Here is a 276,320-nt window from a genome sequence, read left to right on the forward strand (position 1 = left end):
GCTTTCAGGTACTTGAGGCGTCAGCTGCGGTTCGGTCTCTGTATCTTCCAGGAGCAACTCTGTCGAAGCAGTGGGGAGAGAGCCAGCACCTCCTCCCCGAAAGCAGGGATTTCTTGATCAAAAACGAGAGAGGCATGGTGAGCTCACACCTCCCCAGGAACGGGCCCAACTGCTAGATGTGGCTCCTCAGCAAGTGCCACCATCTCCACTGAAGGCTGCTGCTCCAAGATCGCGGTAGTCGCAGGAGCTGGTACATGTCCGAGGGGCACGAGACCTTGCTGGCCTGCCCCACTTGCGTGCTGCTCGACGGCTTGTCGCTTAGAGGCCTCGGTTCCGAGGCTCATCCTGATTCTGCCGAGATCATCCAAGTAAGATGGATGAACCCTCCGATAATGACATCAGAGATTGTCCCTCCTGTTGCTCTTGAAAGGACATCGGAGACAGGATGCCACCAATGGTGGACCATGCGACATCTGAACATGCCGATAAAGGCTCCTCCACAACTAGAACACTTTGAGACATTTACGGCATCTAAGTAGCCGGGCGGGATCCAAATCGTCTGGTGCCCTTTAGGCCATTCTGAAATGATGAAAAATTGAAATTTGTACTGGTCAGTGTTCACGCTATTCTTCGCCAGTTATCGATCCTAACATGTGGGCTTGTTTAGGATACCTCCTGTCGCATTGTGTGGATTTTCCCACCTCATGAGGAGTCCTCCCCCGTAGGGATGACTATACTATGACTATAGGGATGTACTGTTTTATCGGTTACCTCATGCCCGCTTTGTTTTAGGCCTACAGAGACTTCTGTTTCCTCAACCCAGGCAGATTCTTTCTGATCGACCACATTAGCAGGACCTAAATAAGGTATCTCTAATTCACTGCTATCACTGGTGACTGATTCGCAGGGAGGGGTATCATTCCGCTCGCCTACATCCTCGTTCAATCTATTAGAAACCCAGGCCTTAATTGGCTCGCCCTCGTATACCTTCAATCGATCGTCATGGGCGACCTTTCGCTTTGAGGGCTTATGTCTTTGTACACAAAAGACAACATCTGAAAGCTTGGAAAGGATCAAATAGGGACTCTCCCTGTGGCTAACAAGTTTCGTATGGAAATAGGAACAATGAAGGCGGGCAACCAGCACTCAAGTATAAGGGGTTGTTAGGGTTGCCCGGGGCCCAATTTGCGCAAGGCCAAATGGCTGAGAATTACCTTATGGAACTAAGGTCGCGACGGCAAGGGTCCCACGAGACCCTTCGAGAACTTGGGCAAGCAGTTAGAGATTTGACAGTTCTTGCTTATCCCAAGTTCGATGAAGAGGGAAGAGATGCAAAGCAGTGTCCTTCCTCCGGAAATCGAAGTACCGCGAGGTAGAAATCTCAAAGAACGACCACCAGTCGACTCTAGGGCCCGAGGGAAGAGAGCATGAATGCAGGTCGAAGGGGATATTTCCCCACGAAGAATTTATTGGACCTGACCCGATAAATATTTGGGGACAACTGACACGTCATCAGCCGAAGCAAGGTCTATATGTAAATGACTCAGTGCTAACCACTAATGTTAATTTTTTGGTTGACACAGGCTCTACATACACCATTATTTCAGGGTTTGTGTATTATCAAATCCCAAAAGAGAAGCGTCCAAATCTCGAGAAAAAGGAGGTTCGCATCTGTCAGGCAAATGGGAGTCCGATGGGCAATATACCAGGTACCGAGGAACTGGAGATACGATACAAATTAGTCAGACAAGTGTACCAGTGTGTATGCAATATTTGCTGACTTCCCAGTCCCTGGAATATTGGGCATGGATTTCCTCGAGCCAGCAAAAGCGAATGTAGACCTTCATTTACTAGTGCTTAACGTTAATGGAGAGAAGATAAAATGTACGGATCAATCGGTGTCCTCATTGTATTAACCCTAGAACGACCAAACAAATGCCCTTCGAGCACAACAGTTGGTGTGCTCGGAGAAGTGAGCGAATAATGACATAGCGGAAGGTAATTCCCAAGAAAGACAACCGGAAAATAGAAGGGAAGTGCCAATGTACCTCCGCGACCTTTATGGCCGAACCGTCGATAATTTACCTCCAGAGCATCAATGTTTCAAATCTGTTGAGCGAATTTGAAGATATTTTCTCCAAGCAAGGGAGACGAAGACATTGGTTGCACGGGTCTTGTAAAACATCAGATTGAGATGGGCAAAACCCGGCCTATCACACAAAGACTGCGAAGACAGGCACCGTGCAACCCGGAAGAAATATCAGGACAAGTCGAAAACCCCCTAGCTCGAGGCATAATCGAAAAGTTTGAGAGCTCTTGGACATCAAACGTTGTCCTGGTAACAAAGAAAGATGGTTCTAACGGTTTTGTGTAGATTACAGGGGTCTCAACTCTGTTACACTTATGGATGCATATCCAGTCCCACATATCGACGATACCCTAGACGCTCCATCCGGAGCGAGGTGGTTTTCCACGTTAGATCTGTCGGCTGGGTGCTAGCAGATAGAACTAGACGATGAAGCCGAGCAAAAGTCTGCATTTATAGTGAGGGGGGACTTTACAGTTGAAAGTCGATACATTTCAGACTATGTAACACCCCCACCACTTTCGAAAGACTCATGAAGCGAGTGGCCACAGGCCTGCAATGGCAGACCCTCCTCGTGTACCTGGACGATATTACTGTCTGCGGGTTGATGAAGAATTTGCCCGACTGAGAGAAGTTTTTCTGAGGTTACAGAGTGCGAGCCTCAAGTTGAAGCCTACTACATGCCACCTGTTTAAAAACAATGTTAAGTATCTCGGGCATGCCGTGTCTGAGAACGGTATTGCAACCGATCAAGACAAAGTAGCAGCGGTCAGAGATTGGCCGACTCCTACCAACAGAAGGGAAGTGAGAAGTTTTGTAGGTCTTGCTGCCTACTACAGGCGTTTTATAAGAGGTTTTCCTGAAATAGCGAGACCGCTTCACCGCCGAACGGAAAAGTCCCGAGACTTCGTTTGGGACGAAGATTGTTAGAGATCTTTTCAGACCCTCCAAAAATTCCTGCGAGAAGTACCCATTCTCGCTTATCCCCGGCCTGAGGGGTAGTACACAGACGCCAGTGGAGTTGGTATTGGCGCGGTACTGTCTCAGGTTTAGGATGGTACAGGGCGGGTAATAGCCTATGCTACCCGTGCACTTTCAATACCAGAACGTAATTATTGCATAACTCGCAGAGTTTCTTCGTACAAACAGCGTAAGTAAGTTAAGTCGGCGGATACAACAGTAAGGTGATCTAATGCCAGCACTGGAGAACAATACATCTACTTAAAGGGAGCAATGGACAGGTTATGACAAAAAAAGCAATCAATGAATTGAACAATAGTTGGAGCTAAAAAAACAAAACAAAAAACTAGAGCTTATCTGTCTGTTTGCCAACAGAACAAATAAGGGCTTTTTTCGCATTCTTTTGTACATTTGAACAACTACGGCATCATCACATCAAGTCATTTTTCGTATATAACACCCCTCTTTTAAGTTATCTGTAAAGTTTCATCCTGATAGAACATGTACTTCAGGAGATATATGGCTTTAAAGAGTGCACAGTTAATGTCACGTGACTTGTCTCCCGATGACATCATCATCACATTAAGTCAATTTTCCTCTACAGCACTTCGTTTTCAAGATATCTGGAAGATTTGAACCCGATCAGACATCTACTTCAGGCGAAATAGGGCCTTGAAGAGTGTGCCTTTAACTTTATGTGACTTGTCTCCTGATGACGTCATCATCACATGAGTTCAAAATTCCTCTAAAGCACTCTCTTTTTAAGATATCTGCAAGATTTGAACCTCATCGGACATGTACTTCAGGAGATATAGGGCCTGAAAGAGTGTATTTTCCGTTGACATGTATCTGCAAACCCCCCTTTATTTGCATAATCATAAATATGCATTGCCACTCTAAAAAACATAATTCTTTGATAACGTAACCATAATTGACTGCACATTTCAGATTTTCTGTGCACAAAATTTAAGAAAGAGAGTGCAGGACCGCTGTCGATGACATCTGTTGCACATTTTGGCGCAAAAACTGAATTTTGCTTTTTGTAACTGTGACTAGAAAGTTGTCGTACTCTTTGATAAACACTCCGAAACCACTCTCGTCTTAAATTAACATACGACATGTGAAATCTGCAAGGTCTGGTGTTGTCATTGACTTCATCATTCGTCGTGCTTAGGGTTCATTACTTAATGCGTCCCCACGCAGATCAGCTGTCAGTCATATTTTTTAAGCACACAAAGAGTAGAATCCATGCAAAATTTGTAACATTTGACATTTCCATAATGTCGAAATGAAAAAAGCGATATATCGGTATAGGACAAAATAGGATGTCGACAGGTGACTATATCAGTATATGACTTGAAGAATTTTCTACCCGACCGAATTTAATAGCATATTAAAAATTTAACACTTGATGACGTCATCATAACGTGGCTATTTACGTATTATCCTTACGTATTATTATGGGGAATGCTTGGTGTAACTTTGATGACAATTAAGTATTGCTAAGTTACCAAAATATTGCCTGGAAAACGTGTACAAAATCAACGGGCTGCAATAAATATTTAAAAAATCAATAATAAATCACTTGATGACGTCATCATGACGTAAATATTTACGAATTATCTTCACTTTATGGTGAGTGCTTGATGTAACTTTGATAACGATCAAATATTGCTAAGTTACCAAAATAGTGCCTCGAAAACGTGTACAAAGTGAATGGGCTGAAATAACTATTTAAAAATCAATAATAAATCATTTGATGACGTCATCATGACGTCATGCTTCGGCGTACATCTATGCAATAATGATTATGCCTGTGCGAAGTTTGAATGCTGTGTGACAAAGATTAACGGCAAAAGTCCTGCACAGAAATAACGTGTGCAAAGTCTGTGGACTTTGGGCCCAAAAAGAAGAACCCCAAAACAAACAAAAATCCTGACAATTACAAAGGCTTTTTCGCAAAATGCAAAAAAGCCAAAAATCCTGACAATTACAAAGGCTTTTTCGCAAAATGCAAAAAAGCCAAAAATCCTGACAATTACAAAGGCTTTTCGCAAAATTGCGAGAAAAAACAAAAAAACCAGAAAAAAAAGAATGTCTTTTTCGCAAAATTGCGAAAAAGCCAATTATTTCTTCAAAGTCACCCATGTAAGAGTGCACAGCATGTAGAACAAGAAAATACTGCTTCATACTAGTGCCATAGTAGACCAGAAAGGGGCAGATGAAAAACTACCCGACAGAACAAAATCCATATTTTTGTACTCATAATCAGCATAAAGGACAATTTGGTCTCAGAATACAAATTCAGAATGTAAAAAATTCCCCAAAGCAAAAGTACGTAAAACACATATTTGAGTTCTATATTTATCATAAATAAGAGTGCCTCGGTTCTACATTTTATCTCTTCAAGCATAGTTATATTAGTCCATAGTCCATTCGCGACTTCATAAAGGAGCGCCAGAAACTCATTCGCATCGCAGACAAATCAGAGCTAGGTTGCGAAAGAATATGTCACCGACGCCTTGGCCTCCGATTCCTCTGAAGAGAAGCGAATCAATAAAGCTGAGAAAGCCGCTGCTGCTAAGAAACTAGCGCCAAGAAGACTTTCCACGGCCAGCAGGGCGTCAAATACTACTTCGGTCCTGTTTGGGCCGTTGTCTTCTCTGGCTGCTGCTCCTTATCCTCGGGAGTCGATATTTCGTCCCTACTTCAGAAGTGCACCGTACTTCGACAGCCGCATCTGCTTCCAGTATGTGTCCTTTCTCTATGGTCACATACAAGGTCACCTCCGATCAGCATATCCCTCACTCCGAGCTTCGCAGCGACAGCAGGGACAGCCAGGAGCAACCGCAGCCAGAAGCACTAGAGTCTGGAAAAGCTGCGGGGATTATCTGTCGGCACCGCAAGAAGTTCAAGGTAGATTGGTTTAATCTGCTTAGATTACTGGAAGAATTGTCTGAATGCCAGTGCATTTGTACTTGACGAAATGGAATCAGGCTATAAAATCCCTTTTGTGTGTTACTCCTTCCCCATTTTTCGCCAAAAAATCGTTCGAGTTTGGATCGCCCCGAGATTTCGTGGAATCCGCTATTGCCAAATTACTCGCCAAACGTTGCATAACTCGAGTAGATCCTCCACATTGTTGCAATTCCCTAACAGTTGCAACCTGTAAAAACTAAGGCTTGTTTGGATCTGTGTCATCCCAACCAGTACATATTGAAATACCGATCCGAGCCAGACCATTCGCTAAAATAACGGGTCAAATAGTTTCTATCTGTCTTGCTCTCGGCCCGGTTACTCGACGTATAACCTGAGCCATGTATCGCGCCATCGAAGCCAGACGTTCGTGGTACATTCACATGTTCATAAATCAGTTACATATATCTTGTTGTCGCTGAATTGGCGTTTTGGTAAACCAACTTAGAGCTTCTGAAAGGATTTTCCATTAAGTTCCAGCATACACCCTCACGTTCCGTTTACTGAGACACTAGCGACACAGGTTATGGCGATTCCGTAGCCGATTCTTGAAACCTAACGATCAACGGCACTTGTTCGCTAATAGCAAAATCACGTAGTTCCACCAGACGCGAATTGGTGGAAGTATTGAAATTGTTGATGGAACTCAAAGATGATCTCGCACATCAAAAAATTCAATGGTACACCGACCATACCAACGTGCCTCGCATTCTGGTTTACGGTATTCCTAAACCAGATTTGCAATCCCCAACCTTGTCCATTTTTTCGCTCTGTTCGAAGTGGAATAGCGTTATAGCGAAATAGCAACAAAGTTACCGACAGTATAAAAAGAGCATCCGATTTTGAAGATTGGTCTATCAAAGATTATTTGACTTCATCGGTAGTTTGTGGGGCCCACATACTTGTGACCGATTTGCTGCCCCGAGCAATTTCGAACTGGCAAAGTTCAATTCTAGGTTTTGGTCTAAAGATTCATCGGTCGAAGACACTTTTTGTCAGAATTGGATATTGAAGATATAACTAATTCATCACTTAGCAACATGCCCGGGGCAGAGACACTCTTGCTGTCCCTAAGTGGACTTCTGCATATTTCTGGCCCTTTTCATGCCCCAATTGCAAGCATTTGTCAACTCTGTCCATGTGGCGTTTGTTGAATGTATAGTTTGTACCACCAACACTTGCACCAAGTTCGTTTTCAATGAAGCAACTACTTTTTTTGTTTTGGCATAGAGATTTGATTTCACTTTGCCCTATAGAATGAGTCTGAGGTTTCTGTTCCACAGATCTCGGCTACTGAAACGATTGCGTTTCTCCATGGAAGTCCCACAGTTCCTTTTACACCAAACTATCATATTTTAAATTACGGTCATTTGGTACCATAGTTCATGCTGATTTGCCGGTGTTGCTGTAGCAGCTGTATAGCAAAATGTTCATTTAGATTTAAATCAAAATTGCATTGTGGTTTCTTTTAAAATTTTCTTTTCCACAATATTTGGAAATTTACTGTATAATCCCTTTTCTGGTACTCTTTTAATAGTTTTATCTTGAATTACGTGTCTGCGAACGATTAATCATATTTAGGAGGTTCAACCTAATAAGCATAAACTCATCCCCAGGGCGTTTGGATAGTTGTGCCTTTTAATGCTCATTAAATTCACATTTAATACACGCTTTGGGGGTTAAAGGTGCCCAAGAAAGCCTATATCACCAAGAGAATCTGGAAGGCAAAGCTTCACATGACCTTTAACATGGTTGTTGCAAGGGTGGGTGTAAGGGGGATGCTTTCCATACCCCAAAAAAATCCCAAGAAAAGAAAGCGAAATAAATGAAAGAAAAGAGACAAAAGGTAATGAAAATTACAAATTTTATTGAAAAAACCTTGAAATTTACCCCCTGGAAATCCCCCAGCAAAAAGCCTGGTGATGCCGATGACCTCCAGAGAGAGGAGACCCCACATTGTTGAGGATGTGCACTGCACACCTGTACTTCCATTTATCAATTTACACACGTTTGGCTGCCTCCACTTTCAAAGGCTGTACTTCCCTTTCCGAAAAACCTGCACAAATATTGGGGGAAAGCAACCGTGAAAGGTCTGCAACACCATTAAGTTGCATCAACTCTGACTTGAAATTTAGTGACTTGTGCTTGATTGTAGTATCATTTCAACAGAGAAGGGTTTGTTGTCACAAACCCGGTTCAGTGGCAGAACAAGTTAATGAATATTTGAACTTTAGTGGTCTTCATTGTACAAAATGATGAAATCAAGAATATCATGTCATTTGATGTAATCAGTACTGATTGTGTGGGTTCATTTGAAATGCCTGCAAATTATTAAGAGCTCTTCGGACAAAGTCTCCTATTCCCCCTCAAGGCTCAAACACCGGACAGAGTTCTAAATCACTGTCCTTTTTTTCATCCTTTTCCAAAAACAGCAGTCACCGAGGAGCCGTCAAGCTTCAAATATTCATCAATAGACTATATCAGTAGTGTAGATGATGGATTCGAGACTGTGCCACAAGACGCCTCTGTCATCGACGGTGCCAATCACGTCTTGGAGTGCTCCTACCCAAGTAGCCAGTACATCATCTGGCAGAAGGATGACAGAACACTGGTCACCGATGACAGAATCTTCAAAATCTTTGCGGATAATATCATGATCAATGATGTCAGGATGACCGATAGTGGCAGGTACAGCTGTGTGGCGTACGACGAAAATGACGTCAAACTCGGCACAGTCTTTGCCAGACTGACAGTTACATCCAGCCTGGATGTATCTGACGGTGAGTTTACTTTTAACTCATGCCCCATCCTCATTTGTACTCTTTTCAAAACTTAAAGCTATTGGCCAATCGCAGAGACACTAGTCTATTCTGGAAAGAACAATATATTACCTGACATATTGCTAAAAAGCAGGATTCCATAAATCTTTGATGTTAATTGGATTTTTTTCTCACACCCTTTCAGACTGCGGTCTTGTGAGAGCTAGAGAGGCGGTGAACGATACAAATTTGGAGAGATACCGCATTGTTGGTGGTGATGTGGCCAGGAAAGGTTCCTCACCATGGATAGCTCGTCTTTGGCATCGGAGTCACGGTGCACACTTCTGCGGTGGATCCCTGATTAACTATCGTTGGGTTCTCACGGCAGCTCACTGTATCAGAAGTCCAGCACATCACTACCGGGCCGATGACATTCAGGTCCGTTTGGGTGATCACGATTCCCTCTACAAGGAATCCAGCGAGATGATATTCAGGGTCTCGCGGATTGTGATGCACAGGAACTTCAACATGAAAGGCTTCAATAATGACATTGCCTTACTTGAGCTTGACCCCAGGGTGCCGGAATTCACCGACTATGTCTGCCCGATATGTCTGCCCAAACCCCGCCTCTCCGAGAGGTTGCTGGTGCCTAACAAGTATGCCCGAGTCGTTGGCTGGGGGAGGCTCATTGAGCGTGGAAGTTACCCTAGGTATCTCCGTGAAGTCGATGTTCCAGTAGTGTCCGAGAAGGATTGCCAGGTATCGGCTGGGCATTTGTTAACCAGAAATATGTTCTGCGCCGGCTATCGCCAGGCTGCGCAGGGGGACGCCTGCCAGGGGGACACTGGGGGGCCGCTGGCCATAAAAAAAGGGAACAAGTGGCACTTACTAGGGGTAATCAGCTGGGGGGAAGGATGTTCTAGGGCTGAAAAGTATGGCGTCTACACCAAGGTTGCCAATTACATCTCCTGGATCACAGAGGTCATGACCCCCAGTGCTGAAGATGAATCCGTATCAGAGTCCGAGTCCCTATCAGTGTCTGAGTCCTCAGTGTTTTAGTGCGAGACTAGTTAAAACAGTTTTATAAACTGCATGATATTGCAACATAAATTGTATCAAGAGTGAATCAAACATGATAGCATGTGCTGCTTTAGCTGTAAGTTTTATCCTCTACTGTAGCCAGGACGTCACTTTATGTTTCACGTTCTCCGTTATGTTTCATGACTAGACAAGGCTTGCTTCAATTAAATAATTAGGGGCCTAGGCATTTTGCTTCAGGCTTCACAAAGCATGGGGGTAGTCTCACATACTCTGTCCTTATATTCACACATGTATTTGACTGGTGAAATCTGATCACCAAATGCCGAATACATTTGTACAGTGTAGATCAAATAGTGATGCAAGAAGAGTATATTTTCACCACTGCCAAGCTCAGCTAACTTGCCTCTGCAATGAATATGTATATGCAAAGCTGTTTAAATGTTACTGGAATATGCACTGGCACAAAATAACAATCTCAGAGACCTTTAATAGGTGTTTAGCATATATGCAATGGACCAAATCTGAAAACTGATTTGTTAAAAAGAATTTTGGATTGTATAAACTACACAGGCCAGACAGTACTTTGAAAGAAAGAGGATATAATAAGAAGCCAGCAGGAGATTATAGTGGAGACAATGGAGAAGTTGGGATTTAAATACCCCGGGTTTATCACCCGATTCTATTGGGTAAAATAGACTGAATATGCAAAAGTTACCCCAAATGGTTCCGAAATGTATAAACATTCACCAGTTGACAGCTGACCGGGCATATCCCCGGTGTACGAGGATATTTCGCAGTTTAATCACACGGTGCGGTACCAGGCAATTTCGCGCGGACATGGACTGTGCTTTCATCTTGTCAGTTGAAAATTGTACAATTATAATAGAAATTCAGTGCTTTGGATACCAGCCAAATTACTTTTCACAATAAAATGCACCATGTGTCCGGGACAGGTCAGTTTTGTGTCAAAATTGGGAAATTATTTAATAGTTGTGTGACCACGCGGTCATCCGCTGTCGCGTTGTTTACACATTGCACATTGGGCGTGTGGGCCAGGCCATCGCATCGAATGATTCGGAAGAGTTGGCTGCATTCAACGTCAATGATGTTCACCGATGACTGAAAACACATAACGAGAAACGACTTCATGTAAGTAAGACTCAACTTTTCATTGGAGCCTGTTTTTTACCCTATTATCTCCAATTTAACTTGTGCGAGATTAATTTCCGACATATCGCCCATTCCATGGGAATGCAATACATAACACAGTCGTAGTAAAGTAGTGCCTTGACTTTCTGCACAGATTTTTCCTCGGTCAGACGGCTCTTCCATGTATGATGAAAACAGCAAATACAACGGTTTCGAGTCAACTCGGACCTAAACCAACTCGGACCCATGCCAACTCGGACCCATGCCAACACGGACCCACGACCAACTTGGACCCATGCCAACTTGGCCCCAATACTAACCCGGACCCACGACCAACTCGGACCTACAACCAATTAACTCGGACCCAAGACTAACTCGGACCCACGACCAACTTAGACCCACCCCAAGTCAACTGACCCAACTCCAGGAGCATGATTAACTTGTTGAAAATTTTTATTTTGTCCACTTTTACATTTTAGCATTTTGGTAAATGACACTTTTGCACTGCATGCTACCGAGCTGTAACGGCCTCTCTATACGTTATGCAGGGAAACAGTGGCACAGGCTTCCCAGAATTTCTCCATTTTCGAGTTTTAACAGGCATGGTGGTTAAAACCGTACAGGACTAGATTTGATATCAGTTCCGAGCTTCCGAGGTACCGGCGTGATTAACCACAAAGACTGATTTTGTCACCTTCCATTCTTAAAACCCTATGATCGGGGAGTGGGAGCTTGGGACAACCAATGGGAGCAGCTTTTGGAGTGTGATTGACAGTACCAAATCATTGACGCCCTTTCTCCAAAGTTTTTTGGCACTCCAGATCACCAGAAGAAATCGAATGAACTTTCACCAAACAGCCCCCAAAGTTTTCGTAGCAATAAAAAGCCACAGATAGGCCCTTCTGATGTACATAAGAGATGCTGCATACGTACAACAGATACTGCTGATATACATCAATGTCACGAATATTGACCTTGTATAGTGTCTAAAGGTGTTATCCCCCACCTCACTTTTCAATTTTTTTTTGCCTGGCAAGTCTTACACCTCCAGCTTGCCCCATTCCCCCCCCCCGAATACCGGCAAGATTTAGGCAGATGGAGGAATTCATCCATACAGGCCTAAACTGACTGTTCAAATAACGCAAATAGGCTGGTAATTTCGAACAACACAAATCAAAGCATTTTAAAATAAAAATGTGGAATATTTCCCATTGGCTTAAACTTGGGGACAGTTTTGAAGCGTCGTATGTCTGCTCACTCGCTCATTATTAATATTTTGTGATCCCACGTGCCATAATCACGAGGGATCATAGAATTATGTATATAAATCCCAAATTTGGGATTGATAGTTTCCGGTTCAGAGTATTTCTTTCACAAAAAGCCCCACAATGCGGGTCTATTTTGGATAGAGGCAGGCGGCTACATTCATATGAGCGCATAGTTTTACTACTATTAGGGGGGTATCTTCTGGAAAAGGCGAATAAAAAAGACAAACAATGGATTGTACATGTAATTTGTAATAAACAATCATTGAGCCTCCATGAACACAATGAACATCATTTTTAACACGTACATGTATCATTAATCATCATGCATGAAAAGTCTTACCCCCAGGCATGCCAGGACTGTGGGGTTCATCATCCGCCCCACTCTCACCATGCCCACGGAAGAGTGGGGCAGACAACGGACCCCACAGTTCTCGGGGGGGAAAATATGCAGTGTAGGGCTTATACACAGTTATAATTCATGACCAGTGCAGTGACCATGTCCATGTTCTTTGGGCAGTTTCTTACATGTCTTACCACTTGGGCCCTACTTTCACCTTGTTGGTGGCCTCAATTGCAACATTTTCCATTTTTAATGGAAAAAACTTTATAAGGAAATTATGGCTCAAACTCTAAAACAAAAGACTACTGTGTATACATGTATGATGATGTACATGACATGTACATTTTATTTCCTGATATGTCTAAATTACAAATATGTACCCTGTTTGTATGTATTTACATTTGTACATTACTTTCAAATCTTTATCCTGCACCGTAAACATATCCCTAGATATGTAGATATGCATTTATACATTCATAAAGAATTTACGACTCAAACTCGCTACATGCTTGACATGTTCATGTACTGGGCATGCAAGTTTTTTACATGTCTAAATTATGTACGGGTGCATTGTACATGTGTAGAAATGTACGTGTTGACTCGCATTTAAAATATATATGAGTGACCCTGTTCATGTTGTTCCTTAGGCTCATACATTCTTTCGTACTGCGTATTTCCACCTTTGTGCAGTTTCCTCAGCTTTAAATTTGAGACAGATAAAAATCAAAGAATGCTACATGCATTCATGACGTGTTTTGTGACATGTCATGATTATGTACACTGTACTTATATCTATTCTCGTATTTTTGCATTTCTTTCATATAGTGTATCTTCCTGATAGTGATACACTGTAAACACACGCCTTTTCTGGACTGCATTGAAAGTCGTTCCTGCATAATTGATTTGTTTTCTGTACAGTTTAAACAGCAGTGGAGAGCTGACATGTGAAGGGAAATACATGTGAAATACAATTTCAGAATTTTTTAAAAAATTGATCACACAGGTTACCAGCTGTCAGTGCATTCATGTGTGCAGTAATGATGTGTGTGACCCGGATAAAGAAGCAAGGCTGATATGATGAAATTCAATTACACTCAGAAATTCAGCAGTGTACCACGGCTTGTGCTTCGCGTCAAATTCGTTCCATAATCTTGATAATATTCCATAATCCATGCTCTGTGAGGTTCAGAAATGTTAGCATCCAAAACAGTATCAGAATGCCTATGTTCCTCTCCATCGTTCACAGAGGGCTTCTACGGTATCTGCTGTAGAGCACTTCCTTGCATACTGTCTAGAATCGACTTTTGCAAAACCGTAAATAAGCGGGATTTAATAACAGCATGGTTTGTGTGCGGTGTGACAGATGATCCTAAACTTTGATTCAAAACGGTCGGTTGTAGAAAGTATTTCTGCTGATGAAACCAAGGATTTTCAAAAGCACTTGGGCTTTGTAGCTTGCGAGCTGGGAAAAAAACGTGTAAAGAGGGGACAATTAGAAGCAGTTACAGCTTTAAAGTTGGGAGGAAAACTTTAGGTGGGGACTGAAAACCCAATCTACATAGGGAATCGCACCAAGACCAAAGAGGTGAAAAGCAAGGAAAGACCCACTACGAAATGTTTTAGATAAAATAAGCTTCAAATCTGGACTATGCAAGGTAGGCTTAAGTTCTTGATTTATACAGTGTTAATGGTCAAAAAAGCAGCAATATATTGACTGACAATTCACAAGTCGACATTTATACTACAAAATACTGTAATCTAAATTACACTTTGCACAAATAATCTTCTGGAACTTCACCTTTTCACTATTTACGATAGTCTTGAATCAAGTCGGACTTACGTTGCTCTTCCCCAGTCAGCCAACCCTTAGCCTGTATGCAGTACACGGTCCTCGCGCTCAGCCTAGCCCAGCAGCGCAACATGTATCATACGTCACCAGTCAGTAAGTCCGACATGACGGATAAGCCAGTTGGACCACCCCTAACAATCTGTACTTATTCATAATTGCATATGAATGACATGATCTTGCATAATAATTTCCATCAATCAAAGTAGTCAGACTTGTAGATTCGTTCATTATAATGCAGGTATGAACGACGTAAGAACAAGTCCAGCAATGTGATTGGCTGGTACCACTTCCGGTACTCCGTTCTCTGTGTACAAACGGTCGGCAGATTTGTCAAGTCGGGGTTGCTGAACTGAACTCATGGTAATAAATGGACACAAGAGGGCGTAAAGCAAGTAACGACGCTTGGTCTCGATCATTAACGAAGACGTCACAGAAATCCCGACTTGAGTCAAGTCTATATTTACGATGGATGCTCTACTTTATAACTCTTGACATTGATAAGGTAAACACTTTCAAAATTTTGAAATAAAAGCTGAAAATGAAGGCCAAAAGGAGATACAATTCAAGGTTACCATCCAAGACATTACATAATATATCTATTGTTTCAGGTTTACTGTATGTAAGAGTGCTATTACTCGTTTACAAAATATCGTGAGCCGTAAGTGTGCTGCTTTTCTTCCTTTTAGAAACAAATCTTTGGTAGTTGTCAACAAGGCACCAGTTTGATAAGTAAAACGTGTCAACATTGCTCAAATAAGTTTTTAAAAACCTGGTAAAATGATGCGCTGAGTGTCAACTTTGGACAATCAGTTATTGACGGTCCATAACCACTTGACACAACTTCCACATTGTTTCTATTGTCACTGACGCTCTAATGTGAGTTTTGAGGAGAGTTTCTGCTAACAGCTCTATACGGTTGGAAACAGGCACACATTTTCATTTACATTTCACGTATTTTCATGCTGCATTTTTTGAGGGAATAATCGTGGGTACCTTTCCAGTGAAGCCAATGAATTCCCCAATCTACACCTGCTTTCTCACCTTCCGGGTAGTAGACCCCATTCAAATGCGATCTCATACAGTCCGTGACATGGGCTCCATTGAACCACCATGCTCCTTTATGATAGTCCGCGCAATTGTACGGCCAGCCGTCGTTATCCTTATCAATCGTTGTAAAGCCCCAACCTTTGCTGTACGCCAGGGAGTCACCAGCAGTGCTGTCCGCATCGTAAAGATCATAGGTTAGACGGTACTCGTTGGGTGTTAATTTGAAATCAGTGTACTTTGCCCAAGCCGTGTTGCTCTCCCAGTCCCCTAAATCGACTCGGAGCTCCCATGTTCCCCGTGAATCATCAGACGTCAGAGTCAACAAGTTGTCGTTGCCCAACCAGAACTCACCGTCCAGATCGCCGAAACCAGACTGATACTCAGCCCAGCTACGCCAGAAGTCCACGCTGCCGTCTTGTCGCCTCTGGAACACAATCCATCCTCCGTCGTCAGTGTCCATGTCGCAGTAGACACGAAGACCACTATCACTGAATCCCTCTGGGTAGATTGTGTAGATGCCGCTTGATCGATATCCGGCATGTAACAGCGTGCTGCAACTTCTGTGGCTATTGAAGCAGCTTTCGGCAAGCGAGTGGGTGTCTTTCTCAAAATAGAAACTTCCTGGTGTTGTTTTCAAGTCCTTGGGATACTCGCGTCTTGTGCTAAGATTTAACTCACAAACTTTATTGTGATTGTAGAAATTGAAAGACTTACAGGCCTCATTGTTGTTGCACTGTAGCCCGCAGGTGAGACGAGAGCGCACAGTTCTCTTGGCATAAGCCTGACCTACCAGGGCGCGATTTTCCACGGCATGAAACTTTTGCTGCCGTATTTTGCACCAATTTTCAAATCCAGCGACGGTAGTTGTCACGATTGCTAGATACATGTACATAAATTGGAACAGCTTGATAGCAAAGGGCTGTCGCGTCATCGTCTCCATCGTCTGATTTCGGCGCAGTGTACATAATACAGTCAACATAAAATACTACCCCGTCGTCCAAGGTTTTATCTCGTCTTGAGTTAATTTCTTAACAGTCTTGTCGGAGTTTCTAGGCCGGGACCGAATTCAGGAGATAGGCAGCACGCACTCACTCGTTGGGGTGTGTCTGTAGACACTGGTCTAGTGGACGTCTCTGTCGTTTGGTCAGTCACTGTTCCGAAAGACCTTTCGCATCACATCTCGTATTCCTGTTGGTAAACGGGTGTTTTTCGCGTACCAGTAGTGACTAGTTGCTGCTACATCAGCAACCCTCGGCGTTTTGATTGGATGGGACTGTCATGTAGACGAACTGGTTATCGTCAATGTTTGCAGAGTCTAAAACGACTCGAAAAGAACCCGCTTGCGCTTCTCAAAATAAAAAAAAAATGAAAACACCATCAAGGAAGAATCTGGGAGTCAGTCAGAGTGATTGTCGCTTCTATGGTAACGAGACTCACGTGTTATTTACTTCATTCCTCTTGCTAGTTTGATTGGATGGGGCTGTTCCAAGTAGATGCGGAAGAGCTGGCCTTGGCGATGAGACGACAGCCTATTGGCAATCAAGACGATAAGCAACATGCATGAAGCACTGTTTGCGTATATTTTCCGGCTGGTTGTTACTCTGTTTGATAGAAAATGAATGTTTTAAGCGAATGTCGATTTAGCATGCCATTATTGATTTGATCCAAACACTCCTCGCCTACCGCCAAGAATGAGGCCATGGTGTGAAGTGTACCATGTTCAAAAGGCGCGCTGACAGAAAAACATCAATGTTGCATAATATATGTAACAATTTCTCACTTTGTTAAACATAGTTCTCCAATTCCCTGCCTAAACGGGTGGAAAGACTAAACAAGAGAGAGAGAGAGAGAGAGAGACGAGAGAGAGAGAGAGAGAGAGAGAGAGAGAGAGAGAGAGAGAGAGAGAGAGAGAGAGAGAGAGAGAGAGAGAGTGCCAACACTTAATGGGTTCCAGTTTCTTTTGATGAAACAAGAATGTTTGCAAAGTTTCTTCACTTTTAGACTTGAAATCAAGTCAGTATTTGGCTGGGTGTAGTATAGTCCACGTTCCTCGCGATGGGTACGCGGTACAGTTCGGCGATCAATTTAATAACGCGCGGGAACGGTCAGTGCAACCTCGCTCTCCAATATGCGTATCCGATAGTTCCCAATAGACTTCATCCACGGGGGCCGGCCATGTTGAATTTGAAGCGAGGTTAACTCTTCATTTTTGAATGTCGAGAGTACAAATGGAGCAATCAAATTAAATTTCTTGATAATTTTTTACCCGTCTACTGTGATGAATAATTTCAAATTCATGACTTTACATGTAGAATTTTATATTGCCAGATTTTGAAAATAATTGAAAGGGAGACTTGAAAGGCACGGAAGTATAAGACAGTCTAGGTGCCATCCTAATCGACAGTTTGCAATAATATAAAACAGATTTGGGGAATAAGATCTAAAATTAAAAAAATAAAAGTTCCCGATCTCGCTTACTTTATTATTTGTATTATCATTATTAATATTATTATTTACTTAGCCATTCCTCATAAATATAACAAGAAAGGCATGGAGCAGTAAAAGTAAAATACTATGATCCAAGGACCTAGTTGCCCCAATAAAAACAAAATATTATGATCGCTTGGAACAGGGCTTTATCGACACTTGTGAAAAATGTCTGGGCGATTGGGTAAACAAATGATCAATAAGTATTCCATTTGTAGCATCTATACTGGCTTGAAGGGTTTCCCAGTAGTCTGCATTAGCATTGGGTGGGCGATATAAGACAATTACGATCCATGATGCCCCATTAAACGAAATTTCGGCACACACTTGCTCCGATTCCTGGTGTTCAAGTGCAATTAAGCGACGCGGCTTCAATTCTGATTTGACAGCCAACAAACCACCACTGATCTGCAAATGGCGTCTGCCGTTACCACGGAGACACACCTCACTCCTGTCTCAGCGAAAAACCACATATTGTGGCGAAAACAGGGTAGCTGCGCAGACTAGTGTTTAGTCTGGGTCATTGATAATTCAGGCGCATCTAATCATGCATTAAACATGCACGCGGCAACCAATCAGGTGCGCATTACCTTAGGTCTGCGTGACATGTTCCACATGTACATATATAATTCTCATGCGATTACCTGGATATTTATTGTGTCCGACATATCTAGTATTTCTGATGTCTGATAATCCATAAAACTGTTATTCATGGCTTGTTGTGGTCTCTCCACCACTGCCAGGACCAACGTAAACAAGAGGATGAGTTTTAAACCCAGCCGCCCACTACTGCATGGACTCCGCCATTTTGAAATTTATATACACCCATTTTTCAATTTTTCACCTAAACAACACTGAATGGTTGAGAATGCATCAAACACCTCAGTTCCAGAGAAAAAATGAAAAAACCTGTCTAATGGCTGTATATGGAGAGAAAATCCTCAAGGTCAGCCAATAGCTAATGTGCACAAACTACTGCAGACTGCCTATATACACTAACTAGTAGCAAATACTATGAGCAGGAAAGCAGCTGAAAATTACACTTTTTCACATGAGCAGCTTCGACTACCTGTTCCTACTGATAATGGGGAGGGTTACCCAGGCTAGACACTGCCAACTGTAGAGGCCAAGTGCACGAAAGACATAAAACTTTGGCCATGATTTGACATGAAAGCTCACCAGAGATATTACTCCAGTTGACAGGCTCCAGCCCAAGAGTTGAAAACGTGAGCCCAAAATAGGGCACTTCCAACACAAGAGTGGAACAAATCACCAAGGAGAGTGTCTCGATAAATTTGAGTCACCTGTGCATATCCACGGCTTGGTCAGTCGGTGCCCACGGCAGGCTGTACTTGACCATCTAAAATTGAACCGGACCCCCCCCCCACAGTTAGGGTTGGCCTCAGTTAGGGTTAGCCTTCATTAGGGTTGGCATCCACTAGGGTTACGCTCTGTTAGGGTTGAAATCCAGCTTTTCTAGGTTTCATTCAGTCCATCCTAATCAAAGAATTTCTCGAATCCCACAAACAAACAATTACAAAGTGACATGTTCCAAATGTACATGTATAATTCTCATCCGATCATACGTGGTTATTTATTGTGTCCGACAATCCAGTATTTCTGATGTCTGATAATCCATAAAACTGTTATTCATGTCTTCTTGTGGTCTCTCTACCACTGCCAGGACCAACGACCCTGGGTCTTTGAGCTTTCATATGAGAGCAGAAGGGCTGAAAACTACGGTTGAAAAATGGTCCTAAGTGCCCGAGAAAGTTGAGGGTTGCCACTGGAAAAATGGCTGCAATCACACTTCGGAAAAATCACTTTGGGGGTGATTTTTGTGGGAATAATTAAAAATTTAATTGGTTAACCCACAAAAATTGAAAAGAAATTGAAAGATAAGTGACCAGACAAGAATTTCATTTGTGTTTCAGAAATCTCAGGGATGTTGGCGTGCATTGGGCCCTGAACAGCGCTGATTTTACACTGTTTCCAATGGGACTTGAATTAGTGGACTGTACCCTAATAGTATGCATTTCACCAAATGGTTGGATTTCTGCACGCGCGCGCGAGCTCATTAATAATTGTGATCCCTCGGGGTTTTTACAATAAGACATGCCATAATCAACAGGGTTCATAGAAATATTTCTATAAACCCCAAATTTTGGACTAGGAGTTTCCAGGTCAGGGTATTTCTTGTACAAAAAGCCCCAAAATCGCGGGCCTATTTTGGATAGAGGTGGGCGGCTACTTTCGGAGCTGAGCGTAGAGTTTTGCTACTATTTTGGGAGTATCTTCGGGGAAAGGCGAATAAAAAAATTCGGGTCGGCTAACCCCATCACATTGAAAGGAAAAGTGATCTTCTGGCCACAATCTTGAATTTCCAGTGAAAAAACGGAGGCCAACCTCTTCCAGAGAGTCAACAGGCGCGCCATCGGTCTGATTTTGCACTGTTTTCTATGGACGCCTAGTTGGCGTAGTACTGGTGCAAGCATAAACGCATAGACCACCAGGTCCTATTTAATGAAACAAGCTGAATCTCCGCTCCCCTTGGTTTTTTTCCTTACGATTTTCCTGGATCACCGTCATTCTATGCCAGTAAAGGAAACGAGAGAACCCCCCAGGCAAAAAATGGCGTGTCTTTCACCTCATACTGTGAAAGAGTTGGGACATGTGGGCAGGTGTATCAAGTGGGATGTCGCCTCAGTTTTATTTAGGTCCACTGCACATGCACTGCGTGCGCATGGAGTTACACGCATACGCGCAACTTCAACCATCGTCCAATGGGAGTCTGCAAATCGTGGCGCATCCGCGTGTATGTGACCAAGTTACTCACGAACCGGATAGACGTGGTCCGGGGACTTGCCCATATTGATTCGGGTTCATTTAAGAGAAGCTGTCAGGGAGAGCATTTAATATTGACGACCATTTTCTGCTTGAATGTGCCCTTTTGCTTTTGCGACGTGATTTTTGCAGTTTTGATATAAAAATATTTGGATAGTTTTTTATCTATTTTACTGTGCTTGTTCAGGTTAATTTCCTCATCAGTTGGGACTGCAATGGAAATAAGTTAATTTTACTTTTTTGCGTAATCCCTACTATTTTTAACTTTCGGAAATCGTTGAGTTTGCTTTTCTTTAGTGTGGAAAGAGTGAATAAATCAAATCAAATACACTATTTCCCGCTACGACCAGGAATAAAAGAGGGCGTGTTTGAAATGAAATCCACAGTCCTTTAGGTTCGCAACTTTATGCGCGTTGACGCAGAGCACGCTGAGTACGCGCAACGATTTTAGTCTAGAATGTGTGGTCTTTGCGCGCACGCCGAACGCGTTAGAACCCGGTTGGAAAACTTAGTGCCACCTGCCTTTCTTTCGCCGGTGAGGGGGCACTTTGGCTCAGGGCGGATAACGTTTCAATCACTCAGTATTTACACGCCATTCTGTGCAGTAAGTTGAATGACTTTGTTATCTCCATAATTAATACGAAGAGCAAAAAGCAATATCTCAGAGATGGCCGAGTGGTTAAGCTCGCGGTTATCAGATCGTTAGACGGCGGGTTCGAATCCCAGAAGTGACTTTTTTTATTTTCCCGACGCTTGCTGTCAGTAGCTATAAGAGACTCCAATTCACCCCCGTCAACTACCAGCAGTACCTTAGCCTAGCGGGTAAGCTCTGGGGCTGGCACTGTCCGCGAAGTCCAGGTGAGCGCCTTAGTACAGGTTCGAGACGTTATGGCCCACTCGGTGGCCAGGGCTTAGGGGCCTGTCTCGTTTCCTCCCTTGCATGGTCGCTCGAACCCTTTTGGGGGTTAAATGGATGGGCAGGGAGGAAGTGCGTTGGGCCGGGAACCCCGAGATCCCAGAAGAGTCCTATATGGAAGCCGGTAACTGCGATTCCTTGCGAATTTCAGGAGTCCGTGCGCCTGAATGCTTGGTCAACACCGCATAACTTTTGGTTTTTTCCCTCAGCACATTTTTTTCCGTGTCCCTGGGCGCAGAATCCACGAGGCAAGTTTCTAGGTTTGAATACAGTGAGCTACAGGATTGATGTTGATTTATTTTCATTCATTTCCTAAATTTTCGACGGTGACACTGATCCCGACCGTCTTGGGTCCATTTCTTCTCGGTGATCTCAGTATAAAATCTCAGTGTCCGGCGTATAATGTTTATTACTGTTAGTAAGAGACCCAGGGGTGGCACAGTCGGGCGGCACTCGCCTTCCTGTTTTATTGATGAAAATACATTTTCATTTGTTAATAACAACAAATTTCGTTCGCTTTCAACTGCAGAGTAATTTGATATTTGCAAAGAAAAATTCTCGCAAGAGATAAGCCCCACATCTTCTTGGGTTACCCCAAAAGTTGCAACAGATGCATTGCATCTGCCGCTCCTTTTCTTGTGAATGGTTGATCCATCACTTACTCTAGTCAGACAGGTCTGAACGAAAAATACAAGCAGGAAAATATTGAAATCAACTCGAAAGAAAGTAACGATCCCTAGATGCTGGAATTTCAAGAACAGAAAACGACATCGAGATTGCAACGGATGTCAAATCAGTATTAGCTTTTGGTTTTACCCCATTGTCGCCCGAGAAGACGCCTCGGCCATCCTGTTCCCCCACGGTAACCCACGTTAGACTTAATTTTGATGAGGCTGACTGAAACTTAATGTTGTCATTTGAATTAATCCCGTGCCTCATTGACATCAGTTTAATATCGAAATTTGTAGTTACAAAAATGGCCTAGTCAAGGAGCTCCCTTTATTTTCAAAGTCAATACTTCCAAAATGTACCTGTTATTCAAACAGGTTTGTAGGTTATGGGTAGTTCAGTAACGCCTCCTGGGGGATGAGGGCATAAAACCAGACCCTAGCCTCCCCCGCAAAGAGTAATTCGGCAAACACGACGGACATACAAGAAAATGTCCAAGTGGTCATAATCCCACTAAACATGCAGTTTTACCAGTTAGTTCCTGAATGCCACACAAATACAAGACGGTACACGTATGTAACGTGTGACCCGAAACTTGAGGGCGCTATTTCAAATTAATGAGGGAGAAGCACAGTCGTAAATGGTGCAGACCACTTATTCAGGTGAGAATTTCTGGCAAGCTCATTAGCATTAAAAGTGCCCCTTCCACAGTATCTTTTGAAAAAGGAGATTGTTTGGCCCCCAAAATGGTGAGATTGTGTAAATTGTTGCCGGGATCAACGACCCTGGGTCTTTGAGCTTTCACATGAGAGCAGAAGGGCTGAAAACTACGGTTGAAAAATGGTCCTAAGTGCCCCAGAAAGTTGAGGGTTGCCACTTGAAAAATGGGTGCAATCGGACTTCGGGAAAACTCACTTGGGGGGGGTGGTTTTGTTTTGTGGGAATAATTAAAAATGTAATTGGTTAACCCACAAAAAATTGAAAAGAAATTGAAAGATAAATGACCAGACAAGAATTTCATTTTTGTTTCAGAAATCTCAGGGATGTTGGCGTGCATGCTATTGGGCCCTGAACGGTGCTAATTTTACACTGTTTTCAATGGGGCTTGAATTAGTGGACTGGACCCATAGATCCCCGCCCTGACCTGGTTGTGAATAGCGCCACCAATAGTTCTTTTGTCTGTTGCGCACGTGTTCATGTCAGTATGTACATGTATGTATCACGCAACTGCTGCTGCGAGGGTCGTTCTGTTCGAACCGCTGCCTTCTTTTAAAAGTAACATGTCCTTTTTCATCAGAGGTGCTGCATCGAAGAGAAAGAAACCTTTTGCCAAAAAGGTGAGAACTACCATTTCTCAGATGGTCATCACCTGCGCTTGATGTTGCAGGCGTAGTCGTTCATATATCTTGACATGTCTGTAGGCCTACGTGCTAATGGCATCTAATCCCGACACCAGAGTAAGAATACCAACACCCCGAAAACCATGCCGAAAATTGATCTCTCAACTGCCCAAAAATCGCTTCCTGTTCTCTAGCTATACTACATGTAGCTTTTGAATGTGTCGTTTGTGAGCCAGCGTGTTCGTTTTTCAGTTCCTGGCCAGTTATGCAGTGCCCTCAGCATGCTGAGTCATGTCATTGTCAGTGCCAGACCATTTTATCTCATCAGTGCAGCTCTGCAGATTTTGCATGTCCAATTGGTTGCCCAGGTTGGATGTTTTCTTCATTTCATTATGACTGATGGTCAGTGAGTCCACGTGGGCCACCCCAAATGGCAAACATGTCCATTATGTATTACATGGATTAATGTAATTAACTGATACTATAGATCATATTAACATTGGAATAGAAGAATAAATAACTCTGTGTGTTTTAGACCAAGCCATTTGCAAAGTATATGGGAAGATTTGATTTGGGAAAGAGTTCCATACACAGACACCACTCGGCACTCTACATTGTATGTACAAACCCTAGGAGACTGGTTTGAAAAGTGGTCTATGTAAATGACTTGGTTTTCCCTCCTAAATTAAACTTTTCTGATCATGTTTTTGCTTTCTGATGGCCAATAGGTCACTGTAGGGAATAATTACTGGCGTCCATATGGAACTCTTCCTGAAATTTGTTTACTGTATGTACAATGATGTGTGGCACACGTCTGCACGTGGAAACCTGACCGTAAATTTACTGTCAAATATTTATTATGTTGAAAGGATTCTTCAGTCAAGCCCAAAAAAGATGCGAGTATTGCAGGGAACAACAAACTCCGGAAGAAGAGGTCCAAACTGAGTGAAGTTATCATTAGCGATTCCTCTGAAGATGAAGTGTAAGTAGTTATTGACAGAGTCTCTGAAATCACTTTGTCTATTGAACTGCTTTTGGAAAACCTTAACGACAATTGTAGATGTTGGTACCTTCTGCCTGGGTGATGCTTGCAATCTTTACACATATTTGTTTTTTTCCATTTCTGGAGTTGTTCAAAGATTTCCACCATCTTAAATGCAGTGAATTCCCAGCCAGCAAGAGGAAGCTGGAGTCCTCATCTTCCGACTCCGAGGAGGAGGAAACGGCCCAAGAAAAGCGGCTGCGACTGACCAAGCAGTACTTGGCACAGCTGGAAGAAGATGGTGAGTATGCAGGAGTTTGGTTTTAAGGAAGAGCGGAGATATGAGGTAGTCAGAGAGGCTGAAAAAAATGTAATCAGCAGTATTTGCTCATATGTGGAAGATTAAAATTTCAAGGTTGAGTTTGCTCCCAAATTGCATATTCATGTAGAAGACAAATATTATGAAGAAATCCATTTTCTTTAAAGTTTTGAAAGTATGAAAAATATAGTGAAGAAAGAAAAGTTCCAATTTTCTAATTATTACATTACATTTCTTTCTTTCTCCCAGAAAAAGACAACGAAGAAACCAAGGAAATTGACAGGGATGCCATCTCACACAGGCTTCGAGAGGAGGTGGTAAGTACGCAAAGTGGATGCTAAGTGCATTCATTTATTTGGAATAACATTAATTCAAAATATTTCTCTGGACTGCAACTCAACTGGTGCAGCTATGCCCTCTTTAGTACTGTATACAATTATTCATGTGTATTATCACTCACAAGCGAAATCCTGGCTTGATGCTAAAGTATGTGCCTTTAGGTCTTAAGGCTTTTTTGTGCTGTTACGAACCAGAACCAGATATGTTCAGGACAGAGTTGATCCTGGTGTAAAACTATCAGCTCTGTATCAAATGATCCTTCATCCTTCCTCTTCGTCCTTCTGCTGTCATACTTCATGCAGAATAAATTTAAATCTCGGATTAATGAAAAATCCCTAATATTTTTATAATACAATTTATGTTTTTTGTTCTTCAAAAGGCTTTCCTTATTTCTATGCAGTGTGAAAATGCATAAGACCACCAGATGTTGACAGAATGCCTGGTTGACCTTTACAAAGCAGAGAAACACATGTTTCAGAATTCTGTTTTCTTGATTCTAGCTTGAACAGAGTGGCAAATTGCAGAGGAAGGTGGCCCAAGATTATGACTTCCAAGCTGTCCCAGAGGTGACGGTGTTAAGAGGTCACAAGCTATCGATCACCTGTCTGGTCATTTCGCCCGACAACAAGCATGCGTACAGCGGAGCAAAGGACTGCTCTATCATCAAATGTAAGGGGAAGAGTTGTCTGTTATGTGGCAGTGTGGCTCGTTCAGCCAGTGTTTAATTCCAGTGACCTTGGTATGAACTGACTCAGTATTCTTTTCCCCATGGATGGGATACCAGCCCGAGTATGAATAGCAACTACATTCGAGCCCCTAACCCGTTGATCGTGAGTCATTAACTATAACCGTAGGCCGAGCTAGCAAGGGGAACATCTTGTTTACACCAAATGCTCCCAAGTCCACCCAAATTCACCCCAAGATTTAGGCTGCTTTAGAAGAATTGTCATGTGCATAGTGAAATTGCCGTCATGTTCGAGGAACTGCAGAATCCTGGTTGTCTTCACTGATTTTTGTTGATAGTTGAGGTTGGATGGCTTGTGAAACATTGGATTTTAGATTTTCCAAAGTGCTTTACTTTAATTTTTTGAGTTTTGAATGATTCACGGTTTTTGTTTTTCGACCACCTGCTGAAATTATTCCAGGGAATCTGGAGTCATGTTGCAAAGAGTATGTCATACCGGGCGGTAAAAAGGGGACCGAGGACACGCACAGAGGTCACACAACCCACGTCCTAGCCCTCGCCATCTCTAGCGACAACAGTTTCTTAGCATCGGGCTGCCGGAGTAAGGTCATCCACATCTGGAACCCGGGGAGCGGGAAGCTCTTACACACGTTCAGGGGCCACCGGGACGCCGTGTCGGTAAGTGTGTGCGCTAGTTAGCTGCTGCTTTTCCGTCGGGTGGATTTGGCTGGAATAGCCTCAGGTTTCGGCAGAGATGTCAGAAGAGTTTTGTTCAGTGAACCGTGATCTTTGCAGATCTTTCTGAATCCACAACGTGCGTGGGAGGGTGTTGCTTGGATCAGGAACGGTAAGGCCCAGTCATTGCTGGCTAAATTGGGGCCTGATACCCCGCGAAAATTTTAAATTCAAATAATGTGCCTTTGGGTTCTTTCAAAAGTGTAAGTGAAGTAACACACAAATTTCATATTTCCTGGCAAAAAAGTGTGTCTTGAGTATGAAGTACGAGAGGTAGGACACAAACTTCATAATAACATATGGACACCCCTTTCTCTTTTTTTGGGGGGGGGTTAAGTTTTGTTTTGTGCTCTTTTTCCACTTTTGTAGTGTTATTCTACGTGCACACGGATTCTGTCACGGTGATGTCACTTTGAATGGCATATTGGTTTAGCGTTAGCAAAGCTATACTTTCAGAGAACTGATCACAGAAACCAGCATCCAGAGTCTGGCATTTTTTTCCTTCAAGCGGGCCTAAAGCTTGAACTTATGCCCGAGATGACATAACAGTTTGCTCATGATTGTGGAAAAGTTGTCAGTGTCATGACCTCCCGCAGCAGCTGATGGCCTTCAGTGGATTCTCTTTAAAAAGGGGTCTATTTCATCGGCCAATCAAGTGATTAACCTTCTACTTCCCTCAGGGTTTATCATTTCGAAAAGGAACTCACACGTTGTACAGCGCTTCACACGACCGCTCTGTCAAAGTCTGGAACCTAGACGAAATGGCCTATGTAGAAACACTGTGAGTATTCAGTCTGGTCATCTCTGATACGCCTTTTGTTGAATATTCAATTTATTTACTTATCAGTTAGCAGTGTTAAACAGTGACTGTATGTCAACCATTGATCAATTTTGTCTGGTAGTCGGGATATATTTTGCTCAGAGGTTACCATGCAAAATTGACCAGTTGTTGATAAATTGGTCCAAGACGCACCATCAATCAAATCTTTCAGTCAGAGAAATCAATATGTCATGGACACATTGTTCTGAGTGTCACAGCTACAAAGTGATAACTCCATTAAATTGTGAGAGGGCTTGCAAAGAGATGTGAAATACCTCCCGCATAAGTCCTTAAACCAAGGGCCGCTTCCACAGAGCTGTGAAGAACAAATATTTACTTGGCACAAGGACATATTTGCTTTAATTGCAAAGACTGATTACCTATCAAAATGTCATGCAAGCCACATTGCTTCTGACTGGTTCCCATGCGATTTTTTACAGTGAGTGCAGCCAGAAATATTTGCCGAGTAAAAGCAGGTTACCAGCTTAAAAGTCATACTAAGTGAATTGGCTTTTGGCTGTCCACAGCTGATTTATGCTTACAGTGTGAACTTACCCCTTGTCCTAGTTACTTGGTTGTAGCATGAAATGACACACAAACCTACGGATGATGGCTGCAGCGACTATCATAGAGTTCAGCATGATTTCAAGTCGTAGCCAAGAAATTCGAACACAGCCTCGCTAAGCAGTGTATTCCGCTTAGCTGCTCCTTGAAATGGAGACTTGGTGTACGAGTCACCGATTTTCTCTCTTTCTTCTTCCTCTCCTGGCAGGTTTGGGCATCAAGACAGCATCATGGCCATTGATAGCCTCTCCAGAGAGAGAGCCGTCACAGCTGGAGGCAGAGACAACTCGTTACGTGTCTGGAAGATTATTGAGGAATCCCAGCTCATCTACAATAGTCCAGGGTGAGCCAAGGTGGTCTGTTTGAATTCCCTTTTTGACTTATCTGTGTACCAGGGAAAGGCATGGGTATAAATGAACACTCAGTTTGCCCTTAACCAACTCAGTTTACCAAACACTGCTTTCCAGTGGTTTCCAAGAGGTTGTGGAAAAAAGTCGCATCTTCTTTAATTGGGCGTGAAATCATGACCTGTTGCTTACCAGTACAGATGACAGCATCATTATGAGGCCGGTTTAAATACAAGAAACTTACAGTTCCATTGACATGTTGACAGCCCCATCGACATTGACACCCAAAATCAGTATCTGTCTTTGTTGTGTGGCCTTTAACAGGTCGGAATTGTACTCAGCCTCTGTGCAAAAGTGATTTCATGCAAGATTTTAAACCCCACGGAGAATACTTCATTTGGACTCAGTAAGAAAAGAAATGCCCTCACTTGGGGAATTTGGTTCCACACAATGGTTACGTTCACATTTGAACGATAATTGTTAATCAGGGGTGCAGGAAAGATCAAATTGTGCAAACAGAAATCGTTTGCCTTTCTTCCATCGTGAAATAACCATATGATGGAAGAGTATTTTCCTGGTCTACTCGGGAGTATTCTCTCGCTCCCCCGTGAGTCCTACTCTATCCTTTTTGCACTCAGAATTATGCTTGTGTTGATATGATTAACACACTTGAATGCAGTTGTGGTGTTTATGTTATGGTCTCTGCTGTGAAGACTATTTTTTTTACCAGCAAATGTTAAATTCACTAAAATGATGTCAGAATTCTGATCTTGACGTATTTTGTTTTGGCCAGGGGCTCTGTAGACTGTGTGAAATTGATCAACGAGGAGCATTTTATCAGCGGAAGTGATGACGGGTGAGAATGAGTGCCTTTTGATGCATTGTGGGATACCAAAGTAAATAACAATGGCTGTGCTCGTACCCAGGACCCTATCTATTAAAGGCTACTGCTTGAGGCTGAATTTTGGGAGACTCTTGTTGGACAGGTTTTAACAGAAATTTTAAGACCTTTGGTGGATTCAAACGAGGTGTTATAAAATTACATTTGCAGTTACCATAGGCTCAGGGAAACCTGTACAAATGGTTTGGAAAGTTGAAAGGCAACATTCATGAAAAAAATATATGTACATGTATATTGTTTCTAAAAGACGGTGAATTTCCTGTGCTGACATATGGTAAAGGTACCCATTTGCACCGTTGCGCATTCCTGCCGTGAAATAGGAAAATATTTCAGTGTACAATGAAAGACTTGTCTTCCAGGAATCTAGACAGATTCCAATAAGTAAGTGGCTCGCTGCTTTGCTTCATGCCAGATCAATTGCCTTGTGGAGTGTGCTGAAGAAGAAACCAGTTGCCGTGGTAAAGAATGCTCACTCCAAACGTTTTGACACCATCACCAACGGTCAGTCCGCGACCCAAGGTGCTGCGATCGCACATGAAGAGAACTGGATTTCAGCAGTGGCTGCACTGCAGAGCACCGATCTACTCGCCTCAGGTAAAAACACAAGATGGATGCTTTTTAGGGAGTGACCCGGAACCTGTTGGCCCGGTTTTTTGCCATTGAAAAGCGGAGCTACGCTCGAGCAAAGCAGGGCCTACGGCCTTTTCTAATCCCTTTGCTTTGAACAATATGCTCTCCACTACCAGTCTTGGCTCTGCGCTGAACCGTTAATCCCACTGACATTACACCGCTTCCTAACAAAAAAGGGGAACTTGAAGTAGACTGACTTGGTGATGTTTATGTTTTGTTGTGACCAGCAGGTTCCAAAGATTCCAAGGTTCGCCTTTGGCAGTGTTCAGAGGGCTACCGCTCGTTACAGCCCCTTGCCAGCATAGACGTTGTAAGTAAACTTGCCAACATATTCAAATTTGGAGTTTTAACTGGAAAAAAAGGAAACTGCATTGTTTGACTTTAGTGGTGTTACTGTATGGGCTGCATTCATGAACAGGGAGAGTGCATTGATACTGAGCAGCAATACATCTTGGGACCGGTGTACTGAGTTGGTGCACTTGTGTTTATGTATATGGCATAGGGTTCTGACATTGTTGCCAGGTGCACCGCGGCAAAAGTGTTCAAGTGTTAGCGGTAAGGGGGAACTTGTGTGTAGATGCTGTCACAGGACAGTGGTGGATGCCATGTTTCATAAGACCGAGATTGTCAACGTTACGGGGAACATGCCCAAAAAATCCTCCCTCTCCTCGTACAAAGTCATCATGCTAGGAGCAAGTTATTAACTTGGGTGCTCCTCAAGTTGTTACCTAATCCTAACCTTTACTAGTCGACAGTGGATTTCCACTAGTCAAGCTTTGGAATCTGCTAAACATGAGCCATGATTAAAATTCTTAAGTTTGGGTCACACGCACAGTAGGTGAGCGTGGTCTTTATTATCCAAAGTTAGCATTTTAACCTGGATTCTGTCCAGTTGGGAAAGAAGTGAAGAGCATTATGGGTAACTTGCAAAGGTGTTCTTGACACAGTTGAATTAAATGTGGCATTAAATGTGCCGTGTTTAAGTTGTATTTAGTTATCTTGGATATAGGACTGTGATAGGGAAAAAATGAATGTTCATCTGTTCAGCTTTAGGGTAACTTTTGTACTGGGAGAAAAAACCTATTAAGAGAGCTTTCTTAGCCCTGTCAGTGGCGCAAGCCTTTGTTCATGGGAAGCTAGTCAGAAGCTGTGAAAACTCTATGTAGCCAGGGATCTTGCATAATGACATGATGCAACCAGGTAATGGATGGGTGTCATTTTTTTCTAGTAGAATATAGCTAAGGAATTTGCATGTATTCTTGTGTATGAACCTCATGTTTGATTTTGTTTGCCTTTTTTCCGGGGGGGGGGGTGTTGTCCTGTAGGTGGGCTTTGTCAATGCGCTGCAGTTCACCAGCGACGGCCGCCTGCTTGTGGCAGGAGTTGGTCAGGAGCATCGGCTAGGAAGATGGTGGTGTCTCAAGGAAGCCAAGAACAGCATCGTCATTGTCAGACTGAGGAGGAAAACTGATGATGGAAAGTCAGAGGAAGACTGAATGGCCCGGAATCTGAGCGAGCCCGCCCTCCACACCCCAACATTTTATGTTGCAGACAATGAAACTTGCTGCCATAAAAAACAAACAAACAAAACAAACCAAACAAACACCCCAACAACCCAACAAACAAACAAGGGACTTGTTAGGAAAAAAACAAGTGTTCGGAGTTGTCACCTGGTTCAGGGCCCAATTCTATTGTCACTGCTGAAACTGTGTTTAGTTTGAGGCAAGTTCACAATTTCACTTTATGTCTTACACGCGATGGACGTTTCACCCTCCCAAACTATCAGGCAGAGTACCCTGAAGAGGGTTTACATGACAGCAATGCACACCTCCTGTTGAATACCTCTCAAGTCAAACATCCCTGACTCTGCATTAGTTTGCAACTGTATTTTTAATAGGTCAACCAAGTAAACTATTGTAAGTCAATCATGCAACCTAATTAAATTGATTGATTTTCTGTTGGTAGAAATTTGTCAATTTGTTACCTTTTGAGTGTTTCTGTGAAATTAGATGTAAAATGTGTACATATGCAAACATTCAGATTTAATTTTTTTTTACAGAGATGGATTTTTCTGTCCACTGTCTCCGCTGCATACGTTACTAGAATATCCACGGAATGAAAACACAATCTGAGAGAACTATAACTGACTTGTTAAAAATAATTTGTGATCATCACAACGTACATGGTCCAGACAGTACTTTGAAAGAGAGAGGAGACAATAAGAAGCCAGCGGGAGATTACACAGCTTTGTGTGTATTGTTCATTGCAGAGGCAAGTGAGCTGAGCTTGGCAGTGGTGAAAATATACTCTTCTTGCATCACTATTTGATCTACACTGCACAAATGTATTCGGCATTTGGTGATCAGATTTCGCCAGTCAAATACATGTGTGAATATCCCCATGCTTTGTGAAGCCTGAAGCAAAATGCCTAATTATACAATCGGAGCAAGCCTTGTCTAGTCATGAAACATAAGGGAGAACGTGAAACATTTGTGATAAGTGGAGGCTGAGTGACGTCCAGGCTACAGCAGAGGATAAAACTTACAGCTAAAGCAACATATACAATAGTGGTTTGATTCACTCTTAATACAATTTATGTTGCAATATCGTGCAGTTTAATACATTAACAAGAAGTTTTCGTTTGCTTTGTAGAAGTGTTTTAACCAGTCTCAGACTCGGACACTGATGAGGACTCGGACTCTGATACTGACTCATCTTCAACACTGGGGGTCACGACCTCTGTGATCCAGGAGATGTAATTGGCAACCTTGGTGTAGACGCCATACTTTTCAGCCCTAGAACACCCTTCCCCCCAGCTGATCACCCCTAGTAAGCGCCACTTGTTCCCTTCCATCATGGCTAGAGGACCCCCACTGTCCCCCTGGCAAGCATCTCCCTGCGCAGCCTGGCGGTAGCCAGCGCAAAACATGTTTGTGGTGAACAAATGCGCCGCCGATACCTGGCAATCGCTTTCGGACACTATAGGAACGCCGACTTCACGGAGATACCTAGGGTAACTTCCACGCTCAATGAGCCTCCCCCAGCCAGTGACCCGGGCATACTTGCCAGGCACCAGCAACCTCTTGGAAAGGCGGGGTTTGGGCAGGCATATCGGGCAGACATAGTCGGTGAATTCCGGCACCCTGGGGTCCAGCTGTAGTAAGGCAATGTCATTATTGAAGCTTTTCATGTTGAAGTTCCTGTGCATCACAATCCGCGAGACCCTGAATATCATCTCGCTGGATTCCTTGTAGAGGGAATCGTGATCACCCAAGCGGACCTGAATGTCATCGGCCCGGTAGTGATGTTCTGGACTTCTGATACAGTGAGCTGCCGTGAGAACCCAACGATAGTTAATCAGGGATCCACCGCAGAAGTGTGCACCGTGACTCCGATGCCAAAGACGAGCTATCCATGGTGAGGAACCTTTCCTGGCCACATCACCACCAACAATGCGGTATTTCTCCAAATTTGTATCGTTTACAGCCTCTCTAGCTCTTACAAGACCACAGTCTGAAATGATGTCAGAAAAAAAAATCCAATTAACATCAAAGATTTTGGGAATCCTGCTTTTTAGCAATATGTCAGGTAATCTATTTCTCTTTCCAAAATAGACGAGTGTCTCTGCCATTGGCCAATGGCTTTAAGTTTTGAAAAGAGTACAAATGAGGATGGGGCATGAGTTAAAAGTAAACTCACCGTCAGATACATCCAGGCTGGATGTAACTGTCAGTCTGGCAAAGACTGTGCCGAGTTTGACGTCATTTTCGTCGTACGCCACACAGCTGTACCTGCCACTATCGGTCACCCTGACATCATTGATCATGATATTATCTGCAAAGATTTTGAAGATTCTGTCATCGGTGAACAGCGTTCGGTCATCCTTCTGCCAGATGATGTACTGGCTACCTGGGTAGGAGCACTCCAAGACGTGATTGGCACCGTCGATGACAGAGGCGTCTTGTGGCACCGTCTCGAATCCATCATCTACACTACTGATATAGTCTGGTGATGAAACAATGACGCTTGACGGCTCCTCTGTGACTGTCATTTTGGAAAAGGATGGAAAAAAGGATAGTGATTTAGAACTCTGTCCGGTGTTTGAGCCTTGAGGGGGAAAAGGAGACTTTGAAGAGCTCTTAATTGAAGGCATTTCAAATTAACCCTCAAAATCAGTACTGACTACATCAAATGACATGATATTCTTGATTTCATCATTTTGTGCATTAAAGACCACTAAAGTTCAAATGTAATTCACTTGTTCTGCCACTGAAGTGGGTTTGTTACAACAAACCCTTCTCTGTTGAACGATACTACCATCAAGCACAAGTCACTAAATCTCAAGTCAGAGTTCAACTTAACGGAGTTGCAGACCTTTCATGATTGGTTTTTCCCCACTGTTCGTGCAGGCTTTTTTCGGAAAGGGAAGTACAACCTTTGAAGGTGGAGGCGGCCAAATGTGTGTAAATTGGTGCACATCCTCAACAATGTAGGGTCTCCTCTCTCAGAGGGTCATGGGGATCACCAGGCTTTTTGCTGGGGGGGGGTTCCGGGGTGTCAATTTAAAGGTTTTTCAAGCAAATTTGTAATTTTCATTACCTTTTGTCTCCTTTCTTTCATTTATTTCGCTTTCTTTTCTTGGGATTTTTTTTGGGTATGGAAAGCATCCCCCTTACACCCACCCTTGCAACAACCGTGCCAAAGGTCATGGGAAGCTTTGCCTTCAACTTCTTCCAGAAGCTCTTGGTGAAATAGGCTTTCTTGGGCATCGCTAACCAAAAAAGGTTGAACCTCTGCATAGTGGATCCCATCCCGGATGTGTCCCCTCTTAATATGCTCTTATGACTTCGGATTAGCAAACTTTGACAGCTGCAGCCAGGACGGGTGGTTGAAACTTCGTCCAGGCACTCTCCTCGTCACTCTGGCATGTCAGACACTGGACACTCAATGAACCAACTCAAGCTAATGCACACCCAGAAACTCACAACAACCTGACTCACTTCGAAGGGCAATTGGAGCAATTATTGGTCGTTGTCCAGGTAGCTGTGCTTGGCACACAAAGATGCCTTGGTGTTCCTCCTCCATTCTATCAATAGTCAACATGCTTCCGCGGGGCACCTCAGTGACAGAAATACCATCAGTAATTTCACCTGAGAAAAACAGAATGTACACAAATGTAGTTCTTCACAGGAGGCGCGGGATGGGGCCAATGCTCAAGCACTTGCCTCTCACCACTGGGGTCTTGGGTTTGATTACTGGCCCACAGGAGAATTGTTATTTGAGTTTTCGTCACTCGAGTCACAAAGGTTTTCTTCCTCCCTTGGAAATGAATACTCACAATCCATTACTGTGCTCTGTGGGAAGATTTGGGTCACAAGTGCATTGCAATGCATAGCATACCTGCAGGTAGTTCTTGGGTGTCTCTGAGCCACTTGACAACAGCGCCCTCTTGGTTAACAGTGCACATGCGCGTCACTGAGTCCCAGAGGCGCAAATCCGTCTTATCGACCGGTTTCTCAATGAACAGCAGCGCATTGCCTTCATCAGGGGGCTGACCTATGTCTGGGGTATGGGTCACTATTTCCGGTACGTTGCTCGCTGTGCTGACATCGAATGCTGAACAGGTTGGAATGGATAAGAGGACGGGACTGGAATATTATTTACAGTAGACATACTGTCAACTTATCAAGAAACAATACCCCAAAATATATTCCTTTTTTTTTCTATTACAGAAGCACAATAAAAAAGCAATTTGTCACTTTTATTTCACATGCCATATGCTCTGCAGGTAAAACCCATCAATTAGAGTTCTCTCGCTGGGGAATTAGGAAAGGACATGCTATTTTTGAATGGGAAAAACACTCAACTCCATGAGTTTATATTTCTTTTATACCAGTAAAGACTGACACTATGCTACAAATGGCTTCAAATGTAGACTGCATACAGTAGAAAGACAAGCCATCCTTCAAACATACCATGACTCACAAATGAGGCACGGAACCCTCCTCGTTGATCGGCAGCATCAGAGACAAACTTGACAACAAGCACACCGGTTGTCGATTGGATTTCTCCTGGAAGATCAGAGCCACAAAGCCTAGCTAGAGGTTCAGCATCTGTAGGATCAACAGTATTTAAATACAACTCTTTATGTCTCAAGGAAAAAGTCACTGAAGGGTATACAACTGTAGAGGGCGTCATTTATCCACATTCTGACATGCTGTGAAAGCAATTGCGATTACTGCAAGGAACTGTGTCCTAGTGAAGCTGCTCTTCCAGTGTGAAAGCAATTGCGATGACTGCAAGGAACTGTGTCCTAGTGAAGCTGCTCTTCCAGTGTGAAAGAAATTGCGATTACTGCAAGGAACTGTGTCCTAGTGAAGCTGCTCTTCCAGTGTGAAAGAAATTGCGATTACTGCAAGGAACTGTGTCCTAGTGAAGCTGCTCTTCCAGTCCAGGTTTCATATAATGGATATATGACCTTTTATGATATGCAAATTTAGTGGGGAAATTGATGTGTGCTCTGATATCAACTACATGACACAAATGGTAAGGATGAGGATGATATTTTTCATGGTTTTAATGTTCAAAACTGAAATGAGGATAGCTGCAAGTAGTGAGATATTGGTAATTTTCGAATACATGTAGTTGATTCTAGATTCAAAGACAGCAGCATTGGCATATTCACTGAAGCTGACCACAACCTGTGTATTTGGTCAAGTTCTGGTACTTTTGGGAGACGGAGAGCTCAAAACACCATGCAGATCATTTTGCCTGCAAGTTTTAAACCACCAAGTGGCAACTATCTTTTCCTAGTCAACAAAAACAAGCAATAAAAAATAAAATGCCCGTGAATCGACCACATGTACCAGCAGAAGCCCTTTCATCCATATTTTCTGAACTGCCCTTTGGAAATTTAGGGGACCTCCTTCATCAACAAAGGAAGTTTTATTCTTGAACTACGACCGGGAAATAAATTGAAAGATTGCCATTGCAGGAAGACATATAGAATGTCACACGTACAGCAACAAAATAATCACCTGCTGAAATACTGTCTTTTATCAGCACATAATCAAAGACACAGAAGAATTCCTCCGTATCAAAAGAGTGAAACGTCAGAGTGATGCCATGTCGTGGTGGAGCATTGATCACAATGGTGCACTCGGCGTTGCTTGGATACGGACTAGGATATCCTGGTGATGTGATGTTGCCATGGCGAGCATTGTGCCATTCTTGATGACAGCCTGATAAGTGATCATGGCGAGAAGAGAAAAGCAAAACGTTTAAGTGAGCTGCTCTTGTATACTTTCACTTTTGTAAGCTAGTGCAAAAAACTATAGAAAACTGTTAGTTTGTTTAATGACTTGGGAGCGAATGCCCCAGAAAAATAAACATAGTATGTGCTGCAAGAGCTGCAAGGATATCCTTTGACGAGTCCCTTAGTATGGACGTGATAAGGAAATGACACTACAACTAAGGAAAAGGTCTAAAAAAGGGGGAATTAGCCCATTTTTCAAAACATTTTCATCAGCAAAATTTGATGGCGTCACAAGGAAAAAGTCTCATAAGCTCGATGATGAAGTAGCCTCCACCTTTCAGTCTGGATGTACATGACCAAACTGTTTTGTAAAAATGAACAGAGAAATTAACCAGAAGGCAGTGTTGTAACAAGTCACTAAATTTGGTGACTCAAGTCAAGTCATTTTAACATTGTGACTCGAGTCAAGTCGTTAGGTCAAGAAGTTGAGTCCAGTCAAGTCACTTTGTGTAATCGAGTCAGTCAAGTCACAGGCTCGAGTCAATTTGAGTCACAAATGTTTGAACAAAATACAATAAAAACACAACTACCAGTAAGTCGTTTGTTGCTTTTCTATTTTCACTTAGACAAACTGAAAATAAATTAGGGTGACAGGTATCTAGCCAACTGAAAATTTGCTTTTGTTTTGAAACTCAAGTCTTATAAACTTTGTACTTGAGTTAAGTCTCTATGAGGGATTTGAGTTGAGTCATTTGGCTGCAGAGACTCGAGTCGCACTCGAGTCAAGTAATTGACTAGAGTCATTACAACTGTTAGAATGAGATTTGAACCCACAATGCTTTGAATTTTGTACGGGTACCCTACCAACTGCCAATGTGAATGTCTTTGTTTTAGAAAACCCAACTGGTTTTAAACCTTAGAAAAAAGTGCACAAAACAAGTCCTGTCAAAGAAAACAGCACAGAAACAAATGAATCTCCGTTAACATTCCAAGGAACTTACCATCAATTTCAACAGTCTGATGCTGTTCAGCACCATTAGCATTCACAGCAGGGCCTCCAGTGGGATCTGTGTTACCATTACTGATGTCTCGCACTCCATCACCACCTTGACCCACTGCATCATCACCACCACCACCATAGCCCTCACCTGGAAAGGAATCCCAGCTGCTGCTGCTGTTGCCACTACCCAAAACCCCACCGCCTAAGTCACCATCACCCCCCTCATCAACCCCACCACCATCACCATCACTGCCACCATCTGGCTCCCTAATGACCTCATCTTCAAAATCCCCAATCCCATGAAACTCGATCTCGAAGCCTCCCTCTGTGTCCGAAGAGTCGCTTTTGAATTGGAGCAAGATGGCTGGTAGGCTGGACGTGAAGTCTGCTGGTAAATCCTGTCCACAGTAACGCCCAACTTGAGGAAACGTACGATCAGGGCCATCATATATAGTGAGATAATCGTACCTGGAAAACATAGAACAAAGGTGGTACTCAGGTAAATGTAAATATTGGTTGGACAAAAAAAATCCCGTAAACAGCATAAAAGGCAGCCTGGCAATATACCTCTAGTAGCACTTAATTTGGATGGTCATAATGTTATTCCCTACACAACATTTTTTTGTAGTGTGCTTAGCAGCTAGTCATGTGCATTTACAGATAGCAGGGGAACTCATTATCCCATTAATGATATGAATACGAAAGGAACCATGTATAGTGACTATCTATTCACATGGTCTGAATCTCGATCAATTATCCTGCAGTTGGTTCAGTGTCACCAAAACCTGCAAAATGAATGGAGCAAACCAGCTCTTTGATCACAGATTGATATCCAGATCAGTGTGAAAAACAGAAATCTCACCCCAATTCAAACAACAAAGAATGTAAAAACAAATTTTTCATGTTTCAAATTGCTAATTCTGTCTTACCCAACAACCTTTGAACATAAACACGAAATCTAAGCATTCCCTATGGTCTAGTTATTATAAAATTCCTCCCGGTCTGAAAAGTTATTAATTAGGTGGTGGTTGGATACCCAATGCTGACCAAGTAGTCTCCACACTTGATAACTTTGATAACTTTGTCACTGCAGATATTTTTCAGTAACCACTATTAAAGACAAAATAACATCAATAACACAACCAAATCGTGAAGGCCTCCGATACCCAAAACTCACTGGCAATTCCGTTGAAATTCTACATCAAATGAGACAAAGCTGATGGCAATCTGGCTGCCAGGGGGTGCTGTAATCCTCCAGGTGCAGTCTGCATTGTTCGGGTAATCGGATGGAAACCCGGGGCTGGTGAAGGACGCTTGGCGTTGCCTGGCAGTGAGATCAGTCCAACAATCTGGAAGGAATGGTTGATGATGTTGTCAAAAAGCCAATTAAAATCTCCATGTGAGATTTGCATAGCCAGTTTGTTAAAATCAACATTGATGTTTTTCTAAAAAAACCTTTTAGCCCAATAACACTTACCATGCCTCAACATTAAAGCAGTTTTCATTCCATAATATGAAAGAAAAACAATCTCGTCAGTTTAATTTCTGTAGCTGTATCAAGTATTTGACATAAATGAACTGACCGGAAACCAAAGTTTGTGTGCACATATTACTAAACGTAAAATAAATGAAACACTTACCAACTGTTTCTCGCTTCAAAATATGTCTAAACAAACCAACATCAGCTCTTGCAAGAGATAAAAAGCTGGCTAGCAGACAACAGCGGTAAAATAACTGAAACATGATTTCATACTCTGTGAGAACTTGTGCAGATCAATCTGTGTCCGCCAGCAGCACGTAGTGGAGGAAGAGGTCTGACTGACAAGACCACAAAAAGCCAAATGCTAACTTGCACACTCTTGAAAACAGTGCATTTTGAGGAAGGAAGTGATGGGAGAATGGAACAAAAGTTGGGGATGTCCCGAGCAGATGTCCTGTGATTTATGTCAGTGGTTCACTATCACAAACCGTCACAAAAGGGAATGACCTTCAGAGAGGAAACATCTCAATCTTTATATCCACTGTATGCCTTTGAGTTCCCGCAAAGACCACAACTCCAATGCTATGAACCTATCACCCAAACCTTTCCCTCTACACTTCTGTACCTTACAAAGAAAAAGGCATGTGGTGAGAAATTCATAATTCAAACCTGAATTACTTTGAAACAGAACAAAGAAAGGACAAAGAATGCACTTGGCTGACACAAGCACAGATTCATCAACTCACTGTCTATTATTTCGTACTTCTCTTAGGATGGAGTATAAACTACATATTCTTTACACATTGGATGAGTTTGAAATGTTTAAAAGTAATGGACTGGTAAAATTTGTGCACTGCAGATACATGCATGTCCAGGGTGGCAGAGAGATCCAGCAACATCCTGGATTTACATAAAAACAAGGAAACACTTCAACAAAGAAAAGTCTGTTTGAACACTTACAGTGATAACATCTCTACGTGTGGGTTGGAAGGTCGCAATAAATTGATCACTGAGTTGATTTGTAGCTTTAGAAAAGCAAAAGGAATGTAGGTTTGTGTAAACATCTGTCTGTACTTTTTTTTCTGTTGACAGCTATTTACTCTGCCAAGGTAAAACTACCTGCAAGATTTTTCTACACGAGGGCCAATGTTGAGAGCTCCCCAAAACAAATATTTTGCAGAAACCACATGAGAAGTTCGAAGAAATGACAAGATTTCAAAATGAAACCAAATTTCACAGGAGTAAAAATTCATTTTGGGCTTGGCTGACCCCAAAATACGGACAATTGCGACCTTGTGGATTGTCTTGAGAGACACATAGATACATACACATTGCCATTTTGGCTCTCCAACCTGATTTCCCGTCTTGATCCAGATTAATGTGTCAGAAATAAAGACTGACATTCAATATGTACACCAGCCCTAAGTCATGGGCGTCGCTAGGATTTTCCAGTGGGGGGGGGCACTTTTTTGTGGGGGTGGAGGAGTAAAACACTGATTTGGAATGAACTGATAAACTATTAACAGTGGACGGAGGTTAATTTGGAGGTTTTCACACATATTTCAGTTCCTTTCATCTGTTTATTTCATTTCTTTTGGTTTTCTCCCTTTTTTTATTTTTTCAATTCTATTCCGGGAAGGGGAGAAAGTAGGACAAGTGCCGCCCTCCCTTTTTTCCCCTTGCATCTTCCGCGCCCCAACTCGACAAGCCTCTTCTTTTCATGGAGCCAATCAGAATCCTTCTAAATTCACCTCAATACAGAAGACCCAACAATAAATTCTTTGCACTGTTGAAAAGTAAGTTCTAACAGACATCAAGTGAAATAACAGTGGCTGGGATCTGCCTTCCTAAATCCTGTCAAATCCTACCCAAAATTCCAGGTAAACTTTGAAGAATCTGGGATTCATCCCAACATAACCCGGGTAGAGATGGCACAGAGGCCTGCTCAGACTAAAAGTAATTTACACCTAAACTTGCCCCATACTTAGAGGATGTTATACAGGATGCTGTCGAGATTACGTAGATAATGTTGAGAAAGCTATCGCATTGAGTCCCACAATCACGATCAGTCAAAACTCACACAAACTCTTATCTCCATCTTCTCATGTAATTAACACAGGCATGCCTTGAGCGTTAAGTACTGTGTGAAAGAATACTTAGCACAATGTCAGAGGGACGGCTTAAAATATAAGAGTCTACTTGTAAAATCCTGGGGGGGGGTTATACTTATTTTACATTTTCATTGCACAAACCATGTGTATGTTCATTTAAAAAAACCTTAGTGTTCAAAGATAAACGCTGCGTGTGAACTTTTGTATAAGCCCCAATCTTCCCAATAGGTTTGTACATGACCTCAATACAAAACCCAAATATTTCCTCAGTGCCCCACACACACTGCACAATCTTAATAATATGCACACTCCATGCCTAAGTATCTCACTTGAAATAGCAGGCACAAGTTTGGAAGTTGCAAACAATAATTTGCAATTATCTACAAAATATTGAATACACTAACACAAGAAGACCTGTAGGCTGTCACCAACAAGCTGGAATTTGACAACACCAATGGAAAAGCGAATTGGTGCCTCTTTCTTACAAGTGTGGTATTGTACCAACTTGTGTGCTGACATTTGCATACATATTTACATCTCTAACAACTGAAACATTACTTCTGTACATGAATAATATATCTGAAATGTACACAGAATTGCATTTCACTCCTGGCTCAGAATTTTTGCGGCTGCCAAGACCCATACATACATCCCTAGATCTGATGTCACAGAATAAGGACCACCCCCCCCCAAAAAAAGTTTAGCTTCCCCTTTGTTGATAGTGTGACATTTAAGTTTGGGGGGACTGTTTTGAGAAAATGTAAATTGGAAATAGAGAAAGAAGAAATAAATGTATCTACTCTACTCCAGTTCAATGTTGTGCAAAAATGTTCGACAGACTCATTTATGCCAACTAGAATCCTTTAAATTGTTGTTCATTTAATTTTAAATAAATACGATTTGATCTCTTTAGCTGTTAACCAGTTCAGACTTGGCTGAAAACACTGCATTCCTATCAAAAAAGTGAGAAACCAATTCCTGCCCATATATTCTGTTTTAAGATGCTATGTAAAAGGAAGCAGAACCAATTTTGTTTCCAAAGAAGAAAATGCTGTTTAGCAAAAACTCTTGTACCAAGCAAGAATTCACTGCAAACCGGTTCCAAGCAAAGTGCACAGCATAGCATTTAGTAAATAACCATTTTGTTTTTATCCGCAAAGACAAATATTTTCGGAGCTTAGCATCTCCCCCAAACTGGCTCCCGGCATTGGCCTGCCTGGGTTCTCAAAATGTAACCAAGCAAATTGGGTTTTTTTCCTGCAGACTCTCATGAGGGAAAAGTGGCCATGCCCTCTCAAAGAAACAACCATTCCGAGAGTGGGTACAAAAATACAAGGAGAGGTTCTGGTGTTGGCAATAGTTTGAACGAGTAAAGCAGGGCGCAATTTGGGTTTCCTGATGTAAGGGACAGAAAACTGTGTGTCATGGCGAACACCGGTTTCTGAGCATAGTTATAGGTAATATCCGGCAACTCATCAGCGGGACAACCAAAGGCATAACCCGATACATAATCCACGCACAGTAAAGATGGCACCTCCTACTACACTTTACTACCGAAATACCCCTTCGGTAAACTCTTTGCCACGCTGTGCCTACCTCTGCAGTCTCTCATGATCAAGACGCCCCAGTTTTGATGATCTTAAAGAGGGCGCTGATGTTGTTCGTTTTGATGGCCTCGCGGCAGGACGACACTACTTGGGTCTTGAATTTCCCAACTGATGGACACAAAAGTGACAACAAAAACCTCAAGAAAATGGGGCATTGCTTCATTTTTGTAATTCTAACCTTCCTACAATTTCAACTATCAAATGCCTTCCAAAAATATCCATTCAGGTTTTCTGAATGCTACAGAAGGGGGGGTTAAATAAGAGAACAAATAACACGGGGGAGTAACTCCTAGGACGTTTCTGTTCAAAACCTACTTGAATCATTCAAAATAAAGCACTAATTCAACTCAGGAGCCCAATGGTAGAGTGGGTTCTAATGATAGCCAAGTTCTTCTTTCCTAACTCCTGCAAAATCCTCCAGGTGGATGGGTGGCTTGGAGGGTTAACCTCAGTTTGTGACCACGTACTACTGAGTCGGCCAACTGTCTCTGTTGGTCCAGTTGACCAGTTTGAGGTAGTTGAGGAGTTGGATGGGAATTCAAGGATGTTAAGAGGATCAGGTCTCTGATCACGTACCTCTGAGTTGGCCAGCTTTCTGGATGGTCTGGTTGACCAGCTTGAGGCAGTTGAGTAACTCTTGGTGGTTGGTACAGCGGATCTTGTAGCCATTGATCAGGTCACGGTTCAAATCATACAGCTCCATGTAGCCCCGACGCATGTTTCTCCTGTAACCCACAAACAAAACTTAATTCCTAACCGCCATGTCCCTTTAAGACGACATCACTTGTGTGATGTCACCACACTCCGGCACACATTAAATGAGCTCTTTGGTAAGTCACCACACCCTATCAAATGAAGAGGCAGAAATGGCTTCTACATTCAAGTGTTGGTCAGCTGATTAGTCTAAAAGTTTGTCCAGACAGCCTTTCCTCCAATAGCCTCACCTAATTGTAGATATAACTAATTATTACACCTAATTGGCAAAAGGAGCATCTCGTAAAGCGGGACAATGATGCTTGTAAACATTTAAAACAAAATCAGCCTGTGATTGTGTAAGAAGAAAACTTTTCCTCATTTATCTTAACAGCTATTGCTTGTCGTGAATTTCCAGCATCGTATAATCATAACAATGTTAGTGTACACTACTCCTCGGGCTACTCTTAGCAACAAATACTTGGCGTAATTTGAGAGATCAACTTGTCTTTGCCCTCTGGACTACCTTGCTCGCACTCCACCAGCTGTGGACGCTTTCCAAATATTCACATTTCCCCCCCGAAGTTTATACCAAGAACTTACATGTCCCCCATGAGGCGGGCATCCTCCGCTCTGACTACGAGGCTTCGGATCAGGTTGGAATGATCGGCCATCTCGGCTGTCAGCTTCTGTCTGACGGCATGGAACTCGTCCACCTGTTAGGCAAACAATAGCAGGGGGGTGAAGAAATATAAATGCGCCCTTTACCTCCGAGAACAAGTTCTTTTTTACTGTCTACAACTATTAATGTCTTGATGCAAATAAGCCCATTTCTCTCTAGCTGTCTTGGTTTGGTACAAGGAACCTTGGCTTTCCCTCCAAAAGGAGTAGATGGGTACCTGTGAGGGCAGACACGGTTGTTCAGCCGTTTGCACCCAAATAGCAGCACTGGGCTAGCATACTCCCCCGGGAGCTGAGATGGTTTCAGCAATGTTCAGGTGATGTGCGAGCCCAATGTGCAGAGATAATGATAATACAACGCCTCGGAATAGTTTGCTAGATAGAGGGCGCTTTACAAGTGCTTGTTATTATTGTTTTTATTCTTCGGTTGGTATCATACAAGTAGGATTTAGGATAATTTGGGATTAGAGGGTCTACACTCCACGTCATATTAAAGTTGCAGAAGCATTTCACTCATCAGTACATACAAAGAGTGCAGTACTGAAGGATCACTGGGCACCATCATGTCTTGAGCACACTGGTACTGGTACACTTGCATTACAGAAACAGTGAAAGGCACATCACTGGAACCAGTGAAGAGACCTTTCTGTGCCCATTAAATGTTGCATACTGTAGCTCCCTCTTTTGTTCACGCACAACTCCTATGGTATCCAAAACATTATTTTGTCGATTCCCACTGATGGAGGATTAGCTTTCTCCACTAAAGCACTCTCACTCTTTTCTGTGAATACACGTAATTGGAAACAAAATTTCCATCCTCTGCAAAAAGCCAAAAAAAAAAAAAAAAGCACAAAGTTTGTCTTACTTTGTGCAGCACGTTCTTGAGTTCTTCCATGTGCATGGGGAAATCGGCAGTGACTTGAAGGTCTTCGATCCCTAGGAAGTTGGCTATGGCCTGGATCAGGTCACCAGCGAGGTCCATGTCATCGGTCTTGATGGTCATCTGGTGTTGGGGAAAGCAGCAATGAAACCTTCTTCTCAAATGAACATAGCAAAACTGAAATACATTCGCAAGCAGCCAGCCTTATCATACTTCCTTTTTTGCAACGTAAGATGAGCCGAATGGCTTTCAAAGCTATCAGTATTTGTGTGTTGGTTGGATGATGTTCCCATATAAAAAAGATCATAACACTGGCACGAATTTGGGAAATGCTGCACAGGGCCCAGGTTTGGCCAGTGACCATCTATCAACCACTGGTCAGTTTCACCGGGTAACCTACGCACAAATAAATCCTGGGTACCAGTGGTTGACAAACGGCCACTGGTAGACCTTGGTCACTCTCGCACACTAAGTAGGGAGTAACCACCGGAGCGTTCAGACTGACAGGACAAGACAACGAGGTTAAGGTTGAGATTTGGATGCATTCACCTGTCCATTTGCCTGCATGTTGATGAACAACGGCCCCGAGCCACGCAGTGACATGAAGCCCACACTGAGGTCCCCTTTACCCGTGATGTCATCATTCAACAAGAAATTCTGGTTGATCCACATTAATACCTGGTAAGAACGAAGATAAATAAGTAATAAGTTGATAACTCTAAATGGTCCCCGTAAAAGAATTGTTTATTTTAATGGGGTCATAGGCAGAGACATTTAGGTCCGACTCAGTTTCTTTTTTTGTCTTTTTTGGCTACTTTTTCCAGGGTCATAGTGTTAATGCAGATGCGATTTCCATATTCATGAGCAAAACAGTGATGTTGTTATTAGGTAAAGGTTTCATTAGAATGGGAGCTTGATCACAAAGCTGGCCAGCATCTTGGGGATTTTCCCAAAGATACTGGGATCTGAAAATGAAACCCCGGCAGGCCAGAATTCATTTCTCGTCCAAATGCTTCCACAAATGTGGCGGGAAAAAAAACTATTTTACCCTTTGCACGCGCTCATTGACTGTGAATGTCACACTGCTTTTGGGCTCTGGAGTGTCTTCAGGGCAGGGCAGGTACATCGAGAATCGAGGAAGCTGTCTCGTCAACTCAAACACGTGGTACTGATTACTGTGACAAGGAAGTGTAAAACACCACATTCATTAATTAGTTCAGCTTCTGCAGAAAACTTCTAGCTGGATTTGTATTTGTTGGGGGGCTTTTTATTAAGCAACATGGTGATAACTGTTAAAGAATCCACACAACACAGAAAAATTTGATTGGAGACCAATTTCTCTTTTCTTTCTAATTGCAGAGTTTCTGGAATTAGCAGTGGTTTGAAATATGCAACATTATAATCCATACATCATAACGAAAAGATCATGTCAACCACATACGGGTGAATTATCTAAATACTGTTGCTATTTGTTTTTCAAAAGAATTGGTAGTCAGATGATGTGAGTTATTACCACTGGATTCAAGTCCTTGCAAGTTAAAACCCAATATCAAAATGTTATTTTTGGTTGTTGGTTTTTTTTAGGGGGGGTGTGCTTTTTAAGAGGAAAAACATGTCTGACCTTGCTTTGCCTCCAACGAATGCCTTGATGTGCAAGTCGACGGGGACATCCTTCGGAGGCACCACCTGCACCCTCAGGCTGTTGCTGAGATTCTGAAAGCTGGGGTGACTAAAGTTGAAACCAAAAAACCTCCTTTGGCTCATTTATGTTAATAATAAACAAATAAAACCAACATTTGTGATCCCGTGGAAAATTACGAGCTTATGGCTAGCCAAGCTGGAACATAATACTTGTAAACCAAGAAACCCCAGAGACAGTGTTGTAGTGGAGTCTACCATCCTTCCGCAAGTCCAGTCATGAGACCAGCCATGAGTAGCAAAGTAACGAGGACACAGGAATGCTTTTGTTGCAGTTCACCTAAACTACTTGTGACCTGATTTGTGACTGGATGGACTTGCAGGAATTTGTGATGGATTCGACTGCAACACTGACAACTTAGTTAGTGAAGCACCTGCGCAGTGATTCTGAAGATGGAAGTTCGACTCAGCTCCAGCCGACACTTACACCTTCACAAATATTCCTTAGAAAGTCAACCTTGAAAGTTTCTTTCGCTTTATGAATTGGTGACTCATCCTTCTATGCAGAAGTCACTCTTTGTCACAGCTACGCCATTGTATTCACTGAATAAATAGCCCCTTCGAGGGACAGATCAGACGACGGTTTGTGCCGTCCAACAACTACGCTTCACTGTTCCAGGGGAGTAACTGTACAATAAACTGACTGGAGTAATAATAAGGGCAGCACAACAACCACACGAGTCATTTGGTGCTGGTGAAACACTCTATACGCAGTGAAGCTGTGCAGAGTCGCGTTCTACGTGGACGACACTGGCCAAAGACTGGACTGTTGATATCAGCGCATACCACAGGAGAGTTAAAAGAAAATTGAAAGCTTTTGCTAGATGAGGGAGCCGGGAAACCTTCAGCATAACCATAGGAAAACTTAAGACAAAGGTAACCTAACTACCCTCCTTACTTAATCTCTCTGAATAAATAAAGCTACCTTACAGCTTGGATTGGGTCAACTTACACAACATGGCTCTCTCCTTCAAAGATGCCCTCAGCAAAGATGAGTACAGCCCTGACAATGGTGTCATTGGTGGTGGAGACAGAGAGCTCAACATGGGGCTACAAAAAGGAATCATATCAAGCAGACATGAGGCATGATGTCACATTGAAAATGCTACTTTTGCAATGTTTTAATCTTTAAAGTTCTGCAACATGCTTCTTTGAGACAAGACTTCATCACAGACACATGAATAGATTTTTGCCAGCCACCGACCTTTGATTCACTGCAAACTATGAAAGTCTTAGACAGATGTGTATTCCAAAACTGTAATAAACAATCATGTTTACTGATCAACCATGAGTAGAAGGTGCTGCAGTCTTAAAATCACACCCAAATGAACTCTTGGAGAGTACTGAGCAAGAACACTATGACAGTAAAGGGCAAAACCCATTACCACAAATAAAAAAATCCATCCACAATTGTCAACTGGGGTCACAGGTCGCACAATTTTCAGAGGATTGGAGGGTGCTTACAGGTTTGTTAGCATCACCAGGATTGACCATCAGTGATGTCTGCAGCTGCGTGTTGGCAGGTATGATGCCCATCTGAGCCTTGTCTAATTCCCCCATGCCTGAGGGCCGCTCTGCTTGCCCAGCCTGTTATGTACAAAATGAGATGAAACAGTTGGTTTGTTAGAAGTCTTTGGCTTGACCTCAACTCTCCATCAACCTCAAAATCCATCCGATGGGAAGATTTTGCAAGGTTAAGAACACTACAGCCATGATAAACGTACTTCTGTTTGATACCGAACTCGATGCCTCTTGAAAACTGGTACAGGCGTTGGGCAAATGGGCTTCTACACTGTGCATGATTTAATTGGAATTAAGTTGTAAAAGTACCTTGGGACTTTGCATTAGATTTCTTTAGGAGCAAAAGATGTGAAGAGTGCTACCATTTTGGCCAGCTCCATTTTCCACTGTGTTATTACAAATTTCTCAGAGAAGAAGGCTGAAGTTTATTCCTTGACTGGGTTCTGACACAATTCAATAGTTCATGTACAGATCCACTGGGATTTGAAACTGACACATGAAATTGAAAACCACTAAATAAGAAAAAAAAAACCTTCTCCTTCATGCACGGAGCTCACTGGTTGCAAAAGTCAGGCTAATGCAATGGTTCTTTCCTCACTTTACCATACAACTATGTGGCCTGGGTTCGATTCCTGGCTTGGTCCACGTGAAGAATGCACTTTCAGTCCCTAACAGATTCCCTGCTTTACCCAGCATATTCCCCTGGGGTTTTCCTTCCCACCTCCAAAACTGTAACTGCTTCTCATTGTCTGCTCTTTACAGGTTTCCCCAGCTTAAGAGCTACAGTGCCCAGGGCCCTTTTGAGGAATCCTTGGTGTCATTACCAGAAATACTAAATGTGGTTTCATTGTGGTCAAGGTATACATTTGTAAATCTCACGGACTGGTCGTTGAGGTCGGCATGGTTACTCCTTGGCTCTCACCTTGGCATTTTCTTCGTAGTTCTTGAGTTCCAGCAGGAGGTTCTGCTTCCTCTGACTCAGTTCTCGGATGGTTTCCTGCTCTACGTTGGTGTCCATCAAGTTAGCCTTTTGGTCCTGCGATGCTGGGAGGTAACCACGCACTGCAACACAAATAATGTCCGCAGATTTCTCTTTCAGTCACTGAGCCAGGATTACGACCAGTTTCTTGGGAGGTGACTTTTATTAATGGTAACTAAACCATTTTTTTCAATTTATCAATGCCAAAAGAGAAAAATGCAGCCAAATTTGACAAGACATACTGACCCCGTTTTGAAGCCTTCAAAATGTGATTTCCTCAACAGCTGCTCTTTTTGCATGGCTACTTGATCTCCGTTGGCCAAAAATAAAATAGCATTTATCATTTGATGACAATATTTTCATTCAAACTCAGAAACGCGGCACATTAAAGACGTCTGTGCACTTGCTAACGGTCATCATTGGATGTCACCTTGCTTTCTGAAACAAGCAAGATCTGGAATGCAATACTGTTTTAGAGAGGCAGGCAAGGCTGACCCATCCATTCTGATGTGTGCCAGAGTATGGAATATTTTGAAGTGTGCACCATTCACCGTTACGGCACTGTGCAAGTGAAATGCTGAGAGATACCATGGCAACAACGGTGAATAAGGATCTCGTGCATATGCATGTCTTACCTTCGCCCTCCACAGAGCAGCAGATGAGCTCATTCTGCCCGTCCATCCGGTAGTCCCCTTCCACGATGCCGGCAACAGACGAGGATAGGTTGTCCTTGAAGATGACCTCCCCAGTACGGTCGCTTCGAGCATCCACCTGACACACAAAAATCCACACAAGGGCTTCTAAACCTTCGTAGAACTTAGTCAAAGCATGATCTCCCTACTGCCTGTTTTCTAAGCACCGCTTAGTGCTTTGTTCACTCTGGAACAGAAGTCTAATGTTGACTTCAAACTGATGTACAAAATATATTAGAATAGTTAAATTGCAGACCGAAACACAGCACCCATGCCAACTAAGCTGAGCAAGACACTAATTATACAATTGAAACAAGTCGCTTTTTCAGTAAAAATTCAGTAGCAACTAATTTTTAACGTCTTTTTTTAAGGCAAGACCACAGCCCAACTGAATCTTAGTTTAAGCCGCATCCAAAAGGATTTTTGCGGTTTCAGTTTTGATTTTTGCAAATGGTGCACTATGGTCAATAGCCATAGCCGTGGCCATGGACATTACCCACTTCAGACAAGGTCTTACCTTGCCATTACTCCATCCAGTAATAAGCTCTGGTACCCCGTCTCCATTCAAGTCAAAACTGTGAATACTGACAGCCTGGTTCTTGGACTGTATGTGAAGAAATTACATGAATTCATCAACATTCAGTAGAACAAGATTCCCACAGAGTCGACTAGCCAAGGCAACACAATTAGAAGCCACCATCAAGACACAGTTATTCCCAAATAATAAATTAAGGTATAATTTTAATTTAACTTCCATCTAAATTTTCCCATGAATACTAGCAGAGTCGTCAGCAAAATGTTAGTATTCTCTAGTCAGGCAAATATAAAATTAGATCTAGTTAAGTTCAGAACCTTAAAAGAACCAACCTTAATTCTCCAATAGCGTGAGTTGTTTTCATACACACCCACGGTTCCATTGGCCAAGGCATACCCGAAACGGTTATTGGCCATTGCGCACAGAGCACTGATTGCCTGGACAAACGAGCAAAATCAAATTCCGTGCCCTATGAATGTAATGTAAACATGCTTGGTTAGAATGTGGAGCAAATTGGATCAAGAACTGAGCTTAATGACAGTTTTAATCACGTCCCTCAAAATGTGAACCAATTAATGATGGCTAAACTCAACTAGTTTACCAGTAACCAGCTTTCCGTGAAGGTCACATTGCTTGCTATCAAGAGCCTTGTGCATTGCAATGTATAGCTGGGAGATTTTGACAATGACTTTTGACAAAGTTTGACAATGGCAGGCCGTGTGATCGTTTACATTTCAATACTAAAGCCCTCTAAACAGTGTCCTTCTACAGAAAACCAACAACTCTAGAAGACCCTTTAGTGGTTGACTCTCCCTTCCACAATCCTTTAAAATCCATCAAACTGTCCTAATAGATTTCGAGGGATCTGCAGGAAATGGGTAAAGACACCTCTGTTTCTGTCATCTCTGAGATGATCTCGTCCTTCCTGAAGATGCGGATGTCGAAATCCTCGGAGCCAACGATGAGTTCCTGCTCCCCATCATTGGTGACGTCACAGAGAACCAGAGAGCAGACGTTGTCTCCCGTCACCTAAGAACAGAAATGCACAGACAACGGGTGAGAAAACTCATCAATTATCCTGAGAAGTCTTGTTCCCCAGACAGTCCTCAATCCGCTAAATGGTGAAGGTCTGAGGACTGTCACATGTAATTACACCGTAGGACTGAAGACTTTCAAGGTTAACAATGCCCTGCTCTTCAAGTATTTGTGCTACAAAGCTTTGCAAGGTATTCCACACTATGCAGGAGCCCTCTGTAATCATCTATGTCTTTTGATCTTAGTGAAAATTAACCCCATGTAAATTGAGGGTAACTGCACTGCGGAGCCCTGAATGAAACAAACTGCAACAAAACCTGGTGTGCTGTGTTTTGACAGATCTGGGTGTATTTCAAGGGAGGTGTGGAATTTAAGAAGAGTCGATCACTCACCGTCCAAAACAAGTCGTTGCCCTCGCTATCATAGCCTTGTAGTGAGCAGTTGCCGCCGATGACGGCTAACGGTGTCTCGATATCTCCCAGCTGACCCACAGCGATGGCATTCACGCCATCGGGAGCCTTTTAGGAGCAAAACAAATTGCCAAATCTGTCATTACCTTCAAGCCTGATCCCCATCAAGCACTTTATTCTATCAATGACACAAATTTGACAAGACGTACTGAATCTCAAAGGATTTTACTAGAATTCTGGGAGTGGTAGGTTTAATGAGCCAGTTTGATATTTCAAAAAGGCAAGGCACCTGATGTCAAGCCAGTTTCAGCATATTCAGTGCTCATGACCAGGCATATGGCCGGGCTGATAGAGCCAATCTAACATGCGCCAATTGACATTCTTGAATGACCAATAATGCACTTCACTTCAAGGATCTGTTTCCAAGTACCAACTTACTCATTACAACTTACAATAGCTGATTACAAAATTTAACGAAATGACAAAAAAATCAACCTGTGCTATCCTACAATTTACAAGAGCCAAGGAGACTCACAACTCACATCTTTGTAGAAAACGTCAGTGTTGTTCTGCACGTCGTAGGCCAGCAAGTTGGTCTGGGTGCCAACCATGAGGACGTCGCTGATCCCGAGCGAGTCAAGTGAACCCGCGCACACCGCGCTGACTTTCTGGTTGATGCTGAGCAGGCTGACGTCCGAATCCACACTGGCTTCCACGGCACGGCCACTGGCATTGGCCATTCGAGTGTGGGGGTTGTGGACAAAAACCTGGACACGAAGGTCATTTGATTAAGAAAGATTCATACAGCAGCCTCTGTGAAACCTTTGTTTTAACCTGCTTTAATTAATACACTGCTCAGTAATTACTTCCAGAAGCGGACCTAGATTTGGGGAAGAAGGAATTTGACACGTTTTTCTTTCATTCTCTTGGTTTTAGTGGTTAAAGGGGAGTTATAACCCCACCCGTCTTCCCCTCAGGTATGTACATTTTTGTAAGGGTGCTGTGGATTGTACGTAGGCAGCGTGCATTTCAAAATCTCAAGGGGAGGGACTTCTGCTGGGGGGAAGGCACGCACCTCCTCCCCCGAACTTGTAAAATATCACCAATGACCACACCCACTGTGACTCAGGAGATCAAACGCAACTCTGGATATCCCAGAGTTATGGACCAATGTAAAGTTAGTTCCTTGTTCGGCATTTAATGTTGAACAAGAAACCCTTTGATATTCCAGGGTTGAACAAATAACCGTTTGACATTCAGGGTGCACACCCATAGAAATGATGGAGTGCAAAAGGGGAAAAAAACAAATTGTGCCACAATGCACATCCATTCCCATGTACATGTCCTTATTTAAATTGTACATGTCATTTCAAAATGATGTATATACACACAACTCTCTTTACAAAGGCAACCCTGGGCATAGGAGTTTTCGGGGTCAAATAAGAACTGAAATGTAGGCGATGGTTTTTGACAGCAATATAATTATTAGAGAAAAAAATTGTTAGTTTTATAAACTTGCTGTTTCCATCCAAACTACGTGATGAATTTCATTCAATTGAAATAATATACATCAATCCCACGCCCTGGGTCTAAACTTATTTCCAATTGTTTCTAGCTACACTTTAGCGACCCTGCTGCCTCCATTTCAACCAGGGCAATACAGTTTTCCATGGTCAAAACAGCTTGGACTAAAGTCTTGTGAGTGGAGTTCTTCGCTTGCAAACCAGAGTAGGAAAGTGAATGCATCACTTCACGCTTTCCTCAAATCGAAATAAAATACCCAACCCCATGCCCCGCCTGGAGAGTACATTGAATCTGATCTCACTGTTCAAAATCAGCAACGACTCCTAGTCTTTTCAACCTGGTGCTTTTTGTGGTCAAACAAGGCCTGAAATGTAGGTGGCACGGTTTGTTTTTTGTCCCTTTTGCACTCCATCGTTTCTAGCGATGTGCATCCTGAGCAGTTGCCGAACTGGTAACAGTTCCTATCAAACACTGAATGTCGAACATCAAACGAGGAATAAGTAACTAACTTCACACCGCCAAGTTACGGACAAAAATGTTGAAATAGTAAATTGGAGGCGGGGATTCTCTGATATCTTTTTTCCTTTTTACCTTGCCAGCAGTGGTGGCTGCAGTGAGATTTGGATGTTTGCCGTCATACTTGCCCAGGGTCACCATGCGGGGGTTGATCTTATGGTTGAGTTTCAAGGTGAAGACTGGGACCAACATTCTGACGTGGGTTTCAAGAGCAAGTGATCAAGGGCACACTTCCAATTTGCTGCGATCTCAGTAAACTGACTGCATCCAAAATAAAGTTGAGCAAGAATTTACATGTAACTGGTAAAAAACTGAATAACAGTTTCAATATTTATATGGAAAGGTGCATAACCCCGCCCCTCAAAATCATACTTTCAAATAGACCTAGCATGTCTACTTTCTTTATGAAGGCAATTGCATCATAATTTTCTTTGTCATATAGGCCTAGGCCTATATCAAGTTCACCCAGGAACAGGTCAACTCGTACCTTGGACAACTCGTACCTTGGACAACTCATACCATGGACAACTCAACATAACTGTACCAACTCATACCTTTGCTGAGTCGCACCTCAGACAACTCATACCTCCAGTAAAGACAATTCACACCTTCGCATACGAGACAACTTGTACCTTCACAGAAATCAATCAGAGCTTATCATAACTGTAAATAACTTTAACAGTAATTTGATTTCTTAGTCATGTGTTCATCATCTAATTTGTCGTTTTGGCTACACAGCCTTCCCTACACACCGATGGGGTGACATTAATGTGAGATGCATCGACGTCGTGCATGTGCACGCACAGTCAGACAGTTGACGCTGGTTGACGTGGCCAGAATTTAGAGTTTAGTAACGTCTCCCCCAATGGTGAATGGTTGGGATTGTTCGACATCCGTCAGGTAAACCGACGGCGCAAATGCCTGCAGCAGGCACTATGGAAAAAATATCATGCTGGCGCTCCAGATCTCTCTGGGAGATTTATGAAGATTACAAGAAAATTACAACCGAATTGATAACATGAAGGTATGAGTTGTCCAAGGTACAAGTTGTCCAAGGTACGAGTTGCCCATGGTAGGAGTTGACTCGCAAGCGTTCACCCTATCACCAATCACCAGAGGGTTCCTCATTCGGGAAGAATTCCATATATAGACGCCAGTAATTATTCCCTACAGTGACCTATCAGGCATCAGAAAGCAAAAACGTGTCAAGAAAAGTTCAATTTAGGAGGGAAAAATCCAAGTTGTTTAGCCTACTTAGAAATCACTTAGAATTTTTCAGACATGTCAGACCAGTCTCAAAGGTTTGTGCACAGGATCGAGTGGCATACCATCCATAAATGGAACTCTTTCCCCTCATTCCACCCATCCGAGCTCGAAGGGGCACTAGGCCTGGATCCAAGGCCTAGGCTCAAGTTCATCCGACTTTCAAAAACCTGTTCTGAACCGCTTTCCTTGTTAAAAGTAAACTCAAATGTAAGCTGCCCCTATCTCGGCCTAAATTGCCCAGCACCCGTTTTCATGGTTTTCAAATTTGGTGATGTTTATGGAAAAATTGGTCGGGTTCAGTATCAATGGATGGGGGGGGGGTAGTGCTGCTAAACTTAAATGAAGTTTGTCTTAATCAATCCTAAACATGACACAATTTCGTCACGTACATGTACGTATGTACACTGCACTCAATCTCAAGAGCAAAACCTACGGGCCGACCGGGCGGCGCGGCCAGCGAACCCGCATAGGGCCCAAGTTAAGTTGGGCCAGTTTTCAGTTAGTCAACTTGCCAATACTGAGCTGTACCTGCACCCATCTGCCGACTGTCAAGTTTTTTCATTCATCCGTGCTTACGCCCAAAATGACCAACGAAGCTTCGACTTATTTTGCATCATGCTGAAATTTGCACAAGTTTAATTAAGAAGAATTTCTGCGAAAGAAATTCTCTGCGCTTTTGGTCACAAGAGGGCGTCCTATCTAATACAGCGCCTTCATCTTTTGTTTTACCACTTTTTAGAACATCGACGTCCATTGGTTGAACTGAGGGATAGACGTAAAATATGTCCAACCACAATTTCTGTTACTTGAGTCGAAGTTGACTGGAGCCGTGTTTGGCTGTTTATCGGACACGAACATAGCAACGCCCCTTAACAACAGCATAAAGCATGAAGTCCCATAGCAAACTTGTCATACACAATCCGTCCAAGAAACGTGGAGCGTGGAGTTTTCACCGTCCTAAATTTACACAGAAAACTTTATCTGGCCAGGCTCTGTAACATATCAAAATGTATAAGTTGGACTTACCGATTGACTTGAAGGAGGCAGCCGCAATTGAGCGGAGAAGAAACCAAGAATTGGAACGCCAAAACAGAATTTTTAACGCCAAAGTTCGCACAATTGGGGTGAGTTGAAGTCCTTAGCTGCCGCTGAGTCTGGTGTTTTTGCTAGAGTTTTTTTTTTACTCGAAATCAAACAGAAAGGGACGAGGTGATTTTGCTGTATTTAGAATTAGGTGCTTTGCTAAATAAATGTTTAACCAAAGCTTGAACAAAAAGTAAAGGAATTTGAGAAAAAGAACTTTTGGGGGGTAGGCCTAGGGCCGGTTATTCTGGTGTAAGAAAGTATCATGCTCATTCAGGGGCGATTAGACCATGCCATGCCTCACGTAAGTAGGCCCCTAACAAAGTTTTTAAAACTGTCTTTTATTCTAAACAATTTTAGCTTCCTTTAGACATACGACAGACATTGATTTAGGCCCCTAATTCAGTAATTGGCCATAAGCTAACATTAAGACCATTTGTCGATTTGCTTACTGCTTAATTTTGTGTACACAGATTGATGTTCAAGCCCTGAAAGAGCAAGTACATGACAGAGGTCTACAGGAGCAACGAGAACAACAGAGACATGAAGCTTTCGGTAAGCGAATTACCTCAGCCGTTTGTTTTGGCATTAATCTCATCAACATGTTCACCTTTTGAGTAACTTTTTCGCTGTCAAATATTTTAACCCGTTATCTCAATTTTTTTCATCCCTACAGCCAGTGATCTAATCCGCAATGATAAAATTGCTGAACTCCTCACACGTAGACGGGAGCAAGATGTGCGCAACCTCAACAAAGCACTCAACGAGTTCCGTGCTTTACATCAACAACCAGATTCCAGGCGGGAGTGGGACCTCAACGACCCGGATGGCAAGAAGAAGGACAAGCCCGCCCGGGTCTCGGATGACGATCCCCGCTGCGGCATCTCAGGGGCTCAGAAGTTTGACGGCGAGGACCTCAATTCCAAGGCCCGCCAGAAGCTGATGCAGGAGCAGATGAGGGAGTGGACCCGGCGGCAGGCCGAGGAGAAGAAGAGGCACAAAGATCTCCAGAGAGAGGCCGACAGATTGTATGATCTGCACCGACGGGAGGCTGACGAGAGGGCCATGGCACTGGCTAAGATGGAAGAGGAATGCCAACGAGCCATCAATGAGACTGTGAAGGATTATAACCAAGCACTGGTGAGTCCCGCTCTTTGTTAAAAAAGTTTGGCTCTGTGTAAGAGTTACTGTACAGTAGCAATGCATATTACAATGATTGACTGATTCCGAATGAATAATTTCAAATTTGTATCTCTTCTCACGTTAAGGCTGATGAACAGGCTGAGAAGGCTCGCCTTGCCAAGCAGCAGGAGCTGGACGACAACTTCACCGAGATGGTCAACCACATCAACGGCGACATGCTGACGGAGAACCCCGACGTGGCCGAGAGTGCCTTCGGCCCCCACCGCGTGATCACCGACCGCTGGAAGGGCATGTCCCCTGAGCAGCTGGCTGAGATCCGCCGCATCCAGGAGTTGCAGCGGCAGGAGAAGAAGCGCATCCAGGAGGACGAGGTAGAACGGGACCGTGAGTGGGAGCGGCAGCGGCTGTTTGATGCCAGGAGCGGGCTGCTGATGGAGAGGGAGGCCGACAGGGTCAGGAAGGGACTGGAGAAGGAACAGGTTGCTGCCAACACCAGACTTGCCGCCGAACAAAAATCAAAGTGAGTACAGGCAACTCTCAGAACAAGGTTGTAAAAACTTGCCAACTTACCTTGTTATAACCAGAACGTTGTTACTAAAGGACTAGAAAAACAAAGGCAAAAGATTCAAACTTGGGACTTCAAAATCAACACTTTACAATATTTTTTCACAAGGACGCCCCTTTAACTGTACATGAGGTCATTGAATTAAGGTTTATTGCTAAAAAGCTACCTGGATATCTGAATTCTTGAACAGATCAGTAACGACTCCTTCCTATAAACTTACAAGTTCACCAGTTACAGGGTTTATTTAACTTCTCCAATTTTCTCATGTTCAAAAGGAAGACACCACAATAACTTGTACAATAACTCTGAGAAATAGTGTAAGATTTAGTTCTGTTATTTCTTCGTTGTGTCTACACAATCGTTACACTCCAATAATTGATTTCTTTTTCCTTGCTCTTTACTTTGCAGCCAAGAGTACATCGACAACGAGGTGTATACCAACCGACCAACAGCAGCATACTTTCAGCAGTGGAACAAGACAAGTCGGTAGAGATAGTGACCGAAAAGCCCCTGGACATCTAGATGTAAACTATAGACTGTCTAGACACATCTCCTCCCACCCAGTGCAAAATTCTAGGGAGGGGTGGACATACAAGGCTCATTTCTAGAATCTCAGTATTCTATTTCCAAGAGGAACTTTCTGAAAGTAACCCCACGTTATGTTTTTCTGCCTTTGAGAGCCAGATACTGCTATTATGCAACCCATCTGTTTTTGCAAAGTTTCCCTAATATGGAAATTCCTACTTTCAAGGGATTTTGACCTATCACCACCCGCGTATGTGTGGACTTTTCACACTTCAAAATTTGGTCTCCTCGGATTCCTTTCTACAAATGCTGAGGAATGTGACGTGTGGGCAGCTGTTGACCTCTGAATCCATATACATTGTATATGTACATACAAAACATATTGATTTTAAATGTTTGAAAGTCTTGCTTCCAACTTTTCCACCCAAGCAATGTTTGAGATGACAATTGACATTTGAAGTTAGAAACTCCATCTTTCAAAGCCGTATTGTCCGTCCAACGTTCTATACCACCCGTGACATTGTAATTTTATTGAGTTTTATTTCATTTGTGTTGTATATATTAAAATAAAGACTTTGAAGATAACACAGAAGAGTCTTTGTTGTTTGCATCAGAATGTCTGGTCAACTCTGTGGACATAGTGGACTTCCAAAATCATTAGAAGCTTTTTCTTATTTTTTGTGCATAAACTCACAATAGTTTCAACACTACAACTGAAAACATGTATTATCGAGCTGATCCCGGCAATGTTGGCTACTGGAACCAAACCACGGTACATGTTTCAACATATCAATATTCAGTACCACATAAGACAGAAAACGGCACAACAATGTATTTGCATGGACTGTGAGTTTAATTAGATTTTAAAGTTTATACAAAAGTGTTCCATTCTACATGCATTGTACATATTTAACCAATTCACATGCTTTGTACATGTATTGCACTTGGATCTCAATGTTTTTGCAGTCAAGAACTGTTTGAGTTGGAAAAGACAGACAAAAGATTTCACATGCCAAATGACTGCAGGAACAGACAGGATGTAGCAAATGAAAGTACCTCTGGGCAAGAAAGTATTCAAGAGAAAGAGCAGAGCCTAAAAAATAGCATAAAATCTTGAAATGTAATGCATGTGCAAATGTACATGTATGTCTAGTTGGTTTCCATCTGCATGCATAAAAAGATACGTCATGAAATATAAAACAGGCCATTAACACAGAGGATTAATCACCAGAAATATGACTGATTTTACAAGAAACACATACATGTACAGTCAAAATCTTGTTAACATGAGGTCCTTCAGACTTGGGAAATTATCTTGTTATAACAGGAACCTTGCATTATCAGGAATTGATACAAAGAAAAACAAAGGATTGGGACCCAAAAATTTCCTTGTTACAATCAGAATCTTGCATTAACAATGCTCTTTTTAACATGGTTTGACTGTACATGTATCACAAAACACCTGTTTACACATTTACATATGAATACAAAACACTCACTATTTTCAGGTACATTATTCCTGTTTTCGTCAGGACACCGAATGGATTGAGAAATCTAAACAAACAGCTCTGTTTGCTCTAACACAAGCTATAAACAGAACTCCTGAAAAAAAATTAATGTAGACATTGAAGACGAGCATCTGTGGAATAGTTTACACAGATCTACAATTTCCCCAGGACAAAGGTTATATAAAGGGTACTCTGGAGGGTTGAACCAGTGACGCATATGAAGCAAGATATGAGACGGAGAAACCCCCCCCCTTTGTGTTGGTCATTGTTTCATTGGTATCTTAGGAATTCTTTTCAGACATCTAGGGGGATGTGTTAGGTAATCATAGTCTAGAGTGTGTATAGCAATTGGATGTTGGGGGGGTACCCCTTGGTCTCATTTCTTGCTGGATATGCAGTGACGACGTGAAATTCTTCAAATAATGTGTGATGTTCTTAACAAGATACATAACACTCACTTTTACTCTCAAAAGGAGCCTGTCCATGGACAGAACTGGCCGTGTTCCAAACCGACTTCCAGAGCTACGGCTAGGTCTATTGTCTGCGAGTCTCCACGCATTTCCAATGGAGCGAAGACCTAGACCTAGCCATAGACGACAGATTCGGTTGCAGCCACTGTCTCCCACTACAGCATTCAATATGGCATAAGTACCTGACCAATTATGTGGCTGGATGTACATTTTACATTAGAAGGTTTTGTTTAAACACAATTTACAGAGTAAGTGTATGCAATGTATACTGTACATGATGTTTTTACACAATCCACAAAAATTCATTTTGATCCCCGGGAAAAAGTTTTAACCCAACACAACTGATATATCAATAAATTTATTGTTTGCATGCCATAGAACATTACAGCTAAAAGTGGCAAGAACGGTTCACATTTCTAGCCAAGCTTGAATTACAGTGACTTCGTGCAGAATAGCGAGCACATGTACATGTATATATGAAATGTACTTCCTTTTTTGCTTCATTCTGTAGGTGTTTGTGTTGTTCCCAGCTTCAGCTGGGTAAAAGACCTTAATCATCTTGCTTCCTGAATCTACCATATTTAAGGTGTTAAATCTATCAAATGGGGTGGTGCCAGACTGTTTTTCCTTAATCAAAAATGTTAATTATCTTAACAAATACTGGTATGACAAAAAGTCCAAAATTGTGGGCCTATTTTGGACAGAGGCGGGCGGCCACATTCAGAGCTGAGTGCATAGTTTTACTACTATTTTATGGGTATCTTTGGGAAAGGGCAAATAAAAAAATTTTTTCGTGGCTTACCCCCCATAAAATTGAAACAAAAAGTGATCTGCTGGCCATTATCTTGAATTTCCAGTGAAAAAAAAAAAGGCCAACCTCTTCACGAGAGTCAACAGGCGGCACTTTTTCAGTCTGATTTTGCACTGTTCTCTATGAGCGCGTATTTGGTGTAGTACAACCCATAAGGTCCCCCAAAAGAAAAGTTTGACCTCACTTTCAAGATGGCCGACACGTCTACATTCAGACATGGCCCAACCAAATAACCATCAACAGTGGGAGAGCAAGGGCTCGTACATAATTTTCAAAGTACACGATGATCGCTTTTGAAATATGCTTCCAACATTATTCAGTAAAATGTTCTGCATGGACAAGGATTAAACTGAAATCAAGTATTTTCAATTAAATAAAGCGGAAGTTCTCTTTGCATACATGTATGTAAACTATACAAGTACTTTTTACATCCTGTTTATTTCAACATATAGTACCTCAGTCTTAAGGGCAGATCCAGAACGGAATTTTTTTGGGGGGGCCCAAAAATTTGGAACTGTTTTCATGCAACTTTTTATGTCCCTTCCGAGGGGTCAGCCTACATTTGGGGGTTTTTTTACACTTCTGGAAGGAAGAGGAGGGATTCTAGGGTGGAGACCACAACTGAGCTGGCTGCCTGTCGAAGGAACAAGGGAGGTATGATCGCTGCAGGAGATCCAGCCTGCTAGCAACATTATGATGATAATAACAATAAAGGGAGAGAACTGATGCAGACAAAAATATTCCCCTTTCTCTCAGTATCAAAAAAAAAATGAATTACATTTTTTCCATTTTTCATGACTTTTCAGTTACTTTCCCAGACAACTAACTGTTTCCCTCGTATTTGCCACGCCCATTGGAACAAAGAGGAAGTGGGCGATAATCTTGATTGCCAACTGTACAAAATAAAGACCAGGAGATAATGTTGTTGGACACCAGTGCAGGCAAACAACCTTACATGTACTGGCAGTGCAGTTGTGAGGACTCGCTACACGTGTGTTGGTCGACAAATTTGGTCCGAAATTTTCCCAGCGAAGGAAACAGTGCCCTCAATACAGGGCCAGTCAGAAATTTCATATTTCCTACAAGCGGTCAGAGTTCACATTCAGTTAACTAGAACAAATCTCTGCTCTCTATCATTCGGTACTATTTCTTAAAACTAAACCACGATCTCCAGCTTCTCGTGCCAGTTGGATTTGCATTGGCTGCTCCGGTGTCCACATCAGATTCTCGACTTGCAGGCTGTACTGTGACAAAAAACAAGACAGGGGTGTGTGTGAAATGTCTTGAGGTCCCAAAAGGACAAGGTTGTACTGCGCATAGATTTCAGCACAATGTCAACCTCCTTTACACCACAAGGCATCAAAGTCAAATGTAATGTAGGGAACCGTACCTTAGTAAGGGCGCCCTCATCCTTCCAATACGCGTCACGGAGGTAATTAACATAAAGTGGATACTTTTTAGGGTTCCCGGGCACGCGGTGTGAAGGTGATCTCTTTGCTTTTGGGGTTTCGAATGTAAAACTGTACCCTCTGCATTTTGTTTCTATTAATTTGCAGGGAGCGTGTCTTCGGCCATGCCCCTAGGCGTGGGAGAGAGTCAATGCTAGGAACCCCTAGTAAGTACTTATCATTGTATAAATACTTCACACGATCTTCTGTCGGAGAAATTGTACGATTTACGGGGCCCAACGTGGTAACTGCTTTCTGTTCTACAACGTGCCACACTGTATTGGTTGGCTAGCAGTGTTAGCCTTACACCATTCATTATATTGTTTTTTACGGTGCCGTCTAGCCATTACACAACACCAACTGTTTTCATATTTAATAAATTGTAGTTAGACATCATTTATTGTTCACGTGTTCTCCAAGTGCTCGTCCGCTTTAATTAGGGAAACGCTCCTCCTTCCTCCCACTGTCCAACTGACATGGGGCTGGTCCGCTAAAGTAAATTAACACGGGCTGGGCTCTACCCTTTTCAGCCCCTACAAGTCCTCTGCAACTTTCAGATGGCTTTTTAAGACGAGGAACAGTTTAAATGAGGCTAGGGTTTCCTAACCTAGAACTTGGCTTTGGATTCTGGGTAGAGACTTTTACTAGCGGTGGAGAGGAGACTTAGAAGAAAGGAGACAAGAGAAACATACCGCAGGTCTTGAGGCACACAACCTGTGCATTACCTATTAATTTAACCCTAAGAGAGCCAGAAACCATCCCCCTCAACATTTTTTCAAATATCCCCAAAATATTTTTTCACGTGCTGAGTCTTTTCAGTAAGTCTTTGCAGTCATTTTGACGCCACTTTTGTGAAAATCAAACCTACTGTTTTCCAACAGCACCCATTTTTCCAAGATGGGTCAACCAAAAATGTATACCTACTACTCTACTGCCATGCTCAGTGCACACAGGTTGGTACGTACGTGGCCTTGAAGTTCAAATGACTGGAACAGCAAAACCGTATCTCAGATCGATTTGAAACTTTACATTTGTACTGTGTGAAAATGTTCTAAATAACATGTCTCTCTTAGGGTTAAGTATAGGACAGAATTTTAAGCTGCATCCAAATTACTTAACTGTGGCTGGAAATAACACCTGCTCCTATGGGAAGACGCAGGCTAGTGGCTATAGCCACTCCTACAGATGTGTGTTAAAGCTAGCCATAGCCACTTGATTAATAGACATGGCCTTTTCGCTGGTGGGGATCATAGAGGCAAGGAGTGGGAAGAGAAACGTACCTTGGGCCTTGAGGTGCTCCTCAGCCTGCGGGCACTCAATCAGCTTGAGCCGTCTGAGGTTGAGAATGGAGTCCGCGATGATGCTGGCATTGTTTCTCTGGTAACCGCCAGACGTGACCATCAAGAGTGGAATCGGCCTCTCTCTCCTCCTGGCTATCTCAAACACCAGCTGGTCTCGCTGTATGATGCCCTGTACATATACAACATCTACAGGATTAGACCCCTACAGTTCCTATGTAGCGCATGTCTACGTCCACAGTTCTGCACAGCCTTGGAAAACACCCAACATATCTTCATTTTGTAAAGAGATGTTGGTCTGCTTCGTAAAATGTAAAATCCACAGTATCTGGCATGCTGTACATTTCCTGATTTCCCAGGCACAAAACTGAAGACGTTTTAGAAATGAAATCACTTTATAAACCTCCGAGCACATAATACAAAAACTGCTGCAAACTGCGTGCTGGCTATAGTGACCTCAAATACAACTCCAAAAAGTAGGAGGGCTTGATGTTGTGATCCAATAGAATCTTTCTCAAAGACAAAAACCTCTTGCGTTTTACATCTCTGAGATCAGTTACAGCGTTACTGTAAAAAGTCACTTCCGTATTCACACAAGAAGAAAGTGAATTGTTACCAATTCCGCAGAGCTTGTGGGAGAGGACAAGTTAAACGAGGGTGGATTGAACAAAGAGGGGAGACAGTCCCTCCTTGACTAGGGGCAACTCTGACATTCTTACCTCTGGTGAGATGGACAAGGCACCCAGAGGGTCTCCTTCGAGTATATCTGTACCAGCGTTGTAGACGATCAGATCGGGTAGGAATTCCTCCAAAGCTTTTTTGAAATATCTACGTCAGACACAGAAACTTAGGATGTTGACTTTATTGAATGGATGTGGGAGCATTTTTAGAGCGTGCTTGGGGCAGGGAGAGGGTGTCACTGTGTTTATCACCCTATCTGTCCCCAATTTCTGACTCCAGTGCATTTGTAATATCTTCTGGTATGTGGTGAGGACATTACAATACTGAACGAGGGTCACATCAGTTATGGACATCCACTTCATCTAACTGACCCCAACCGTGTCAGGTGCACCAATCTCGTCACGTTAGGCAGTAAAGTGAGCTGCCGATATCTAAGACAAACACAAGGGACAATGGGCCTGTTTGTTTCACACAGATCCAGATCGCAATCAGTGATCCGTCATTGGTTCACTGACACCAGTTCCTGCTTGATGGTAAGTGCAAACCAGCTCTGGGATCGCTGATCGTGATCCGAATCCATGTGAAACAAACAGGCCCCAAGTCCCATTGAATGATGTCATTAGTTGGATCCTGTGGTGGCTGGCAGGCCAGGAATCAAAGGCTGTCTTTGGCTTTGAGGTTTTCCTGGTTACCAGCTACAATGGATAGACTTCTCAGTTTGCGTGTCCTTTGTGGTTTTAATTTCCTGGTATGTGGTTAAATTTTCTTTCGCTGAATGTCAACACAGCAGTGACAACATTCACTTTCTGTTTGACTACATGTACGTACTTATCTACTGCTCTCAGGAATGGGCCATCGTCTGTAAAGAAATCAAGCTCCACTTTTTGCCTAATTCCTCCTGGAAAAACAAAACAAAACATGATAACTAGCTAATTGAAAGGGAAAACAATTCTACCTTGATGTGGATGTGATGTTATGTTATGGGCAAAGTACTATCAATGAACAACAGCAGTTTCCAAATGATGTACAATGTAATGTACACGAGCACGATACACACATGTTGGTATTGTGGTAGTCTTATAGGGTCTTGTGTTGGTGTTGTGATAGTCTTGTAGGGCCTTGCGTTGGTGTTGTGGTGGTCTTGTAAGGTCTTGTGTTGGTGTTGTGGTAGTCTTGTAGGGTCTTGTGTTGGTGTTGTGATAGTCTTGTAGGGCCTTGCGTTGGTGTTGTGGTGGTCTTGTAAGGTCTTGTGTTGGTGTTGTGGTAGTCTTGTAGCGCCTTGCGTTGGTGTTGTGATAGTCTTGTAGGGTCCTGTGTTGGTGTTGTGATGGTCTTGTAGGGTCCTGTGTTGGTGTTGTGATAGTCTTGTAGGGTCTTGTGTTGGTGTTGTGATGGTCTTGTAAGGTCTTGTGTTGGTGTTGTGATAGTCTTGTAGGGTCTTGTGTTGGTGTTGTGTTGATCTTGTAGAGTCTTGTGTTGGTGTTGTGTTGATCTTGTAGGGTCTTGTGTTGGTGTTGTGATAGTCTTGTAGAGTCTTGTGTTGGTGTTGTGATAGTCTTGTAGGGTGTTGTGTTGGTGTTGTGATAATCTTGTAGGGTCTTGTGTTGGTCTTAAGAGGTCTCAATTACAAAACTCCGCTTAAGTCTCACTACTTACGCTTGGCGTACCCATCATGAGGGTAGATACTTCTGTTGTACATGTCCAGGATGTAGACCGTGTCCTGCATGTTCATGAAATCTCTCTCGTGGCCGTTGCCTTGGTGAGCATCCAGGTCAATAATCATGACCTTCTTCACCATACCCAGCTGCAAAAGAAACTGGAGAGAAACATCACCAAAACTGTTTATTCACTTGTCTTTCTCTAATGATATGGAATCAGATGCTATTATTAACAAAGTTGTGCAAACTATGGTGGATGAGAAATTTCTGCAACTGGGTTCTTGAAGTTAACGGTGGATGAAGAAACAAGACACTGATATTCTCTGTCAGTGTGTGTGTCCATGGTTATCAGTAGCAAGACAACACTTCTAACATTAAAATCAAGCAATAACAGTATTGATTGTAGTAATTTGTCTTGCTCAGGGACATCATTCCTTTTCCATTCTAAAGAGGGCACCTGGCCCAATGCATGAGTACAGGATGACAGGAAATGGCCTCCCTGCTTCTTTAATGCAGAGTTTGTCAGACGTTATGAACTAAGATGATTCTATCCAATTTTTGTGACAGTATTTTGTAAAATTCTATACCTGAGCTGAAGGAAACCCCTCCATAACATTTACTTGTCATGTGCGGCCAAAAGCTGAAGGTTAAAAAATTTAGTCATCTGTGGATGATGGTACAAATGCAATTGCTTTCCAGTCATTTTTGGCGGTGCCAGAAAAAAACTCTCTCCATGAAAACTCATTCCCTTGATTCAACTCTTACTACCCTTTTCATTCAAATGGAAGCCCATTTCATTCCACTGTACCTTAATGGCAAGCGTGATGTCTGCATAGGCACAGAAGCCACCCCCTCTGTCACTGGAACAATGATGGAAGCCACCACCAATATTTATGGCCCAGCCGCGCTCCATGGCCAACTTGCCTGCCTGTTTAAAGGAAGAAGTCACAAGAGGCCTGTTACCACCGGATACAACTCCCTGCTGGCCATTCATCAACTGTCACTGATGTTTGCAAATACCAAACCAAAACTCAAACCTGTCACTCTGTCAAATTACAAATATTGACATGTTAAAGCACTGTGAGAGACCCAAGACTTAAGAGCAAAATGTAAACAAAACATGTATGAGGTGGACTGCATTCATCAATGGCAGTGTCTTTTATGCCACTTTGTTGGAGTTCGCAAAAAAGTCACCCTCATCTTTCACAATGGTTTCACTGGTCTCTGGTTTCATAAACTTAATCTCGAGGGAGAACCTACTGGTTCACTGTATATGGGTCAATGCAAATCTAACTTTTGAAGATGCAAACCTTAAGTCAGAGTTTGGAGTATTCCTACTTGATTTCAACAGTAACTCTCTGAAAATGACGTTGGAACTTAAGATGAAGCCAGAGTCAGGGACAAAGCTGAGATCAGCCTTAAAGGCTGCTCAAGAAGGACCTTTGCCAAACTGCCTCTGACCTTTGACCTTGAATATTACCCCAATCACAGTCCTGGTGAGAGGGAGACAGGGAAGTTAAATTTCATTCCAGAGATGTTTTGCACTCCCGCTGTCTTCCAGCCATAGAGCTATTAAAGGTTCCAAAACAAGTTCGATCTTTCCCAAAACCTGGAAAGTCTGTTGTACCAAGCGTCCGGGAGGATTTATGTCCATTCTGATTTTCAGGCTAGTTGTGTCACAAACAGAAGAATGATGGTCAAAACTAAAAGAAATCTGTAAAAACCAAGATGTCTGCTCACCAGGATTGTTCCCCCGGTCTGTGTTCTGAGTGGTTTGAGTACTTTTCTCTGGACGACCACATTTGGGAGTAGAGCTACTGGAGGTACCTCAGTGATGGTTGCGACCGTCACACTCCACTGAACACACAAATAGAACAGAATGCAACAAACTGTCTCATTTTTGTGACATTATTAGTCATTAGTAGTGCTTCTTTTCCTCATTTTCCTCCTCTTCTCTCATTTGTCAGTGCCAGAAACTGACACAAACTGGTAAGCTTTTTTTTTCATTTTAGAATGGAGTCTGGTCTTAAAGACTCACTCTCAAATTTGCCTCAAACTACCCAAATTATTGGAAGGTTAGTGTATTTTACTTGAAGTGTTAAAAATTGGCAGTTGTTTCCCCTCTCATCATGTCAGTTAATAAGCAACTAAACAAAGTATTTAAAAAATGAATTTCAGTAAGGCACGTGACAATGCCGTTAAAGCATTTTCAACAATTAGATTTGAAGAAACTACAATAAAATTTAACATCAAGCAAAAGGCAGGACAAAACAAAGTGGAAATGTGAACAGTACACAACATGTACTCCAGTGATGATGGATTTGTCTCAAGGACAAAAAAAAATTTCTGGCACAAGCTCAAATCTTGATTGTAAACATTCTAAGCTGGAAAACTTCAGGGGAAATACTATACATTTCCAAGGTCAAGGGAGAGCCTGTGGTGGGGAATTTTGTGCATGAAACAGAGTTTCAAAGTTTAATTTACTCATGTTAAAAAGAAATGTTGTTTGGTAAAATGAAACAATTAATGTTCAGATTAATAAGTTGGCTTATTCACCAACGTCAACACAACGGTTTTGTTATTTAATCCCATAAGAGGTGAAGAGTAGGTAATGCATGACTGCAAAAATGACGTCTGACCATACAAAAATAAAGTTTTCAACCAATGACAGTGTTTTATGATTTTTATGAAGAATACAAGTACACATTACTCTCATTTTATGCTTGCCAAAATCTCTTTCAGTACTAAAGACACAGCACAGTGTATCAAGTTAACAAGCAGGAAATGCGCACGAAAATAGAAGAGGACTTAGTTACATATACATGTATGAGGGCAAAAGAATGAAAGCTTAAGGAAGCATCTACCAAATCATAAACACATAAGCAACTACATTGGGGTAAGAAATAAAGAACATACACGTATCAGCAAGTCACTTTGATAACAAACAGGCGTAAAGGAAAACAACAGATCCTGGAAATTATGTGGCTAGGGAATTTAAAGGCAGCTGGTTACAACAGTGTGAAAATTATCATGCATTAAAAAAAGGCAAAGAGGTGAAAAAAAAAAGAGACATGGTACTTTGACATTTACTGGAAACTTTACACTTCAAAGATGCAATTTTCTTAGCTGAGAAATTTGCGTGAATTTTCCTCTGATGTTCTCTTTGCGTTTTCGATTAAAATTTCCTGAGAAGAGCACAAAGGCAAAGAGAGACAAAAGAGGGCGGTATTGCAGCTGAAGAGGGGTAGACTAGACCAATCAAAATGCTGATTCAATAATTATGCAACAAAATTACAACTGGCTCAAAAGTTGCTTTAATAAAAAAGTCAACTTTGATTTCTAGTTCTTTTGATACTCAAATTGTGCAGTCAGTCCAAAAATAGTTACCTGTATCCTGCGAGTGACTTGAACTTTATGCGAAAAATACTTCTGTTTCATACGGCAGTGATACTGAATGCAGAGCAACATTTGAAAAGAATGTTTTCCCTGAGACTGTCTCAGAGGAAAACAACTTTATCTTCCAGCAAACTTGATAATTTCTGAACTTAAGCACTTTTTCTCCAGTGAGGCCTAACTTTTGCAAAATGGTCAGGCAATCATGGATGGAATTTGAACAGCCAGGAGACTTAGTTTATTTGGGGGTATCTTTTGCTGAATGCAAGTTATTTCAAAAAAGGTCCAAAAAAAGAGATCGATTTCTGAGGAATGTCTCGGAGCTTCTTTCATGCTTCACCAGTGTCAAAAATACAGACAGGTTATTTTTCTGAGTCTTAAAAGGGTGTTGAAATATGAGATGTGGTAAGAACCGTGCATAAATGAATACTGTCTGAGTATATTGACTTTTGATAATGGGAAGGAACCCGAGAAGCTGGACATGAAAGTGTGCAAAAAGATGTCCCTGCGTTCGCAAAAGGGCTCAAACTTAAATCCAATTTCTTTTGCAAACATTTGTGCATTTCCTACATGTGAATGTAAATGCAGATTTCAGCAAAAAAGTTTACGTACTCACATTTCTATTCATATCAAATATATATTCAACACAACTGCAAGGTTGGCAAGTGCATAATGCAAGCGATATAGAGTTTGTTTCAAGATGTACTCCTAGAGATGATATAGAGTACAGATGTGCGACGTCATTTTGCACCAGACAGTGTTGGCTCACATTCTGGTTCTTGTGCTAATGCCTTTTACACACATGACTGTGCATGTGATGTACTCACTTAAAGTACTATAGCAAGTTTGGGGTGGTTGATGTTTGTTAAATACAGTACCAACATTACACTTGACTATACAAATGCTCCAAGCCTAGTTTACTGTTACATCAAGTCTGCTGGAAGATTAAATGACAAGTAGTGTAAAGTGAGTCTTTGTTTGAGTCAAAGCACACTGAACCAAGAACAGAACAGACTGGAAGACAGACTAATCACAAAGCACTTTGTAAAGGGAGAGATGGTACCTCAGGAATAGCTCTGGCAATGTTTTCCTGTCAAAGCAAAAAAATAACAATGCTATCATCAGCCCAACATGGAATGCACAAAGCCACCGGCATGAACCGTGTTAAGCGGTTGTGTGCGGCAAAAAATGTGCAAAGGGAATGACCAGCTTTTTTTAGAAAAACGAGGGCAAAAGAGTAGGAACATCCAAAGCATAATGATCTGGGGATTTTGCAAATACATCTTTGGAAATAAGCTCATATCTCGCTTTGTGTCCAAGTTCTAAATTCAGGAATTATAAGTCCTCTCAGTTGAGAGCTTTGGTTTAATGTAGCACGATCTTCTTTTGGCTAATGCAACATCAAAATTGTCCAATCTGAACAAACACATGGAGCATTTTCTACTGGTTCTGAAAGTACACCTGTGAAAATTATTCTCATGCCTCAACAATGAAGCAAAACCACACACACACCCTGAGTTGGAAATTGGCCAGCTTTTATAATTAATTTTTTTTTCATTCTTTTATAATCAATTATTCTTTTATCACATTTCAATGCTCAACCATGCATCTCTGTCATTTCATTTTCCAGGGAATGAGGGAATTGAGGTTTGCAAGCTTGCGTTAACAATTTCCACAGCCAAGCAAAGCCTCCTGCTCTTCTAAGTGGGAAAAAATTTCATGAAAAGATACTGAAGTAAAACTTTAGTGCACATGCTAAAATTCAACACCTGGATTTCAAAAGGGAAAAAGGTCAAGTTTTATGTCCCCTACTACAGTGATAAACGGTCAAATGTTTACAGCAGTCAACAAAAGATTTTGTAATTTTGAGGATCGTAAACCTTTAAAATTTTGGTTGACTGAACCTGACTTGCCTGTATTGATCTTAAGTACTGCAGGTGGTTATTTTATTGCTTTTTCTCACGAAGCAGCTTTCCTCATAAAAACTGTAGAGCTATTTCTGTACACTTTAATGCTTTCAGGAAAATGTATTTTGAAACTGAAGAGCACAATGAGACTATTAGAGAGTCACATGATGCACCTGCACATTTGTGAGAAAGACGGTGGCACGCAATGGCACATAGTATGTACATAAGAATGAATACAGAGGCTTGGGAATTATTTGCTGCAATACTGTTGCAAAAGACAACACAGAGAGAACATTGTGACCGAAGAAAGGATGCTTTTCTTTCACCCAAGGGTGTGTGATGCTGAAGAAAAATGAAATAAAAGAGAAAAATGGTGAAGAAAAAATCTTCCCCTTGAAACTGAGGCCTCTCCCTCACCCAGCACAAAGTTTTACCAAATATTAAGACAGGGAAGTAAAATTTAAGTGTGTTTTAATTGTATCCAAAAATGTCATAGCCCACAAAAACCAGAAGACGAGCGTCTTTCAAAACATTTACAAAGAAGATGAGTGGTCACAACCTTGATATTAGAGGTGGAGTTAAGGAAAGAATGGGGCAGCCAGAACCAGAGCTACATGTAGGCAGACAGTTGGACAAACAAACAGATGACAAGAGACATATAGCATGGCATTGCGGCAGAAAATGACGTGGACGATGAGTAGAGCAAATGGTGTATTAACAAACCAAAGGAACTTAATCGATACCCTTAAACTGTCCAGGTATTTTTTGGTGTGAACCACAAGGAGGTCTTCTGTTGTTGCCTCTAAGGGACGGATTATAGTTTCATCACTCAGCATCCCTTTTTCTGTCAAATTAAAAAAAAAAGTTTACAGTCACTTTAGATCTGTGCTGTTTGGCAAGTGCATGTACATGAACTTGACCTAGGACCAACAATTTCCTGACACAATATTACGAACTAGGGACATTTTAAAGTGAACGAGGAAATATATTGAACTGTGGCACCACGTTGTCAGTGTGAAATTTATTTACTGCATTCTTAATCTTGAATTGTTGACAGTTGATACTGATATAGCTAACAATGCTCACACTGACAAAAATGCACTTCCAAAAGTGACATACAGAGCGAGTTTGCTTCTTTGTTTTTTGTGATTTGGGGTTCAGTAAACAGTATTACCAAATACCCAGTATCTTAGATGACGTCACTCCATGATTTGCTCTTAATTAATAAATAAGTAAAAGTTTGTTATTGGTACATGAGCACACGGTTAGCTAGTGGAGGTGGGCGGAAATTCCGTACCTTTTAAAAAGTTGAAAACTTTCCCCCATTTTCCAGAGTCAAACGGGTGGAGTTTCTCCAGTCCTAAGAAACCAATGTTGTAATCGGGGGAGTAGACAATGGGCCACTGTTTATCCTCCACCCTAACAAAAAGTTTTGTCACATGTGGCTGACTTTGATGCTCCGGAACGGTCTGGTCTCCTGGTTGGGACTGCTGTTGGGATTGATCATCGCTGGGTTTCTCTATATCTGCGATCCCTTGGGGCTTTTCACTGTTATGGGGAAAGCTAAGAAAGAAGGGGCCAAGATTACAATATCAAGGCCCAATAGATTGACTTTGGTCTTTCAGTGGACTCATAACTTTGTCATACATGTAACAGCCACGTTGAATGCATTGTAATTCCTAGTGATAGTGAGTCCTCTCCTAAGAATTGCATGAAATTACAAATAAAATCTTCTGATGAATTTCATGCAAATTACTTTTTTTCACAAGCTCTATTATGCTGAGTATGCTCACCCTGTTTTCTGTGAGTTTAGAATTATAAATTGTGGAAAAATCTGACTTTTTGACGGATAAGCAACCATGTGAAAGTTATTCCTCCATTTGTCACGTGTATTGATAATTTTTACCCCATAATTGCCCTTGAAAGTCTGAAGGCTAAACCCAGTCCTCTTTCAACCAAATTAACCTAGCAACTATTCAATCTGAAGTTATTCCTCCATTTGTCACGTGTATGGATAATTTTTACCCCATAATTGCCCTTGAAAGTCTGAAGGCTAAACCCAGTCCTCTTTCAACCAAATTAACCTAGCAACTATTCAATCTGAAGTTATTCCCCCATTTGTCACGTGTATTGATAATTTTTACCCCATAATTGCCCTTGAAAGTCTGAAGGCTAAACCCAGTCCTCTTTCAACCAAATTAACCCAGCAACTATTCAATCTGAGGCCAATGTCATCCACATATATTCACATGCAGGTGGATCCAAAAGTAACCTATAACTTTTTATTTGACATATTAATAAAACATAAAGACTTAAGGTGCCTTGCCCTGAGCCTAATTTTGTGTACATCGTCCTGTACATTGTATTGTTTGCATGAGATGGACGGCTCTTGTGTGTTTGTTTTTCAACAACCAGCTGCTTTACTACTCAGTAACAGTGTTGATATGTAATATTGACATGCACATGTACAGCATTAATCTGACACTGAGTTGGTACCTGTTAAGAATATACACGCCCCCCCCCAAAAAAAAAACACAGACCATCATCCGACCTAAATTTTTTGGGCTATAAAAATTTAGAGTAAAAAATATTTTACCCAATCAACCACCCTAATTTATTTCCCAGTGTAATAGGAAAGACAACTAATTTTTGTTTGGCCTAAGAAAAGAAAAAAAAGGTGACAATAAAACCGATGTAATTATTCGCTAATAGCCCCAGGCGTGGAGGGTAAAGGTATGACGGATATAACTTACAAGTCTATTGTAATGGAGATTGGCGCCACGCTTTATGCAAACAAAAAGTTTTCAGGGCAGAAGCCCTTTTTTGACTCCAAAAAAGTGGCCATTTTCAGAGTTAAAATGTGCCTTTAGACACCTTTTAGCCATTTTGAAATTGACATATGGGGCCTGGATATCCAAGGGCAGAACGGCATTAGAAACAACTGTTAAAGAGGTAGACGGTAGGTAATGATGGACACAGTCAAAGTGAATTTACAAATTTCAGAAAAATTACCTCTTTTATTAAAAATTATCAAAACTTACAGAAACATGCAGAACTTTTCACTCTGTTTTAATAAAACTTATCCTCAGGCCATAAAATATTAATTACCAGGACGAATATTGCTGATAGGGAACTCACCAGCAACGCAAAATTCAAAGTTTTCCATACCGCGATAATAGAGTTACCGCGATAATATAGGTCATTTAGGAGCCGAATTCAAAAACGTATGCTCTATCTACCAATCCCCAGTTTATTTTCACGAATTCGATGCAATGCATCCGACATGTCAGAAAGGGACGGGCTTTCAGCATGTTCAGGATGTGGAAAATAGATACGATAAAAATCAACACAAGCCAAGAAAAATGTAACAGATATGAGTTAACACTGTCAATTTCTAATTTTAAACTGCCAAGTGCCATTTTATCACAAAACAGTGGTTTACCTTTCACAAGCATGTGAGCAATTTCCACCTCCGACACTAGCTTTGTCTTGCGGTGATTCCCCTACGCATGACGCCATTTTTCTTCACAGTAACACAAATGCATTTCTCTTTGCGGCTGCGGCTTGTTGCAGTGCACTGCAACAATCTAAGCCGCAGCGGTTACCGTGTACCACACTATACTGGCTTATATACTGGCCTGTAGCCACAAGTACACATGTACATGTACATGTACATGTGTACTTGTTCAGCACTACCAGAGCCGCCACCTGAGCGATAATGAATATGCAAGTCGTGTAACATACAGTCCGTCATTTGAAGTTTCCATTTTTGTTGAAAGGCATGGGACTAAACTCCCTGTGAAATTATTCTTTCTGGCAAGCTGTCATTTTGAAGGAAACAATGCCTCTACAGTGTATATAACGTTAGTTCCCAGTTCAAGTTACTTCTCAAGCCAGGGGCGTACTCATATCCGAGGGGGCTTGGAGTGTGCACGCCCTCCCCCTAGCCCCACAAATAGGGCTGTAGTGGCTCGCTTTTAAGAGACAGGTTGTAAAAGCGAGCCACTACAGCCCTATTTGTGGGGCTAGCCCTCTCCCGTTTTTAACCCAAAAATAAATAAATGAATCTAAAAAAAAAAGAAGAAGAAGAAAAAGACGGGAATAGAAGGGGAAAAGGGGGTCATACTGCATAATCATTGCACCACAGAGGGTCTAGAATCCAAAAATGCCCGAACCCTACGCTGTAAGGCCCTTAAGGGCGTCTCTGTGGCGCTAAGAACGTGCTCGTGGGCCGGGGCATTTTACCGTTGCTGCTTTCGTTCACAACCCCTTTGGAAAATCCAGGATCACGATTCCTCTTAAGGAAAATCCTGGGTCCGCCCCTGCAAGCTTCCGGATATTAGGCAGAAAACTTTGCGAACTCTTTGATTTGATTTGATTTGATTTGATTTGATCGCCTTTCCACAGTATGGAAACCTACAAGGGCGAACTAAAATTATACGTTCAAAGAAGAAACCCCAAGCAGTTCCAAGCAATCATTTAATCAAGCAATCAACTTCTTAACGAATTAAAAAGAAGTGTACGCAGTGTGCTCAACATAAAGGGGGTAAAGAAAGTACGTTTACAGCTTAAAAAGTCCAGATACTTAAGGATGGAAAATACATTTATGCTGTCCTAAAAATCAAAATCAGTAATACGTCAAATCATAGAAAAATGTACATAGGCGTCAAAATATAGACATTTTTCACGCCTTACAACCTATCCAGAGATTCCAGACCTATATTCATGTAATCAAAATAAAACGAAACAAAACCTTTTCTGGGAAGTTCCTTAACCCACATTTAGTAAAATAATAACCATATAGGTTCAAAATTCAAAGAAAACTATTTAAAAATTAGACCAAAAAGCTTTGTGCGAGGATATCAGTTGGAGAGTGAAGTTGTCTTAAAACCCGTCTAAAAAATTTGATTTGCATAGTACTTAAACTAAACATTATGCTTTTGTGTCACCCGACTTTAAATTTTGGACTTTTTCAGGTCTTCCATGTTAGGATAAAAATGTAAATGTTATTTAGATCTAAATAAAATTAGATTTTAAAAATCTAAATCTCATTGGACTTCAAGTTTGTTTTGCATCATAAGATCAACAAAATCAACACCTTTAGCTTGATTCAGCGGTATCCTTTGAGGCTGGCTCAAACTTTTTTTGAATTTTTAAAAGGGGAATACCAGGAGCAACATCAATTAATAATCCATACTGCAGGTTGTTTAGGCAAACACAATGTTTTCTCAGCCATTTTACTCAAACAATTTGATATTGGAACAAAACTTTGAGTCTGGCGAGACTAGCTAGTTTGACTAAAGCCTCTGTCTGTGTTCAGTTGATAGCTATGTCGCGCAATTTGACCTTAACTTACAATTACGTGAACTGACACAGGGGCGTGAGCGTGGCTATGTTAATTTCTCTGTACGCGAACCAGCTACTGCACTGGAACAAAGAGCTTATTTAAAGGCAATCTTTTTGGTTAATGATTTAGGCTAATGAAAGTATATTTTGTTCTTTTCCTGACAGTTTAGAAAAAAATATTAATAATATATTTGTATACCATCCATAGTGATTTATCTAATAAGGGTTACGCAAATGATTTTGGCTGAAGAGTACGTGTTGACATAAGCCTCGTCCTTGCTTTTTCCTTATATTTTGAAAAAAATAATTAATATTTATGCCGTATTTATACATAACGGTTGTGCGTTTGATTCTCTTATCTATGGCTAGTTTTTTCATGAATAAGTTTTTTGGTTTGTTTTATTTTTTCTGAATTTTGCGACTTTGCAAATGTCGATGATGATACAAATACACTTTCGATTATTATAGTATCACGACATGGCGAAAACGCATGATAAGGAGTCCTAAGCACTTTGCTACACAGTAGTCGATACTTCATGAATATTTAACCGAAAATGGGTGTCATCGATACATGACCGACCCGTGACAGCATTATGTACTGTACATGTACTTATGTACATGTACATGTATATATGTACACGCAACGCAGATTAGACATTTACACGTACACGGCTGTACTGCAAAACTTATGAACCTGAACAGCTTATTTAGTTGAAAAAAGCCAAAGTTACCCGTGCAATAAGTTAAACTTCACCCCCGATTATGATCGAGATTATACAGCGATATTTTCAGTCTGCAACTGCGCAAGTTCGGTGTGAATCACAACAGGTCAGCCTCGGGTTAGTCATTTGGTTTTAATCACGCCTAGCCTGTAGATGAACGCTGTCTGGTGACGGTAAGCTACATACAGTACATGACTACGTGCCAGGCAAGCTACTCATGATTCACAATCGTATGTCATAAAATGCTGATACTGACGGGCCTGTGTTCCTATTCCTCCATGGCCTAACTAGGACCTATACCTTCTTTCATGTCTTTGTTCAAGGGAGGAACCACATCGGTCTTGCAAGGAGTTTACAACCGAATAAACTGAAATTAATGTCTTTTTACATAAGGAGAATGTCAAGCCCATGCCAGCAGATGAGGAAACCAGATTTTTGGGACTAGTGCCAGTCTGTGCAACATGAGCTTGAACTTGGTGGTTTGCAACCATGCTCAACCGCTTCAGACAAGTTGTCAACAATGTGATTGCAAACATGCCCCAGAACCGTAGCCTAAAAGATGTGGAGGATATGCAGGACACCAGCGGCCGTGGTCTGCAGGAGAAGTATTCCTACACAAGGCCGGAATTTCTCCAGCTCAGCTCTGAGGAAGTGTCCATCGCTTCCGACTCTGTCATCAGACCAATCATGGTTCCCAGGGATTTATCCAAGCTGCCATGGCACTGTGGATATGCAGAGTAAGATTACTTTGTCCAAAATTTAAAGAATTTGAGAAATTAAATCTTTTTTTACAAGGACTTTTCAAACAGAATTTTTTTCTCCAACACCCTTTTTTTTTGTTTCATTTCATTTATATGTATAAGTAATTTATATCCAACAGCGTATGCTTGTTATAGGCCCCCTACTCTGTAAATCTTAGCAGGATGAAAACTCATAAAACAAACAGTGGCTTGAGGATTAAGCTAAAATTTGATTTAATACTAAGAAGCGACTCAAATTAAAAATTGGTAAAATCACAAGATATTTGAATTCAGCATTTTGTTGAGCTACATGTAACAGATTTTGGAAACAAATTGTGTCTTTAAAAATTAGTACTAAGTATTTTAATATAGTAAGACTGATGAAGAATTTGAGCAAACATTGGAGCGTACATTACATGCACAGATATTATAACGTGAAACTACTATGGTACAGAATAAACCATACAATGTGAAATCAACATTTGAAATGACAGAGTTGGGCTATGGCCCTACCAACAACTGGAGGGATTATTGTAATTTTCATATGACTTGGGGTCATCTGGCGCTAAACTGGCGCTAAACTGTTTTAAGAGTAAGATCAGATCACACTCAGTGTTGGGGTTGACATGAACAAGGAAATTACCAGGGAAGTGAGACGAAGGAGGAAACCTTTTTGATGGAATTGCACCTGTTATTTAACACTGAAAACAAGCCTGGATAAGGGAAATTGTGACCAGGAACCATGAGTGGGAAAATAAAGAGCGTGACTTGCAAATAATTTGAGTTTACACGTGTAATAAAGGCTGTATCAAATATTGAACCAAGGTATTGCACGTGTACATAGATTCACTCATAAGAATTAAGTGTTTTTGGCGTATAATTTTTTTATTGACAGAAATTAGTTTCCATTGTTGAAGAGAAAAAACAAAAGTTAAATTTCATTTTGTACAGCCATGTAGATGAATCCCGCTTGTGACACACTATATATCAAGAAGGACCCTGTTTAAGAGGATTGCTGTGCCAGCTCTTTTTCAGAATACACTGTCATGGTACTGTCACAAATAAGCTTGCGCAACAGTTGTTACATCATGTGCTTCGTTCATCAGGGTCATTTTGATGTACAAAGATCTTGGACCCTGACTTGTTGCAGAGCCAAAGCGAATTCACAAATTAAAGTGGCAAGTTTCCAATGATTTCACACTCAGGGCGGCCAATGGAGGGAAGAGCAAATTCAACGAGGACCAGGCAGCTGCCAGCCACTTTGTCCTCAAAGGTCATAACCAGGAGAAGGTAGCCGTGGGAGCGGAGGACAGATCCACGACTGGGGTTAGTAGGGCTGGCTGTGGCTGGAAATGGCACACGTGCCTATGGGAGAAGCATGGAGCCGCTAACTAGTGGCTTATATAAGCATATGGGTTCTTGCTAGCCGTAGCCAAGTAATGCAGACATGGCTTAAATACTACAGGTATCATCAATCATGGAAACCTTTTCATGGGGTTCGAATCAGTAGCGTAAAAAGGTTCGACAGTAGAGAGCGTAATGAATATGCACGACCCTGATGTCATCACGGCTATATTCGTGTCGTCACATACAGCACATACATGTACGTTTGAGAGGACTTGTTAAAAGTGATGACTATAAATTAAGGGGGCGACAGTAGAAAGAGGACTTGTTAAAAGTGATGACTCGGTTAAGGGCGCGACATTAGAAGGTAATGGGGCGACAGTAGAAAGAGGACTTGTGAAAAGTAATAATGGGGCGACAGTAGATGGTGGTGGCACGACAGCAGAAAGAGGACTTGTTAAACGTCGGCCTAATGATTATTTTGGCGCGACAGTAAAAAGAAGACTTGTGAAAAGTAAGGACTGCCGGTTAATGGGGCGACAGTAGGGGGGTGGTGGCGCATACATGCTTTTTTGTGATAAATATGTATTAATCATGGGCTTTTGGTGATGTCATATACATGCATATTCATTACTCGCTCTACTATCGAACCTTTTTATGCTGCCGTTCGAATCAGTTCCACTTGTCTAAAGCTGGGCCTAATGAATCTAATGGCCCAGTTTGGTGCCTAACAGTATCCCTTTCATTCTGTTGAGATCATTCAGCAGTAAGATGGCAAGAAACATACCAACAATAATATAACAATGGAATGTCTACATGCAGAAATATTTGCTCAAGGTCTTGTTTCTACTGTTATCTATAACTTTCAGGTGAACAAATAAACAGGACCTTGAAAAATTGGCCCCTAGATGGCACACTTCTCTCAAAGAAAACCCTAGTAGAAGGAATGTTTTCATTGTAATTACCTTTGAAAGGCCTAACTCTACATGTACATCTGGAAGCACTGGGAGATAAAGTAACTGCCTTCTAAGCTATTTCTAATTCAGGAAATCAAGATTAAATTCCGACATTGAAGCGCATTGCTTATGTACCAGATGAGTTCTTTCTCATCAATTCATATTTTCAAAAATAATTCCCCCAAGGACCCAGACGACATCCCGATGACCTACTTTGCCATCTTTGACGGCCACGCGGGGACCGGGGCTGCCCTCATGTCGGCCAACACGCTCCACTACCAGATCCTAGAGAAGCTGGACCGGGTCTACGAGCTCCTGGTCAACAGCACACCCGAGCACCGGCAGTTTTCTCGCCGGGGTGACCTGCGGCCCCATAAGTGGCCCTTCTCAGAGACAGAGGTGTCAGTGGAGAGCCTGGTTACTGGTGCCCTGGAGGCCGCCTTCGTTGACATGGTAGGAGTTGGATATTGATTTTTCCATCAGCCGTAGATGGTAACCATTAAAAATTTTTAGTGTGTTCTGCCCTGTCTAAAGAAATTAATGGTCAAAGATTGATTTGTCAGTGTCGTAATATGGAATGGCTCTCAATATTAGCCGGTAGTTACGGGACTGAAGATCATCAGTATACATGCACGTAATAAAAAAATTCGCTTCCTCATGTTGGCCTACTAGGTATTAAGGTTATTCATTAATGTTTTAAAGGGTAGAGATTATTGGCAAATGTATATTTCTTCTCTGTCTTTACCAATCCTCTCCCACCATGTTCTGATCAATCACAGCAATGGTTGTACAACCACACTGTGTGTCTGGACAATGTGTGTGTCAACCTACAACATGTAATCATTTATTCATAGTTCATTGAGTTGGCACTTTTTTTTTTGACAACTTCCCTGTTGGACTGGATTTTATGGATTGGGCTGTGTCCCTTTACTCTCTGAACCCACCTCTTTTCAGACCTTTTTTTTATCTTCTTTTGACTGCCCAGGATGATCAAATAAGGCAAGAGAAGCTGTACTTTTCTGTGTCAGGAGGCTGCACGGTGCTAGTTGCCCTGTTTCTGCTGGGAAAGCTGTACATAGCCAATGCAGGAGATAGCAGGTAGGCAAATTGCTTTCAACTGAAAGCACAGTAGGCAGAGCCCTAATCAGGAATCTGGTTGTGGCTATGAATACCCATTGTAACAAGGCCAATTATGAAATCATAGCCATAGCCACGAAAGCGTAATTTGGGACTTAATGACATATATGAAGGAGCAGTGATACTTTGCCTCAGTTGAAAGCAGAACAGACACAGTAAATTGAGTTCCCGATATGACATGAAATCCAGGGTTCCAATATTAAAATGAGTCTGCACCACACTTTCATTGGCGAGGGTTACAAGCAGTTTTGGTTTCGGTTAAGCTGAATGAGAAGCTTGACGCTTCATTTTCTGTAGACACATCACCACATGACACACACTGTGAAATGTGATATGCTTTTTTTAGGCACGGTTCCGGCGGTTGGATTGGAATCCAGAGCTGTTTGATATGATGAACATGATCGGAACTGGGAATCGTTGGTTTAAATTAAGTGTAAAATGTATGCATGCACATATAAAATATGGCTCTGTAAACGTGATGCACATCAACACCTGTAGCCTGTGGGTGAGAGTACTCGTGATCGTCAGTTACGATATGCAATGCAGCGTCAACCTCACAGAAATAGAAACCAGCTAATTGACATTGTCATGACTTCTGAAATGTGGAGTCAGCTCTGTAATTCTATGACACAGTCAAAGACTTCCCTCAGCGTGCATACATACTTGAAAACTAAGAAAGCTGGCTTTAAAGGAAGAGTCATACGCAGCTGTATGATTTCCATGTTGCATCGTTATCATAGCAGTTTCAGAAACATCAGAACTGTTGCCTGTCCTTTGTCAATTGTCCCAACTACAGAATCTACATTGGCTTGAATATAAATCTTTTTACTTGATTACTGTGCATACAGGCACATGTACATATCATACAAGATTATGTAATCAATCTACAGGTAGAGTGTAAAACAACCAATGTACGTGTTCTGAATCCATAGACATATATGTACCGTAAGTGCATAATATTGGTTTCAAGTACTAAATTGTTAATGTGCTCCATTCTAAATATAACTTTTATGCTGTTACATACATGTATGTAATGAAGTAAATGTGTGTATTCAACATGTCATTAAGCCTTCAATGTCCAGTTCAGAGGCAATGATGTTAAATTACAAGTAAGAGACAGTAGTCATGTATATTTTAACGTGCCATTTCAGAAAAGAAATGCACTGAAACTATATTTTTTCAAGCAAATTATAATAATCTCCAAAGACATTACTGTGTTCAAAATTATCCTTTTTCCCCAGGTTGTCCGTCAGAAAGATATACTTGGTTTTGCAAAACGGCCCCTTCCATTATTATAAATCTACAACTATGTCAAGTTATTAAATTGGCATTTTATTGCCGACAATTACATCTGTCTTTTACTTCAACAAATTACCGCATTTTCTGTCCAACTTTCCACAACAGTGGCTCGATAAAATGTTGTTTTTTTCCATTCAGTGTCATTTGCTACAGACTGGGGTTTTCCCACTGGTTTAAATGGATGTACATGTATTCTGTCCTTTCATGAGTGTTCACTTTGCGTGAACTTCAGTATACAATACCATCCTCACTGTCAATAGGTGTGGCCTTTGTTGCAATGTAGTAAAGGTCAAGTATGTCTGAATGCGGACACAATTTTAAGTTCTTTCATGACCTGATGAATCAACTAAAAGAGAACAAAGCTACTTGTACATGTATCTGGTAAAGCGTTCATATGGGAAAATGCAGTGGAAAACTTCCAGAATCATGACGTCGTCTCTGTGGTTAGAATTTATGTCTGCGTTGTAGCAGTGACATTAGGGCATTTGAAATGATTGGGGATACCATTAGTGATTGACATGTAGCATGTATTGATCTTATGTATGCCATTTCATAATGGCAGAATCATTCTATGGAATGGTGTAAAGGTCAATCGTACGATTACCTTGAGTTTTATTTGCTGTGCTTTTATGCTCATGTCAAGTGCATGTATGACCACTGCATTAAACAGATTTTTTTTTAAAGAAATTAAACTGACTGATTTTCAAGACAGGGTTTATTTATTTATTTGTTTTTTTTTTCAGTCTCTGTGTTATATCATTTTTGACAATCCCTGCAGAGCCATCATATGTAAGGGTTCAGAGGTCATTCCCATGTCGACTGACTTCAATCCGGTAACGGAGAGACAGAGAGTGCAATACTTAGCAAGCGTAAAGCCCGAGCTGCTGGGTGACGAGTTCTCCGCCTTGGAATTCCAAAAGCGGGTCCACCGAAAGGACATCGGCAAGAAAGTGATGTACAGGGATTGTACCATGACAGGATGGTGAGTAACTCCTGCTTGACCTCCTCAATTACCTTGCCTCCTCTCCTCCTGTGAGTGTCTCAAGGGAAGACAAGGGGATAAGTGTTCCAAATTCTCCCCCCCCCGAAGAAAAAGCCAAAAGAAAAGGAGGATAGGGGATGAAACTTGGCAACATTGCTTGAAAATACCAAGCACAAGAACCCTTCCACTGTGGGGGGGTTTTTTTGGTTTGCTGAGTGCTGCCCTACCCGTCTCTCCCGAAATTCTTGATGATACCCATGAGCCCCGTTCCCCTCCCCCCTTGTAAAAGTTGCTCTCTATTTTGTTTCGTTTCAAGCTCATTAAAGTTTAGCCATTTTTATTTCCATTTTCTCCTCGTGCAGCAGAAATTCTTCAGAAATATAGAAAAGCTTCCCAAAGAAGCACAGCATCTTCAAACTGGTTTTTTTTCTGCATATTTTGATATAACAGCAACTGTATACAAACCAGAACTTTCTGCTTGTGTTTTTGCATTCTTTGTTAATCAGTAGTTACTCTACATGGAGTTTTTTAGGGTGGCAAATTGGGGGAATATGCTTCTCCCTTATTTTTATCAGACTTGTGGATCTGTTTAGAGGTTTTATCACTCAGAATTTGGCTACTTTTGCTCTTCTATTCCTGTTCTGTACAGCTGCAAATTTTGCCTTGTTGGCCATTAAAAGCCCTAAAGAGTCAAATTATTTAGTGACCAATGTACCACCGTGCTGGGTATCTTGGGTTTTTTTCGATCGTCTCATCTTGCCCCATGCTTTCCCGCTTGTCATCAGGACATACAAGCTTGTCACAGAGGAGGACCTGAATTTCCCCCTGGTGGTGGGTGAAGGTAAGAAGGCCCGCCTGCTGGCGACCATCGGTGTGACCAGAGGGTTCGGGGATCATGATCTGAAGGTTCAAGGCACCGACATTGCCATCAAGCCCTTCCTCACACCAGTGCCAGAGGTAAGACACTGCAGCTGAGTCAGTTTTACTGTTTGAATATTCAAACATTATATCTTCCATTTGACTGAATATTTGAATATTCAATTTTACCAAAGTCACACATAAGCAAAGAACTTTAAAGGAAGGGAAAGTTTGGTCTTATTGTTCAGCCGGTGCGTTTAACTGCCTTAGAATGCAGTTTTGTTACCAACCAGTTTAACTTTCCCTTCTTTACTCTTTTGATTTTTCACCTCCGAATACTTGATTTTGCCAGTAAATATTCCAACATTTAATAATCGATCGCATATCTGAATAATTGGCACAGCACTACAGACGACCTGCGTGCCATAATTAGGGGCATCAATGATAGATGCCTGCTGATTGCATTGCTGTCCACCAAGCGTGACCCTAATTGCAGAATCTATGAGCATGATGTTGCATCACCATCAGTCCCCCCTATGCATCGTTCTTGAAAACATCTTTGCTCCCTGGGGAGTACGCGCAGGCTTGACGCTGCATGTGTCAGTGTTCGCAGCCAGCCAGACTTCACTACCTCCGTTGAAACAAAAGAACCATTTCTGCTCGGAGTATCATTTGTACCAATGCTGAGTGCTGCGTTGAGTTTCAGATAATGAGCACGCACCAGGCCGCGTCTGCAAACGAAAATGTACGAGACATTGTGTTTTGAATTGGTCTGCGTGATCTGAATTACGCACGAGTGTGTTTGTGGAAAGGCTTAACCTTGTTTGCTATATGTAAATATACACAACTTGTTGGATCACAAAAAGAGTTGCTTTGTATTCATAACAGACTGCTGTCGGTTTGGTGTCTAACCATAAATGTTTATTGTTCAGAATGAGTTGTTATAAACAGTATGCTCGCTGCTGTGGCACCTTAAATACATCTACTGTACATGTATATTCCATTAATCTGTATAGAGCTCTGCACTCTGATGCCAATGGCTGTACTTTAGTGAGAAAGACAAACTCCTGTTAGTCCCATTAATTTCTCAGTTTGTCATCACATTGTTTCCCACTTCACAGAGTGGGTTTCTGCCCTTAAAATCTCATGTTATCCATTTCGATTTTTGCTGGGTTTTTTTTTTGGGGGGGGGCAGGTAGGGGCTTGATATCTCTTAGATGGGACTGTAAATCATGTCTTCCAGCTACTTTTGTCGGTGTCTGGGGCTGTTGCAGCAGAGTGACTGTTGCATTGTTTTTCCCTACCAACAGGTCAAAGTGTACAACCTCTTTGACCAGGAGCACACGGAGAACGACGTACTGGTCTTGGCCACAGACGGCTTGTGGGACATTCTCAGTAACGAGAAGGTGGTGGAGATCGTGATGGAGGTCATGCTGAGCTTCCCTCCCGGGGATTACAAGAGGTACAAAAAGGCTTTGGCTACGGCTAGGAAACATTTATCAGCATTTGAGGAAAACAGTTACACATGTTGTGGGTAAACATATTCTCATGAAGTAGAGAAATGTGTACCAATGTGGGAGAACAACTTGAAGAAGAACAAAACAAAATTTTGAGTGAAATATTCCTTTTCTGCAACTAAATGGAAAAACCAAGAATTATGGCAGTTCTTACACAGGAATTGTTAGACCGATTGGTTGTCATTTATTTTCTTCTTTTTTAAATTCAGGTATGCTTCAGCGGCACAAGAGCTGATCATGGCAGCCAGGGGGATCCTCAAATCCAACGGCTGGCGGACCAAGGATGGAAAGCCGGGATCCGGCGACGACATCTCGGTGTTCATCGTCCCTCTGTGCCACCACATTGGCCTGTCACCCCAGAACAGCTGGACGGAGTCCCACGACACCTCTGGTCTCGGCTCGTCAGACAGTCCACAGTGAGACCCAGAATTTTTCGCTGGGAGAAGCAACCAACTAAATTCAGGTGTGCCTGTTCAACCAATCAGCCTAGCCCTTAATTGTCCCGTAATTATCCAGCAACGATATGCTGCTTTCTTTTTTTTTTCCTTTTAAGTCTAATGGTGAAAATTCCACAAGTGGTGATGGTGCAGAGAGAGACCAAAATAGGGAAACAATATTAAAATTGCTAATTATTGTAGTGTGTGCTTGCCAATTTGTATGCGCGAGACTAATTGAGGGCGCTATGCAATCTACTATTACAGTCAAGTAAGGGCATGTCCTTGTTGTTGATAGGATGCTGGTTGCAGACTGATCTGTGTGCCTAGAAAATCAAGCCCCTGTCAGCAAATTGGGCAATTTAATGAGGAAACGTCATTTAGAATGAAATAGCTGACATCAAGACTGCTCGAGTACGTTACGTTTGTGTGAGTCATTGTGCTGATTGACCCAACTTAGTGCGTGCTTCATTTGGGGTGTGCGCTGTGGGAATATCAGACTGACTCAACTGAATGTCCACAAGCCGTATCCCGAGTGTGTATCTCTTACTAGTGTTGATTGAACCTGAATACACACAAGTGTGCATGGCAACGAAAAATGGTGCTGAGTGGCATTCAACTGAACCATTTCTTCACTTTGCTCTGGAGGGCACAGTCTGGTGTGGATTCCAGAGCATTGTTTACGGGTTCAGTCCAGTACTACTGGTTAACGTGGAACATCTTTGATCTTAAAGTATTATCAACCATAGGCTTGGCTGACGGCACGCCGGTCAATCGCACTGGGCCCAGTCTCCTGAGGTAGAATCACTGGTTATATCAGTAGCTACGTACACGTCATCCGTTTTACTACGAAGTGACGTGTAGGATAGTTTTGGTGCACCGCGAAGTGACGTACCATCCATAGACTTTGTGCACACGATACGTCAGTTCGTGGTGCGGCAACCATCCACGATATGTCACTTCATGGTGTACCCAATGATGTATATCAAAATGGACATGAGGGAGCCAGGAGAGCAACCTGCTATGACAGCAGTTGGCTTGAATGCTTGCAGGCAGGTGGCAAGGAACATCAGGAACTAGTCACTTGTCAACAAACAGTCCGCTGTTGCAATCACTGTAATATTTGAGAGATGAACATGGGGTGTGCATGCTGATATTTCATTTCAAGCATTCTTAGTCAAACTGTGGTTAAGACCTTGAAACCACATGGCACTGACTCCCTGGTATGTGTTGAAATATGCACAGCTATCGCTGCCAAACTTTGTAAGTTGATCACGAGTGTTCAACCAGGCTCTAGTCCCGCAGTCTCCAGCATGAATAGATTTAGAAAAGGCCAAAAGTCAAAGTCTCTTCAAGCGCAGTTCTTGGTTGAATCCACAATATTGTAGGATTTGGATTCGCTCTTAAAATGTGCCTTGCAGGATCCATGTCACAGAATTTTGTCTAGATCCAACCCCCCCTTCCCAGCTTTAAATACTGCCCTTGCGGGTCAGTGGGGACCCAGATTTTTAAGCAGTGCACATGACTGATGACTATAAGGAAGTTTTCCATGTTTTACCCAAGTCAGGTTGTCATGGTGTGACCCAACAACAACAGTCACACATAAATTAGCAGCAAGGGCAGCCATCACGTAGATTGGTCTGTATATTTAGGTAATTCTAGAAATTAGGGGTCCTTTCTTTTCATGTCCCTGTCACGTCTGACAGGTGATTTTTGAAGTTCAGAGCACATTTTCCAATTTCCAAGAGGGATGAATTAATGCAAAGTACCTGCCAAACTAATAGTAATAGTTTGAAATCAATTCCGGTGATCATTTCGAATAACAAAGGTCACATGTAACAGGGACACAAAAATGTCACACTTTTGGACCCCGAGTGCATAGAATGACCCATTTGCTTCAGCCAAGCAGGACATTAGGGGAGCATTGTATTCCAGTGATAAGTAAATTGGACAAACAAAAAAAAAAGAGCTGACAAAAGCATGCAGGTGTTTCTGTGGTATCGGTGGAAATTTGTACACATGTATGCCGGCCCTCACTGTAGATACAATGTACATGTACATGCTTTTTTGTTGACTCAACTGCTGTTTATTATCGATGTTCAAAGTTTATCAGTATCCTCAAATGTTAGTCTAGCTACCAGTATGTTAAGCCCTTCTCCTCGGTTCTCAAACCCTGCCTCTTAAAGGAAGTAATAAAGAACGAGTTTGCAATATACGTGTAAAAAAAAAAATGAAATCTTGCAAAATATAAACATCACCTTTTTTCTGCACAATTTTAGCCAAGCTTAGTTGACAGTATTGAAAATAGGTAAGATTCAAAGTAAAACAACTCCACCGTAATTATGTTGAAGGGGGGATTTAGTTTGAGCTTCTTACATTATAATGCATTATTAAATACGTTTGCTCATATGTACTACTTGCAATACATGTACATGTAGACTACCAGTGTAGAGCACTGAAGTGTGACGTCATTTTGTACCAAGAAGTGTAGTACAAACGAATGGAGCGCGTGCGCACGCATATACTGGTTCTCGCACTAATGCCTCTTACATACATAATTATGCATATGACGTATCCACTTTGGTAGTCTGCATAGTGGTGACTAATTAATTTCATGATACATTTAATGTCCATGGATGACCCATCCAAAAGCAATACCTTGCCACAAAGAAGGGAAAATTGAGTCTAGGGTGATCACAAGACACTTTGACAGCACTTAGCCGTCGCCATTTTGCCGTTGGTTTCAGGAATAGATTATTTATGATCAGGGATCAATGATGTATTCAGACATAACAGAAGGACAGAATGTACATAATCATCGTCACTCAAAAGTAAGTACTGTAGTCACGTACAAAATCCCTGTTGGACTAACCGCTGCTCTAGGGTGGTATTATTTGTATAAAATGTATCTCCTGCATATTTATGTGTTGGTACTGCTTGCTGATTGGATATTACTTTTGTGGCAGGCACTTCCAGTTTGAAACTTGGTTTCCTCGTTAGTATGGCCCATGCCCGGAAAAGGAAAGTGTCTTGACAAGAACGCTTACTTTGTACATGTACGTTCATGGGCATGGTGCATGCATTTGACATCACTGGTGGAAAACACCTTTTCCCGCAAGCCAACACAGAAAATTGACAGCGTGGGAACAGTAACTTTGTACATTCAAATGCATGCTGCATACATATTAGCATCTGTGCTTGTAGATTTTTGGGGAAGGGAAGATAACACGAGCTTGCACTCCAATGGAACTCAGACCGATGCGAAATGCACAGAGCACAGCGCCTTGTAACACAATGCCAGGATCAAACGGATAAAAACGCTTGAAGAAAGACTCTGTCATGAGTCAATGGAGCAATTGTTCCAGCCTTGTTATTGTATGTATGAAATTTGCATTAAATGCGGATCGTAATAATGTTATTTGCAGCTGGATACTGATGAGATAAATGTGCCAGTTAAAGTCTAAATGCTGTAATGTGTGAAGCTGAAGGGTTCTTCCAGTTGTGCTGTGTTTGAAGTTGAGCAAGGACCTCGAATGAATGGTGCTGCATATGCTCAGAAGTAAGAAAACGTAGCATTGCAGTTTATCTGGTTTTGATCAGTATGTGTTTAAGAATAGAAAACAAACATGGAGTGTGTACATATGTCCCGGCATACCTGTGAGTCATTTGTGCACATCACTTTATCTTCTTTTGTTTTTTAAAGAAATGACAGCTAATTAGAAAGTGTCCCGTCTTGCCACTTCAAGGCCATACTTTGCATGAGGTAGAGACAGCATAAACTAGAAGTTAATTGTAAAATTCTAGTCCTTGTCTCCTGTGTCTCGCATAACTTGATTGTTGATGCGTTAGTGTATTTTGCCTTTTGTAATGTGTTGTTTGAACCCAGCCAGGGAAGTCTCCTCATGTCCATAAGCAAGATGCTTAACTGCAATGGGAGACTTTTGAAAAACTCGCTGGTGGCAGATACCGGTACTCTAGTCCGTTCACTTTGTTTACATCATATTTGAGTCCATGTGCACATGCTCAAAATAAGAGAAATAATAGACAGACATGTTTGTTGCTGCCAAGTGGCTCAAAAGTCTTTACCACAGTTGCCTCCATGAAAACTTGCAGCCAATCAAGATTGGGTTTGAAGCAGGCAGAGGCATGATTGTCCTCGTATTCATAGGCAAGACACTTTAATGCAGTTGCATCTGTGGGAAACTAAAATGGAGATTAGCTCCCATTGCGTCGCCTTTAATACTTTGTTCATGTCCACCATCTAAACTTTCATTTAGAGCTGGGTTGATACTCAGCTGGTAAATCATGACAACCCTCTCCAAACGTTTGCTGTGATCTCGTTTTGCCAACCAAGAGGTTTTTTTTGTCTCATTTCAAAAGGACGCTGGGGATTCCTCCATCCCATCTCAGTATATTGCCTTGGCAAACAACTGATCTTTAGAGTGACACTGATTTTATCTTGTCTGTTAAGTTGCTACAAAACATTTCTGTACAATAAAGTATAAAAATGCTGTAATTGGATATCATTGTGTGTACAAATAAAGGGAAGTGTAATGTTAAAGTTCTCCCAAGCTTAGCCCAAGTTAGCATAGGAAAAAAATGTATTTTTGTTACATGAAGTGCCAAGATTGTTACTTTCAGATATCAAATTCCAATGAAATATTGGAGGTCTCTATAATTTTATGTAGAGAGCATTTAAATTTCCCAAATTTAGGAATTTTATTTGTTGAGGCATAGGAGCAGTTTGGTTTCTATCACAGAAAGTGGCTTCTACCACTAGAATTTAGATCAAGCACTGGACAGTACAGGCATATCAGAAGTTTTTTTTTAATTGCAATAAAGCAGTGTAGGATGCTTGTATGTACTCCGGCCATTATGAATTTTGTTTATAAGTGTGCATTAATTTACCTATTCAAGTACTATTAGAATAATTTACCTATTCAAGTACTATTAGATTTTGGTAATTTTTGCCACTTCTCATCATATTGATTTCATAAATATTTGTGAATCTGATTATATTTTGTAATATTAATTATTCCAACAAAAGTTTTATAGTACATGTACTGAAAAAAATCTTAACTTTCAAATTCTTGCTTTTTCTCTAGGTATAGATAACAAGGGTTTTCTTCTGTATTAACTTCTTTTATAACTTAAATTCTTACTTTTTTTCTCTAACAAGGGTTTTCTTTTCTTCTGTTTGCCAAAGGATATATTGTCATTGATTTTAAAATTAAAAAAAAAATGTATAGTCGAATTTTAGTTCAAAATTAAAATGCAAATGATTTCTAAAAGGAAGACTTTTGCATATTTTGTTGTAATTGGTCTCTTCCTTTCAAGAAGTCTGTCATCTTTTCCTAGACCATCATCAACCCTGAAAACAAAGCAACAGATACCCATAAACATAATGCACAAGTACAAAATACATATATGAGATAAGAAATGCTGATCCCTCCTACTCCAGAATAAGAAATCTTGACACAAACTATATTCTCCGATAGTCATAGTTTTTATTGCAAGAGTCGCAAGACCTGTCTTTCCTCTTACAAAACAAAGATGGTATTTACATGTAAAAAATGTGGGGTGAAGGGCTTTGTCGGGGGACACTAAGGGAAACGAAATTGAAATACATTTGTTTCAGCCGAGGGCTAGACAAAGATAAGTACAGTACATCCTCTGGCAAATTTAGGCCTTGCATATGTGCAGGGAGTAAAGACTTCAAAATACCCCTTCCAAACAAAACTGCTCTCCCAGCGTGTCTTGCAGAAGGTCGGTAGGACCAATCTATGGATTTCTCTTGTGAAAATTAAATTGTATTTCAGGGATCAAAAAAGGTTAACTGTGCACAAAGAGTGTTAGTATTTTCCAGGACTAGTGAAGACACTGCCTTACAACTTTCAAGCAACACATCTTGTTCCGGCAAACTTCCAGCATCTGTTGCATACGCAGCAAGGTATGAGACGGAGAGAACCCCCCCCCTGCTTTGTGTTGGTCATTGTCTCGCAGGGAATCTGGGGAATGCCTTTCAGACATCTTAGGGGGATGTGTTAAGTAACAATAGTCTGGAATGTGTATAGGGATTGGACATGTGGGGGGGTACCCCTCGGTCTCATTTCTTGCTGGGTATAATCTGTTGGCACGATTGGGTTAAAGCTGTTGCCCTTTGGCTGACCTACCCACGACGTATGCACACATGTCTACGGTGAGTCAGGGTACCACACCAAGAGCTCCAGGACACAAAACTTTGCAATAACATGGATGAAGCCATCTGTGTCAATGCAAATGGACTGAGACTTACAATATCTGCTCTCACAGCATGTGAGTTCGTTGAGTAATTATTGTGATTTTTTTTCCTTGTACCGAGTCTAACAAACTTTGTATTTGACAGAAGATAAAGACATCTGTACACAATTTTTCCATTCATGTACTCGAGCCGACAATGTACGTTCAGACTAATACATCCTATTCTATCACTAAAACACCAACATCACATCAAGCAGTGACACCCCATGCCAACATCAGAAACTTCCCAAAATGCACCCCTCAGACATAAAAATTGAAAATTGAAATCAACTGGCATGACACTTGGATCAACGTCCGAGATTGATTTAAATAAACAATGCAGGAAACGCTTACATCTGGCGCAGGGCCTCACAATATAGTTGACACTTTCATGGGTATACTCTGGAGCCTTGTGTAGCGAATGATGCTATTCCTTGCTTACAACACTGTTCACCTGTCAAGTCATTTCTAAGCTAAAGTTTTAGCATATACATATTTACATTTCACATGGCTTACGCATGACATAACGTGCTCACTCACAGGTACACTGTATGCCAGTTCTGCTATAAGTCTCACCTGATCACATACTTTATGAGTCAGTAGACAGGTTTGCCCACTTGCAAAAGAAACAGTTTTTTCTTCATCTGGTTTTCGTTAGTGTTGTAATTGAGTACTTTGAGTCCAAAATTCACTGCCAAATATTGAACTGGTTAGGAAGGAACAAAGCTTGAGACCAGGGCAATGCATGGTAAATGCACAAAGGTAAGATGACAAAAGAAATGTAAGATCAGGCACTCCCATTTTTGTAAAACTTCAGTTTTACGGAGAAAAGTAATCGGTCAAGTACTTTGAGTACTTTTATCACACAACATTAAATTCCATTGAACAGTGACGGTCTGAAGTCGTTTTATTTGGGATTTTACCTTTGTGCATTTACTCTCCAAGGCCCACATCTTTTTCCCTCCTAAACAATTCAATATTTGGCAAAGAAATTGGTGCCCTCCTTGAAAGTACCCAACTACAACAAAGATCTGATTTCTGATGAAGTTTGTCACTGTACAGAGGCCAGAAACTGCTGGGATAAAATTCAGTAGCCACAAAACTAAACAAATATATTAAAAAACTTTTACAAAATGAAAACAAAACCAAAAAACCTATGCACTGTGTCACAGTCCGTCTCTAAATTAGACCTTATTCTCATCATGACTTTTAAACCGTGCCAGGCTGAGTTAGTTCCCTCACTTTTGTAAAACCGTGACAAACTTCACTTCAGTTACAACTCTAGCCTACGATCCAATAAAAAAATCTAAACAGGCCATTAAGGAAGATGGACTCCTATGAGGTACATGCATCTCGACCCAAATAATAACATCACTGTGCTGTCGAGAAAAATGGATGCTCCAGCGCAATGCTCCAATGTCTTGTTGAACCCTGTGAGGTGTCCTGAGATTGCCTACAGTTCTTGCATCTCTGGTTTTGGTGTGGCTGTCCACAGCCGGGACTTCAACACAGCTCTTAACAAGCACACTGAGTTAGTCAGCACGACGCAGCACTTGCTTTGTCCGTTAATACTTCTGGGGAATGATTACGCTGTGGGGGATCTCATTCGTCTATGCTTGGTAACCAGAAAGCCTGTGTAACACAACATACAAAACTACTGTCAACCACAACATTCCAAGATAATTCAAAACCTGCCAAATAGGACGATATGGGAGAATTCAACTTTCTGAATCCTGCCAAATCCACAACTGTGCAGAACCTTAATAGCCCATGGTTTGTGCAAGAGGCATCAATCCCTCTGTAAAGTAACTGTAACCAGCCCTTTCCTCTTAAATCCAGCAAATCATCCAAACCTTTGTGTAAATTTTGAAGGGTTTGAATTCCAGAAGGGAACAGCCCAGCCACTAACATTAAATATGGTTATTGATACTCCGTCAAATTTCATGTAAAAAAAGAATGTGTCATTGGGCTCTGGGATTGCGGTGAATTTTACATTTTAAGAGGTTTCAGGAAGTTTTGTAGAGGAAATGAGGGAATGAGGGATAAAAGGAAAGTGAAGCTTTGCACAGCCTTCAGTGGTTGACGTTTTCTGACAGATTACTTCATCTGTTCCAAAAAAAAAACATTTGAGAGTGATTAATGCCCTTAGTAAGTTCAACTGGACAGATGTCTGGCACAATGACAGGGTTCTTCAGACTGAACACTTGGATGTTATATGACATAGCCAGCTCATAGCCATGACATAACAAAAAGACACTCATGACTGATTCAATCCAAGATGACAATGTTTAGTTACGACAGAGTTTGGTGTGCATACCATGTGCTGCGCCGCCGTGGCCAGCATCATGAATTTGGGGTTGAACTGGACGCAGTGCATGGGCGACTCGCAGTGCTTGGACTCCAGCACGGCCGTCTTGGTGCCGTTCTCTGCATTCCAGACATGCACTTTGCCATCCTGGGACCCTAGGGGATGAACAAAATGAACACTTTCACTGTGAACAACGCAAGCATGCTGTCTGAAAGCTGCTGGAGAAAGGATTTCTGAAATTGTCACTAGAGAGACTTGGGAACCCTAGTACATCTAAACAATTACAGGTTGGTTGGAATGCAAAATGTGAACTTTGATCAACTTCATGGTAAAGAAACACTCATTTTAAATCGTTCACACCGCATAAGACCCAAAACATTATGTCACAGGTCAGTCTTTTCTCGTGCTTACCTGACAAGACATATTTTGCATCTGGACTGAACGACGACTCTAACAACAACCCCTTCTGATTGAGATGACCCTGCAGAATCAAATTTAAGACTTACGAGATCTGCATCTTAATAAATCAACAGACCAGATGTTTAATATAGATCATGTCAAAACAAAATTCCACACCAAAAACAGCCACATCAATCATTCTGAAACAGCTTTGTAAGATTTCCAAAATGGACTTAAAAGGGCAAGTAACGGACTCACAAGGGCAAAAACAGGACTCACTAAGCCTATAAAAAGCCTGTTCCACCTTTCATCATGGACATGTCTGAATGTAATGACCGTGCCGGTCTGCAAGTGACATGTTTCAGTTATTGGCAATTCCCATCTTAACAAGATTTAGATAGCCAGGAAATAAAGTTTTGGTTTCTATGAGACCAAACGCTTGCACACAAGGAATACTGACAAAACTGCACTTTTATTTCCCTTTCAACTGAAACTAACAGCCAATCTGAGAATGTAAGTATTAAACTTACCCATCCACAGATGGTTGGAAATTATGACTGTCTTCTATTCTAGTCTTATAAACTTTAATTTTACGCTTCACCCTTTACAAATGTAACTTATAAGCACCACACATCCTCAGTGCTTTCTTAGAGTTTGTGAACGAAGTTCACACACTAGGTGGGGCTCAGATCCATGGCCCCTTACTCGCTAGTACAGATGTCTTACTACTGGTTCACCAAGTTTTTTATATTCCTCATATTACAAGTCTTATCTATCTGGGGAATGCTGGCTCACAGTTTTCAATGATAACAAGTTTTAAAGTTTCATTTTCGCATTTTTAAAATTACACTTATTGCTATTTGTTCATCAAAATTACCTTTGCAGTGAATTGAGCTAAAAGTTGTTTTTTTCCGGTTGAAATGATTGGAAATCTTGTTGAATAACCTTGTGGTGCCATGCTGGGATTTCCCTGACCAGTAAACTGAATCTGGCCAAAAAGATCCAACAATTGCTCACCATGAATGTCTGCTTGGGCTGTCCGCTAAATGCATCCACCAGCCGGATGACTGCGCCGTTGGTGGATATCAGGATCAGCTTGCCGTCGGCGCTGAACTTCAGCTGCGTCCAGTCGCAGTCCCGGTCTTGCTGGAGCCTGAAGGTCGTGAAGGGACCCTGAAGGAGACACAGGAAACAGACCATTGATGTACCCCAGAATGTTTCCGAAGTTGCCTAGGCCTCTGAATGGCAAGACGAAAGACTGTAATCTCTTAGCGATGTCTAAGGATGGCAACTTTCAATCATATTTTTGAAAAAGAAAGATAATATTCAACTTTTTTTCTCTAACTTTTCCATCCAATCCTTTAACACATGGACCTCAAGTAAATACATGTATCATTAGCACTTCCAGCAGGTCACCCTTTGAAAGAATTTAAACAGTCATCTCATTATCATCAAGAAGCAAGCCATTATAAACTTTAATCTTCTGGGCTCAAAACAGTATGTGTCTGTCGCTATCCAACCCTTTACCGATTCCAACGTTTCAAAGAGAAACACTGGTCACATGATACCACGGTGGCCCCTCACCCCAAAACCAGGACCTATCAGCAGCACTTCAGCTGCACATAAGTCATGAGGTAACAGGAAGGTGTGAGGCAATAAGGAAGTGAAATTCACTTTGGTCTTTGTTCTATAAAGGAAGTATCAACTACAGAATTTGTCTGGAGGACAAACGAAGGGATTACAAAGCAAATGCTATTAGTACACAAGACGAGAGATTCAACAACAGAACCAGGGGCCGCATTAATGGATCTTAATATAACACGGGCATAAACAATTTTCCAGCAGTGCCAAAAAAATGCCACACAAAGATTTGTTAAAAGTCAAAACCTGATCACTTTCGGAGAGTTTTCTTGCTTTGAAATTATTTGCTAATTTGCTAGGAGGGGGATTGGGACGCCGACTCAGCAATCTGTGACTAGTGACCAGTGTGGTATCACAAAGTAGTTCAGTTTAATAAGGTTTCCATTATCTTCACGTTTTAACAAAAAAAAAAACTAGGAGGTTTTGGACCGAAGCAAAACCTAGCTAATGCTCAACCTTCCTAGAAATGTCTCCTGCAAGTAGGTTTTTTAAACAGCGGAGTGCTATGTATGTCTTCTGACCCTAGCAGTCCGAGTTCCTGCAAAATCAGCCAGGTTTTAGAAGATTTTGCAAGATTGAGGAGGGCAGAGCCAGACAAAGACTGAAGCCTATTAAACTTGAAATACATACACAAAGAGTGTGCAATAATTTTCCTGCAAGAAGATGGTTGCAGGAAGGCTCCGGGGAATAAAGGTAAACTCCAAAAAATGTCAAATGCAGCCTAATTTCTTGACATGAATCTGAACCACTGACCCAGGCATAAATCACTCAGACTCATCCACCCAAAGTGGGACCAAGAGAGGGCATCGTTTTCCTAGCAATGGACGTACCTTCTGTGTGAGCTGCACTTCGCCAGTCTTGCTGGTTAACCCCCTTAACGTCGGGATTCTTTTGACCGCAACTGCTAAGATGCAGTATGCCCGGTATGCAAAGCCCTGTCCGGCAGCAGGCCCACATTGAAATCGCACGTGCATTATGAATAGAATGTATGTGTGGTATGCACTAATCCTCACACAAAGCTGCGGCTGTCGACGGTTGCCGGGGTGCAGGGGTCAACAATCAACTATGAAGTGCATGCACTGCATCATGGGTGGCGTCATCACTACCAACAAAATGAACACCCCCTACCAGCATGGCCCTTTTCAACTGATGAAGGGGTGCTTCTGCTCATGGTGGATTAGTAATCACATATATCTAGACCTAGACTAAAAATCTAGAATAAAAACAGGACTACATCGGTTGTACAAAAAAATGATGAAATATTTCAAAATGGAACGAGTCTGATGGGAAGCGTACCTTGTCAAACGACCGTAAGTCGTACAGTTTGATAAGCTCCGAGTTGACGCCACAGGCAAAGATAAGACCTTCTGGATCGAAGGACGCAACTGGTCTGCCTTGTAAATGCATTAGACCCTAGACAATATAAAATATTTCAAGGACAAAAAGCGGTGAAAATTGCTGAAATGAATTTAAGCAAATTTACGCTCCCTTTCAGATTTCAATAACGTATACCCGATACATGGGTCGGCCATATTGAAATTGAAAGCGAGGTTACCTCTTCCAGTTTTCAACTCGAGGGTAGAAATGAAAGCAATAAAAGGAAACTTTGTGACAATTTAGCATGATCCACTCTGATTAATAATTTCAAATGTCATCAAACATAGCTTAGATGAAGATGGTGAGTGCTTGAAGCCTGATGTAGATGTAGAGAAAAAAACTGAAAGTGAGGCTTGAAAGTACACACCAATCATGAAATAGTAAAAAAAAATATTGTTCTAAAATATTTATCATTCTGATGAAAGTTTTCACTCTCAGTTATGCACGTCTTTTTTTTACCTGGCAATTTGGTGACCTGAGGTCCCACAGTCTGACAGTCTTGTCCAATGATCCGGACAGGAAACTATCATCTATCGGAGACATGCTTAAACTGACCACTCTGAAAAGACAAGAGTTTAAACATACAACCCAAAATACATACATGTCACAAACACACCTCAAACATGGATTGTTTTTACAAGTTTCTTATTTCTGAGCGAGTATACAGTGAGTGATGACTAGCATTATTAAAGGTACATATGTTGTACATGTAAATGGACTCCTCATACATCGGACAAGAACATGAACCAACTTCATCAGTTTCAGTTGAGTTTCAGTTACAGCGGTATTGTAATTTTTACATGGCAAGGCAAAACAAAAATAAGTACTGAACAAATGTTGTATGAAGTACCAGTGGTGTACAAGCCTCCCCATCCAACCCACCCTCTCCCCGTGACCAGCCACGGGGGGTACCCCAGGTGCCCCCCTCCCCCCTGAAAAAAATGGATGAATGGATATTGAACAAGGGTAACAAAAACTTGCCCCCAAAAAACACATCACTGAAAGCTTGTGCCCCCCCCACCATAAGATGCCGGTGCCCCTTTGTGCCCTCCCACTAGTGAAATCCTAGCTACGCCACTGTGAAGTACATATGTACATTTTCTGCATATGAATCCTTAGCCCATTTCAGGACAGACCACAAGCAGTTGGCTCACTAAACACCACAGCAACCTCTGGGAATAGACTAACCTCAACAAAAGGTGTTACGACAATAAGATTCCAAAATGCATGCAGAAGCTTCAAGAACATTGGCGGTTAAGCATTTTATAGTTTAGCACAGTTTGCAACAGTTACAATACAGGCTTTGCACGGTAGCCATCTTGCAGGGCAGTTCTTTTGTTCCACAGGGAAACCTCCTGTGTGGATACCCTGTGTTACAAAAGCACAGGCCTACAAGATGGCAGCCATGCAAACCCTCTGTGCTTGCACAATGCTGCTTTCACAGCTTGCTGCCTAAAGGTTTTAGGAGGTGAGGCCACAAGTCAGACATTTCAAACTTACTTCTTAGTATGCCCAGAGAAGTATCTGATATACTTATTGTCGTGCAGCGAGAGATATCGGATGTTGTCGTCCATTTTATTGGAGGTGTAGATGACCGTGTTGACCGCATGCGTGAATCGGATCATGTCCACACCATACTTTTTACTGTACAGTGTCTTCTTAGGTCTAAGGATGGAATAAATGAAACAAGTTCCTTTAAGCAATGACGCACGCGTTCATTCTGTGGACCAGTTATTCTGTGCCCCTCTGGAATGCTAAAATTTGGACATGTTAAATTATTCATTATTATTCAACCCTCCAAAAGACTTCAAGCACATCAGGGTAATCACATACAAAAACATCATCCTGAACGACGTTATATCGTGGCATCAATCAAGGAGCCTTTTAACTTTTTTCAAATAGTGCCATCCAGCGACCCCACAGCTGTCTAAGTGGAGGCCTCGCCGGTTTCGAAGTCCCGCTGACAACTGCCTTTTCTTTTCCTTGACAGCTAAACAGTGGTGAGGTCTATTGCCTAGACCTTACACGAGGTTAAAGCCTGAGTGTATTACAGTATGACGGAAGTGCGTCTTGAAAGAGATAGCACACTAAAATACTATCTTAAGATAAAAAGAGGCAACCAAACGGCTTCAGATGCGCCGAGGAGAGACCAGGAGGGGCACTGAAACAGCGAAAGAGTGTATTCTGTTAAATCAAAAGCTGATAATTGCTGAACAAAATTGTTTGTGGTAGTGTTTGTCAGACCACATTTTTAGCCTAATTTCACGCACTCAAGTATGCGTACACATACTAGTAGGTACTGATACATGCAGGATGTACATTCCAACAGTAAAGACTGCTTGCACTGACCTGTTTTAAGATCATTCCATATGAACTCAACAAGAGGTGCCATGGTGACCGACTCAGATTTCACTCCAATATTTTTTTTAAAGGCAACTACATGCCAAATCTATTTCTGATTCGTTTTGGAGATTTGGCCTCCAAAACCCGTTGCAAATTATTTTTCTTGGTTCGCGCATGTAAACAGTGGGTGTGACTCTCAGTTTGGGGGAGGTTTATCTTAGGAACCCTTGGGAGTTGAAGCCTACAGCTTTACATGTGGTCACTCACCATGAATTTGCTGCTTCTTTTTTTAAAAACTGAGCCAAATCTGAATAGGTGACCATGGACGATTTCCAGACTTTGGTTGAGTTCATATGGAATGACCCTTTAGCAAAATACTTGTACATCCCCTTTTCTCCAATGATCAAGCTACATAATGCAACTAGAAGATCAAACTCTACTAAGCATGACGGGCAATGCTTGCTCAAGTGCAAAACCCATCAACCATTGATCCTGTCCATTACAAAAACCTACAAGGTTTGTTCACCAGCCATTATGGCAAACCTAAAAGTCTCATTCATCAGCCATTATGGCTGATGACTGAGACCTGTACATGTAGGTATGCGTACGCCGTGTAGTTCCATGCCTAGTTTAGTTCATACAAGTGCGATCATGTACTAGGAATAAGTTCGGCTTTCTACAAACGTACATAAAAATTGAAAGGGACAGAAAGCTTTTTTATGCACAAGATATATGAAGTGAAAGTTTCAGAGAAAGATGTAGGTTTTCTTTCCAAGCGACCTGGTCCAATGAAAAAAAAGGGAACTGGGTTTTTGAAATAATTTTGCTCACTTTTTTTTTCCTTGAGATTTTTTTGGGTGGTATTATTTCAACTATCTTTTTTTTTAGAACTTTTTTGAAAATAAAATTTCACCGGTCATTTCACAAAGGGACAAATTTTTTGATATCACTAGAATAAGACTTTTTGAGAAAATCGTATGTGAAGTTTGTCTCTCGTTCAAATGCTTATTTACCATGCCTTTGACTTTAGTAATACTACTGCATGAAAGAGGGGATTTGAAACAACACAACTCTGCCAAACTGCCAAATAATATTCACATGTTAATTAAAATTGTTTATTTTGTAAACAAACAAATTCACCTCTTCATGAAAATGTTAAAATTCATGTGACTTTTGTCTATTCATGAAAATGCTTGCTATCTTGCTATAGTGCGTGCCAGCTGCAAAATTGTTACATTTGTACACATTTCCAGAGTAAAATTTGTCTCTTCGTGAAAATGTGGTTTAGTTGAAATATGCCTCTGGGAAAATCTTCGTGATTTGGCTGATTTCAGCCGATTTGGAAAAAATGATTACAACAAGTTGTAGGCATTGCATAGCTCTATTTAATTTTGCCAAAAAACAGTTTGTGTGAATGGGGAAGGTTAGGGCCAGCGACCCTTAGGGGGTTAGGGTTAAAAAAAGGCAATTTGTAGGGTCCAAGTTACTTGGCTGCTTGGACTAGAAGTAGACATAGTAGTGTTAGATCTCTCAAAATCTTCAGCTTGTTCCAGAACTGTAAATCAAAACTCCATGTTGTCTCCAACATTCCCCACAAGGTTAACATGCTCCTTGCATTAAATCATGCTGTGAAAAAGTAATAGGGGCGATTCACAATAGTGTGCTTCCAAGAGTTTGCAATGCATTGACCAATCACAATAGGCGAAAACTGTTGACCCAATGTACATTTGGAAAGGGTTGACAGATATTTAATTTTACGTTGTGATTGGTCAATGCATTGCAAACTCTTGGAGGCGTGCACTATTGCGAAATGCCATTGAACATATTATCCACGGCCAAATTAAAATTCAGTGTACCCGGTCTAACACATACTTTCCCTCCAAGCAGTCATAAATGACAATAGAGTCATCCTCGCTACTGGATATCATTGTCTCTCCATTGTGCGAGAAGTCAATGCTGTTGATGCGTTCAGTGTTCTGGTCCTTGTACAATTTGGCCACGCGAAAGCTTCGCATCACAGAGTCAGAGAGCTTCATTTTTTCCCGCTGTTGTGAACCCCGTCCACCACGAAGATACGATCTCAGATTATCCTTGGTAAATGGCCTGTGAGTTTATGAGTGAAAAGCTGTAAAAGCGTCACCTAAATTCATGCAAAATGTCCATTGAATTTACTTGTGCCTTCGGCGTACAATCAGCCAAATTTTCACATCTCGTGCTTCTTCTAAATAAACCATGTGTAAGAAGAGCGCCCTCATTGACGTCAATCCGTTCAGTCTGGTTCCCAAACAACCTTCCTGGTTTGTGGTTTGTGGCTTGGCTCCCCGACTGCGTCAAACATGCGTTGTCAGATTATGTTGCAGAGTACATGTACATGTACATGTATAAAACCATGAGCATGAGCATGACCAGGCGAAGGTGCAGGAACATCAAGTGATTGCTTTTTTCAGTTATCATGTAGTTCACGTATTTACTTTCGTCTGTCATAGTTACTTTTTCGATTGGCCGAAGAGGGGCATTGGTTTTGTTCACCTACATGATAGTACATCACAGTCATGACAGTACATGTTCATGATCGGGGGTTCATCATGGTCATCGTCATGTACCGCGCTCCTGCGTTCGTCATGACATGTTTGTACTGCAGTGGACAGTCGAATAGGCCTAAAAAGCTGCCAAAAGTGAAAGGACAGTCCAGCCTCTTCCTATATGGGCCTACACACCGTTGAAACAAATGTAATAAACATGGTGAATGGGGGTCACAGTACTAGTAGTAGGATCGGTCATTGACCGAGTCAGCTTGGACATATAATGGGGGTTATGCCAGCAGGGGCTCAAATAGGATCATTTATCAGTTCCAAGATTTTAGACATCAGTAGGCAGTACAACTTGAGGAAGACCTAGTATTAGGCCACGACAGTGAAAGTTTGAGATTTGCGTCCACGGCATGCATGCTCCAAAACACCCCGCCGAAAAAAATCATTATTTTCATAAAAAGGATATCCCCCAAAAATGTCAAATCCCAAATCATAAAGCTACAGTAAAAGAAAAAAGATTTAAAATGCGCATACCTAGGTACTTGCACATACCTACCTAGGCCCTACTACACAAACGATTAAATTCTCTGATACATGCATACGCGCTTCTCTGGGTATGCACCATGCATGGCCACTACCGGTACACACACCGTCTTGCTAAAAATAAAAGCCTAATGAATAAGGACAAAAGCCTCACGCTTTCCCAAAATGTTCCAGACACAAATCTAAAACTTTCATTCTCATGGCTCGCCTCATTGAGAAAATAGAATGCAAAGATAAAGTGTATCTTGCAAAAACCCGGCCATTTTTAACATGTTTAATTGAATGGAAGGCAATGTTTAACAATACAGGGATCTGACAAGCATCAGATAGGCCGTATGATGCTGTGCTACAACGTTGGATTAATGGTGCTTGATCACAGACCTGTCCATTCATTGGTGAATAGATGGCGACACTGCTTTTCTTCTGTGGAATCGGTCTGAGGCGGACTCTGCCCAAAGTTTTGACCCTGCCTAGACACACGAAGCCCACGTTCCAAAACCTAAGTATGGTAAATTAACCAAATGTGATTTACCCAAATTGTAATTTTCTTGGTATTTTTGACTCGAAACTCTTCCATTCCAAAATCTTCCACAGTGCAAAAACTAGCACTTGGTACATTCTTTGTACTTGAATATTGGGCTTTAAATGTCATCAAGCAAGAAAGTAAATAGTGTTTTCCATGTCAGTTGTTGAGTGACACACAAGCTTTGTTGGAAGAAATTTGTCTGGTTCTTGGCAGCTGGATCCCACAAATGAATAGGATTTCAAAATTACGTTCGGGTTTCTGTTTAATTTCAAGGAGGAATTATATATGGACCACCTTTTTGTTTTTGTTGAATTTTTTCTCCAGGATGTTACAACTGACCAGCTGAAGCGAGATGCCAGGAGCATCTTTGCCGCTGGTGTGGATGCAGTGCTTCCTCATCGCATGGTTGCCAAGACCCTCAGTTGCCATGGTAACTGTCTAACTGTCAGTGGGAAACAGTACAAGGTAATGATCAAAAATGCTATAACAGCTTTTGCAGTGTATGTATAGTGATCCTTGTCGGTTCACGTTCGGAAGAGCAGGATACAGTGACGAGGAGGGACCGAACCAGGTGCCCATGTGCTGATGAAATCCTGCTTTGTTTGCGTGCATGCTTTCTTATAGGCATTATGTGGGGACGACAGGTTCAGAGCTCCGTAGAAAAGTGTACATGTGTTCAAAGCCCAACATCATCAGTATATGGGCCTATGGGCCTATTGGCCAGTGTTATCAAGTCTGCCCAGCGTGCTGTGTAGTGCTTATTTAACTTTGGGTCACTTGCTCCAGAAATGTAGTAAAAGCATTCACATAATGCTTAGCAACTCCATGATATTAGACCAAGTTTGCATTCCCGTCCCATGTTGTAACATCTCATACATGTATTCCAACAGGTTGACCACAATGTGTACGTTGTAGGCTTTGGCAAGGCTGTTATCGGCATGGTGGGGGCCGTGGATGACATCCTTGGGGAACACATCCAGCGTGGTGTTGCCAGCGTGCCCTTTGGCATACAAGAAGCCCTCAAAAAGGCTGGAAGAAGGTATGTTCAGTCAAAGTGAGCCCATTCTGTCGGTCAATCTGAGCACGCTTGAACACTGTCACAGACTGAAATAAAACAGTTGGGAGCAAAGTTGATGAAGACCTGTCGTGATCAGTAGTTTGACTGACTTTGATTTAGTGCTCATAACATGTTGATAGACTTTTCTGGTTGACTATTCGGGGCCTTCTTACTGGAGATGGACACATTCTGGTGATCAGTTTGGGTGTATCTCAGTGCATAACAGGGAAGCTTTGTGATAACTTGTTACTTTAGTTAGATGAGGAATTGCTCACACGCAGGATTAGAGAGCAGGCTCGGTCATGTCACAGAGAAACCACTAGTTGACCGATGGTCCTCGAACAAGCTTGCTCTCAGCAGTAGAGCGCACTCGCTTGGGACCATATCTCAGTCAGATTCCCCAATGTAGTATATTCATTTGGAAAGGTTGCAACATGTAACCAGCTGAAGGATTCAAATTTCTTACCCCATGGTCAGGTTCAAGGATGGATGAGGGTTTACAGGGGCTTCCCCCTTCCCCCCAGAATAGTCCAATTTTGTTTAATTATGAAAGGCAATTGTTTGGTTTCCCTCTTGTCCAAAAGTGTGATAAAAGCCCCAGAATGTAGCCTCCCCCTTGGAGAGGCCATAGAAGGTTACCAAAAAAATTTCAAATTCCCCCCAAGGCCCCCCTCCCCTTTTAATTTGGTTCTGGATCCATCCTTGATTAGATGTAACAAGCCCTCAACCAGTGGCCCAAAACCATTTGATGATTTCACACCATCGTTATCATCTTTGTATTTGTGTTACAACTAGAGATTCATATTCACCACATTATGTTAAATTTACGCCAATTTTTGAGGTACTGGTACAGTTTTTTACATTGTTCGGCGCTGTTCAACTACTCTGCAGCGACCTGTTGCCATCTGCTGCATCCAAAGTCACAATCATTGAAGGAGCCAAGAACAACCTTCCCGACAGCGACTCTCAGCGGGCAGCAGAGAGAATTACCGAGCTGACCGAGGGGCTCGGCGAGGGGGACCTGCTGATTGTTCTTGTGTCAGGTGAGAGGTCAAAGAGCAAAGTGGAAAATGGAAAATGACGTGTACTGAGCTGCCAGGGAGTAGACTCAAGAAATGTGCTTGAATACTGAGCTTGCTTTAATCTTGAAAAATGGGACAAATGTATGTATGAAACAGCTTTTCACTGAGTCAAACTCCAATACCAGTCCTTGAGGTAGGTCAGTCAGTTGTGGCCTTGGGAATTGCCTTCATTTATATTTTACTCCCAAGCCCTTGTATTGACTGAGTCTGTTTAACTTTTAACATGTCTTGCTTATTTCCCCTACCGCCCAGGTGGCGGTTCGGCTCTTCTCCCAGCCCCCACCCCCCCAATCACTCTGCAGGATGTGTACGAGGTATCGAGGACCCTTGCCAGAAGGGGCTGCACCATCGCCGAGCTGAACACTATCAGGAAGCACCTGTCGAGACTGAAGGGCGGCAGACTAGGCCAGCTAGCCTATCCTGCCCAGGTGAGGCTAGCTGAACTCACCTGCTGCTATCTTCAAAATCCTTTGCTGGGCAGGAAACCAGTAACATATTCCTCTTACCTTAGTGCCATACCTAGGATTTAATCATTTCCTACCCTAGGGGTACTGAAAGAGTAAATTGTTCACCAGTCCTAGGGTCTCAGACGGCAGAGCTGTATGCCGGCCTCATCCTGTGTTTGGTTTAAAAACACGCAGTGTCTGAAAAGTCTGTGGAGGTCGACTTTGCGTTGAACTCAGCTACTGTACAAAGCCTGTTGTAGATAGTATTGGTCCTCAGAGACAGCTTTGAGTGTTGTGAAATATGAAATTGGGGTAAGATATTGTACAAATGTTGTTCAAATGACTCTCAACAAGTCTCAATTTTTATGACATTTGTCCGTGTTTTAAAAGTAGGCCAGTATATCTTGCCTCAGTAGTTGTGACATTTTGCTATGTTTTGAAAGTGGACCAACATGTATTGCCTTTTTAAGAAGTCAGGGTTTCCAGTAAAAATAATACCATCTGCCTGTGTTGTTTTGAGTCCATCACAAGTCCCTACCAGTCCCGGTAAGTCCAGCACAAGTCCCTACCAGTCCCGGTAAGTCCAGCACAAGTCCCTACCAGTCCCGGTAAGTCCAGCACAAGTCCATCAGAAGTCATTCAGTCTTAAGCCAATTCACGAGCTATTCAAATGAACTGTGACAAAAGCATTGCTTTGTCATTGTTCACCGTTACTTATAACTTGCCTTGTGACTGGATATGTGAAGGGACTTGTGAAAGGGCTTATGATGGATTTGACTCCAACACTGCCATCTGCAACTGGTTTTGAGTATAGATTAGCCCTAATATCGTGGTCATTGTTAACTTGCATATATACATATTTGTTTACTTTGTATTGTTTCCAGGTGATCAGTCTTATTTTGTCGGACATCATTGGTAACCAGCTAGACATGATCGCCAGTGGGCCTACCATACGAGATGACTCCACACCACAAGATTGCCTGGACATCATTTCAAGTCTTGGAGCAGCAGACGCCATCCCCAAATCTGTCTTCCGTTTCCTCCAAGAGAAGGTTGCTGCAGACGCAGCCATTGAGAAACCAGAATCCGCGTCTTGTGACCACGTCCTGAACCTCTGCATCGGACATAATGAAATGGCTGCAGAGCATGCTAAAAGATATGCCGAGGACTTGGGCTATGCGGCCATGTTGATTTCAACCGACCTTTCAGGGGAGGCCAGAAAAGTTGGGGAGATGTTTGTTGAAATGGCAGCTTACTCCTGTGAATCGTACAATGTAAAGCAAAGAGGATGTGCTAACCACAACATGAAGACACTTGGTCAAGACCTCGTCAGGCTGCATGGACTTCAGGCAGAAACCCTTGAAAAAATCCAAGCTACTGTAGACACTGCCTACAGAAGGAAAGCACCAATATGTTTGATTGGCGCTGGTGAAACAACGGTGGCCGTGACAGGCAAAGGCAGGGGCGGAAGAAACCAAGAGATGTCATTGGCTGTCGCCTTGGCAATGAAACGCCAATCCGATCTTGAGAAACTCCTGCATGATGGCTACCATGCTGTGTTCCTCAGCGCTGGAACTGATGGCCAAGATGGACCAACTGATGCTGCCGGTGCATTGGCCGATCCCAGTCAGGTGACTCTGGCCAGCCAATCAGGAATTGATGCGGAAACCGTACTTAAGAATAATGATTCCTATTCGTTCTACAGTCAACTGAATGACGGAAAGGATTTACTGAAAACTGGTTTGACTGGAACCAACGTAATGGACCTACAAGTCTTGCTGGTGCTTCCGCCAGACCAAGCTGAGACATAGCAAAGGAGGGAAAAGGTGACTTTGAGAAATACACTACCAATTCTAACTTCATCAAACCATCCCCATTCTTAAACATCTTCATCTAATGTTGCAGCAGTTCAATGGATTTAAGACTCAGTTTCATTCAACAGAAAGTTTTATAGAGCAAATTGATATGGAGCAAATTGACCAGGGAGCCAGTGTCAAGTGTTCAGCTTTTGGCCGGTAACCTGTTTTTACTAAGAATGCATTGTATATGCTGTGCAGATTTCTCTACGTAAGCAGCTCTGTGAAGTTACCCCTTAACTGTACTTCCCAGCCACCTCTGTTTATTAAACTTGGCTTGGGAGTCGAGTTTTGTTAAAGTACAAAATGTGTGATTACTTCTACTGCACTGCATTCGATTTTGGCCGAGAGCTCATGGGGGGCTTGGGTTAAAGGTTTCCACAGAAATTACGGCAATAACTCAATGTGGTCACACGCGAGATCAAGGGCAATAATTGATCATCTTGCCCAAATGCAAAAATTACCTCACAAAGAGATACCAAATATAATGTTCAGTTGCTTGAAATGGTCAGTTTTGGCACAGAAACACATTAATTAAGTACAGCGATGGTTAGTGTTACTCTTCACACTGAGTGCATGATTCATTTGAAAGAATAAAGCAATTGCAATTTTGTCTCCACAGAAGGTACTTGAAACCAAGTATTAAGATATAAATCAGATGTTTTTTACATCAGTTTATTTCTTTCCTAAAACTTCAGCTCCAAAACCCTTGGGTACATATTCCATTTTATTTCACACATAGAAGTTATATCACTCCACAAAGGCTGACATGGAACTCTGCAGGAACCCTTCAAGTAACACCTGCTTCATCTGTGCAAAGTTTGACCTTGATCGTAGTGGTGTATAACTTTTCATATACGCAATCACTTGGCTCATTGGTTTTCCAGTCACGTACCATTTCTTAAACTGCTCACCTCAAATTACAGCAAAGAAATGCGATGATTTACTGCTATCAAACATCTCAACAAGCACACTATGGAAGTATCTTATGAGCTTTGCCAAAGAAAAATCACACAGAGTTCAAAATAAACAAATGAAACCAAATCAATTTCCAAGTACCCAAAGTAGCGCAATTGTTTACATGGAAACCGAAATCAAGAGTACTAAATATGTCACTATGAATAAATTATATAAATATGTATATTTCGATATGTATAAAATCTGTCAAGAACAAATGTGCATTACAGTACATTTCTGATCAAAGACAAAGCATTAAAATGTCACAATATTTGGTGTACAGTTCAAGTTAATAGTTTTAGACACAAGAACTGGGTGAATGAGAGAGGTTTTTGCCAAGCAGCGGTCTACCCTGAGGCAACTCTTTGATCTACGAGACAGGCTGGCAATACAAGCAGTTAATCCATTTCCTTGAGGTGATGTTCAGGGGCCACCTCATGGCAAGAAAGACACTGCAGAAAACCACTCTGTACCTTGTTCCCTTCAGGAAACCTCAGATGGTCCTGAAGGTCCAATAGTTTCAAAATGATTTTTTTTTACTGTCAGTTTGCCATCTGTTGGTCAATCCACCTTGCCATGTTGTTTAGGAGGGCTGCCATCTTGTGACCTGTGTAATGACACAAAATGAATTACATAAATTCAAAAAACGGCACTGCTAGCTGATGATGTTTTTTTGACTCATCAACGACTTTTTGAATTCGAACTGATCTTGATGTGCAACATTTATAAAGTATCTGAAATCTGAAGTTGAGTTTGTGTCCTGAAACTGCATTTTATCCATTCTCTTCCAAATTGTCGTTTGTATCACAAACTAATTTATTGTGGATAGTTGCTGCACCACAAACAGATGTGCCACGTTTCTAAAGTCTGTGGATGGTATATTACTTTGTGGTGCAACTGACAAAATGTTTAGTTGTTATGCACTTGAAATACAACCAACACAACTTTCAAACAATTTTTTTTAAAAGAAATTTTTCCAAACAAACTTGCCTTTGTCTTGTTGGTGTGTACTGCCCACCTGAAAAATGACAGGAACCAGGACGATATAAATACAGATCAAAAAAGAGATAGTCAAAAATCGCCTTAGGAAAGGAGTAAAGTTTGGGGGAAAAAATGAAAGTTTTGCCAAATGCATATGCACAAAAGATACATGTAGAAACAGATCATACACTGTAGTGTTTCATTGTCCAGAATATCTACGAATGATCACCTGGTATCATTAATTACAAACCTGTTACCAGTTTAATGCATATTTACATTTATTAATCTTGAGTACACTAGCAGTCAACCCTGTATGAAGTCTCTGACTTTAATTCCCTTTATAAAAATATTCTTCCACAACCATGAATTGGAAAGAAAAAGCGATCGCCTGAAGTTGAAATCATTGACAGCTTAAACACCAAGATCAAGCGATCCTGCAGAAATCGAATAATCAGGTGGGTCAATCAACAAAGTCCAACATGACCTTGGCACTCCCTAAACCATCTTGTGGCATCCCAGAGACCATGTACCTTGTTGCATAAAGGTCTTGGAGATGTCTGCTCCGTACAGCTGCCAGGAAAAATGTATCAAAACAACGAGGACCGCCAAGGTGTACACGAACCACCAACACACACGAGTCTGGAAGTCGTCCGAGTAATACAGCGCCCTCACCAGGCTCGGAAGGTTAAGAATTTCCTGGAGTACACCGGATTGGTTACTGTCTTGATCTGCCATAGATGAATGCTGAAATTAAATGTTACAAGACAGCAGATGAGCTGCATGACCCCAAAGTCCAAAAACGTTGTTACTCTGGAAGCTGACCTACCCCGAAAGTGAGTGAGTTGTCATCAGCCACACTCCCACAGTAGTGGGGGTAGATGCAGACTCACAGTATTATATTAGCCAAGTTCCTATCAGAGTTTTGGGAGATAAAGGTATTGCAGTTGAGCAAATGAATGACAATATTGAGTCTGAAGAATTCCACGCATGGACGTCACTCACTTTTCCCTACAGTGGATGTCGCATCCCCTGTCAGAAAACAGTAACACTAAGACTAACGTACAAATTAAAGTCAAATTTAGCAGGGAAAACGATGCACTTAGGCCTACTTAATTTTTTTCAGACCGATCTCATTTGGTTTGTACACAGCGGAACAAATAATGACAGTGTATTGAACTCGGAAAGAGTTCCATATACTGACGCCAGAAATTATTCCCCACGGAGCCCGCTACGTCACATACGCGTCAAAAAGCAAAAGACATGTCCAAAAAAGTTCAAATTAGGAGGGAAAATACCAAGTCTTTAGTCTAGAGGGTTTGTGGATCTGGATAGGTACAATCATGGTACAACTGAACAGCGAGCTCCAACTGGAACATCACTCATCGTAGGGTGTCAACTGATGCCTGTGTATAGAACTCTTTAACAATCCACTCACCTATTTCAAATGAATCAAGAAGACAAAAACAGCAATAAAGGAATATTCAGGGTAGCAACATCGAAACAGCTGTCACCGGATGCGGCCGGTGCCTGTGCCGCGCCAGGGAACTGTGACATTGAGCCGCCTCTTGGTGGCGCTGTAAATATTTGCATTGAGGTTGCAGGCCAGTAAATAAATTGCCATAGCCAACAGTGATAAATACCCATAACTTCAAAAAATCTGGAAAATACTCAAGAGTTTCTCAGGCGTTTGAGAAGCACGTCAAATATAAGCCCAGTTTATGATTTTTCATTTTCTTTTCATTCCATTCATTAACCGATGACTTCTGAAGATTTTTATTTCCATGGAAGGTCACCCCTAAAATGCGGTCTTGAAGCTCCTCGCCGTTTTGAAATACCGATGCCTACACTTCTCGAAAAATAGACCGTTTTAGGCACCCATTTTTTCCAAATCCCACTTCAACGCAAGCTGGTATTCTCTTTGCCCGCCTAAACCTATCTTTTCTACAAATCTTCAAGTTCATGGGCCACAAAATGCTCTATTTCGTAGAGTATTTGAGTACATACAAATTGTGATTTGGGCCGCGCAAGCAGCCTATTTACTGGCCTGCATCCTTTAGTAAACCCCAGTTTTTACAATTTCCCCCCAAACGTGTAAAACAGAGGGAAAAGAGGTTCTAAAATCGGTTTGAGGTGAAAAATTGAAAAAGAATATCTCTCATCCAGGTTATGGGCCTATGACCTTGAGTAGGGCTGATACTGATAGTGCGTAACTGTGTTAGTTTGGCCATTAAGCTAACGTCAGTGAATTTCCAACTTTTTCAACAATCACTAGATTATTTCTTAACATCTTCAAGGTTGGTCTGAATCAATACGATGTTTCATTTCCCCCATCAAATCTATATCAACTGCTTTAATGGGTATCGGAAAGCTTTATGGACCCTTCCAAATCCAAGTTATACTTAGGGATTTTTATTCACGTACGGAACACTTCCTGCGAAACAAGCCCATGCAGTTCAAATGGGATGGCTGAGCGCTATCGTCCTCCATCCTGAAAACCCTCTTAAAACCTCCCAGTGTTGAAACACTTCTTAGGGTTTAGCACTTTGGATGACTAAGCCGGGGACTAAATTCAAAACTGCCAACATGTGACCACATATGGGTATGTGGATGGCTCGTTACAAAACATCCAGATAAAATGGAATACTCCGGCCAAAAAATGAAGTTCGAGGCAAACGTCCTGGTTGTCCTCACAGGGAACTATTGTTTGAACAGGCTTTGTGGAAGACGAAAGGTCGCCATCTCCTTTTCTGCTTTCAGAATAGTAGAAAAACGGATTTTACGTTTTTGTAACATGCACTTCTTAACTTTTTTGCTACCTCAAGAGCAGATTGGACGATTTGTGAAAATGCATTTTTCTTCGCCAGAAAAGCAGATTTTACTTTCCCTCCATTTGCTGACGGACGAAAAATGACCACCTGCTTTTCTTTTTGCAGAGAAGCAAAGGTGGGTCAAACGGTTTGATTACAGGCAGCCGAAAAAGTCGCCACTTGTTTTCCTTCTTTCAGAAAAGCGGATCGACCATTTTGAACACAACACAATAGTGGAATATAGGATTTTACGTTTTTGTAACATGCACTTCCTAACTTTTTTGCTACCTCGTGCTCTTAACTTTCCGCTTTTGGATTCTAGAAAAATAGATTTTACCGAGGCGGCCGAAAAGTGGCCATTACCCTTTGTGCCTTCCAATTGCCGTGAACGTTTTGGTTTGTTATACGATCATTTTGTTTGAGGAAACGGTTGATCAAAGTTCAAATTTCTGAAGTTAATTTATTATTTCGTCAAAATCCTTCCTTTTCAATGAACAGAGGGGAAATCTATTCCAGATTAATTTCTGATGCAAAAAAACCCACCCCCGAAGCAACGTAAACGAAAATTGCGGTATTATGTACATTGTACATTTTCAAGTATAACTCCAACAAGAATTTACAACCCTAGAAGAAAACAACAAACCTTTATTCTGAGTAACCAAGTAAACATTACAACATAAAGACTGAAGCGATAGCCCCAAGGGCATGTCAAGTCTGCGTTTTTCTGAACTGTAGTCTCTCGTACGGCAGTCTCGTAATATACTCCGAAACATTCCTATTTATTTGGTACACAAAACCGCCGCCGCGAGAGGGCGCTATCATGACTGACCGGTATCGTTCACGAGAATTAGAAACAGAGTCGGACATTGTCCAGATGAACGTGCTTTCAGACAAGATCGTGGAGAAACGAAGAGGGGATTTGTGTCCAAAATTTTGAGGAAACTGGAGATAAGTGCGGGGAAAGACTTCCATATACGGACACCACTTGACATCCTATACACAAACCCTATGAGAACGGTCTGAAGAATTCTGTTTTTTCTAAGTAATCGACTTGGATTTTTCCTCCTAAATTTAACTTTTGACAGGTTTTTGCTTTCTGTGACGATTAATAGGCCACAGTAGGGAATAATTACTGGCGTCCGTATATGGAAACTCTTTCCCAGAGGACTTTATCCTCCGTAGCAAAACTAAGCAACTTAAAGCAAGCCCCAGTGACAAGCATCGAAAGAACCTCCTGTAGTACTGGACGTTAAGAGAAATTAACTGTGCAGATATACCACTGCTGTCTTTCACAAAAGAAATGTTTATTATTAACATACTGGTTCACTGCTAGCATTGTTACAAACTTGTAGGCAAGTACGGAGATACACATTACAACTCCAGAAGCATTTTGTCTGTACTTTTTCATACTACTTTATAGCTATCAAGGTATATTCACAAAAGAAATTCAATCACTGGTAGTATTTTTCAGCTTACGTGTACAGAGAAGACGGTTAAAATGTCTGACATATACAATACCACGTAAATCGACAATGTATGAAACAGACGCGATAATAGTTATGAAGTACAAAGTCATTCAAAGATGTCTCCCCTTTGAACCTTTAAAAAAGCTTCTGTGGTTTTGTTCCTGCCTCGATTCATCAACAGTTTTGTCTCACTTCTAAAAGCAGATTTTCAAATACTAGACCACATAATACAAAATTAAGCAAGCAATTTAATATCATAATTTGTAGCCATTTAAATCTTAAACGGTGTCTCTCAAGTCACAGACTGTGCTTGCATGGGTACATTTTCATAAATCTAGACAAGCTAAAACAAACTGACACGATTTATTTAATGATTTAAAAGATCGAGCACCTTGCATTATTGTTATTCGCTGTCAAAGTGTACGACTATTGCCCATCCAATAACTACTTTTTCATAAATGAGTGTCCTACATTTTCTGCTACAATGACAGACAATTAACAGACAACAGTGGTTATCATTGTTATTATTTTTGTTTTTACAAAATGTTCTCCCTAAATGAATATCTTGCAACAACCATATTTGACACAGTGGAAATTCAAACAAGTAACAGCCTGCAATCTTTCAGAAAATTCAACTCCCAAAAGACAAAAAAAAAATCACTATTTGACACATCTGCAGTACGAAGTGGTACAAACTTTGTAAGACGGTTGACACTGGAATCTTGTGATTCCCACAAAAATCAAAATATTAGTTGATTTATTGAGCCCTACTTTGCACAGTGACAACCAGACCAACCTGAAGCGTGTGCCTCAATCACATTACTTGCAGGAAATGTTTGGACTATATCACTATGCTCAGCATTTATAACACTTGGATAAGAAATTTCTAGCATGTTCATTCTCAGAAATGCCTGGTATGTGCAAGTAGAAAGGATTTAAGATATGGTTCAAGTTGGGGGAAAGTTTTGTGCAAGAGGCTCCCAAATTGAAACCTATTCAGTATTTAGTCTCTTTTCAGCAGTGACTTTTCAGATGGTAACACTCATGACTATGGGAAGTTGATAAGCCACTAGCTAATGGCGTCTATGAGCACATTACCAGCCACAGTTATAGTCATAGCCACAGCCACTACATCCAGCTGAAGCCTTTCTGGTGAAAAAGGAATCTAATGCCAGAACATGTGCAATATTTCCTACAAAATGCTACTGCCTCCCTTGGGCAAAGATGATGCTACAATTTTCAAGTAGCATTTCATGCAAACACCACCAAGCAAAGATCTTTGGGCACAGTTCTCCACACAAAATTTCTTCTCTTTCATACACTGCCATGATTTGATTTTGAAAAGGAAATTACAAATGGGGGGGTTCCAATCAAATTGTGCACATCGCCATGAAAGACAGGTTACTCTGTAGGGTGGCGCGAGGCAAAAACCCCATTGTGACATTCTCTATTAAACCAAAAACTCTCCCCCCCAAAATGTTTCCTTGCATTTACCTGGCACGGAGTACTTACCACAAAAATGCACATTATACCTGCAACAGGCAATTTCCCTCTAATGTAGATAACACAAACATCTTAAAAGTCACAATAAATTGCATATCATATATTACATGAGATTTTTGAGGAAAAAGCTAATAAAAATGATACAGGAGAAAAACACAATTTTAAATGAATAAAAAATGACATTAAAATGAAACAAGGTAATATACATGTACATGTAGTCTTGTAGATACAAGGGAAAAAAATCAACTAATATATAAATAAGCACCAAATACACCAGAGGCTTATCTCAAGAGCTCAGGAGCTTGTGGTTAAAATATTGGGTATATACCAGAGGTAACAATACATTTAAAATGTACACGAATGCTCTTTGCCATTAGAGTTCCAGAGTAACAAACACATTATCAGATGTGTTGTCGCACCCCCTGGAAATGAATGCTACACTTGAACAGCAGATGAATAATTTTCAGCATTCACCCAAAAAGACCCAAACAAAACCCTCCCCCCCAAAAAAACACTTTACAATGTTACAAATTTAAAAATGTATATGCCATACACACTAGCTGTTTACATACAAAAAATAAGCTCACTGGTAGATTTTTGTAGAGCTGTGTTAATGGCTCAGGAGGGATTTTACGTTATTTCAAAAATGCGAATAAAGTTTCTAAAATATTTGAAAAACACCTTTTAGGATTTAAAAAAATGCAATTTTAGGAAACTGCTTACAAGTGAATGAACTGTATGGACAAGCCTGCCAGTTCACAACTGAAGAAGGAAATCTCATATAGTTTTCAACACATACACTCAAAAAGCCTTACAAACATCTTCAACTGAGTACAGAATAACGTTTTTTCCTGTAATGCATTCTAACAACATTAGTAGTAACTGCAATTGTGGGAAAACAATTTCTACCCGGGAAGTTTTTCTTTGAAAGTCCAAGGCAGCTTAAACCTCACAGTAATTGCATAAATGGGTTTTTAATATTGCATGATCCTGCCCTGCCAATTGGATTAACCCCGGGTTAAACCAATCAAGTATGATACCCCAATGCATGGTGAAGCCTATGCCGATACAACACAGCTTTACTAGCCGACTGTGCAAACCTCTCACTCAGCTAAGCAATAGACCTCATTTACGAAGAAGCCATTTTTGATCTTGTTCCCTGAATCTATCATACTCAATGTAATATGTTAAATGGGGTGGTGCCTGACCATTTGGCATTTGAAGCCTCACTTGCTTTTTTTTTTAATGTGGCTTCAAACATTTAGATTTAGTTTATCACAAATTGTAAATTATTCTAACCACGAAATGGCATGAATCTGTAATAGACTTTTATTTTATTGCTATTATTTTTACTCTACGGTTCCCAAAATGAGAAGTTAACTTCACTTTCCAAATGGCAAACACATAAATAAGGTCTATTGCATTAAAAAAACAAGCAAAACAAAGAACAAAAGTCCACTTGACTGACTGCTTCATTACTTCAAAGAAATGAAGTTGAATCATTGACTGGTTTTATCAAAGTTTTGAAATGTTTCCACATGGAGTCCACTCTCAGAACAAACATTTCCCTATCAATTCCCACAACCCACAACACAGCACCTCAAATATTTTCAAACAATGCTCCCACAGAGCAAAAATCCGTTTATATTGTGAAGCCTTTACATGATCTCTCAGTGCAGAGTGCTATTTTAAGTCACTTCTACACAACAGGGTTCCGGGTATAATTTGGGGTGAATACCAGTCAGGTAAACTTTAGTTGTAGTATTGTAACTGCCACAACTGAAATTGAGGAAAAAAGGAATCTAATACTACTCCTTACGATGCTTTGCATGCCTACCTTTTCTGAGGTTGGTACTAACACAAATACACACATGTACTTGGACTGAACCTTATTTCCATAGAAAAAAGGGAGGGTGCTGACAAGCAGCCAATGCATTTAACTACAACATTTTTATAACCAAGCACTCACCACATGAGTAGGTCAGGGTCACCTTGCCAAATATTATCGCTATACCAAACATGCATTTTTTTCGAAGCTCATTCTAAAATAATTCCATCAACATATAGTTTAAAAAACATCTTCAAAAATATAAAGGGCAATGTTGACTGCCGAATTTACATCTTTTTGTTTCCTTTTACATAAAGGTAAAAAAAAAAATCTTCAAAAAACAAATCCCACAAGTTACACATCAAGTTTTTCTGAGTTTGCATTAACAACCTGATACAATCTACCATGGTGCCCCTTAATGTCACACTCTTTCTTCATTACATTTTGGCCCCAAAGCTGTTCTTGGAAACATGCCATAAAAATCCTCCAATTAGAGAAATTGACCGTAGTTGATCCATTACTTCTACATCACTACCAAAAAGAAAGACAAGGCACATCTTTTCTATTTACGCTACACGTTCTGCGCACTACCAATAAGCACATCTTGAATTAATCAAGTTCCCACTTGTGACTTCCTCATTTGATCCATATGCCTACATGTGTATGAAACTGTAAAACAACCAATTACCAAAATCACAGTTTTCCCTCAAGTAAACCATATTGGTCTTGGACAGTGTTTTTAAAAATTATGTAGGTTGGTTAGTTTGTTCGTTTTTTGAAAAAAAAAAAATCTGTGAACCTTGAAGATGGATCGCATCTATTGATTACAAACTAATACATTATGAGTAAATGAACTTGAAGGAAAGAATGCCTTTAATAAATACTTTTATACATATAATGTAGCAAAAGAAGCCGTTACGATAATTTAAGGTGGGATGCATTGTTTCTACATATTGTACAACTTGCAATATGCAAAACTGCAGCCTTCACTAGGAACTACCGACGTACATGTATAGTCCCTCAAGACGATTCCTCACTTTCGATTCAAAACACCTAAACTGTAACTTGAAATCATACAAACTGCCTTCATGACAGGCAGGAAACTCCTTACACTTTTAAATAAAGAGATGTTTTTAATAAAAGTCACTGTCCTTTCACAAGTTGACAAGAGAAACTACGCCGTGTCGATGTACAAGGCTAAGGCTGAATGTGGACATAGGCTGGTGGCTTCCTATAGCTGGCTATGTCTCGGGAGGGGGTATTGTTCCTATTTTCCGGTGGAGAAGGAGAGAGCGGAGGTGGGGGCTGATAGGAGGGAGTGCCCGACATGTCAACCATCGGCAGGCTGTGCTTGTCCTCCTCGTCCCCTCCCCCGCGCTGTTCATTGTTGGTTATCAGCGGCTGCTGGGTCTCGGTGTACTCGGGGGGTGACAGCGGTGGCTTCTCGGTCTTCATGATGAGCGGAGAGGAGGAAGAGGGCGGCTTCTCCCCATCGTCAATCTCGTCGGCAAATATGATGGGGATGCCCTTGTTGATGAAGGTATTCTGGTCCTCGTCAGAGAGCTTGCCCTTGCGGCTCTTGCGGTAGAGGATGAAGATGATGATGCCCGCGATGAGGAGGATGACAGCTATCACTACGGCGGGCAGGACCGTGCTTATCCACATATCTTGCGGTGGGTCTTGGCCTCCGGCACCAGGATCCGACGTGGCTGTCGTCGGTGGTGCTGGGCTAGTAGTGACGCACGCACCCAGTGGCAAGGATTCCACTTCGGTGATGTTGAACTCGGGCAGGAAAGCATCAATCAGCGCCTGTGTGGGCTTCCCGTCTTCTGTCATTATCTTGGACTGGAGCTCCAAGATGAGCTCCTGATTGCAGGAGTCCGTGGGGAGGGTGTTGTTGACCCACGAGATGATCACAGAGCCACGCCTGATTTCCGTGATGGTGATGGCATCCGCGTTGGGATCCCCGAACGCCTTGGCGATCTTGTTGAGGACAAAGAGCTGCATTTCGGGGCTATTTACAAAAGTGTCATAGTCGATGTCCAGCGTCATTCCCATCTTCACTGGTGGTGGATTCGAGTCATCTATTGGGTTGGGTGCTGCTGCTACAACCACCTGAAAAGCATTCTGCACCTCAAGCCCCTGGCTGTCTTGAGCCACCAGAATCAAATCGTACCTCTTCCTTTTAGCTTGCTCCTTGAGTGGCAGACCTGTTAGTGTTTGTGTCTCCTTGTCAAATTTAAGCCAGAACGTGGGGTCCAGCTCAGCATGATCGAAAGTCAGCAACATCAGGTCCAAATGCCTGGTGTCACCATCCTCTGCGTCACGGAACGTATTTCTCGGGATCTTGAAGCGCAACAACTTTCCTTGCATGGCATCCACCCTCTTGAGACGCCTGTGGATTTCTGGAGGCGTGTTGACAACAGGTCTGACAGTTGTGGGCTGTGGGGTGGTAGGTTTTGTAACTGAGGGTGTAGGTGCAGGGGTAGGGGACATTGTGGTTTTGACGACTGCAGTTGTTGTCATCATTCTGGTTGGAGTTGGGGTAGGGGTTGGGCTTGAGGTTGGGGCTGGAGTAGGGCTAGCAGTTGGTGTTGAGGTTTTGGTTAGGGTTGGGGTTGGTTCCGGCATGGATGTACGTGTTTTTATGATCGGTGTAGAGGAAGGAACAACTGTGGGAAGTGGAGAGGGAGTAGGTTTGGGCTGTGGTGAGGAAGTGAGCATCGGAGTAGGTGAAGCTGACTTGGATGGCGATGCAGTCAGTGTTGGCCTGATACTAATGCTGGGCTGGCTCATAGTGGGCATTACCGAGGGCGTGGGCTCCACGACAGTAAATGTGCGTGAGACAGTCATCGTGGTCGATGGCGGCACAACAGTGGTGTCTCTGAGCGTGGTCGGTTTGGGTGGAGTAACTGTGGGCACTGGTGTGGGCACGGGTGTCCCCAGGAGTTTTACCTGACGCCTAACACGCTTCAGCCTATCCGGCCTGTCGTTGGTCACACGCCAGCCAATAATGTCGTGCTTCAGTTCACTTGCCATGGAGCCATCCTTGGAGGCAGTCTCCAAGACCGTCACCACCGGGAATTTGTCCACGCTGTTCGTCTTGCTGCAGCCTATTCTCCAGCTGAGGGCCACGCCCGGATGCCTTTCACGCTTGATGTTACCGGGACCAGCCACCATCAGAGATCCTTCCAGTAAGCTTTTGCTCCCAGCCGGCAGCAACCGGAAGACATCCATCCCCAGCCTGGAGTGATGCGACATCTTGGACACGACTCTCAGACGTTCCTGCACTCCCATTTTGTCCCAGTTGGCATCTAGGAGGACCGTGGCCTCTATCTCCGCCTCGTCATTGCTGCAGCCAGCTTTACTGGAGGTGGTGGCCTCCTTCAGGGGCACAGCGGCTGTGGACAGTGCCCTCCTCTCAGGCAAAACCGAGATGGAGAAGATGTCAGTCACGTGGGCTGCCCTACTGGAATTGAAGGATCTTCCGATGGCGGTGACCTGTAGGTAGTACTGATTAAGATCGGCTTCTGATGGGATTCCTTGTAGTGTTTGCATTTCAGTGTTGTAGAAAAGCCAGGATGGTAGACTGTCACTTCCAGCTTCTGTAATCTGAAAAAGGAGAAAGACAAGAAAGATTCATCTTAAGCTTTGGCTTCAGTTTGGGATTTTAAACAGGAGTCTCATGGAGTCTTCTTAAAGGTTCTTGCCAAATTTGAAAATGGGTGTCTAATCTGCATTTTAAGAGATCAGCATGTCACAATAATGAATTCCAAGTAATTAGAGAGGAGAAATGAAACATGGGGTCTGAAAATTCCACAAGGTGTCCAGATGCCTCAAGACAGCCCTGTCAAAAGCTATGGTAACACGAATACAAACAAAGGTCAATTATGCGTCTATTGCATAAGCTTATATAGGTCACTGAATCCGTGCATAGGTCAACCATCTATTCTCAAAAACACAAAGGTGGGAAAGAAAGTGCAATCTTGATCCCTTAATCATAATTATGTTCCATTTGAGACCCAGATTGGCTTTTTGGTAACATGCTTTGTGTCTAGACTTGTACCCATAACATGAGAAACTGGGTTGATCATACACAAGTCCATCCATCAGTACCAATAGTTTAAAAATAAAAGCATGAGTATCCAATGAGTGGTTTCATTTTGTACTAATTTGCAGAGTATCTAGTAACACATCACTGGTGACTGGCAAAGGCACTCGACCTTAATGACTGGCAATTTCTGCCAGAAAGAGACAGCCAGACAGTGTAATGGATGAAGACATATTGATGATTGGGAGTTGAACAATCAGTAACTAACTTGACTCCAGAAACCCTGTAAGGCCACTAAATGGATATGTCTCCAGGATGACTCCAAGATGATTACTCTTTGGTAACAAAATACTCAGTAACGTACCCTTTGACTTTGAGGGTCTAGGATGTGTCCCACATCCCGGGTCTGTGGACCAAAGTGCTCTCCATGGACCTTACTACTAATCTCCAATTTTTGACCCCCAAAATGTCAAGTAATGCTGAAACAGGACAGCCTGTTTAACAACACCAGGGCCTAATCTCTACTGAGGTCAAGAAGGCTAATGTTGCCTCAGCAGCAAAGATCAATAAATCCCTCAATGCTGTGGCAAGACCTGTCCTAAATACCCCATAAGTGTTGAAACAGCTCTGGATTTTGCAGAACAAAATGGCTGCGGGAGCATGGTTTAAGTATATATTCTTAAGCATTTCCAGCCTTGAGATTGGGCAACAATTGCAAGCACTTTCATATAGTGACAAATTACTCACAAATACTATCAATTTATAGTCAATTTGTAAGCCGTGATAACCTTCATAGGCAGAAAGCACCCTTCATAGGCAGAAAGCACCGATATGACCATACACTTGTAGAATTCGTCACTGACTTTGAATTTCACGAAAAATTTCAGTTTGACCCACGATCAGAACTATAAATTTTGTATGCATAACACCCCCCTCTAAGTCAGATCTTAAAAATGCAGTGAATTTTAAATTTAACTGTGTAATGGGAAACACAGGATACATGTACTATTTTATGTACATGTGAATAAATTTTAGACAGTCAAAACTAAAATGTATTAAGATACTGGTATCATACACATAACTCCTGGCTTTAATTTCAAACTACACCACATTTTATCACTCTGGGAACCAGTTTATTAGATGACCTCTACATGTAAGCAATGTCCTAACCTACATGTTCAGGTACACGTAGGCAAATCTTTCTTCTAGGATCGAGTTATACCAACAAGTGCAGGACCCAACAAAGTCCAGATCTCCAGATCATAACTTACTTCAGTGTTCATTCTGAAGGTTAATGTAAACTTTACGGTATTTACAACTTGTTAAACAAGCTCAGGACCTCAATTCCTTTTGAAATGCTCATAAATTCTGACATTTTACAGCACAGCGCTTGATAGGGTGAAGGTGGTACACCCATACGCTCTAATATAAATGTTGTGGTGAACAACTTCAAACTGTGGCTGAACAGACCTGCTAAGAAGAACCTGGACAAAAGCATTAACAGTACGGTGTCGAAGGTCGAGCTTGGTTGTCAACTTCTTCAAACTAGCAAGCTGGGTGATGCCTGTGATTGGCTGGTTCCATGCCATTAGCCAGTCATATTGATTCAGACTTGACAATAAATTGCAAGACAACCAAATGACATCAAGGGGGTCCAATTCTTGACAAGTTGGCAAGGTCTAGAAAGTGGACAGTTACAACTGGCAACTTGTGTAACACCCTTCCTTTAAGGATTGTTGGCTACATGTATGTACAACAAAAATTTCTCATCAGTGATAGCTTGTTTACATAAACTGTTACAGTTTGGGGGAAGGAGAGGGTGACACACCACCACTTGATTTGTGGCTTACATGGTATCAACTAAACAGTCAGCTAACCTGGGACCTAACCACCTAATATCATGTAATTCCTTTGTTTTGCATTGCTGGTGTATGCCATGGGCTGACACATCCCCTTCACAACAAAAAGACAAACAGAATGTTACAGACAGAAGACGACCTTCCCCTCAAGTAATGACAAGGCAGACAAACGTCCCAAAAGAATGCTGAGTAAGACAAAAGGAAAACATATGCTTGCCAGAAAGTACAGAAAAACTTGCGATCCATCTCTCCCCTTTTTTTCCTTTTCTTAAATTTTGTTTTGCTAAATATTTAGGCCTATCCTCTTTTTTTTTTGGCTACTGCCATCAGAACTTGACGGAGCGTAAAATTAACCAAACTTAGTCCGAAAATCAACTTCTTTTAAAACAAAAGCTGCCATTGAACTAAGCACCCTCTGTGGTTCAATGTTCCTAGGAAAGGCTTCCAGGCTGCGGGGCCTGCAGTGTTATGGCATAATAATGGAGGGGGACACCACAAACAAGGGCAGTACAATCAGGACAGGGCTGGTCTTTGTGAAATGATGACAGATGTTGATCAAGTGGGCTGACCTCATAAGGTCAACCATCATGACTTGTTCCAGAATCTGCCTGCTTGCCCTGGCCTTTCTGGAATTTTGGTGTGAAATATTTGAAATGTATGAGCGAAAATCCACAAAACTGTACTTTTCCTATTATCAATGGTTTTATTTTACAATTAAACTCAAATTATTAATGCACAGTATATTTCAAGGAAAAGCAGCCACTGCCACAACCAAACTTAAAGTATGACACCCTCTCTTAAAAGATGCTAATCAGGATGAATTCATCTAAATTTACAATTTCAATCTAAGATTAACCTTTGAAAAAGGTTTATAAATTAGCTTCTTCACTGAATTTCTCACTCTTCTCATGTACATGTCATTCTAAGTAAAAGTTGAAATTCACAAGATACTCTCCACCCCAGGGATTTTTGGAGGAGGGCTTACAAGATAATGTATGACATGTTTTTTCCATAATGAATTGGTTCATTTCCAGATGGAAGGGGAACAATTCAGGAGGAACTAGGTTCTAAATATGCTCACAAGTAAATGTCAGTCATGTACTGTACATGTGTACCTTGCCTGTGTCCTGATGTCAAGCATTCTTCAAAGCTGAAAAATCTGGGTATTACCAACTTTGACATGAGCGACTGTTGACTTAACACAGAAGGCTTTAGACCCTGGGTTTATTCCTTATCCTAGGATTGATCTTGAATAGATTATCCACATATTTACGCTAGGTGCCTCTCTATGTAGTGTGTACACCACGCCTGACGTTCACCACGACACTGATGGATTGCACTGCAGTTGGGCTGTGGGGAGCTGAGAGCCAACCACACTCTTCAACCAGCAACACTGCATGCGCTGTGTGCCTGGTGTGAGCTTGACCAAATATGGCTGTGGGCATTATATGGCACCTCGGTCTTACGAACTATTGCAGATTTCTGAACCCACCAGATTTTGTCAAGATCTCATTAATTGTGAAGAAGCAGTGCACTCTGCCATGACATAGTTGAGCCATTTATATGTAGGTGAACTATAAGCAGTGCCACAGGGTTCCTGAAATACATCAATGTCATCTTTAAACCTTACAGACTCTCCTGGACTACATGTAGGACATACCTGTACCTATTGCCCATCTGGGATTTTCTGCAAAGACCTAGGCCCAATGTTCCATTGTGCGTGTATATGTAAAGAGAACCATGCAGACAAGCCAAGGGACCAGATAGCTTGGAGCTGTTAAATGTCTGGCCAAAAAATTATTCCTAGACTTTTAAGTGGCGACCTGTCATCTACAAACAATTTAGACAACCAGTGTAAACTGTCATGAAATTCTGATCTGAGGCAATGTAGAGTTTACACCCACAAATTACCAGAAAACTGTAGATTAATAAGCTGGTACCGTGCTAATTGATGTACACTGTAGTAATACATATATCAACACATTCGTCCTTTAACCCGAACAGTCCCAAATCCTCTAGTATCAATACGATTTTACATACACCCTAGGGGGTTAGGGTTGAGAGACTTCAAGGCCTTTTGAAACTGTTCTATTTCAATTCGTATGTTGCATTCCCACACCCTGCCTTTCCCATCACTGCAGTGAATCTTGGCTCCCTCGACCCAAAACCCTCAACAGAATTACTGCACTTGACCCTGGATAACTTATGATTCCTATTCCAACTGCGACACAAGCTTGGCTCACTATACCGACACTGCAACCATTTTTTGGCCTTCCAATGATGACTCACAGCACATGTGAGAGCTCAATGCTTTTCCAGGGAACAATTATTTTTTTTACAGAATCCCACTGTTTCAAAGAAGGAGACAAGGGAAATCAAAAGTGCCCCTTTAAACTCATGCTGCTGATGGCATCATTATTTACACTGTGGGAGACTCTGAGTGTGCATATTTCATTCCTTAAATCACACAGAACTGCTGAATTAGTGGATCTCCATCTTATGTACAAAACTTGTACATATTTTTCCTCAGAAAACCTGCAATTTCAGGGAAGGGACCTGAACATACACGTTCGTATTCATCCACTCCTCTTAAAACAGAGAAAAGTCACGTCAATCTAAACTGTCGCATGTAACACACAAGGAGTCTGGACAAAACAACAATCTACTTCATGAACGTCAGTCCTTTTGTGTGTCCTGCGGGCAGATGCACAATGTAGCAAAAGCGTGAGCATGCATAACCAAAATATTTGTACAATCCTGTTGCTCCTACATGTACGTCCATGTACAACTCAAGAACCATCAGCTTGTTTGTATCAGTGCAAATTAAGCGTATAAACATACATTACACAACCCAGCCCTGGGCTGCTGTTGCATTAATACACTGGGCTACCAACTGCGATGGCAGAATGGTTGATTATTACGTTGTATCTTGACTCGGTCTTTTCTCCCCGTCTTTCTCTTTCTTGGGCGTGACTCAGCCTGGATATTGGCCATGATAACCAGCAACCAGCGGGTAAAGAATTTGCACATGATTGGGCCACCGGCGGGACGTGACGGCTAGATTAATGCGAGCGGACATTCCGCCTGGCCCATGAATCACACGCACATTGAATAGTACTGCAGAGTGAATGCAAACAGGACGGTTTTTAGAGGGGAGTTGCGGTAAAGCCCGGAAGATGGAAGTGTTACACCGACTGCTTGGCATCCTATCTCTGCTGCCAGCACAGCAACAATTTAACAACCCGCTTGACATACTGAAGGCATTCAACCAGCACACAGATATCCTCTGAAGCATGCCCTTTATGAGATTTTTGTCAGGAAATTCTTCCAGGGGAAAAAAACATCTGAAAGTTCAAAATGCTACTAAGCAATGCACTTACATGTAATTGTTTTATGCTTTCCTGATGAATAGATTTATGCAGAAAGTGCAAATTCTCATACCGTTTAATTAACATAACTCGCCTCTCCCATTCTTTTCACACTTATCCCACAACTCCACTGCCAACACTTTTACCAAAGGTCTCTACCACTGAAGAGTTCTTGTAAAAAACATCTTCAAATTTGAGAGAAATTTACAAGATTTCCAGTGGAGACAGGGTGTCAACAGTATGTGACTCAAGCAAGTCCACTAGTCCATGTAATAGCATGTATGTCAACAGCACATCACCTGGTACGCTAGACTGTTCACATCAAATTTGAGTAATTCCACATCCAGCTCATTTTTGTTTGGTTTTCATTTTTTTTATGCCTCAGAAGGGATCACAAATCCTGAACTGCACCAGAGAGGGCTGTACATTATCCTCCTCAACTGATGCCGGACCAATTTGCTCTGGAATGGTCCAGGGTCAAAGAAAATTAAATTGTCATTTATTGGTCTGCGGTCCCTCAGGACAGACAGACAAGAAATACATCATGCAGAAGATCATATTTAGCACATGTGCCTTACATTTGCCTGCATATGTGTTTTGAGACTGAAGTTAAGAATGTGCAAATTTCCTTATCATTTTGAGGACACTTTTGAGAATGCACATATTCAACAATGAAATGTTAAATCTCTTTCTTGTACCGGTATGTTGTATGATTGTACATGTACTGTCGTGTTAAAATTATTCCAGCGCCAATAACATGTTGCTAGGTTGTTTTCTGCCATACACAAGCATTACATTGTGCTGAACTGACTATACCCCATGCATTTTTAATATATTGTCTTGTCATTCTGACAAATTTTTCATACATTTCACGGTGTTATCGGTCTTTCAGCACTGCATGGACATCTCCAATCAATTTCATTTTTGAGGAAACAGCACAGCCGTAAAAACTGACATCTTTGTTCCTTGGATTATGGCAGTACTCCAACAAATGCTCCAGCTTTATTTACGGCCCAGCTGACTGCAGGTGACATACGGGTTTTACGGCTTTCAATCAGCCCAGCTTGTTTCTCCGCCTCATCACCAATTTATTTTAATTGAGATACACTGCAGTCAAGATGGATTCGCTTATACTGCAAATTCTTCTCACAGGAAAAAGTCTACCGAAAAATTCTTGATGGTGTAAGTAAGGAAAGGAGACCACACAAAGCACCAGAAGGATGTATACATTTTTTTTTACCCTGACCCCATGTACATGTACATTTCTGCTTTGAATCTTCACGGACCTTGGAAATCCTCCACTGTGCAGGAATCCAATGATGCTTTGCTCTTTTGACTTTATAAGGGGCACGACAGCCAGCGCTATGTAACGTAACAGCTGCTGGGCTCTGCTTTCCTGAACCTAGAGAAATCCCCAAATACTCCTGGTGGATTATGAACAATCTGGTTCAGACAAAGTTTGGAGGTGGGTTTAATCTGGGGCAAACTGGACAATTTTCTATGACTGAGAAAAGAGCACAAAAAGCAATTTCTGCTCCACACCCTCCATTAAGCCACTCTTGTACTGGACCACAAAACCCTTTCTTGGCAGTTGACCAGTTTGAGCCTTGTCTCCCTCAGGGTTGCTGAACACAACTACATTTTTTGGGCACGGTACAAGTTTGACATCTACAGATTGTATTCAAATGCTTTTCATCTAGCAATCTGATATTCAGAATAATTGGGTCGAACTAGGTACAAAACAAACTCCAACAAAAGACATATGAATGACAGCAGCTGTGTGAGTCAAGGATAATTTCTAATAACTTCTGTTGACCGGGCACTTGGCTGTGTGTTACTGTACCTGTGTTACAACATGTACAGTACATGTATCAATCCGCAGTTATTCCTACACGTGATATGTAGGCTAACTTTACCAAGTGCTGTAAATTCATTTGAATCCTTGAAGTCCTTTCCTCTGACAAGATTTTTTCAACAGTCGCTGTGAATATTTTGGCATTTGGGCATTGAACATCACTTCAAAGGCACCTGTTCTGAATGGGACAAAATACGACAGCCCAAAATACGACAGCATATCACTAGCCAAATACGGTAATATTACTGTCAGTGTTCAAGTTAGCGGTATTTGAAAAGAATTTGTTACATGCAGTGTTGTAAGGAGTCACTAAATTTGGTGACCTGATTTGGTCATTTAACATTCTGACTTGAGTTGAGTCTTTTGAGTCAAGTCACGTTGTGTGGTCAAGTCGAGTTGAGTCAAGTACTAGTACCCAGCTTGAGTCAATTTGAGTCACAAATTTTGGAACAAAATACAATAAAAACACAATTACATGTACATATTACATGTAGTCATTTTTTTATTTTCATTTAGACATACTGAAAATAAATTAGAGTGACAGGTATCCAGCCAACTCAAATTTTGCTTCAAATCAATTTTTTTGAGACCCAAGTCTTACATGTACTCGAGTCTCCATGAGAGACTTGAGTCCAGTCAAGTCTCATCTGATGGCAGAGACTTAAGTCAAGCGAGTCATTTACCCGTCAGGATTCGAGTCAAGTCGCACCAAAAATTGTGACTCGAGTCAACTCTGGTTACATGTACATATACAGTACATTATGACCATTAAGGACAAATGGATAACACATGTACTTACTAGCCCAAAACACAGACCTTGATGGGATGCAATCATCAAGGATCAATGCATCAGTCTTTAAGATACAGAGTTAGGTAACTGATTCCATTTTTTCCCCACAAATACACAGCATATTTCTGGCTGTACATGTACAATGTATGTTTACAAAAGGAGACAGAACAGCTTTGTAAGATCTCATATCAATTTGGGGGGGTGGGGAATTCCTGAGCAAAATCTATGGAGCCGGTGAGAGATGCATTTCCTGTCCACCAAAATATGTTTTTACAAGAGCGGTGAAACAAAAATAAACAATTTCCAGTAAAAGGCTGGTATGACCACTCCATCTCCATTTTGCCTTTTCTCTGCAGAGGAAAAAAGGAGGCGGACATGATGAGATAAACATGAAGACAGAAAGCAACTTGGAAATGTTCCAAATGGGAAATCCTGTTCAAAGATTTCAAGAAGCCGAGCGCACATCATGTACATGTACGACCGCAATGCAACCAAACTGACCCCCCAAAAAATCAGACAGGTTAAACCACTAGAACATGACCCCTAACTACATGTAATATCACTCATCAGGACGTTTTGAGATGAATACAGGTTAACTGATTGTTTAAAGCACTGCGCACATAGTTAGGAAAATTCGCTATGGACGTAAGCCAAGAATACAGTGCAAGTTTTTTGGGGAACTTAGGCTTCCTGGTACACTCCCGACAGTTTTTACTCAGTGACAAGCTGGTGAAACAAAACTACAAAGTGTACAAGCACAAAAGGCAGGCAAATGGAAAGTCGGAAACTGAAAAGAGCAAATATTATGTTGGCCAACATTTTGTAAAGTATTTTTCGACTTTTTTTTTACAGCATGCACAGAATGTGTGAAAGGTCGTCAGCTATCTTTGGATATATTCCATGCCTGGCACTGGTTGTGTCTTTGTGCATAAATTATTTACATGTACAAGTCAAGAAACAAATTTGGCTATTCTGGTGCCTCTACCCCTGCTGACTTGCTGGGGAAAAAACACTTTTGGGATTAAAATGGAGAGCTATTAATCAATGTTTTCCGCTGCAAGGTTTCAAGCAATCTGGTTTCAAGCAGTCTGTGAGCTGCCTTTCATTGCTGTCATAACGTAGCTGGCAATTCATCACTCCCTATCTTGTAACAGATGGAAACAATTGCCAATTTCTCATTCAGCTGAATAAGGAAATCTGGAAGTCTTCAGGCAAATGTACCACCCTGGAGAATAGGCTCACATTGAAGTCGTTCTGGTCATTCAAAACTTTGCTACAAATAAACAACTTCCAAATAGTGATAAATTACAGCTGCTGTTCTAATAAAATTGCCCCAAGTTGTCTTTCCCCCTCGTGTTTTCTGCACAAGCTTTTGCACTGTGAGTGCTATCCCAGTAAAATTTACCAGTTACATATATGCCTGGATAACCAAAAAACCTACGGGGAACCAACCTCTTCTAAGATGATGAACATTGCCAAATAAATGACCCTTTGTTGCGGCCTGATCCCCTCACCCCTACAAGCTCCCTTCCTGTGTTTACATCACGAATGAGCCTTTTAACATCAGCCCCAACATCCAGCATCTCCAGGTAAACACATCCAGCCACACTCACCAATACCTCACCTCCTTTCTTGATTTTTGAATTCCCCCGAGTGTCACAAAGTCTTGGTTCTGCCTGTACCATATTTGTCACCATTCTCCCCTAAGTCAGTTAGATCAAATCATCCACTGGGTACATCAGGCGATACCAGAAATCGGAATCCCAGGCATGGCAAAAGTCATGACCACATTTTTATCGCCGTCATCGCAGAGAGCATAGGAACTGACCTGTCTAGCCTGAAGCTATAAGATCCTACGCCTGTTTCAAATGACAGCGCACTCTAAAATTTGATTTTTTAATTTCTTTTTTTTTTACTCTCTCTTTCCAACTAGGGCAACTGCCAAAAGCTACCAAACGATGCAATTACGTTGTCTGGACTCTCCTGCAAAAGTGCGACTGGACTTCAAATATATAGCCTACACGATTTGTACATCATGCAACTAGATCAGGTGAAACTGAGCAAAACGGGGTAATGAAATCCACAGTGATATTATCTGTGCACAAGCCGAAGAGGACCCTCTTTCTTGGAGGCTACATGTACATAGATGTTTACGTGTATTTAATTATGCAATTGAGATTTGGAAGAAGCTGGAGAGTTGGCCACTGCTTTCTCCAGTGCCCATATTGATGAGCCTGTCTACTTGTTGAAACTTGAAAGTGTAACTGTCACAGACCTACTGGATTCATACCAATCCTGCCAAATCTGACAAGATTCTACTGGCAGATTTACACTGAACTGTGAGTGTGAGGGCTAGAGGAAATACAGTATTCCAACACGGACACATGTCCCATGAATCCCACTGACACAAATTTATAAAACATGACGCATGCGTGTTTTCATGGACACTGCTGATGTCAAACATACATGTACTGGTATCAAGTAAATAACTGTGTGTTTGTGTAAAACTGTAGAAGAGGAGAACCTCTGAAAATAACATTCCTGTGTTACATTTTGTACTTTATTTACTAACACAGTGAACACACAAATCCTCCACAGCAGGATGAAGATAGGCCAAAGTAGGCAAACCCACAAGGGAAAAGCTAAACGCATGAGCACGCATCGATTAACCTTTCCTGGCTGAAACTTTACACCTTGGTTTGCAAAGTGTTTGTGGACATTAGCTGGGCGGGACTTAACACCCCGAATTGCTGAAGCCTGACTCTGACTTTGCCAAAAAGTACAGATCATTGATTTGCCCCCTCAGGTCAATCCTCACTCAGCAGTTTGAACTGTTTCAACTCACAGTCAGCATTTCTGGTGCAAAATGCAATTTTCCGTATTCTTTTTAAGTGAAACACTTCTGTACTCAAATTGAATTCCATTTGTGACTCCAATTTTTTTAACCAAAGATTTTTGTTTAAAACTCTGTTGAATAATTTTACACTGAAGTCCACCCAGTGTCATCAAATCAATAATTGTTAGATGTACATTTAGAATTTCCAATTTGACCTGTGTACGAAATACTCTTAAGTCAACCAATGTTAACACAGGTTTGTGAGCAGGCCTTGCTTATTTTGATAGGAAACTTACATGAGATTAACTACAGGAATGCGTAGCCCACAATCACTTCAGCTTTATCTTATTTCAAACAAGAGAGGACTTTTACAGCATGAAGAGGCTTTTGTGAGATAAGAACCAGAAAATAGCAAGGATAAGAAGAACAAAAATATCAACTGGCAGTCAGTGCATATGTTAAAAATGTTCATCCCATAAATGTCTTGTAATTGTAAGCCAGTTTGGACTTGCTGAAATTCTTTTCAGGTTGGGTTTCCTTTCCACAAGTCAGGAGCAAATTTTGTTGTACCAAAGTTTTCTTTTTTGACAAAATGAAACGACGACAAATTACAGGTGCAGAATGAATACAAACCTGGTATCTTAAGTTGTCTCCCTTGAACGCGTCTTCCGGCACCGTAAACTTGAAAACCCTGCCCACGGTGGCTGTTACGTCAGACAGACCGGTCCCCAACGACACTGGTTTCCATAGTTCTGCTTGTACTAGGTCAGAGCCTGCACTGGCAGTCCTTGTTAGGCACAACACTACTGAAACCAACAGGATACAGTGGCTGCATGAACAAAATTCCCTCGGGCCGGAGCTCGCTGATGCTGCCATGATAAATGCAGAAGTAGATATCAAAATGTTCTCAATCGAGATTGGTGTACATGTACCAAAGGAAGTGGCAACGTCAAGCTGAAGACCTTTGGATTGTGCAACAAGCACTGAACAGTACGTATCCTTTTTTCCAAGGTGTACAGAACTGCTGAAGGGTAGACCTCCTTGAATTTCCCAAAGAAGTATCTACTCCTGACTAGATCCAGCTCCAGTGTGCTGACGGTTCAGAAGCAATCATGGTGCACCTGAAAGAACAACAAGTCAAAAGACTGGTTGACTATTAATCAGTTGTAACTAAATCAGTCACATTGCTGTGGAAGAACTACCGGTACATGATTGAGATGAGCAGAGCGGGCTACATGTACATGTGTAATGCACAATGTAGGCCATCGTGAATGAACCAGAATGCATGAACACTTAACGAAACTTGACAAATTCATGTACAGGGACCACGTCATTGATAGACACGGGATGCTTGTAATGGCTCAGTTATCAGCTTCAAACGGCAATCAAGACAAAAATTGAGATCACAGGCTCTTACTCATTCCTGACAAATGACACTATTAAAATGAAGATCTGAGGTGTGACATGATGCATTGCCATGCTGCAGGCTTCACACAAAGCTCATTAATGTGACATGATCAAACTTATTTAAAAATACGCGTGACACACATTCAGTCCAGCCTCTTGTCCTGTATATTTTAACGCCGAATTGATCCCCCTACTGAATCCACCACAGGCAGACATATCCCAGCTATACTAACCCTAGCATCCACACCTTAAACAAACAGGAGGAAAAGCTGTGGGAACTTTGATTGAAACCATCCCTACTTCCCCCCCCCCAATAATCTACATTTCATGGTGGTACATTCTACAGCCTTCTTAAGCCTTTACCTTCCCGCATACAAATGCCCTCAACCGCCCTTCTGTGGTACACGTACATCTTTCAAAAAAAGGGGGAAAAAGGAAGTGGTTTCTTTCCACCTCAGTGCACAGACTGTCTAGCACCTAGGGAAAGCCACGCTCTGCCTTCCACTCCAGCAGAGCCAAGATGAAAACACATTTAACGCTGCCACTGGCTCAGTTTGCGAACAACATTACCCTACCACAACAACTACTCCCATACACACTATGCGCCATGCAGAGTTGGCAGGTTCAATAAAGCAACTGTGAACAGTATTAAAGCGAGCTCAGTCCACCGGACTATCGGTCACGCATCGGCGGGGATGTGCACTTCCGATGGACAAAGGGGTGCCCCAAGCGAGAGTGAAATGAAGTGATTTTTACGATGAAAGGAGTATTTTTTTGTCCAGGAGTGACTGCTGGGAGGAATTCCTTATATAACTAGGCAACTCGACCTGCTTCTTGTTGTGCCAGTCACTGACTCACACACTTTCTGACAGCTTTCTAAATGGTTTTGGGAAAAAGCAGTGTTACAGTTTTGCTTGGGGATTTTTCTTCCCATTCTGAATGACTTACGTGTGCAAAGTGAACAAAACTCATGGACTAAGCACATAAAGTGAGCATCCAGAACAGTACATTGACGGATAGCCAAGACACAAAATGCTGAGTACGGGAGAAGGCCGAGTTGAGGAAACCCAAACCTGCCTTGGATTGGAAGACAATGTCTACAATGACCTCCCAGCATTAGACTGCCGAATAGATCAGTCGACCCTCACAAGTTTAAGTCCTCTTTGTTGCAACCAGCCTAGAACTGCAACCAATGAATGCTGCTTATACTCTCTCTAATCCCAGACAAACCAAGAACCGATTGAACTTGTTATGCAGCAACCAAGGGGGAAGCAGTTGTTGAAATTCTGCCCATTTTTACTACGGGTTCCACAAACCTTAACTTTATCTAATGCTTACAGGATTCCGGCTTGACTTGTTTTCATTGAGTCCCCTAAGATGTGACTTGATTTTTCATTTTCTGCTGCATCATAGACACAAAAAAAACCAGTCTTCATGTGTTCATTCCACAGTAATATTTGACAACATCTGTACCAGTAAGAGTAAGCAGGAAGTCATCGGTTTGAATCCTACCCGGCCAGTTAGTGAGTTTTGTTCACAACTCTTGGACCACATTGAGAATACAGTATGAATATTCATACACGACACTGTAAGAGCAAATACCTAACTTAACATCCCCAATGCGAAGCCAAATTACTAACATTTGAAAAAGCGTCTGCAGCCCAAGATGACACCAAAGCCATACATGTACATGTACTGGTAGTCGAACTAAAGTTTTCACACATAGCATATACTTAGCGAACCACTGGTTATTATCTTTACCTAGTATCAGTTTTCAGTAACAACATACAAGTGCGCATATCTTTTACATGGTGTCTGGTCTTTTCAACATAACCATTACTATTTCATGACTGTCTGCCCAGAGTACCGGTGTAACACATGCTTGTGCTTGTTGAAACATTCAGACATGTTGCTCAATGTGAAAGCTACCAGTATGACAAGATGTTATAAACACAATGAACAGCTTTTATGATTTTGTTTGCTGTATTACAAATCAATAAACATACCATTCAAGAATAGAACATTCGTGCACAGGTACTAATCATATCACTTTTCGGACTGGACGACGTAACATGGCCGACAATAAACCTTGGTCTTCTACATGTATGCATACACATGTAACCTCCCAGCACAGTAGACCTATGGGTATGCCTGGGTCTCAAACTTTCAGACCCCTAAAACCAATCAGTATTCTCAGAGGAAAAAACACACTTTCTTCGCCATCACATCATCTCGCCTGAATGCCTGCTCCACTGCCGTAATGAAGCACCCATATGTGTCAGGTTATTGAATTTCCAGCAAGACATCCATCATGGAGCTGGTCCTCTGTCACTACCATGACCTGGTCCACGACCCACCTCCACAACCTGTCCATGGCAACATTAATCAGCAAAACTGTGCTGACAAGTTGACCAAAACAGTCCTAGTGGCAGATGTCATTAACCCGAACCCCCTCGGGTGTATGTAAAATCATATTAAAATCGGAAGATTTGGGACTGTTAGGGGTGGCTAAATGTACATGTACATACAGACATAGCAACTAAGTGGTATACGTGAATGTGTATTGTTCCGTGGCTGTGGGTACAAGTACACGGTACTTCATCTATTTTGTGGGGACCAAAAAACATTGTGGGGACAGAGAAATGTCCAAACAACTTGGTTCTTATTAAAGTATGGCCTACCCACACGCAGTACATGTACATGTGTACACACATGTACGTACCGGTACATGTACATGTTTTAGGACATATCACATGCAGTGAATGAAATGAACTACTGCAATCTTTTGAGTTGCTCTTCCAGCATCATTGACATCCAAGATAAAGAGATGTCATACTCACTTTGCAGTTGTATGATACCCAGGTACTTGGCAAATGCGGCATCTACATGTAGATTGTGAACCACTCCTGCACTTTAACTGCCTGCGCTGACAGACCGAGCCACTAGGTTTAACCAAAATCCCACATCTAGCAACTCAATTGATCCTTTCTCTCCATATAAACCCTCCCCCAAAATTTGCTGCAATACAATCTGCCCACAGTGCGTAGGCCGGAACTGCAGTGTCTCTACAAGTACATTGTACATCTCTACATAGCCTTGTACAGCAAAAGATGCCACTTTTACCCAAAAGGTTGTTTACAGCACGCGATTAGCGAAGCATACCCAGTAACAAGAACCAAAATTCCACTTCTTTTTTCTTTCATCATCGGTCGAATTGCCAAGTACAGAAAGCCAAGGGCATAAACTATCACCCACACACTGGAATGCGCAGCCAACCAAGATGGATGATTAGAAATTCCACTGCAATTTGTGGCTTTGTGGTTTGTGGTGATAATAGAAATGGGATGGGCTTGGGCACATGTGTCCTTGAATGGTAGTTAGTGGTTACAAGCAATAAAAATAAAATAAAAAGACTTGAAAAATGATACTGTGGAGAAGTTCATCTAAATGAAACTATTCAACATTACCATAACGATGCTAATTCTAGCAAGTCCACAAAACGTTAACCCTAACAGTCCTCAATCCTCCAATTTTAATATGATTTTCCACACCCCCTAGGGGGTTAGGGTTTTAATAGAAAAGTGGGTTGGGAATGAAAGGGATAATGACACACAGAAAACAAACGGAATAAAGACATCAAGATAATGCTGATGGGTTAAATGACTAACAATCAACCAGAGATTGATACCAGCTTTGTTAGTACAGGCATCTAGATACCGTCCACTCACCTATTTATGTATGTAACACAGGGAAAAACGAAAGTAAGGAATGAAAACAAACAGCAGGAAAGGGAACCGATGCGAAAGAGAAACCGACAGTAGGTTGATTGTCATGACAATAATAACCGGATTAAACTCAATGCTTTGATCTGATTTAAAAATACACCGTATACACATGCACATAAAGATCTGTTAATCTGACAATCTAATATTAACTTATCAAGGTACATGTCGACATCACAATTTCATTCAGAAGCTTTACATGTACATGTATAATTATCACTCCATGACTATTCCACTCCAGCATCTAGGTACTTATGTTGAAATCAGCAACTCAAAAATCCAGCCCACACCATGTACCAGTACATTACCTGGATCAATCTGATCTGAGCAAGCTCATTCTCCAACATGCCCGAAACTCAAAAGAGCACAGGTACCAATACGGCATGTACATGCATGTAGGACCTCCATGGCAAATTCCCTCCGCAGCTCTCAACTTTTTCTTCTTTTCAAAGTGAGAGTTGGAACCATTTCCACAAACTGATCGCTAATCCACACAATTAATCCTACACATCTAAGACAGGAATGGACACTGTTGCGCAGTGTGGGCAAGAAAGCTCTGGATGTGCTAAACATGGATGAAAGGAGGAGTACAATGCTCTCCCTGGCCCTGCTGTGTGGGCTGACGGGACAAATGATGCACTCTTCACTTCACTGACCAACAAAAGACTAATGACGGAAACTGCAACACATGTGCATGTGATGTACTGGTGTAAAAGCAGAGCTGAGAATCTGATGAAAGACCAAACTGGGTCTGATTGCCATGCCCAGAGGGGCTCCAATTTGTGCTGACCAGATCAACTGAAAAGAAAAAGGCTACCCTCAAAATCACATTGGAATGAAATTCAAAAGACTGACCACCTCAAAGGCTACAGCTACATGTACATGTGTTAAAGAACAAGACAGAGATGAGATAAGTACTGAACAGCAAACTCTGCACAATAAGAGAACACTCTACACTGTAACATTTGTACTAATACCAGGGAGACACAGAAAGTTACATGATTGTCGTGAGTCAAAAGTTTTCAGATGACTCGTGGTTAGCTGAAGTGTGGTGGTAACAACATGCATGTGGTCCAGTAACTACAAGAATGTTCACAATGAAACAATCCCAATTATGGAAATGCCACTGGAGCACAGGATTTCAGCATCAGAGTTGATAACTCGTAGAACATACAACATATGGAGCATGTGTCTCATCATATACTGTACATGTACCCATGTAGAAGGAATGAAACCATGCCAAACATCTGTTTTACATCAGTCATTGCATACTTATATTCAACATTTTCCAACGCGCATAAATTGTAGAAAAGACTAGGGCATAATGTGTGACCAAGGATCTGTCGCATGGTAAATAGGCCAATTTAATGCTGTGAAACACCCATGGAAACTGAATGACAATAATTCTGAGAAAATTCTCATGAGATCATCAGCCATCTGCATCTCCAGACCGCATGCCGAAACAAGGCTCAGGTTGATTTAGTGCCATCTTCACACAACAGTCCCATTAAGTGTCCTCATTACCATGGTCATGAGTACACATGGGTAAGGTCCCCTTCTGAATCCTCATCGATGGCTCTGTGAATGCCAGCATGAATCACGCAGCCACCAATCGAAGCTCATCAACTGCTGGCTCCATCGTGGTGAGAGAAGCGCACTGACGACTGAGTCATGGAGGCGACTAATGAAACAAAATCAACCCCTGAACCAGTTCTCGTGTATTCTCAAACCTCGAATCCTGGCCATGCATAAGTATGGACCTGTCTCTGGCAGCTCTTGCAATATCCCATAGAGACAACCAAGGCTGAGTACTAGTGCATTTGGAAGTTAATTTCAGTGTCACTCAATAACTACATGTGTGTTTCTGTCATCATGTGGTGCAACAGAGAACAAAACGTGGGAAATTTTAGACCTTTGATGAGGAGGAACTCATTTCTGATCCCTCAAATTGACATAAAAGTGATCTCCAGAAAATACAACACAGACCATAGCCCTTCAAGACCCATCAAATTCCAAAAGTATTTGTAAGATTTTGCAGGATTAAGGGAGGCACAGCAATGTGCTATAAACCCTAACACTCCTCAGTCCTCCAACAGGTGAAGGATTGAGGAGGGTTAGGGTTAAGGTCGAGTACAAACATGGATTTTGGGGTTAAGAATTTTATTAAGGCAACAAGCATAACTGCTGAGGTACAACGTAGTTGAGATTCATGAACCGGTAACAGTGCATGCACTGAGCAGGGAACACATGAACTTTACCAATTTACTTGCTGTTGCTTCTAATGCAATCCCCATACATGCCAGTACAACATACTTCAAATAGTAACCTTACAAGGCCATGGTAAAGACGCTGGTCACAATATTTGCACATGTTCGTGTAAATACTTGAAAATGCTCTCACGTTGTTTTGTTGAAAATAACTGTGACCAAATCCCTAGAAAAACAGACAAATCAGTCAAACAGACTGCTTCAGGGAACAAACTTCTCCAATGCACAGCACAAACCAGCACACCAATCCTTCATAAAAAAAAAATTCCACAGCAACAGAAAGCATGGGAATGTCCCATAACGACAACAAAAGAATGCTGTAATGACAATACCACACACACAGCATACTCCCACTACCACAAGCAGTCCCTTGTTCAGGTTATTTTATGCCTACAAACAAAAGCTTGTGTCCAAGGACAGGCACATCAGTTTTCCAAATGCATGGAGCATGAGATAAGGTACTGGAATGTATTGGACCTCCATGTATCTAAACATCCAGAACCTGAGTTATTTACAAGATGATACCTATTATTTTCTCGACGAGTTTAAATGTTATGATTCAAGGGATAACAAGGACATGCCAAAGGGAAGAGGAGGGAATTAAGAAGGAAGAGACAGGAGGCATGAGATGGTAAGAATTGGGTGAGAAGCAGGAACTCCAGAAGACACCATCCTACTGGTTCCCTCTCAAAAGAGACAAGGGCAGATCATGTATACCCACTGGTACCCAGTACATGTACCTGTGCCTATTTTGTCTCAAATGCACAACCCCGCATCGTCTCTTGCATGACAAGTGCATATATGTATGTACATGTTGTACTTGGTAACTGTGGATGTCACGTATGGAAGCCAAATAATGGCTCTCAACTTAAGTACAGTTCTTCAATGGTGGTCATGCTTTCAATTTCTACCACAGAAAGGCCCATTCAGCATCTTCCCTTAATTCTCAGAACGTGCATCTCATCCAAGCAAACAAGGACTGAAATTCTACTACTTCAAAGAAATGTTCATTATGCAATGATTGTGAAAATGAAGTAAGTCTTGAACCATTGAAAACCATTTGTGAGTCAACGTATTTGTTTTACCATACAATTTACACACTTACACATCCTCAAATACATGTATACGTGTATGGCATGAGTCTGAAAGTACAGATACTATACTGCAGATCAATAGAAAGCCTAAAACACATTCACAAAATTGTTTGAATTTAAAATTGTTCGCATTTAAAGGCAGGTTAAAGACCGTCTCATGAGAAGAATCAGATTAAGTAAGTTACATGTAGGAAAACAATACACACACTGCTGCGTGCACACTTATGCACTTTAAGTTCCATTACCTGGAACACAACAGGTTTGAAAATGCAAGGAGAAGCAAGAACGTAAAAGCTGGCAGAAGTTAATGCACAAGCCACTTTAGTTGTGCTCGATGCCTCAGGGAAGATGCAAAACCAAAATGTCCCCATCTTGAGTAATCTATGTGGCCTCTATTCCACAACAGAAATCCGGATCATCCAAAGATGCCAGGGAGAGGCTCCCTGTTTGCCCAGACTGTCCCTGATGAAGGCTCATATTGATGCAGACAGGCACACAGGACAGACACCCCAAAGTTAATGAAACTGCTCGGGGTCTTCAGGAGGGTGTTATCAGCTGCTGGCTTGGTAAATATTACATGTACATGATTTGGCCCTAACTGTCCTGTACCCTGGGAATGAGGGGGGGGGGAGTGAGCAGAGTACCTTTGGCTCACAAGCAGGCAGGCAGGCCTCTGTTGAACCTTTCTAAGCAATCAAATCCTTGGATCAGGAAGACTGAACTATGCCTCAGGTAAAGGTACTGGCTGCAGTCCTTAAAATATTATTTCATGACTGCTTTCACAATGGTGGTCACTGTCTGTCAGTGTGAATGCACTTGCAGCTCACATCAGGGCAGATAGTTTCAAATGTACCATTAGGACTGCCACACACTAGGCCTTTTCAGGATACAAAATGTACCAGTCTATTTCTCCAGAGTTTTATATCCTTGTCAACTTCGATGCAAGATAGGACCATTCCAACAAATGATGCTTGTCCTCATCTGATCCATATTAAATCACTTGGCCGACATTTTTGTTTTCTCAAGAGGTCAAGCGCTAAGAGAAATTCCATACTAGGCAGAAAATTCACATCAGGGTGTGTGTGAGTGACGCACTAGTTTTCCCACAGTTGGTGTGAAACAGGCGCAAGTTATATTGCAAAGTCATTACAAGGCAATGATTACCTTGCCACGCACATTCAGCAGGCACACTGTGTCACGTACATGTACATGTTCACATGCACATGTACTTTACTTTTTCCCACAGTTTTTGTGCTATGAGACTTTACACGTCTGCTTAAAGGACGGATGCATAAATCATGTACATGCACATGTCACGGTCAATACTTCCAAAATGGGAAATAACAATTAACTTGTACCACATTTTACAGTTTTCGATAGACAATTCTGTTTTCATGAAAACAGTCCCAACAGTGAATGCTAAAAAATTGCATCCAGGCCTGGTGTTCTGTTTGGGCACCAGACAACTTTCCCAGATGTTTTAACTATAAGACAGAGATCTGGGTGAAAAGCACATACTGGTACGACCTGATGAAATGTCTTTACCAGTAATTTGCCTGTGGGAAAGATACATGTACATGTAAATGCATACATGGAAACTATGACGTGACAGACGTCTGGCCTTTTGAGCTTTTTTGCTTCTTCCCACATGGTCAACCATGCGCATTCCCACCATTATCAACTGCAAGTTCAATGCAGACATTTGACAATGCTTTTCCAGGGGATGCCAATGAGGAAGCACAGGTACATGTATGTTGAAATTGGGGCTCACAAAGCAATCCAAGAGAAATGTTTGACAGCTCAGTATCTGTGGGCCCCAATAGTCAAACACTGTGGGGCAAACATATGAAACATATTCCCTTCCACAAAAGGAGAGCGTTGTACATTTTGGCACATATCCCAAGGCCAACTTTTTGGAGGCATTGTGTTTTTGGCACCTCAAGTGACAAAAACTTTTCAGTGGTTTTGCCTTTGGATGTGGAACTTTTCAATACTTACAGACCTGTACAACCATTGTAACGTATTAACAGAGGAAACTTCAGTGCAAATGTTCCACACGTACTGTATTTATCTCAAAACAGAGGGCACGCTGAATTTGAGTGAGTGTTCAGTTTCAACATTTGAGAAATGTTAGTTCCAACATTTCTGATCCAAAAAATCTCCTACAAGTACATGTAGGTAAATGTATGCAACCATGCCTCAAATAATATTCAAGCATTTAGCATTTCATAATCACAAAGGAATTCCGCTGCGCAGGTAAATGTACCATCCATATCACAGGGCTGAAGTCTAACTGGAGACTCAAAAAGTGCTGGGCCCAATTTCATGGCGCTGCGAGTGCAGTCCGTGCTTAAGATCTCCAATCTGCGCTAACCCCGCAAGCTGAATAATTCTGCACTAACCCTTTAAGCACAGAATCCTTAGTTAGGGGATGTACCAGTATATATACCCATGCGCATATGCTTAAATTCCTCTCTAACCCGTGAAATACGTTCGCCGTAAGCACAGAATTTTCTGCTACGGGAAGCGCCAATTTTTCGCTTGCAGTAAGCAGCGCCGTGAAATTGGGCCCTGTTCTCTGGCCTACAGAAGATATCCTTGTAAAGACTCTTCATGGTGACAGAGCCCAAATGCATGTGTTCATTCTACCACTGCTTTCACGTCACATGTAGGCTACCCACCATTGAGAGCTTGAAGTGAGATATCCACCCCCACAGAAACAATGAGCAAGGAAAGACCATGTCTGTCTCTCATGGGTTACATTACATAACTCCAGCAGCAATCAGGGGATGGCAAACAGAGGACATCTTCAATAGCTGATAATCACAAGCTGACCACATAAATGAGGTGCTGGGAGTCATGAAGTACGAATTAGAAAACAGTCACAAGGCCCCAGGAGAAGCAACACCTTAAGCCCACAGTCCTTGGGACAAGGGCTGGTATGAAGCCACAATGGATCTCCCTGGAGTGACTCAAGCCTCTTGAATGCCTTACAAAATGAGCAAGGACATCCTTGTAAAGATAGCCCACTGAATACCCCCCCCCAACACTGGAGAAGCAAGAGCTCCCTCTGTTCTTCAGTGAGTGCTTGATGTGGGATCCGCTGAATGAAGCAGAAATCTTCCTTTCACAACCTTTACACCTTATACCCTTTGTCACATGGTGTGTGATACAGACAGTCCTAATTTGTCCCTGTATTCACAAGGCATTCATTTCACATTACAAATGCTGATGAGCATCTTAACAACTTGACTTCAATTTTAAGAAGGGTTAAGTAACTGCCAGCCAATTTGTCAACTTGACATGGAGCCTATGGTACGCCAAGTGTACACGTAATCTCTTACTTGTTATCCCGTGCTCTGTCTCATCACTGTCACAAGTTCGCATGCTTAAACTGTTCCTCTGTTTACAGCTGACACAAATTAATAAAAATCCTTTGGGTTTGTCCTTCCAGAAACAAAAAACAAATCTTCTCGGCTGGTTGGTATGAATTAATAGCAAACTTAACTGGTACCAGTACAATGTACTTTTCCTCTCTAAAATGTCATTATACCAGTACATGTAAAAACCGATTCTTTTAACTGAGCAGCAACTTTACAAATTTTGGCATGAAACAGAATGAACCGAACAATTGAACATGTAGAGAATGGGTGTGCTTTCTAAATGCCCACAACGACCTTGTTCTACTTTAACCCATCTGTACCCTGTGGCATACATGTGTACATGCACATATTGCTTTCATGCTGCAACATCAGCACTCGACCATTCTGCCTTTTCCGTGAGTTTATCAATATCCTTGCCAAACAACGAACATATCAAGAATTCTAACATTGTCACTTCTTGGCTAGGATGAATATACTTCAACTTCATCTGATGTTGGGAACAAGTGATTTACAGGACGTCCAACCCATCCTCTTCGCTTAAATAGGAAAATTTTGCCAGTCTTACAGTACAGTTATGGAATGCAGGCCTACCACAGAATCCAAATGGATCGTTGGACAGTTAGCAAGTGCATTCAGATTTGGAAGGGATGGCTGACCTCACAAGTTCTGAATCACTCTGATGATCATGGACGAAAGACAGGAAAACACACTGATGTCCATAAGGCAATGTGAGTGAAGAACAAACACATATACAAGCCAGAATTAATCACAACTACTCCTGCACAGACCAGTGTCCAAAGAGACACACACACCTACCTCTTTGTTAGGGCAAACAGAAGGTGATGTGTCTTGTTGCTTGCTCACTCAAGAAGCCTGCAGATAGTGACAGAAAAGGACGGCTCATAAATAAAGACCAGACCAGTATCACCCCACACTGAGAGAAAAATGGTTTTGCAGATTTGGCAAACCCTGCGAATTACATCAATGTAAGTTATGGGGATTTCAAAAGAGAACTTTTGTCAATTTTCTCATGTGGACTTGGGGTCAGATCATGCAAGCAACAAATTGAAAATTTATGGCTTTTGCACATCATTTATGATGCAGGCTGCGACTATTCATGCAAAGCCCACACACGTGTGCCGGGGTAATTCTTCACAATTGCAATGCACTTTTTCTATATGGCAACGATTACCAATTACTAACGATAACCAAACTGCAATACCATTTGGTGAGGGACATGCCAGTACACGTACAGAACTACCAGAGATGCAAACGCAGTAGCTGCTCTTTGCATAATTCCAGTGCTCGAGCACTAACGGACATCTGTGGTATCACTGTTACCATAGTAACAAGACAATGGAATAGATGCAAATCCAGTGAGAGCCACCAAATCCATACCGCATCAGGGTCATCATACTTTTTCAATGCCACTTTCAATGCTTAAAAAAACAGAGCACAGAAAAGCAATAACAGTGACATCGTCACAGGTTTTGGGTAAGTAAACCTTTAAAAATTACAACATTGTAAAGGACACCTGTTTCCTACCGAATGAATCAAATTCAATTGAGCTGGAATGATTTCACTGTTGTACTCTGAAGTATTTTCATCATTTCATTTCAACTGTAATCATCAACTGTTAGCAAGCTCACATAAAAAGTTTGACTTTCACTTCCCTTGCAATAACAAATTGGAAATTCCATTCACACTATGCATATACATGTACAGTGTACATGTACTTACATTCACTGTAGCTTGCATGTACTTCAAGGTTATCACAATTTCATATGTACTTGTATTTACCCACATTCTCAAATGACCAAGGGCAAGGTCACCAATCATGATTGATAAGATGCTATAACCAACCTCAAAATGATTGCTGTAACTTGCCACAAAATCATGTCTGTTTGGAGATCTGATTTGTTGTTGGGTTACCCGAGACCAAACTGAAATTCAAACAATTTTGGCTTTTTCTGTCTGGCTGCATTCCCTATTGAACCAAGGACAATGCAATCACCAGCTGCCAATAAAACACTGTGGCAATAATCATTAACAGATGGACCACTAATTTGATTTCTCAGTTAGCCATCCCAGCTCAAGCAGAACACAGATTCCACAGTTGGATAATTCTGCCGCATAACTATCATTCTACTTCAATGCTCAGAGACTGGAGAGTGACCTAACATGATATATTCACCACGTATGTAGTAAAAAAGAAGGAACACCACTTAACTCAGGGAATTGGAATGGTTGTTTTGTTCAAATTGCTGCCTTGTTGACCATCAGAAAATGGCCTTGTTTCCAGGTACATGTACCACATGCATAAATGCACAATGCAGGAAATACCTACAGGAGAGGGGACATTGAATAGGACTGGCCCCATGCCAGAGGCCATCAAGAGCCAAGACAGCTGGGAAAGCCTTTTCTCAGGTTCAACACCCAAGAGAGTTACATGTATGTACATGTACATGTACCGGGTACATGTATAGTGCCTTGTCGAGCATGCACATTTCAACTACACGGACATGTACCACACATGCATGTATCCTAACATTTGCACAGAATTACATTTCTTGCAGTTTGTAATGATTTCCGTTAAAATATATATCATGCCAACCAACTGAGTAAGCATCACTTTAAATTTTGAGTACATCAAGCAAGGCCTTTTAAAAATTCCTGATTTGGATGTACTAGTAAGAGTAACTGAACAAATTCATGGTTTTTGTGAATAAAATGCATGACGCGCAAACGATCTGCATCAACAAGACATGTAGATTACTTCTGTTTTGTAAGAGCCACGTTACTCATTCCAGCCACCTTCTGGTTTCAACTGAAGTTCAACAACTCTGCAGATTTACTGGTTTGTCAGCAAAATGAACTGCTATGTTTAATGCATGATGACAACTCAGTGAATACTTTCTCGGGACCATGGTACTGGTAATATTGCTGAAATATAAAGGAATCTTTAACTGCACTGCACATAACAATCAACAGGGCCAAGCCTCCGCTGAAGGACTTTGTGCTTGATGTTTCTCCCAACGGGGGAAATAAGGCAGCTTATTCCTTGGCTGCAAAGAGAACGCTGTCAAACATTTTTCGGCTGGACAAAGCAAGCCATTCTGAGGACCTGTCAGTTACTGAAATATCCTGAATCCCCTTTTCAGGGCAAGGCAATTGTGTACAGCTATTCGGTCTCTCTCGGGAAGGGCCACCGAAAAAAAAAAACTGATCAGAACCATGTCTGGTGAGGCAGTTGCAAGTGAGAAAAGCCCCCAGTGCTACACAATGACAAGGAAGTCCAGATTTGAACACCGTAGAGAGACTGGAGAAGAAATTTGACACAAGGAGACAAATTATTCCCCTTGGAAGAGGCCCCACTGGAGTGTATGGAGTGGCTGGCAGTGAGGGCAGTGGTGCATCCAGGCTGTGTTTTCTTGCTCCTCCTACATGTACTGACTGCATCATATGCATTCGAACAAACATACCATAGCTCTCCCTACAAAAATGATCCAGCCAGAGATCGGAGGGGGGAAAAGCGAGCCACATAAGCCAAGGGCTGAGGGGAAGCTGCTTCACTTGTTTGTTTTCGCCAGGGGGCAGAGAGGGGAGTGTTTATTTTCTCAACTCAGCTCCAAAAAGAGAATATCTTGGAGGCTTAGGGACAATAAGGGATCTTTCTGAAGGTCCTTGCAGGCCCCCACAAATAGCAGGGTCATTGAAATGTGTTGAGTTAATGCTAAATTCTTCTTGTGAATATTTCGGGGAGGAGAGGGAGAAATTCTACTGTTTGTGGCTGGCAGGTGCTTTATTTTGCCATTTGGATCAGGTGGTCCTTCTAAGCACCCATTGGGGGCACTTATTCCGAGATGAAAGCTCAGACTTTCTTTTATTTGATCATCACAGGTGAAATAAGCAATGAATATCCACAGCCCACGAGATGAGTAGGCAAGAGTTTGTTTTTACAGTGCTGGTTGGGCAAGTTAACAAGCCTTGTTGTCACACTGATGGGCAGTAATGGGCAGGTGGAATACAAAGTTGGGTCTTGTTTAACATTTATTTATCCCTAATGTGTAAAAAAAGGCACAGCAGAAAATAGGAACACCTGAAAAATATGAGTGTCAATGAGTTTGAGTAAAATTTGTGTGTTTAATGCTCAAGCAGCCGAGAGTGCTTCGCAATGTCCAGATTCCTGTATATGCGTACCATCCAATTGAAGCTGAACAACCTGGGAGGGTGGTTGGGATGAGAGGAGGGGGGCAACTGTTCCAACTGTCCTTCATAGGCAAACGTTATCTTTAGCATTCATCCGTTAAACTTCCAGACTCTTGTAGTAAGAATTTTAGACCTCCATACCCTGGTTGTAATGAGCCCTAGTTGGTTGATCGATGCATTAATTTGGACCATTCCATTTCTACAATCCCTTACAACCTCTCCCTACCATTCTGCATCCCCAAATGTTGAGGCACAATACAAATATCCTTTGTCCTTTCATTTAAAAGAAATCCTCAAACCTCTACCATCCTCAATACACGAAGAGGGTTCCAATTTCTTTCCAACTTAACTTTTGATCCCTCTCTAGCAGCATGTCATAAAATGAACAAGTCCATTCCGGCATCCCCCCAGCTGGGACATGTCCCTAAAAAAGACACTACTGTCACTATTGCTCCTGGAAAATTGGGCACTTAGCAGGGGGGAGGACGGAAATCAATTTGAGGCTGGGACTCTTCTTCAGCAGTTTATCCCGGAGGAAAGGAGCAGAACACAGGAAAAAAAATCCACTTGGCCAGCGAGCCCCAATTGCACTGCCAGGAATCTGTTTTCGATTTTCCCTGGGAGACAAGTGTATTTACAGCCACTTAAGTTTAATGTAAGGTAATTAGGCATAGAGTACTGAATGCCATGAACAGCATTCCACACAGGCTCTGGGAGTAATCTTTGTGCTCAAACTGTGGAAGGGAGAAACACTTCAGCAGACCATGGAGGAATAAAACCATCTGCATACACATGTACATGTACTGTATGTACATGTACATGTACATATACTATGTACCACCATTCATATGTACAATGAACATGTACATGTACATTGTACCAGCACATACATGTACCTTGTACTGTACATATGTACATGTACTTCACTATATTCACAGATGTAATAAAATAAAAGGGGTGTCTGTATTCCCATTAGTTTAGGATTCACTTGAAAAGGAATAAAATCTGGGCAAGAAAGATTTGGTTATCTCAGTACTGGAATTTGCTTCAAATGCAAGAACCCTGTGGTACAGTATGACCAGAACATATATATGTACATGTACCCTTCCGCTTTGAAAGGGCCTCAAGTGCCTGGGCTTTGCCTTCTGCAATCCTACAAGATTCTGTAAGATCTCCTGATAGAGTCTGAAGGATATGAGACTTGATAGGGTCAATGTTTTATGGCATTTTACTGAACAAAATAACTGTGCACCAAAGTTGAAAATGAAAGCAGGTACTGGTGCAAGTAATTTGCACAACTGGAAAGAATGACCTCCTACCTAGAAGAATGAATGATTCACCCAGAAAGAATGTCCAACCCCACTGCAATTGTAAAACAGAGAGACAAGAGAACCCACAGCCACTACACATACGAGCATCATCTTAGGACTCCAGACTGAAATATGTTGGGTTGAAGTAAACAGTGTGGGTAATGCTTCAACAACGTTACTTCCCATTAATCACACACTGGGATGGAGGACAGCTGACATCCACAAGTCCATGCACTCAGAACCCCCTGCCACTGAGTGTGGAATTTTTAGGCTCTTTATTTTTTAATAGGCCAAGGCCATCAGTGAGTCGAATAACCCAGGGAGCACTGCCCCCTTCCAAAAATGTTCTTGGGTCCAACTGAGAACATGACTCAGATATCATACATGTACTGTATGTCAGCAAGATACCGTACATGCGAAAGTCAAGTTTATGTACAACCTTACCTGCATGAATGCCTATCGTTTAGGTCTCACTTGCACCAATACTGGCAACAATGTGGGCCTATTTGGCAATTTGAAATACAATTTCACATCTACAGAGGTTACTCAACAATTCTCCACATGTGTGCACGTCCACGTATGTGAAGGTGTTGAAAGATGTCTTCAGCGTCATATAGCAGTTTCCCATAAATCACCATTACAAAAATACACACCAAGATCAAGTCTCTTAAGTTATTTCCTCTTCATGACCGCTGCCCTCAAAGATAAATTCTGATGAAAACAGACACATTTTCTAAGTTCCTTTACACATACATGTACATGTAAATTGTGAAACAATTTGGCTTTTTATCTGAGCCTGTCAGGACTTTCGGGGCGTTCTGCATATAAATAACTCTTCTCAAGCAACAAGGCCACTAACTGATTTGATGCTGAGAAGGGAAAGTACAGACTTACAAAATCTGTCATCACCATTCATAATAAATGCACAATTAAACTGATGGAAAACCAGGGAATAAACTCAAGAATCTTCCTCCACAATTAGTGAAGATCTGTGCATCTGAGGGGGGGGGAGGATTAGTGGCTGGGGGTGCAGGTAAGAGATGAGACTTATACAACTATGATACAGAGTATAAAACTTTCATTAAATATTTAAGCCTGTTTGCAGAAAAGTTTCAGAAAAATTACCCCCATCTTGAAACGTAAGGAATTCTTCTATGTCTTACCACATGCATGCGAGGCTATACTGCAGTGTACAAACAATATATGTACCAACCTTGGGTTTGTGCTTTTCAATGATCCAATTTAAGCAGCTCCAACAAAGACCACTTCTTCAGCAGAAACATGCATAAGGCATGCATAAGGCATGAAGCACACATGGTCGATTGCCTTTTGAAATTCAGGTGTGATCAAAAACGGAAACGCCAATGACAACTGGTACAAAAGGCTGGGCCGGGGATTAAAACCAGCTGATGTAATCTCCTGATCAATATGTAGATCTCTTGATCAATGACTATGGGATCAAACCTGACAAGGGATTAGGGACAATCAGGGGACTGGGTTTGGACAAGGGGCGTGCTTGATGTCCATCAGTCCAAGATCGATCCAGTTTCCTTGCTTTTTTAATCCTCACCTTGTTGTAGTGATGTAGGGTCACTGTACACATGGTTAAGACACTTCACATCAGGTCTGCAACTGTGTCTACCTACACTCAGGTATAATAAGGCCTTGCCATCATGGGCTAACCATGAAGGCCTAACTTATCATTAGCTACATGTACACTGTAAAATATACATGCATATTGCATTGTGAAGGGAAACTTTTGATTAAAGTCTAAGAACCAAAATCTATTCCTTCAGAGTCTGCAAGCCTTGCGGCAAGTGTTGTAGTCCTTGTGACCAAAAGTCGACTTAACTGACGGTAACAAAGGAACGTCTTTGTCAGGGTTCTTTTGAAGTGCTTACAACTTGACTTGGGACTGGGTGACTAATGACTGACTTGTGTGCACTTGTGATGGATTCAACTACAACACTATGAGTGGCCATCTTGACCTCAGAGAATTCATCAAAGACATCGGTTCTCAATCACAATCACTTTACCAATACTATCCCCTTTCCCTCCAGCTTTTCAGAGGATACAATCCATGCAAAGTTACAAACACAGGCTGTTCACTGCTCCATGTTTTTGTCTCCCTTTATGACACAAAGTTAAAGGTTTATTCAATAGGAACTAAATTCCAGTTAAAAAGAAACTTCCTACTGGCCTGCTGAAGTGGAAAGTCTGTAACTGTTCAGGGTGCCAATATTCAACCCCGAAAGGTTACTGTAACTGAAGTATCTTCTCTGCTTCCAATTTTCAGTCTTTAGAGGGGATGGGCCATGTAGGGTTAAACTGACGTTATATCATAGTTTTCAACCGTCTTATATGCAATGAGTTGGATTAACCCCTTTTTATGTCATTAAATCAGCAAAAATAAGCTTTTTCTGTGTGCTTTTTTTAGTGCCCACCTAGGCTCTTCGCAATAACTTATCGAAATCGATCAATGAGGGCAGCAGACAAATCTTGGCAAAAATGTGACGTCATTGGATGGGCTCCACTTTCCAGACAAGAATGCGTATTCTGGTTTGAACTGATAAGGCAATATTTCTTGTGCTTCATCAGCTCATTTTGAAATTATGCAGATGTGTTTTCTATGTATGTTTGTTTTATGTGTTGATGCATGTTTTACAAGAAATCTTCGCAGCAGGGCCCATCCCCTTTAAGTCATGTTCAGGACTGCATAAAATGAGACAATCCACCCACTGAACTATTGAGGTAGCAGGTAAAGACACTTTTTGGTGGATTTTATTTCTTGGTTTTGTCTCCAGTTACCCTGTAATGGGGTAATGCGAGCAGCCAGACATTTGGTCACCAGTGGGTAGTACCATGTATACTGATGCAGATCTTCTAAAATATCCTATCGAAACTACTTTTGGTCAAGTGTAGACAATACTAAAGTTGAACTTGTCAGATCCTTATTAATTACGCTGTCTTTTTTTCACGCCCACTGTAAATCAACTGCTCTCATAAATGTGAGCTGATACTTCTTTAAGAAGTAAGGCAGTGAGTACAATGCACGACATATCTGCAAGCTTTTACATGATGCAAATTTTTACGTTGTTTCTTTTTCAGATGAGGAGCCAACCTTATAAAATTCAATGAGGCAAAAAATGACTTAATCATTCGTGTCTCCACTGTCAATCAGTCTACTTTTGAGTTACATGTACAATCTTTTTCTCAATTTAATTACACCGGTAGATGTATCAGTGCTACTGTTTTGAATAAAATGTTCTTTGACATTTATTAATCTCCATTTATTTGTTATTAACATGTCTTTGGAATCAAGTACCCCTTGATTAACATAAAGCCATCCTTGGAGCTATGCTAACCAATGAGCTTAATTTTACGCTTATCAGACTGCCTTCAGGTAAATTAACAACAATATTTGTTCTACTGATTACTGGAGAGTTTCAGTAGCTTTAGGAAACCACAAAAATAAGCAACCTTTGAGTGACCTTGTAAACCACAACCATGACCTCATCAATGTAAGAACAGAAAAGCAGCAGAGTGCTTGTGTCAGACTGTTAATACAATCATAGCGCAAGGAACAGCACAAACAATCTCACTGCTTATCATTTGCATATTTCTTGTTTCTACCACATCTGAACCTCTTGGTTAATATCAGAGACGTGCATTAATAAAGGCCTGTGCATTATTTAGATAACGTGGAAATTTTACGAAAGCGCACCTCTCTCATTTTTCTGACAATTCGGCACATATTTCGTTCTGCATAAATGCAAATCCCAAACTCTGATGTATGTCTGTGCTCACTTTTGAAATAAGCAACATGTTTTCACTGTCATTTTGCATAAATGGTAGGACATGTACAGGGACAACGCACCTACACAAACTTGTACAAAAAAAAAAGAACTTTCAGATCGTAAAGGTCTAACCATAATTAGGCTGTGGTGAAATGCCATAAACTGCCCTTATTGAATGTCACCGTCATGAACTCAGAGCAACAGAGTGAAATCTCGGATTGTGTCTTTAGGGAATTCAAACCAAATTTGGTTTGATTGGGAACACCTGACCTCGTCCGCTCCAAGAATCAAGCCCGCCTCCCCATACACAACCTGACAACCTCATCGTGAGGAATTGCCACTGGAGGGGAAAAATGGGAGGGGAGAAAGGACCAGGTCAGAAAATTGGATATTACAGGCAGTGACTTCCAAAAAAACCAGTTAAACTAACTCTCAACTACAGCGTAATGGGAGACAGGTCCTCAAAAACAAGTGTTGTAACTGACTTCTGTGAGTAGGAATCAGTGAAGTTCACACTTTGGTCTGTCCACAGGGAATTGATTGGTTGGCTACATACCAAAAACCGCACACAAGGCCTGCAGTTTATAGGCACTGTTCAAAACTGTTCAATCTTTCAGCAAGGCCCTTTGTTTTTTGTTGCAAAAGGTAACCATGAGGGCAATAGGAATATGATTGAGGTTACCACCTAATGAGCTTTTGACAAGATAACGAAAGATTGATCACTTAGTCTTAGGTGCATGCTGAAACATTTGAGCCATTAATACTAGATAGGACCTGCTGGTACTGTACATGTACATGAGCCGGTACTTCAATAGCATTCTTTGTATATTTTCTCTTAGTACAATAATTCCTTGTCTGTGTTCAATGAGCTGACGTATTTCTTTAATCATGCTAGCTGCCATGCATCAAACAGAGGCCTTTTGTTTCATCATCTCTTCAATGCTTAAATCAACAAACCGAACAATTAACAGACCATGTTAATTTACATCTGATGAGTAACATGGTAACTGAGAACACTTTTGTGACAACAGTCATGCATGTGGATGAAACAAAATATTACAGGTCAAACATAAATGTCACTGTGCAGCCTAGGAAAATCGTGCAATGAAACCAAAGCAAGTACAACCTAGGCAGGAGTGCATTGCAGAACAGTGATTGAAAACGGATGTCCTCAAACATTGATACATGTCTCCTCTATCAGCAGAGGCATCTGCTGTGCCTGTGCAGACATCTTCAAGGTCTCTGAGCACTTCATCTATAAAAGAATCTTCTCTGACTCCCCCACTTGGAAAGGCCATTCATATCAACTGGTGCAGGAAGAATTCTCCAGTATGACTGCTCAATCACTTCAAAAAAAAAAAAATTCTGTTTATCACGTCACAAAAGTTCCATTTCTTTAAGTGCCGCTGGCTGAAAAGCGGAAGCAAGCTTGCAGACCCAAATCCTCATATCATATTCCTATCTTCACCCTTGGACTTCAACAGAGCTCAGCAGCGGGTTACTGCCATCTGCTTTTGACTTCAGGCTCGGCATTCACCTTTATGTTATGAGCAGCATGGTGCCTGCATAACTCATTAAATATTAAGGTCCTACCCGGCAGTTCAAGAGCATTAAAAGCGCAACCGAAATCTAAATGGAAATTTCAAGGCAAGAGTGGTCAATGTCATTAAAAAGGGCCAGACCTGGCATCAAAGGTCAAGACTGGTTATTAGAATAACCAGCACAGTGTTAATGAAAATGGAATTTCAATTAATATAACTGCAAAGCCATATCCACAAAGATATTAATTTTCACAGCGTCAGCTGTTTTTCACACTTGATTTCTGCGCATGAAGCCTTTTAAATCCAGTGTCCGAGATTTCAATTAAAATGCGCCAAGTCCATCAACTTGTCTGTGTAGGTCAGCCACAGACGCTGGCAAGTACATGTACTGTACATGTACGTCTAAGTGCATGGAAAAGTACATACATGGCATGTAAGTAGGCTAATGTACATGATGCACAATCCTGCTAACATGTACATGTATGGGGTCGGTATCGTACGTCTGACGCCTCATAAGTCCGATGCCTCAAAAGTCTGAATTTTCGGATTTACAAGGCATCTGACTAATGAAGCGTTGGATCTGTAGGCCGAAACAAACTACGAAAAAATCATCAGACTTTTGAGGCGTTGGACCTACCACATGAGGCGTCTGACTTACATGTATGAGCTGACCCCCATGTACGATACTTTGAAAATATGCATACATATATTTATAGCTGTACCATACCACACCGTTATTTCATTTTTCACCGTCTTGAAAAACCTTGTTGATTTTATGAGCATACTCTGCATTTTTACTTTGTATAATACAACTTTAGCAATTCCAATGTTCAAAGGGCTTACAATTACGGTATTCACAAAGGACATTTCTTAGGGGTGTGAGTGGCTGAAAACAGCAAGCAAAAAGCTGAAATGTAAAAAGGTTCCCATACTTTTGTACAGACCAGGCATACAAAAAAGCTGAAATCAGCTATAAAGCTGAATTCTCACACCCCTGACAACATACAAAAAATCAGAAGATGGTTGATCTTTGAAAACAAAAGACAAAAGAAAAACAAAGTTCATCCTTATTTCAACACTGAAGATATGGCACTCTGCAGGACCAACACTCACTTTTCGGCAGTTGCGGTTCACATTCTGATTGTGTGAGTCCTCATTTCCAGTTTCGATACTGCAACTGATACCGCAGGTGCTGGTACCACTGTTACCGAGGGACTGAAAATTAATTGCCACAACCAGGAAGTCCAACTTGATCCTTGTTGCCCTAACAAGAGCACTTCGGGAAGGCATTGGAGCTGTATTACCAGATATTACAAGCCAAGTGGAGAAAAGACGGGAAGTAATAGAGAATCATTGAGGCCCATAATTAAAACACCATACACTCACAATCTAAACCTTCAATTCCTCTTCATTCAGAGACATGTAAGATACGCTACCAGCTGATAGCCCAATATTTCAAATAAACTGAAAATGCTAAAAATCTACGCACTGTGCACACCACAGATATCAACATGTTGACAAAGTTATGATGTGTACATGTACGCATAGACCTCCATGTACCGTACATGCAAATTCATAATCATGAAAATACTAAATATTCAAATGAAGTTCATTTGAAAACATAGCAACCCTACATCACAGGTACAGTACTTGGTAGTATTTCTTGTGTGTTGCTTTTGGATGGTACTACATAATTTTAATTTGGTTACACAGAAACACTGCTACAGGATCAACTGAAGTTGATGATGATCGGCCTATACATCAAATGGATTGTCAAAAATACATCTGTAAAGAACTGTCAGAAAGTACTGCCACACTGCTAGGAATAATAGGAACCCTTTAATTTGACCCCTTAATTTGACCCATAAACAAACGCCAAAACCTTCTTCATTGTGGGAAGTGTATCAGTACGTTAAGCATGTACAGTGTACATACATACACTCGACATTGTTTGCAGGTCAAGTTGAGGTCACAGACTGCCACAGCAGATTTGTGTTAAAATTTTGAAGGGAAATAATGCTACATGTACGACGTATGAGTACGTGTACGCCTGCATTCAAGCTGATGTCAAAATGCCAGCGACATGTTAAATTTCTCGGTTAAAGAGCACCTGCAATTGCACTTGGCCAAGTAGAAATTCTCACGCTCTGCTTTCTGTTCTTGTGAGCAGACTTCTGAAAAGGCTGTGTGTGTGTGTGGCTACCGATGTTGGGAGTTCACAATTACAATATACGGACAACTTCTTTTTCTTTGTTTGGAGGACACATTTTGACAATCGTATGTAGGTGGCTATATGAATTGGCGTAGAAATACAATGTGTGTTCTTATCAAGTTAACTGTTGGAACCACATGAACTCATATGAAAATTTTCATGTTGATTGGGACATGAAAGTTTTCATGTTGATTGGCATTTCGATCAAGGTATAAAGCATGCACGAGTACAGAACACTGTACTACTGCTCAGTACATGTACTGTATGTGTATACCAGTAGTTCAAAAGGCAACATTTGTGTGGATCACCAGGCTTACTCTCTGGCTGAGTTCGGGCGGCTTGTTCCTGTATGTTCACGAACAGCTCGATTTGTTGTTCGTGGTCGGCCGCTCGAACGCCGGGAACTAACAACCGGTTATTACAAGCAACATGCAACGTGGCGGCGTCCATGTACGTTATTCGAGAGTTAAGGTTTGGATGGGCTGAATTCTTTTCTAAATAAACAGGAACATTCATTTCTGTGTTTCGGAAAATAATTAATGATAATTTTGCAAAACTTCCTTTGTCTACATGGTCTATGACTTTGGAAGCCATCTCTCTACTTTTTGCAGCTGTTCAAAAATCAAAATTTCGCGAGTTTTTCCGTGTGTTCCTGTAAAACCCTGACGAGGAGGTGGTGTGTGATCCTGTTCCGAGAACAGTGTTCTTGAGTCGTGTTCCCGCTGTTCGAGCGCGAGAACAAGAAACCCGTGTCAAGAACAGGCCGTCCGAACTCGACCTTTTACTCCAACTGATCGTTACAGTCTTGTAAGTCCCATGGTCTACATGACTAACATAAATCCACAAAAAAGGCAAGATTTTGAGTTAATCAGCGACAAGCTACAGTGTCAAAGTGATCTGGATTAAAATATCATTTCACAACTACAATGTACTAGTATATGCCTCCTCCTGAGATGTGCAATGATGGGAACTGCTGAACAGATTGCAAGATGGACTGGGGACATAACCTCACACATCCAAGGACAGACAATGTCCTCCAAAACCCTTCTGGAAGAGTACTGACTACTTTCCATGTGGTCTGAATGGCCTTAAGACAAGTGATCCAGCGGGTAAATTTCAAATATACATGTTCCAACTGGAAATACCATTTTCCACAGCTACACAAGTAATGCTGGTAAAATTGATTTCTTACCAAAGGCTCAGGATTACAGGAGAATGAGTAAATTTTACCATTTGGCGACAATGGTCATTAACAGATAGAACCCTGGACTTGTTATCAAGCACGTGTTTACTGAGTGTACGAAGCAGCTACCTGTTCATGTACCGGTACACGTACATGTATGCATGATCAAATTAGGTTACCCCACACAAAGAACTGGAAAAAGACAGTGGCTATTTCTGACCAGAAAGCTAATAGGGCATTGTGCAGACTAATTTAAACACACTGCAAGATAACATGATCATTTACCAGTGCTTTCTTGATTAATTTAATTAATCTAATTTATTTATTGCATAAGACAAACCACTGACCAGTATCATAATTTAAGTACAGACTTGATTGAAAATCCTAACCTAGAGCACCGCTACATGTGGGTATGCATAATGTATGTTCTTACTTAGATGCTGATTTGAAATGAGCCTTATTGGTGAGCAAATTATTATTATGTACTGAACATGCAACAGAGCAGCACTGCACCAAAACAAAGCCATGCATGTTATGAAACTCCATAAAAAGCAAATGTTAGGATGATGGAAAACACCCTCAGTAAAATAATGAAGCTAAAATTGTCTATGCCACAAAATTTGTTTTCCCATAAAGTCTGAAAGTGGGAAACAACTCCAAAACAACCAAGCCTATCAACAGCATATACCGATAGTACTACTACTGAACAAAAGGGCTAACATTGCCAACAGTTCATGTATTTCACAAAAATTCATAATAAACCAGTACAATGCAATGACTGCGTCAACCAATTACATTCAATTAGATTAAATGTAAGACTTCAATTGCATGGTCTAAAGAGAAGTGTTAACACTCAAAAGGGGTTTTGCGAAATATGAACCTTCCCCTGCACTATAATCATGGCTAATCTTGCAATATAGCAAAAACTGTCAAAGATCATACCATGCCAGCAAGAATGACATGTGAAAGAGCAAATATCAAATTCTTCAATCAAAATCTTTGCTTCATTCTGACGTTCAGCTGTACCTTCAATTATGTTACTTTCTTTCTCTCTCTCTCCTCTATCTTGTAACTATAGCCTAATTGAATACAGCTGCACATGGATGTTATTGTGACAAATAAGGAACCAGGCCATCAGCAAGCGTTTCTGTCTAATATCCGCCACTCATCATGTCTAATTTCATTTTGTAATAACATTGTTTCTTTATGTTGTAACTGTGATGTATAGAAATAAACCAACCAAACCAAACCAATATCAACTGTTCAATACTGATGCATGTCATGTACATGAATATGTACTTTTAGACCGCAGTATCATCCATGACAAAGTATGTACATGTACATGTACATGAAGTAGTCCCGATGCACAACCCGACAACATGTAGTGATGTACCAGGTACATGTACAATGTAATTTCTACAAATACATGATAGAACATACTCACAATTTCCAGTCAACCAACTGTCCTATGTGTACAGTCCGGCTCCTAATCCTATCAGATATTGCACAGCAACACCAAAAAAGGTCCCGAATTTTTCTACACTCTGGGAACCAAGCGCCCTGATCCTGCCAAAGAGATGAACAGTGGGTTGCGAGGCGTATGGAGTCCTACCCGCAAATGAATGACTTACAACCCTCCGCCTGCAGGCAAGTAATTACTGACAGGGCACTACCACTCTTCAGGAGAGGGGTGCACCGCAAACCAGAGCAAGAGGGGCACAAGCAATGATTTCATCAGAGCTGTGTAGATTTCTTTTGAGAATGGACTAGGTGATCATAAAATGGAAGGTGCCACAAAAGTGTCTGTGGCAAGATCAAGAATGAGTCATATTTCATTGTAAAGTCTGCTGTTTGGCATCATTGCGTATTGATTTGGTTACATTATGTTCCATTTCATTCAATATTGCAAATCTACCAGTACATGTACTGGCAGGTTAATTTTTTTGGCAAACATGTACAGTTCCCAAGTACAAACCTCCATCCTGGCGGATTGGAAGTCTTCCATCACATTTATTTCATGAATAATTTGTGGACGAATTCTGGTTTATTTTTATCCGTTAGCCATCTGCTTTTCCATACAAAAGATTTTTGAAACCAAGATTATGTTAAGAGATACATGTACATGTATGCCATGATGTCTAAATAACAGCTAAGATTAGTAGGCAAAGCATTTTTGGTACAATAATGTACACGAGCTACATTTTGGTGTTTTGTATGAGGCCTTCTATTCTCACATTAAGCATCTGAATTTATGAAGTACAGGTAAAATGTAATCAATGAAGTTTTAATAGCCGCAAGGTGTAATTTAACTGATATTCAACCATACTTAACTCTATATCCCAATGACAAACATAAAATCTGATCTGTTGCTAGGAAACAGGACAGCAACATGTAAATAAGTAGAACTGGCATAGAAGTGTGTCTTGTTCCTCAACGATCTTTAATTTTAGCATACATGTGGGCAGGAACCATATAAATGTACATGTACTCATAGGGGCACTACATGTACATGTACAAAGCTGAAGCAGTCATGAATGATCACAATAACTGTGGAGTTTCAGGTAGAACTCTGCTCCATGGTAATGTAAACCTGGCTTGTCTATGATCCAATCACATCCAACTGGCTTTTAATAGTCTATGCTTTCACATACTGACACTTGATTATGTCAATTAACAATACACTACAGTATACATGTACATGTACATGTCAGCACCAGTGTCATTTGAAAAGGGTCAGTGTGTGCTCTATGGTGCAAGGATTACATGACAACAAAAAAACACAAAGGGCAAACAAGCCTCCAAAATGTAAATTCACCTAATTGTATCTGGATAAACATTTAAAAGAACAGAAGAATCCGAAAGGTAAATGATTCTAGATGTACAGCCCCTTCCCCCCCCCAAAAAAATTGGGGGATTATGCAGGCCAAGCAGGGACCACTGGGGGTACTTCCTACATTCTTGTGGCCTGAGTCACACAGTCTTGCACAAGGACCAATATTGATCCACATAAATGCAGTGCACCCTGTGAAAGCTGGTCCAGACTGATGTACACAGTGTTTGTGGTTACCCAGCTCCAGACACATTTGTGCATGTCTTCTTCGGTTCGCTGAATTCAATTATTATTGTTGGCAAATAATTAACCAACAACTTTTTTTTTCAAAACACTTCACATTCCTGACTGTCGGTTGGTAAGTGGGAGTTCATTATGTTTGAAAGGGTATCTTGATTCCTATTCTGGCTAATAAAAAAATTGGACATTTTATTTGCACTGGCTTCTTCAAATATGTACATGTACATATCACTTGGTTTCGCAGTGCATACCATTGAATGAATATACGTACTTAGTCGTACTTCAACCCTTTCATAAGCTTTTCCAGCAAACAATTTCCATAAAAATGTTGAAAGAACGCAGGTTTTAAACGCATGCATGCATGCCACTTATTGTTATCATTTTTAATAAAATGTGCGATTAAACAAGCTGGATCAAGGAAGAGTGCAGTATAACTGCGATAAATTATTAGAAGGGGTGATGTGTCCTCTCATATAAACTGGAGAGATCGCAAGTACGTTGCAGCACAACTGGACATCACTTCATGTAAATGTTCATCTTCGTTATAGTTCAATTTCTTTCAGGGCAAGATCTCTTTGCATTTACATGTACTGACGCATTCCGACATTTACATGCAGACTTCAAGTTGACATTCTCGTCAGCCATCTCGAGAAGGGTCTTTGCCAAGTCTGAGCCTGCTATCACCTTTAGTCACATCATCATCATCATCATCCTCCTCATCAGCTCTTCGCCAACAATATCTGCATAGCCCGTCCAACTCACAAGCCATGCAGGAAGATCTGGTGCCACAGATGATAAAAAAATACTGACCCAATTCCACTTAGCACTTAGTATCTTACCAGATGTCCGGACAATATAAATAGTTTAGGAATGCCACGAATGAAATCACAACACCCGTAATGCATATTACAAAAACTGGCCAGAACTGTAAATCAGTTGGAAATGTGTTATACAGGGAAATGACACACGACTGACGAATTATGGATAGTTTCAATAGCATCAGCAAATATTTTCTTCCGCCTTTAGATGGTGAACAGACAGGAAATTCTTTTTAAAAATATCTATGACTGGTCAATCAAATGCAAAGACAGGCCATGTAATAATGGATAGAACTTTGTGTACTGTCCCTGGAAATAAAAAAGAACTAATTTAATAATTGGACCGGTACATGTACATGAAACTTTTTCTTGACGGTTATTCCCCTGCAGTGCAAAATTGTTTCATCTTTTCATTTCCCATAATTGATAGTTAATGCAACAGTGGGTCATTTAATGAATTCTGATGAGATGAAAATTTGCATATTGACTGACAGAAGCCTGGTAAATGCGGTATATTACAATGTGGTAGCCCCAATTTCTTTGTTTTTGAACTTCTTTATTATTTAACCTAACTTCCATTTTCATATCCACTGAAGAGCATAATACATGTACTGGTATATGATTTTTTTTCTTTTTACATCCTTAATGATGGCCCATATTATTGATTTAACAGTTTTATCCCCAGGGCTGGTCGTGAGGATGCTATCAGTACCATAGGACCTCAGCACTTTAATTTGTAATTACTTCGGAATGGAGGAACCCAATTAATCTGATACTGTGTCTGTCGTGAAGACGCATCTGTCTGGAAGGCACTTGGAATTTGGATTGAGAAATCTAAGTGATAACCAGTTCTCCAGGGGAATAAGTGACGTTTCATCAAGTGGGCCATGAATCCTAACTCATTTGATTATGGTGTCGTAAAGTTTCTAACTGCAGTGCCATTCGTACTTTTGTTTCACTTCACAGTTCTTCAGTTATTTCTCAATTGTATCTAACAATGCACCCTATCTTAAGAACAACAATGTGTGAAGCATGTACAGAATGAATTATGGACATCTCATACCCGGGACAATTTGTACCTGGGACAACTCATACCTGGGACAACTCATACCCAGGACATGTCACACCGGGACAATTCGTATCCAGGACAACACGTAACCCAAGAGAACATTGCATTTTATTATAGCTTGTGGCGACATTACGTCAGAATTATAGTATGGCATATCAAATACGGTTTTTGATTGCTGATAATGCAGCCATCTGTTTTGCGTGTAACTGGATTTTCTTCAGTTAGCACTCAAAAAAACTGAGCCTTGTCGAAAGTGTTGAGTGGTAGAAATAAGAACCAACTGAGAATGAAAACAAAACATGGAAAGCATTTCACGTGATTTTCTTTTAATTGTTAAATATTTGTCGCTCTGAAAAGAAATGTCTGTTTAGCGCAGGCAATTAGTTCCAGGCATTGAATCAATCTGTTTTTCCTGCATGCAGGTATATCCTCCAGAGGTTTTAGTGCGTGCGTGGGGCAGCGGATGGGGCGGCGGATGGGATGAAAGGTGGTGCAGCATCTTTAGTTAGAACCACTGATTAGCAGGCACTAGAGGGGCTTTACTGGGCTTGTTCATCACTGACACAAATTTCCAAAAAAACTTCAGGCCAAGCCTCTGCTTAGCAAACAGTGAAAAGGGCTTTTCTTGTCTTTTTTGTGATTGACACAAATTTCTAAAACTTGACAAGTGCAGAATCACCGATTTGCAGACAGTGAAATGGGCCTTACTCCCCTTGTTCGTGATTGATATTAATTTTTTTAATTAATGAAGCACGTTTATTCAAATCATAAATCAAATTAAGTGCAAGTAAAGTGCATTTATTACTGGGTACGAATTGTCCAAGGTACGAAGTGTACAGGGTACAAGATGTCTCGGGTGGGAGTTGACTCGGGTGCAAGTTGTCCCGGGTGTGACATTTTGGGTACGTACGAGTTGTCCCGGGTACGAGATGTCCTGATACCTACAGTATAGGAAGGGTTACAAACATATATACGTGTACGAGTCTGATGCCTCATATGTATTGGCAAAGGGTCCGTGATATTGGTCTGACTTCTCAAAGGTCCTATCATGAGGCACCAGAGCTAAATGTATGAGCGCTAATCCGTAAGTCAGATTCCTCATAATTCTGAAATTTTTGACTATGATGCATCATACCTGCGAAACGCCTTGATATCCAGCAGTTCAACTGCTCAAGGTGCTACATGTATCAATTGTATATTATCCCCATTATCAGGCTGAAAAACTAATTTGGATAGACAATCTACCGGGGCACATCCAACCTGTAACCCTACAGATACCCAAATACATACATAAACATACATGTATACTTCTGGGTGTAGATAGGCAAGTAGGCATAAACTGACTTGTCCAAGTTTTCCTGTAATAAGCTGGAGGCAGCCTGTAACTCTTCCGTGCTCAATAGTTGTCCCCATAGCGACAAAACTGTGATACTTTATCGAATGAGAAATACTGCTTGCCAAAGGTTTTCGACAACGGCTTTCTCCTTTTTTGAAGGTGGAGGAGGGTGTTGGCTGTTACAAACATAATCATACCACACTGCACACCTCCTCTTCTCATCAAGACATTTCTTTTGAATATGGAAATACCTGAAAGCCTCCGCTGGTTTTGGTTTATAGCAGGAAAAAAATAAGACAACAGTCAAAACAAGCAAAAATGCTGCCGCGTTAAAAGTTGTCCTGGTTTCATAGAGGAACAACCAAAAACCTAGTCATAAACACAGGGTCAATGGAGTCATCCCACACAGAAATTCAAACAACTGATCAAATATTGAGAAAGCACTGATAATGTTGATATTTGGTTGTGCTAAGCAAATAATGTGAACTCTAGCAATTCATGCACTTCCTGCCTTCTTCGTAAGCAAGCTCAGAGAAGTGGAACATCAAATTTGAACAATCTCTCAAATACGCTTTAATTTCATGCCCATGCATCCTGGAGTGCTTAAAGTAATCACAAAGCCCTGATATTAGGGCTCCCTTTTGTTTATTGCCTGAGTTTTCAAAAGCACCGACCATTAGTAGTAAAAAAAGAAAGTTTAAATTCAAGATCTACTGGTATAGGCCTATGTACATGTATCTTTTCAGTTCGATATGAAAATAAAAATCAACACTACAGACCACACACCAGGTTTCGAGATGTTGATAAGTACTCAATTTCTCTTTCTCTTATACAGGTGTACATTTGTAATTCAAAAATCAGTCATGCATGATGGAACTGTGAGCCTATTCACAATTTCCACAAGACATCAGACTTGGTTTCTTGAGGTTGTACCTCTTCTTCCAATGTTAAGAAAAATGCCTAAATGGAAAGGAAAAAAAAGCAAATAAGGAAATGAGTAAAGAAAATCCCCAGTAGGCCTATGGTACATCCCCTAGTGTGGTACCAGGTATGTGTAGGTAGTAATTGACTCCAATGAACGCAGAAGGTGCTAGAAATCGAGTATTTTGTGGCCTGTTTCCAAACAGTGCAGCAAATATAATAGACTCTTACGACATACTGTTACTGCATTTCACCGGAAATGAAATTGTCCAATTATAAAAACCCTGAGTCCAGTCAACAAATCTAAGAACCCATTTTATGAAAATGCACACTAAGAGTGATCTCAGCCTGCAAGGTTGCTTATTAATGTCTCCAGCCTTCCTTGTTAATACATTTAACTTAGATCAATGTTCAGTTATTTCAGCACTTTTTTCCATGCCGAGTTACAACATCCTAAAATCACACTGTTCCGGACACGATAAAGCTGACCGTCAGGTAATGAGTACATGAAATCAGTTGTATGAATCTGCTTGTGATGCACATTTTACTCTAGGCTAAGGGGTGTTTCCCAGGACACAGCTTGGAAGACAGGATCAATCTTACATGTATCAGTACTATGTACCTCCTCTGAACATGCTGAAATCCTGAGATAGAAACCACAAAACAAGAGGAGTTTTTAATTCAAGGACCCTTGCCCTCCTGATTTTAATGAGGCTTACCTGCACGAATGGGATCAAACCTCTGCTACATGAACATTCCTCTGTGGTAATTTCAGGCACTGTGATCTCATTCCTATTTATTCATGTCCACTGCAACACTCACCTCGGAAACCACACAAATGTCCTCCACCAGCTGCAGTATATATTCCCATTAGATCCTTTCCTTCATTATAATATCCTCAAGGGTGGTGTGTGTATTTTTAACCCCAGAACAGTTTATCCTGATCCACACACCCCTTTCTATCCCTCTGCTCGAGAAACCAAACAACTCCCCCCCAGGTTTTTTTAAATCCTTTGTAATCCAGGTTACTGCTTCTTAAACTAACAGTTACGTCATAAACAGTTTGGCATGCTAGGCAAAGGTGAATGGATCAACCCTAGGTTATCAATGAGCTGATAACTGTTTCCTGCTTATACCTGGCAGATATCAACAACTGTGTCAGCTTTTATTGATAGCATAAAACATTCCAATGCTGTTTTGAATCTACAGATTTTTATACTATAGGTCAGGTCAGTTGTGACACATTTCAAACACCACAAATAATCTACAATATGAAATGTAGGCATAAAATCGGGCCTTGAACATGTTACATGTACGTGTACCTTAGCTCCAAGCTTAATTACCGGTAGCTCACATCACAGATCATTCCAGCATCAGCACAGTTGTCAGAAAGACAGCACTACGTAAGAAATAAAATACACCACTGCTTGTCCAGGTCCCCAAGCTGCTTGAAATTATTTTAACAACAAAGTGGTCACAGTACATGTCAGTTGGAAACAAAACTTGGGGCAAATCCTGAATAACAATTGAGTTCCAAGTTTACAGTGCACAAGCCCACTCTGACTGTGATCTTCCAAATCATAAAAACTTGCACCAAACACTGCAGTAATTGGGGGGGGTGCCTGCTGTTGACACGAACAGCTTTGGGCAGTGAAACAGTAAATCTCATTTTGGCGATTGTCACTAGGGAATATTGCCCCTGCAGGTGTACAAATGTTCACAACATGTGCATGACCCTCAAAGACCATTTCACTACAAGCACTTACATATATAGTACCTTGACTGAATCAAGCATCAATCGTTCAACTGTTAGATTTTCTCCAGCTCACCAGTCTTTGATTACACAGATTTAATACATGTCATGCAGTGGCACTGCTATGTACATGTACCACTCCTGCAGAAATCAGCAAATGTCCCTAAATATCAGTCCTGAAACAGAAGCAGCAATACGGCCGTTTCACAATAGTGCGCCACCAAGAGTTTGCAACGCATTGACCAAATCACAATGCGCGAAATTTGTCAACCCGATGCGCATTTGGAGAGGGTTGACAAATTTTGCGTGTTATGATTGGCAAACGCGTTGCAAACTCTTGGTGGCGCACTATTGTGAAACGCCCGTATTATCAATAATAATCAGCATCTACTGTTCTTGTATGCAGCATAGGCAACGTAGCGGTGCCTCGCATTTTTAAGCCAACGTCTTTTTTTCCTCGTCAAAACGAGCCTGCATGCACACCTGTAATACTAGTAAGCACTCATTTACTGAGTGGCAACAAGCACGCTCAGATGACACCACTTTCCAGCGTACTTCCGTCCCACATCAGCTTATTACACACCTGTTTTTGGAACTGCTTTGATTTTAAATCTGTCCTTCTGTATATGGCACCATATCAGGTGTACACTCTCTAACTTTTAAATGATTGGCTACGCTGCTCAGTGTGGCTGAATGGCCAGGGCCTCGTTACCTAGTATGGAAGACCTGTTCAGGACACATTGCATCTCAACACTAAAAGTATATACTTGACAGATCAAGTTGTCTGAATAAATTACATGTACATGTATACTGTTCAAGATCTGTTGGCTCATTATCGGAGGTATTACAAATGTTCCAGGTGTTTTGAAGCCTACAAGACGGCACACAAAACCATGTTATTCTTACAAGATTCACTGACAAAATAAATTATTGTGATTGACAGTGTCTACAAATACATGGAGAGAAAAGAAAAGCACCAAGTAAGCACATCCAAAAGAAACAGCTAACCTAAACTTTCAACCTGAAGAAATGTGGTAGACTCTTACAGCTTAATTTGGCTTGGATCTCTTAAAAGTCAAAGAAATTTGTCACACTGGATGTGGAAAATATCACTTTATAGAATTGTGTATCGGTACAGGTTTGTCAAAACATTAAGGCAAAATGGATCGATCCATCTTCGATCCACATTGTTCAGCTATTTAATCATCGGACGGTGTGCAATATCACATGGCTTTGTAAAATTTCACCATGTTACCAAGCGGAATTCATGCAAACAACTTATAGAGTACTCTGATTTTCAGCTCATGTAAAAAAATCATTAAAACTGAGCAATTAGTGTATGCTTAATGTCATTACTCATTGTTACGGCACCCTATTCGACAAAGTGACTCATCTTTTCAACGAGTTTGAATCGGTAATTATTCTACAAGCCACCTGGTTGGAGTTCGCGATGACTTATTTATCAGTTGTAACTTGTATGCATCCGCTGCTACTGCATTGTAAAAGTACAATGCCCTTTGCAGTATTTATTTATTCTGAGCCAGAATAGCAGCAGGGGACAGACGGCAATAAACATTTTTTTGTAAGTAAACATAGTTAAAAATAAAATGCTGGTAATTACTTTTAACATTAGTTAAATATTTTCGACCATACACTGTAAGTCTTTTTACCATCTTCATCCGTGATCAATTACCAGTGCACACTGCATGACTACAATTATTTCTTTTATTGAACAACAAGCCGACATTCAAAGATTCAAAGAAATATAATCCATGCAACTTAGGAAGATGGACCACATGTGCTGATATAAGCATGTTGTATGAGGGGATTTTTCTCCAATCTACATGTGTATACTAGGCCTACCAGAACCAATATTTCCATGTCTAAAAATGACAAAACGTTAACACACTTGGATTTTAAGCTGATGTCTGTGATACACGTACATGTAAATGACATTTCTTTCAAAGTGCACCTTTATGTGCATGTACATGTATGTACGGTATTTGACATTCCTTTCCAGCAAATATTCAAACCTCTAATGCAATTCCCAGTGGATTTTAAAAGTTCACAGCTAATTTTCAGACAGTAATGCCTTAACATTTGAAATGTTGAGTCTGAATTACATGTACATTAACACACTAACGAACAAGATACCAATGTACGCATACGGCACGACAGATTTTCTTGGGTTCAATGTCCAAGCTTCGCAACTTAATTGCGTGAAAATGTGCATGTATGTAGCTGACAACCCCGGACTCTTGAGACGTACATGTACATGTATTCAAAAGTTATGATTCAATGACTATTTAAGCAATTAAGCACTGGGCTTTGTCACACTGGTGTCATATTAACTACATTTGGTGCCAACTTTGGCCAAGTAAAAAAATACAATTGTTTCTCACTCGCTTTTTTTTTAAGGGGAGGAGGTGGTCTTTTATTAGCCGGACTGTACTTATGAAGGTGTATGGATTTTCATCAAGGCTTTTAAATTTATGTAAAGTGCAAAATTCAGGATCAAAAGATTCATATTTGTCTCCAAAGTGGAATGAGGTGTTGTGTGCATGAACAACTCTGTGAACAAAACAAATCCGTCTGCAAAGAACAACCTCAAGATTTAGGATACCGTTTACTGTGCAATGCCCAATTGCAAATGGCGACTGATCACAACCAGTTGAAGCACAGTGCTACGTTGTACTTTATAATCCCTCCAAGTACATGTACATGTACATAATAATGTACCAATACAAGTAGCAGCTGGTCAATTAATTTTGTCCTGTGGACATAAAAGGTGGAGGTAATGGTCTGAACTGACCATCATGGAGCTCATATCAAATGTACCCATTATCCTGGCAGGGAGTAATAAACAAAGTTACCCTCCAGGCAACTGAAGCCCAAGTGTCAATTCAAATCAAACCCACAAGGGCTACAAATCCTGACCAGGGGCAAAACTCCAAGTTTCTGAGGGAGTTCTATTACATGGCCCTGGTGTTGATGTTTACATTCTTGAATGTCTGTTTATTTGGGGGTTTTCATTTAATTAGACAGTTGATTGCCTGGCCCTTCTTCTGGAGTTGGGAGAACACCCAGGACACCAGTTCCTACAGATTACTGCAATTGTGAGACCTTGTCCTGTTCACTCCAAATCCAAAGGAAGAGGTCAAGGTCAATTTTGAATAGTTACTTCGTGTCATCAGGCTTTTGACCCAAAATGAGAACAAAACTGCGAAATCTACACTATTGGACAAGTTTTAGAAATTTGGGCATAAAAAATGACTGCGTGGAGAGTTATGCCAGTTACATGTACATGCATCAGTGATGACTGCCGAATCCGGTTTCCAGTTAATTCACAGTTGTGCCCTGTCAGGATTGGCCAACTCTACTTGAACACTTTTCCCCCTTGTTGTAAGTTTTCCCTTCGCGCTAACAGTTTGACAATTCTAAATGCAGCTTGACAATTCCCTAATCCAAAAGCTCACCGGAGTATCAAAGGGGCATTCAAGACCACATGCAGTAATGGCAGCTTGGCTCTAAAACTGTACTATCCTAAGATAAAATAATAATTGATATTGGGAGATTTTGAAGGACCAATGGAAAGACTGAGAAAAATACAAACTGACTATGTAATGTTTTCTTGATAACTGGTCTTCCAAAAAATGCTGAACTGAGTGGATGGTAGAGAGCCTGAAAAAGGACCCTGTATGGAAGTTGTCAGTAAAGTTTGCATGAAACTGTAGCCCAGATAACATTTTACCGGTACATTCACCCCTGCATGCTTTAAGTTTACACAAACTTTACAAAACAAATTCGGACTGACCAACATCATAATGCTGAACTGCCCAGTGAAAAATCTTCAAAATGCCTGAGTGTGCGAGACTGCATATTCATTCATATTCAAGCTTGGAAGTCAGCTGCTCAGTTTGTCATCACTACACAATCCCCCTTTTTTTTTCTAAGGGTGGGCAAGGACAAATAGCAAGTCTTCTCTAGACCCATTTTTCTCCTCCCAAAAGAGAAGGGGGGTTGAGGCTTTACAAATTGACACCCACAAAAGAAAATGTTCAGTTGAATAGACGAACACAAACTACTGTAGGCTGCAGCGTATTTGCGAAAGAGGCCCAAAGTGGGTTAAAACCAGATTGTTGTGCCGCAACTCGTCAGCAGCCTCTGCCCAGTTCATGGACGATGTTTGGGGCATACTCAGAAATGCAAAAATAACCTGGCAAATAGCAAACCTTTATATTTCAGAACAAAATATTAAATAGAAATAGAGCACCATTGTTAATTTTAACATACAACTCTCAATTACACAGAAAAATATTGGATTAAGCTCACAATATGCTTGCTAATGTCTTGCAAGAAGCTTTTGGCAAATTTTCATTAGTCTAGATTGAAGCTACTATTTTAGAAAGAGAGATTACAAAGCAAGGTTAAAATTTCAGATATGCACAGTACATGTACATTATTAGTACATGTAATGTACGTGTACACATCCATCCATTCTTCAGTAGCAGTTGTACATGTTTTTCTGTTCACAGCACTAGCCAGTGTAAAACCATGTTTTTCACTTGAAATGCAAAGTTAAATGAGTTTTGAATGGCATGAAGAAAAATCCCTTTTGATTTGTAGAATGTGCCGGTACCTCAAATAGTGAGAAGTATTGTACAAGGTACATCAAAGAGAGAACACACAACTTTATTTTTACGCCGTACAAACTTTGCGGTGCATTTGTTTGGCTTCATAATCCCCCATGTGAGTTAAATCTTCCATGCCATTCTGGAGAAAATCAACAAATGTACAAAACACCTTGGCCAGTCCCACCACAAAGGTTTAACGTTACTCACAATAAGGAAAAGTGCACATGTACAATTTTAGCTTGCACGCCAATGCATCATAGTCTCAACTCGCCAAAGCAGCAGATGTGACTGCTTGCCTGCATATTACTGATGGGTAACAGTATCTTGCTTGGCTGAATCAAAGCAAGTTTACATCATATAAAATGGTACAGCTCTTACTGCTGCAGGCCTTGATAATTCAACTAAATTAGTTAAAGCAATTACTACTTGGTTTAATTCTGTTTGCTGTTATAATGTGAGCAAGATTGGCATAATGACTGTAGGAAGCTTTTATCCTGACAGCAGGGGTGTACTGTGCATTGCGTAGGTACATGTACATGTAATGTACAGGGAGGAAAGATGACAGATCCCCAGTGATTGCTCCTACTGACAAGATGATCTCAGCTCCATTGAAACAGGTGTGTGGTGTGATGAACAACGCTTGACAAACACAGAGGTATAATGTGTGGCATAATGCATAATGTATGGGGAGGGGGGAAACCGAAATGCACCACCAGGTACATGTATCGTATTTCCTCAGTGGAGTGAAGTACCCACATATCATGGTCGAGCAGACCCTACATGTATCTGTAATGCACAAGCACAACACCTCTTGCATTCACCATGAGGACAGAATTTTCTGCACACATACACAGACAATACAATTTTTATTTCAAATTCAGATTAACAGCTAGATTTCCAGCTCTTATTAACAGTTTTAAAATAATACTTTAATTTCTCACAAAATACATGTACATGTACGAGTAGGCCCCCTATACTGATATTTTTTCAGTCAAAATTATCCCACCTTTACTCTGTTAGATTTAAAGCGTATAGATACATCTACAGACGAGCTGATAGGACCTTTTTCCCCCTCACAAAAACAGCAATGTAGTCATTTTCATTTATAGCCAGAGCTATGTACTGGTACATGTGCTGCATGATTTTAATTGGTCATGCATGGCTACAGAAACAATTCTTTCTGAATTCCTCTACTACCAGTATTATATCGAGACTCTTAGTGACAGTTCTCTTGGACAATCACCCAATCACAGAGATTCTTCAAGACAAGATGACTTGTGACGGACTGAAACTGACGACTGAACAAAGCACGGCACCACTTTCATTATTCTCGCAACGTGACTCACCACTAGAATGACAAGGGGAACTTGCAACAGTCTTTAAAATGTTTCTATTTTCCCTCCTGCTGTGCGAGCAATGGAGTCCAGACAATGGAAGAGAATTTAGTATAAAGAAAAGTCTTTGGGTGGGTTGCCTTGAAAGACGGCAAGACACACTTGAGCAAATACTGCACAAAAGGGTCCTCCTACATCATCGGCGACGCCATTCAGTCGGGAGGATAACCAGATTGATGAGAAAGTCTCACTGCAAAAGTAGACTGCGGAAGACCGAACTATCTTTGTCTTTGTTGGCAATATGGCAGTGAGTCACTCTGAGTAAATACCCACACAAGATTGAAGGGGTACTTGCGAACAGCGCCATCGCTCAGTCATATCAAGCGGGGAGAATTGTGGTTTACGCATCAGTGTTTCTTATGATCAAATGGATGGCACAAATATAAGCTTCACAATATTTTGAAAACATGCCTACATGTACCATACACGCACACCGGTACTTCTATGCTCAATTAATGACCAAAGCTGTTACTTGTGAGTTAAATTTGAATAAAATCTGGTACACTGAGTTATCTGATTGCACATAAACATAACAATTTGAATTCCCCAGGCTAAAGACATGTTGCTTTACCACGTGATTCAGGGCAAGCTTTTGCATAGCAACCACCATCTCTGGAATGGACTGGTTCCTTTGTGCCCTTCTTATCCATTGAGAATAGTGTACTGTTAAAAGATGTCTCTTATGTAGCTAAGCAAAGGTTTGCTATTGCTAAGCAAAAATCTAAGGAGAACTTGAATCCTCTAGAACTAAAGACTCAACATCTAGAACTAAGGAGAATTCAACATCATCTGGAACTAGGGCGACTCGAATCATCTGGAACTACATGCAGCGAACTGCTGACACTGTCCTACATGTACATGTACATGTACAATGTAAATATACAGATGTACGACATAAATCAATGTGTACCGGGTACCAGTAAAGTACATGTACATGCAAGTGCCATTTTCACACAAAATGGGGGTTAAGATTAACCACAAGAACTCACTTTCGCTTTTTTCTTTGCCGAAAAAGAAATGGTTTCTAGTGCTGACATGTCATTTGAAGTGGTTAATATTATACGAACTACATGTAAGACTTCGAAACGGATGAATAAACACATTCATAATCCGCCTATGGCGTTGAAATCAGACACAGACATCTCAAACAAGGCAATTCTGTTTTCATTAACATGCCAATTAGTGTAACATGCCAGCTATGATTAGCTCACATAGCCCGCAATTAGGTTACTCTTTGGCACCTTCACTACCGGTACATTGTATGTGCACACAGTGCCTGCATGTATCCATCATTTTATTCTATATTTGTTAGAAAATTCTCATTAGCGTTACTCATTACACTGTACACGTATGTGTATTCTGCCGGGTTGATTATTTTAGCTCAACTAAAATTACGTCACAAATCTCAATATAATTTACACTTCTGTCAGACCTTTTCCTCTCCTGCTAAGGACAGTCACTTAATAAAAAACAAAGGCCAAGACAATGAGACACTCTCAGACCTCCTGTACATGTATATGGACAATAGGGGTACGGTGCATGTATATTGGAACCTCACATCACAAGCCAGTTCACGGCAAAATTTCATGCTTCAAAAAACTTCACACGATTATTAGTTTCTGTAGTTTTGCTATTTCATATGGAAAGGAAATGAAAAAATTACAAAGCCAAACCAATGCAAAATGTTGTGCTTGCATCGTACATGTATAATGGCTGTACTTTTGGATTTACTAAGTGGAACTTTGGATGAACTTGGCTGTCATTCATGCATGATTTCATCTCCAAAATATATTGCTTCCAAAAAGGGTTGTGGTGTACTCCTGTTGGGTTAGTAGAGTAAGAAAGTACAGGAACAGCTAGCTTAAAAACCACAACAATTCGGGAGTCACATCACACCTGAGCTCAGTCAGAGACGGGTACCAGTAAAAACAACAATGTGCAGTGACATGAAAGGCTGAGCCTTTCCTTCTTCCTGTCAATAAGAAACAAACAGGAAACCACACAGACATCAAATGTGTATGCTTATTTAAATTTTTAAAAAAGGAAAGACTGGCTGTTCACCTAATTTCACCAGATGACAAAGATGACAAAGATGTTGATGCTTCCACCACAGGGAGAGAGGGGAGAGCCTTGAGGTAAACACATACATGTACATGTACATTGTAAACGGTGCTGTCAGGTGCTATCAGGTGGAGAAAATTCAAATGAGGAGCCACTGGCTCCAATAAAAAAAAGTAGGTGCCTGCCAGGTTAATTTTTGAATATACTGTACACACATTTTCAAAATACACGACTGGCAAAACACACAGAAACATTATTCTGTCAACTATCAGTAAGACAGTCAGGCTTTGGATTTTGTGCTTGTGGAATAATATCAAAAATGGCAACCAATTACAGAAAAAAAAACAGCTGAAAGAAAAGACAAGGTATGTTTGTTCTTTTATTTTTGAGCATTTCGTAGCTGGGACCAGACCAAGGGAAGTGTGAAACCTTTTGGTTTCAAACTTACATTTGGGAATAAAACAAATTTGCTACACTGGAATTGTGGGGTGCATTGACTGCTAGTGCATCTAATGAATACACAAAATGTCACAGCTCCCCATACACACTCCATACAGCATGCAACCATAAACCAGTGGACTCAGGTACCTAGTACCTGTGCATGTACATGTACATGTATGTACCGGTACATGCAAGCTATGTTTCAGTTTAATGTGGGCTCATGCTGTGTTCATAATAAGAAGAAAAAAAAGGTGATCAGAAACACATCACTCAGTACGGACGGTGCACCTGGGGTGCGATCATTCGTGAAATATGGCTGACAAGGTGGGCAGCTAACGAGCACAAATCATGGTCACCACTGGCGATACAAATTAAACATTTGGTCGCACATCATCATTTTTTAGGCGCAAATGGGACTGTTTTGGTCACCCCGTACAGCGCTGATTGTAGATACATGTAGGCTGCAGTTCTAAACTGGGTTTGCTGATAAAAACTGTTAAGGGCCAATGCAATGTAAATTGTTTTTCTATGTAGTTCTTCTACATGTACATGCCCTTTTGCTCTTTACATGGCCGAATTTTCAATTTCTGTGCTTTTTACATTCTTGTTAATGTTAATACAAATTTGCATATTTATGAGCAAAATATGCCATCATCCTAGGCAGAAACCCAAGAGCAGAAACCTCAGTGCAACAGCAGTTTTGGCACGAATAGTTTTAAGTATTTTGGATATTTTAACGGCATAAAGATGTTTACTTTAATGGTTTGCTGTTCACGAAGGGGGCAAAGTTTCTCACAAATATTTCAGTGAGGAAACCTTGAGTTTACAACTTAAATTGAAAACCCACAAAACGAAGTCTTCCTTTAATGACGTCACAGCAACAGTGCCCTCATTTGTCAGGAAAAACATGAAAACTTAAAAATGTATCAAAAGGAGCACATTCTGACAAGCGTAACAGAAAAGAGATGTCAGATATTTTTCTAATATTCAGGAGGAGCAGGAAGTTTCACAAAACATGTTTCCAAGTGAATCCACATTTAATTCCCTTTAATTCTACAGTCCAGAGCATCGATAGAGGGCAAAGTACTAACACTTTGGGTTCTCTGTCCCCCTTCCCTTCATTGTTTTGTAGTTCGTAGAGTAAACTGTCTGACCGTTCTTTGTTGTTCATCTTGAATGTGGATGCCATATTTAGAGGTATTCACAGCCTCTATCCCATTGTAGCGTTGATGTCTTAAGTCAGTTATAAATCATTTTGTCTACATGTGAAGAACAGTTCAACTTTCTCCACCACACATACCGGTAGGTATTTGTTCATTATTTTTTGGTAAGACTTATTAAATTACGGACTATGGCTTTTAGTAATTAATAAAATCCTACCTCCGTGACAAAATGTGCATCGTGTCTGTCTTCAAAAATACAAACAATAAAAAAGCAGCACACCTTTTAAAGTGTTCATGTAATTGTTTGTATCTTCATTTATGTATTCATTGGTAAGTACCAGGAAATCATCGCTGCACACAAAAGCCAACTTAACTGGTAATGCAACCGTTACAGAGCTGCAGCAGGATCTTTCAGGAAAAACTTGAATTCTCAACTTGGCTGGAGCCCAATTTTAATTTGCAATAACAAAATAGGCCTGGAGACAGCAGCTGGTCTGTCTATGAAAAGCTGCCAAAACTTTCAGAAGTTGATGAACTCTCGCCAAAAGTGCAGCACTGTTCAGACCACAGAACTATCCTCCTGACCAGTGGGAGATAGCCGGTGGCTGCCATAGCAACCACAACTGAAGGACCACACATCAGTAGGAACCTACCCACAGGGTGTTCGATAGGTCATTTAACTTCTAGGGTCTGGTTTCGGACCTAATCTCAAATGGAAACAAACTAAATATGAAGATCAAAGAGCAAACTTAATGTCTCACTTCAAGCAGCAAGATATGGCATAACAGCCTGTGGCAAAATCTGTAATAGTCTGAAATCCTTCAAGAAAAGATTTCGCTCCCTTTTCACTCCAATTTTCCCAAAACAGATGTTGCATGAATGTATTGGAGAACAGTAAAGGCAGTGTTCATTTGGATTTAGATCTAATCAAAGCAACTGTTTCACTTTAGGCTTTTGGGACCGCAAAATAAATTTGAGGTTCAAGGCAAAGTGTTGCTTTCAGAGTGATACAGCGAGGCACAGCTGCAATAAATGCCCGCAGTGTTTGTGCTTTATATATAAAATTGGATCAGCATGTTGAGTGATGCAAAGTGTTTTCTTGGAGTTTCTTTCAAATTAAACATACACGTAAAACGTCACTTAAAAAATGACAACAAGAGAGCGCAGCACCCCTAGGATTTGGGGCATTAATTCCATTAACATTTTGAAGGCACTTGAAAGACATTGGTAGGAAAGACAGACATGGCATTAAAGAGTTCTGGCATTAATTCATGCAACATTTGCTGGTAGATTACATCCAATCAATTGGCATACCACCATCGATTCACTCTAATTACTGTTGGCACACAGGACTCAATCAAAATCTCTGACTGACAGAGTGTATGTACAGTTCACTGACTTTCAGAATGCAACTGTTGCACTGGCATTGCTAGAATATTACTGCAGGTAGGGGGTGTTACCGGCTGCAGACCATGGACTTCAAATGGGAAGCAAATTCAAATGGATAGCATTCCTCAGCAGCACTCCTTAAAAAATTACTTTAGAAAAGAATAAATGGACATTGTCAAAAAAGGATGCCATTTTTGGTCTTGTTCCCAAATCTGTTTTATAAATTGCTCACTATTGAATGGGATGATTCCAGAAAAATTATGGATTGGCAAAAATCCCTGGTCTCCTTTTCAATTTTGGTCTTCGAACTCTGGTGTAAAACACTGATTGTAAAGATTTATCGAAATCTGAAATTATCTTTTTAAGCAGACAGAGGCCAGTACTTATTTGTCATAAAATTTCATATTTCTTTAATTAATATCATCAAGTTTCACAAATGAAGGGTTAACCTCACTTTCAATTTCAATATGGCCAACTCATGAATAAAGTAGACCAGCTCAATACATGTAGGTCTACCTATTGAACTGATGAGAAATATTAGTCACGTACCAGCATACATACGAACAATGTTACCTAATGCCCTCTGTATTTCCTCTTCTGATTAAAAGTGACACCATTACAAGGTTGAACGAAAGTCAATGTGAATGACCAGTGCACAGCTACAGAACATGTACATGTATACCAGAGCGGCTAGTAAATGTACATCTGAACAATAAAATACCAAGTAGTAGGTCAGGGCTGCATGCCAGTTTGATTAAAATGTTGCCGGTGCTCTAAGTAGAAGGGTTTTTCCATTGAACGAGTGCAAAAGTAAACCGCTGGTCACGTTTTAGAGCTCAATACAAAGCACGTAACAGGGTTGCTGGGACTAGCCTAATTACACTGAACATTGTCATAAAAAAAATAGAAGACAATGGGTACAAAATTCAAGAAACTTGGGGGTTCAGAATTCACTTTTTATTCAGTCTTTTCAAGAGTGCTCTTTGCACGGAGAGTCGCATGTTCCAGTAAGCAGACGTGCCAACCAGTAAAATTTGGCCGTATTTCCTACAGGGAATTTATTGGAAATGCAACCGTACATTTTCTCCTCCATAAAAGATGGGTTTTCTCCATTTTGACACGCCTGAAAAAAAAAATTGTAGTTCAATGCTTACTCATACTATAAAAATAGTACATTATGCTAGAAACATGTGCATACATACGTGCGTAGTGTATACCAATCTGTGCAGGCACTTTTCCGTGGCTCAAAGTGCAAAGCCTCGTGCGGCATCCCAACAACCACCCAATCATTGTGTCACAATTGGCTGCCGAAGTGCCATCTGTACATCAGCGGAAGTAGGGACTAACTATCCCCACCATAACTTGCGGCAGTACACATTTTCGCTTGTGCCGATAGAGGGCTATTTGACAACTGGTGGGGGGCAAAGTTATGCATTATTATTGCGCAGTTTTTACTTGCTCTACGTGCATTGTTTTGTATGAGATGTCGAGCAATTTTTGGACATACCGTACATGTACACTCATCAAAATGTCAGTGCAAACACATGTAGACTTGGATGCCATCTTTGACAAGACGGATCCTCAAGTTAAAACTCCGTGGAAATAGACATAGACTGCAGTGGGCAAGCGACACAATTTATGCCTAAAAAATCCCAAAGCCTGGACACATGCGATGTGCATTCTTTGTAACAAAGACTTCAAATTTTGAAACGTGGTGGAATCATGTAGGAAAAGGGCCAACTCACTCTTCAAACCTCAATAATGGATTTCTTGCATGATTTTTTTTATCCATGAAGAAGTGTTGACCCAATCAAGTGTTGGTCAAACTAATTATGGAGGACTATACTTATTTTTTGAAAAATATGTTTTCAATGAAAGAATACAACTTTGGGATTTTCAGAATACAGTTTTGTGATCCTAAAGATTGGCAGGTCTGTGTAGGTCCTGCACTTATTGCCTGGGCTTTGTTTTTTAAAAAAAAGAAAATTTAATTTATTGCTCTGGAGGACAATATCACAATGGTCTATGCAAGGTACGATGTACATGTAGGTACATTTTTATGAGCATACATGTTTCTGTGGATGTACATGGGATACAAAATTCTGCAATAATGATTCCCAGATGCGGGATGTGGGTCAAGTCACATACATGCATCCGGGTTCGGCTTGCATTCATTCGGTATATTAGTGGCCTCAATATGGCGTACAGTACATGTACATGTAGGCCTATTGGTACATGCAGTAGCATTTTTTACAAAATGTTCTAATAATTAATAAACAATAACATTATGATTGTAATTTACTTACTTACAGTATGTACGTATATTTACAGCCTTAGTCTATACATTGTACATTTTCATGGGCATTCTCTACTAAGCAGAGGATCGCCCTTTTATCTGTCTCAATCCAAACAGTGTTGTAAAAAAGAATTTGCCAGTTAGCAAAACCCTTTATTTTCTTCACTGGAGACGGTAAAACTCAAATTGCCAAGCTAAAGGGCTACAAATAAATTCGGTTCAATAATACGGCATCTGTCTTTTGAGTGAACTGGTAATGAATCCTCGCACTTACTCCAATTTTGAAAACCACTCAAGGAATGCTACATGTGGAATCACCCGCAGCATTTGATTTTCACTTTGCATTCTAAAAGAAAAGGAAATTACCGTATGCTTAAAAATGCTTATCAATATACACGTCAGTGGCCACTCCCACACCCATCTCCACAAACATACACATGGTACATCCGGCAAAATGTGAGCACACTCATAATTTGCCAATCAAGCCTACCGGTACCATTAAAAACATTTTCCCATTGTTCAATATTAAATCCATGGAACACCTGACAGCAAGGACTGAAAAAAATTAGAACGGCTGTACATCTCGAGAAATGTAAAGGATTAAATTTCCCTTTTCCCCTTCCCCCCATCTTTCATGTCTTTAGTCACAATTCCAAGCTCCAGAGAGTTAAGCTACAGTACCACATGGCATTATAACCCCCCCTTTTCAATGACTTTATTGACCCACATGTACATGTAGAGACCAAAACACGGTTAATCCTTTCAGATTTTGTTCTGATAATCCCTTAACTTTGTGTTCAAATCCTTATTCACAATGTATCGATTCTACACAGCAATTACAGCAAGGCAAGCTTTCACGTCTTTTGTGCTCCCTACCGGTACGCAGAGGTATGTTCTAGTTTCAAACCAAGGTAGCCAGATTATAAATCTTTTCATAAAGAGGTCATTCGCTCTCAGTCTCTTCACCCTTTGGCACTGACAGGGTTTGGTCTTTACGAAGAGTTTGATTGAAATTTGACCTTTGACATTAATTTGAAATTGCAAGGACCTGAAATTACCGGTATTAAGAAAAATCATAAAAGGAAGTATAATGTAAGATGCATTTAATCAGGAACAACACGAAGATAGAGAAAAAAAATTATTCCCATTTTCAGCAATACCACAATACTGCCCTGACAGTTCCTACAAAGGGCAGAAATTTCCAACAATTTACGTTTACTTTGTATTTCCCAATAAAATAATGAAAATCTACTAAAAGCCGCAGAGCCTGAGCAAGGAGCTCAGAAATCCTAGGGGGGGGGATAATGAAACATAAATTGGCAGGGCCTACAGAAAGGCAGCACACCTCCATGATCCCGTTTCTGTCACCTGGCAGCTGATGTAATCATTACATGCAATTAAAATCACTGACGGGCCAGAAATTCCCAGGTTTATGCGCCATTACCACTGCAGCTGAGAACACACCAGGAGATGAGGGCTCGTTTAAAGTGTTGGCCCTTCCAACTTGGATACATACCTGCCACAACCTTGGGGTGAGATTGGGGGATGAAGTGACATCTGTAGAACATTTAGCACAGGGGTTGTTACGATGACTATCGATACTGTACATGTACCGGTACATTGTAAAACACCGCCCTTTCAGGACTTTTAATAGTTATACATGTAGCTCCATGTAATAGCTCTAAAAAGATAAAAGTTCCTTCCAAAATGGCTTTGACTACATTTCCGCGTGTGGAACATTTTCTTTTTTTGCACTAAGTGTACTAAAATAATTTTCTGCCTCAAACGCTATTATTGAATTTTCCTGCTCAAATTTCCAATTTACAGTGTTGTGCTGTCTTAGCCTTACCAACTGGTAACAACAAATGCAAGATTTACTCGAGAGTATCAGAATTAAGAAGACACAGACCTGACAGTCTAAACCATCCCAGGATCTGTTCGTATTTTGTTTCATTTTGTTTTGTTTCTTTTTCATTTTGTGGGGGGGGTGTTTTATTTGTAGGGGGAGGTTTGGCTACTAAACCACTTTGGAAAAGATTCCAATTCCATCCGGGAATCACACTTTATCTTAAAACTGAATCCAATTTCCAATGGTGAAAGCAACACAGAATACTGCCAAACTGCCTTATGTGGAGGTTGTAAGGTGCACAGGTGGATTATTCATCACTCAGCAAAATTCATCAAGACATTTGATCTATTTCCGTAAAACATGATTGATTGTCCAGACGAAAACAGTCTTAAATTTTCTTTTCATAAAGTGGAGCAGGATTCATTACAGTAATTAATTCATCAAAAACATTAAATTACAATTTCACTGGCATAGAATTTCCTAACAGCAGTGAATCAGCACAATATTTCATGGAAAAGAACCAGGAGAATCAATCTCGAGTTTCTTCTGAAAATCAGCCAGTTTCTGTGAAATCAAGTTACACTGTACATTCCCTGTGACTCGGCCATAATTGGAACCATGAGTCTAAGTTCAACCAACCTCCTTCTAAGTTCGGCCAACCCAGGAGGTTACCAAAGCAAGGACCATTCACAATAACTGGTCCTCGCTCTTTTTTTTTGGGGGGGGGCATTGTTCGCTGTGATTGACAGTTTGACACCCCCCTTTCATCTCAGCTCATTCACATCCACCTTGAAAATAAGTCCATCGGTTTGTCCGGTTCCCCCTTCCCAGCATCTAAGACATTAGGGAAGACACATTGTGAAGCCTTGGCTGATATACATTTATCACGATTTTAATGGCACTTTGAATCAATCACGTCACAAAGATCCTTGGTACATGTACCTACATACATGAACATGTGCGTACATGCACGCCTTCAGATAACCAGGGAATGTGCATAAGTGTACACTGTACATGTACAATGTACCGGGTACCGGTAAGTGCACAGACAAATGTTGGGGATGGAGAGGCCATGAAGAGTAGACCCTCATTCCGTTTTTGTATCCTTGTGGAGACATGGCTTACAATATTTATTTTGCCAGCAGAAGATCAGAGTAACCGGAGATCGAGTTCGCCTTTGCTTTGCTTTACTGATTGTGACTTTTTTGAATAACTAATGCTATGGGCTTTGTACATGTATTTGGTGCGAGGATATCTGAGCAGAAAGGTGCAGCCTGAAAAATAAGATTTCCCGTAGCCTGTTGGCAAATTCACGAAAATGTCGTGATCCCGCAGAAAGTATTCTAAGGCTTGCCGCTGCTCAGCACGAAAATCACCCAACATTAATTCATCTGCAGCGGAATTCAAGCAACAAGATAACTCGTCGTGCTGCAGCCATTTCGGAAGGTCCACCATTTTACATGGTTATCATGCATGCCAGTTCACATTGATGCATTTTGCTCACTGTGCACTCACCGCACGCCTGCATCTATTCATATTCACAGACGAGGTCATACACTAGAAATCTAGCTCAAAAGTAAAGAAAAACATAAGCTTCCACGGACGGTTGCACTAAGGCGTTCGTCCTGGTTTAGCTGATTTGTATATTTCTTAGGCCGCATGAGGTTGCTCTCTGTCTTGATTTTGCAATGTATGCAAGTGTGTACGTACGCAGGTACATGTACTTACCGGTAGGCCTACTAGGTCACTGAGCGGCTGGTGCGTGCTGCACTGCGCTGCAACGAATGACCAAGTTTAATTTCAACATGAATGAATCGTGGAATAACGTGTGGACAAAACTGACCTTGCATGTACATCCTGGCATAGTTGTTTCTAATTGACCCAATTACATGTACATGAACGTGCATTTTCCATTTACCAATAACAGTTCTGCATTTCCCCTTTGAATTACTGACTCTGAAATCTGCGTAGCTGTACCGTACATGTATGTAGTTTTAGGTGAATTCTGCATTTGTACATTGTATTAAGACAGTTAGTAATGTCTTGGCCTGTACCCAATTTGCAAGGAACTACTGTAGGCCCATGGCGCTGCTTACTGCAGAAGGCCGTGCTTACATGTATGATCTCCATTTTGCGCTAACTGCACTAACAGAAAAATTCTGCACTTTTAAGCACAGAATCCTTAGTTATGGGATGTACATTGTATGTATGTGCACAAGCCTAAATTCCTCACTAACCCATGAAACATGTTCGCTGTAAGCACAGAATTTTCTGCTACGGTAAGCACCCATTTTTTTTGCTGGCAATAAGCAGCACCATGAAATTGGACCAAGCACATTGACCATTCCCCACTAAGGTGTGTTCATGTACACATACCGGTATACATTTCAATAAAGCAAAACTACTAAAAAGCCATGCATTGATTTATTGCCCTTTTAGGGCAGTTTCTTCAATTCTGTAGCAATTGCAAGGATCACTTTAGGCCGACACTTTGTACAGTATGTGGCACATACATTCTAGAAAAATGGGATGATTTATTAAGTGTGAAATTTCATTTTGTGAGCTTCAGCTTAGAAATTTATCAGATAAATTAGGCACTGTCACCAGACAACATTTGGAAAAGCAAGTTGTAAGTTCAGTCCACCCTCTCAGATGACAAAATATTTTGGAAGAGTTTCCCTGATGAATTTCATCCACTGAAGATTTGTTTTCCACAGGTGCATGCTCTGTGTAGGGCTTCAGCTCAGAGTTTTCCCAGGGCAAAAGCATCTCTCTTGGACCCCGGAAGGTCATGACCTCCCAAAGGCACTCCCAACAATTTAGTGTGAGCGCGATGACCCTGAGACGACAAACAGGGGGGGGTTTAGGAAATTTCACACTTTTTACTGATTTTATAATCACATAAAAACATGCTCTTTTCTTGCAAGTGCTGAAGACAAGGAAACCAAGTTGGCTGATGAAATTAACTACACGTACATACAATCTAAGCTTGTTCCAAGATAAAGTATGGGAAAAAATTCAACACTGTACAAGTTCCACTTCCGGCAAGTCAAGAAATGCTACTTGCTAGTGGTTTACTCATGAAAGCTGAACACAGCAAGGGCATTAGGCCACACTACATGTACATGTACCAGTACATTAAAGTTCAGTCGAATGTGCACAAAACTACACCTTGCCAGACATGCATGCATGAGACAGGTGTGATGCACCTATACAAGAGCACAGGGTGACAACAGCACTCCTTTAGTGACAGTAACACATGCACATGTACATGTAAAAAATCAAAACCCTGCCCTCTTTCCACAAAACTACATGTACTGAGCATTTTTACAGCAGGTGTACAGCAACCTGGCCATCACCAAGATGTTCATCAACCTCAATCCTTCACCGCTCCCGGCCCCAAGTGCAGTGACGTATTTTAAACACCTCCTAATGCGTTTCCCAGAATTAAAGCCTGGCATACATTCAAGCTAACGACCAAACGATGATTTATTCATGGTTGAATTATGGAATGCAGAACTTCACACCAGGGAAAGTGTTCACAGGTGATCAGTCAAAGAGACGTTAATCCAGTCACCTTCCAATGGACTTGTGAGAGTCTACATGTTACGCTGTTTACTTGGGCTCAGTGTTACATGTACTTTCAGCTTAAAGACACTTATTACTGGTTAATCATAAAGTGTCTTTTATCTGGATGATAAACTCTTTTTGGGGGTTGCACCATACATGTAAGGTAACAGGTACATCGGCTAACTGTTGAGCAAACAGATTACCCAACTGCATTGATTTTCTCCCTATGGGTGGAAAAACTTGTCTCATTTTACCCAATGGTTGAAGAAAATGTTTTGTTCAACCATTTTTTTATCCAGTGTCATGACCTTTTGGCCTGACAGTTATGCCACTTTTTTCAGTGCGTCAAGTGCGGATGTAAGTTTGTGGCTGCGTGGTCACCATGATCATGTTTATCCCATTATTTCCCTCAAAAATCAAAACCCTGCCCTCTTTCCACAAAACTAATCCTGCATGGGGTCACTGTCGTATGTTTTGGAGAATCTAAAAACTTCAAAGTTCTTCACTTTTTCATGGGAACAGTACCCTGCTGTTAACAAATGCCAAAAGTAAAAAAGGACTTGACAGAAGGCTTCCAAATCAATGATTTAAAAATCTAAGTTTTAAAAACTAAGCATAGTTCAAGTAAACTCACCAGTTGTTTCAGTGTTGGCCCAGCATGAGCAGCTCACAAGTACAGTTTAGAGGCAGTCCTGCCAAGAAAAGATAGCGAAAAATGTTCAACTGAAAAAAAGTGACTTTAAAAATTGTCCGAGAGGCAAAAAACATCCATGCATTGGTACAGGGGTAAACACATCGAGTATGAACAACAAATGGTCAAACAGACCGTGGGTCATGTTGTTACATGTTCATCCTTGTATCTTAAAAGACGCTACATTATACTGTACCTGTTCAAGTTTTAACTTCCTCTAAGACGTGTCTCGTCCGTAAGACTAGAAAGCTATTACACCACCAATATTATCTTGCAATAAATATAATACAAACAATCCTGAGCCATCATCATGTACATGCTGCTAACACTAAAAGGTAAACTATCAGACGGCAGCAACTAAAAACAGAAACAGGTACCAGTATGAATCCCCAGTGCTTGGGGAGTAAATTAAAAGTTTCCAGTCACAAAGCTATCCTTAAACTTGAACAGCATTTTGATAAAAAGTACACGGGGGAGTGCTGGGGAAAAAGCTATAGTGTAAAGAGATGCATATTGCTGAATCATCACAAATATGTTACTTCCTAAAAGATAGTTGGGAAGATCCTGGGGGAGTCATTGCCCGTGTTACTCTGCTTCTGTTCTGGCCGTTTCCTTTTATTAATGATAGGTGTCTGTCATTATGACGACTTCCTGCTGGAAAAGACTGAGCCTCGTACAGAGACCACCTCCCAAACCACACATGTACATGTACGTATGTACATATTTATGGTTTTCTGCCCAGAATTGCCAAGGGAGCAACACAGTCTTTGCTCTCTGTCACCAGAAAAATAACCGCAACTATCAAAAATGCATTTCAGGCACTCTGCCGGTTCTGACCTGTGGGGCCTCAATGCTGCCAGGAAGGTTTACTGCTTGACCCATGGAGTCAAGCCCCATGACCTCTGGTCTGGAGTATTTCACACTTGCATCACATCTGCTCCAGGTCTGCAAGGGGCCCTGGAAACAAATCCAATTCAGAGCTACCAGGCACATGGACAACAACCAGGAAAAATCAACATCTGGAAATTTGGGATTCCAATGAGTTCAAAGCATCCATCACTTTTCAATGCCAACAATGTTGATCAAGGCTAGTGACATTTAGTTGAGTTAACAATGTCATTTCATATTGGGTAGAATTTAAAAGCTTGAAAGTTTGTATACTTTTATGTTATTGTAACAGAATTTCCGACCTAAGATGCACCCCCAAAGTACACGCACATGTACCCCAAGATACAACTCAATCCCTAATACCAATTTATTAAGGCTCTATGGAGAAGAGTAAAGCCTGGTTTCCACATGGTCATTTGTAATGCAGACGGTCCACAAGACGTGAAAACCCAGACACAAAAGAAGAGATGGTGCTGCATAACGTCAATCCACCCAAAAATTGAAACAAAATGGCGTCCAAAAACTCCGTAATTTTTTGCAGAAAATACTCTTTCAGATTGACTGTAGCACCTTAAGATGCCAAACCAGTACTCCAGTTTCAAATATTTCTTTGATGGTCAGCTATTTACATGTAGCTAATAATAAGGGTGTATAAGCATTTAGGAGAAAATGAGCTAAATTCATGAAACTGAGCGAGAGGGACTATGTTGCACACCAGTCATGCCAGGATGCGTGTTTGTATGGGGATACCCTGGCTACTCCACTCAGACAGTCAGCAAAGTTCAACCTGGCTCAACTTTGCCAATCGTTCACGGCCTGGTTTGCATTTGTCTGCGTTGTCGGCGACACCTCCGTTTGACATGTTTCCATGTGTCCGTGTTGCAGTTTGCGTCTTGATTGTGTTGCTCTCTGCGTTTCTTACATCGACGTGCAAACCAGGCTTAAAGCGCACACTGAGTACAGGGAAACTAAGGAGTTGAACCCTTTTCTAAATGGCATTCAGCTGTACTTGACATCTGCTGCACTTGACAGTAACAAGAAAAAGAAATTAATTGAACGCCAGTCCCGAAGTCCAACACCCACTGCAAACCAGGTCGTCGAACCCCCTTTTATAAATAGAGGCACATTTTTAGGAAGAGAAAATCTTTCTGCACTTGCACTTTGGGCAAATGGACATTTGTTGAGTGAGTGTTGACGTTGGATTTGGACACTGCAGGCAGGGTGTGCAGCACATCAGATGTGAGATCTCTTGAGAAATTGGTCAACAGAAGGGTGTCTGTTGAAACACTGCTCGTTACACAGAACAGAGTACTTGACCTTAAATCATCACCTCTTGTTATTAACTTTCTTTCCACACTGTGTGATGAGAAAAGACTGAAGAAAATAACCTCTACTACATGTGCATGCAGTCAGTATTCAGTAAGAGTTTCTTTTAGGAAGCCTTTCCCTGTATCTTTGTAACTCACTATATTGAAAGCAATTGCCACATTCTCTGTAGTTTGTCAGGAATCAAGGCACAACAGTGTTAATTAGCAGCTTTCCTCAACCTTGCAAAGTGCTCCGAAAGACTGAACTTTCTCAGTGAATTCGGAAGAAGGCAGATTAGTTGTGGTCAAGTCTAAACTAAATTGTACATGTGCCTTATTGCCCTTCTCCCAACCATTATCTTGTAGCATATATGAGCATGTATAAAGTGTGCCCAATTGTAATGTAAAGTGATTTTGTACTAGTTAACAGCACACTACACTGCTAATTACCACTCCGAGCTGTGTCTAAGCAAAAAGGGATGTGGGGGACTTAAAGGTGTCCTCTAGCAGACGCCTATTATTTCCCCCCCCCCATGCCCCTGGTAACCCTTTTCTATTAGGAGAAGTATGAAATTTTGTACACAGCCTTTACACAAGCCACAGTTGGCACCCCCAAGTGCCCACTCAGAGATTTTCACCCAAGTTATGCCACTGCTGCGGCACATAGACTTCACACACACACAAAGATTGCCAATAACTAAAAAAAACACTATCTGACTGATAGTTGAACCATCATGCTCCCAACAGCGGTACATGTAAATCCAGTACATGTAAAAATTGAAATTTATTGAACAATAATTTTTGCCCCCCCCGTAGCGAGACAATTCTTCTTTTATCAAAGGACCTCCAAAAATATTTCACTTCCTGCAGTCAACAGCTTTGTTGTTGTCAGAAGTTAGCCTTGGAGGGTAAACATGATTACTTCTGGGTTACTGGCAAAGTCTAATCCTCTTTCCCCCCTTTTTTTTTTTTCAGAAATTGTCCTACTGATCCGTCAGGGTCTCTCCACTCACAGTGCAAGATCCTGGCAGGTGGGGAGTTTGTGTGCACAAATTGGTCATTCATTTTTGAAAAGTCGCAATCAGACAAGTGAAGTCAATGTTCTGAAGCGATTATCCGCATGAGAGCATCCTCGGACTGAACAATTGGTCGCCCAGACGTCGGCACCCTGAAAGATGGACATTAAGTGCATCAACTTAGAAAGCGGGATCAAGACATCAAAGTGGCAACTGAAACAATTTGGAATGCCAGGTTACAGTATCTGCCTGTTGAAAGCTGATACCTCCTGCAAAGGTGCATGTAGAGCTGACCAATCAAACGCTTACCCTCCTCTCTCCACTTTTATCAGCACATTAAACTATATGAAAGGTATTTTTCAACAGTTTAATCATGAACGGGAATACGTTGTACAAACAAATGAGTGCTCCTGAAAGTTTGGGATGTTACATGTACATGTAATTTTAACATAATTGGACTTTGCTCTAAAGTAGTGGAATTTTATTTAACACTGTGTAGACTCAGTGCTTGAGGATAAAAATTAAAGTCATTCGAATCTTTCATGGCCTCCTTCTAAGCTTGTCATGTAGATGTGGTTGGCCTTCCACTTGAAAATCATGATCAACTGGAAGATTCCATCCCGGCAACATCAAAATTTACAAATTGGTACGTGACAAACTTCTTCAACTGTAAAAATATGTAAGCTATACATATACGTGTACCAGTGTGTTACCAGAATTTTGCCATATAACAAATTAAACAAAATATCATCTTGGGAAACTCACTAAAATACAAATTCACAGTGTCTCAATGTTAACTCTTTCCATGGTCTTACAAAACACAGAATATGTTATGATTAAAGGCTACCTACATGTACGTGTACTGCACAATAACTTCTGTTAACAACTTCACAACTGTCCACCCAAATCTCATTTAACTATTAAATATTGTGTTGAGCTTTCTCTCCTCCCAACCTCCTCCAACCCAGATAACACCAGCTGCTCAGCAATAACATGCAGCATTTGCCTTTTGCAATGCAAATTTACCTCAGATAAGCAATGCTTTGAAGCTGGCAAGAACACTACATTTTTTTTCAGCATAGAAACCCCCAAAACACCGTGCCAATCTTTTTTCATTCAGACTAAAAATGGGAAATTCAAAACGTACATGTTGATACATGTTGACACATCTCCACGAAAAAAAAAGTAATGATGTACATTGTACATCTTGATTGCCAGGGGCCTCTTGATAACAGGCAAAGAGCTTGGAACAGCTTACCACAAAAATGCCAAAGATGGTGTGTGGTATATGACCTGACATAAGGTCAAAGAATGGTCACAGAGATGACAAGAATACTGCTGTGAACAGCTCTGTTGCATAATTATACTGCCAACAAATTGCAAATATTCACATTTCTTCTGGCTGGAAACATTCAACATTTTTTTTTACATTTTAAAATGTAAATACCAAACTGTTTGGAACATCAGCAAAGTCCAAATCAAGATGCAGAGAAGTCTGAAAAATGAGGCAATTCTTTGTAGCAATTTTGAAGAGCCTTTTTACATGACAAAGAAAAAGATGAAAAACTCTGCTAATCCAAGGACAAAGTTCAAGTTGCATTCATGAGGTCAGGCCACATATGCAAATGGAAGATGTCACAAATCTGAAACATCTACCCGGGAGGTGCTATCGCGCAGAGCTCCCGCCAACTAAGACATAAAGGAGTCAGGGTTAGGACCAAGTCTGCAAATGCTTTGATCAACCGGGCAAGTGCTCTCTCAGAGCTCCCACTGCTTTGCACATAGTGCAGTCAAGATCAAATGTGAGTGAAAATTAGTCCATCGCGTAAATTCATGTAAATAAATTGTGGGGAAAGGCAAGTTCCCTGTGAATAGCCACCCACAGGTTGTCTGACATGTAAGCGGTGAGCATTTCAGCTAAAACAAAAACGTTCCGGTAGCAGATGTTGGGGAGGGGGGTATACAGTTGCGTGTTACACACTATGTATTGTATCATAAACTACTGGAACTTCAATGGTTTCCCTGCTAAATTTCTTGGGGGAGGGGGCATCATTGCTTTCTGATGAATCCCAGAATTTCAGAAGTTCGTTGGGTATCATTGCTAGGCATCATCATCCAGTTTGACTTCATGCCTGTGGCACAATAGTGTAGTTTTAAGTTACGCAGTGACTACAGTCACGGAAGCATAGACAGGTTGCTGTCTACTTTTGTTGCACAAGTCTAATACATTGGAAATGGGAACCAGGTCAGTCTATGAGTAGATCTCTGAATTTATTTCCCTTTAAAACAATCTGCCACGGGTATGAATATACTAAAAAAGAAAAGAAAAACATGTACAGAAAGCAAAATACGATCTGATTGAGAAAAGTTTTGAAGAAAATAAAGGAAGAGAAAATAGGAGGGAAATGGCATACAGAACATGGCACAAACTTGGCACCATGCCATGGGCCTGCTGAACAGCATGCGTTTCGCTTAAGCCGTCGCAGTACAACACTGTATGGAACTTGAAACCTCCTACATATTGGCAATGGTGATTATGCAATGTCATAACTATAGCATTTGGAAGTCACCTCAGCAAGAGTGCCATATACAGACATCACTAATTTTCATTTGTAGTTGTTTATTACCCATCAACGATATTTAATTTCTTTAAAAAGTCCAAAAAAATTCACTGAAAATATTGGAACCATTTACATGTACATGTATTTGGGAAACACAAGATTTTCTCACACCAGTTTCACAGGGTTTGTACACAGGGTACCAAGTGATGTCCAGATATGGAACTCTTCTGCACTTCCGTTCTAAAAAGTTAAATTAAGGTTGTGATGCAACATTGCAAGGTAGGCCCCTCCAGTCATGACAGTATTTTTCTAGGCCTGCTTCACTAATTTGAGATGATGTTTGATGAAAAAAATTCCCCAGGGAGCTTGTTCCAGTCCAATTTGGAAGGAAGTAAGTAATGTCCATGTATCAAATTCTTCCCCAAATACAAATATCCTTGTAGACCAAACAGATCTACCCCCATCTTTCTTTCAAGTTTCATGATCCCAATCCACCCCACCCCGACATCAGTCGTAACATAGTGCTTGGTCACGGTCCGAACCCCACTGTGCACCACTTTGAAAGCTCGCTGCAGTCTTAGCTCGAACACGTTGAAGATCCGCATCGGCTAGATATGACCGTGACTGGACAAGTTTATTTACTCTTGAAATCAACAAAGCCCTCAACACATCAGATGATGGAGTAGTATTTTACCTGCAGAACGCCGGGAGAAAACCGAAGAATGAGCTTGATCGGAAATCGCAGTCCTCGGAAATCTTCTACTCAATCCACAGCCTTACATGCATTTATACTACATACAATATACATGCACTGTACTTGTACATATAGGCCTACACTAGGCTCGCGCTGTCAAACCTTGTACCTGCGGGATATGATACATGTGGGATATCGATAAGATGTGGCGCGCCACTTGCTGGCTTGTACCAAAACCACCCCCCCCCTGCTTGACCCCACTAACAATGCGAGCAAGTTCGCGAGTCCAGTAAGAAATAACAGCAAAATCCTCAGGCTTTCATGTGTTTCAAATACATATTAAGTATCTAAATTTTATCAATATGTGTCCTGTGCATTTTAACCTATTAAGATGGCATTTACAAGAATTTAATTTATTGGAAGAAGAAACCATTTTGTTAAGTAGGTAAGCCAATTCAATATCACCTTACTGTCGATTGAGGGCGCTATGAATTTTTTAAGCAGTAATGCGTGAAGGGAAAACTTGCGAAAGTTGACACATTTCAAATCTTTACGTTCCTTTTTTTCAACTACCAAGTATTTAATAATTGCAGATGTTTGATACGATCCTTTCTTACTCCACTGATAAAACCCATGAAGTAGATATTTTCTTTTCTAACCCTGAAAATCCTACACAAGTGTGGTGTAGGCCTGGCTGCACGTGTACATGAACGGCACGTCTCAAACTTTGTAGAGGGCGCTCTAAGGTCTTTACCCTATACCGCTCCGTTGAGCACCTGTCAAAAAGTGGTTTTAATAATAGAACACCTTTCAGCGCGAGATACAATGTTGAAAGTACGAGTGCGATGCGCTAACGCGTGAAACCTTGCTCAGTGGTGAAGCTAAGATTATAAAGATAGGCTGTTGCTGAAAACCAACGTTTATGCACAAAATTTGTTGGTCGTTGTAAGCTGATTAGACTCTGTGAATCTCAGCAGTGAGTGATGTTGACAATGACAGATTGAAAGCCCGATCGAAAGTTGAACTTCTCAACCAATACTGAACATGATGGAAGTTTGAATGAAGGTCACGTCAACCACATACTGTATGCATAGCCTAGTGTATTCATTCAGGTCGCCCATGAACAGAGCTTGTTTGGGAGGGTAAGTTGTTTGAGGATTTTCTCCATTCATTTGCTTTGTAATTTTAATGTGACTGGTTACTTCAAGTTTTTCCCCAGTATAAAATGTATCAGCCTATAGATCTATTGGTTATTGAAATGGTTACACCCGTTCTTACTGCGTGGATGACGTTACCTCAGGCTTTGATGAGCACACTTTCGGTCTGAAGATCACATCTAGGGTTTTTTTTTGGGGGGGGCACTACAAGAACAGCCCTCCTTTTTTTAATTTGGAATTTTTCATTTCTTTTTAATTCTATACTGTTCCTTTTATTTCATTTTCTCTTTCTCAGTTTCTTGTGGACAGCAAAGAAAGGATATTTTGTTTTCTATTTTGGGGATTTTTGTGTGTTTGGGAGGGGGGGACTTCCCAATGGCAGACTGGATCCACAAATGATTTGGGCTACCATTAAAGAGCTCTTATTTTGCACACTAGATAGACTTCTGTAAGAAGTGTTGCTAAACAGTTTGACACAGCTGAACAATCTGTCCAAATTTCTTAATGCAGGGTATACTTACTACTTAATCCAGGGTAAGATTTTTTTATAACTGATCCCTTTATTCTTCATTGTTTGTATTTTTGTCATGTGTTAACTTTGAAATCTCCTGTCCAGTTGTCAGAAGCCTTCACTCTGCCCCTTCATGTCAGCTTGAAGTCATTGACTGACCATGTCTCTCAGTGTGGGATTACCTTGCTGTCACTTACTGCCGGTGGATTAGTTGAATGCTTTTTTAATGCATTAACTTTCCCTCATGGCCCTTAAAATAAATGGACTGTGATGTTCAGAAGGTTGGCTAACTCGCTTGTCATAAGAGATAGCAAATGTTTGAACTAAGGCAGACACTTGGGGGGAAAAAAATGAAATGAAATGTTAACCTGGCGTCCGAATCTTGAAGTAAAAGAAATTAAAGGCTGAACTTCTGCACTATTCCGCAATATATATCTTTTATAATTTGGGCAGTTATCAGTTCTTGGATGGTCTTTAACCCTAACACTCCTCAATCCTTCACCTGTTGGAGGACTGAGGACTGTTAGGGTTAATAACACTGCTACTGATTTTCAAAAACCTGACTTGACCGAATTCTACTAACAATTTGACGGCAGGAAGACCACATTTCAATTTGCGCTAGAATTGCTAGAATCCATTTGGCGATTCTGTTTATGGCATTTGTTGTTCTCCTTATAAAACGTTCACTTTGGAGAATCTTAACGTTTTCTGTTTCTTCATCTACCTGGTAGACACATTTCCATTTTCTTTATCAGTGCACATCATGCTCCACATTCACCAGTTCTGGAAAGTACCCACTTAAATGTGCACAAGAGAAATGTGGTAAACAGGTGCTCATTCAAAATGACCAATGGAAAGTCATCCTTTCTATGTGTTCTGTTTTCCATTATGCGCTATACAGCTACAAGTATGGAAACCCTCTCCTGAAATTCTGTGAATGCCGGTGGATAAATTTAATACATGTACAATTACAAATGAAGGCACAAAATTGTCTTCATTTGTTAGGAATCTTACAGAAAGTAAGGACTTTTTGCTTGTAAGCCATTGAATTAATGATTAAAACCTTATTTTTTTACCCATTTGTTCTCACACTTTTCTGGCTGTTCATTGTTCAATGTTATGTACATTTATATACCCAAAACATTTCCTAAACGAAAGCTAGTTATGTGATCTTCCCAATTTGATACAGAATAACATAAAAGTCCTTTCACTGTTGAAGTTAAAATCGTATTACCTATAACCTTCTCAGATTACAATACCTTCAACTGTTGAATGTAAAATAAAAACAAAGGGCCAATTAGACTGGCTACCTGTGCTTGTATGGACATTTCAAATTTTGCTCCTTACATGTGAATAAAACTTTCATTCCCCTATTTTCATCCCTAGCTTCTGTGATACATCTTGTATTGCTCCTTTGAAAATATTGGTACATTTTCTGTCATTGTCTCCAAGGTGATTAGTGAATAACAGGAAATTACTTGTCACGGCAGTTAACAGATTCCTGTTAGAATTTCTTCAATTCACAGCTACTGTAGTCTCAGTGCTCCGAGAAAAATGAAAATTGTCCCCCCTTTTTTTGGACTGCCTGACCCTTGCCATAATTCAATTAGAGGATTTTGTATCGTGGAGAGTTCTCTAGAAAACACTCCTTCACGTGGGTGTGTTTGCCCAGCTTGCAAGGTGTTTTTATATTGTGGAAATGGCTTAATGAAAATGTGAGAGTGAAAAACCATAATCCCACTTACACGCTTTTACCCTTCTTTTTCTCTTTTTTTTTGTTGAAGGAGGGTGTGAAATCCATGGACTATAGTGCTTGGCAGACAGCAAATCCAATCCAATTCCATTTGTATAATGTCAGGTGCTCTCACGCATTGTAGGATGTTTTTCCTAAAGTGCTTTCACTCGTAGCGTGGCTGGCTGTGTGTTAGTCACGCACTAGCAGCTCCCAGAAGTGAAATGGAGTGTCATTAATTAATGTAAATATTGGATAAATGGCCATCTGCAGCAATAAACAGTACTCAAATCACAATGTATTTTTCAACATGTGATTTCTTTGACTTATGCCTCATTTTTAAGAATTTGATTAAATCTCATTCTTTGATTTTAACTTGGGTTTTAATAAAAGAAACTGAAAAAACTCATTGAGTCAAAAAGGTTCTGGAGCCAAGTAGCTCCAGAAATTAACCAGTCCAAAAATTAATTTCTCGGTTGTGATCAAGTCGTGTCAATGTCCTTTTTTTTTAAGGCACGTAACTAACATTCTGTCAAGTTAAAAGTTGTGCATAGTGGTACTTGGGTGAATCAGTGTCATTGGGCGCTTTTTGACCATTTTTTGACACACATAAACACTGTGCAGAAGTGAGCAACATACATATAGCAGAATTAAAATACAAAATTTAAATCATCTGCAGAACATGGCTTTGGAATTTATTCAAATTTCATTAATGAGAGAGTGACTGCTACCGTTTGCTCTAGCTTCAACAAATGCAACAAGACGAACAGCTGAGCAGAAGAATGCGGGTAAAAAGACTGTAAAACTGAACATATTTTGTTAAAAGTATGGTTATCATAGGAGGTTGGTAAGTACAGCACTAACATTAAGAATACAAATGTCAACAATACAAATAGCAGGAAACCAGAATAATAATGGCTAAAGTACATTCACCAGAAAAACACTGGTCAACAGAAAAACACAGTTGTGAAAGGCTAAATCTAAAGAGCGGGCTGTAACGCTGAAAGCTAGTGAACGTTTAGTGAAGTTTTAGCGCGCAAATAAATTTGTGCCGCAATTTACCTTCGTCATTAATATTGTCAAATCATTGAAATTTGGGAGGGGGGATGATCCTATGCCTCCCTCTGGATATATTCACCCATCCCCAAGATTTATGCCCATGTTTGTATACGTACCGGTACATAGTATGCCTACATAGAAATCAACATTACTAACAATCATTTGGTTTTAAACAGTAACATTCCTAGATCGTTCAAAATGCACCAGGAGAGTAAAGGAGGATTTTGCAGGACTGAAGTAGATGGAGCCGAACAGTTTTGTTATTTTACAAAAATGTCCCATGAAAGTGCAAAGATGTACACATTTACCTAACCAAGGTTTTGTTTCCTAGTTTCCAAATGACGTGTTCTTCCTGTTTAGGTTAAATTACTAAAAGAGGCTTTGAAAAAGTGCTGTTATCATCTGTACTTTCGCTCGTGCTGTTTGCATTGTTTTATGTTGAAGTTAAATTTCACTCTCCCAATCTTGCACATGCAAACTCTGCTCTTATCAGCATCCTGGTTTTGCCCTTAAATCCTGAAGCCCATTTCAGGCTGCAACTCTGCATCCCCCCCACTGCACAACTGCACGTGTCTTGTACAGGGGAGGATGTTTTGGGAAAAAAATTGATCCCAGCAAAAATGACTTGAGAGTTTACGGGGTTGATTGAGTGCGCAACATTGTTCATGTGAGAGGTACGTATTGTTAAAGATATTACTGGGATGTTAAATTTGATACTTGCTTAGGTTTAAAACTGATTGCAACTCAAGAACGAAGACACTCTGTTAAAAGCTGAAGGAAGAGAACGCAGCCCCTTTAAAGGCTTCTTGAAGTGTCCTTACACTGTCTGGGTATAATTGATGAGTAACATGTATGTACATGTACATGTGTTACTATGTAGGTGCATACGTACATGCGTATGTACATGTGTGCACAGTACATACATGCATGTACATGAGGCATTCTTTTTAAGCTTGTTTGCACTGCTTTTTCAGCGTTTTTGGAAAATTGATATGTAAAGCGGTGGTGGCCACAGAATTATAGCGATTCATCATGATTGTCAACACACATTTTGTTCAATCTTTCCTTTGCTCAGATTTGTTTAGTGCACACAAGTTTACCCATTTGTGGACTGTTCTTGGTAGATGGTCTCGAAATTTGCCTGTGAAATACTTGCATGGTAATGAGGAAAACAATGTCCGGTTTAAACTTTCAGTCTACATTGAAAATGTTCAGTTTATGTTGAAACTAGACGTTTGCTACATTGGTAAGTTTTTGTTGCACTAAACATAAGTTAAACACGGTGGAATCTACATCTAGCACTCTCCACAATCTCAATGCCTAAAAGATTTTTTAAGGAAATCTTTACAGTCCTTGCGAAAACGCCTGTTTGCCAGTCCATAAAGGAGTGGATTTATGGCGTGGTTTACGTGCAAGAAGTTAACCATTTTGTCAAAAGTGTACGTCACTGTCTGGGAAGCAGGCTGCCCTAGGATGTTTGCAATGCTTAAACCGACAAACGTCCAGTATGGTAACCATGACAACACAAATATGAGACTGGTCAAGAAAAGCATCAGCGTGGTTCGGTTCTGCATGGTGTGGACTTTGTGAATGGTGTGTCTTGTGCCTGTACTTCTCTGACGATTCGGAGCTGTGTCTGAGTGGCCAGTCTGGATGTTTCTCTCTGTGTCCTTGGAGGTCTCAGTATGCTGGAGCCTTGTCGGGGCCTTCAAGTTGGTTGGGCGAGTAGCAATCTTGGGTGCCAGAAATGTGGTACTTTCCACAGACGTGGCTCCTTGTTGCAAGGCCGGATTCAGGGCAATTGCTTTAAGTTTGGTGGGTGGGGTGAGCTTTCTGATACTGTTCAGTGTAGCAGTCACTGTTTCCTGCCATTCTGAGATGTTTGGGACAGGGTTGGACCGCGTGTGGTCAGAGCTCTGTGCGTGATGAGGCCACGTATGCACACCCACCTTGACGTGCCGCCGAACTGCAGAGAAGACTTTCAAGTAGCACACAAGGATGAGCATCACCGAGACAACAAACATGATGAACTGGGCAGCGAGGGTGGTGAGCTTCATCTGGATTCTCAAGGGGTCAATCACGACGTGCAAGACGTAAATGATTTGGATCAGTGCACTGAAGATGAGCGAGCAGAGAATGGCAACCTTGGCCAGGTGGGGGGTCACCCGACGCCGGTGTGAACAGCACACGCAGTCGTAGCGGTCCAAGGCAATGACGGCCGTGATTCCGATGGACAGGGAGACAGTGACCATCATCAATGACTTGAGAATCAGGAGGGCAGTGCCCCACTCCGTCGAAGTGGCTATCAAGCAGCTGGAGACCACCTCATGGGTCAGGAACAGGCAGGTGAAGAGGTCGGCCCATGCCAGGCCCATGATCAGGATGTGGGTGCTGGTCTTGCGCAACTTGTCCCAGTAGACGCCCAGGATGAGGCTGTTGCCGGGCAACCCAAAGACCATCACCAGGGAGCAGAGCACAATGCGAAAGATCTCGCCCCAGAGAATACACTCGGGAGAATCATCCCCCATCCCATCAGGGCTCTCGGAACCGTTTGTGAAAAAATCAGTCGGCAACATTGCCATTTTCAAAGCAGGAGGCCCAAGATTCTTTCCAAGTGCTGATCAGTTTGAACCCTTGCTTATACCAAAACAAATTCACTTTATAATGTTCAGTCGTCTCTATTACTCATAGATGATGACAGAAATTCCTATCTGATAACATCTTTTTTGGCTGTCGAGAACTGATTTTCCGTTATTCAGCCGAACTTGATGTCTAAAACAATGCGTGAGTAGTCAGTAAGCCGCAGAATTAACCTTCAGTGTGGCCAGCAGACTGTTCTCAAACTCTGACATACCGGTGAGGCAAGCCCAAAATGTCAGAAGAGAATGGATGTCAGGTGGATTCATTTGCGGTACTCCCCCACTCGTAATCAGTGCAAAGGTTGAAGATTTCATCTCCAGCCCCTCAAACTACCACCGCCCCTCCGGCGCAGCCAATGTACAAGTGCCTCTTCAAATGCTCAACATCTTAAAAGCTAAAAATGACAAGTCCCGGAAACATGCTTTGACCAATGTGGATGTATCCGTCTGTGTGTTTTACCAGTTTGGATGAAGGCAGAGATAAGTGATATCAGTAGTCACATCAGGGAGAAAGAGAGCGCAGAACAAGATGAAAGCTCAGTGCATAGTATTTGTAACCGGGATAACAATTTCTCATTCCTCTTTTACTGCTCCACTCAACAGTAAAAAAGTGCTTATTTATCACTCTCTTTAGGCAAATCCTTTGATTGTCACTCTGTTGTCAACTTTTTGCAGTTTTATTCACTTTCCAAGTTAATTTCTTTGCATCTTGTGGTTGTGAAAATTATAGGTTTTTTGTTAATGCTGTGTCACTGAGCATAGATCCAAAGATACACACGTTTTGGTTTTTGTGTTCACGGGAAAGCAGTGAACGGATTTGTAATTTGGGTATGTGATGTGTCAGAAATTCTCCCTTATTTCTCTTGTTTTGTTGACCGTTAAATAAGCAGCAAACACTTCTGCATCATTCTGCTCAGTTTGAGCTCAAATTTAACTTTTTCTCATCTCTCCCTCCCGAGCGAGGACAACTAGTGTCATGTTCAGGGTGAAAAAGGTGTGAAATTTTTTTTTTGTACAACAGTTTTGCTGCTTGGTGGGCTTTAGATCATGCATTTTTTGAATTGTGTGATTGGCTCGTGTTTGATCAGTCTATGGTTGTCATGGTGAAAAGAATAAAAGAAGTATTTGAAATGAGCTTTTTAGGGGGCCGTTTTGGACGAGAAACATTTCTCTTTTTTTCCCCTCCCGGAATAGACAACTTCAATAAATAGTCTTGACTGCTCCAAGGGTCTGGAATGAGACAAGAGAGTGGTTGGCAGGAATGGACAAGAGCTATCCAAATAGTCTTTAAAGCAGGGAATCATTCTTGCCAAGTATTGCCAAATGATTTTAATCAATTGGTTATCCATTCACTCTACCCTGTGGGTCACGGGCTTTCTCATGTGGTGTTAGGAGCGAGCCTGTCACACACTTTGCAAATATTCAAAACGACTCATCTCCTGTCTTTACCACCAGACTGGAACCTTGTCCCCTCCAACATTTTGCGACAAAACCCAAAAATGTAAACAAATAATTTGATGAAAGTTTTAGGAAAATGAATGTTAGGTATTTCTGTGTTGTTTGCATCCCTTTTTTAAAATTACCATTTGACCTTTTTTACTGAAGATTCTGATTGTACTTGGTTTAAATATTGGCGTTTGACTGGACCGGCCTGTGGTAGAAACATTCTGGCACTGAGGAAGTATAAAGTGTATGAGTGAAGTGACGTCTTCACACTGTGACAAACTCGCAAGAAATTGAGTTGGTTTGGGATGATATGGATATAAACAGAAGCGAACCTATGCTTAACTTCAACCGGCATCTGTGTTGGGCATACACGGGGGGAACGCATTTTACGTTTCCTACCTCGTGAGCACATGTTTTTGTTTTCTCCTTTAAAATTGTTCTTACACTTGGAACATTCTTTTTAGTTTAACAGCTGGATTTCAGTTGATGGTTTTCCTTAACCGTTCCTCTTTGTGTTGCTAGAGATAACCCTAACCCCAAGTCCCCAAACTGTCTCTAAAACAATTTTCAAGAAAGACGATAACCTTAATTGCATTCATGGACCTTGCTTAGTCCACACAAGGTTTGTAAACAACCTGTATGAAAAATGTATGTGGACCTCTCATTCACAGGTCAACACAAGGTTTGTAAGGTTAGCTCTACAGTTTTGCACATTTCCCAACAAGTTACTCATGCCGAAAGCTGTGCTGGGTACCCGCTCGTTGATATCAAAACCTGGTTGATTTTTGGGGGGCCCGGGTACCCGAAAAAAAATTCCACGCATAAAATGTATGTGAACTTTAATAATGATTGGCAGAATTGCTGATAAATCACCGTGCTGCTAAAAAGCCAGTCCCGCAGTCATAACTCCGGTTCAGGGATCGACAGAGCTACTTTTGGTTCAAATTAAAGGTAACATTTTCTTGAATAAAAAGGTGGGGGAGATTCCTTCTGACACTTAGAGCAATGTGCTGCTTCCTATTATGAAAAAAGAGCCCTGTTTTGGGCACATGGTCTACCGGGATTGTGCTCAATGCCATTTGTTAAGTGTTCTTTGTATTCTAACGGTACCCAGTATTGGCATAAAACGGGTACCTGGTTCCAAGTATACCTGTAAATTGCACACCCCTGCTCATCATGCATACTCTGTACGAGTGTGAGCAAAATAGTGCAGTGTGACATTGTTTCAGGTGGCAACATGCCTTCTTTATAAATGGGTGGAGTGTGCCGCATGCATACATGTATGTACATGTAAGAGTCCACGCTGTGACCACCCTGCTCCGTACTTGTGAAGACCATGTACAAATATGTGTATTCTATGATAGTATGTCACTCAAGTTGACAGGACCAAAATATTGTGCGAATACGTAGGTGCACATAACTTTGTCCAAATTTTCCTGAGAAAAGCTTCCCCCCACCTGAGCAGGGTACAGGGTAGGGCATATATCTGGGACACAGCATGCTTATTCAGTACACATGTTCCTTGTGTAACACATGTACTCTCTCTAATGGTTTGTGGTAATGTTTGGTCTTGAAATGCGAAAAGAAACCAAAAATGACTGACTTCCTTACCTTCAGGTTATCAGCTGGTAGCACAGTTATTGTTCCGTTATCCAATTACACCAATCACACTCCAGAAAACGAGATACATATCCATTATCAATGGTTTCCTTTCCTTCTGCGCACATCACATGTGTAACTGGCACGTTCCACTTGCTACTACTTGATGTACACGACGGCCTGTACTCTGTGTGGGTTCGGCGGCCATGATTTCCTGAAGTCACAAATGAGCCGTAATTTTCTTTTCCTCACCAGACTCCATGATGCAGCGTGAGGACGCGACGTGATTGGCCCGTCCCAAATTTCGCGCTTCCTGTTGACGCTGCTGCTAGACTGTGCACCCGATACTGGTGATGCCGGCTGGCTGTACAGTATGTTACGCTCTCAACGTGCTCGCTGTAGATTTGTAACACCCCTCATAGGTGGCAAAAGGGCAGGATCTTTACAGCGTCAGCCATCTTTGAAAAGTGCACCATCTTGGAGCTGTGTCCACTTTGCATCAAGATCACACGCACTCACCCAAACTGTAAGTGCAAGTTATGCAAATCAGTTCAGAAGTTTGAAATGATTCATGAAGATTGTCTTAAACTTTTTTCTTTCATTTAATTTGACAAATGGTCATTGCAGCTGAAGGAGAAACAGCTCTGTCTGAAACTAGAACTTAAAGATAAATTAATCATTCAGATGACTTTTGCAGAATGAACTTTGAGTCTTTTAAATGAGCACCACTAGGACACTTCGTGATCGTTTGTTCCAGATTCTAAGAGTGCCCGTGACCAATTTGTGGGATGAAGAACAGAAAAATCTAGAGCAATAACAAAACATTAAAAAAACGTGAGGCAAAAAAGAGAAAGTGACATCTTCAACTACAATTGCATGTAGTAAAATATCATGCCAGTTAACTTGTTCGGAATTACCATAGTCCTACTGAGTCTATTTATACATGTACAAATAGATCTGCCTTTGAGGAGGTCTACCAGCTGGTCCAATGGATATCAGTTCCAACCTCCATACATGTAGAATGTTATAGTCGTAAATCATACATGTAGTTTATGAGGCTTACATTGTACGTGTACTTTGCCCTTGTTGATTTTGGACTGTTTTCCTTTGAATTTTCAAGTCTCTTCAGAAAATTGTGCAGGGAAGTAACAAACAGAACTTTTAAGGGTGGGCACAATAGTTTTTCACATGGTTTTATTTGTGTCTTTTTGTTTCTGTTTGATTGTTTTAGGGTTGTTTAGGTTTGTGCTTCTTTCTTCGCAGAAATGATAATTTTCCTTATAAACACTATGTGCAGTCATTCCATGGTTGAATAATGAGTGGTCTACACATACGAGTACCTGCACTTTCACTTAAAGTAGTTTTGAGGGGTATTCATTCCATATCTCATTCAGAGGTTTCAATTTCACTTTCACTTTGCAAATTATTCTTATTCCCTCGGTATCATCAGAGTCACATTGTGTCCAGGAAAACTTGTCAGTGCAAGTGTTTACGCCATCCATCCAGACAACATTGCTCCCAAGAAACATTAATCATTCCACCCCTACGTGACACAAACAAACCAACAAACCTCTTCCCTACAGTGTGTATTCATTGCTTGTGGGTGCAGTAATCCCCGGCCAGAACAGCGTTTGTAAACTACTGTCCAACCTCTGTCTCTAGCTCTTTCTAGTATCAACTTCCAGATGGCACTAGCATAGCGGGGCCATTGTGGTTCAATACAAAGACTGACAGGCTAATATCAAAATACATGTGAGTTGGAGCACACCTTAAGTATCCTGGTTAAAAAAAAAAAAATTAGAAAAAAATAATTCCCTCTCCTGCGCTATTTCTTGACAGGCAGACCTGTCTGGGACTGGAATCCGTCCTCCCCGTGCATTGATTTTCAAGATCTTATTTCTGCATGCTACGATCTAAACTGGACGGTGACATTCCCAATTGAACAGATATTTCAGATTCGATTATTCGTTATGAACTAAGAATGCACATATATCAGATTCCAAGTATTTATATCAATCAATGAACTGCTTTAAGAGAACCACCGAACGGGCAAACGCTGGTCGTTGTCCGAATTTTCAGTCGTCACCTGCCTTTCATATATAAATGCAAATCACCTGCCAACAGCTTTGTCGTTTTTTTACCCTTATAGATTTAAAGATAGAGTATGCGGTAGCTGTGTTTCTACATGTAGCTCATCTTCACGCTTCTGAGAATATAATTAAAGCAAAAGTCAACTGTTTTCCCCTAAAAGTCATTAGTCAAAAAAAATCAGTTTTTATTTACCGAGGACTGAAATTCTGTTAAAAAACATAGGGTTTGGATTTAAAAAGACCCAGCTGTTCAATGTTACTGCTGTCTGCTAATCTCCTCCATTAAATTTGTTCTCTAGCACTAATGCTGGCATGCTTAAATATATCTATGCTGTCTCCAGCTCTAATGGTGAGATTCAATTGAGAAAGGTTTCATTTCTAAAATTTAATTATGGAATAAGCCTTCCGTGCCTCATTCCTCTATTCCCTGAAGCAATACGTGTCCGAACTCGGCAAATGAATTGAAAATTGTTTGTCTTGCTGTGCACCCATGTGCATAGCCCTTTAGCTGTCCATGTCATGACGTGGTTTTTATGGAAGATTATTTTGCTGTGAAGTATACATACGGGTACATTCCATGTTTAATGCTTGCACATTGAAAGCAAAGTTTTTGTGCAATGTATGCATTGCCAATGCACCGTATGCCATCTCATTCCATTGTCTCTTTTATTTTATTCCTAAAAAGTTGCATGGACAAATACATGTACACATACAGTAACATCTGATCTTCAACAGGCTGTCGCTAAAGAACATCAAAGTTATCTATTCTTGTAATGTTCCCCCAGCCAGTACTGTGCCCCATTCTCCTTATGCCCAAGGCTGGCTATGGGATGATCTTCAGATATGATATTAAAAAACAACCGTATAAGGCATACTCCCCTAAACTTACAAATGTACATGTATGTACGTGTATACATGTGTGCCACAAGTCATGAGTCATTCTACCGTGTCTATGAGAGTACTAAACTTTCCTGTTAGTTTCCGTTAGTTCTAATATGGTACATGTAAATGACTGTAATTGAGGCCAGAAAGTGAGTTTGATAATAAATACCTGTGCGGTTGATTTTCAACAAAGTTTATTAATTAACAAGAACAAAGTAGCATCTATTCAGTGCTATTGTTGTAAATATATTTGATTGGTTAATTTCAGTGGAATAAACACAACGTTTAGCATCTTTAGATATGAGGAATGCAACCTGGTGTTTTCACATACATGTAACTGAAAAAAAAAACCTTTTTGAGGGTAGTTATGTGCAAAAGCTACTAGTAGTGATAGGATTAAGAAATTTGTGTGGCATGTTCTGTCCAAGAAGTCAGACACTTCTTGCTATGAAAATATACCCAAAATATGTTTTCGTCACTGTGTTTTCACAAAAGTTTGAATTGACGTGATTTACTGATATGTTCTTGACTATCTGCCCTAGAGCATCTTCTTTTATCTTTGATAGAAACACGTCATAAATGAGTAATGTGAGCTGAGGATCATATAAGTTCTAAAGTACAGGTCTGTAAACAAGTGGTATATTTCTGTTTTGCCTCCATGGTAAATTGAGCATACACTCCATTAACTGGAACTCAATCGTGTGTCAGAATTCCAGATTTAAATGACAGGCATCGGCAGTCGGTAAGAAAATATGGCCAGTGATGTCGATGAGAGGCATTGTGTATAAAAGAGAAGTTTTGGCCTGAGGCCATGGTTTTCGTGAATGCCCCAGGCATCAGTTGGTGAAGAGAAATTGTCTGAGCCCTTGTGACTCCGAAGGTTAATTCTCCTTCTCGGTAAGTAGACACTCTAAATTTTTAACCACACTTGTTGAGTTTTTGTTAGATGTGTAAAGTTTCCAAACACCAGCTTACAAGTAAATTTTATTTACAGTAAGGTAAGTGTGCCCTTGATTCGGGACTTTAGTTTACATTGCACAATCACAATGATATTTCACAATGTCAATTTAGAGATTCATTTCTCAATTCTTTTGTATGATAACCTGTTCCATAATCCTCTTGAACAGACATGATTGGTGACATTTTGTGGATGAGATATATGGGCCACTCAGAGTGTAATATTGCTTTTGACTTGTCATCTGGTTTGGAAATGCTTCAGAGCTTTGGAAATTGTTCAGTCTATTATTTTAAAGACTCATGGATGTACATGTGTAACCGGTACATGTACACTTCATCATTTTTTTATCTCTGGGATTAAAGCTTAGTTTTTGGCATCAGATATAGCCAAATACTGCTCCTAATTTCAGACTTGCATTTTGGAAAATTTAGTCTGAAGTTTTACATCCACTCCATGAAATTTGTCATTTATACTTACTTTCACAAAGTGTGACAGCAAGGATTAGTCAATAGATTTGTTTTCTGTATCACCGAGAGTTTACATAAAATTCCCCTCATACTAGTCGGGAATCATGGGTTGAGAGGAAAGTGGCACAAGAAAGATGACCTAAATGGTATTATCTCCCTGTTACATCTGCAACCAGTTTTTCTTCAAAATATCATGCTGAATAATTTCTGCATGATATTTTGATATCCAGAACTACTAGAATAGTCACAACCAATGCTATAAGTAACGATTGAGCCAATCTAAGTAACCCGTTACTGGTGTACCGGTACCTTGTATGAAGAAAACGGTCCATATGTCACAATACATTCTCCAACCTTGTGGAAAGATCCACCTAGTACTTTACATCACAGAACATCCCTGTAATATGTAAACTTAACTCTTCATATTGCTTGAGGTAACGCCTCCAGATTTGTGCTACTTTTCTCATCCCTTTTAAATAAACCTAAAGTGCAGTGAACAAGTGACACCATAGTGTTGGGCGTTTAGCAAGCTCTTTGTGTGCCCACTTCGCAGTTGTCTGGTTCAATTTAACACTCTTCTGCACAATTTGGAAGGGCAAAATGCTTTTCGGCCATGTAAATAGTGGAGGTGCGGAAAGGTTTTACAACATAATGCCTCATACCCATCAGCAATTAAAGTGTATCTCTTTTGGAAAAAAAAAGATAGACTTTGCCAGCTCCTCTTTTGTCCGGTATGCTGGTATAACATACATTTTGTGATGGTACAAAGTGCAAGTACGTACATATTTGATTTGGCATCAGACTAGTTTGGCACTTTAAGTTGCTGAGTGTCTCAGGGTGTTTGACGTCAGCTTGATGGACAAATTCTTCACTGTGTATTTTAATGGAAAAACTAAGACTTAAATAAACAGATTGATAAATAACCACATTTATTGAAAGTTTTCAGACGCTGAAATATTTTGTTACTTATGTTGATGGAACTTGAATGATTTTACTGTCAAACCTTTAGAAATACTCCAATGTGCCTCATGGCAATAGAAACCTGAATAATTTTGAGTTCATATCGTATATTACTGAATTCCTCCTCTAAAGAAAGGAACGGGATAATATTTTGTCATTTTTAATGTAGCTTGAAAATAATAAGCAAAACAAAGTCACTGGAAAAAAATCATTGCTGTGAGTGACCTGGGAATGCTTGCTCTTTAATTTTCTTTTTCTTGTCCACATAATAATTATCTGAATCACCGGTTGTGCTATAACTGGTCTATTTAAAGAGTTGTATTCCAAAGCCCCAAGTTATTTATTTTAGCCCAGCCGTTGATCACACTGAGCAGCCCCTGATTGGGCACCTCGCAGGAGCCATAGTGTGCTTGGCTGCGAGCTCGGCACGCCAAGAGTTGGAGAGCCGCAAGTGCAGTGACCAGCACTGCCAGCACCTCAGGCAGGCAACAGGATCTGTAATTGTACCGATAGGTTGATCCGTGTATTTGGATAAGGCTGGTGGGGCCCCCGCGCCCCGGTTGTAGTATATGAGATTTGATGGGGCCATGCCTGGAGAATAGGTGTGAAATATGCGGTGCAAGGGACTGGTGAGTCTAATTAAGCTGATTTGACCTTGTAAAGGGGATTGGTTTGGTGTGGTGGGAAATGTGACTGGTTTGATTTGCATAAATTTTTGCTGAGGCTTTTTTAAGAGAGAAGACACACAGGAGGTGATGTTTGTATGGTTTGTAGTTTATCTAGTCCTAATGGCAAGCTCAGGAGGCAACCATAAGCATGTTTAAGTGTTAGTGAATTTCACTTATCATTAAGGCTTTTGGGGGGGGTGTCTGGATTTGTTCATAAAGACAGTACAATTCCTGAGAAAACACCTACGTGGGAAAACCAAACATTTGAACAGAAAAACTGATGACTCACTGATAAATGAAACAAATGGCTCAAAATGACATCACATCCAAGACCAAAGAATACCAGCATTCTGTCCTTAACTCTGATCATTCATAACATATCTGAAACACATTTGAGTAGAGTGTCTGAACTTCTTTACCGGATGAATTGTCTGCTTGTCGGTGAAAATGTAAACTTTTCAAGTCCTTAGCTTTGAGATAGATTTTTTTTTCCTGTAGAACAAAAACAGTTACCCCAGAGCCACTATCTCTCCTGTTTACAAGCCCAGATTAGCAATAAGTCATGAGCACAACTACATGTATATCCTTCGTTGGTCCTGAAGAATGCAGAGAGCTGTTGCAGGGGTTGAAATAGTTATCATAATTATTTACCCAACTGGACGTGTTCCGTCTTATCATCAACTGGAATCCCTGGCTCGATATGGATGCAGCTCTTAAATGCCATCGATCATACTGGATTCTCACTGTTATATCCCTCCATGTTACAAGAGAAAAAAAATGCTAGTGTTTTGTGGGTAAGACTCGGGGGGAGGGGTCATTTCTCAGCTCTCTTGTTGCACCTGCTATGCATGAGGGGTTTCCAAATTTCAGTTACACTGTATATGTACATCTTTATTCTCAGGCAGGCTTCGGTGTAAATTTTTCCCAGTAGAGTCCCTGAAGCTCAGTGTCAAATCCATTGTCTACAGCAGGAACTTCACATTTGTGCTCATTTTGACGAGAAGAACCCCCCACTGAGAGAAAAAGAGAGACAGACTAGTGTGGAATACTTCATCTTGGTAGAGAGGACACACATGGAGACCTTGCATTTCAGCAGAAACTAATCATGCTCAGTGCGTTCGGCACCAAATGTGCACAAACTTGTATGCACCTGTAGCATTTTTCCTCCTAAAGGGATGCAGACGTTCGAGTGCCATGTCGTTTTCTCCATGAGGGTGGGGTAAACTTTGGACCAAATCCAAGTCTTTTCATTTTGTGCCTGTAGTAAGTGTTTGAGACTGATCGTGGAGCTCAAAATGAAGCTGGAGGGCAAGACAAAGTGGAGATTTTTGAGATGTCATAGAGACTCGGCAATTCCATCTTGTAGATGATGTCAATTTTTGCCATAATAAACGTGAATACGTGTATGTCTGGTCACACTGTCCGCAGGTTTTTGTTTTGTAGGTCTGTGCATGATGTGGGGGAGGGGAGCATAACTGTGTTCTTTACTTACATGACAACAGAAGATTGAAATTGTCCTTGGTGAATTACTTCGAACTGATTAATTGCTGTGTCAACATTTGATAGTAATTCAAAGTAATCAAGCACCCCAGATCAGTGTTTGAATGATTAAGGTGTCTGCATGGACTCGCAATCAAGAGGTTGTGAGACCCCCCTAAACCTAACAAATCTCTGCAAACTCACTGAAAGCGCAAAGGCTCATCAAGAGGAAATAGTCTAGTGAAGCAGACAATCCTTAAATGCAGAGCTTTAATCAGAGCTAAAAAGCAGAAATTCTTTAGATTTTTGTGCGTCTGTTGAATTCAATGACTTTTTGAAAGTCATTTTAGATGGATATTGGAAGGGTGCCAAGAAAAGACCATTGAACCTGACAAATATTTTTGAAGCTTGTTTTACATCATCCCCAGTTGCTCTGTAATTGTCTCAGAACAGTTGTGGAATTTTATTTTCAGTTTCCAGGCCTGGAAAAGTTGTGGAAGTTGACAAGAATATGAAAAATTAGGAAAAGACATTGGATGCTATAACTTCATATTCAGCGTCAGAAATTTTGTCTTACAGCCAACAAAATGCAACAAATTTGACAAGCTTTACCATTTTCAGAGCTATTTTGATGAACTACATGTAAGTGATGAACTTCCAAAGTTTTGTCTTGGAAAAGCCCTTGGCAAAAAATAATGGAGTTTGATTGTCGCAAAGATGCTGGAGCCATTGGTTTGATAGATGTGATTCACTTTCTTGCTTGATTACCGACCCTCCCTTAGAAGCCAGTGATTGTTTAGAAAAATAATCTTGGATTGAAAAGTGCAATGCACTCCTTCATAACATACAGTCTCTTGTATTAATTCTGCATACTGGAGGACGGTAAGCTCATGTACATTGTTTGGTTTGGTGTTTGAGTGTTATGATAAAGGACTGTGATTTAAAGGTGAAGGCTGTAGCATAACCCTGCTGTGATTGGATCTGTCCATCATATTTCATCCCTTTTTTGCCATTTCTCCTGTTCTTTTCTGTCTTCATCATGCTTAGGGTTCAAGGCTTCAAGCACAATGGTAGCACAATTCCCAGGGGAGAAATGACAACTTGGGTGATCCTGCTGATCAGCAAATTTGATCTCCCCCCCCCCCAGCCTCCCTTCCAAACTAAAAATTTACATCGGCAAACACGACCTATTGCCACAGGCAACTATATCCTGTCAGAGGAACTTGACGCACGGCTGGCTCTGGCTATGATGAACAGGGGCGGTTGTGTTTGGTAAACAACAGGACAGCTAGCACACGCACAGGGGCAGAGCAGGCAGGTAGTAGGCAGTCTGGAGGGTTGTTTTGGGAGAATGAGAGCCCTGCGCTACAAGCTGAGCCGTCTGTGCCGATCGCGGCTCGCAAATGCCCTCCTCTCGGCCCTGGGCCTGGCCAGCTTCTCCCTCTACCTCATCTACCAGTCAGACTCCATGATGCTGATCAAATCCGCCACTTCCATCGGCCAAATGGACAGGACCTTTGATAGGACATTGGAAGCGGGTCTGGTTGCTGGCGAGAGCAGGGACAGTCTGTCTGTCGCAGGCCCCGGACGGCTGAAGACAGAGCGAGCCAAGCTGGAAGACGGAGCAGTAAAGAAGAGAAAGTCACGGAAGGAGGAAGTTGCAATTGAGGACAGTCCAATTTATAAACATCTAGAGCAGGTAAGAAACTTGCAGAGATGGACATTTGTCTAAATTAAATCACAAGATTTCGGGCATTTTGGAAAACTTTGAATACAGTGGAAAGTATGCCCACTCATGTGCCATCAACTAAATTCCTGTCTGACTCAAAAACCCACACACATTCAAACTGAAAGGATTCTCAAATATACACCAAACTTACCTCAGCCTACAAGGCACTTTTTTCCTTCACGGACATGTATAAGGCAAGCCTAATGCAGGTGCAGATGCCCTCAGATCTTAAATGGCATGAGTTGATGAGCACAAGTATTGTAGATCCACTGTGTTTCAATCAGTTGTAAAGTTTTGTAACCATTGCAGGCATTATTTTCAAAGTTGCTAGCCTATATAGTGTCTGCAGAAAAGTGCCATAATTGGTAAAGATTTACTGGTTTTGACAAATCTTTCCTAAGAGACGGTCAAAATGTGGATCACAGCATTACAAGTATCCATCATTGTCGCTTTCCTCTTTGACAGTGGTTCCACTGTAAAACCTTGTGTTCTACACATTTCCAAGTACACAACCTTGTACTTGATGTTCACAGTTCAGGCAAGCACGGTGACAACTTGAGCCTGACCGTGTCTCACAAATGCAGCAACAAGCATTTAACCTGGATTTGGAGTGACACACTCATGTAGACTTTACCACAAAGGAAAATATTTATTTATGCGCTTAGTGGACCGCATCCTGATCTTTTATGCGCGAACATACTCAACGCTTGAATCATCACCCAAAACTCCATTGGAAAGTCCGCTGAAAGGCTTTCAGGGTTTGATGGGTCTGTTTTGTTTGAAAACATCACACAGTTGTTTGTCCTGCATGCTGCAGAAATTTAGGGTGGAGCAAAACAAATTGTCAGAAATTTCTTGTCCATTCTCAGAGTCTTCTTGGCCGCCAGCAGTGGCAGCTGGGATAAGGTACGAGTTCAGGGTCAGTGGTCGACATCAATAAGAATGGGAGCCAGGGAAGTGCTGTATACCAGTACTGATCCAAAAAGTGCTAATGCCCATAAACTGTTGACAGACACACTTAGGTCTGTAGTGCTGGAGTGGTGAAACTAGGCAATAAACAAGCTCTCATTTTCCTTTTTTTTTAGAAGGGAGGGGGGTTCTTACAAAGACCCTACCAAGGTACCACTGAGTCAGTGTTTTGAGTGTACATCCCCTGACCATTCTTTTGCTAATTTTAATTCACATGTAATTCGTCTGTCTTGCTTGCCTCTTGAAACAAGGCCTTCACAAGTATACTGTTAAAAAATCTCCCCAAAATCTCCAATTAATCTCCCTGTTTCTAAGCTGTTTAACTCATGCATTTACTTTGACCCCTGCTTTCTAGGCAACAATGCAATACATGTTTGAATGACCATTACCTTTTGCAACTGAAAATTTCCCCTCATTTCCAGGGTTCCATTTTTTTTCTCCTGCTACTGAAAACTGAAGTAAAGAAATGCATTCCTTAACTTACATGTATAATAAAGTATTAGAGAAGAGCTCCATACATCCAGACACTTTTACCCATGGTGGACGCAGAATTAAAAACAAAGGGGGTGGGTGCTTGGCATTTTACCAATGGGGGTGGGGACCCCAGATGGAGCTGAGCCCTCTATGTAAGCAAGGTATGTGTTTAAAGTCATCTTTGAAGGTTATAAGCAAGTATTCTGACCAGAGAAAGTATTTTCCAGAAAAGGAGGGGACGAAGGACATTGGATGCACCAGCCTCTGCAGATCTGTGAATACCGGTACTCTACAGTACATTACACTGTCAGGTTGACTCACATCCAGTTTTGATGGAATTCAAAGTCTGGCAGAGTCTTTTTTTACTGGCACAGTGTCATGATCTCCTGCATATGTTGCATGGCTAAGAGAGCAACGGTAATCATCACATTGCTGCTACATAAAATAAAGTAGAGATTCTTCAAATCAACACGGAACTCCTGCTTGTCGTGTTGTTGTGGACAGTCCTTTTTTATGTCGCACAGATGCACGCGCAAGTATGGAGCGGCATGTCTTTTTCAAGTTCCCCCATCAAAAATGTCAGGGGCATATCTGGGAACGTGAGGGGGCTGGCAGGGAACTTAGGGTGAGATAAATCTAGCAGCCAACACCTTAGTCTGCATAGGAGGGGTAGGGCATAATTTATGTCTTGGAAAGAACAGCTTGGCATTCCGTACAGGATATAAGTAATCGACAGATGTGCTGAGACTATTTTGGAATGGTTTGGAAACGGTCCAAAATGCCACTTGAATGTCAGAAGCTCATCATTGAATGTTTTGAGTATGCACCGTTTTGGCTAGAGAGACTTCCAGACCAGCTCTATTTGCAACTTTTATTTTCCTCCAAGACAGCTCAAACATACTTTAGAGTTAAAGAGATATTATTGAATAATTACGAAGGACCGCATGAATTTAAGTTTAGATTGTTTGCGTAAAATACTTTAATAGTTTTGTGACTTTCTTTGTGGGTTCTTTTGCCAAAGCTCTAAGCTGACAGATTCCATGTTTTACTTTGTGTTTGTAAGGAGAAGGCTTCATTTGATAAAATGCTGGTTTGGGGGGGTTCATTCAAATGTTAACTTGAGAATTTCTTAAATTCAGCTGGTAAAATAGTCAAATATTTCCTGAATATTGTGAAAATATCCCCCAAAACTTTGGTGGGAAAATTATGTCACCCTGCGGGTGAAGATCTTCCCCCCCCCTAAAATCTAGTTTTTACCCACAAATCCAAAGAATCTGGACAAAACTTGTTCAGAGGTAAGAACTCACTGTAGAGGTGATCCGTCACAGACCTGAACAATCCATTAACTCTTATCATGGGCAGCACTAAGGTGTTAGGCAGCCTCTGCCCCCCCCCCAGATATCAAGCACACAAAACCCCACCCTGCCTGATGCCCCACCCATATAAAAATCAGACCCTGGGGCAAACACCAAATGAGAAGAGCATCAGTGAAAGCCTGTGCCAAGCCTATCTTGTTTACAGATGTGGTGATTACCCTGAAATGTCAGGAATGTCATCAAAGGGTTTGGCTGGTTAGCTTGTTCAACCAGCTGCTTTTAATCAATAGTGTTTCGTGAACAATCCATATCACAGTCTGAATCTGTAATTTTTGCATAAATTCTGAAATACGTTTGGATTCATGGACTGTTTTTAATTGAAGCAATTTAGGCCAAATCTAGAGAGGCTAACGGGGGCCAAGCCCCTCCCCTTCTCCCTCCTTCCCCCTTCCCTGGCAAAAGTTTTTTAATATGAAGAAAAAGTGATTTTTTGGTATCTTTTGGGAGAGGGGTTTCATAATTCCATTCAAAAGCATGTAAAAAGCACTAAAATGTATCCCCAACCCTCAGAAAGGCCATAAAAATTAAGGTTTAATAAAAATTTCTAAAATTCTGGCCCTCCAAAAAATACAGTTTTGATCTCCTCCTCCAAAAAGACTTAGTTCTACATCCATCCTTGTGCCCAATTGACTTATTTGTTAGCAGTCTATCACAAACATTGGACAGAGTGAAAAGTTACTTTCAGTTTATTTCATTTTCATGTTTGATGTTGTTATTCAACAGCTGTTTCAATTTGAAAAATGCAATTTCAAATGGTAGTAAGTTGAAGATGACTGCTATGATTCTGTTGCCACCACAGAAAACATTCAATATATAGAGGATGTTTGTGAGTTGAAGTTTTACCATTCTTGAATTTGTCTTTTGGACTGTGCCTGAAAAGTTATGGTTAATCGGCAAAAGACACATTAAATGTGTGTTCCAGAAATAACCTAGAGTTTCAGATTGAAGTTTAAGACTGTAAGCTTTGGTCTTGGGAATGCCGGTGTTTCTAAACCTCATTTGTTTTTGTATGTTCTGAGAATGCACTTGATCACAAACCAGATTTTCTTCATTGTTAGTAGGCTGACACAATTATGTACGCATGGCGTGTAAAAATATTATTTTGAAACACGTCTCGCACAGTTTGAGAACCGCTTGAAAAAGACCTCTTGTTGGCACTCCTGCATGTTCTGAAAATGGCAGTTGAAAAAAGTCAACAAATACACCTACTCTGTTGGGTATGAAAAGTTTGTTTACCCATTGTCCTCTTTTATGTGGATTCCCGACAGCTGGAATCAATGCTCCTGAAACAAGCCAAGACATTGAAGTCCAGATCCGTAGAGGTCAGAGGTCAACCAGAGGTGATCAACCGTGACCTGCCACTCTACGAAAAGGCATTCACCAAACAGGGTTTTATTGTGCGGCAGCCCAGCAATTATGAAGAGGCTTATATTGTTAGTAACAACACCAGCGCTGCATGGGATAATGGTAGGTGCTGTCCTCAATTTGTACTCGATATAGAATATCTCCATCCAGTAACATCCATGTACTGTCACAGTTTCCAAAGCCAATTCTAAGATAAACTTGTACATGTATACTACCAGGTCCTCATACAGTGCTTATTCTCTTTATTCTGTTTTCCAGATGCCTAAAACATATCCAGATCATGTACAAGGTGAACTTTCACAGATTGAACGTGACACAGCTTCCTCTTTCTCTTCTTACATTCTCTTCCACAAATCAGTCACAAGTCAATCACAAGCCAATCATAAGTTATCCTGTCTGTGGTAATTTATATGGCATTTTCTGTAATGGTTCTTTCAGCACTTGCAACCCGACCCTTGGTTTGACTGGTAGAATTAACTTGTCATCCAATCCTGATTGTTTGTGGCTTCCATTCTGTTCAGTATCAACTGACTTGATGACTGAAATATATGCTAATGTGTACTGTATTGTGTCCATAATACACCTACATGTAGTCTGTTGCCTGGGATCTAGTGTCATCCAATCAAACCACAAAACAAGCCATCTACATCATAGCATCTGGCTTTTTAAATCTAAGATGGTAGTTTTATAGGCATGGAGGAATACAACATATACCTCCATGATTGCAGTCAGTATTCACTGTGTCGATGACAGTGACGATGACAGTGACGCTAGAAGAAAGGCACATGCCCAAATTTGTATCCTTGTTCTCTTGTTCTACAAATACTCGGGTGTGAAAGGCAGTTTTCAAAATGCTCTCATTTGAACGAGTTACTTTTCTGGGTTAAAAACCTGAATGTTCCTTGTATAAAATACCTGGTACTTCAGTTTGTTATATGTAATTACACATTTAAAATTCCTCCTTTTTGAATAAGTTCCAAATATCTATTTTGTGAATTCCTTGTGGAGACCTATTGTACTGGCTCTCCATAGGGTGTCATGATGCACCATATTTGAACATACTCTGATTAATGGGTCTACATCCGCAGCTCAACATTTTAATCATGTGAAACAAACAAAGCAAAGAACAGTGCCATTTTCCTTGTTCCACCGAAATCTGATGTGTCCAACTCCCTTTCTCCAGGGCAACCGCAGGCGGTTTCCTCCACTGACTGGCGGGGTTGGACAGTCCTCCTGTGCCTGGCATTCACCGACGGGGACTCGAAAGATTGCCTGGACAGAAGCTCCTTTACAAAGTTACGCAGCAGCCAGAAGGTGCGGGCTAGCATTACCGACTGATGGTAGAAACCGGCCCTTGGGCTGAAATGATTCATCAGGAGTGTCTTTTGTAGTTCCTCCATTTGGAGGCTACTTGAGGAATACTCCCGGGTTTTGTTTTCATATGTGGCACATCGAGCAAGGTGGTTGCATGGGGTGAATTGTGTGTATGATCTTAGCATAAATGCTTGAGGGCCCTATGTTAATTAAAGTGAGACAGCATCTGTTCGCTGGTAGCATTGGTTTGGGCAACCATACGCTGTATGCATTCCTCTCCTATGCAACGTAACTCTACCGCTGGCAGAGGCGGTGCAAATATTTATTAATGGACACGCCCATCTTGTGCCCATGCATTGTTGTGTTTTTTTATTCACAAAGTACAGTGGGTCATTTTGTTAAAATTGAATCACACTGCATCCTTTCCTTTGTTGTTTGTAGGCCAGGCATGTACTCATTGCCCGGAGAAACAATTGCTATGCAATACACAAGAAATGTGCAATGCACAATATTTTAGCTGGCAACTGGCAGCTTTCGACAAGACAATATTTCTGTGCCCAGCTGGCTCTTGTTGGCCTCTGGTAAAAAAAAAAAGCGATGGCTCGGTCGAGAAACTGTGCGCTGGCCAAAAAATTAACCACGACATAGACAACACTGTATCTTATCTTTTATTAACCAGAATGTATACTTGTATCTTGTGAGTCCATTTTTCTTGTTCATCAGGTCAACAGAATCCCCGGAATTCGGAATATTTTATGGAAGAAGGACGGTTTCTGTCACACCATGAACCAGGCTAGGAGAATTCCAGGTACATGTATTAAGTGCTGGCCTATCTCATATCCACCAGGGTGAAAATTGGGAACGTACGTTGCCCGTTGGGTGGCATCTAGTGAAGATAAAGGATTTGTGATGACTGAGCATCAATCGGATAAATGTATGCATATAACATAGGAGGAAACAAGGATTTGATTCCCAATACTCAACGGGAGAGGCCTAAGCATTCGGCATTAGGGTAAAGATGGTCAAATAGTCAACTTGCTTCACGACAAAAGAACTAATTGCTTTTATTTAAACTGATCTGAGGTTGATTCATTTCTCTCTTGACAGCTTTAAAGAAAACTTACCTATCACCGGCATGCTGGGTCATGCCAAGTCAATTTGACCAGTTCTTGGGAGTGGCCGATGCATCAGGAGATGAAGTACGGTGGGTGTTCAAATCCACTAGCCCCGGCGGTAACATTCAGGTCCTACAACCGACCAAAGAGAAAGACTATGCAAGAGTTAAAGAGTAAGTACTGTGTACTTGTGCATTCTCCCCAAACATCCTGTTTGGGTTGTTTTTTTTCAGTTGTGAAGGTGCTTAGTCAGATCTGTGCCGTTGGGCGTTGGTTTTTTTGGGGGGGGAGTACAATTTGTACTGAAAAAAATCTGTTTTGAAATCAGTTAGCTTTCAAGGAGTTACAAAAGAAATAAAAACTATATATATAGTTATAGTTAGTTATATATAGTTATCTATCTATATTTATATAGTGTCCTGTAAAATGTTGCTTTCATTCCATAGCAGCAGTTAGTTACCGAAACTTTAGAGATCAAAAGCAGAATATTCCTTTGAAACTTTGTTTAAAATTTCTAAGAAAAGTGTTTGTTTGGACAAGCTTTGGTTCGTTTGTACACCAGAAAGCTAAACAGTTTGGGTTGTGCTATAGAAAAACGACTTATTCATTTTGAAATTTTGTCTTCTAGCTGACAACACCCAACAGGTTTGTATGTTATGGCTTTCATGACATGCCTTGATGAGTTCTTACTTTGTCTTCGATTTTTCCTTCTGTGTTTTAGATTTCGTTTTAAGAAGGCAGTGGCACAACAGTATTTCCCTAACCCGTTACTCATCTTTGGCATGCCAGTCAACATCCGGGCCTATGTCCTGGTCACGTCCATCAACCCACTCAGGGCTTTCATCCACTCGGAAGGGCTGGTTCACTTCAGGCACGACTACCCACGAGGCTTCAAGAAGGTCGGTTACCTCTGTAGGCTCAGACATTGTCACAGACTTCCAAAACATGTGTCTCTTCAGACTTTCAGAAGAAACTAAAAGTTTTTATTCTAAATCTTACTTGAGTTTGTATTAAATCGTAGGGAAACTTCTCCAACTCTCAGAAATAACTGAAAGATATTTCTATTAGCTATTTTAATTTGGATTAGGAAAGATTTACAACTTTCTGTTCAAGTGCCAATCTTTATCATCATGAAATAAATTTTGTTAGACAAGGGTTGAAGTATAGTTTGGGTCAGACATGGTATTTCTAGGAAATTTGTCACGTCTCATGCATGTTTGCGTTTTCCAGTTAAACTAATATGCTTTACTGTAAAAGATTAAGGATAACCCTTCTCAGCTGAAGTCATGTTAGCACTGTGGTTTTCATTCTTTGATAAAACACAATAGTTTTCTCTGTTCCTCGATAAGCAAAATGTTTCATGACATGTTGAACATATGTCACACAAAGAAACTGTCCATACCTTTCCAGAGAGCCCATAGGAATGGGTATCTGTGGGTGTTGCACACCCCCTCCCCATACCTTTCCAGAGCGCCCATAGGAATGGGTATCTGTGGGTGTTGCACACCCCCCATACCTTTCCAGAGCGCCCATAGGAATGGGTATCTGTGGGTGTTGCACACCCCCCATACCTTTCCAGAGAGCATAGGAATGGGTATCTGTGCATGTTGCACACCCCCTCCCCATACCTTTCCAGAGAGCCCATAGGGATGGGTATCCGTGGGTGTTGCACATCCCCTCCCAATACCTTTCCAGAGAGCCCATAGGAATGGGTATCTGTGGGTGTTGCACACCCCCTCCCCATACCTTTCCAGAGAGCCCATAGGGATGGGTATCCGTGGGTGTTACACACCCCCTCCCCATACCTTTCCAGAGAGCCCATAGGGATGGGTATCCGTGGGTGTTGCACACCCCCTCCCCATACCTTTCCAGAGAGGCCATAGGAGTGGGTATCTGTGGGTGGTGCACACCCCCTCCCCATACCTTTCCAGAGCGCCCATAGGAATGGGTATCTGTGGGTGTTGCACACCCCCCATACCTTTCCAGAGAGCCCATAGGAATGGGTATCTGTGGGTGTTGCACACCCCCTCCTCATACCTTTCCAGAGCGCCCATAGGAATGGGTATCTGTGGGTGTTGCACACCCCCTCCTCATACCTTTCCAGAGAGCCCATAAGAATGGGTATCTGTGCGTGTTGCACACCCCCCATACCTTTCCAGAGAGCCCATAGGAATGGGTATCTGTGGGTGTTGCACACCCCCTCCTCATACCTTTCCAGAGAGCCCATAGGAATGGGTATCTGTGGGTGTTGCACACCCCCCATACCTTTCCAGAGAGCCCATAGGAATGGGTATCTGTGGGTGTTGCACACCCCCTCCCCATACCTTTCCAGAGAGCCCATAGGAATGGGTATCTGTGGGTGTTGCACACCCCCCCCCCCGTACCTTTCCAGAGAGCCCATAGGAGTGGGTGTTGTACCGCCTGCACTTGTTTGGATTGTAGTGCTTGAATATGGGGAATGCTGGAATGTACAACACCCTACCTTAAATAGATTTGATTGCACGTTATTATCTCCAGCAACCTTTGGCAAAAATGTGTTCCAGCCTGGTTCCCTTCATGCCCATTCATCAAGTTATTTGTAGTTATTTTTCCTTTACAGATTCCAAACAGGACCTGGTACCTGGCTCAGTTCAAGCATTACCTGAAGTATAACTTTGGCTATGATGCAGCCGAGAGGGCCTTCCAGAACCTGGCAGCAGTCATCGTCCAGACCTTGCTGGTGGCCGAGTCGTCACTGGTGGCACACTTTGGCCGCTTCTCAGCCCATCCATGGGACGAACATTACAGGTTGGATGATGATGCTTGTTAATTTGTTGGTTTGGGTTAGGTTGGGTTGAGTTGGGTTGGGTTGGGTTGGGTTAGGTTAAGTCGGGTTGGGATGGGCTGGGCTGGGCTGAGTGCATTGGTTGGGTGGACTGGTATGGGTTGGGGTAGGTTGGGTTGGGGTTGGGTTGGGTTGGGTTGGGTGTATGGGCCGGTTGGGTTGTGTTGGTCTAGTCTGGGTTGGGGTGGGTTGGGTTACACTTGTTTACGGATTCACTAGAGGCCGCTTCCCACTTTGTGAAAAAACAAACAGGAACATGAGTTCGTAGAGCTATGGCAGATATTTGCTGCCGATATACAGAAGTTGAAAATGCATCTTAATTTCAGCGAGTTCTTTAGTGAATGCTGGACGCCGTTAAATTTTTTTCATGTTTGTATCTCAAACTGACTGACTAGTTAAAATCAGTGGACTGTTTCATAATTGATTAACTGACCTTGATTTATTAAGTGACTTATTTTGATCGATAAATTGATAAAGAAGTGATTTTGATGGCTTAATGTTTTATTAATTCACCATAACAGTACTTTATGAGAGTATATGTAATTCTAGTCCTTTTCTGTGTGATCACATCTTCAGGTGCAAGAATTGTTTTCAGCTTCTTGGATTTGATGTTATTTTCAATTCCACACTTCATGCAATGGTTGTTGAGGTAAGTAACAAATTAAAAGGAGAGACATTTCACAGATAGTTAATTGTGACATTGGGTATATTTTCACCCGAACAGCATACCCTAAGTTTCCTCTGGAAAGATATTTGCAGGAGTTTTGTGAATCTTCATAGACAACAGAATTCTCCTTATAGGAGGAGGCCACTTTATATCTTGAATTATATGTACGTTTTTAGGTATTTGCCTTCAAAACCCCACAACCCTTCACTGATACTTCACTCAGAATATGAAAAAAGAAAGACTGACCATATTTCTTCTTCTGGGCTATTTCTCAGAATAGATTTGGAAGCTACTCCTTAAAAGCATTTGTTTCTCATGTTCATTTTACACAGAGGTGTTTTTTACAAAAATATCATTAAATCCAAGACAGTTGCAGTGCAGCTTTTCAAATTAGTAATTTGACACAGAACAACTAAATGGGAAAACATGATTCGCAAGCAGATTCAAAATGATTATTCAGAGTGCAGTTGATGATGAATAGTCCACTCTCTTGTAATCCTATATTATTGCATAGGTCAATGGACAGCCCCATCTGCAAGCAAACAGTGACACCACCAACTGGGCTAGCAAGACCATCAAACAGAACACCGTTGATGATGCCATCTCCATTCTCGTGTCTGAGACAATGGTCGCCAAGGATGTTGCCCTCGCACTGGAGCATCTAAATCTAAATGTTGGAATATTAGTAAGTGAACGAATACCTCTTATGAAAGGTATTCATGTAGCCCTTAGCACGAAAAATGTTTAAAGACTAATCCAAGGAGATGGCAATGTTCTGGCGGCACCACACTTGCACTTTCATTTTTAAACTTGAGTTGTGCCCATTTTGGGGAAATCCCAACCTCCCATTGGTGGAAGAGGTATGTTTTCCAGGCCTGTTACCTGCTTGTGAGTGTGGTGCCGCTAAAGTTACGGCTTCTAATTCTGGTCACCGGACTATTCCAACTACTTCTTTGTTTGGAAATATTTTGTTACTTAACACAAAGAAAACTTTGATGTATTTATGATCTGTGGTTCCCTCAAGTAAAGAAAAAAGGAATTTCATTGACATTTTCCAATTTTTTTTCAACTATTTCAAAGATGGATTTGTACTGGGGAGATGTAAATTAATTTTTGATATTTTCTTTTGGCCCTGCCCGAAGTGTATTTTAATGCTGTATACTCAGTTCATGCCCCCCGAAGGCTTGTGAAAAAAACCACAAGCGTACTCGGGTGGGACTTGAACCCACGACCTCCTGCTTACTAGTGCAGACGTCTTAACCACTCTTAGACTGGATAGACAAACAACCTGTTAAAGTAGTGCAAGAAACGACGAAGGTGTTGAAAATTTGTAGCATTATTCACTGCTTACTTTCATATTCCTTGCTACCACTCTTTCTCGCAGGGCGTGAACTGCCGCTCCAACAACCAGATGTGTCTGACCCAGGAGGACTTGGAGTATCTCCTAGCAACCAGACGAGAGACTGTCAACCGGGGAAGTTATCAACAGGTAAGGTAGACAGACAGATTTGCATAATTATGTGCATGCATTCATTCAGAAAATGTAGATAAAGGTACGTGGCTGACTCACCGGAGAAAATGAAGGATACTCTCACATGTTGCTTAAGGGATATGGTCATTGTTCAACTTAATGTGTAAAATATGGGCTCGTCATATTGAGTGTCAAAACTTGATCGGAACGTGAACCTCAAATATGATCTTATTAGTTTTTGTACAAATTACCTATGTGTTCCTACCCATATAAATTTGATTTCATTATGTGCCTATGTTTGTTATTGTGGACTTGGTGCCCTAAATTACTTTCCATGAAGATTTTTTCCGCACGTTATCCAATCTAAGTATAAAGTAAACAAGACAAATTACTCAGTTTTGCAGCTTTGGTTTAGTGTCATCAGTACACATTATGGTTTTCCTAACATATAAAAGTTTACAGCTCAAAAAGTTAAAAGTTACATGTATTTGTACCTAATTCTTTTTTTTTCAGTTTCGGAACTTTGACGACAAATTGCAGCCATTAAATTTTTTTTCCAGATGAACCGATTGTTGTTATCATTTTAAACCACTTTGCATAGAAGGACACATAAACACAAACTGACCTTGAATAACCTCTGGGTGACATCTAAACATGCCATCCTCCATATGTTTGTACACACACACAAAACCCAACAAATCTGTGAAGGCAGGTGATGTGCCGAACTTGAACTTGGCAGCTGCGCACAACCTGTGGTGGCAGCACGTAGGAGGTATAGAAAGACTGTGTTTATTATTATTTTGAATTATTTTGATTATTGCGAATCAGGATTTGCAGCTTTGGGCTGCATATCAAAGGTTCACCACTGCAGCTTGCCTTTTTGAAAGTCAGAATTGCTGCCCTGAAATCAAACTGTCGGCAAGCGGAGAAGCCAGTTCGATCATGATTTTGGTCACCATTTTTCCTGTGCAACTCAGCTGTACCCCTCCTACACCAGCCTGAAGTACAACAGCCTCCTACGAGACATCCAGCACGTCCTCGTGTCTCAGCTGCAGTTAGACGACATCCCGCCGTACAACCACCAGGGGGCGCTGCTCACCTCCCCGACGCACCGGCATGGCACGGCAGAGCTCCAGCATGTGCTGGCCAACCTGGAGCAGTATTACTGGAGCATGGACAGGGGTCAACAGCAGGTGATGGCCGGGGCCGTCTGGAGAGAGACGCAGCAGAATCTTGGCAACGTCACCAGTCCTCACTGGGATACGGGACGCAGTGATGTCTTGATCGGCAGCGCATTTGAGATTGACCCAATGTACAGGGATCCACGATACCACAGACCAAGATGTAGTGATGGTGAGTCCAGGAATATTCTAGTGAATGGAAAATAAAACGAATGGGAACTGATTCGAACTGGTGACTTTTGGAACACTACAAACGCTCTACCCCAGAATGTGATGTAGTTATGGGTACCCCACTTATGTTAAAATCTGAATGCTGCTGGGGGACCGAAAACTTTATTTTTGTCCCCAGAAGTCGATCCCAACTTTTCTAACAAAAGAAATGATCTCCTTAACACAGGGAAGGGCCTACACATGTATGTTGACAGTCTGCAATGCTTTTTAAGCATCTTTTAAGGTTGCCCGTAAGAATTTGTACGCCCAGTTCAGTTTATTGAAAATTGTGTGCTTTGTGGACTTTTTGATTTTTTTTTCTACCAAATGCTTGTTTTGTCTTTGATCTTCATGGTGTCTTCCCATCCTGTGTTTTTTTATTGTTTTCTCTCTTTGTGTCATTGCAAATACAGCGCACTGCAGAAAAAACGTTTTTAAGTTGTTTCACCCAGCCTTCTGGAGGGAGAGAGGGTAGCCGGTTACCATTCAGGTTTTCTTTTAATGATCAGTGGAGAGTACCAGCTCCGTTGAACAGGGTTATTAATTTTTTTTAGATCCATCAGCTGTGCCAGAACTCTTAGACCTCCGGACTGACCCCATGATCATCCTCACCCCAACTTTTGACCCAAAGATCACCGAGTACCAGGCTGTGGTGCCCCACGAGATGGCTCTCATCAAAGTTTGGGGGTATGCCAAGAGCTGTGACTGTGAGGCCAGGTTGGAGGACAGACACGGTGTGTCAAGGTAAATGGCATCAAATTACAGAGTGGGACATATGTCCATCACAAGTCCTTACAACTCCATTACAAGTCTTTACAACTCCATCACAACTCCATCACGAGTGCTACTAGTCAATCACAACTCTTACAACTCCTTACAAGTCCTTACAATTCCATGACATGTCCTATGTAACTCCAGCGTGTCAATCACAAGTAGTCTACTCTCAATTCAGGCTCAAGCCATCAAAATGAAACTTAGAAAGAGAGCATTCCATCTTTCGTCCCCCATGCGAACAGAGGAGTGGTGGACTTGTATAACATGACTATAAAGACCAATCTGATGACCATGGTCAGAAGGCAAAACTCTGAGTGTTGATTGGCTCATTGATCAACTGGCGTCGTGACCAGTGACTTACGACTTATGTTGCAACCCCTGTTTAAGAGCTCACCCACGAGCTTGGTGCCTCTGCACTACTGGCATTTTATTTAAGTCTAGTTTGTGGACTAGGATAGTTTAGATTTCTTGTGACAGAACACGTTTATGAAGTCACTTGGAGCTGGCCAAGAGCATAGATCGTCAGGGTCAGCTTTTAAGAGCTGGTCACTTTGTAGCAGTCTCAGGTCATCTTCGTTTACTGTTGACCATCAGACCCTCCAACTACACCTTAGGAGTTGGGGAGAACCGGATCAGCATGCTGGTGGTAGACATCACCCACTCACAACCCTGGGTGGTCAGCACCTACACGGTGTTCATGCATCGCCGGAGTGTCACTGACGGGGAGGCAGACTTTGACCACACTGAGAGGCATCAGGTCTGCAGCCTGGTGCAGGTAAGGGCATGACTGAGCCTTGGGGACGTGGGGCTGGCTTGACAAGGTTACTACGACCCTCTCTTATGCGTGTTCTCAGGCGTGATGTGCCCGTGCAGTTGGCAAATCACGACACTCGATTGGTCAAAAAAGGCATGTCATGCACACGCACTGCCTGTTCATGAGCATTTTACACTGCAGTAGTGGCGTCTAATTCTGCTCACCAAATCACACCCTCAAAGATTATATTTCAGCCAAACACAATTAGATATGTTGTTAATTAAAACTTCCCTCTTAAAACATACTTTCGCAACGGCAGTATAAATGCTGCTCAGCAGTTTCTACTGCAAGATGTGACTGTTCCTTTAATGCCACACTTCCAGGTTAACTGGGATTTGTATCAAGTTTGTGCACTGTGATGTGTTTAAAGTGAGAGTTGAGGTTGTCTCAAGGCCGTACACTGCAGAACTTTATTCTTTCCAGTGCCGATAGATTACTGAAATTTATGCCACTTTTTCGATCTGTCTGCCTGGCGCAGGAATGCACTCTGCAGTTTCTTCAGGGGTCTTCCTGTGGATTGAGTTTAGTTCCTGATCTCTCCTGGGAGGACTACGTCAAGTCTAAGCCACACCTGCCTTTGTGTTCCAGTGGTGACATTCAAGGTATGTTGAAGTATAACCTTTGACCTGATAACTAACTTTAAATACATCGAGCCAAAATCGCGGAAATGATTAAAAGATTTCAATTTAAAGTGGAAGTCCAAGAAAGATACGTTGTTTGCTTGTTTGATTCCATTTTTTTCCAAGTTTTTCCAGGAACTTGTAAGCTAAGTGTTGTTTTGAAATTTCCACGCGCCTTGATATTTATGGAATCAGGCATGCTGTCATAGAAGGAGACAGCGGTTGGTGGAAACGTACTTTTCAACAATTTCAGAAGCATTTTGTCAAACTTTTTCATTGGTTCCCTTAACCTGTTAGGAGAGTGGTTGGTTCCCTGCAGCCACTGTGTAGACAAGAGGAGCTGTTACTGGAGGGAATCTGTGTGGCAGCCCAAGGGATGTCGGTACCCCGCTATTGAACAAGACAAGTTACAGAAGTGTCTTGCTGGGAAAAAGGTAAAAATTTTTTATTCTAATAAACAGTACTAAAACAACATTTATATACCACAAACGGCATTGCATGTTCCTCAAAGCACCCAGCGTATGTGAGACTGGAACTTTCAAGATTTTTATTACCACTTTATCACAGACTTGATTGAATCCTTCGCATTTGTCAAATCTTACTTCGCAGCCGTTTGGAGAGTACTCAAAGAAAACACAATTCAGTGTTGCCAATAAAATTGACAAACTGCAGAATTTTCCCTGAACTTCAAGAACTTTCACTGGATTTTTCCCCTTCCTATGTTTTTTTTTTGCCCAAACCCGGCGGTATACACAAGGAGTGGTTTTTTCAAGCGTTTCCAATTTGTACTCAGCATATCTTACATGTGACTGGCTTCACTAATAAGTTTTAATATCTTCCAAAAATTGTCTTCCAAAAGTGATGATAATTAGAATTGAATATCTTTAAAATGTTTACACCTTGTTTACGTAGCTTCTTTTCATTGGAGATTCCACCAATCGGGGCATAATGTACTACCTCATGGAGAAGCTCAACGGCACCCTGACAGAATGGGACAAGACCCATGACATCAAGGTCTACACCAACCTCAACGGCAACCGGACGACGGTCAGCTTCGCCTACTACCCACAGTTCTGGCTGCCGGCCGGCGAGAGGCCCGTGTTCGACAAGGCCCTCTACCAGCTGATCCAGCACTCCCGGCCGCTGGAGAACGGCGAAAACACGGTGCTGGTGGTGGGCGGCGTACACTGGCTCGCCACCCACCACCTGAAGGTGCTGCAGAAGGCACTGAGAAGGTGACTCGAGCTTACTTAAAGCTTTCCTCGAGAAAAAAAAGATGGCTCATCTGAATCAGACTTGAATAGGGTAATAATGTAGCACTACAACCACAGTCTTGCTGCAGAAAGCAAGAACGATTTTACATCTGATGCTAACTGGCAGCTTGGGTGAAGGTCTCTCGGTGCATCACAGAGGCTTTGCACCGCTGGATAATATTCCATGGCTTCTTGCATGGACATACAGTCTTCATTTATTTCTGTATTTGCTCATATCGATTTTATAACAAGTAGATCTTAAGGACTTCTTGCAATTTCATCAAGTGTTTATTATTTGTGTGATTTTTTAGGGAGGGGTTGAGTAGCATTCGAAAGATAATGAAGAGCCTTGGAGCTGGTTTCCACCAGCCGGTGGATGGCATGCACTGTCTCTCATTGGTGAGTGACGCTCCCCTTGCCTAGTAGTTCTTCTGGAAACCCCCCCCTCCCAACCTAATCCATGGTGTCTGCTGTCCTCCTCTGATCCCTTTCCTGCCCCCATCACGAGTGGCATAATGAAGAGAGACTTTTCTAAAGGTCACTCTGTACACGTGAGCAAGTGTGACATGACATTCGACGTCGGAAAACTTCCGAGACATGTTCAACATGTTCAACTTGTATGAATTCATAACATAAATACATGTTGAAGTGTAAGAAATTTTATAGTTGATTTCAACACTGATTTCAGAGAGGTCCTATCTAAATTGTTCTCTCAGTTTTACTCTCTAGGGTTTACAAGGGCCAATACCCTAGTTTTGGCTGTGTTCCATGCCTCATCTTGTCTGTCCACTGTTATCCTGTTTTTACCCCACTTTCCTCTGTACAAAATCACAGCAAGAGCAGCGTAAGATGTTCTACCACAACCGCGGCATCCTGGACTATGCCAAAGACCTTCAGTTTGATGTGGTGGACACATTCAACATGACCATGGCCAGATATCGAGAGTTCCTATTGGGCAAATGTGCCTGCCATTTCCACAGGGTAAAGAATATAGAAAAAGCATACTGAAAAAACTTTGTCTATAACATATTTATTTAAAAGGATTTTGTTGAGATTGCCAACAAATACCAAGTATACCATATGAGCTTATTTTGTCATGAGTTCTAATTGAGCAAATAAATTACTGGGAGTGTTACGTAACCCATGTGAAATTTTGATGCGGTCAACATACTTCACAATTATGCTTTTGTTAAATGAATTTTAATGATAAATTTGTCCCAATTTTTATTTTGAAACACCATAGATATCACTCTGTCCAAAATTTTTAACCAAAATTAAATAATTTTCATTGAATATTTTCATACTTTCTCGAACAACCACACACCAAAAATTTCAATCACGCCTCACTTCCTTAAATTTGTCATTTGTAATGAAATGCAACTTTTTCTCTTTTCTGAAATATTTTGGCAGGTAAACGAAGTCATTCCAGATACCAGTGCAACTTCCAATCCCATCCAGACACTGTGGAATTTCCTCCAGCCCTCGCCTGAGGGCATCAACAGGGGTAAGACCAAGAGAGAAGACCGCCACCAGAGGGCGCACTACCACGTGACTGGTGAAATCAACGCGGTATACGCTGAAATTTTGATCAGCAGAATATGCAGTGCTTGAACTGCTGTGTTGAGTATAAAAGATTTATTTCTATCCTGACTGAATGCGTCTCCATCATCCACAGACCTACATGTACCAGCAAAGTCGTCTTATCAGACCAAGGACAGATCCAGAAGTGAGTTTTTTAGGGGCAGTTATGTTTTTCCAGAGGGCCAACTAGTTTACCAGTCATGGCTTTTCTGAGAGTTGAGGCTACTTTGTTGGGCTTTTTACATGCTTTTAGAAGGAAGGGAAATAAACAATCTCAGAAGAATCTTATTTCCCTAGTTATATCCCCCCCCCGATCAGACTAATGTAATGCGTTCTTTCTCTAGTGTGCTCAAGACCAAAGACAAGGTTTCTTTGTGCAGATCCGACAACCAACAGCAGAATGTTTCTGATTGGGGTCTCGGGGTACTAGACATAAGTCTGTGTAGTGGGGGAACTAAATGCAGGTGTGGGAACATAAGACAGAACTTTCAAGAAGTTTAGGGGAGTAGCTCGATTGCCCATTTCACCAGTAACATCATGAGGTGTTTTGGCTGCTCGTAAGTAGAGGAGGTAACCTTATTACACATATTACCTTGCCAGATTTTACCACGTATTTATTCTTCAGTAAACTCTTGCCAAAGTATAACTACTTTGATTAATTTTGCCCGAACCAGACAGAAGAGATGACAGAAAATTTGAAAGCCGTTAATAATTTGGGGAAATAACGGTAATTTGTTTTAGTCTACCGGGACACTCTTCATCATGTGCTCTAGATTCTAATGCACTCTTTCCAGCTAAAACTAGGATCCAGACGGATTTGATTCAAAGATAATTTACTCACTCGAGTAGAATGCAGTTTCACTTCAGTTGCCACCGGAAGTGGTTCTCTTTCAGACTATTTCAGTCTAAATTTTCACTTTAGATTGTTTGGTCCACAGTTTCACACTTGATATATAATAAGGTATTTTGTCAAAATAACACACTGCATTATATCACCAAATGACTACTAGTAACAGAGTTTTTAACTTACCACAGTTGTGCAGAAGTGTTTAAATTTATAGTGTAAAAATGACTTTCCAGATGCGATGAGTGAACTATACATTCAAATGATGCAAATTTGGTTGACCTTATAATTTTATGTGGACACAATGCAATAAAGATTTAAAACAATGCTGACTGATGATAGAGTTTGTAGGAAAAAAACCACAACAGTAGCATGATTTTTCTTAACTTTCATTGTGTACATAAGAGCTATATATTTATAAAGATGTTTTCTAACGACCAACGATGCACAGTGTAATCATTTGTTTGAGGCTTCCAGCATCTTAAGCTCGTTGATGCAAGTAAATAAATGCATTCAAACCAGAAACAATTTTAATACTGAAATGTGTTTTCTTTTGCACCCTTTCCCATGTTAAGCTTGTTCATCGATTGTTGCTTAGAAAGCACAAGATCATTTTACATACAGAGAAAGCCCCGGTAATGGAAGCATTGTGCTTGCTACTGTACATAGTAACCAGAGCTGGTAACTTTTACTGAACACAGGGCTCAATTATGCCTTCGTCATTAATTCAGCTTCTTGAGTATGGTTTGCATCCGAGCTCAGCCTGTTCAATACAGGATTTTTTACTGTTGGAAACAGTAGGTGGTCAATTTCACGGAGTTGCCTTAGCAAAACAATTCTGCTTAACTACAAAAAGGTGAAAACAAGTTGTCAATGCAAATGTACGCAATTTGTAGGTGCAAGGTAAATTATTTCTCACATAGTTTTGTCTCTTTCCGACTGTATGGTTTCTGCTTGGCAGTCCGTGACTTTGGGCAGGGACTTTGAATTTCCCATCATTTTTGCATGCATTTTTTTTCAGTGGATTTTCTTTCGTAAAAGGTACTCGGTGTAAGTAGCTAAGTCTCCCCTAAATTGGCGCAGTCCGGGCACAAATTTAAAGAAAGACCTTTTATTCCAGAGTTGTGAAGTTCACTGGCTTAGTGTATTTAGATGCACAATAGTTTCACAACTGTTCATCATATAGAGACACTTCGACAAAGCAGATATAAATACTTATTTCACGCAGTGTACTGCAGGGTTCGTATTGTTTGAAACAATGTTAAAGCTCTTTTCAAGCGCCAAGTTTACTTTGAGAAATGTCTTGGTTCGGAGTAGGCAAAGTCAAAATTTCCCACAGTGAAAATTTCTGTGCTGAATTGAAAAAAACAAATCTCAATACAGTTACATCCTAATGTAAAAATTCAACATTTTAGACAAAAATTAGAATAGTTTCCATGTACGTTTGTTTAAGTGTTGATATTTTTACTCGCATCTTTTTAACACCAATCTTTGGCTGTCCATTGTCACCGTTTTCTAGCCTTTCAACGAACCAAGTCAACATTCATATTTTGGCAGTCAATGTGATCCAGACATCTACAGCTTACACCACTTCCAATTAAGTGGTTTGAGACAATCTGAGCATCTGTATTGATAATGGATGAGTTCAAGTCTGGCAACAAGCCACACGCAGTGCCAAGTCATGTCAGGCGGATGAACTGTTGTCAGTGTTGATAACTTCAATATTTGTGGCCAGACTTTTAACTTGAATCGAGTTGTAAAAGATAGATGTCAACTCTTGACATCTTTTACAATGTGCAAAATATTGTAACAACAGAATAAAAATTAAAACCCTGAAAAATTGCACTGATTATAATGCACACGTGTAAAGCTTTAAAAACATTTTACACATTTTACACAAGTCGGTTTAAAATTGTCATTTTGACCTTGAAAATACTTACTTGTACATTTTTACCTAGAGAACCAAATATTGTAATTACTTGGTCTGCGCTTTCATGGATCTGTAAGCCCAGCCACTCTGCAGTGCCATTGCCAAAGCTGGGTATGAGACGGGAGCGGTGCTGACGGGTCCCGAAGCCCTGAGCGGCAACATCCCACCCGACAACCCGGCAAAGGAAAAGCCGCCGATTGCGGCCAGGGCCTGGGCCACTGCCGCTCCGCCGGGAATGATCGATGACGCGGCCGGCAGAGTTGAGGAAGTGACCACGGGCAGTTTGGGCAGTCCGGTCAGACACACCTTAGCGGAGGGAAAGGGGCAGATGGCCCCGCCAACTTCGGCGGGTGTGTTCTGCTGGAGCGGCGCAGTCGGCAAGAGCACAATGTCCGACGAGGTTGGACAGCCGCCAGGAGTGGGTGGCGGTGTTTTCAGAGTTGACGAGACTGGAGGAGAGACGATACGTGCTGGCGATGTTGGAGCACTTGCTTCAGTTTTGCTGACTAGAGGGCGTAAAAAAATAAATAAAAGGATTTTATAATGATATATATGAATTGTACTTTTTCTAAGATGAAAGTAAAACACATGCCAGAATAATAAGAAAAGTAGATGACCTTGAAAGGATAGTATTCTATTTTCACGATATTGCCATAATAACATACACAAAATATGCATGTTTAAGTTATCGAACAATACTAAAACATTCCAAATTGCATGAAACTTCATTTTCTTTATAAAGATAATTCCTCTGTTTAAAATTCTTTTAAGTTTTCAAAGAATTCAAATTAAATGTATGTAATAAAGATTCTGAGCAAATGCATGTAATCCTGTACAGCTATAAAAGAATTCAATGTGTTAAAGTCGTTATTGGTCGGCGACTGATCGCAAGTTGTATAATGAATCGACTGATCCATTTAATTATCCTTCAATTAATTGATTTATATATCGATTGCTGATCGACAGGTTATCCCCTCACTTTTTTCACTCGTCTGATTTTCGTCGTCTTCCTCCGAATCACAGCTCAGTTTCCTCTTTCTTCCCTCGTTTCCCTGAAGGATCTGATCGATGGAGTGGCTTGGTTTGGCCGCAGAGGGCGCTTTGAAGGCTAACTGCCCTGCAATCTGAGGGGAGGGCCTTTGCGGTACGGGAGCTGGTAGCCGCGCAACTGGGGCGGGTAGATTTGTCGTCATTTCCTGCTCGTTGAAAGAGAGGTATTTCTTCGTAACTATAATGAAGGGATATTCCCACTAATATCTAAATGATTTGAAGTAGTTAAAAGTGTGGATGGTGACACGACTAGCTAGCAGAGCAATTAGGTCTGTTCGAGAGAAGAGACGAGATGTGTTTGAATTTTTAAGGTATATGATGTAGGGCCTAGAGCAAAATTAGTTGTAGACCTAGCAGAGAATAGCTAGGATATTTACTCCTGGGGGGCACACAAAGGGGGCACGAGCATCTTATGGGGTACCAGCTTTTGGTGGTGTGGTTTTTTGGGGGCAAGTTTTTGTTAGTCTTGTTCAATATCCATTCATCCGTTTTTTTCAGTGGGGGGGGCACCAGGGGGCACTGGGAATTTGTGGGGGGCACGTGCCCCCCCGTGGCTACGCCACTGAGATCTAGGCCTACTCATTTCCCAGCATTACAAATGCCCTGCCCTCTTTAAGCTCCCATATTTCATTCAAGAAACTTCATTAAAGATTATAGAAACCTATTTAAAGACCAAGTAGTAACGGAGGCTCCTTTGGTCGGAACTGAACTTCACCGAGTCTCTGAACGATTAGGAAATGCAAGCGTCACGGTCGCATGCTACCAACGAAATTAACACTCCCGACCAACACGGTTCTTTTCAACATTTAGGGGGTGCTTCTGCTCCATGCGGATTATGTCAATGTCACTGGTCCTTTCAAGTAGTGATGAGCTGCTAAATTACTGTGTCAAATATTAACGCATTTAAATGTCTTTGTCGGTATTCATTCCCTCTGTCGTGTATGCAAAACTGTGATTAGACTTTCCGGGATTTGACCAGAACCAGCGTGTTAAATTTACTTATATGGTCCGCAGAGAGAAAGACTGGGAATTCTCGCAGTCGGAGATTGTTCCATTTATTGCACTCGCGGCTGGACAAAGGGTCAATCCTCCATTCAGTCTGTACAGGGATTTGCATGTTTCCTCATTTTTTGCTGCATCATGAAAAAAATAACTCAAACCTTTTTTAGAAGAGTTTGGGAGATATTCACAGAGCATAAACAGTGAAATTTAGGGCATATTTGATTGAAAGGTTAAGAGTTTAGTAAACAATTCAGATTTTCAAATAAATCACAACACTGTTTTTTCCCCTTTGAGTTTTGAGTATGACCTACTGACCAATCAGAGGGAAGAATCGAGACTCAGTGATGTCATCCCGACCGCGAGAATGAAAGGAAAAGTTCCCACTTACCCCTCCCACGCCATTGGGGGCGCTATTTCGTAGTATGCGGTTGATGGAGCTGACGCTCGGTATGGTGTTCTCGTCGCAAACTCGCTCCTGTAGTAGCCGATCGCGAATCTCCCAGGCAAAGATGGATGGGTTGTCGTGTTTGTAACCCATGATCTTCTTGACTACAAGAGGCGTGGCTACCTGTGTTAGAGTCCGTTTGGAAAAGAGAATTTGGGGATTCAGCATCATAAAACGACATAGAAAAAAAAGCCTTAAAATTATACTGTGTGATTCGACTTCATCTTATTTATTCGTCTTTTCACAATATAAACAACCCGATACAGACAAATTTGAAACGGAGAAACAAGCATCTAGACTGTAAATTAATAAATTCAAACAAAAAACTCTGATCAGTGGCTAAAGCAGGTATAAGGTGAAAAACTCCATTGCGGTCTCAACGGGCATTGTTTATGCGTTTTGGGCGTTGCATCCACGGCAAGCAACGACATGTTTGTCGTCTATTTTGTCAACTATCCTATCAAATAATAAATCGACCCAAAATTAGTAAATATCTAAGCCACGTGCTGATTAGGAATTATTGAAAAAGAAAGTGCCTGGGAAAGCCTGGGCCTGTCTTATGTCAATGGTCGGTCTCTCTTACGTGTCTCTGAGCTGTAGACAGCCGTCTGAGTAGTTTCATAGTGTTGGGGGTGTCAAATTTTGTGGTTATAACGGAAGTGATCTCAAAAAGATCCCCTTGGTGCAATAAGCGTGAAAAAAATAGGCTGTGTGCAGTGAATTTACATGATCAACGTATGACGCCCTTTGAGCATTAACAGGAAACAATCGGCCCTGTGCAGCGGAGGGTTCAATCAGTTCCATATTACGAATAAGGAGCATGCCATATCGATCCGCAAAAGTAATGTAATCTTCGAGCACAGATCATAACAAAAAGGAGTCATTGTGCAGTCAGTGTGTTTTTATTTCAAAATAATTTTGTCAGCCTTTCTTCAGCAGAAAGATATTTATCAAATAAATATTTTCCTTGAGAGTGTCTTGCCTTCGCTCGAATCGTGTACTGTAGAAGACCCCGCCTACTAACGATCAGTTTCAAAGACTGATCCATTTTTTTCATTGTCGCTTCTGGCGCTCCATTCTTGCCTAGCCTTCGTCTTTGCGTTTGGCCACAGTGTCATTGTCATCGTCATACTTGGTAAAGTGTGACTGTCCCAATGATCGGCACTCCGATCCGGAGGCGGATCTCGGCAGGTCCAACGTTATCAAAGCCTCAATTTATCGTGAATTACGGTTTCGTGCCCAATGCATAATGAATGGTGTTTCACTTAACCAGTTTGGAGTTATTCAGTCTTGATGAGCTACATCACCTCGTCTGATTCTAAGATCTGCATTGGTCCTTTCCATAATCGCCCAGGGCAGTAGAGATCAAACTTACCTTGGGCTTGCTCCCCCCGATGTTGCCCGGCCGGATGGACCCAGTCTCGAAGAATCTAGTCAAGATCTTAGAGACACAGCCATGCGAGACGAGGAGCTGACGAGAGATGTCGCAGGGCCGCACGCCGAGCTGCGCTAGCTGGATGATGCGAGCTCGCACGCAATCCGGCAGCGGGCGGCCGTTGACGAAGACACCGCCGAGTTGATTCACGCCAGCTTGACCTGGGGGGAGGGGGAGAGAAAAAATCTCTGCTATCGTTTCAGGCCACCTTTTATGACAAACATTTACACGCCGTTATGGTGGTGCTTAATCAAAGGGAAGACCAGGAAAATGTGAATATTTGCTGAAGGGCAACCTGTGTGATGATCGTTTACCATGCATGCCGATCGACCTAAATCATTCTCAAATCAGCGATTTCATTGTCTCTTCCCTGCCAGCTGTCTATTTTTCTTTTTTTTCGAGACAGATATCCCACTACATGTAGTTTCAAAAGGGATTAGGTCTCAGTGAATAAGTTGGCCATGCACGCCCCATCAAAATCACGAGATGAGCTCATTCGCATCATCTAGATAAGTCCGAAATTGTTTCAAACTCGTACCGTCGACAACTTCTGTACTTTGCGTTAATTTTATTCGTTAAAGTCAAAATGAGTTAGGTTAAGGTCCCGTCGAGTTTTGAAACTTGGATCGTGAGATTCAGAGTCTCGAGTGTGGTTATACAATGGTGTTGTATTCACAGTGGTGGAAAAAAGAGAGGAAAAAAGAAAAACAAAAACAAACCAAAATATTGAAACCTTTGAGATAATAAATAATTGTACGTATTGACAAAGTGCCAGTAGTGTTACCCACTTTTAACGTTCATAGTCTACAACGTTAATTTAAGATATTAAAAACGTCACAAAAAGTAATTACCTCAAAGAATTTTGAAGTTTCCTCTTCTATTGGCATGAACATGAACAAAACATTTTGATTGGAATTTAACTGTTTCTAAGAAAAGAAGGTCCCACCGAGATTCGAACTCGGATCGCGAGATTCAAAGTCTCGAGTGCTAACCATTACACCATGGGACCGTTACGCCCAGTCCTGTGGCGTTTGTGCTGTTATTCTTTGGCCCTTATAATAATTTTTCTCTTTATCTTCAAAGAGCAAACCTAGGGACCATACTATTTAGTTTGAAAATCATTTAAATTTAGTGTGAAAATGGAACCTCGTGTATACCTGGTGGAAATTCCGGTGAAATTTCGGTCCAGTTGAATGCGTAAATTTCACCCAAATTAGTGTTGTTCCTAGTTTCAGTCGGAGGGAGTGAGTTTTCGCTCACATGGAATGAATGATTCATTCCACGTGGGCGAAAACTCATTCCCTCCGATGTAAAATGAAGTTTTTAACTTCAGAAATGTGAAATGAAGTATTTGCGTTACAATCAAATAAGGAGATTAATCTCGAATCTTATTTAAACGTAGCCTGTTTTATCGTTGTGTCATACTGGAATCCCATCTTATAATTTATAACCAACATCAAACTTTCTCAACAAGTTGGGCGACTTGATATTCTGAAATCAGATTTTTAATATTGAATATAACCACTACATGAAACATGTTTCTAAACCTATTGTATAGTGTCTTGTCATACAGGTGTTAATTACTAAAGGAATAAATAGGGTAGAAATAAAAGAATTTTCTGAAAAATACCACACGTTATAGATTACAAGGATTTGGGTGTAACATTAAAATAATGACCAAATTTTTGTAAATTGTACGTTACTTATGAGGAGGGGAAGAGGTCCCACTGAGATTCTGAATCGGATCGCGAGATTCAAAGTCTCGAGTGCCAACCATGACACCACAGGACTTACCTACCAAAGCGTGGTTCGGATTTGAAACATTCGATTCAAACAGCTCAATGGATTCTACAAAAAATCACGTTAACATAATTAAAATCAAGGAAAGCCACAAGGTTTTAAAGGATTGACTTGTTTAAACCTCTCTTTGAATCGAAATGTCAAGGAGTATTTTAAAATAAACAGTTTGGAAACATTAACCTCTGTTAACAAATTACCTTATTTCAAAATGCTAAACTTTTATCGGGGTATAACAAAATGTCACTAAAAAAATAAGGTCCCACCGAGATTCGAACTCGGATCGCGAGATTCAGAGTCTCGAGTGCTAACCGTTACACCATGGGGCCAAAGACACGTAGTTACTGATTATTTTGCTTTACGACATTTGCAATTTCTACAGCAGATGATTTAAATGATTTGAAAATACACATGTTAACATGTAGCTTTTCTATACGTTTCTATACACTACCTTTTAGTTATTAAATTATAATCATAAGAATTTACTAACTTGGATAAAAACAGCGTACAAGTATACGGGCTAAATTGCACCATTTGTATTTGCTATCGTTCAGAATGACTTCAATTCATAAATATCAGGAAAATAAGCAGTTTAATTATTAACCAAGATTGCGCGATTTAGCCATGAATAATGAAGCAGGACCCTCTGAGATTTGAGCACAGATTGTAAGATTCAGTGTCCAGCGTATTTTGTTCCTTATAACCTGAAATCGCTTTAATCGAGCATAGCGTATTACATGTCACAAGTGTAAAATGAACTTGCAGCATTATGTTGACTTTCAGACCCCTCTCAAGTGAAAAAAACTCTTGATAAAAAATTCCTTTTACAATCTATCGTCCTGGCAATTTGGTTAAACTAACTTAAGGTCCGAATCGCCTCCACAGTTACCAATTTAGAGAAACTGCGAAATCATAACGAAAACGTCTACGAAAAACATGTCCCTCCACGATTCTGTTCCGATCATAAGATCAAGTGCTAACCGTGGGAACGTCGGACGCTAAGGCTTTGCAAGTGTCGCGTACTAAGTAACAAAGGTCTGATCCATGAAACATTACATGGCACAGTTATGTTTACAAATAGGTCATTTGGGGGACATTTTGTGGTCAATTTTTCAGCATTAGGGAGACATTGGCTTTTAGGGAGACATTTCAGTGTCTCCCTATTTTCAAACTACCAGAAGGAGGCCAAATTTTGAGAGATGATAGATTAGGGTCTAAATTGAAAACATAAAACAAAGTTTGGTTCAGATCAGACTAGGGAATATTGAATTATGGGACAGTAAAGTTGGAAACATTTTGTGCACGTTCTTATGGGAATGTCTCCCTAATGATCCATGAGCGGTAATTATTAAATCCGATATTATCATCAAAAGTAATTTTAAAATGAATTTTGAAATGCTAAGAGAGGGATGTGATCAGTGAATTCTGAGTTTCGGAAAGAAATGTTAGTGATGAAATAAAATTCAAAGTGGAGATGTAAGTCTGGATTTACAAAATGGCTGTCCGTCCCACACCGAGATCCCATCCAAAGATACTGAACACATTGCGAATAGAACCGACACGACCATTTTGTCCATTATGTGTACACTCGTAATTATCAAGAAACCCGTTTCTTGATAATTACGATCAATCATTGATATAGACTCAGTCCATTCCTTGCTCAAAGACACACGGAAATCATTAGACGTCGGTACAGGTGATTGTGATTTTACAATGCATATCGGCCATTGTAATTGTTGAGAGGGAAGACTACTCAACTTACCCGTGTGCGGCATTTTTATTGGCGAACTTGACCTTTCTAGTCCCAAGATCACATGCGATTTTGCAAACCTGAGCAAACAAGAAACAGCAAGCTTGTAGGTCACTGATTGTTAATTAATGATCATTACAAACGATTTTGCAAGGTTCATGACTTGACTGCGGCACGGAATTGGGTAAGATGCGCATAAATTCTGAAAAGGAAATAAATTGGATTCTTTTCACTCGATGGAAACATCAGACGATATTGTCGAAATTGAACGAACTAACATAACTTAATTGAAATGTTGTCATTATTTTTGCCTTTTTAACAAAGGAATGGAGAAAATCGATTTTTCTTCTGCAAATTTCGTTTACATTACCAAACGCCTGATATACGTGTATATAAACTCTAATAATTAAATTATGAATGATGCCAAACCGGCTAGTATGAGTCAATTCGAGGATCATGTGGGCATTTTTAAAGATACGCAATCAGTTGAGTTATGGAGGGTTTTTAATTCAAACATCCTTCTGGCATTTCCCTCCATCGTAGATGAGAACTAATACCATTTAGGCCATTTCTGACATTTGTCTTATCGGTACCTTGTAAAAAGAGTAAAGTTCGGACCAAAAATTGCTGAGTTCTCGGTTTAAAAAGCTAGTTTCGGATTATTTCAGTACTGTGGGAACAATTAAATATAATTTTTATCGCAAATCAATTTCAACTGCAATACCAGACATTCCCTGAAAAAATAATATATTTTCCTTACCGTGCCAGATCTCGAAGGGAGCAGTTGGACGGCCAGAAATCCTTTCCCTGCAGAATCGCCCTATCGATCAGGACGCGGTCACGGCCGGCGACGCGCTGGCTGTGTTTATACGCCCGTGTCTCCACGCTGCTTGGGCCCGGCCAATACGCTGGTGGTACACGGAGGTGCGAGAGCGAGGAGCGGGAAAGTAGCGTATCGAGTCGGACGCAGGCCGGTTTTACCCCGGCTCATCCATGCCTGAGGTTACACGGTGAAAAACACCTGCTCTGTGGGTTCGGCTAGCTCCCCAATGTTATCGTTGGCGAAAAGAGATGGAAAAAAAAGTCAGCAGCGCACGATCGGACGAACAGGAAGGCGGATGAGACGTACAAAATGAGCTGGGCGCATTTTACGCGGAGCTTACTCCCTGCATTTCTCTGTCTCGGAGATCGGTGAGCTTGACTCTATCCCCCCCCCCTGTATGGAAAGTGATTTGTAGAAATCGATTCGGCGGAAGTCATTGGGGTTTGCCTGGGCCATTGGCTGCGCCATGCATGGCTAGCATACGCGTAAGAGGCAGGGGGATTTTATGGGCTTTGATGAGGGAGTCGAGTCGCTGATGATTTCCCTGCGCTGCCTGGGCAGGTGGTTTTGACGCGAGCCCCGGCCGAGCCGTCATTGTCTCACTGATTGCCTGGCCGGCGCAGCGGAAAGTTTTCCACCGGCGCTGCGACACAGAGCAAGAAAAACAAGGTATAAATTCATAGCTTCTCCGCTTCACTTGCCCGGTGACAAGGCGATATCACCTGCTTTGCTAAAATGTCAATGGACCCAACGTGCGATTACCGCCAACTCGATAGGGTCTTCTTTCGCGCCAACGGAAATGAAGCTATAACGTTGTTGATATATTAATTACATATATTCGCCCGCCGTGACATTTTTACTGGACTGAGAAAGTACAAGATAATTAATATGAGGTTTGTGTGCAGGACAGATACAACATCAGTAAATGACCTCATGTGGAGTGGAATCAGAAATTCTGTCGCATAATTTGTCTTGTGAACAATCATCTAAATTGATGTCTGTGATACATGTATCACTTTCCGTTACTGGTCTTAAATTCAAACTATACAAAAAAAAGTTGCAGGACAATATTTTCTAGTGTAAAGTTTTTACTCTACCTACTGAGATCAGAAAAAAATTCTCTTTTATCATTTCCTCCCTATTTTCAGCTGCGTACAAAAATGACTATTTACTATTCGATAAAAGGGATTACACACGTCATCTCACCCAAACACGAAAATTCTTTGGAGGCTGTAAAGCCATAACGAAGCAGTTCCCCAACAGAAGAATACCTGTGATTGCTCGGGCACGGCAGTTAATTCAGAAAGATAACGAGGACGGAGGCAGGTGGTGAGTACTTCTTTGGGCTAGATGAAATTTAAAATCTAGAAAGGATACTATCTGACGAGATCATTTGATAACTTTCTTCGGGAGGGATAAGTGTAATGTCAGACATGTCATCGAAATTATTTCCTCCGGCCTGCATTTCCATCTTGCTGCCATCCATACAACCACATGATGGCTAAGTAGTTTACAGCGAAAAAGCACAGAATTTGTTTTATTTTCAAAATTTTGGGCCTATAATTCTAGATGTTTCTTCAGAAATGGCTGATATGCATAAGTACTCTTAAATATAAGACTGATCGATCAACTCTTTAAGTCGTTTCGCATGATTCAAACCCCCTTTCTCTAATATTAGCGTATTTTGCAGATGAGCATGTGTGACCAATAAGTACGCCGAAGTAATAACAGTGAAATTGAGGAATATCTTTACTTTATTGCAAGGGAGAATCCATTGGAGCGGATGGCTCATTTTTTTGGGGGGGGGCAAATATTTTGATTTTTTGTTGTGCAATCTTTTATAGCCTTTCTGAGAGTGAAGGCTACATTTTGGTGCTTTTCACAGCTTTGCGAAAGAACAGAAAAAATGTCAGAATCGTTTGTATCTTAATACCCCCAAAAAATGGGTGCATGGTCCCCGCTCCCCCCCCCCCTCGAATTGGCACTTGTCTTGCTGTGAAGAACCTGCAAGAAACATGGTTGATGCCAATTATTGGCTTATATTTACTGATTTTTCCTCAAACTAAGCTCCGCTTGGGCTCAGCGTCTGTCCCTTACTCCGTCGTCATTTTAGGCCGACAGACAATGCAAGGCAGAGAGCAAGATCCTTTTTTCAATGCTCGACGCAATGGATACAATAAAGCAAACGGTGTTGAAACTTCAAACACAAAGTTGGGACAGAAGAATTGAGCTTAGTACCCATAAACAATGCTGATCTCTTTCAGCTCGCTGGGATGACAGGTCCGCCACAATGTCGTGTTATCAGTGTCATGAGCGTTATTTTTCACTGGCAGCAGCAAATGAGATAAGGGCCCGTAAGTCACTTATCGGAGAGGCAGTGCTGGGGGCGGGGCGGGGGAGGCTTTGTCCCCCCTTCACGGATCTACCCTTCCCATCGGCTTTTGCTCGATAGAGTATTCTATAAATCCGTAAATGATACGGGAGATTCTTTGTGACGCGTATCCCCGATTTGTCGTTCAAACGAAAATCCCCTTTTGAAATGAACAACTTTCTTGTAGGTTTCGACAAGTGTCGCTGTCACGAATACGGCTGTTTCATCTAAAAGTATGATTTCAGGAAAACTTTAAACATCTTTTTTTTATTGAGTGTTTTAATTGGATATACATGCAACAGTCATCGATTAAGCAATCAGAGACAAAGCGATTCTAAAGACACCTGCCGTCATCGTGATACCCCGCAGACAGGAAACTACCGCTTCACGAAAGGACGGACATAGCTAATTTGTCTTCGTGCCAAACGGCTGTTTTATCTTCACTACTCTCTGGTAAGGTTACTTGCGCATGCATTTGGTTACGATTTTCCTAAAGAAATGAGCTTGTATAAGATTGTAAGCTTCTCTTCGATTAGACGTCGAACTTTTAGGTGCAGATGTTTTATACACCTTTTGAGCATCCACCGCACAGCGACTTCTGGTGGGAGTAGAACTCCCTGTCATATCTTCTAGCTATGGCTGTAATTTGAAAAAAAGCAAAAGAGAGACGAAAAGGACTGATAACCCCAAACAACGCAGCAGCGATGGTAGAACGTTGATAGTCCTTCGTCCTTTTGCAGAGTGGAGGCTGATAATATTTGTGCTTTTAGCAGATCGTTTTAGTAAAATTCTGTATCCTCGGATATCATAGCTCGGTTTTATTGTTACTTTTTTTCTTGACAGTTATTGGAACCACAAATCCATAATGATTCGGGCAGTACTGAAATGGCCAAGATGGGTGCAACAGGAATCAAGTCAGACTAGACCCTCTATGACTAGGGCCACCAAGTGTTGATTGTATTTCTCATGTTTATCTCTTTGAAGTGTTTGTAAATGTCCGTGCATTTTTATAAGTGATAAACCTATTCAAGCATTTGCGTAATGAGGGGACGGTACTGTCTTTGCCCTGCTCGAGAGGCCTGTGCCCCCCCCCTGAAATCAGAGAAAGAAAAAATTTGGTTATAGTCCGCCTTGATCAGTGTTTCAACGGTGATCAAGACTAATAGAGTACCTCCCTCCAAAAAGCGAGAGCCCCCCTCCCGTTCCCCTGCAAAATCTACCCCAGTACGCGACTGTATTCTACCTGTGTTCTAACGGAGGGTGCCAAACAGAGATTTTATGTTCTCAACATGACACACGGCTGCTCATCACACACACTGCATTACCTACCAAACTATGAATCACGAAACAGCCGTCAAATGCTTGCATTCTCATTGTCAATGTTCGGGTTTGGGTTTTTAAGTCGAGATACTTTACCTTAAGGCGGCGTTGCAGTTGATTAGTCAAGTCTAATATGACCATTTATGACTTGTCGAGGACAGCAACGGGGTATTTAATGAAAATTTATGGATCGCTCAATGTCCACTTTCAAAGAGACGGGCGTTGACTTCGTTGCCGTCCGCTCAGGACGTAAGTGCTACATTTTGTGAAAACGCTCTCTTAAGTAAATGTGGCGTTGCTGATTATGTTTTAGTCATGCTTGCATACTGTTCTTACTGACCATCAAATACCAAACACATGGGCTTCCGGAGGCTGAAGATGCAGCCATGTCTGTTATCAACATGTGCACCTCCTGTGTCATGCGTCATGCCATGCGTCCATGCGTCATGGACGATGACGCAGACATAAACCTAGCTCCACATGCTGACCGATTCGAACACAGCTAGAGATTAACAAATGAATGTTACTTATGATGTTGGCGCCCTTTGTGGAATTATTAAGAATGTGTGAAGCCATCTCTAGGCCATATAGCGACAGGCTGGCCTTACCACAACCTTTTGTTTTGATTCAGTCTCGTTGCTGAGGTTGTCCGATAAAAAAAAATCAATGTTGGTCGCTTTGCAATAGCGCCCTCTTTTGGCGATCTTAACGTATAAACGTCAAAGCGTGTAATCGCCTCCCTCGTCCCCATCGGCTTCAGATCGAGCCCCCACCCTATTTGTAGATCTAAGATCTAATTGCACAGATTTTACTACCATGGTGATCTGGTACCGCGGCTGGTGCGCACTACATAACGCAGGCATCAATAAGAGAGGTAGCTTCCAGTGATTCCTAGCGTTTTGACCAACACCGTTCAGTAAGGCGGTGTTTGCAAGCCAGAAAAGAATATTTAAAAATCAGCCATCAACTCTGAAAAATGCTCACTTGTAAATCTTTGCTTCATTATCTTGTAGCCGAAACACACTGTCCAAAGTTTGTTTGCTTGTTTGTTTCTCAGCCAAGTAGCATTTCGTTGATCTTAATGAGTATTTTCTCTCTTTCTGTTTCTGGCAAAGAAGTGGTACGCTTTAAAATCCTTCCCTCTTTATGTCGAAGTTCATAATTTTTGACGAGATGTGGTACGTAGTTTTTTTTTTTATGGGCATTTGGCGTAACGTGAACCGATCGCACCTTGCGTGGGACTCCTGCATGTTAACGTGTAGGAATAACTTTCGGATATTTCTGAAACAGTTTCACGAGGCTCCGGCGCAAGTCCAACGGGTGTTGACAAATTCACTTGCGACGACCCAATTCGCACGAAGTATACACTTAATCACATAGTAGGGCGGTGTTCTTGGAAGTACATGTCAGTATCATTACTTCAAACCGTATTCGCCTAATCCTAATCCTTAATGTTCTCATCTTCCTTGGTTATTATGTTGTTATGCAAACGCTAATTCTCAAGTGATCTTTCTACATTCCACAACATCAAGTAGGCCTAAATTTAGAGTCCACGTTTTATCTGTTTTACTTAAGTTCAATTTTAAGTGTACAAGTAGACGAAATCCGACGGTTTACTGCCAATCAGACCCCCCCCCCATAAAAAGAGCTGTTGTCGGAAGGCGTGTCTGAACAACGGCACGTATCAATCAGGAAGTTGAGAACACCGGGCCGGATCGACTAGCGCCCGTCTCTTACACTGAGCCTTTGTTGGGGCTAAAAGGCGAGCCTGTCGAGCAGTCCCCCCCCCCCGTTTGCGCGTCCGGGTCACACGCTTGTGCCCCAAGGTGTTCCACTGTGCAGAAATGTGAAGATGTCTTTAACCTCCCTCAGTGTTGAATCAACCACGGATGTAGACACCCCACAACCCCTCCCTCGACTGCCCCAGATTGTCCCCTTTCACACATGATTCACAGATCAATGTCTGGTCTAAAAAAACGGGGGGGGGGACACAGCACACCTGAATAGAGCAGTCGCTTCAAAGAGAATCAATCCATTCATTTCTGTTCTAATGTTGATGCTTTTTAATACCATGGACATTTTTATTACAAAATAATTTACAAGTTTCTCTGTACAATGACTACTCACTACCATTACTTAAAAATAAAATGTTGACATTCTGGTAACGGTACGAGCTAAATAATAATAAATGCAAAAGGTATTTTGATATTTCAAAATAAGTATTAAGTTGGTAAAAACTCATTTTTCAAAAGTCCGGGGATAGACTGCAAGGACCATTTTTTTTACAAATTCCCGAACACTATGTATGACTGACAAGCATTACAAAATTCAAAAGTAAAAAATGCCCAAGTCCTTTAATAAGTTGTTCAAAGGTTGCTCTTTGTACAGCCCAGGTTGATTTTGTAGTAAATTATATCCGTTTTTACTAAATAAAGAGAGTGTGTTTCTTACACCCTTTCGCCGGGAACATTTTTTTCTGCTGTGATCATGCTTCCCAGCAAAAGGGCGTAAGTTCACTTGAATAAGCCCTTCTGCTGGGCACCCGACGAGTTATTGTGGAAATGAGGAAAGGGAAATTTGGGGGCCCTTGAACCAAAACACTGTGATTCCGTGCTTATTGGCTGGGGTATCTCTGGTGCCCATGTGTACGGTTAATAAGTCGAGCTTTGCGTGTGTCCTGGATGAAACGTGTATTTGGCACAAAATCAAACTTTGGCCATTGAAAAAGCTGGTCCAAAAAGTGACGCAGGTTAAACAAAATCTTGAAATTACAATACAGACACCTTTTATAATATTCACAAAGAAAGTGGCTTAAATAGTGACTCAGTTTGCTTCTCTTCCTTTCATTTCTTTCATATTGCTTTCGTTTTTCGTCTTGTCCCATTGTCATGGGGGAACCTATTTTCCCCACATACCCCTATCCATCTCACGACAGATTTGACATGGGACTTGAGGGTGTGGCCGAGTTTTTCAAGGCCATTCCAACTGCTGCGTATAAACAAGAGCTAAAGTCTTTATTGCTCCGTCTTGTGACTAAGGAAATGTCTCTGCCATTTCTTCGCTAGGAGAGAAGACTGCATCCTCATTTACACGTGTACAGGTCTGTCACCGTCTCACAGATCCTACACTTGACCTCACAGCACCAGATGAACCTGCAGTCGCATCGCTCTACCAGGCGCACCTCCTGGGTGTTGTAACCCCTTCCGCAGCACAGCAAGTCGCAGCTGCTGGCCCCGTCCGAGGTCCGGTTGCACTCCCTCCCCAACGTGCCCATGATCCCCTTGCTCGGGTCCCGCACGCAGTAGTTGGGTGAGCGCTCCAGGTGGACCATCTCGTCGCGACCGATGGGTGCTTTACGCTGGGCGCGGTCCTTCCGCCGGAGCCGACGCTTGCTGGGCCTGTTGAGGATCTCCACCGACCGCTGGTAGCGCTTCTTGAGGTGGTCGCCCACGACCAGGAAGTCCGGCATGGTGTTCCAGCAGGACTTGACAGTGCAAGAGCCCGAGACCCCGTGGCATCGACACTGTCTGGACATGAGCTGCTGGATCATCTACAAAGGTAAGAAGAAAATTACAATTAATGTGGCAAACCGGTGTCCTCCATGGCACCACCATCATCAACAAAAGAATCACCGGAGGCCGTGGGACAGGAACTCTGAAGTTCTGGGGATCTGGAATCCTGTTGGTGATCAGCAGAGACGTACAGAACAATGTTATGTTAATAAGTCAATATCCATACGCGGGTGTAGACATCCAAAAACTTTTGTATTATCCTTATTTAATCCCAAGGTCTACCGTGCCCGTAAATTGTCCTTGATCAGCAGTGTACGTGTAATTACTGTTGATGGTACAGGGGCCAACAAACTGGTGTGACAGTAATAACGGTAGCACTGTTACAAGGTCCTTCTGACTTTCGAACTTCTTGCAACAGGTGCCTTGAATTATCAGTTGTAGAAAACAAAGAAACACACAAACGTGGGACCAACAAGTTGCCTTGTTATCAACATATGTTATCAGTGCTCTTCTTACATGTACATGTACATGTATGTGTTCGACTGTACATGTACAGCGTGTGAACTCACGTTCCGATTTCTAGAAGGTAGCAAGGTATTAGATCGGAACAGAGGTCATCTTGGAGTGACGTTTACAATGACCAGTCACTGGTGCCTAACCACATGAACTTTAGGTGAACTCGAGTAGAATTGGATGACTGTTCGTCGGCTAAATTAAATCTAATAGGCCAATAATAAAACAGACGCCCGGAGGCCAACTGTTAGATTTCATATAGATAGGGACAGATGGGTTGTCACTGTGTCTGTCCGCTTTACAGACACGAAAATATGGGCTAAAAATAGATTCGGGGAGAGAAATTTGGAAATTAAGCAACCTTTTGTGCCCTTCCAGAGCAGTGGTGCTAAACATGTTTTTACGAGCTTAAGCGAGTCACAGACATGTCCCCTGTTGCCACCGGACCTGCTAGTGTGAAGATGTGCACTTTGTGACGTCAATAGCGTTGATCGTTTAATTATCATTTATGCAAAATACGAGAATACTGATGCACAAAATGCCATCAAGACTGATGAGATTAAGGACCCCATCAAGCTGGTTTTTTCCTGTGTTCCGCTTTTCTCCGCGGGTTTTTGCCAACCAGGGCAGCGATTTTTCCCCCTGTGGATCAGGCTGTGGCAAAACGAACTAACAGCGCCACCATATGGCCTAAACAAGTTAGGTTATGAAGTGGATCGTACACAATTGAACGACAGCAGCTAACACTAACAGCAATTGTGACCCGCAACTTCTTCAAACTTGTTTCCTAGAAGAGATTGACGTGGCCTAGTGGGGGCCCATATCTTGATAATATCAGACCTAAAAACCCACTAAAATAGCAACTCAATTCCAGGGTAACACTCTGTGCCCTTCCAACAACTCCAAGCAGGAGAAAAGTCTGAAAACATATCCCTCAGCTGCAGGTGTCCCAAGCGTAACTTATCTGACGAGAGGACAATCACTTCCACAGACTAATCCACTCTGCGACGACATCAAAAGGGAGACAGAAGAAAGGTTTCGTCACACGCCACATTCCTCCCAATGTAGCGACACAATGTAGCAGGTGCGGAAACCAGGCCTGTCAGGGAACACACAATTTCTAGGCACCTGGCTTGCACACATTAAAAAAGCATGTCATACAAGCTCCGGCCTTTGATGAGTAACGGAGCCTAGCCATGTCCGCTCACTGACTGGACCACACAGGGATCAGCGTGCCTTTCCGTGTCTTGTCAACTTTTCTTTCAGTTACGGACCTAGGGACCTTACAAGGGCGGGCGCTCACGTGTCCATGTTGTGCACAAATATAAACTCTCCCCATACATACATATAATAAGTCCAAAAGAGTTGTTTTGTCAGACCTATTAAATATTTCGGATTAACTACAGTCGACCCATCCTTTCAAAATGTCATCAGATAAAATGAAACAACAAAGGGGATATTTTCGTCTGTGCGTGCCACACAGAAAAGGGTGCAGGATTTCACGGCTCAGAAAATGCAGTACCTATATCTAGATTAAATAACCATTTATCCAAAAAAAAAAAAAAGAGTTCACTGACAAACCCTGAGGTGCAGCCGGTCGTTCATCTCAATGGTGCCCCAACTCAGTCAGGAGCAATCTTAGTACTGGTAAGGCCAAAAATACCACAGGATTTTCAGACATGTGAAATAATCGTGATGAAACACCTTACAGAGAATGCAGTGAAAAAATTATAATGTTTATAGGGCTGTAACCTACACAGGCATGCGCTATGCCCCTCCATGGGCATGCCAAGCGTCGTTTTCATGACAAATTTTGAATTTTATACAGGGGCGAAGTCACCTTTTGCCCTCATCCGATTCCAAATAACGAAGAGGATAAATTTCGAATGGAGAGCTCCTTTCTCCGCAAATTGTCAGGCTAACCAGACAAAAAAAGATACTTTGTTTGGAAACATCCTGAGCCCGTAATTGTAAGCAGTAGTGACAGCTCGAGGGGACAAAAACAAGTTGGATATAACTCCAGCGGGAAAGTCAAACACTGTGAGCAGCGCCGTGTACTGTTTCAATTTAGCGGTGTTGTTTCAGGACCGTGTCGGACCGCCGCTGAGCGGCGTTGGGTTCACCGCGCTCACGCTGCGCGTAATTGGCAGACATCTCAAGCGTCAGTTAGTATGAGATTGGTTATCAACTTGAGGTCGCCCTTGGCACCCACTGGGAAATTGCAACTCGATAGCTGGGGGGAAAAATTGAATTCCTTTAATGCTCGGAAAATCAGTTACAAATTGACGGTATTCAGCCAGAATGTTTACCGCAAATGAACAACACAAAAAATCTGCTTACGTGCCTGTCATATGAGTTTGCTCTTTTGACATTAAATGTTATTGTACGAACGAAAATCTCAGTTACCATGGAATTGATCCTCAGCGAAGAGGAGGGACCAATTTAGCAGGGGGCTGCATTGAAGTCAGTTGGGGGAAGCAGTTTTAGAACACCTCTACGTCACTTGGTTTTCTTACATGATATTGATAACCAATCGGCTTTTTGAGGCATTTTAATCATTCAGAAAAAGCAACAGACCTAGAACAAACTGCATTGTTAACAAAAAAATCAAAATGGGGTTGTTTGGTTTAATTATAGTGACAATTACAAGTCCGTCTTCTTGTCAGGATTGATAAATGACCAGTTAACAGCATTCCCACAGACCAGTACTGTCTGGTCTTGTCTATACTGTTGGCGACGGCTCACAAGTCATTTCTATTCCGTGGATCCCCTCACGTTTGTTGTAATTACGGCATCAGCTGCCCGTTCATTATTCCGCAACAATGGCCCGAGTCGGCACCAATTATTATACCCTGATAATCTGGGATCTCCCCTCACAATAGACTCCGGCACCTCTCCTCACCGGCCCCGTGATTTTATGACCGGTGGCTGGGGGGGGGGACGGAGATGGAATGACCTTGCTGGCGAGCAACAGCCCAGTGGATAATTTATGACCTATTTGGAGAGTTTGCTTCATTTACGAGGTGGCGTTTGCGGTAGGTGAACTGGTTTCACATTTTTGCGCGATATTGAAAGTCAACAGTGGTATCGTTCATCGTGGTATTTGAGGTTTAGGAGGCTTTCACAGTACATGTATTGCATGCGATGTTTCTTTTTCTGCTGGTTGAAAAGGTAAATACGTTGTCACATAAAGGGATCATGATGACAAGCACACGCAACTGGGTGACAACAGTAATGCTACGGAAGGCGCCGGTTGAAAGTGCAAAACAATACGTTTGGGCCCATACCAAATCCTGTCATTAAATTGAATATTACTTTTAAAAGTTATCCACTGGTGATAACTGTATTTTATTGAAATTGTTTAGAGTTCAGAGGAGAGCATCATCGAATACACACACATCACATACCGGTACACCAAGGGGTCTGGATTCGAAATTTCTTTTAGGGCCCTTCCTTGCAGGGACACTTTTTCAATAACTTTTCAGGTAAGGTGAATTCAGACGAAACCATGTCCGTGACGTCTTTAATTTTACGGGAACTCGGCTGATTTCTACGTGCGCTTTGATTTTTTAATCCTGTGCTTAGAACGTGTTAATCCACCCTGTCAACAGTCTTTATCGTGGTTAATGTGAAGGTGCTTAGCAGATATCGCTATCTCGCAACAAGGTGCGAAGCTCTCAGATGTGGTGACAGAGCCAGGCTTGGCGAAACGCTGCGCCTTTTTGTGAACCGATTTGCATGTGACCGTGAGGTTGTTGCCAGGTAAGCTCAGTCAAGACAATGAAAAATGCTGTCATGACTCGAGGCTTCAGCAGCGGTTTCCCTTTTGGGTTTGAAAGAAGAGTTAGTCATAAAATGGAATGACCATCGGATGCAGATATTAATATCCATTTCTCGGTAAAGGCTAGCCTCGACAAAGCTAAGAAGTGAAGCACCTGTTGAACCATTTAGAACACAGTGCAAAATATGTCGGCTAAACTAAGTTTATAATATCTAGGGTAGCCTGTGCTGAATGGGGTCCGAGTTTGCATTGGCGGAAATTGGGGCAATTATGGGGAAGTTCTTGTTCTCCTTAACATTCTGAGAGCTTGGGTGTTTGTTATGGCACTGCGTACACCTGATGTCGTTGGAAAGTCAAAAAACGGAAGTCGGAATTTCTGCTTCTCGTTTACAACCTCTGTCTAAATACATGTACATGATTGTATTTCTAACTTAAACGCACATGCAGTAAAAATGTCCTGGCATGGCGCAGCTGTCTAAACCGAATCGCCGCATCCCCGGGAGGAATATAGGTATGCGGCCAACTGATAAGGTCCGGTAATTGTCTGGGGCCCCTTGGCTTTAAATGTGCCGACGATGACATCAGCAAACATTGCCTAGCCCATAATGAGGGATACCGCAGTGTTTGCACAAATCATAAAAAATGGATGGAAGAAGGCTGCTCTTCTCAAGTTAAGGCCGGCTCATACTTCAGGAGAAATACCGAAACAAAGCAAATTTGACGTCACGAAACACTTGCGGTGGAAAAAAAAATCACCGAGTCGAAATGCGTTTAACTTTTGCGAATTCATATAGCGTAAACCTTTTATCCAACGTAACAAAATCGCGATATACGCTTTCTTGCCAATAACGAACCAGCGTTCAAACTGCATTTTTCGTGTTGTATGCAGGATGGAGGATGTAACCACTCATGAACCACCCCGAAAGGGCAAACCTACTGCGGACAAAGCAATTGTTTCAGTTGGCAAGTATAGTGTATAGGCGGGTGTCATTTTTTTCACGTTAACAAAACTTAAAATTGACTTCCAGGGAAATAATCCTGACTCTGTTTAGTAAAAGTTAGGCAAGTGGTATGTAGGTCAGAAGTAGGAAAACCTACTGGCGACAAAAGTGGAACTCACGGACCTTTTGTTTCGAACCGAAATGGAGAAGAGTTCCTTTATTTTTCCCAAGCGTCCCTGGATGAGACGTGGCTCCAAAGAATTCAAGCCTTGATAGACTGATAATTGGCGCTTCTTTACCATCAACTTGCCGACTCACTTTAAAGTTAATTGTAAATAGCCCAGTTTGGTTCGTTAAGACGACCGACAACCAGTGTGTACCCAGATGCATGCTATTTTCCAGACAAAGATGGCACAGTTTCAAGGCTTTGAGATTTTTACAGCCTTACACTTTATGACCTCTTTAAAAAGTCTATAGGGCGATTACAAAGGAAAACATACCTACTTGTTTGCGGATTGTGAATGCTTGGAAAAACTGTTTACATTTTGTAGCACCGCATGGGATCGCTCAAGAGACAATCAAGGAAGCAAAACGAATGGATAGAAAACTAGATGAGGCCCATAAGGGGCGTTGCCTTAGAGCAGGGAAACTGAGGGGGGGGATGTATTCATGTTTACACACAGGAGGAAAATGTCTAGCGTCATTGGTGTTACAGTTAACTCCGCGGTTATTTGCAATGTGCCTCAGAAGTATAAGGGTTATTCCAGAAATTAGGGGTCCATTTTTTTCGTGTCTCTGTCACATCTGACATACGATTTTGTAAGTTCAGAACACATTTTCTGATTTCGAAGAGTGATGAATTTATGCAAATTACCTGTCAAACAAATAGTAATAGTTTGCAATTAATTCCAGTGATATTTCCATGTCAAATGACACGGGTCAGGTGTAACAGGGACACAAAATGTCACACTGTTGGACCCCTAATTTCTTAAAATTACCAAAACTAATCTTCTACGGATGACACCCTTCCTTTTGAAAGAAGCACTGACAGCAATAAACTGAAGCTTTAAGATTTCAAACAGGGAACTTGTGCGATTGAGAACATCCACTACAGCGCCCCCGTAGTTACGCCACTGACTGTGCATTAAGCCAAGTTGAAGACTGCTATTTCACCCACCTGTCTTCCAACCTCATTGTTGTGCAGGTTCATTGCGCCTCGGACCCGGCTGCTTTTTCCTTCCTCCTCGTCCCTTCGCACCTCCCCGGCGTCCACGAACTGCCTGCCGATGTGGATGCCGTAGTCAAGGTTATCGCTGCAGCCGCCCCACTGCCAGCCTTCGGCGTTGACCATCCCGTTGCGCGACTCGTCGCAGGAACAGTCTGTCAGGTTTCCCAGGCTGCAAGTCTTGGTGACGGCGTGTACCACGCCTGCGCTGGTGATGGCGTACACGAAGGCCGTCTCCCGACTCCCTGTTCACATCACAGAAGAAGGAAACAGAAAGAGGGGAAAAAGAGAGAAGACGAATTTAAAAATGAGTGAAGCATCTTCAGTAATAGGCTTAGTCGACAAAATCGTCCATCATCCCCATGGTCGATCACCTTCGTCCTAACTTGCAGTGGAGTCAGCCACAGCCAATCATAAGTCAAATGACAAGTTGGGTCACATCAAGGGGACTAAAATGGCCCCCGTTACGTGCCCCATCCCCGCCCAAAGATCCTCCATTGATGCCCAATTAGTTGCAGTACATTTGGAGAGCCCGCTACTTGATTGGAAACTGGATGACTTTTGAAGGACCTGTGAGGATTTGATAGACCTGTGAACATGGGACGGGCAAGACAATCGACACCATCACCCCAGATCACCGTCAGCCATACGATTTACATCATTACGAAATTAGTTTCGTGGTTGCCACTGTCCTTGAGCGCGTGACCTTGTCCTATCGTCCTCATCCTATGTTGACAATATACCTCTAGATATTTCACCTGGGCAATCACGAGATCATCTTTCTGCACTCCCAAGTTCACAGGAGACACCGCGGGTGACGTCTTGGTCAGAGATCAATTGGTGGTTGTTACAACTGCGGAAACCCTCCAAGCGACATGTCTCCCGCGCCAAATCCAATTTTCAAGCCCATCAGCCAAACCGTGTATGATAAGATTAAATATGGCAACGAACTCTTCCTTTGTTTACATAGGAGAAATTGAGGTAATACTCTGGTGCAGCTACAACAACGCTCCGGAATTTTCTAGGCTAATACCTCCAGAGTTGAAATTGATGGATTCTGAGCCCCGCTCACGACTTCTTGGGCTTTGCCCTCATCCTCAATTTTCTTTTTCAAGAATCCTTTAAATTCGCAAGGTTTTAGAGAAAAAAGCTGAATACGGGTACAAAATCCGTTACCGGTTTAGTGCGACCGGAAAGGGATAAAACCGTCTGCTTCCGCCAAGCGGTCGAGTCTGAAGGAGTCTTAACATCTGACCCGATATATATATATATTTTTTATAGAGTTTAGGCTTTGACGACAAGTTCCGAAATCCGTGACGACCCAATGAATCGCACAGTCTGGTCCAGTTCCGGAATTTCCAGGTCGCGCCGATCCACACAGCCCACAAGACTTAACCAACTAAAACGCGAGCCGATGAAATTACAGTCTGTAATTGGAGGGCTACATTACTCGCCCCTAATGTCTGTCACACTCAGCCTTTGGTATGTGTGAGTGTCGCGGAGATCGAACACAATTATGATTTTGGTTCTCCGATATCTGAGATTTAAGGAACGGGAAACGCCATATGTCAGGCCAGGCGCTCACCCGATCCCGCACGTTGCTTCCGGGCATGTTGTCGAACACAGTCGGGTTGTTTGGATTTGGAAAATGATCAGCTAGGTTGTGTTTTCGTTGCAAGTCCCGTTTCGGTAGACAGACAAAAAGAAATGCCCAAACAGGGAGCTGGAAAGGTCCCGCCTGACACCATTAGTTACTGTCATTCTGTTGTCCAGATGACTGATTTTGATTACTTTGACGGGCTGGTGGAGTGACTCAATCGGCAAAATGATTGACAGAAACTAGCCCTCTGTTTTGTTGGGTTGTTGGGGTGTTGGGGTGTTTGTTTCTTTGTTTGTTTGTTTCTTTGTTTTTTAGTTTAAATTGCTAAGACCCAATCTGCTTTTGTTAGCGTTCATATTGTTTTGCATTTCAGGGAAAAAGAAATATTTTGAGAGAATATTCTAAACAAAATCCCAGGATCCGCAATGTAGAGTATAAACAAACCATCTGAAGTTAAAGTGCAAGTGAAAAAATGGTACGGTTGCTTAGCTTCCCAAAATCACATGTTCTGAAATTACAGCGCACATATAACGTTCATGAATATTTACACCCAACCATTTTTTACGTGTTAAAAAAGCCTCTCCTTCTCACAAAAAGCCAGACGGAAACACCAAAAAATCAGCAAACCTTGAAGTTCCATCCTTATACGCTAACTCTCTCAGCTGTGTGGAAACTAATACTGAATTCGGAGTCCAGTTGGCTTTTGGCGGCCAGTACTGGCGGCCAACTTTTCTGAGAACCGATTCCCTCCTTTTTCCTTTTTTTCTACAAAATGTGCACGATTGAAAGCACACGATGTTTGCAACTGCGGGCAGTCTGTACGGAGGGTTTGCATGGCTGCCATCTTGCAGGCCAGTGCTGTTGTTCCACAGTGTATGCACAAAGTAGGTTTCCCTGTAGAACGAAAGAACTGCCTTACAAGATGGCTACCACGCAAAGCCTCTATTCCGCACCAAACCTCCTCGTCTGTCTGATTTTGAAGAGCTCGGCCAGGGGAAAGGATCAACGAAATATTGAAAGACGACAAGCCGACAAGGGGTTTAGGGGACGATTAGGTCAAAATAAATAATCAACACCTTTTTATAATGACCTTTGGCAAAAGCTGATCTGGGCAAAGGACGTCAGGACAAATATTCCTCCTTTGATCCCCCGACCGGCATGATTCCCAATGGGGCCAAGGTATTAAACATGGTGGGGCCTATGAAGAGATTATCCCACACCGATGATGCAGAGTGAATCAAAGAAAGGAACGAGGTGGGACTGTGATAGCGTTGGGCGCTAAAACAGACAGGGACGGATAATTTCAATCCCCATGATAGGGCCTATGGAGGTCAGCGACCAGGCATTTGGGCAATCCGAACGGATGATAGTTTCATTTCTAACAAGGACAAATAATCTAGAAATGAAAATGACTAGTTAGCAATGCAACCTGAACATGCGATGGTTTGATTGGGCACACCAAAACCAAATGTCGCGAACGTGTTCCTTTTTTATAGCTTAATTAGCTGGGTAAATATTTGGACTTGGGATAATGATCACACGTCATTCTTTTGGATCGCGTTGTTTGGTGAGAGGTTGAATTGTTTCAAGCCTTATTCATTACACCGCTTGAAGGGAAACTGACGCAAGAGACAATTGGAATTTTTGCACGTTTATCGACTGTGTCACATGAAGTGCGATAAAAGAACAGAACGTAATTCTCAAGACGCAATTCCCAATGAACATAATATTCTAGATCAATGAGGAGTAAGAAATGATTTCCTAACAAATCAGTTTGAGTTTTCAAAGGATAAGTCCGGTAAGGTTTCTCCGCACACCAGTTTGGATGACACCATAACAACGATTAGTTTGTCAGCAAATATGAGTGCTTTCGAGTTCCTCCATGGTTATATGAAGACATGGGCACCCTCATGAATGGGCACAAAGTAGCATTCTACGAGTCTTCTTTGTACAACTGAGCACTGAGTTTCATACTTTAAATATTGAGTGTCACTTACTGGCACGTGGACACTACTCAAGGCAGTAAGAGTGTATTTTTAACCACGTGAAAGATATGAGTAGCAATGTAAAGTGCCGAAGTGCGAGACTGCATGTGCATCATTTCCCTGAGATGATACCTGACAAAACTGCTCTTCTCGCCGCCCAATTGGGCTCGCGCAGCCTGAGACCTTGAGAAAATATTATGACGGAGTGATCCCCAAAAGAAACTGTCGGGTTTCACTAATGGGTGAATAAGGCTTTGCGATTAGAGCGGCTCTTCTCCTCACAAATGCAAAAGAACAAAAATTGCACGGGTGTAAAATGATGACCGCACACATCTTTTTATGTAGGGTTTAATGGGAAGAAGGGATCTGTCTGTACGATTGAGGCAGTTGCGGCGGGCCCTTTGAGCGGCTTCGCTGGCACAGATTGGTGTCCTTGGGGGTACGGCCCGAGTAATTCTCTGACTAGACAACTGTTGTGTCTGCCGCCCCGAAGGATGGACCACGGACAGTGGAAGAAGAGGGGAGGAAAAAGCAAGCGCATTAAGAGAAAACCTGTCCAGTTAAGGACATGAAGCGTTAAGTCAGTCAATAAAGCGTCACAGATACGCCAGCTGGCCAAAGGGAATCTTTCGTGGGGTTTGGTATATGATGCACGAGCTGTGCATGTATCATATGAGTAGAGATTTTGTCTCGTGACAATTTGCCACATTACTAAGTATGAGGAGGCCAAAATCAGCTAAAAAGTCACTGTCTTGTTATACCAGGTGGCAATGGGTCAACTTATCCCCAAATTTTAATACCTCTGGTTAGTACCAGTCAGTTGGAATTTAATGTTTGGTAATTCGAGCTTACCTGTTTTGAGGACCTTTCCAAATGCGTTCTGCTCCTGATCATGAATGGTGCAGTTCCACCTCTCGTCCCGGAACTGCCTCTGACACTCGGTGATGCCCAGCCGTGCCCCCGCCCCGATCACCGGTATGGCCTCGGGTCTCTGTTCGCAAACGGTACGCTGCTCGTGAGCCAGTCCGGGCACGAGGGAACACACAGACTGGCCCAGGGTAGTCGGCTGCGTCCGTGCGAGGCCGGGGCTACTGCTGGCCGGTGGGTTTGTATCGCTGGGCTGGTTGACGGTACCAAGAGACGCTATGCCGAGCCACCTGTGAGAAAGATGGAAAAATCAGCAAAATTGAAATCAATTTGGCAAAATAAATTTTCAAGTGTGTGGGGGGACATCAGACTGTTGTGTATTGTGAAAAAAAAACTTTGCCCAAATGTTTAATTTCAATGCACTTGTCTTGTAAATCTTCATTTTCGGGCAGCCCAAATTGTGCTTGTTGAGAGAAAATACCCGTGACGTCACAGACGATTTAATAACTAGGCATGACTAACACCAAACAAATGCTAATACCATATAAGGCACAAAGTTATTCAAGAAAAGGGGTCTACTACTGACGTAAAGATAACGAGCTAAAAATCAAACTTTCTGATAATAAAATTAACACGTGACGACTGAACACAGTTTGCGTAATTGTTCATCCCACTTTGCAAATAAATTTGATTTCACAAGTGCAGGATTATAAATCATCGTTTGGAACCGTCTAAGGCCTAACTCGTACATCGCGGTCGCTGAATCATGTTTGGCACAATCGGCGCTGTGAATAAACAGAACTCTATGGATCGAACGAAGTGAAATAACATGTAAGACTTTGTTACAAGAAAGAATTCCGGTCAAAAGCATTTATTAACATCTATGACGTTATAATCAACGGTAGTGATGTTTTACTTTAAAAGAAAAAATTGTGACCAATTTTTAAGCTATGTTGAACCCGGAAACCTCGTTCCCCTGATGAAATTATGGTTTGTCTGAGGTATAAAATTGGCAAATCGAATTCCCGTGACGGTAACCATTCGGCCCCAGCTCAAACCGACTGATGGTTTTTCTGTACAAAGTCGGCAGTAATTGGAACTGACGCACTAGCGCGTTTTTTCCACCTTGAGTTATGTCGATGGCGCGTCGCACCGCAGTTTGCCCCCACACGACCCCTAAAAGAGTGTAACACCCCCACCACTGCACAACACGCATCTGGCAGAGGACCACTAAACTCAAGTAAGGGCGGGTCCGGGGGGGGGGCAACGGGGCCATCCCCACGGTGCAATTTTATGAGAGAAAGGCGATTTTGGTCTATTTTTCCCTTCCTTCCAATAGCGTGTAAAAAGTCCCAACATGTAGCCTCACCCTGGCCTTAGCAAGGCAATTACAGGTTAAGTGAAAAAAATCAACACCAACCCCCCGCACCAAAAAAGTGTGCTCCCCCACCCGAAAAATTCGGTTCTGGATCCGCCCTTCAACTCACGACTTCACGCATGACCGTGCATGAGGCGTGAATTCCCTCACATTCTCGAAATCCCACGCCCTATGCACCAGTCCAAAACGTAAGGTGGAAAACTGGAAACGATTGCTTTTACTAAACCTAAAATTACCTCTCAAATGCCACCACGAGCAGCAGACCGGAACGCCTGTGGCGGACACTGAGTAAGTTGGTCATTTCCTTACACAAACACGATTATCAGATTCACCCTTAATTACCTGACGACGAAATAGTTCATGAGGATTCGTGCACGACGCATACCTGACAGGCTCTCCAGACATCTCACGCAAATCACTTAATTTGATCATGTTTTGAGAACAGACCACGTAAATTAGCAGAGAGAAAAGCCAGCAGGTTTACAAGACAGATTTAATAGATCATACAAAGTACAGACTGAGTTTACTCTGTAACGGGCATCACTGAGCTGAGTCTACTGGCGAATAATGTTTATGGGCGTTAAACTCGGTACAGGGGCCTATAGATGGGCGCAGGGAAACTTGTCACAAATCAACTCGTTCAGCAGAAAGTCATTGGTTAAAATGTATTCTCATGCAAAGCTATCAGAATTGTGTACTAAATCAATTTGATGTATGCTATACTCACATCCATGATGCCTTAGAGATGGCCGGCAGAAAGCACAGTAAAATGAGGCACGAAAACTCCCAATACGGTAACTTTTTAGCATCCATCGCAGCTGTCCGGAGGTTGTACCAGTACCTCAAAACAACTTCAACAGTTCAAAATTTTCCCCAGACAGCTGATCGCGGTAAGTTATCCACCTCCAAACAATCCCCCGCAAAAAAGCACACAGTCTTTCCAGCCGTAATAAAATTCCTGGATTTTCAAGAGCAAGTGGTGAGGCTGGAACTCTGAACACACTTTGCGCATGAAGTGAAGTCTACCAATGTTCTGACGAGAATTCTCCGTGGGGCAAGAATGCGGGGACATGACACGCGCTGACGTTCCACCTCACTGGGCAGACACATATCAAAGAGACCGGTAGGCGGTGACTGTTTGACTTGCCGCTTTGATTGGTTGGCGATGAAACGAAGCCGCGGGCTCGGCGGCCAATGGGAAGCGGCGTCTTCTGAAACTGGGGCTGTCAATCAACGCGGCACACTTTAATTGGGCGGAGCCAGCGGGCAATCCGAGAGGTCTTGCCGCAAATTGCGTGGAACATGTTGCAAAGTTTACACGGATACGGGAGCAAAGTTCTCTGAGGTCAAAATGCTAAAGGTGAATAATGGCTGAATTAGGTTCATATCGAGCCATTCTTCTTTTAATCCATCTTGAAATTGTTTCTCAAACTTAAAACAATGTAACAATGCGAGATGATGAAAACAGCTGACAGGATCCACGAAGAAGATTATTTTACTTATAGTTTAGCTATGACAACACACAAAGCCACTCGAATACAATTTGAAAAATGCAAGATGCTGAAAACTCATTTTTCTTCACGGAGACGTAGGCCTGTGTTTAGCCCTCTCGGTATTGAATGAATAATGCTTTTGTCGTGAGCAGACACCTACAATTGATGGAGGTGAAAGTGTGAATGGTTACATTCTGTTTCAATGGCGTGAGGAAATACAAAAGATCATGCCACAGAATCGAAGCAATTAAAACATGGTGATGACATTTCATCATGGCAAATCGTGCTGCTCAAAATGACGATTGTGAAGAATGATGATAATTAAAAGGCACATTCCTCAGGTTCCCGTTACTTTTTCTTGACCCCTCGTTAAGCCATGACAACAAACACTAATGTACTTTTATCCCGCGGTCATATAATAGTACAATGGAAGAACCAGAACAAAACCTTAGGGAGCAAACGGGGGGGGGTTGGTTGGTGAGGACTGGACGGGAGGCAAAAACCTTTTTTCATTTAATCTTTAAAGGCCTTTACAAGGGGTAATGCTGCATTTTGGAGCTTTTTACACGCTTTTAGAAGGAAAAGAAGAATGAAACAGGCCCCTAAATCGCCTTTCAATGGTGGTTTTTTGGGGGGGTGGTGTCCGCATTTGCTCCTCCCCGATCTACCCTTGCCATGGTACCATTCCACATTAATGCAACATTTTTTATTTACGAGTGAAATTACGCAGTTAAGCAGACAAACGAGGGCCAATTTATGAAACCTGCGAACTATACAGACGACTGAATTTAAGTTTTAGTTAATATTTATAATCAAACCAAGTATTTCTTTGGTAAAATGTGGCCTGGGAAACTCAGTTTTACAACACAAACTTTCATCAATGGGTGGAAGGTATTTTACGATGGATTCTACAGTGATATGTGACGGGGTGGTTTTTGGCAACACCCCTTTACAGGGTGCCCCCCCCCAAAAAAAGTCCGAGCATATTTTGGCTATTTTCCACCCTAAAGCATAGCTATGGGTGAATGAGGAATCCTCTTAGAAGAAGCATGACACCAAGAGCACCCATAACGGATGAGTGGTTATGGTGTTAGAGCCATTTTTGTAAAGCAAGGTCATAATGTCGAAAATTGAGCAAATTGTGCCAAGTTAATTATGTTAAATTTTCTGGAAAGTGTTAAGTTTACAAATAAAGTTTTCCATTTTGTTTAGAGAATCATTTGTTTATCATCTTTGCTATAATCATCCCTTCCCCCTCCCCATGTTGTACCAAAAATGTACATTCATAAAGGAGGGCTCAACGGAGCTGATTATAGATAACTTAAGTGATTCCAACAAATATTGATTCAAAAGCTCTATCCATTCTTTCAGAACCATACTTACAAGTTATCGGTAATTTTTTAAACGGCAATGAATAAGCTGAATGATGCTACCGCAAGCCTATCTAGTTTACTAGCAATGAATTAATTGACATACGATCAAGAGCAGCAATTACACGCCAAGAATTGTACACCGCAGTAATTGCACTAATCTGGTCGCTACACACTACAAAGAAGGTGTAATTGGCTAAAGAATATGATAGACCCCTTCGGGCGAAAGGGGCAAACGATACTTTGCTTAAACCCTCCAAATATTCACGTTCATTGCAAGACCAGTGGCGCTATCGTCTGCATCAGGGGCGCGTAAAAAGGTCACACTATTCACCCTTGCTTGACAGCGACATGTGCTCCCCTTTGGCGTTTCGACTCCGATGTCGCTCTCGTATAACTTTGACTTTCTGCGTTCGTCTTTCAAGGGGGATAATGCAGATTTTTTGTTACAGTGTCACCCGCTTTCCTTTGAGGCAGAATGCCTGGCCTTACACGGTCCTTTGTGTCACCTCCCATTCGATCTCATTATTATGGAAGTTGATTACGGAGACCATGGGGCACCATACTATTTTTGCCCCCTAAAGTTGTAAAGGGAGGTTGAAGTTAGGGGTCAAACAAAATACCAGCTTTAACAAGGACAGCGATCTTGCCAATGTCGCGGTGGCAAATTAGTGGCCACAACTGAATCTGTACATCCTAAGAAGAAAATACAATCCATGTGTAGTTTGTGTTGATGTTTTATCAATTGACAGGAAAGCAAAGGTCTTGCTGGGAAGTGTTAAATGTCTAAAATGGTGAGATTTCTCCAGGGAATGTGACAAGCCATAGACTGATGGAAAAGCATGGTGTATCTTTATATATGGGTTCGAGTCCCACCCGAGTAAGCTTGTGACTTTTTTCGCAAGCTCTCGGACAAGCACTGAGCATACAGTGTTTATTGATATATACGTTGGGTAAGGGCAAAACCCGTTATATAAATTAATATCTCCCCAACGCAAAAAAATACATCTTGAAAATGGTGTATCTTGTCATTTGATGAACTACCAAGTTAAGGTAAACAATACGTATCTCACAAGATTAGAGAGTTGCACTGACTTTATGAGAAGTTGATAACAAAAAAGTCCAATAACCTAATACGAAAGGTGGGCGAGTATTAAAGGGCGAAGAATACAATTTTGGGGTCTGTTGAATACTGATCGAGGCAAGACCATGAGGGCAAAACAGAAAAGGTCAAAAACAGTCTCATCGAGCTTGCACTAACGTCTACAGGCTGCCTTCGGGGTGTGCACCTGCATTTTAAGTTGCCTGGATTTTGACCGTGTTTTGCTGATTCGATATTCGTTGCATGGTTCAACTTGCCCGCGAGTTGCGTTTCTATTGTCAACTGCAGACGTAACATTATTCAGATTTTCTCAGTCATTACAGAAAAAATGTCCTTGAGGGTGCACGCGACACGAAACAAACAACTATTGCTGGCGTAATGTGAGAATCGGAAATGTTTCGCATTTTCCGTTTGAGAATGTGTACGTGCATGGGTTCATTCTCAGAACTCCGCGGTGCATCTTTCTTGACACCAGCTGCAAGTGCAAGACTTTCTACGTTAGCTCAGAGCTGGTTATACCGACATCAGACTTTGGGAGCCAAATGGCTGTTTAGTGTATGTGCAGTACGGCATTCAACTATCGTTTGCTATTGCCCATGTGCACTGACGCATAATTCTTCATTTTGGTTCCAGCAAATGAGACACTCATGTCGTAACTCCATCTAATAAACAGCTCAGGGTTAGCTGTTTGGCCAGGTACTTGCAACTTCTGCTTAACGCTGTCATTTAGTTCCTAGTTTAGAGCCTCACACCATTGAGATTTAGAATTGCTTAGCAAATTTTCTTTAACGCTCTTTCGAAGTCCTCTGGTAACTTCGGCCGCTATCGATACCGTGAGACCTACGTCACATAAGCTCATCGTTGCTAAGCAAAACCTCCGGTTGCGTTTTGTATAACTTGTCTCTGCTGATCAAAGATCGTGTGTCGAGTTCTGTATACAATAAAGTGTTCACCCTCAAGTCTGACACGTTTTGAGTTAGAGAGAGAAAAGTGCAATTCTGGTACAGACTAGTATACTGCTTGCATTTTTGCTTTGACCTGATAATTTAAATACTTTTTATTTCTTTTCCGGCGGTACTGTTTATTCCAAGCTTGTTTTCACCTCCTCTGAGTCATCTCATCCTCGAAGGCGCTGTGAAGAAAAAAAATGGGGCATTGCCCTCAAAAATGGGAAGGACCCCGACTTCTTTTACAGTGAAGTTAAACAGAACAGGGGGTCACCAGGCACCAGCATTAATTTAAGCATATGCTTTCAAAATCCCAGCACATCATTTATGTCAGGAAGGGGTAGTGTGTGTTGACATTCTCGGCTTTAAGAACCAATGGAGTTCGGCGGGGCGCCGCGCACTTTCCTCCCCCGTTCTGTTCGCGTCTGGCCGACGGTCTTGTGGGAAATGTGAACATTCGCTCGTCCTTTCATCCCGGTCTCTTACCTTATCACTATATCAGCACGGTTTTCCGGGGGGTATAGCATTCCAGTCCGGCCCATGTACCAGACTGATGAATTATGACAATATCATGGTCCGTAAGGATTAAATCCCGACCCTTAATTGCTTAACTGGCTCGGCCGTACCACCTCGGCCGAGTGTCCTACCGAGTATACCCCAGACAAATAACGGAACAGTGACCGCTGAGGGAAAGAACAGCGTTGTCGATTGTTCAACATTTCGATATGCCGGCCCGTAACTAGGACTTTCCGTAGGGGGAGGTGCGAATCCTCAACAAAGCGGACCAAGCATAGATTGTTTGGTTTTCTAATTTTGAAAAACAGCAGGATTCATGGGTCGTACCAATTTTTTTGGGGGGGGGGTTACAAGTAAACTCCATAAGAGGGGATTGACCGAGGCGAATACCGAGGCACGCGGCATTTTTTTTTCAATTTTCGCAAAATGTTCTATCATAGCTCAAAATCTTTTCTTGCCTCAAAAACGGACCTTTTAGCCGGGGGTGCGGACGCCCCCCTGCAGCCCCCCCCCCCGTTACGGGCCTGGTTCTGCATCTGTCTCTATCAACACTACAGTCTTATACTCTCAATGTATTAGGACTTGATTTACATGTAGGTTGTTCACCTCTGCGGTACAGTAATATGAAGGTCAAAGGTTCGAATCCACATGTGGTTGAATTCTTGTTCGCTTTGCAAAATAAGACTCCGGCAACCTTTATCTTCGAGAAGAGAAATGAAGTAGCGTCTTTAGCATAGTTCTTTATAAACGTACATGACGCGAACGGCTCGTTACATGTTCAATTAGTTTCATATTTTGATTTGAAGTTTGTATAACTCTGACCCGACCCCATAGCCATTTCAGGGCCTCCAAGTTACCCTTGCGATCAGAACTTATTAATAGCACCACAGTCTTGTAGCAAAATCTCAGTGGGAAAAGTGCACTCAAAATCTGAACTCCGGGGAGCCGTTCTTGTTTCCCGACTTATCGATAGGTAGTGCGATTGCCTATTGATATGTGATCTAAGAGTTACACTTATAGCCGAACTTCGTCCACATTTTTAGGCGTACATATCATCGAGGCCCCCCGTGCTGCTAAATAATTTTGTCAATCAGTGTCTTCGTGTGATATTAATTCCTGGTGCTGCAACTGTTCCTATTTCAAATTCAGTGTTTACTCGCCGAGCTGGGCCGCTATAATCTACACTACGGGCGGTGGGAACAGATAGCGTATAAACTCAAGGAAAGTGAGAGTTAGACGCGAACGATAATCAGAACCGATAAACTCCTTGGAATAATCCTGTACTGACGAAATCGCCTAGAACTCGAGCGTACCAGGATGAAATGATACCCACGAAATGATGAAGAAGAAGCAACAGTTACAATGATTTCATTATGTTAAGTTTTTAAAAGAGCCTTTCATTATTCACGCTGAACCCGGCATAATGATTAGTTTTAAGATACCAGAGGCCATTTTTTCCAGCAAATATTAATCACAAAAAAAAATCAATTTGCCGCGAAGAGAATAGAAATGAGCCTGTGCGCTGATATGGTATTTTGTGCTTAGAGCTTCTGAAGTGGGAAAACCTTTGTTCCTTCTGATGCAGTCTGGTTCCAATTACATGTATGCTGTTCAGGAAGTATATCTTTCGAGGTACCTGACCAACATGGCGTCTGTGTCTTTATCACTGGAGGCCCGTGCGCCGGGCTTCACTCCATACAGAACAGATGTCCAATATAGCAGCGTGGGACATCCTCATGAATCATTGGAATTCATGTATGCATTTCCTGTATTTGTAATTCAACTTGACAGAGAGAGGCCGAGAACGCGGGTCGATGCTCATACACGAAGTAGTCTGGGACCCAGAAGCGTTACCAGAGAGAATTGACTCATCGCTGTTTGAGAGGAACGCCGATAAAAACGGGCGGTTCACGCTTAATTCCTTTTCTTTAATTTGAAAATGCACCATGAGGGAAATGCTGTATAAATCAACGGGTTAATATTGCGATTTTTTATCCACAGAAATTCCATGTTTTTCTTTATTCGTCGGGAAAAAATAAGGTTGCGGCAATCGGTGTGTTTTAGTTGATCAGTTTTGTCAAATGGGTGAAATTATTGTGATAAACTGTTGTGTCTTTTCAACGGAACACAGTGCAGACATGCCTTCACTTGTTAACTCGGTGGTATTCAAAATTATCCCCCTCCCCCGTTCCGCCTGGGATTGGTTACTCTCGAGACCCCGCTTACACTTGGGCTGGAAAGAAATAGCTTTGACCTGTTCTCAACTGAATGCCCAAACAAGAATTAATGATCCAACCTCGCAAAATGTTTCGTTCTTTGGACCTAGTGCACGCCACCGCGTCAACTCTATTTCCTCTTTGATTGAATGGCAACATGTCAAGGATTTGGGGGCAAGTGAAATGTTCAACTAGATAGCTCTTCTGCTACGATACAGGGATAAGGTGGATTTTCTCTTTTTTGAGAAATCAGACCGTCGTTCTTTCCCAGCAACACACCGTGTCTACCTTCACTCTACCCCTTAAGACTTCGACGATTGACGAGTCTCACTGGGGGGATAATATTTTGAATTAGTGACTTCCATCAACGCCATCAGGGAATATGCTCAGAGAGAGTGCACGCCGTTTCACACAGATGAGAAATGTGACTGCAAGTGCTACATTTTGTGAACCTAGAAGTTCGTATTGAAAAGATTGCCCAGTAGACTCACAGTTCTACGTTAACACATCAGTGTTCTACTCCAAAACTGATAAAAAGCAACGCCACCTTAATTCTCACTTACAAATAATTGTATAGCCTACTTTTTTTTTAAAGTTTTATAGACCAGACGTCACTTATAACTTGGCACTCTGGCCCTTGAATGGACTATGTAGGCCTGTTTGCAAAGTGGATAATGATGTGTCATGATCGCTCCAGTGGTGGACCATAGCGCGTATGCGCACTGGTTTATGCGCCACTGATGTGTCCCATAACGAATTTCCATTTGAATGTGCACATACTCCTCCGGAGATTCGACTGGACACGGTGGCAAGGCTTTCAAGTCCGTGTTTCCCTCCCCTCACAGAGAAAGTAATGGTGCACGATACTCACTGGCCACCTTCAGAACGAAAAACCCGGTAAAGTCAAACACAGTTTTGATGAAGATGCAGTCGATCGCTAAGAATTCCTCCTCTATGTGGTTGACAAAAAATTGAATCAAACCATCATGCTTCGTCAAATTAGGAGATTCTTTCCCCTTAATCCGAATACCTTTCTCATCGGACGTGTTCCCCATTCTTGATACAGATACATTACTGTACATCTGCGTATTAAATGCATTGGGGAAGTTGGGGCTACTGGACCACTTAAGCACATTCTTGATTTTAACCATACTCAATAATCCAGGAAAAGGATGCGACTACTCTTAATAAATGCCCGAAATATTTGTTTGTTTATTGCGAACAACTGAAATCAGTTACATTAATAAACCTTATGAATATTAACTTGTTGACCACTAGCCCCACACCTGGGGCAAGTGAACTACATCACAAAACCTTAAAATTTTCCACCAAAAGAGTAAAAATGAATGTTAGAATGAGTAAATTGGTAATAAAACGCTGAAATTGGCAATTGTAATTATCTTAAAAGGACCAAAGCTCAATAAAAAATTAATTAGAAAATTCCTAAGCCTTTCCTCCAGTCAGGTAATTTCTGGTTTTTGGAATGTTAATCTAAGTATGGAGTTAGTTGGTTTTGGCGTTTTTATTATCCTGAATCATGATATGAAGTTTATTTTTAAAGATTATGTATATTTTTCACATGGGCTTCAATTTCTCTTCAGCTCAATCTTTGAAGAAATATACAAAGTTGTTTAAACGCAACTGGTCAATTTCAAAACTTTCCAATTTAATTTGGTCTAAGAGTGGGCCAGTTGCCCCGGCGACCTACTAGCCCCACCCTCCTCTACCGGTACTGCATACCGGATTGTTAAGAGACCACGACATTGTCACACACCCCCCCTTCCCGTTGCAGTTCACTTTTTTCTGGTTAATAATACCATAGAGCAAAGAGCAGACGCTCTGTGATAATACGTGGTTAAAAAAGACTCCTCGTGTAAGTTGTCGAGGTACTGTACAAGACGAAAACTTGATGACACACACTCGTGGCACGACTTAACGGTGCGTAGCCGCGTTTCCAGCAGTCAATGTCGCGTGGAAACCTCTGGCCCCTGTCCGCATTCCATGTGATTAAAGCGAATGTTGTTGAGTGGTAAGAACCACAATCCGGCTGGATACATTGCCCAAAAGAAAGACCATAATATCCCTGGTTTTATAAGTAAACTCGAGACTACACTCGACCCCAACTGTTTCTGCTATGTCGTTACGGTAATCGATAAAATTGTGTCGCAGGTATCAACAAAAAGACACCGTATCGAAAAGGCTGAAAAAATTAGGGAACCATGCGTCAAGCTGAATTTGAATTACAACCCTCTAGAAAAACCTTGGCCAGTTGTTTTTTAATCCCGGATCCAGCTAGTAATTCGGACGGGACTTAATTCATGACGTGTACCGTCTATCTAGGGCAAAGAATGGCTCTGAATGCAACGGACTTGCCGGCTCACAAGGTCCAATACATCAACATCATTTGTAGATTTTATTTAATTTTTTTTGGAAACATGCATCCCATGTCGGCAATTTTGGCGCAATTACGACATTCTGCAGATGCTTATAATAAACAGCGTGTAATGGGCAGCGCTGTAAATCAGTCGCTGGACCTCTATGGATGGAAATCATTGAAAAGATGGTCTCTCTGATGGCATCCGTATCACAGCACCGTGTCATTGGGGTTTGTCACACTTAAGACATTTAATGCGTCTTGATAACAGAGGAAAAGGGGCTGGTTGGGAGTGTGTAATCCCTAAGGGCTACTAGATAAAGGGTAACTGCTATTCAGTTTTCTAAAAAAAAAAACAGACCTCCAAAATCTTATTTGTATTGTTGGCAATTTTCGTCTTACTGTATTTTGCTGCCTTTTTGGTTTTTATGCTTATAAGTACAGCATTTCAATATTCGTTTGCAAAACTGAGATACCATCCCAGGAAGAGAACCTCAACTTTGCGTTATTTTGTGCACAAAACTGCTGATTTTTCGTTTTTGTTTCAGGGATATTTTTTTGGGGGGAGGGAGGTTTGCCGGCCTAATGTTTCTTTTCTTTGGCGATTCATTGTTGTGTGAGTACTTAGCAATGAAAAACAAGCAAATTTTCTCATAAATGTTTTCAGTGGGTACATTCTTGGTTCACACTTGAACAGATAAACCTATGCAGTGAAACTTGTCTCCCTGATGACACCCAGAGCAGAGTAGTGCCAACTTCAGACTTTGAAACCGAAATGGCTGTTCATTTTGTGTACAGTGAGCCTACAACTATTGTGTGCAAATTGGACACTAACGAGTAATCCACCATTTTGGTTCCAACAACCGAGACACTCATGTCGCAACTCTCTCTATGAACAGCTCTGGTGACACCACAAGCAACAGCGCCCTCAGTTGTCCAGAAAACACGAGCAATTTGTTACTTTAAAATAGAGCACTTTTGCATTACAAATAACATTGTCTTGCAACCCACATTCATCACTGTTAGTTCCTTAGTTTTGGTCCATCGGTGATCGTGGGAGTAAACGGAGCCGTCCATTCCCGAGGAAAAGAGGCATGATTTTTGTTTAATTGAGAAAGACAACGTGCGGCCCATATATAATAAGACTTCGGATTACCCTCATTCCCATAATAAACTCCTCAATTAATCATTTCTCCTCACAACCAAAAAAATGTGGGAACCCCAACATTTTGAGTTTGGCTTCGCCCGAGTGTTATATGGACACAATAGAAGTGTTAAACGGCTCCACTTGATCTTCCTCCGATTACAGTGTCACATCAAAATGACTTCAATACACGCCCTCACTCAGGAATTTGTGTGAAAAAAGAGCCTTGAGGTACTGAAACATTTTAAACCGATGTAACTGTTTGACCAATGAAACACGTAACCCCGGGGCGGGAAAGTGCTGACAATCGGCAAAAGTCAGTAGCGGCACGGAGGAAAGACGACCTCACGCTAAGAGCTGTGATGTTAGAATATTTTCTCAAATTACGGTGAATTAGGAGCCCAATAGGGGTGACCGCTTGTGTATTCAAATGGTCAGTGTAGAGATGACCTGGTCATGGCAAGCCTGCAGGCGCTGTGGTCATTTAAAGTCAACCTGAAGCCACTGAGCGTCTGAAACTAATGGCCTGGTTCCCTATTTTCTGAGGCATCGGCGTTGCAAACAGGAAATATCACATGCACCGAAAGTTAAAAACAAACTAAAAAGGCAAAACTCATGTGATACAAAATGGTCGTTTCAGCGGGAGGACTTCTCTGAGGGGAAGGGCGGGGCCTATCGGTGGGTTGGAGGGAGGTAGGTTTGTACGCAGCTCTTTTCATGCATCCTGTCAAAACAGTGATCAGTGACTGACGCTCTTTTCGGTGACATTTCTGTCAGATGACTTCCTGTTTTGTGACACTCACTTGCTGTGGATCACCATCACTTTCAGCCTTGGTCATATTCGTCCAAGAAGGAAGGTCAGAGGTCATCCACAAAGCAAGCTTAAGTTAATCCATTCGAAAATCCAAGACTAACTAAACCAGACGTTAATTGCCCTCAATTTACTGATGTGGGGAATTTAATAGAAAAGGACTTTATCCCACGGCATGGTCATGGAGGTTTTCAGAAAAGAAAGAAAAACCCATTACGGGTCATTGCCCTCATTGTCTGTAACATCCTGTGAGATCATACCCGTGCTGTGCCAAATTAGCAACGAAAAGCAATCCATTGGGTTCACGGGGCTCATGAGGGTTTATTTTATGAACTTAAAAACTTGGAAGGCACGAACAGTGCGGGAGTTTCATTGTTTCCTTAAGCTACGGATAATTTCTCTATTTGTATGACATACTTTGTTGATTTTTCTACGTTCATACATTTAGAGGCAAAAAAACTTTTTTATTCCGATTCTCGGGGGAAAACACAATAAAAGAAGTGTTCAAAACGATTGGTGGCGCTAGATTATTGCGTTTTCGCTTTTTGCTAAAGAACATCACCAACAATTGGCCAGCAATACCGTGAACTTAGTAGCAATATTTATGGAATTTTTTTAGGCGAATTATTTTAGTGAGGAAACACATGTATATAAAGAGCTTTCAAAAAGGCTAGCTGTACTAGCGATGTCACCAAAAAATCCGTATTAGGGAAATTAATAACTTTGTATGATGAAAATTATCATGTATAAAAAAGCAGGAACGCAAAAGCCATCTGGTACTGGAAAAAAACACACGATTTTTTGGAGGTTCAGCGAAGTTCAAACATGCACACTGTGG

The 276,320-nt window shown here is 41.5% G+C and overlaps 14 protein-coding genes, 1 long non-coding RNA gene, 2 other non-coding genes and 1 pseudogene across 36 annotated transcripts; 6 read left to right on the forward strand and 12 right to left on the reverse strand.

Moving 5' to 3' along the window:
- The first annotated feature begins 8,348 nt into the window (after nucleotides 1-8,348).
- LOC147799470 (trypsin-3-like) lies at nucleotides 8,349-11,009 on the forward strand. Its single transcript, XM_087136044.1, has 2 exons — nucleotides 8,349-8,802; nucleotides 8,987-11,009. Exons 1-2 carry the CDS (start codon nucleotides 8,676-8,678, stop codon nucleotides 9,838-9,840), a joined length of 981 nt encoding a protein of 326 aa, XP_086992170.1. The 5' UTR covers nucleotides 8,349-8,675; the 3' UTR covers nucleotides 9,841-11,009.
- Nucleotides 11,010-14,883: 3,874 nt separating this feature from the next.
- Nucleotides 14,884-17,040, reverse strand: LOC110986458 (microfibril-associated glycoprotein 4 pseudogene; annotated as a pseudogene).
- Nucleotides 17,041-23,571: 6,531 nt separating this feature from the next.
- On the forward strand, nucleotides 23,572-32,165 carry rrp9 (ribosomal RNA processing 9, U3 small nucleolar RNA binding protein). 2 transcript variants are annotated; one of them, XM_022248312.2, is made up of 12 exons: nucleotides 23,572-23,728; nucleotides 24,601-24,713; nucleotides 24,893-25,014; nucleotides 25,282-25,349; nucleotides 25,872-26,040; nucleotides 26,517-26,734; nucleotides 27,472-27,572; nucleotides 28,384-28,518; nucleotides 29,316-29,378; nucleotides 29,836-30,017; nucleotides 30,281-30,363; nucleotides 31,379-32,165. In XM_022248312.2, the coding sequence occupies exons 1-12, from the start codon at nucleotides 23,588-23,590 to the stop codon at nucleotides 31,547-31,549; spliced, it is 1,566 nt and encodes a 521-aa protein (XP_022104004.2). In that variant the 5' UTR covers nucleotides 23,572-23,587; the 3' UTR covers nucleotides 31,550-32,165. The 2 variants fall into 2 exon arrangements, with proteins under 2 accessions (XP_022104004.2, XP_022104005.2); XM_022248313.2 differs by having other exon boundaries at nucleotides 30,284-30,363.
- On the reverse strand, nucleotides 31,925-40,636 carry LOC147799471 (mannan-binding lectin serine protease 1-like). Its single transcript, XM_087135375.1, has 10 exons — nucleotides 40,535-40,636; nucleotides 39,949-40,126; nucleotides 39,486-39,657; nucleotides 38,310-38,776; nucleotides 37,091-37,294; nucleotides 36,029-36,166; nucleotides 35,454-35,669; nucleotides 35,054-35,203; nucleotides 33,753-34,097; nucleotides 31,925-33,566 (listed from the first exon to the last, which is right to left on the reverse strand). Exons 2-10 carry the CDS (start codon nucleotides 40,049-40,051, stop codon nucleotides 32,713-32,715), a joined length of 2,649 nt encoding a protein of 882 aa, XP_086991501.1. The 5' UTR covers nucleotides 40,052-40,126; nucleotides 40,535-40,636; the 3' UTR covers nucleotides 31,925-32,712.
- LOC110986464 (BBSome complex member BBS2-like) lies at nucleotides 40,518-56,623 on the reverse strand. 2 transcript variants are annotated; one of them, XM_087135376.1, is made up of 18 exons: nucleotides 56,465-56,623; nucleotides 54,746-54,931; nucleotides 53,173-53,397; nucleotides 52,613-52,738; nucleotides 52,074-52,214; nucleotides 51,518-51,622; nucleotides 51,168-51,254; nucleotides 50,594-50,729; nucleotides 49,902-50,041; nucleotides 48,923-49,045; nucleotides 48,411-48,508; nucleotides 47,382-47,489; nucleotides 46,809-46,935; nucleotides 46,310-46,438; nucleotides 45,746-45,883; nucleotides 44,803-44,915; nucleotides 44,083-44,231; nucleotides 40,518-43,614 (listed from the first exon to the last, which is right to left on the reverse strand). In XM_087135376.1, exons 2-18 carry the CDS (start codon nucleotides 54,860-54,862, stop codon nucleotides 43,514-43,516), a joined length of 2,163 nt encoding a protein of 720 aa, XP_086991502.1. In that variant the 5' UTR covers nucleotides 54,863-54,931; nucleotides 56,465-56,623; the 3' UTR covers nucleotides 40,518-43,513. The 2 variants fall into 2 exon arrangements, with proteins under 2 accessions (XP_086991502.1, XP_086991503.1); XM_087135377.1 differs by having other exon boundaries at nucleotides 56,449-56,623.
- Nucleotides 56,624-56,800: 177 nt separating this feature from the next.
- Nucleotides 56,801-59,844, forward strand: ribc2 (RIB43A domain with coiled-coils 2). Its single transcript, XM_022248355.2, has 5 exons — nucleotides 56,801-57,060; nucleotides 57,493-57,574; nucleotides 57,696-58,159; nucleotides 58,288-58,682; nucleotides 59,136-59,844. Exons 1-5 carry the CDS (start codon nucleotides 56,944-56,946, stop codon nucleotides 59,215-59,217), a joined length of 1,140 nt encoding a protein of 379 aa, XP_022104047.1. The 5' UTR covers nucleotides 56,801-56,943; the 3' UTR covers nucleotides 59,218-59,844.
- Nucleotides 59,845-60,084: 240 nt separating this feature from the next.
- Nucleotides 60,085-76,007, reverse strand: LOC110986466 (histone deacetylase 11-like). 3 transcript variants are annotated; one of them, XM_022248343.2, is made up of 11 exons: nucleotides 75,869-76,007; nucleotides 73,724-73,989; nucleotides 73,170-73,270; nucleotides 71,583-71,609; nucleotides 68,867-68,983; nucleotides 67,935-68,054; nucleotides 67,125-67,284; nucleotides 66,297-66,366; nucleotides 65,507-65,615; nucleotides 64,770-64,959; nucleotides 60,085-63,280 (listed from the first exon to the last, which is right to left on the reverse strand). In XM_022248343.2, exons 1-11 carry the CDS (start codon nucleotides 75,943-75,945, stop codon nucleotides 63,261-63,263), a joined length of 1,257 nt encoding a protein of 418 aa, XP_022104035.2. In that variant the 5' UTR covers nucleotides 75,946-76,007; the 3' UTR covers nucleotides 60,085-63,260. The 3 variants fall into 3 exon arrangements, with proteins under 3 accessions (XP_022104035.2, XP_022104033.2, XP_022104034.2); XM_022248341.2 differs by having other exon boundaries at nucleotides 60,085-63,285; XM_022248342.2 differs by lacking the exon at nucleotides 71,583-71,609 and having other exon boundaries at nucleotides 60,085-63,285.
- A 2,383-nt stretch (nucleotides 76,008-78,390) lies between these two features.
- On the forward strand, nucleotides 78,391-93,056 carry LOC110986452 (protein phosphatase 1H-like). 8 transcript variants are annotated; one of them, XM_087135821.1, is made up of 9 exons: nucleotides 78,391-79,231; nucleotides 80,440-80,560; nucleotides 81,721-81,987; nucleotides 82,520-82,632; nucleotides 84,749-84,952; nucleotides 85,738-85,909; nucleotides 87,121-87,272; nucleotides 87,537-87,790; nucleotides 91,187-93,056. In XM_087135821.1, the coding sequence occupies exons 1-8, from the start codon at nucleotides 78,984-78,986 to the stop codon at nucleotides 87,745-87,747; spliced, it is 1,488 nt and encodes a 495-aa protein (XP_086991947.1). In that variant the 5' UTR covers nucleotides 78,391-78,983; the 3' UTR covers nucleotides 87,748-87,790; nucleotides 91,187-93,056. The 8 variants fall into 8 exon arrangements, with proteins under 8 accessions (XP_086991947.1, XP_086991946.1, XP_022104014.1 ...); XM_087135820.1 differs by having other exon boundaries at nucleotides 78,391-78,700; nucleotides 78,888-79,231; nucleotides 87,537-93,056; XM_022248322.2 differs by having other exon boundaries at nucleotides 78,391-78,667; nucleotides 78,818-79,231; nucleotides 87,537-93,056.
- Nucleotides 93,057-93,248: 192 nt separating this feature from the next.
- Nucleotides 93,249-104,351, reverse strand: wdr82 (WD repeat domain 82). Its single transcript, XM_022248345.2, has 8 exons — nucleotides 103,981-104,351; nucleotides 101,266-101,430; nucleotides 100,225-100,324; nucleotides 99,685-99,801; nucleotides 97,765-97,920; nucleotides 96,760-96,829; nucleotides 96,358-96,503; nucleotides 93,249-95,672 (listed from the first exon to the last, which is right to left on the reverse strand). The coding sequence occupies exons 1-8, from the start codon at nucleotides 104,142-104,144 to the stop codon at nucleotides 95,643-95,645; spliced, it is 948 nt and encodes a 315-aa protein (XP_022104037.1). The 5' UTR covers nucleotides 104,145-104,351; the 3' UTR covers nucleotides 93,249-95,642.
- Nucleotides 104,352-104,504: 153 nt separating this feature from the next.
- On the forward strand, nucleotides 104,505-111,857 carry glyctk (glycerate kinase). The gene is made up of 7 exons (XM_087136161.1): nucleotides 104,505-104,523; nucleotides 105,586-105,690; nucleotides 106,033-106,173; nucleotides 106,599-106,747; nucleotides 107,657-107,808; nucleotides 108,100-108,275; nucleotides 109,178-111,857. Exons 2-7 carry the CDS (start codon nucleotides 105,586-105,588, stop codon nucleotides 110,102-110,104), a joined length of 1,650 nt encoding a protein of 549 aa, XP_086992287.1. The 5' UTR covers nucleotides 104,505-104,523; the 3' UTR covers nucleotides 110,105-111,857.
- On the reverse strand, nucleotides 110,792-113,661 carry LOC147799472 (uncharacterized). The gene is made up of 4 exons (XR_015425078.1): nucleotides 113,523-113,661; nucleotides 112,618-112,831; nucleotides 112,097-112,124; nucleotides 110,792-111,713 (listed from the first exon to the last, which is right to left on the reverse strand). It is a non-coding gene; the product is annotated as an uncharacterized LOC147799472 (long non-coding RNA).
- Nucleotides 113,662-116,177: 2,516 nt separating this feature from the next.
- On the reverse strand, nucleotides 116,178-205,840 carry dag1 (dystroglycan 1). Of its 9 annotated transcripts, XM_087135180.1 has the most exons (6): nucleotides 195,557-195,734; nucleotides 189,034-189,091; nucleotides 186,558-186,604; nucleotides 147,200-147,256; nucleotides 135,084-135,571; nucleotides 116,178-123,303 (listed from the first exon to the last, which is right to left on the reverse strand). In XM_087135180.1, exons 5-6 carry the CDS (start codon nucleotides 135,324-135,326, stop codon nucleotides 120,889-120,891), a joined length of 2,658 nt encoding a protein of 885 aa, XP_086991306.1. In that variant the 5' UTR covers nucleotides 135,327-135,571; nucleotides 147,200-147,256; nucleotides 186,558-186,604; nucleotides 189,034-189,091; nucleotides 195,557-195,734; the 3' UTR covers nucleotides 116,178-120,888. The 9 variants fall into 9 exon arrangements, with proteins under 9 accessions (XP_086991306.1, XP_086991307.1, XP_022103982.2 ...); XM_087135181.1 differs by lacking the exons at nucleotides 186,558-186,604; nucleotides 195,557-195,734 and adding an exon at nucleotides 205,712-205,840; XM_022248290.2 differs by lacking the exon at nucleotides 186,558-186,604.
- Nucleotides 200,661-203,751, reverse strand: LOC110986463 (uncharacterized). The gene has a single exon (XM_087135563.1). The coding sequence runs from the start codon at nucleotides 202,595-202,597 to the stop codon at nucleotides 201,329-201,331; it is 1,269 nt and encodes a 422-aa protein (XP_086991689.1). The 5' UTR covers nucleotides 202,598-203,751; the 3' UTR covers nucleotides 200,661-201,328.
- Nucleotides 205,841-214,554: 8,714 nt separating the features above from the next.
- On the forward strand, nucleotides 214,555-234,312 carry cped1 (cadherin like and PC-esterase domain containing 1). The gene is made up of 19 exons (XM_022248330.2): nucleotides 214,555-214,902; nucleotides 219,020-219,218; nucleotides 220,300-220,430; nucleotides 221,154-221,238; nucleotides 221,538-221,718; nucleotides 222,267-222,444; nucleotides 224,145-224,332; nucleotides 224,946-225,018; nucleotides 225,551-225,721; nucleotides 226,421-226,525; nucleotides 227,485-227,860; nucleotides 228,453-228,642; nucleotides 229,267-229,447; nucleotides 229,965-230,088; nucleotides 230,404-230,540; nucleotides 231,019-231,341; nucleotides 231,671-231,758; nucleotides 232,194-232,340; nucleotides 232,770-234,312. Exons 1-19 carry the CDS (start codon nucleotides 214,555-214,557, stop codon nucleotides 232,968-232,970), a joined length of 3,426 nt encoding a protein of 1,141 aa, XP_022104022.2. The 3' UTR covers nucleotides 232,971-234,312.
- Nucleotides 234,313-234,399: 87 nt separating this feature from the next.
- On the reverse strand, nucleotides 234,400-244,487 carry LOC110986462 (uncharacterized). Its single transcript, XM_087135184.1, has 6 exons — nucleotides 243,954-244,487; nucleotides 243,206-243,273; nucleotides 239,587-239,807; nucleotides 238,155-238,334; nucleotides 236,694-236,910; nucleotides 234,400-236,220 (listed from the first exon to the last, which is right to left on the reverse strand). The coding sequence occupies exons 2-6, from the start codon at nucleotides 243,216-243,218 to the stop codon at nucleotides 235,760-235,762; spliced, it is 1,092 nt and encodes a 363-aa protein (XP_086991310.1). The 5' UTR covers nucleotides 243,219-243,273; nucleotides 243,954-244,487; the 3' UTR covers nucleotides 234,400-235,759.
- Nucleotides 240,584-240,655, reverse strand: Trnaq-uug (transfer RNA glutamine (anticodon UUG)). The gene has a single exon. It is a non-coding gene; the product is annotated as a tRNA-Gln (tRNA).
- Trnaq-cug (transfer RNA glutamine (anticodon CUG)) lies at nucleotides 241,701-241,772 on the reverse strand. Its single transcript has one exon. It is a non-coding gene; the product is annotated as a tRNA-Gln (tRNA).
- Nucleotides 244,488-249,748: 5,261 nt separating the features above from the next.
- On the reverse strand, nucleotides 249,749-264,574 carry wnt16 (Wnt family member 16). The gene is made up of 4 exons (XM_022248329.2): nucleotides 264,237-264,574; nucleotides 262,117-262,421; nucleotides 257,632-257,924; nucleotides 249,749-251,257 (listed from the first exon to the last, which is right to left on the reverse strand). The coding sequence occupies exons 1-4, from the start codon at nucleotides 264,320-264,322 to the stop codon at nucleotides 250,790-250,792; spliced, it is 1,152 nt and encodes a 383-aa protein (XP_022104021.1). The 5' UTR covers nucleotides 264,323-264,574; the 3' UTR covers nucleotides 249,749-250,789.
- Between the last annotated feature and the right edge of the window lie 11,746 nt (nucleotides 264,575-276,320).

The sequence above is a fragment of the Acanthaster planci genome, linkage group LG04 (genome assembly GCF_054643075.1).
Source record: "Acanthaster planci isolate LZ-2023a linkage group LG04, COTS_SCS, whole genome shotgun sequence".
Lineage (NCBI taxonomy): Eukaryota > Metazoa > Echinodermata > Asteroidea > Valvatida > Acanthasteridae > Acanthaster > Acanthaster planci.

Coding starts and splice junctions, on each gene's coding strand:
- LOC147799470 (XM_087136044.1), top strand. CDS start 8,676: ATGATCAATGATGTCAGGATGACCGATAGTGGCAGGTACAGCTGTGTG. Junction 8,803..8,986: donor CAGCCTGGATGTATCTGACG/GTGAGTTTACTT, acceptor ACACCCTTTCAG/ACTGCGGTCTTGTGAGAGCT.
- rrp9 (XM_022248312.2), top strand. CDS start 23,588: ATGTCAGTATGTACATGTATGTATCACGCAACTGCTGCTGCGAGGGTC. Junction 25,015..25,281: donor GGCACAGCTGGAAGAAGATG/GTGAGTATGCAG, acceptor TCTTTCTCCCAG/AAAAAGACAACGAAGAAACC. Junction 26,735..27,471: donor GCCACCGGGACGCCGTGTCG/GTAAGTGTGTGC, acceptor TACTTCCCTCAG/GGTTTATCATTTCGAAAAGG.
- LOC147799471 (XM_087135375.1), bottom strand. CDS start 40,051: ATGTTTCAGTTATTTTACCGCTGTTGTCTGCTAGCCAGCTTTTTATCT. Junction 36,167..37,090: donor AAAAGACAGTATTTCAGCAG/GTGATTATTTTG, acceptor TTGATCCTACAG/ATGCTGAACCTCTAGCTAGG. Junction 34,098..35,053: donor TGCTCCAATTGCCCTTCGAA/GTGAGTCAGGTT, acceptor CCAAAATGACAG/TCACAGAGGAGCCGTCAAGC.
- LOC110986464 (XM_087135376.1), bottom strand. CDS start 54,862: ATGTTGGTCCCAGTCTTCACCTTGAAACTCAACCATAAGATCAACCCC. Junction 51,255..51,517: donor CACGCTATTGGAGAATTAAG/GTTGGTTCTTTT, acceptor CTTCACATACAG/TCCAAGAACCAGGCTGTCAG. Junction 43,615..44,082: donor GAAAGCTGGCCAACTCAGAG/GTACGTGATCAG, acceptor TGTGTCCATCAG/TTGGGAAATTCAAGACCCAA.
- ribc2 (XM_022248355.2), top strand. CDS start 56,944: ATGTATAAGTTGGACTTACCGATTGACTTGAAGGAGGCAGCCGCAATT. Junction 58,160..58,287: donor AGGATTATAACCAAGCACTG/GTGAGTCCCGCT, acceptor TCTCACGTTAAG/GCTGATGAACAGGCTGAGAA. Junction 58,683..59,135: donor GCCGCCGAACAAAAATCAAA/GTGAGTACAGGC, acceptor TTTACTTTGCAG/CCAAGAGTACATCGACAACG.
- LOC110986466 (XM_022248341.2), bottom strand. CDS start 75,945: ATGGCGTCATGCGTAGGGGAATCACCGCAAGACAAAGCTAGTGTCGGA. Junction 68,984..71,582: donor TTGCCAGAGCTATTCCTGAG/GTACCATCTCTC, acceptor TTGTGTGTTCAG/TGGAGTGTGACGGTCGCAAC. Junction 67,285..67,934: donor ACATCACGCTTGCCATTAAG/GTACAGTGGAAT, acceptor GTTTCTCTCCAG/TTTCTTTTGCAGCTGGGTAT.
- LOC110986452 (XM_087135821.1), top strand. CDS start 78,984: ATGCTCAACCGCTTCAGACAAGTTGTCAACAATGTGATTGCAAACATG. Junction 79,232..80,439: donor TGGCACTGTGGATATGCAGA/GTAAGATTACTT, acceptor TTTCACACTCAG/GGCGGCCAATGGAGGGAAGA. Junction 87,273..87,536: donor CCTCCCGGGGATTACAAGAG/GTACAAAAAGGC, acceptor TTTTAAATTCAG/GTATGCTTCAGCGGCACAAG.
- wdr82 (XM_022248345.2), bottom strand. CDS start 104,144: ATGAAGCTCTCTGACTCTGTGATGCGAAGCTTTCGCGTGGCCAAATTG. Junction 100,325..101,265: donor TTCTCTGGGCATACTAAGAA/GTAAGTTTGAAA, acceptor TTGTCTTTTCAG/AGTGGTCAGTTTAAGCATGT. Junction 96,830..97,764: donor AGCCCAAGCAGACATTCATG/GTGAGCAATTGT, acceptor TTGATTCTGCAG/GGTCATCTCAATCAGAAGGG.
- glyctk (XM_087136161.1), top strand. CDS start 105,586: ATGGCGACACTGCTTTTCTTCTGTGGAATCGGTCTGAGGCGGACTCTG. Junction 106,748..107,656: donor CTCAAAAAGGCTGGAAGAAG/GTATGTTCAGTC, acceptor ACTACTCTGCAG/CGACCTGTTGCCATCTGCTG. Junction 108,276..109,177: donor AGCTAGCCTATCCTGCCCAG/GTGAGGCTAGCT, acceptor TATTGTTTCCAG/GTGATCAGTCTTATTTTGTC.
- dag1 (XM_087135181.1), bottom strand. CDS start 135,326: ATGGCAGCATCAGCGAGCTCCGGCCCGAGGGAATTTTGTTCATGCAGC. Junction 123,304..135,083: donor GAGACAACTTAAGATACCAG/GTTTGTATTCAT, acceptor CTCCTTTTTCAG/ATTACAGAAGCTGGAAGTGA.
- LOC110986463 (XM_087135563.1), bottom strand. CDS start 202,597: ATGGCAATGTTGCCGACTGATTTTTTCACAAACGGTTCCGAGAGCCCT.
- cped1 (XM_022248330.2), top strand. CDS start 214,555: ATGAGAGCCCTGCGCTACAAGCTGAGCCGTCTGTGCCGATCGCGGCTC. Junction 230,541..231,018: donor AGTGTCTTGCTGGGAAAAAG/GTAAAAATTTTT, acceptor TTGTTTACGTAG/CTTCTTTTCATTGGAGATTC. Junction 231,759..232,193: donor GCATGCACTGTCTCTCATTG/GTGAGTGACGCT, acceptor ACAAAATCACAG/CAAGAGCAGCGTAAGATGTT.
- LOC110986462 (XM_087135184.1), bottom strand. Junction 238,335..239,586: donor TCGGGGGGAGCAAGCCCAAG/GTAAGTTTGATC, acceptor ACTCTAACACAG/GTAGCCACGCCTCTTGTAGT. Junction 236,221..236,693: donor AAATCAGACGAGTGAAAAAA/GTGAGGGGATAA, acceptor TACGCCCTCTAG/TCAGCAAAACTGAAGCAAGT.
- wnt16 (XM_022248329.2), bottom strand. CDS start 264,322: ATGGATGCTAAAAAGTTACCGTATTGGGAGTTTTCGTGCCTCATTTTA. Junction 257,925..262,116: donor TGGAAAGGTCCTCAAAACAG/GTAAGCTCGAAT, acceptor TGATGTGAACAG/GGAGTCGGGAGACGGCCTTC. Junction 251,258..257,631: donor ACAATGAGGTTGGAAGACAG/GTGGGTGAAATA, acceptor TTACCTTTGTAG/ATGATCCAGCAGCTCATGTC.